This window comes from Sinohyriopsis cumingii, chromosome 17, assembly GCF_028554795.1.
Source record: "Sinohyriopsis cumingii isolate HCF-2022 chromosome 17, ASM2855479v2, whole genome shotgun sequence".
NCBI lineage: Eukaryota > Metazoa > Mollusca > Bivalvia > Unionida > Unionidae > Sinohyriopsis > Sinohyriopsis cumingii.
Window position 1 is genome coordinate 79,415,928 of NC_142977.1, and position 243,793 is coordinate 79,659,720.

The 243,793-nt window shown below is 36.6% G+C and overlaps 2 protein-coding genes and 1 pseudogene across 3 annotated transcripts in view; all 3 read right to left on the reverse strand.

The window, feature by feature from the left end:
- The window catches only part of LOC149779299 (neuronal acetylcholine receptor subunit alpha-6-like), a 6,983-nt gene extending 3,543 nt beyond the window's left edge, over window positions 1-3,440 (reverse strand). The window contains exon 1 of the mRNA XM_089938420.1: window positions 2,988-3,440. Coding sequence (XP_089794546.1) covers window positions 2,988-3,440 — 453 coding nt within the window. The remainder of the gene's footprint in view (window positions 1-2,987) is intronic.
- A 47,725-nt stretch (window positions 3,441-51,165) lies between these two features.
- LOC149779300 (uncharacterized) lies at window positions 51,166-52,362 on the reverse strand (annotated as a pseudogene).
- A 51,285-nt stretch (window positions 52,363-103,647) lies between these two features.
- On the reverse strand, window positions 103,648-243,209 carry LOC149779301 (uncharacterized). 2 transcript variants are annotated; one of them, XM_089939916.1, is made up of 5 exons: window positions 242,500-243,209; window positions 121,528-121,655; window positions 120,515-121,018; window positions 108,407-108,515; window positions 103,648-105,016 (listed from the first exon to the last, which is right to left on the reverse strand). In XM_089939916.1, the coding sequence occupies exons 3-5, from the start codon at window positions 120,936-120,938 to the stop codon at window positions 104,647-104,649; spliced, it is 903 nt and encodes a 300-aa protein (XP_089796042.1). In that variant the 5' UTR covers window positions 120,939-121,018; window positions 121,528-121,655; window positions 242,500-243,209; the 3' UTR covers window positions 103,648-104,646. The 2 variants fall into 2 exon arrangements, with proteins under 2 accessions (XP_089796042.1, XP_089796043.1); XM_089939917.1 differs by lacking the exon at window positions 242,500-243,209 and adding an exon at window positions 207,435-207,584.
- Between the last annotated feature and the right edge of the window lie 584 nt (window positions 243,210-243,793).

Genomic DNA, 243,793 nt, shown 5'->3' on the forward strand with positions numbered 1-243,793 from the left:
ATGAAACAATTACGTAAGGATGAGCCAGAAAAATTCAGCCAAACTGTCTCAACTCTTCTGTCATGTGACGGATAAATTTTAATATGCAGTCGCTTCATGATTGTTGCCAGGGTATTGCAATCCGGCAGTTTTGGAAAATGCCTCAAGAAAAGGATACACACTAGTTTCATTTTGGAGTCGTTTATGTTTCATTAGGTTCAAAGTAAAGGATAAATCAATACGATTTTGAGTCTATAGGAGAGCACTGTTGACGTCAAAGACGTAGTGGATTGATTCATTGTATCAAATGCAATCTCTCTCTCTCTCCCTCTCTCTCTCTCTCTCTCTCTCGTGACCAACAGCAATAACTAGCTACCACTAGCCGTCAATTTTCAACATTTGCACAAATCAGATGTAATTTTCATTCTTCTTTTTGCAATATCAACCACTGGAACCATTCATATTTTCTTTCTTTAATTTGTATGACAGATTTGTTTATTTGGATGGGAGCTAGATTGATTCAGCAGTACGGGTGTTAGGTACAAAGGGTTTGTCAGCATCTGGTTGTCATCGGATTTATGACGTGGCATACGTTGCACACTATTGTAGCCATTTTTATTTTGCTGCGGTCAGAAGTAGTCCATCTCAAGACAGCACTTGTTTACCACATTAGGAAGTGATTAATATTTTACTTAATTTGTTTTGAATACCGTTGAATATTGACCGATCGCAATCCCTTTCTGCTAAGGGAACTACATATGTAGTAGATAATAAATGAAAATCGCGATTTGGGTATATGAATGTAAGTAGCACAGTTGACGTATAATAAAAAGAGGCTCTCAAATATGTAATGATTCAATATTGAAGTTATGACACGAGTTGAATAATTTCCAGTTTTGTTGACCTTGGCAAGCAAACAATGTGTAACTTATTTAACGAGATTCATAAAAAGTTTAATTAAAATGTTTTTATTAAGTCATTGCGATTTTGAGATCATGTTTATCACATGTTTTTTATTGTAGTGGAAGGAGTTAATATATAAAGAACAACAATTGGTTTTCGACATTTAATTTACTTTGGCTCAGACGCTGCACATTTCAATTCTTGCGCATGAAAAAATAGTCTCAGAATGAATAATGCAGAACTCGATAATGGGTATAATTAAAAAGCAGATTTATTCCCCACCCCACCCCCAAATTATACTTCAAAGAGTAACTGTCTTTCCAAATCAATTGAACATTTTGACACGAACAACATCATTTCTAAACACTGGATAGCCGAGGGAAATCCCTTTCTGCAGTCATTTAATTCTCTGTCTTCAGGTTACCCAGAATATTTAACGCGCCATACACATGAATGCCGATATGACTGTTTCACAACGTTTCCACTGAAACCTTTGTCGATTCCACTATGAACACCAACCACTGATGAAGTATTGGACACGGCTAAAAGAAACCGCGGAAAAGAGTAGCATTCCAGTTGCTGATATTGTTGTGAACACTCATTTGTGGACATTCTTTTATGGAGTTGACATTTAAGCTACGTCGTTGCATAACTGTACTTATGCTCTAGCTATAGTTTAGCATTCAGAAAATACTACGTAGAGTAAAGTAGCCTGTTTCGTCATACATAAATATTACTCTGAGTTCTTCTAATATTTGCCTATTTTTTTCTCTGATGTCCATTTGGTTACCGATTGTAAAGACGGCCGCCACATTGTTGATAGTAATACAAAATAATCTCGAGGATGCAGCAAAGAACTTCCCCGTGGTCGCAGCCAATCAATAGTGAGATTAATGCTCGATAATTTCATATGATTATTTGGACCAATCAAATTCAGAGAAAGTGATATGTAAAAAGTGTTGGCATATCAATAATAGTAGAACTGTATCTAATGTGTATCGACTATGTGATAAAAAATAACTTTTTGTTAAGTTGAAGTAAAAATACTTTGTAGAATAGCTTTATATAAAGTTCAATGTAGTTCAATCCCTTAACGGCGGTAGTCGGTCTGTGTCAGTAATAGCACCAGAAATCTAGCCAAGGACACTTAAATGTCAAACGAGTGGTTTTGAAACTTACACCTGACTAATTTGTCGTCGAATTACATCAAGTTCTTAAAACATTCACAGATTTCGCCAGTGTAAGTCCTACAATTTAGGGCTATTATCAAAAGACATTAAGTCGGACGAAGGACAATGTGTACAGTCCAAAACCTTATCCTTCCTCGTAATGGTCCTGTATTCGTGGTCATACTACTATATGGTGTGTAAAGAGTCTGAAAAAAATCGAAAACGTTACAAGGAAATGTATACATATGAGCTTAATGCTTAAGTTCACATACACAATTTAATGAATACTTAAGTTCTTTTTACAACATACAAAGATTGATTGATAACGAGAATAGACTTCCAGTATGTTATATCTATATATAGTATATTTGACGTTAAATATATGGCTTCGCTTTTTAGCTCTGTCTTATAGAATCTCGATAAAATAGGTGAGCCTGCATACTATATTGTTAATGGCTATCACGACTGTGAAAACAGAGAGTAGGCTGCATAAATCTGACATTCGTACAAATGTTTTCTTAATGTATCAGCATAACATGAACTTCAGCCTCATTATTTGCCTTATAGTTTACCAGCGTTTTTCTGTATGACTTTATAACAGTTCCAAAATAAACTTTATTGCGACAGCGAATCGGTAGACATATACATTGGCTGTGGACCCGATTGGACTTTGTGAAGTCACAACTATATCCATCATTGTGATTCGTGTACAGCAGCGTGCTAATAACGGAGCTGGGGGTGGGCTGGACGGGGGACGGGTTCCCCCTGGCGCCGGAATTTTTGGGGCGCCAGAACACATTTGGGCCTTCATCCAGATGACGTTAATTGATGATACACCAGAATAGAGAAGAAATCATCTGTTAAAAATTGAGGGATCATATTGCGTCTGAAATATAATAATATCTGATTCAATCATTTATATAAAGAAATGCCTACCTCATACGGCCACCAATTAACAGAACCGTCACTCGACACATAAACAAATAAATTACTGGATCCAAGTCCTTTGACTTCTGAAACTCCATTTTGCAGAGCAATGTCCGGTTTCCACACATTGTCCTGTGGAATGAATATAGCTTCTGTGTTGTTATAATTTGATGGGCCCCATGTTAGATAATGGTCATTCCAGTCAATTGAAAGGTGACCGGAAATGGTCAGTGCTTCCTTCTGTGAGTCAAAGTCTATTATTCCTGTTAGAGAAAAGTCAATCTTAACATCGATTGCCAGAGTTTGATCAAAACTAGGTCTAACAGCCTTGTTATAGGCATCTGTCGTGAAAATTTTATATAAAAGATTCTTTGCATCATCCGATGTTTGTGCGTTTATCTTAGGTATATACTCCATTAGTAAAAACGGCAACAACACTAAACACAGTTTCTGAGCCGCCATAGTCTCTGTGCTGGATTAAATGGCAATCATAAATGCAAGCGCATCATATAGTTAATGATAATTGTCCGAAAACAGGCCAAATACCTGTTTTGTAATGCAAAAGTTGATGTCTGTAATTCAAACAATGTTAAAAGGTTCAGACAGTGTGCAATGGTTTTAAATGATTCTTTTATCCTGGTTCAAGACGTTTCTAGACAGGATCGATGCTGTAAAGCTTTTCGTTTATTTATTTTGATAAATGTTTTTCCATTCCAATCTGTTTTGCACTAAGTCCATGTTCACGGAGAAAATAGTTCCAGCTCAATGGGTTACCAGCACGAGTTTTGATAGTACTTCTGAATGCGTTTGGGATATATTAACATTTTCATTACAACAGTAATGAATTCAAACAAATCACCGTCATGTACTGACGACACCTTGCTTCACCTGGAAATATTCAATGTTACTGTTCATTGTGTACCAATGTACAAACCGACCGCTCTCTTACTTGAACCGATGTAATTATTTGGCTCTTTCATAAAAAAGGTAGGTAAACCACCGACACGCTTCAGTTTGAAAACTGGCCATGTAGGTATTATTTACACGTCTTTGAGCATGATGCACAAAAGGAGTTTATAAACCATTGGCGCTTCTGTTTTAAAACTGGCCTGTAGTGATTCGTGTGGATATTATATGAGTATAATAACGTCATTGAACTTTGTCTTGCTACTCTAACTAGAAAAGTCACAAGACATTGCAAGGTTTGTGTTGTTTCTTTGTTGTTGTAGTTAGTCCAGTTATGGTATGGTTAAAGTTTGATAATTTGACAAACTTCAGATTTTCTCTTTATCTCGAGTTTTGGCGCGACAGTTTTCGAAAATACAGGGTTAGTTCTGTATTGGTATTTTTGTCTGTGTTTGACACTCAACCAAATGCGCGGGTTAAAGCTGTTCCAATTTTGATTTGAAGCTAAATTCGTAGGGCCTGATCTACCTGCTTATAATGCGACTGCGGTATACTGTGTACGCCGTTCGTACTTGGTGGAGTATTATATTACGGTAAAACCGTACACTTGGTTGAGTATTATATTAAGGGTAAATACGGTACACCAGGATGGGTGATGATACACTGAAATATATTGATAAAGGATTCCGTGTAAGGTAGGCACACCGCGTGACGGACAAGCAATCAGTTCTCATCTAATGCATAGTCACTACGAATTCCTGTGATAGAAATAAGGGCATATGTAAATCAATAAAGGCAGGTACAGATGTACTCCAGAGAGAGTGAAGAGTGATGTCCCACGTTCTTGCGCGGTGATTTGTGTTAATACATAGTGATATTGTTATATACTGAGAAAAAATACAAGCATACAGGCTAGATAATAATTGATTATGATTGTGATGAGAGTTAAAATCGTTTTTTACACAATTGGATCACCATATTTAATCAAGATTTGTATGTTAAAATAGTACTGTTTTGATGTAAAGTGTATACGATACTAGATGAGTGAACATAATATCGTGTAGAAAGAGGTCATGTACGTTCAGACACTGACAATTTGAACAATTCTAGGTGTTTGCGTTGTTGTTGTTTTGGGTTTAACGCCAATTTTCAGTGCAAGGCGGCCAGTATAACTCGAGGAGAAAGGAATCGGGAAAGCACCAGTAAGAACCACAGACCCCTGGGAAGCTGCTGGTATGCTTTCTCACATAATCAACATTGGCCAAATAAGAGACTCGAACCCACGCGGACAGTAGTTTGATGGCAGTGATCGATAAAGGAGACCAGTCGGCTAAACGGGGCCTCCAAAAACTAATTATAGAAGATTAATACTGAAGCATACATATTGTGTTTGTTTGGTTTTTAGATATTTCTTGATCGCACGTACTCAGTAATCACACTACGTATTATAGAGGGTTTACACTCTTGACACATTTTAAGACCTATTCATCCAAAGAGAGATATACATACAGGGATAGAGACAGACAAACATACAGAGCGGGATGGATGGAGAGAGAAAAAGAGGCAGAAGAAGACAATTAAATGGGCCTAAATATGGAAATACAGGTTATGACAACATGAATTATGTAATATAAGACAATATTTCAAGCATGAAGTGGAAACATCACATTGTTACGGGCGACGAAGCCGCAAGTGACCATACAAAATGTTTCTGCTTCACGAATGATATATTTTCTTTAATGTAAGTCTTTTAAGTATCTATTTATAAAGGCAACACCATCGATTCACAGAAATTTAATTTATTTTGCTCCATTATGTACTAAATCGTATATCGGCTGTATTATTACTTCATGGATCAGAAGAAATTCTTAAATTGTTTCTTTATTTTAGGATAATAGCGAATTTCTACCAATTTATGGCGTGAAGATAATGCTTAGATCGTGTATTTTGCCAATATAATGACTGCTTTCATACATAAAGGACGAGATGTTTTATTTTCTTTAACTAATGTTTTGTATGGGAATATGTGGCGGACGTTAGAGCTGAACACATTTAAGTAAAATATTTTAAAGATGGTGAGTTCACCTATAAGGACTTTGTTCTTTGTTTTCTTTATTTCTGCATTCAGTTATCGCCAAGGGAAGCTTGCAGTCGTACTCGGTAACATACGATGCATTGATATATTTGATTGTCATTTAACATATCTTTGCAATCAACACTTATCTGTGGGTTATTCCTACCTCAATTCAAACCTGATTATAAAAATGCGGTGCGTCTGAAGGTCGCCATAAAACAGCTTTATTACAATACTTAATCAAGACGTTTCCAATAAATACTTGCACCGTTGATTACAATATTTGATCAAGATGTTTCCAGTAAATACTCGTACCGTTGATTACAATATTTAATCAAAATGTTTCCAATAAATACTTGAACCGTTGATTAGAATATTTAATCAAGATCTTTCAATAATGCTTGTAGCATTGATTTCAATACTAAATCAAAATGTTTCCAATAAATACTTGTACTGTTGATTACACTACTTAAATAATATGTTTCCAATAAATACTTGTACCGTTGATTACAATACTTAATTAAGATGGTTCTAATAAATAATAGATTCAGATAATGTCAAGGACTTCCGTGCAGACTGAAAACTTCCGCAAAAAAAATTTTGTTAAAATTTTGTATGGTCTTCGATAAATGCATAGCAAAATTCTACAACTAATAAACAATTTAGCAGAGACTAAAACATATCCGGAAATATAGTTGAAATTAAAATTACGATTAAAAAATAAAGTGGAACTAAATTCCGAAATGGAGAATAAAAAAGGTCAAAAATTAAAATAGGGCGACATTACAATGATACTAAAGCTCGCAACCGATAGTTGTGACATAAAAAAGCATTCGAAAAAAAATAAATATATGGCCAAACGACAATACTAATGTTCCAAAGCCAACTTTATTACTGACCTTTTGGGACCACATTGGCATATAATAACCCTTTACAATTTTCCGACGAATGGGGGCGGGGAGTATCTCAATGGTTTCCAGATAGGGAGCTTGAGAAGAGCCCACATAAAATGCCCTTCTCAGAGAGTCACGGGCTTATGATGAAGTTGTTTACATTTGCTACATGCACAGTGGAAAGAATGTTGGCACACCTTAATGCAATGCTAGTTCCTGAAAATGGCAATTAATGAATTAAAAATATTTAAGAAGTAATTTATTTAAAAAGTAAATGCAAGTTACCGACTCGTTTGTTTAAAATTTATCTTTGAAATCCAGAAAGTGAAAACGAACCAGCAGAACTTACAGTTGTTTGATATGTGCACATCCGAAGTAAGACCAGGCAATGCTATATAATATATAACTCAAATTACTAGCATCAAGCACACACCAAAAGACATGGACGTGTGAGTTATTTTAACAATGTCTCAAATATACAAGGTCGTTTTTAAATATCCAGGATAACCAGTGAGGAAAACATGGGAACCTCTTTTTCTTAAAAAATCTAACCCTCTTCAAAACACGGAACTATAGAGCATCACCATAAAGTAGACTTAAGGAATTGTGAACATATTATAATCTGCACTATAAGTAAGAAAATAATAATAAAACAAAATGCCAAATTGGAAAAAAATCAACGCATTTTAAATTTTATAAAGGATTTTAAAAAATTCGAAAAGAAATTTTACATTAAGAAATAAAAACGTATTTACGGGGATTAGCAATCTTGAGTAGTATTTCTATTTCTAGAAATAGGGCTATTATGGAGTAAGCAAAGTTCTTGGTTGCGACAAATGCTATTTGAGTTCCACAAGATACGGTATATGCCATTTCGTACCCGAACCCCTCAGTTTAGCACAACTTTGTTGTCTAAGGACAAGTTGGATGCAACCATTTTTAGTTAGCTGTCGGGACAGCCTGTCAACTGGTATATTCGTTTCCAGATGTTAATTGTTCTTCCCATTTAGGTGTTATGTTCCACTATGCCGCCGATTAAGTAATTTCCTGGCACTGACATATATAGAGTACACAATACTTGTTACACCATCTATCAAAGATCAATTTTCTTCACACTGCTCTGCTCAGGTTTTTGGAATTTTTAGCTGTTTTACCTCAAGGTCCACAACATTATCTGATCCGTTGGAGACAGACTGGGAGGTCCACAACATTGTCAGACTGATCCGTTGGAGACAGACTAGGAAGTTCACAACATTGTCAGACTGATCCATTGGAGACAGACTGGGAGGTCCACAACATTGTCAGACTGATCCGTTGGAGACAGACTGGGAGGTCCACAACATTGTCAGACTGATCCGTTGGAGACAGACTGGGAGGTCCACAACATTGTCAGACTGATCCGTTGGAGACAGACTGGGACGTCCACAACATTGTCAGACTGATCCGTTGGAGACAAACTAGGAAGTTCACAACAGTGTCAGCTAGTAATTAGTAAATTTATTTAGACTGACCTATTTATGTGGACGGTAAAGAAAATGCATCACTTTTAGCATTAAATCATCCAGAACGCTCACGTTTCTGTAGTAAGTCCTATCAGAACGGAATACCTGTTCTATGGAACCTTTTATTAAATTGCTGACGAATAAATGGATAGCAGCACCACCCTTGGAGATCGTCTAGCATGCATGCATATGTACATAGATACATACATTGTACATACATACATACAGACATACATACATACATACATACATACATACATACATACATACATACATACATACATACGACGGTTCCGGTTGCCTAGTGCATAGAGCGTCCGCCTTGGATGCGGGAGGTCGTGGGTTCGATCCCTGGTCGAGTCATACCAAAGACTTACAAAAATGTTACTAACAACTGCCTCGCTTGGCGCTCAGCATTAACAGGATAGTGTTAGGACTGGTCATCCTGGTGTCAGGGTGGGACATCATGCTACATGTCTGCGGCATGATTCCACAGTGGTAGACATCGCTAAAACTGTCACACTGCAGACATCGTAGCTATATTACTGACAAATTGTCAAAGCTACGTAAAAAATCAAAATCACACACATACATACATACATACATACATACATACATACATACATCAGGGCAAAAACCGACTTATGAAATCGCTATAATTTTCTTCTTTTTTCAATTGTTTAAATTTTCTTTATGTGAGATTTGTATTGTGGTTGCATTCAACTTAGTGAATGAATATGATAATTCATACCATATTGTTTAATATTTTAATAAAAATATAGTTTGTTGCAGATACTAAGTGTTCATATATTTATGAAACAGAATTCCTCCAATTCAAAATGGTTAATTTGAGAAATTGTTGATTAATGATCACAATAAATGAGGAACTATTGTATTCCTAGTATTTGATACTTGTAAATGGTAAATCTGGTATCTTCATAATGAATATTTAGCTGTCACGTTCTTGATGTCGTATAATTAGATCAATAAAGTGACCATTCTAAATGAACTAATTCCATTTATACCGTTGAAATTATGTATTATTCAACAAAAGACTTATTACCAATTTTTAAATTTATGTTTGCATGCGTTTTTAAAGAAAAAAAAACATTTTGCTTGGCACAAGACCATTCAGTAAAACACTTATAACCATGAAAAAGAAAACTCTGTATGCGACAAATTAGCGCTTTCAGCAATCAACAAGAAACTAGAAAGTATATCAAACAGAAGTACTGGATGCTCAGGCGATCCTCGTGATGGAATATATTGCTATATTTATGATGGTACATTCGACATGACACCAAATTTAGATTTTCATACGAAAATAAAAAATATCAATGATCTCAATATCATCGTGGACAATATAGATTCTGAGCTATCACCTATATTGCTAAAAGAGATAGAGGCTTATTATAGTAAAGCCAAACACAAACATAAATATTATGCAAACGAGCCTCAATCTGCTATCAATGTAATTAAAGCAAAGGTTGATGGTCGAATCTGTATGCGTAACCAAAGAACATCTGCTCCAACAAACATACCACGGTGAAACTTTGCTGGAACTCAACCTTCTAAGAACTAATTAAAATACATGATACGTATACTACGCAGGTGCACTACAATGTTAAAGGACAAGATTCGAAATATTTATTCAAATGTAGTCAGCAAATTACACTGGTCACACTTTTGTTAGGAATCGTCTACTTCAGAGATACAATGTGGCATTTACTATGGATATTGATGCTGAAGTCAAATATGAGAAGTAAAAAAAACTGATTGGCTTATGTTGTCAAGATATTTAAGTTTTTGTTTTACATTTTTCATCTATGCATATTGTGTAAATAGTAGAGTTTTAATCATAAATTGTAAACCTAGGTCTTTTCATGTGTTTATGGTTGCTTTACATGATAATATTTCAACTGTCCTGTTTATGTAACACTTTTAAAAATAGCAAGAGGGTTATATATAAAAAATGTATTATGAAACAAAAGGCAAAAATCTATTATGTATATATTTATAAGTACACAGTATAGTCCTTATTCAGTGTCTACTCGGCGCTTCTTGGCTCGTCCCTTGTATGCATTCAATGACCATCTCTTGTCACTGTCTAGCAATAGTCTGCAAGCACTGATGGGTTTCATTAACCCTGATAGCGGTTCTCCATTGTTGCAATGTTTTCGTGAAGTCTCTTGCTGTGCTCGTCGCTCACTGCTCCGCAGTTCAGTGAAAAACCATCTACATGAGAATGCAAAAAGATTTATCTTTAGTAACATGTTTCAACCAAGGCTTTTGTATGCCTTGCGTAGGTTTTATTACCAACTCCCTATAGTTGTCTGCCCTGTTGTTTCCGAGCAAATATGTTGCTACTAACTGGAAGGCTTTCCATGCCGTCTTTTCCTTGCCACGCAGTACACGGTCAAATGCGTCATCTCAAGCAAGTTCACGAATCTGAGGACCAACAAAGACACTTTAGTTTATCTTCACTTAACCTTGGAATATCTTGTACTTGAAAGCTGCTTGTGCTTTGTTGATGACCTTGACAAAGTTCATCATCAGATACAGTTTTGATGTGCAAGGCTGGTAAAACAATCTTCCTTGATTAAACAAGTGGTGGATGCTGAACACTTTTCCTCCTGGGCTCCAATGACTGTCTATGTGGCCAATCCTTCTTGATGTAGTAGGAATCTCTTGCACAACTATCCCATTCGCAGAGAAAATATCACTACTTTGTGTATGCAGTCTGCAGACCAAGCAAGAGAGCAAGAACCTTTAAATCGCCACAAATCTCCAGTGATATGGGTCTTAGTTTTATGAATCTCAAAAGTTGTTTCATATTTTAATGGGTTTCCTTCATATGGACTGCATGACCAAATATAATTGATGGCAAAACATTGCCATTATGCAGGAAAACAGATTTAAGACTCTTCTTTGATTCAACCAATGAACAGTCACCACTCATCTGGATCACGAACAACGCTGAGAGCTGCCATCACGCTATTGACGTTCTTACGAGCTACAATTCACCTTCCATGAAGAAGAGTGAGACAAGATCCTTTTGAAGGTCACGGAACATGGAAACCCGAACATTATCTTCCAGGAGATTCCACTATTGTAGTCTGGAGACTAACAGCTCTGCCTTAATCTTAGATATTTCCAAATCCCTGAAACGATCATTCAGTTCACCTTGTGTTATGAGGTGTGGTTAAGATGAGGAGGATGGGAGAAAATATGGGTCATGTGACATTGATGTTCAGGACTAGAAGTTTTGATCCTCTTACTCGTCTGACTCAATTGAGAATGATTTTGGTGCATCCGGAACCGGCAGTCCTTCTCCGTGGGGTACTGTCCATATAGCTGAAGGAATGTTTGGATAATGCACAGTCCACCTTTTCTTCTTTGACATACATTTGCAACTGGAGGCACCATGCGAAAGTAACAATTGCTGGTATGATGTGTTGGCGCTGTCCAAATCATTGGCACTGCAAACGGCATAAATTTCATTTTCCTGTTCAACCACCATAGCCTAGGTATATCCAACACATCCTGAGCCAGATTACAACGACATGCAGTAGTACTTATTCAGCACTAACAAGCACCTCTCAGAAGGACCCATATAGATTGTGTGTGTGTGTGATTTGGACCTTTAACGTAGCTTTAACGATTTGGCAGTCATATCGCTACGATATTTGCAGTCTGGCAGTTTATAGTGATATCTTGCACTAGGGCATCATGCCGCAGGCATGTAGCGTGATGTTCAACCCAGTCACATTATCCTAAGACTAGGCCGATCATGTCCTAATACTAACTTCTTAATGCTGAGTGCCAAGCGAGGTAGCTGTAAGTACCATTTTTATAAGTCTTTGGTATGACTCGACCGGGGTTCGAACCCGAGACCTCCCGCATCCGAGGCGGACGCTCTAGCCTCTAGGCCACCTGAGCGGTACTGCATCATGATTCGTCATTCCTTTCTTTATATCTGTCTTTGTGGAATACATTTTAGCTGTGTTGATTTATAATTTCAGAGCATATATTTTTTTTAATTATTCATTGGTATTACAAAGAGCTCGTTGATATTTTGGCCTTATACACTGCTTTTGGATTATAGTGAATTCATTCAGAAACATTCTGAATTATATCTTTATCATACTACAACATTGCTGGTACATCAAACTATTCAAGATCATTGGTACATCAGCACATTACAGATTGGAATAGAAAAAGGCTTGAGATTTAGAAAAAAATGATGGAAATCCTAAATCACAAAGAGAGAGAAATACAATTGCAAAAAGGGATAATGGGGAGACAAAGCGACAAAGAAACCAGGAAATTACAATCACAGCTGAAAGAGATGCAAATTCAGAGAGAGGAAAAAGGGATCCATATAGAGAGAAAGAAGGAAACATGCAAATGCACACGCAGAGAGCAGAAGGGGAAATGCAAGTGAAATTTAAAGTATGAGTACCTTCAGGCAGAGCACACTCTCTGCCCCCACCACTATTCGCACAAGTTCAGGTTTCAACGTTACCAGAAGGAATAGGTTGTTACCCGTTTTTAAAGAAAAGAGGTAGAGTAATATTTTCCTCAATTTGAGAAAATCGCTAAAATCTTGAAATGGCCAAAGGAGCATTGGAGAGCATTATTAATATTATAAAGCGAGCTTATTGTCAAAGCTCGTGAAGTCTACACATCCCTGTCGGTACAACAATGTGCTAATTATGATGTAGTTAAGGCATGTATCTTAAAGAAATATGAGTTGGCACTTGATGCATATCGACAAAAGTTTTGAAATTGTAGAAAAAACTGTGCAAAAGCCAGTGTAGAATATACAAGAGAAACAAAAGACAATGACTAATTGTCAAAAAGGAAAAAGATCCCGAGATCTGCTGCGTGCTTAAGACTGCTATTAGCAAAAAATGAAGTTATATCTGTCTCGGTATATTATTTTGTACTACACGGGGTCCATATGAGAAAAAGGAAAGCACCTCAGGTATACGCTGGTGACGAGCGGCCAGGGAAGTATCACATTCTTGTTCCAAAATCATATCGACATCCACTGAAACTCCCTGGTCTAGTCATTGAGGATAAATAGGTCTTAACACAAGATCTGGAACCTGTTTTATTGGCCAGTTTACAAAATGCGATGTCTCTAAATACTGTAGATCTTGTTACACTCGTCAAATGGTAGATATCGTATTCTGACAAACGATTTTGCATAATAATAAAGCCTGTGTCGGTCCCTTACTAAAGATCAAGCCAGGCAACCAATACTTGCTGGCTACAATGTGTGCATCTACAAGACTTCCAGAGGCAATTCCTTTGAGAAATATTAAAACTAAAACTAATTTAAAGGCTGTGATAAAGTTCGTATCTGTTTACAGAATGTGTGCCTTCACATATATATCCAGTGTGATCAATGGTCACATTAAATATGTGGAATTTTCCAACAAGTTATGAATAAATTAGACACCCAACAGTTAGGAGGTCTGCCTATCACCATGATAATCAACAGGGCTTTGGAAAGATTTCATCAAATTTTGAAGATTTTGATTCTGTCTAATTGCTTTTGATAAAATGAAAAGATCTGGACACGAGTGTTCATTTGCCTTTTTTTGATGTGTGAAAAACAGGTAAAAATATCATTAGATTTTAGCTCTCTTGAACTTGAATTTGGACATACTGTCCGAAGAACATTGAAGCTATTAACAGATAGACTTCTTTCACATGAAGAACAAATCTTCAGTCTACTCAGTCGAAAATAAAATTAAGATATAACAGACCTACAAAAAAACAAAAAAAAAAAAAACATTTTCAAGCTGGTGAAAGGGTTCTATCTATCTTGCCTATACCGTAAGATTGTCTTCAGGGAAAATATCATGGCACATTATGTAATTGAAAAGAAAGCAAGTGACTAAATTATATCATTAATACTCCTTAGATGAGGAAGCAGAAACAATGTTATCATATAAATATGTTGAAGAGATAGCCCAGTCGATGATTCAATCAGTTTAGGTGTAAATGACCACACATTGAGGATGTATTCAGCTGAACGCAATGTGACTGTAGGGACTTTGTTTTAAACAATCTTTGTAAATCAGAATGATAAAACACATCTGGACCAGAAACGTTAGCATGCATAGCCAAAAGAAAAAACATTAACTTAAACAGCTATTATGTGAATATGAACACTTATTTCCAGATGTTCCAGCACGAACAAATTAAATCTATCATACGTTGAAATTGTAGATCTGCACCAGTGAAACAGAAATTCAGTATTTGCTGCAGAATGATTTTATTGAATCAAGTAAATGTAATTGGAGTTCGCCGTGATTCTTGTGCCGACACCATATAATACTTTCCGTATGAGTACTGACTATAGAAAAGTGAACAGTGTCACCAAAATGAATTTATTTGCATTGCCAAGAATCGATGACTTCATTGAAAAAACTTGAAATGCAAAGTACGCCACCAAGTTTTACCTTTTGAAAGGATTCTTGCAAATTCCAGTCACGAAAAGAGCAAACTAAACGTCGACATTTGCAAATCCAAAAGGGGTTTATCAATATAAAGTGATGCCGTTTGGGAAGAAAAATGCTCCTTCAATATTCCTGCGTTTAATGAACATGATAACATCTGATCTAAATAATTGTGACGAGTGCTTCGAAACGTCATCATCTAAAATGATGCATAGTGAAATCACTTTGAAACCATTATGTCAATTCTTTGATGCTGCACATCTGAGAACTAATTTTGGTAAAGGTGAGTTTGTTTTTGTGTGCTTTTGTTACACTTTTAGCACAGATTGTTGAACACGGTCAATTTAAACCAGTACTGGTCAAGGTAAGTGTTCTATTTGGATTCCATGTGCCTACCAGTAAAAAAGCAACTGGTGAAATTGTTAGATATTGCTTGACATTATGGGAAATTTTGCTCAAATATTTTGATATTGGCTGAACCCCTGTCCAAATTGTTGAGTAAAAATCCAAGTTGCATTGGTCAGACAATTGAGAAGAGGCTTTTGATCAGTTAAATGCTATAGTTAAGAGTACACCATATCTTTCTGTCAACAACTTAAAATGTATGTTGATCCCGGTGATGTTTGTTCTGGTTAGGTATTAACTTAAGAAGACAAAAATAATGTCGATCATCCAGTGTGCTATAGATGTAAACAAGAACTAGATAAATTATTCCATAATCGAATTAGAATGTTTGGCTTTGAATCTGGCTTTGAAACAATTTTAAGTGAATATTAATCCAGCTCCTACTTCGATTATTCTATTCGGTGACCATAACTTCTTTACATTCGTAAACAAAATGAAAAAGAAACATCAGAGAATGTTGCAGTGGAGATTTGATGTTGAAAGAATACAGCATTGCCACCAGGCACATCAGTATAAAAGATAATCTGATTGCAGATGCACGTTCCCTTGCATAGAAGTACCATGACTTTATGTATAGTTTATATCAGTTATAAGACATCTGTCTATGCAAGTTTTAAAATTATGGTATTATATGCATATGTGACTATTATGTAAAATAAAGCTTTATTGTTATAGAAAACCTTTTTTCTCGGATGGAAGGTGTTATGTATATTTAATTGATTGTGTATAACCTTTCTCCAAGAGTAAAGATCAAAAGATCGTGTTTTGGTGCGTATTTGCTACTTGTCTTGATAGTATGCCTTAAATAGGTTGTTTCCTTTGGTCTGAGTTCAAGACACAGCCTTAATTATGATCTTTTAAGATTCTCGTAACGAAATATTTTAAAATTTTGGGTGTTTTCTATTCATAGGATAGAATTTTTTAACAAACGTTTATTGTGAAATAGGTCATGTGTGATGCATATAAAGAGTTTACATAACATTTCTTCATTCCTATTTTAACATTAGTCTCTGTGGAATAAATTTAGTTCTGTGCGGTTATAGTTTGAGAGGAAATATTCATTCGAATTATTTATTGGAATTAAAAAGTACATGTTGACTTCTGTATTTAAACACATTTTTATTGTTGTGAATTCATTTCCAAACATTCTGGATTATATCAGTATGGTAAATCAAGATTATTGGCACATCAAATTAGTTCAGGTCATTAATACATCAGCACATTCAAGAATGGAATTCGTTTAGTTTGACTATTATAATTTTATTGGACTTGCAATAGAAATTTTAGGAATATTTTTGTTAAGCCACAATACTGTATATTCCTCTTAAATTTTCATTCCTTAACATAGAGAAATAAGTTATTAGTTTAATTTTATTAAATGTGTTCTTTCTGCATTTTCTGTTACATAGTCTGAACTCATAGTGTCGTAACAGTATGTATGTATGTATGTATGTATGTATGTATGTATGTATGTATGTATGTATGTATGTATGTATGTATGTATGTATGTATGTATGTATGTATGACTGACTGATTGACTGACTGACTGACTTTATTTCCTCTTCAAAAGAGATTACATCAGATTAAACAAATTCAGGATAATACAAGATCATAAAATAGAACAGAAAATTGAAACAAATACAATAGCAATACTGTGTCAGCTACCGTACTGACAAAACGAAATATCTCAATACCTGCAATTATGCAAATCTGCAATCATTTGGCTGAGCATGGCACTGATCTTTTAACAGTTGCTTGATGATGATAATATTTCAAAAAGTTAATACGTCTATAGTGTTATGTGCTTAACATTATGAAATGAAAAACTTTTAACAGTGTAATTCTATATGTAGCTTTTTACTTCATATGACGCATGCATTTATGCATATATATATATATATATATATATATATATATATATATATATATATATATATATATATATATATATATATATACTTGTTTGCGCGTATGCGTGCGTGCATGCATTTATCTATGACTGACTGTCTAAATGACCTAGTTACCTCTTCAACAAAGAGTATATCAGGTTGCTAAGATACATATTATACATATCATAAGTTTATGAGACCCAAGCATGATATATACATCGTCAACTAATGCATTTACAAATGAGATATATAAATACAGAAAACGATATAGAAATCTCTAGGAAATGTACATAAACAAATACATGTATGTGTGTATGTGTGTGTGTGTGTGTTGCATGTATGTATGTATGTATGTATGTATGTATGTATGTATGTATGTATGTATGTATGTATGTATGTATGTGTGTGTGTGTGTGTCTGTGTGTGTGTGCGTGCGTGCGTGTGTGCATGCATGTATGTATGCATGTGTGTGTGTTGCATGTATGTATGTATGTATGTATGTATGTATGTGTGTGTGTGTTGCATGTATGTATGTATGTATGTATGTATGTATGTATGTATGTATGTATGTATGTGTGTGTGTGTTGCATTTATGTAAGTATGTATGTATGTATGTGTGTGTGTTGCATATATGTATGTATGTATGTATGTATGTATGTATGTATGTATGTATATATATATGTATGTGTGTTGCATTTATGTATGTATGTATGTATGTATGTATGGATGTATGTATGTATGTATGTGTGTGTGTTGCATGCATGTATGTATGTATGTATGTGTGTTGCATTTATGTATGTATGCATGTATGCATGTAAGTAGTAAGGTGGGATACCGTAGCCTCAATGGGAATTAACATTACAGACACCCCTGGGAACGTATAGCCTCAAGGGAAATTAACATGGAGAAAAATCGTGGGACGATATAGCCTCAAGGGAAATTAACATGGAGAAAAATCGTGGGACGATATAGCCTCAAGAGGAATTGAACATGGGAATAGGGGACTGTATAGCGTCAAAAGGAATTTAAACAGGGTGGGACTGTATAGCGTCAAGGGAAATTGAACATGGGATTTTTTTATTGTTTTTAAAAAAAAAATTTTAAAAAAGGGGTAGGCAATCGAAAGTCATTCTCTTTTCGAGAAATGTGGGTGGCCCTGAAAAGGGCCTTTGGTTTTCTTCTGCTTCTAATTTCTTCTTTTTCTCCACCAACTTCTTATTTTCTCTCCTACACTCTTTCTCTTCTTTTCTTTCTTTTTTTTTTCTCCTCTCTTCTTTCTTCTTCTCCTCCTCTTCTTTCTTCCTGTTCTCATTTTCTTCTTCTTTTTCAATTTTTTCATTCCATTCTCTTATCCTTATCTTTTCCTTCTCATCCTCCTTCTCCTTCTTTATTTCTTTCATCACACCACTTATCATGTCCTTTGCTTTTCTTAAGTTATTAATCTCCATCTTTACTCGATGGGGACTGTAGGAATAGTGGTCTTCATTTAGTCTCACTAGCATTTGTTCCATCATGCCCAAATTGTCTAGGACGTCTTGCAATGTTTGCATTTTATCCAGGTGGTTTGAAGCCATCTTCTCTGTAGAATGGTTTGAACGACGAATGCTGTGGGTTCTTATACGAAAAGCGCGGACGTGATGGAAAACATCCCCCTAAGACATAAAATTGATCTTACCTAGATCATGACCAAACAACGCGCGGACGTGAAGGAAAACATCCCCTACTTTTCTCATTTCATATGATCTACTATCCACATACGTGAACCATCAATAAAGAAACCCCTAATCTACTATTTACACACGCAAATCATTATAACTAAATCCATAATCTACTATCCACACAATCTTACGTAAGCTTTTACAAAACCCTAACTATACTCTCCACATACGCTAAGAAACAATAAACAAACCCATAATCTACTATTCACACAAACGTACGTGAGCGCTTACAAACACAAACACACAAACACATACCCTCACACAAGAAAGAGTCAGTGTTTATATTCACACTACTCTACCTACACACATTGGCAAATTGATGGTTATTTCTTTTCTAGAGTAGTGGGTAGCCCTTAAAAGGGCTGTTTGTTTTTGAACTCCATATGCACCTATCTAATGTTCGCACCTTCCTGGCCTGGCACCACACACGCATCTTCTACTCCAATCTTTCCAGTTGACTCGTATGACTGGGAGCGCAGAGGGAGGATGATTAGCTTCATCACCCCAATCCTCTGTCTCTGGTATCTTGTAAGCCATCCTCTCTCCTATTTTCTCTTCCTCCTCTTCCCTCTGTCTTCTCTCCTCCTCTTCCTTCTGTATTCTTTCCTCTTCTACTATAGCCTCCGCGGCCAGTTCATTTAACAGGCGCCTGACATATTCCAGATGTATCTGGAGTTCAAGAAGTTTGCTTGTTCTGGTATTCATTCTGGTGTTGATCAATCAACAAGGGTAGCTAGACTGCCCAGCGAGTTTCAATTTATATTGAAAGCGCGGACGTGATGGAAAAAATTCCCCTAAAAACATAAAATTGATCTTACCTAGATCATAACCAAAACAACGCGCGGACCTAAAAGAAACACTCACTCACTTTTTTATACTGCCAATTACTATTGTAAAAAATTTTCATTAATCACTTCAATATACTATTCACATACGCAAAGCAATCCAATCAAACCCCCAAATCTATTCTCCCAACACCTTTAACAACAAAAAAGACATGATCTTAATCTACTATCCACACCAACGTACGTTAGCACTTACTAACACACAATCTTATACACAAACACATACACTCACACTATAAAAAAGAGTTAGTGTTTATATTCACACTACTCTACCTACACACATTGGCAAATTGATGGTTATTTCTTTTCTAGAGTATTGGGTAGCCCTGAAAAGGGCTGTTTTTTGTTTGCTATGGCAATCGTTTAGTTTCTAAGAATGCGTCGTCCTCTGAGGATAGACTTTCTGACGATAGGTCTGCTTCTTCGGAAAGAGAAGAAGAACTCTTTGGTGTCGATACGACAATCGACAAAGCCTCTGTCAGGTTCAGGTTCCTGCTGCTGCTGCCGTTGTTATTGTTGTTGCTGTTGCTGCTGTCTCTGAAGTCTGTACTTCTCTGTCCATTCTTCTTTCTCCCTGTTCACTTCTTCTCTGAAGAGCTCTTCTATCAGGTCTTCAGTGACTTTTAGCATTCTCACATTCTCTATCTCTTCAGCTTTCGGTATCAGACTGTGTCTGACCCTATGCAAATTCACGTAGGCTTCGTTTAGCTTAGCTAGTTTGGAGCACATCTTCGTAGGAGGATGAGTCGACAATGGATGGTTAGACTGGAGAACTGTCCCGGTTCTTAAAGTCAAAGCGCGGACGTGAAGGAAAACATCCCTCCACGGTTTTCGAGCCGAACGTTCAATGAGTGACATGAGAGAGATAGAGAGAAGTCAAAGAGCATGAATCAACATTCTTATAGCCAAACAAACGACAAAGGCATTTTTTTCAAAACACAACATTTTTTATTCAAAAATCACTTAACACTAACCAACAACTCTAACATTTTTTAACAATAATCCAACATTATAACATCAAACATTTTTTTCAAATGACAAACATTTTTTCAATTTACAGTCTACTTTAAACAGGGCTGACAACGTTGTGAATGAAATTGTGATTTCCACTGTTGGAAGTCATTAGGCCATTGATGGACACTACGTTTCCTAGCTTGAGACAAAAGATAAGCATAATGGTCACAAAACCATCGATCTACTTTCACATCGTTTCTAGAAGAAGAACGAGGATCAAAATGAGTCACTAAATGTTCTAAGGAATAGCCCAGGCTGCAATGATGCAGAAAATACACACAATATTGTCCACACACCAAGGAATCTGTGCCTTGTAATTTCACATTATTGAATCGGGTGGTCTGAGCATTTCTTCTCATAAAGTCGATGATATCGTCTTCCAAAGGAGGCAATCCATACGAATCGAAATATTCCACACATCCTTCTTGAGGAAAGTAGACGGCTACCCAGTGGGTTCCTGGGAGATGACTGTCGTCCGTGTTGATCACATAAGCTAGATGGTCTTGAGGTTTACGAAGAGGGAGTTCATCTTTAGCACAGACGACAGGATTCCAAGAAGCCGTGTGCGAGCTGTGGTTCAAAAGGTAATAAAGTTCCCAGGTATCCATGTTTTGTGTGGTTTTTTTCTTCTTCTTCACAGGTAATGATAAGTGATCAATTCGATCCTGACTTTTTGCTTGAAAATGTCTGACAAGTAAAAGGCGTTTAGATCCGACTTCTTACTCTGGTCAAAGAGAGATTCGATGCGACGGCACTCCAGAGACGTTAATGGAGGAGAAGAATGTTTATCCAAGCCTTTATACCACTCGTTCAGCACGAATTCTATTTCGATGTGATCCCAAGCTTTGTCCAGATATTCGTCCAATTTTTCTTCTTGACTCAACATCAGACATTTGTCGTGTTGAATTTGACTGGGATGATCGTTGTGACATCCATAGCACTCTTCCTTGATCAATTCTTTCATTATATCTGCCAGGACTGTAGCAAAACAGGAGACTAAATGGGCTTCTTGTTCTGGCCATCTTGACTTCATCATGATAACTTCTTCGTCTTGGGATTCTTCTTCTTCTTCCACGGTCTCCTTACATTCCATCTTCAAGGTTTCTCCACTAGGTAAAGAGGGATAACAGTCTTCCATAGCTTCTAATAATCTAGAATGACTTCTCTCAAACTGTTGATTTCTATCGTATTGTCAAATTCTGCATACAGGATGGCGTTCACCGTCTCAGTTAGAGCTTCTGCAAACTGAAGTTCCACACGAATCTGACCAGATTTTATAGGGTGGAAATGTCCCTCGTCGCTGCCTTGGTCTGGAGTGAAATCAAAAGCCCACAAAGCATACCCTCCTGCATAATCCTCGTACGTAATACCGTGACTGGTGTTGGTTCCTAACTGTCCCGTGGCTTCGTACAGGGACAAGTACGACCTCAAGTAATTCTTCTTCTCAAAGTCAGGTTCGAAAGGTCGGGTACACAAGGTTTTGCCATCGCGACTGACTTCAATCGTGGACACTTTGTAATGTTTAAACTCAAAAGGATTTTGATCGTGGACTCCGTTGAAGGCTCTATTCTCGACCATACCAAGGATTAAACGTTTAGGTAACTGCCCTTGGAACAGATGATCTTCGATCATGGATCGCTGTCCAGCAGGAATGGTGAAGGTTTTCACTTCCGTACGTCAAGAGATTTTCCAGGTACGCTCGATAAGGGTAAGTATCCATGCTGCTTCTGACCAGTTTGTTATTCAAGTACAAATCCACTCCGCCAAACAAGGAATGCATGAAATTGTTGACGGGAGCTACTGGCTCGTCATCTATAACACCTCCTGTTTTATCAAGAACTTTGACTTTCAGGTACAAGTAACTGCTATTCAAATCGATGTAATCTTCGGGCTGTCCTTTGATTTCAAACTCGATGGGAGCGGAATCCGTCAAAGAGGAGACAGGGTGAAATTCCACCCATTGGGATTCTTGCATGGTCATCATAGTGGGTGGCATGGCAAACAGATCCAGTTCCGACTTGGAACAGGCGCAAGACTCTCAGTGCATCATTCTTTTTGTGTCTCAAAAATCGAAAACGTCTAAGTCTCGAACGGTTTTTCTTTTCTTTGCCTTTCTAGCTTTAGACGTGTGAAGTCTGGTGAAAGTGTGTTTTCTTCGTCGTCTCTTTCTGCCTTGTCCTTGCTGAATGCTTGACTCGGTAGCGTGCAGGGCATTTATAGGTGTTTTTCGTCGGCTCAAAAGGTCTTTGCCGGTTTGCAACAAGACATTTTTGCCTGCCCTCAAGAAGGCTTCTTTGGGGTTTTGTTTGTCGATGATGACATTTTGGAGAAATTCTTTGCCGTGTGTCAATGCCGCATCTTTCAAGGCGTGCAATCCGCGTGTCACCATCGGTTTCAAGACTGGGGCCACCGAACGAAAGGCCGATTTTAACATATCTCCTAAACCGTGTCCTCGCTGTCGAGCAACCCCTCGGTACACTGGATACATGACTTACAACTCGTGAGAGAACCGTTTTCTAAAATGGAATTTCACCGTGACTTTTCCTTTGGTGAATGGAATATTTTGTCCCAGATCTCCTTTTATAGCAATGTTGACCGTGTCCAAATACGACTTGCTGACAGGCAAATAGTGAGGATGGACAAATTCGCGGTGGACGTGATAAGTGTTTCCACCTTCCTCGTCAGCGTTCGTGGCAGAATCCACTTTGAAAGGAATGACACGCAGTAACGGCACAGAGGTGTGTCCCACCACGTTGTAATCCACCACATCGGAGTACACAAACATCAAATTCAGTCCTTGGTTCAGTTCTACTGGGGTACGAAAGAACTTGCTAAAAGAATCGTTGTCGGAAATGACTGGCAATTCGTTTTTCTTCATCATGGCCATCCTCATGTCCATGTCCCCGCCCAACATGTCAAACAATTCAGGACAAAATAAGAAAGACAACATTTTGTGCCCCTCAGGAAATTTCATCAGGAAGCGACGAGCTACTTTGTGGTACTCCAGGGTGACACTTTTTCTGACACTCTCCAAAGCTTTCAGAAACACGACATTAAACCTAGAGCTTATGGTGCTGACCAAATGTTGACCACTAAAATAATAGCCTGGGGGAATGATCAAGCGATAGGTCGTCTTTTGAGTTTCTGGGTTACATATTTTGTGATCATATTTGACGTGGGTATTCAAGTACTGTTGCATTTGCTTGTCATGAACTTCCACTGAAAAAAATTTTGATTGGGAAGGACATTGAGGACTTGAGTCGGGTGAATGATTTCTACCAAAGCCACTTCCCAATGGGCTTCGTGATCTAATGGGATGGCCTGAGGTAATTTGGCCGTGTAACAGCACAACGTGTTGTTGGGAAACACCTCCATGGAACTGTCACTGGGTAAGGTTAAGTAAAATTGGTTAGTGTGACTCATAATTCCAGAGTTCTGTGGCTGTCCGTGGGGTTACTGGACGTCAGAGGCGTGTCTCCGCCCAAAATGGGGTTGTTGCTGTTGTTGTTAGAGTGGTGACTGGCACTGGCACTGGACACAAGGTTCCCGTGGTTTCCGTTCGAGGAGAATTTCAGGGAGGGATTAGGAAGCAGGTAACCGATGCAACTGCTCAATAAAATGGTCCACAATTGTTTGTCTCCTTGTTGCAAACTCAAATTGGCGATGGCTGCCCCGATGACACAATACACCACGAAGATTTGGCAGAAAAAGACGATTTGCGTTTTAGGCACACGTTCTCCACACCCCACCCACAAGGGTTGTTTTTGTAAATCTTGCAGAGAAGAACTAGGTGAAGGAGTGGTCGACGTAGCTGCGTCTGTGTGAAAGGGCATGATGGTCACTTCTTTTTATAGTCGATGACTTGCGAAGCGTCGATCCAAGAATCAAAACTGGGTGGATATCCTTTCCAACGTACTTTGACTTCTTTGACACGTCGTTTGCCCACTTTACCGGTTCTGCGTTCGAGAATGCTTTCGATGTCGTACACGTCGTCTTCTTTTTTGGTCACACCTTGTAACTCGGGCAAATAAAACGTTCCTTTGAGTACTTCTCCGTTCATGTCTTCCAATTTGTAGACGGCAGGATGACGGCCATGCACTCGTCCAGTGACACGAAACAATTCGGTCGTCCAGTTAGGTAAGTAACCTTTGTCGAAAGTGCGTTTGGTTTTGCCAATGCGCACACAATCTCCTACGGTCAACTCTCCACTTTTCTTGGGGACAGCCCTCGTCGGGGACGTACCAAACAGGCGCTCAAACACCAGTACTTCGTTGTCGAGAGTCACTTCTTGCGGGGCACGTCCGATGCTTCGATGGTAAGATTGGTTGTATGATTGCACCAGGTGCGGTAAGATGTCGATGTACTTCAGAGTGTGGTGATGCGTAAAATATTTCCACATGCGTTCTTTCAAAGTGCGTTGAAAACGTTCCACGATGCTGGCTTTGGTTTCGGGATTCTCCGTGGTAAAAAAATGAATGTCACGTTTTTTAATTCTTTTTGGAAAGCTTGGTTAAAAAATTCGGTGCCTTTGTCCGTTTGCCATCGAAGAGGGTGACGACCGCTTTGTTTCAACACTCGTTGCAGGGCTCGCACTAACTCGCTGCTCGATTTGGAAGTCAAGGGTACGACCCAGGCAAATTTGGAAAAGACGTCGACGACACAAAACAAATATTTGTAGCCACGATTGTAGCTGGCCAAATGAGAGACATCGGCTAAATCGGCTTGCCATTGATGATCGATGCCTTCCACTCGGGTGCGACTTCTGGCAAACTTGCGTCGAATGGGTTTGTGTAAAGTGTAGGTAGCTTGTTCTTGTAACCATCGTTGCACTTGAGGTAAACGGAGTTTTAGCAGCACGATACAATTTTTGAACTCCTGCGTAACCTGCAGGATGGGAGGGATCGTAGTAAATGCTGGCTAACACTTTTTCCATTTTTTTGGTTTGTGTGTTAATAAGGCACCCACTCTTGGAAGATGCTACTCTTTTTCTCTTGGGGTATTTTTTTGGATTGAAATGCTTTACGTGTGCGACCGGCAATAGGTGTCAAGGAGGAGGAGGAGGAGGAGAATGCCTGAACAGGGGATATTTTTTCTTGTTTCACTTCTGTCTTCACCTTCTTTTTCTCTTCTGATGAAGAAGGGGTGGTCATCATCTTTTTAATCCATCCAATTCTGGAGGTAGGTGGTGTTGTTAACTTGCGTACTTTTTCTGGTGGAGTTTGACAGCCTTCCTCTTCTTCTTCTCTTTTTTCTGTCTTGGTCACTGGTAGTAGTAGTGGTGGTGGTGGTGGTGGTAGTGATGGTGCTGGACTTTTCATCACGGTCTTAAAATCTTTCAGAGTGGGAAGAGCTGTTTCGTCTAAAGCTTTTTGGTGAAAGAGTTGCAGTCGTTGCAAGAGTTGACCGTACTTTTGCGATTTTTCTGTTTCGGACAAATCTTGACGATCCATCAAGGTTTGCAATTCGTGTTGTAACTGGGACATTTCGCTCAAATGGGGATTGGGAGGTAAATGCGGGGTGCGTTGTTCTTGCCAACGATGGTATTCCATCCATCGGTTGTAAGGCACTAAAGCTAGTTTTCGTCCTTCCATGGGATGTCAAGGGTCGATTCTCAGATCTTGGGACTCCAGAGGGCCTTTTTATCTTGCTCCCATCAGTCCTCCCAACATGGTTTCCAAGACTCCTTTCAGTAAGGGGCCTATCAAGAGGGGTAAAATTCCTCCACGTTGGACCAACATCTTCTTCTTTTGTCGGAGGGGGATTTTCTTTTGAACCATTTGACGCAGAACGTGACGATGTTTGCCTAAGCATTGTTTCTGGTGTTTGGACAAAGGGATCGTGCCTTTCAAGACGTTCAAACAACATTCGTACACGGTATCGATGACCTCTTTGGAGGCTGATTGAATGAGTTTTTTTCGTAGGGGTGAATAAGCTTTGGACAGGACAGATAACATGTCCCCATGTTTGACTAAACGAGGAGGCAGTCCTTTCCTTTTCTTTCCTTGGGGTTGTTTAGAAGAGGGATGTTTTCTGGAGGGTGACATCTTCAGGAGCACCAAAACACTGATACCCCAACTTGGTCACAGGCCTTTTTTATACTGGAACGCGTCGCCACTGATTGTCCTGACGTCGTATCAGTTTGAGGACAGGCATGACACGTCGTGCAGGGGTACGTAACGGACTAAATCGAGCCAGTTCTTGCTTGGACAAATCCAGTAAACTTTGTAACATGCCCGATCTTTCTTGAACTTTGATTTTGGGAGAAGGTACTTTGTGAGCAGCAGCCACTGCCACTAAATTGGAGGGTCCTGCCACTGGGGAAGTTCTTCTTGGGGTCATCAACGGAGAAGTTCTTGGTGTGATCAACGTCTCCAAGTACTCTTCAGTTCTTGGTGACATCAACGGAGAAGTGAATGAACCTGAGGCTGCCGGAGACGCGGTCACCGCCTTTGCAGGTCGTGGTTTGCGAGTGTAAGGTTGCGTCCTGGCCGAAGTGCCTCTCTTGCGACTAGTTTTCTTCTGTGGACTTTTCTTTTTCTGGGGACTTTTTCTCTGTTTCTTTTTCTGGGGGCTTCTTTTCTTTTTCCCGGGTGGTGTCTGGTAAGAGGAGGGTCCTGCCACTGGAGAAGTTCTTGGAGACACGGGTCTCCTTGGGGACCTGGTCTTTTTCTTCTTCTTGGAGCTTCGTTTGACTTTTTTCTTGGGGAGAACTTTGGGGGCATTAGGATCCCATCTTAAGAGAGAGCGAATGATGACCCCTCCTAGAGTACCGCTCCCTCCAGGTTTCAAAATGATTTGTTTTTTGGTTTGAGTGTCGATGCGGGGATCGGCCAGTTGGGTCAAAGCGACTTTGTTTCGATCGAAAAAGCGTTTGGTTTGATGAGGAATCTGAATGATTCCTTGGAGTAATTGACGTGCTGTCACCGTGAACCATCGTAAGACTTCTTTGAGACTAGCTTCTAAGACACGAGCTCGTATTTGTGGATTTTTTTCTCGACTGATGCCATACAAGGCACGAATCAATTTGACGGGGAGATGTGATTGAAGGGACGTCATGTTCACACTGTGTGAGACCGACGAAAAGGGTCTGAGGTTTTTATAGATTTTTTTGTGGAGTGAAGTTAAGTCGAGGACGGAGACGTGTACAGGACAGGCCCTCCGTCTTGACCCCAGTGGTGAAACAAGTTGGTACGAAATCGCAAATCATCGGGGGTCGTAGGTTTCAAATCGACGAGTAAATAGGCATGTGGAGTTTGAGTGACATCGTCGTACGCCTGAGTCAACCAAGGCGTTCCTAACTGTTTGGCTAAGACTTGCACTTGCGATTTATCTCGAGGGCTTTTAAACAAGACCACGTAATGCGCATTGAGATTAATGGTGCGATGGGCTTTACTTTGTTGAAACAAATTTTGGGTGATGTAAACGACACTGGCATTACGGTGATGCCCTTTGCGCGTGAACCACAGTTTAATTTCTTCTTCGTCTTCTCCTAACATGTCGTCGAAAATGACCAAATGGGTTTGACGGGAGTCAGAGACGATGCCGTCGTCTTCTTTAGGAATGCCTTCCACAAACACGATGGAATCGCCTTGACTTTCTCGCAAGAGGCTGTACGCCGATTGACACTCTTTGTAACACCACACGATCCGCTGAGGTGGTTGATCGATCAAATGATGTTTATGTTCGATCAAACGTTTGACGAATTCGGTTTTGCCTGAACCGCTAGGTCCAGCAATGAGCATGTTAAAGGGATGGCGAAGATACAAAGCCTCCCAACTGGCACGATCTAAGTGTTCGTCGATGACTTTCACAGTGGAGGAAGAGGGAGCAGAGACAGCAGAGGTAGCCATAGTGTCAGAAATGTCACTTGTGACACGAAAACAAACAAGACAAGAGTTTATATACTTTTTTCAGAACACGTTTATTGAATGTTTTAAACATGAATACGAAAGACAAAAATACATAAAAGCCAAAGGCTTAAGTACAAGGATAAAAGGCACATGATAACTATTAACGTGGAATAAACACAAGTGTCTGTACAACATGTTTTGGGTAAAGTTCTGACCAGTTCTATAGTAGGGGGTAAGGTCACACAAGTGTCCTCCCGAAAGGGTCTTTCAGGTCTGTCCACGACAGTCCTGTCCTGGGTGACGGGTTCTTCTGGCACCGTCACTAACACTAAAAGTAACTTTTTTCCTTGAACAACTCTCGTGCATACTGGGCCACTTCTTGGGTCCAAGCCTCAAAATCCCATTCTTTCCAGGCACGGACATCTGTCCAATGGGGATGTAAGTCACAAGCTACACACACATCGTCATACACGTCCTGGGTAGCTAAAAGTTGACAAATCTTTTTTCCTGTTGAGGTCGAGAAGTATCCAGATGAAAACGCAAGGCTTTGAGCAAAAGGAGTTTTTCGTGACCATTTAAGGCCATGGGGGATGTGGTAAGTACTGATCGTAAAGAGTCCACAAAGAATCGGCTGGTAAACGAAATCCCAGAAAACAAGTCACTAAGACACACACCACTTGTCCCAAATTGAATGGATACAGTTCTTGTAATAATCAATGGTAATGATCCACGGTTTGAATATGGTCATTGAGTTCCTTCCACGGAATCTGTTGGATTACATGTGATAAAAGTCGTGGCATGGCAGCCTGTTTTTATAGTCTCTTTCGAAAAGAATACACGTACTTTCTAGCCAGAGATCTTCGTTTTCCAGTGGGGAATTTAAATGTTGCATACTGTAACCGAAACGTCAGAGATCGTTTAGAAGTTTCCTCTTCCACTAAGTAGATTCCACGTAAAATATGTCGGTAAGCCTCTACCTTGTCTTCCTCAATGTATTACTGTAGGTGAATCTCGAAGTAACCAAAATAATCAACACGTGGATCATCGGGGTCATGGAAGTATTGAACAAGGTCTGGCCACTGAAACAATTTCTGACGAATCAGTTCTCTTATACCATTCAGGTACCAGTGGTTAAAGATCTGGTGACGTAACGGATGCAATTGTTCTTTACGTTTGACTTGTATTTTGACCAGCTCTCGGTAAATGCGTTCTCTCAACTCCACAGGCAAAGCACGAATGTTCTCTAGCAAAGTATCCATGAATAGGTCATACTAAATCCTCTTTGGTCTGACACAAGACATGTACTGTTTGCACTGACATCGTTTCAATTCATTGTCGAATCTAAATCGTTTAGTTACTAATTTACACGTTACAATTCGTTCAGAAGTTTCCTCTTTCACCAAGTTGACATTGTGTACAAGATGTTGGTAATTCGTTAACTCTTCCTCTGGAATTCGATGCAGTACGTTTACAATGTAGTAGATAGAATCGTCAATACCAAACCATTCCTTTTTAAAACCAGGGGGTCGTTGATCAATGTCTGTCAACACTTTCAACTCAATCAGTCCTTGTATAGCATTCAGGTACCAGTGGTTCAAACACCGGTGACGTAACGGATGCAATTGTTCTTTACGTTTGACTTGTATTTTGACCAGCTCTCGGTAAATGCGTTCTCTCAACTCCACAGGCAAAGCACGAATGTTCTCGTGTAAAGTATCCATGAACAGATTATGGTAAGTTACTTCAATGTCTCGGTCCCACTAAGGGTAACTAATGACAATTCGGTGACCATCGAGCATGTTCTACGTAGGCCGAATCTTGCGGTTCCCAGTGGTAAAGTGACACACCACAACTGAAGCACTTGACTTTATCTCCTTCGCCCAAGTAGAAAATTCCGGCTCTGGCTAATTCTTCGGGGGTCGGGCCTCCCAGATACTTAGGCCATTTTCCTTTGAACGATTGAAGACGATTTTCAAAGTCGCAGTATTCTGACAAACGCACAGGGAACGAATATTCGTCTTTCACAGGTTCGTTTCGATGAAGGTTGAGTGACATGGGTAGGAGTTTGCTCAGGGCTGGATGACATCCGTAGGGGGGTAGACGTGAAGGTGAACATGTCAAAGTACAGGACGCGTTCCCCTAACAGTTCTAAAGCTTCGTACAATTTTAAACGAGCATGGGCTGTCACGTAAGCCGCAATGATGACATTTCCAAAAGGGTCGTCTTGTACAAAGTCCAGATCTTCTTCGTAATTGACCAAGATCAAATCCTCGCGAACGACGTCCACGTGTTTCATGTATTTGGTTTTGTCGTGAATCATCTGGAAGTAGCGGGAAGGTTCTGTCAAATATTCCGTCTTGGGTAAACACGGACGTTGTGCCATTTTACCCCACAAGCAATTTAACATCACTTTGGCAAACGATCGCCTGCCTTTGTTTTTCTCGATGTGGTCTAAAGTGATGCCTTCTTGTTCATTGTATTTCTCTTTGAATTGTATTTGGTCTTCGGGAGTGTGACACCAGGAAGGATAGCCGCTGGCTTCTTGCTTCAGTTTCAAAAAGGCATCCACGTAGTCGGCGAAAATGCCTTTCTGAGTGGGGTCACCCTTGTGGTATTGTTGTGTCTTGGGAAAGTGGCAAATTTCGTACACTTCTAACAGTTGGTATCCCATGTCCAGAGCTTTGAACAATTCTACGCTGACCCAGGTCCCCGTCAAGGCCCGTTCTTCCTGGGTGTGCTGACAAGGCTGGTCTTGGTTGCACGATTCGGCACAAGTACGGCACAATGGAAACATCAGTTTGCCTTGACAATGGTGAGGTAACACGGGATGGTATAGGTTCGTGGGAAGCAAAACTTTACACTTGATCAAACCTTCGTATTCTCGAATGTTTTTCAGGTCGATGTGTTCCGTGAACAATTGTGGGTGCCCTGTAGGAAAGCGACAATATTTGCACACGTAAGGATACAGCGAACACACGTCCAAGTATTTGATTTCTTCTCCTTTCTCTTCGTCGGCTTGGTACAGCAAACAGGTGGCATTGGTCCTTCCTCCGTACAAACTATCCCTCGGGTTCAGCGGGTCCATGAGCTGGTAACTTTCCACGAGGCGTTTAAACTCGGGATCGGTTTTCATACGGTGATCGTACTCGTGTTCCCACATTTCCACCACTTGGTATCCGTCCTGTTCCAACTTTAGGCGCCGCTGACAAGTGTCCTGGTACAAATCTTCCATGGTTCGTTGTAAAAACTGATTTTTAGTGCTACGATCAGGGTAACAGACGGGACATCCGTGAAATAAGCAACCGTTAAACTCGTACACGATCTTGGGGTTTTCTAAGTCCCAGCCATCGACCGAATACGTTCCGATGGTCTTTTCACCCCCTCCGTTGCGGGCACGCTGAATCCACTTGTCTTCCTTGTCGCACAAGTAATGTAACCAACGTAGGGCTTTGACCGAGTATTGACGTTTGACAAAGTGGGTCGTTTGAGGACTGATGACAGCCACGGTGTTTTCAGGCATGAATCGTTGTCGATACACTAAGGAACACGCTTTGGCAATGGTGCAAGCTTCTTTCAAAGGATCGACCCCTCCGTGTTCCATGAACAGTTCTCGAACTTTTCCACAGCAACGTCGTAAAATGTCCACGTCGGAACGACAATACTTTAACATTTCTTCCTGAAAGTCGAAAGGGTCCGAGGCATGAGCCTGGTACCAAGCGTAGAAATCTTCTCGTTTTTCAGTACGCATGTTGTCGGGGTCGTAATAGGGAGCCTCAGGTAAATGGGGTAGAACGGCGTGTTGATTGGCTTCCGTATTGAAAAAGTGTGGAAAGTACCCTTTAGCCATTTCTGTCATTCCAAACGTTTTAGGCATTCGACTTAAAGGCATGCCGAAATAGCTCATCGAATCTTTAAAGTGTACTTGTCCCACTTGCATGAAAATGATTTTGGCTCCGTTCAAAGTCACTTTAGGACGTTCGGTGCCATGTTCCGTATAGTATCTCAAAAGAAACTGTCCATCGTATCCGGAGAAATTGTGAGCCATCACCGTGGCATGACGATGACAATCTCCGTAACGTTCGATGTCCTCTTGGCTCCACGTCTTGTCGATGGGGTCTAAACCCCATTGGGCAAAATCGGCTAACGTGTTCGGTCCCCGAAAGATTTTTTTCACGCCCTCCGGGAATCTTGCTGCAGTGAGGGCAATGACTGAAGATAGGTTCCTGAATGCACTTCTCGCACGCTCGATGAGCCACGCAGAAATTAGGAATGTGAATGCCGGTCTCTTGCATGCATTCGAAATCGAAAAAGATGAAATTGCCTTTCTTCTTGTGACCGTCCTCTTTCTCTGGTGGGGGTTGGTATTTTTGCACGTAGCATTGGTGTTCCAAGTCCACGATGTGGTGACAAATGTGACATTTTTTCTTTCCTCGACATACGTGTGCCTTGGCATTATTGGTAAGTATGCCTTGTCCACACGTAGGGCACAATCTCAGCAGTTGAGAAGCACATTTCTGCTGTGAACCTTGCGTCTTCAGATGTTGTTGGTAACAGGTAGGGCTGACAAACGTGCGCAGACAAGTTGAACAAGGCACTGGTCCTTCGCTCACACAGGGTGGAGAGGCCAAACATCCTGAGCATTTCAATCCACAATGCTTGTGTTGCTCTCGATTATTATAACCATAGTCACATTTCTCACAGTAATAACCGTATCCCAGGAATGCAGTGATACTGGTAATGGTATCGAAATGGTCATCGTGATAATAGACATGAATGTATTTTCCGTCTTAAAATCTTGGCCTCGAAACAACAGAGGCCCACGCATTTCTTGAGGGTACACTTTCAAGGTGTATCGTGGAGCTAGGACATCTTGCAATTTTTGCATCTCAGGAATGCCACAGGGTTTGTCTTTGGGCAAGTCGGCTTGTTGCAACAGGAGTTCTGCTTCGTTTCGTTGTTTGGCTCGGTCCGATTGTCAAATAGTTTTCCAGGCTCTTTTCCGTTCTGTCGTGTCGTTCTTGTTGGCATAGGTTCGTCCCACCACGATGGCTCGGGCTAAACACATCTGGTCTTGAGAATTGTGAATTTGGACGAGGCTACGCTTATTGCTGCGAAGCTCGTTCACCAATAACATCTTTTTGCGTCCAGTCCCTTGAGTAGGAGAGACGTGGGTCATGTCCAGTGTGGCTTTTCCATCGGTGATGTCAAACTGGTCATTAGATTGTTGCACGTGTTGAATCCTGTCCATGACTTTGGAAGCGGTCAATTCTGCCGGGGTGCTAAACTCGATCCAAACAGGGGATTTCAAACCGTCGTGTTGTATGGAAAGTCTCAAGCGATCGTCTTCTTTGGGTTGACATTGTTGCTTGAGTGTGGTGAGCAAAGAATCCCATACCCCAGTGATGAACACTTCTGCTTTCTCTAACGGTACTTCAGCCTTGAAATCTTTAAACTTCACCGTGTGTTTGTATGCCGTGGTTCTAAATTTTCTAGAGGAGCGCTTTTCAGTCTCTCGAATGTAATAGTATTTTTCAGGGTTGACTAAGGGTGGCGAACTTGGTTTAGAGGGTTGGGATTCTGGTTCACTCATGTCCTCTTCAAAATCACTGGCATGAATTTGTGCCAAGACTTCAGCTCTGGTACGAGGCGATAGATCACGTTTCTGCCTCTTACTGTCTTCTTCTTTCTTCTCGAATGAATAGGATCGTTTCATCTTGAGTAAAAAGACGTCAAACGACTCAAGTTTAAACACCATAGACTAATTTATAGTCATGGCAGACCAGCGTATATAAAAGGGTGTGTGTCTTGTCCTTTCACTATTCATTTCACTCTCTAACCGAGCACAACGATGGAAGAGACTAGCCAAATCGAACGTTTCATCAGAGCTTTGCGAGGGGTCATTAGAAAATTCTCTTCAGACCACCCCACGGACTACTCTCCTTCCTTTCGAGATAAAAGTGAAGATACTTGCTATATCTGTCAGAAGAAAGGGCATTGGTCTTCAGAGTGTCCAGACCGTCAAAAAAGAAAAAAAAAACAGGGGCAAAAAAAGACAAAAGTTAAGATACCTGTTATTATTGTCAAGAAAAAGGACATTGGTCTCCAGATTGCCCAAAAAAGAAACAAGAGGAGTCAGAAGAAGAGAGGGATTCTTCAGAGGAAGAAAGCAGACAGGTGAAGAAAAAGAAACAGGAGAAGAAAAGAAGAAGGGAAGAAAGTGAGGAGGAAGAAAGTGAGGAGGAAGAAGAGGAAAAGCCTGTGACGATGAAGAAATTCAAAAAAACAGAGAGACTAAACAAGGAGACAGAAGAAGTCTATGGACTTTTTAAAGTGCTCTGTTGTGAATTGTGAATTGGATTGTAACTATGGATAAAAGAATAAATTAATTATATAAGGTAAGTGTCTTTGAGTTTTGAGTTTAAGATAAGAACGTACACTCACGCACTCATAGGGGTAAAATGTTTTTTTTTTGAGTTATTGGCAAATGAAATTGTATTTCTTTTCGTAAGACGTGGGTGGCCCTGAAAAGGGCCTTTTTTGGTGTAGGGGTGAGTTTAAGCAATCAACTTTAACTGCCTTAAGCCTTTGCCACGGCCAAGGCCTACTTCTGGACTGCGTACTGTTGATGATGATGATGATTTGGTTGAAATCACTAAGGGTGGTACGGTAGGCTTAGTCACAGGGTTAACGTGTTTAGCTCGGGAAGGTCGTATTCTCTTCGGTCGTAATAAAGAAGTCTGATACATTTGTTTCAGACTTCTTAACTCCGCTAAAATGTCCAACAGTACCGTGACCGTTTGATTTTCACCCTCTTGTTTCTTTGCCGCTACTTCTTCTTCTTCTTGTTTTTTTCTTACCTCTTCTTCTTCTTGCTGCTGTTGCTGTAGGAGAAAAGCTTGTTCCGCTTCCTTTTGTCGTTGTATAAATTTCTCCAATTCTTCTTTCTGTCTCTGTCTAAAATTCTCCACTTGCGGTAATGAAGAAGGTAACGAAGGTTCCGGAACGAATTCTTGCGAGGTAAGAAAATCCACAAAATCCCAATGTACCTCTTCTGAAAGTAAGTCCGGGTTTCCTTGGGCGGTCTCCACTGCTGGTGCACCCCAGTGAATCGTTTTCTGAGTTTCCGTCATGTTGAATCACTGTCGCATAGATTGACTGCACACAGGCGCTAGCGAATCTATATAGACCACGTGACGTCACAAACTGCTCTCTACGGATTGGATGCGGGCTGACTGAATTTTGTAACGCGTGTTCGGATTGGTGAATGAACTCAATCCGTTTCAATCCTTCCTCTACCTATAAATAAGCGCAGTTCACTGCATTGATTCACCTGTTTTCGTCGCTTCAAGATGTGGACCACAGTCGAATCATCCACCCTTGTGTCTTCAATGATGTTTAGGACGGACATGCTCATGTATGTCCGGTCCAAGTGGACCGTTGTCGACAAGTCAGACACCAGTCTGTGGATACGAAGAGTGTACGTAGAAAGACAAGGTTGCCTCAAGAGGACACTGATTTATGGCCCTCGAGTAAGACGCAGCTTGAGAACAAGAAGATGCCGCAGATGCCCTTTATGTTAAGGGCATATTAACATAAACTCAAAGGCCCTTTTCAGGGCCACCCACATTTCTCGAAAAGAGAATGACTTTCGATTGCCTACCCCTTTTTTAAAAATTTTTAAAAAAAAAAATAAAAAAATCCCATGTTCAATTTCCCTTGACGCTATACAGTCCCACCCTGTTTAAATTCCTTTTGACGCTATACAGTCCCCTATTCCCATGTTCAATTCCTCTTGAGGCTATATCGTCCCACGATTTTTCTCCATGTTAATTTCCCTTGAGGCTATATCGTCCCACGATTTTTCTCCATGTTAATTTCCCTTGAGGCTATATCGTCCCACGATTTTTCTCCATGTTAATTTCCCTTGAGGCTATACGTTCCCACGATTTTTCTCCATGTTAAATTTCCATTGAGGCTATACGTTCCCAGGGGTGTCTGTAATGTTAATTCCCATTGAGGCTACGGTATCCCACCTTACTACTTATGTATGTATGTATGAATGTATGTGTGTGTGTTGCATGTATGTATGTATGTATGTATGTATGTATGTATGTACGGGAAAATATATATACCAAATATTAAAATATAAATTAAAGCCATTCCCTAATGTTATACTTCCGTCACGAAAAAATTCTGAGTCATTTAACTTTTTTAACACAAAATGTTAATTTCCCTAAAAAATTCTAGATTTTACCAGTGGTGTAGTGCTAAAGACATGCATGAGGGAATGCATATTAATCAGATGCGGGGTACAATGGCGAGCGCAAAATAAATTAAAGAACGCGCGTAGCAAATAAAGCGACGCCGTTCCCACGGCACTTCACCCCTGCACTTTATCCTGGACAGAGTCAACGATTGTGCAGGTGGCGAACGTAGTTTTAGTTACTTAAGGATCTACATACAGTTTAAGTAGTTTCCTTTTCATTAGTCTGATTCTTTTTGTAAAAGGCTTTAATCACTTAAAAGCAAAAAGCATCCGAAGGGAAGACACTTGACAAGTTTGTTATGATTTAAAGAACATGATGCTTTTCGAACCCTGTACAAGCTCACCATTACCGACTACATTGCATGTACAAGCTCACCATTACCGACTACACTGCATGTATAAGCTCACCCTTACCGACTACATTGCATGTACAAGCTCACCATTACCGACTACATTGCATGTACAAGCTCACCATTACCGACTACACTGCATGTACAAGCTCACCATTACCGACTACATTGCATGTACCAGTTCACCTTACCGACTACATTGCATGTACAAGCTCACCATTACCGACTACATTGCATGCACAAGCTCACCATTACTGACTACATTGCATGTACAAGCTCACCATTACTGACTACATTGCATGTACACGCTCACCATTACCGACTACATTGCATGTACAAGCTCACCATTACCGACTACATTGCATGTACAAGCTCACCATTACCGACTAAATTACAAGTACAAGCTCACCATTACCGACTACATTGCATGTACAAGCTCACCATTACCGACTACATTGCATGTACAAGCTCACCATTACCGACTATATTGCATGTATAAGCTTACCATTACCGACTACATTGCATGCACAAGCTCACCATTACCGACTACATTGCATGTACAAGCTCACCATTACCGACTACATTGCATGTATTCAGCACAGACAGTAGCATTCGGTCAGAACGCATACGATAAAACAATACGAGTCCAGACAATGTTTGCCGAAATTCTGTAATTGTTACTACTCGGTGTAGACCAATTACTTAATTTCAAGCAGGAAGTTATCACATTTAGTATATTTGATCCTGATACGGAAACATAATTGATTTTACCAAAGGAGAATTTCCATTAAATCCGACGTTATTTCATTACAAGATCTGATTGGATGGCGAACATGACCTGTGAATAGTGCGATGCTGACAACATTGACGAAAATTAGTCTTCGTTACAGATATTTAAAACTTGAGAGCGGATGATTTTCGTATTCGGATTCAATGTATAGACTGTAGCGAGGATGATTTTCGTATTCGGATTGAATTTGTAAACAAAAAAAAAAACAACATCTTTTCAACTTGTACATTTTGATTAAATTACAAGACTGTCTTTATATTACAGCTAATTATGGTAAACTGAGAAAAAGTTCGAACAGCAAGGTAAATGGATAAAGACGTAACATGTCTCGAGATTCAGTTGGAACATATACGAAATGTATGCTCATTTTGTATTTTACAGTTGTGTAATTCCTTTTTTACATTTTTGTGCATCGCTCGGGTGGCCGAATGATTAAAGCATCCACGTCCGATTCGGGAGGTCGCGGGTTCGAACCCCAACGAGTCATACCAAAAGCTCATAAAAATGTTACCTACAGCTGCCTCGCTCGACTCTCAGCATTAATAGGTTAGTGAGTGTTAGGACTGGTCGGTCTGGTGTTAGGATAGTGCGACTGGGTGTGACATCATGCCGCAGATATGAATCTAGACATCACTATAAACTGTCACACAGTAGACATCGTAGCGATATGACTGAACAAATATAAAGCTACGTTATAAACCCAAATCACACACAAACATACACACACACACACTTTTTTGTAGGGTGAGAGTTTGAAAGATTGGTAATTGGGTGTCTAACAGCTCCTCTGACAGCTCCTAATTTTGGTTTCTTCTTTTTGTCTGAACCTGTTTTTGAGATGTGAATTGGTTTCAACGTCGGCTTTGCAGTAGAGAAGTAATGGCATCTAGAAACAACACATTTACTCCAGCCATCATGAAGGCTTCTTTGGAATTTGTCAATGAGGACACTATGAAGGAAGTAAAAAATTCCGTCGAAGCGTCATCTTTTAAAGCACTACATCTCAGAGTCAACATCCGTTTTAAGATGGTACTAGCTTATGAAAATATCATCGTACACATATCTAAGCTATGTCTTCATTGTAGAGCAACTCCATGGTACATATCATACATCTGGTAGATGTCATTCATTGTCGATAGTGTCGTTTCACCATGACTTTACTTTCGATAATAGCATATTTTGTCCAGGATCTTTATTTATGCTAATATTGACACTATCAAAAAATGATTTGCTGACAAGAAAATAGTGAGAATGTTTAAATTCTATGTGAACGATGAACGTAATATGTGTTTCATACTTCATCGTATCCATCCATGGCATACGTCATTTTGAAAGAAATGATTTTCAGCAATTGAGCAGCTGTGTTGTCATTTATATCATAATCGATGAGACGACATCAGAATGCACAAACATCAAGTTAATCCCTCGTTCACCTCAATAGGCAGCAAAAAATACTTGTAGAATCAATCGTTGTTGTGAATGTCATTTGAATGCGGTGCTATCGTTTGTGTTTCCAGCCAGGATAGCAAAGAAGAAAATCTGATACTATTTAACCGTAGGAAAAAATATATTTTAAGATTGTTAGCAATTTTATGGTACTCGATTATAATAATTTTGGTTGGTTTTCTACAGTGGTTTGCCAAACGTACAGCTGAAAATACTGAATTCTTTTCGACGAGATCCAAGATTTATAATAGAATCCAGCAGTCATTTTCACAAAAAAAAGTATTCCTTTGGCGAATCGCTGGGCTTGGTGTTTTGGATTGGTAAATGAGAGGATCATTCGTTTTCAGGTCTTCTTGAACTTATTCATTAAAATGTTGGCGAGAAAGGTTGTTTGAAATTTAATCACATTCTTGACTCAGTGGAATTAATTATTTATATCAAAGCTACTTGCCAATGAGCATCGTGATCCAGTTCAACGACTTGATTTAATTTGGTTGTGAAATAACATAAAGTATTGTTTGCAAACATATCCATAGAACTGTCAGTCGGTCCGGTCAAGATTAAATAAATCTGATTATTCATTATATTACTTAAGGTTTTGATTTTTTTGTTAAAATAAGGAACAGAAAACTTTGCTTTGTCACTTAGTCTTTAGTTTGGGACAACACAATTATATCTAAAACAACATAAGATTATAAACTTCAATTCAAAATTAAAATTAATAAATATCAAATGTAGAAACAAACATTCCAACTGGAAATTTTATGGAATGAAAAATGAGAAAATTATATTTGAAAATTAAATTAGAAGATGAAAACTAAAAATGATAAACTAAAAATGAAATTCGAAAAGCAAACACTCTTCTACCGTGGTAGGTTTACATAAAGAAAAAACATTTTCTCAACGAATCTAAAAATTCTACTTAAGATACATACCTTGCGTTCTCTCAGTTCTGTTTAAAAGCAAATCTATTTTTATTAACAAAGAAATGGAGCAAGAATCGATGGCAAAATGACACTATTAGATTATTGGAAGATTACTCTGACTCCACAATGTTGTCAACCTTGCTGATACGATCATGCTTAATGTTTTCTTAGATTAGTGAATAAAGAGGAAGGGATGTACCTAAACCTCATCCCCACCCCTGTATAGCTGATGTGTCAGTTGGCAGGGCTGTTTAAGAAAAATGTTAATTTAGGTAATAATTGTGTTGGCTCGTTTAATAGAAACAGAAATTTATTTTTGACATGCTCTTTCCCCTTGTTTCTGACGATCTTTGAATTTTGTCTGAGAGGGAAATTTACCTTCACGTCCGTGCCTCCGTTGAGATTTTATTAGTCATTCAACACAGAGTAGTTGTTAAAAAATTTATACATATCTTTCACAAGTTCAAATAAATATTAAAATTTCAAACAAACGTGTTTTCTGTAATTTTTAAAAATATCTAGACATTATTCGGTTCTCGTAAAATTCAGTAATATTTTTTTATCCTTTAATTGTGTAAAAATTAAACTTGTGAAGATTTATCTTTTAAAACTAGACTTTTAACAATTTGTAAATATTATTTGTAAAATTTGTTAGTTGTGGGGATATTTCTTTACAGCCTTCAACACATCTTGTATTAGTTGTGAAATTTCCGTATTTCACTCTTGACCAAATAAAAAATTTCCGGATATTTTTCAGTCTCCGCAAACGTCGGTATGCATATCGTAAGTTTGGTACTACGTTTAGTCTAAACTTAACTTTGTAATTTGTTTCTGTACACATGTCAGTCTCTGTTAAGGAACGTTTGAGTGTTGAAATTTTGCTGCTATTTTTAGTCTTTGTCAATACTTTTGCATTTTTCCAAAGTCCGTTAGAGTTAGAGAGTTTAGTGCAACTTGAAGTCTCCGCCATTATAATCTTATATTCCGGATCTTTTTGTGCCTCCGCTAAATGTGGTTACTGATTATTGCTATCTATAACGTCAGTACATGAAATGCAAATTTACTGAAACCTCCAGCAGGATGTGAGATATGGTTAATTATATATATATATATATATATATATATATATATATATATATATATATATATATATATGCAGCAGCTAACTTCATAAGGAATGATGATGGTATCGTGTGGATGTTGGCTAGTGGATAGCGGAGTTGAATTGTATGATGTCTTGTGTTGGCCATAAGATGACTAGGTATTGGTCATTACATGCGGCGATTTCATGGTATAGTGTGGATTATACTGGACTGGGTAATATACATAAACATGTGTCGTCTTAATATCATATTATCAAATATTGGATAGTATTTTGACGCGTTATTTGTTTACTGCACATGGTATGTTGATATTTTATTCGGTGTTACACAGCATAAGACGGGACATTGGTCACTACACATGACATTTTGTATAGTATAGTGTGTAGTGACGGAAACTATATGACATGGAATTGATAACAGCATAGTGATGATATATTTTTGGGTTTTGGATAGTAGATGACGAGGTTTTGATCATTGGAGACGACATCATAATGATGACATAGTGTGTATCGTTGGATAATAAATAAACAATTTAACACTGATATTTCCATTTCACACCATACACACTCTTGACCCTTACAAACTTTGTCCCTCAAGCGGCGGCTGCATCTAAATCTATGGACCGTTTACCACTGACCCTCAAGCGCCGGCTGCATCTAAATCTATGGACCGTTTACCACTGACCCTCAAGCGCCGGCTGCATCTGAATCTATGGACCGTTTACCACTGACCCTCAAGCGCCGGCTGCATCTGAATCTATGGACCGTTTACCACTGACCCTCAAGCGCCGGCTGCATCTAAATCTATGGACCGTTTACCACTGACCCTCAAGCGCCGGCTGCATCTAAATCTATGGACCATTTACCACTGACCCTCAAGCGCCGGCTGCATATTAACCTACGACCGTCGATATGGACGTCACATGACCTACGAACGGTTTATATTACTACTCGTATCATTTTATATGAGAACATTTCGGGACGACACAAATTATTCTGAAATAAACTTATCCCCAGTTCTCTTTACATTAGCGTACAGTGATGTTGTCGTACACTTTACAAAAGATGGACCATTCATATAGAATGTGTATAGTCATCTCCTTCTTAGGAAAGACTCCTTCCTAGACCACAAAATGTTTGTGCAAATTAAATTTACATGAATTTCCATATTCTGATCTTATCATCTGAAGCTCCTTTGAAACGTTATGAGAAGAGAAAATTAAAAATCGAATGTCACTAGATCAAAGTAGAGGTAAATACACTGTGTTCTGCTTTAACTGTTTGATTACTCACCTGGACAACCTACGCGGAATTTCGTTCATAAGAGGCATGAATGATATATTAATTGATGTTGGTAGCAGTCTGACCTTATTCACTAACTGTGTTATTTTAGGCTTGATATGGAGTTGCAGCTTAAGCATAAATATTTATTTTGTGAAATAAATATTGTATTAGGGCTGTACAATGTTGAGATTTTGTGTGCCTGCTAGTCATGTATTTAACTATGATCGGTTATCCGCTTATGAAATCCGACTAGACCGAACAGTGTGTGCTCTGTAAAATTTGCAATATTTCGTTTTGGTGTCACCCCTCTGAGATGGTGTCACCCGGTGCGGTCCGCAACCCCCTAGCGACGCCAATGAGATTTTATATGTATAATATACACATACAATTATATATATATATATATATATATATATATATATATATATATATATATATATATATATATATATATATATATATATATATATATATATATATATATATATATATATATATATATATATATATATATATACATATATATACATACATTCATATATGCACATATATATCTATATATACATACATACATACGTTTTCTATATCAGTGGACCAATACCCAAATAAACCAGAAAGTTATTACAATGTTTGTAATGTATGCTTCAAGTACAACATAAATAAATAAACAGGAAAGATGTGATGGTCCTTATAATTTATGGAGGTAACAGTCAATGTCAGTTTCATGATTGTCACAATGTCAATAAACCATATTTGAAGATAGGTAAATCAGTATAAGATGGTCACTAGTTTGTTTCTGTAAAAGTACAGATGGATTTACCGATCATGCATTGGAGCCAGAGAAGGAATAAGTAAAGCGAGAGGAGTATATTCCTTTATGCCATAAAGCAAACATGTGAACGCAGTGTACATATTTGAGATTCTTCATTCCACCGATCGTTCAATCGACATTTTATGTACAAATTCGGTCAGAAAATGACCAAAAATACCAACTTTATGTCTGGCAAGACTTAACATTTATCACCGCACAATGACATATATTAACCGCGCACGGATGAACTGAACGGATTATCAACAAAAAGCTCGTATAAACGTGGAAACAATCACAGTTGGGTAGGGTTCTCGATATGATTTTGAAAGTTGCAGTCTAGGCCTCTTCATAAAAAAGATGCGCAGTCTCAGCCCTAAAAACAGAAGTCCAAATGACGAAGCTTTCTTCCTTGCAATAATTCAGAACATTATTTTCGTGTGATTGGTATCGAATATACAAGTCAACAGATGGCTTATCCTCATTCTCTGTTAAATGTTTAGTGTTATAGTAACAGAATGGAAAAATATTGAAAATAGCGATATCTATGATTCTGGTGTTATAACTATAACAAAGGTCATTCGCACTGCCTTGCCATCTTTTACAAAAAAATTGTGTGCTTCTACAACGACTCCAGGAAGAAATTATATTCTCTATATTAATTTGATTAATTAGCTTAATTTCGTTTCAAAACAACATATTTTCTAACACACTGAAAGCAGAGTAAAATGACAACATTCCATTCACCTTTTCATTCCATCTTTAAGCCACACAGCACAGCATAAGTTTAAGGTTTACATGCTCTTCTATATATTCCACGATGTGTTTCGGCCATATAACCTCATATGGCCACAGAAGAAAGTATACATTGTAATTAACTCAAACTGATAGGCATACATAGATTACAGTAAAACTGTTAATCAACCGCAAATAGAAACCTCACCAATGTTACGTTTTAGGCTCTCTAAAACAATAAGAAGAAAGAAGTGAAGACAAAAAGCTTTGTAAAATTTAACACATAAGTTATTTCCCTAGAAAAACAAGGGAAAAGTGAGAAAAGGACTTTTTACGGTTCAACGAATCAAATCCAAAAATAATCCTAGGATAATCCAAGAATTAAAAAATAGAAGTCTTAGTAATAAAACTAACTAATGAAACTAAGTTTGAATCCAGATGAAATCCAAAATGGAAGGTGATGATTTATGCTGTGGTCAGCGTCGTACTGATGTGTCAACAGTTCTTTGTTGAATCTTAGAAAATAATTGTCCAGTGTTTGAATTCTGTGTACATTTCTATAACTGTCATTGTCCAAGAATTAATTTAAAGCCCAAGTATTTCCAGGGTAAAATAATCTCTTGGAATCCAAATAATTTGAAGAAAACAAAACAAATATCCGCCCCCCACCAAACATAAAATTAAAATAAACAAATAAAATGGTTACAACATAAACACTTTGACTTCTCAAGTGTTAAGGCAAGACTAACTATTATTTCTCATTACATCAATAATGAATCTAGCTGAGGCGCAAATCAGAAACCCGGATGTAGGTCAGTCCACTTGAAAAACCAGAGCTTGACACAATTGTTACATGTTATTTGTCACGTACTCCAAGTATGGCCTGGATTTCACTTCATAAATTTTATTGTGAGAAAGAATTACAAAAATAAGTTGTTTACTTCAACTCGTACTGATTCTGAATCAAGGTCAGGAACTAAGTCAGCATTAGATACAAAGTTTATATTATTAGTGTTTACGAAAAACAGTCAGGTCAAACTGAACTGAATTTCTAGAAAATGTCAATTCCGGTATATAAAGTTAGTTTACAATAGCATGCAACGGAACAAAATTTTTTTTTAAGCTAACAAACAAACAATGAAATTAAATCAAATACAAATTAAATCAAGTGTGCATAACACCAAACATAGCCAAGTAAAAAAAAAAGATCAATACTTTCTTTAGTCTCGATCCCTAAACATGTAGTTGTAAACTTGAAATCACTCAGGCGTAACATTAATGTTCTCCGTGTTTTGAATAAATTAATTCGATGGTGTGAAGTATGTGTGGTTTTGTCAGAATTATTTTCAACTGTGATCAACTGTTTCATTATCTGGTGACGTTTCAGAAATTTAATCTTTTTTTACCGCTTGTGTTGTGTTTACGCTGCAGCTGATTAAACATTTTTCACTATTTCTAATTAAATTACTTCCGGAAACACGTAAAAACTAACAATGTTCCATTGTTTTTGAGCCCTATTCCACAAACCTCTCGGACTCTTTGAGGTTCTGTTTTCATTATCAAAACTGAAGCGTTAGGTATTTTCTGTTGGCCCCTTATGCCATAATTAGGCTCAACTGCAGCCTTGTGCGTGGCACAAAATAAACTATATTTTTTATCCAGCAATCATTATGCACCTGTAATCGATGCGCCCTGTCTGCTAAGATTGGTTTAAGGGATGTCTGATAAAAAGAGAAAACATATCTGAAACAGAGAGACAAAGGCACGTTCACATGGTAATTATTTCTGAATTTGTTGGACCTAATGACTTTTAAGATGGAAGGTGCCATTATCTTAGAATACAAGATTGTTCAAAATTGGTGTTATCACAACTTTCAGGGACAGAACTACTATCCGACAGAAAGCTTCAATTCTTACTGTATAACAGAATATAAATGTCAGAGCAGAATATATAATTAAACAACGTTTGTAATTCGTTTGCAAATAGCAAGAACCATCAGCGTTAATTAATTGTAATGTTGAAACTTTCATCCCGACAGATTTGAACCGTAACAGTGAAACTGACACAAAGCATAGTTGTAACTATGGCATGCGTGAAATAGTACCAGAACCAAGGTGCACGTCTTGTAATTCCAGGAAGACGACTTAGGACTCCATTCACTATCGTGACAGAGGCAATGTTTTTGATTGTGCCTAAAACAAACTGTATTTAATTATTTCATTATATTACAAGGCGTAGATTAATATAAAAAAGGGTTTCAGTTAGCATAGTCTCACATTGATACGTTGTAGTCAATCACGAATCATACCAGCACAAAAATCATTAGATATAAAATAATGGCGAGTACGAAGTGTCAAGGTCATTCATAAAGTAATTGTTTTACACTGAACACATACACAATTTATACGAATAGAAAAAAAAATCTGTTCGTACTAACAAATATCCAAAGCACACGTGCAATCAATGTACCGATTGAATTTTCAAAGTGGTTTCTTAAATTCCATTATGCTTGCTTGTCTCTTTGGAGACCTACCCTTTATCTCTAGATAAATTAATTCTTTGCTCATAACGTTCAGGTTGAGTGTGCATAGACAGCACTAATGTAAAATGAATTTGAAGGACCAGGAGGTATTCTTTGTATTAAAACAATTAGTCAAGAAGTCTTATACGGATGCGAACTTTATAATAATAAAAATACGGGTATATGGTTTAATCTAGTTGATTGATCCAGTACCTTTAAATCTATACTACTGACAAAATCTGCAAGAAGGCCTTGCACTAGATGACCTTATGGTACTATGGCAATTAGAAGCTTTACAAGATGTATCTTCACTCACACACAACTTTGTTTTCATGAAACACATATGGTTTGTGATATTATTCAAACACCGTTTGTAGTATTACAAACTCGTTTTCAAATAATCTCATCACGTTTGTGTAAAGCATTCTGTAGGCATTATCTATTAAAACATCGGAATTCTGTAACAATCAGATATTAGGCAGATACAATCACCTGTATTCTAGTCTGGTTGCTTGGCCTCTAAGTGTGCAAACAGTCTGAAAGCAATGCAAAACTTTAAGCCTACGAAGTCAATCTTCATCAATCATGAATGCTACTTTTTTATAAGATGTTCAATCAAAATTGTAGTTTGGAGTCTTCTCCAGCAAACTTATGTTGCATTAAGCAATCGAAAAAGGTAGCTTTGACATTTATCAAGGACCAAAGTCATTTGAGTACTTTAGCTACTTTATCAGCAAGTTGGAAAACACATTTTGGACAGCCAAAATATTCCTTGGGCAAAATGAATACAATTTGGTTGGAACATTGTATATGGTGTGTTCTGTTGGCGTTTGGGTCAATCGAGTTTTGCTTGTATAGTAACAAGTTGGAAATTTTAGAACCTCTGTTGCTCAGTCAAACGCTGATACGTTTGACTGTTAGATAAATGTAAGCCGGATAAGAAACTGTGTGTTCTTTATTGGGCGGACTTAATAAAATTTTTTCTGTTTCAGGTTTACAAGTAATGCAGCACCGAGTATTAAATCAGCTTATAACATGGCATTAGAATACACGTTACTGTATGGAAAAATGGGATCCAGCCTGGAAATGGGTGAATATAAAAAAGAGTATATATGAGTTTGGCTTGTCAAGATTGGCTGACAATGAAATATAGCTTTTTTTAAAAATAATCTTTTGAGAGCTGATCCCGGTTGCAAATGAAAACGAAAACAGATACATTTTTTTTACTGACAGAATTTCAGGCATTAAACAGTCTTGACTTTAAAACATTCAATACTGAAATTAGCACACGACTCTTTGAATTTAATTGAATTGAAAGAACGTGTTTCAAACACATGTAGATTCATAAAATGCAGCGGCTAATATTCTTTTCTCTACGCAGAAGCTGTCATCCAGGATGCATCGATACTGATAAATATAGATTATGAGCACGCAGAAATTTAACGTTATTGAATTGTTCATAGCATGGTGTTCGCACGGGTTTACTATGCGAACTGAACTATATTGATCAAAATGATTTGCGTAAAATTGAATATTTTGATGTGATATATTAGGCGCTTTGGTAAATAATTCAGTGCAAACCGATAGTATCGATACAGAATTTGTTCAAATGAATCAAAAGTCATTTAATTTCTTCTATACGAACAAAAATATCAGCCTGTGAATATTTTAGGCTACTAGAGCAATAAACACATTTATGACTGCCTTGGAAATAAACACATTTTTGACTGCCTAGGAAATATACACATTTTTGACTGCCTAGGAAATAAACACAGTTTTGACTGCCTCGGAAATAAGCACATTTTTGACTGCCTAGGAAATAAACACATTTTTGACTGCCTTGGAAATAAGCACATTTTTTGACTGCATTGGCAACAAACACAGTTTTGACTGCGTTATCAATAAAAAAACAACACATTTTTGATTGCATTGGCAATAAACATATTTACTGCATTGGCAAAAAACGCATACACTGTTTGTTTGCTGGCAAGTATATGACAAATGTGTCGAGCGATTCTTAATGCCTTAAAGGTATCGAATCACTAATTAACTAATTAACATGCATTGGATTATATCTCAATCAGGCGATAATCAATGGGGCTGATTCCCCACGGCGCTTTCTGTACTTCGTATGCATGGAATGACTTCACGCTGAATAGTCGATATATTTTCTTAAGAAACGCAATTTTTAATCAATAATAATAATACAATATAGAATAACGTCAAACACATCAATCAGCAAAATATCATTGAAGTTAATGTATATTCGGTGCACAATAAAAATACATTAGTGACTCTGACAGCACGCGCCTCATATATCCTAAGGATATATAATTACCACGATATCATATTACTGAAGCGTAATATGGACTGGTTGTTGTCTAAACATCAGGGATGAAAAATAGAGAAGCTGATTAAAATGAATTACCTTGCTGTGTCTACTGCGTGATTTCCACATTAGTCAGAGCATTAGACGGCTTTGATGTAAAGCAGAAGGCATCGGCAAGAACTGTTAGACAATACTTCGTGATCGGATTACACGTTGGTCAAGTATTCACAATAATAGAAAGATGGAGAATACTTTGCAAGCTTTTCCACATCACTCTTATTTTCATTCATCATTTAATCAGCAAGTTAGAATTGTTCTTGCTAGCATGGGAATAGCATTTCAAGGGAAGTAATATTTTCATGAAGAAGAAAAAAAACATGACGTTGCAAGAGTTGTGGCTCTTGCATATCCACGCTGGCGCACATCTAACACAAGAACCATACATAATAACAGCTTTCCACCAATACTTCATATGTATTTCTGCATGCATGGAGCAAGTTATTGTAAATCGGCTAATCATAAAACTTAAAACTCCTTCGAAATCTTTGTCAGCTCAGAGAAAGCTGTACGGAGTAGGTTACTGCAAACGTTTATTCCCATAGAAAGGTTTCTTGAGTTGATACAACAATGTAAATCTACCTTACCAGAATTAGAAATATAGCTCCAGAAATAATAATAATAATAATAATAATAATAATAATAATGTAATAAACTTAGGATATGTGTAATTTGTGTTTACATCTCCCTGTATAGCTATGTTATATATTAGAGATTATTGTTTGATTAAAGGGAAACGTTTCTCAACCCGAGTAACAAGCCAGTTAACCACCTCTTTGGATATGAAAGCTAGTAAAATAACGGGCGTAGGAGATGCAATTGCTCTAGAAAACACAGCTAGTTAAGGTTATATGGATCCAGCTTTGCCTTCTTTGTATGGTAACTGTTAGTATTCTCGACATTATCATGCGTACCTGGTGACCTAGTCCCCCTCTCCCACCGCTTTAAAGTGCCATAACGGTGTATATACATTTATTCAGTTTATTTCTTGGTGAATGAGAATATATGTTCAAAATACGAATGTAAAAAATCCGATTGAAAATATCTCAGTAATAACTGTATTGGAGCTTATCCAAAATCGCGTTTGCACCTGTTTACGATAATAACCGAATGCAACCGCCGACCACTTCCGGTATTTGGTGAAAACAAAGCGTGACGTAACATTTTGAACACTTGTTGTAAACAAAGGCTGAGTTGGTATTGTCACATTATGGAAAAGTCTTCAGAAACTCAACACAAAAGCTGCGATTTTGAAGGAAGTGAATTGTCACTGTCCTGCGGGTCTTCGCCATTTGAAGATGTGGATTTAATAAGCTCGGAAGATTCTGATTATGGTGTAGAAGCGGCTGCCGGCACCCAAATTGATCCGTACCAGTTTAAACCCTATATTTCCAATACCGACGAATCCGAAGTTGCAGATGAAGATGACGAAGAAGAAAGACAAGATAGATTGACCGACAATTCATGGTAATTGTTTTCTGAATATGTATACGGCCTAAGTTAAGATAAATATATGTACTGTTCAACAGTCTCCTGTTCGTTTAGAAATGGATTTTTTTCTCACCTGTAATAAAGGATGTCCAAGTGTAGTGTATTTCATGGGTAAAGACGCATTTATAGAAGGATTTTCCTGACAGTATATTCTCCTTTCTTGTAGTTTGGATACACTATTTTATATATGGCTCTCCCATCCTTAGTGCACGCTTGCTCTCTTTAGCTGTTTTCATTACAATGCAATACAGCTGGCCAAAGCCTATTTCAGAGTAAATAAAAATGCAAAATACACTATATAATTCTATCAGAATACATATAATTTATTTTTATAGATACTTTATTTGCAAACATTCCTAAATTCTAAAAACTGTTATACAGTTTTACATTGTAGGATATCAAAAGATCAGATCTTGATATCTATGATTTAAAATGAAGATGAATATACTGGACTATAAATAAAACACTGAAACACCTGAATCAGTACTTTTTTGTGTGCAATAATTTAAGTTTTACCTTGAAAACATTCCATGATAGGAGAAACCAATCATCTTCAGTGCAAAATGATTGATCACAGAGTGGTATCCCTCCAATGCTGAAGTTTGTTGTCCAGATGACAGCATTGGTACACATTTTCTCATTTATCTGCTGGTCACAATCTCTTCAAGCTTTTCAAATACTTTAGATCCTATAAGTTATAAAATATATTCATCAAAGCTTGGTTTTATGCTATCTTGCATGAAATTTAAAGTGTGCACTAACAAAAATATATCTAAATTCAATAAATTACTAGACCAATACGGTTAGTGAAAGTCACATGCCTATATGACATGTACTCCATAAGACCATACGATACTTTTGCATACCAAATATCACTGATCAGTAAGAAATAGATCTACTAATTGAACAAACTTGATGGACCTAAACAACTGTTGCCAAGAATACAAGTATGGGTTTTTTAAAAGAAAAAGATTTCAACCATTTATATTACCTGGTTTAAACCACTTGTTTTGTCTCTCTCTTCCCTCCAAGGTACCATGTTCACGTGATACAAATAAATCACCATAGCCAGAATGCACATTACTGATATGGTTTATAACAGACTGCCACTTTTCCAGCATTAATTCTTCGTTTTTTTCAGGCGATGCTGCTGCAGTCCAATGCAGCTGGTTGACCAAACTCTTTACACATGGAATAATATCCGAACAGTCTTTTTCTTTTGATAAGGCAAAGAGTTTCTTTTTCAGTCCTGTATATAGAAACGGACATTAAGAGCAATATGAAAAGTTTTTTTTAAACAGTACCTTTTGCAAGTCAAATGGAACTTTTAAAAAATCCTTGTTTGACCAACTGATTGAACAAGATGTTATGAATCTCTAAAACTTCTACACTAACTTAAACCACCTACATTGGGTATGATTATGAGTGTCACACTAAAAACATTAACACTTACATTGACATTTATTTTACTCTGGTTCTTCTTTTCTTCATAAAGGCAAGTTAACAATGAATATCAATGCAAAAACATTTTGAATGTTATTTTTCTTACCTTTAGCAACATGGCAGACATCAAAACAATGTTGAGTGTCTGTCATATTTTCTCTCACCCATTTCAATATTTGGACATGTCTGTCTGTAATTAGGGATTTGATTGGGATCCCATGGTACTTAAAAAATTCTATACTCCTTACAAGACATTCCTTTTCCATGTGGCAGCTGTTCTTTACCTCATTACTCTGTATCATAATGTTGGCACAATATTAAATCATATATAATTTTAGATTTGACTTTGAGGTGTTTAATGCTGCACCCAACAATATTTCACTTACATCCTGTCAGACAGTTTTATTAGTAATTTTTAGGCATTTAATGCCACTTTTAACAATAATGTTCCTCATGTGCAGCAATAATCTGAAACAAAACGTACCTTATTTGAGAACATTTATGAGTCACTTATACTGATGGCTATTCACTGGCTTCCCAAACATAATTAATCATGATATGACTGAAAAATTGTTGAACATGACAACACCACCACCACTGAAAAAATCGTAACACAATATTGTAAAATTTCTACTCCATTTTGCTTTGTAGATTTTTGTTAATTGGGGATGGGAATAAACCTCATCATGTTTGTAAGTATCTATATGTAATCTGATGCACATATTAGTCCGACAATGAAATATATATGTAGGCCTTCTAAATCAACCAGCAGAAATATTTATATATTCACATGGTCAAACAAAGCTGAAGGCAACATGAAAATGTTGACAGTATTTATCAAATGTTTATATATCAGTTCTTGATTTATTACATATTTACTGCATTTGTTTTGGAAACTATAAAAGAACGTTCTACATAGGTACACATGGAAATGATATGGAGACTGATCTGTTGAATATCATAGATATAATAAGATGGTATTTGTCATTAAAAACCCAACCTTGCTGCTTCTCTCTTTGAATAGCCCCTTCTTATTTTCTTTGGCGGTGACACTTGACAAGTTACTTCCTCTGATGGTGACAACATTTCAAGCCTACACAGCTGATGCTTTGGTGTTGAAGGTTCTGATACCTTTGCAGTTACCTAGGCTTCTTTGTCCGTTTCCTTCACACAGTGGATAGGCAGGACAGCATCATCATTGAGTTTGAACTTCTTTGGTGCCCTACACATATGTTCCACCTCAAATCTATATTTAAATTGGAAGCATTCTGGTGTGAAATTTCAGAGAGCAGAAAACTCAGTCGGACCATCTCGGTTTGCTCTTTTGATTTTTACAAAATCTGTCCACCTGCGACGAAGTGATTGGTCTTTCTGGAAGGAATGCATGGAAAACCCATCAGCATTTGTATTCCCACAATTTGCTGCAACACACCTGACCCAGCTGCCCTTACTTGTACCTCCACGATCTCCTCTTGGCATGATTGTGATGATAAAAGTTTTCAAACTAACTAATATGGAACGGAACACGGACTTTGTTTATGTTTCGATAGAAACGGAAGTAATGTGTGTTCAAAATATCACGTCAGGCGATCTATTCACTCCGGAAATTACCGAGCGATAAAAATCGGTCCGATGTGTATTATTTTCGAAAACACACCTGAGCGTATGGAGAATTTTTCCATCGGGTTTGTTTATACCACTTCCAGATTTTATTTTCTATTCAAATAATATTGAATTTGATTTACTTTATCTACACTGGTATGTCACTTTAATATCGTGCTGGAAATATTGGAGCTCCTGATAAAGAGTTTACGTTATACGGCGCGAATAGAGCGACGATCCCTAGGGTTATCCACAGTACGACGAAAATATTGAATCAATATAAGGGTAACCTGATATAACCTCATTAAATCTTTGTGTCTCGTCACCTTTAGACTACTTATTGAGGTTGTCACTAAGACCCTTTGTAAACATTGAAGAGAGCACCCATAACTACCGCCTGAAATAGATTGCAGTATCGCAGTTCACTTGATCAGAGACTGAGCAGCGATGTTCTGTATGCAAAAAGTATTGGGTCTCTTTCAAAATTGACGACGGTATGGTGGCCGAGTCCAGATCTATAAGACTCACGGTACTAATTCAGTTCCCGTAGGAAACCTATGTTAACACTATGATATTAAAACTTTAATAACTTAAAATTTCTGAGTGCTCATGATCAAACCTATGTTTATCAGTATTGATGAAACCTGGATGTCAGCTTCTCTGTAGAGGAAAGAATATGAGTCGCAGCATTTTCTGGATTTGCATGTGTTTGAAACATGTGCTTTCAATTCCGCACCAAAGAGTAAGGTGCTAATTTTAGTAATGAGTGTTCCAAACTTAAGACTATTAAAGGACTGAAATTCCATCAATAAAACAATGTCTCTATTTTTTTCATTTACAGCTAGCATAAGCTCTCAAAAGATTCTTTTTCTTTAAACATCACTTACATTATTAACCAATCCTGATTAGCCAAACCCATATATACTTTATTTTATGTTCACTCATTTCAGGCTGGTTCCCATTTTTCCATATCATTAGTACCGTGTGTCCTATATCCACCCTTGATTTTCTTGACAGCCCTAGGAACAGTAGTTCAGTACATAAGTAAGCAACGTGCATAGTTCTGCTTGTCAAAGATTACATTAGTGAATATTAAAGTATGTTGCAAGTTCATGTTCACCTAAAGAGCAATGGTGCAATTTTGGCAATATTTAAATTTTGGAGCATTTGTTAAGGAAATCAAATTAAAAATATTAAAATAAAGCTGTCTAATAAGAGTCATCATTTTTAATATCACCATTTATCACTCTTCAATTTAATACTAATATATATTACCAGCCTTGTCATATTATGTATTTAATGAGTAAAAGGTCAAGGTGACATCTATATGTACATGTATTATTACAGAAAAAGATATTTGAATGGAAAAATTACCTACAATTCCTCCCAGAAGACATATAATTTAAAACTAAAGTAGGTAGACATAAGCCCATTAAAATGCAAAATATGAAGTTTCAAAAGATTCACTGAAACAAATTAGTGGGATGCAAATTCATGAGAGGTCATCACCATACTGCACGGTGGAAAACACGTAAGTGCTCATATCTGAAGCATTATGTTTCAAAACACAACTAGGAAATATCTTATTGCTTACTATAATTACTCTATAAATGGTACACTGTATAACTTTTATATACGTATTGCTTAGAAAGTGCAAAACACTCCACCTAACATGGTCAAATCTACACACTGTTCCCCCTTCCCCTCCTTGGCAACAGTTGATATATCTGAATATGTGTTTAATATTACCTTGAAAGTTACTATGTGGTTTACAAAAGGTATTAATTTTGCTCGTTATCCACGACTAGAACCATATGATTGCATTTATAGTAAAGTTAATGACACTTGCATATGTGGAGTCACTGTGTATTGCTGTGGCTGGATACAGGACTCAACGGTGCTAATTCAGTTCCCATAGTAAACCTATGACAACACCATGATATTAAAAATTCAACAACATTTCTGGGTGCTCGTGATCAAACCTATATTTATCATTATAGATGAAACCTGGATGCCAGCTTCTGTGTAGAGGAAAGGATGTGAGCCGCAGCATTTTCTGGACCTGCATGTGTTTGAAACATGTGTTTTCAATTCTGTATCAAAGAGTCAGGTGCTAATTTTGGCAATATGTGTTCAAATTCAAGACTATTAAAGAACTGAAATTTCATCAATAAAACAATGTCTCTAGTTTTGTCTCACTTACAACTAGGATAAGCTCTCAAAAGTTTCTTTTTCCTAAAACATCACTTACATTATTAACCAATCCTGACAAGCCAAACCAATATATAATCTCATTTATGTTCACCAATTTCAGGGTGGTTCCCATTTGTCCATATAATTAGTACCGTGTGTCCTATAGTCATATGCGTGGGGATAAAAAGGGGTGGGTGTTATTTCTTACAACCCTAGCATCTGCTCCTCTCGGTATCCCCGTGGAAGGCGTGTCACTCGTATGCGGTTCTTCTCGATGGCTGGGCAATTCATCGTCCGGCGTCACAGCGTGAAGACTTAAAACCACGATCGGATTGGAATTCCTCGCTGAAGGTAAACTGAACTCTATCACAGACTTATTCTAGTGAACCCTTCGCGATGCCAACCTGTCTGAGGATGAGTTAACTACTTAAGACATTTACGAAAATGACCGAAAAAGCATAGTTTTGGTTTCTGGTCACCACAATCATCACCTTGTTATTTTTAATTATAGATAAATCTTTTTTTTAGCCTGAATACATGAGCAATGAGTTTTAGGGTGAATGTTTTCCCATTTGTCTAACTTCACAGCGTTATTGTACACATCATCACGTGTTATTATAAAACAATTTTGTATCATCTCAACAGATTCACTTTTCAACAATTGCACTTTCCCTCCAAACGTTTTTGAGATAGTGCTTTATGGCATAATTCTCTACAATTGTCCGATTTGCTACACCCTTATTATGAGAAATATTTCCTGGTTTGAAATGAAAGCGTCTCTTTGGTTTCCCCTTACGTGTATCATTTTTGACAATGTAATATGACTTTAGATTATGATTTTAGTCTTAAAGTGTAGTTTGCATTGTTATATTTTTCGTCGCATCAATTGTAGTTAGTATGATTTTACAGTCTTACGGTCTGACCAGTTGAACTTTTGACCGTCAGCTGCAGACCACTACAGACATAATTTTCTCACGTGACAAGTGATACAAAGAAAAAAGAACTTCTCAGCTACAATAAACAATTCAATTTACGATTTAAGGAAATAAAATCTTTGATTAAGAAATTAAGAACAGTGTAGGCATCCACAGTATGATCATTGCACCTATAATTGATTTTAAAGGGGTGGGGGAATAATTGGAAACCTCTTGTTACGTAATACCCAATAGTGCATATTTCATGCTTGTACATGCGTATGGCAGACACACGTGAAATGAAAAGCATAAAACAATCGATTAAAATTCTTGCATTTATTCAGTTATTAATTTCTATACAGTATGAAAATGGTCAACATTTCTTGAAATGACATTCATTCTTATCATCCTTTTGTCCAAATTAATGTAATGCAAAGATGGTAGCTACTGTTTGAAATACACAAAAATGAAGAAAAAAAAGGTTGTACGTTATAGGTATCAGACTTATAGGTTACTGAATTTGCATGGGAAAATATGAACGATTTTTGTTCTGATGGGTACTGCACGACCTGTGGGAGTGAGGTAACCATTCGAGAAAACGAGTTCATATTTTCGTATACATGTGCAGTAACCTTTTAATTAAATTATCATTTTCTTATTCTACCTAAGGCGTAATTATATAAAAATAAAAAGTAGTTGAATTTATGCTTTATTCCAAAATAAATACACAGTCGCAGATTCGTCAATACACAACAAGAATATGAATGGCCACGAACTCCGCCCAGCGAGATTTGAACGCAGTCGCGGTCGACACTACTTTAAGAAATAATTGTCCTTTTGGTCTCCTTAAAATTGAAATTTTGAGTAATAGTGATTATGGATTGGATTTAGCTGTGTCAATTCCACGTGAAGTGCGTGTGATTTGAGCAGATAGGGGCGCATCTTGACTCAGCAGCCTGAGTGTTTCTGTTCTGTCATTGAATGTTTGAAATCATTGTGGGAGGAAATAAAAACTCTTTCAAAAAGACTCTATGGAATATCATGTTATTTTCATTTTGTGTGCAGTAAAGAGAATGTTATTGCACTTGGAATGTAGTCGAAATTACAGTAAAATTTCAAAATGTGTAATCTCGCTTTAGAACCCATGACATAGCTCATGTAATTAGGGTTTGTAGATCTAAAAAAACACATTTTGAAGAAATTCTAAATGCAAACAAAATAAGTATATTGTTTGCCATTCTTATTACCAGCTAAAGGAGACGTGTTTGTGCCTGATCACTTGCGTGCTTCTTGTTGGGACCCAACTATGTTATGACCTGTATAACTTATATCGCTAGCCTAAATCCGAAACATTGTATTAATAAAGTTAACGCTTAAAATTGCAAAAACTGCTGGTGTGTGGCAATCCACTCAACCAGCGGAAATAAGAATTCTTCGTCTTGGCTTATTAGTTTTGAAGCCCTTACTTTAAAATAATACTTCCGTTGAATTTTCCCCACGCATTTAGTACTTTCACTTATACATTGGTACGTATCTGATAGACATGCGATAACCCGTTCACTCGGTATGCTTTACTATGCTATTTTTTATATACCCCAAAGAGTACTGGCCATAATCTGAACCTTTCCATTAACGAAAATTTACGAACATTTCTATGGAATAACTGTTAAATGATCAGAATGGTATTTACAATACTGCGTTTCTAACGTTTGTTATGGACATTGAGACTATCACGTTCATTCATTTGCTTGTTTGAATGTTTTATTTGTTTATTGGTAAACTCGTCCACATTGTTCACTTTATCATCTTTACTTTCAAATAGATGAAACAGCTGTTTTAGTTCATCCACAAAGAAATCTAATGAACTGACACCTAAAGTCTACTACATGAGTAATTTTAGGAATACGTATCGTGCACGTGCGTGAAATATCAAGGTATTCAGTTTCGTAGATTATCGCACGATTCTGACAATCTAAAGTTAACTGAGAAACAAGGAGTATATAATAATAATAATAATAATAACAATAATGTTAGAGTCAAAGAATGAGTCTGCGGGTGGTGGAATAGAGTACTAAATATTCGGAGATGCACCCATTGGCTAGTAAATGGGTTTATGTTCCTTCCATTATACATTTCACAAACTTCAAACTGTATAGTATAGTTGACGACAAAAGTTATTTATATCATGCATTTAATTTCCCTTTGCTAAACATGGGCTCTTGGCGAAAGACTGTCATCTTAGCTGCAGACGCTAAGAGGTCTCAATGTCTAACAACATGAGGCCCAAGAAAAATACACATATTTTCTGGGCAAACAAAATTCTCTAAATAATAAATTAAAGCATGTGTGATTGTTATACCAAAAAAATTCAATAAGTATTTTTAGTTAATTATATGTTTAGCATATGTTATATTGCAGATGAAGAAGTTCTCGAGAAAAGTAAATAAATAAATAAATAAATAAATAAATCTGGTTCTCTCTATTTTTCTAGGTATCAAGCCCTTTAAAGTCTGGGCTTAAATTATCTTTCATGATATATTTGTAAGAATGAATGTGTCCGGTTTTTCGGCAGGGCAAGTTTACGGTATTTCATGGCTAATACTTCTCGGCTCGGCAGTAGTGAAGGGGGACACTTTACGGACAATGGGAATTAGCATTAAAAACACCCTTGGGACACTTTACGGACAATGGAAATTTAACATGGAGAAAAATCGTGGGACACTTTACGGACAAGGGGAATTAACATGGGAATAAATCGTGGGACACTTTACGGACAAGGGAATTTAACATGGGAATAAATCGTGGGATACTATACGTACAAGGGAAATTTAACATGGGATTTTTTTTTTTTTTTAAAAGTTTTTTTTAAAATTTAAATTTAAATTTAAATTTAAAAAAGGGGTAGGCAATTCAAAAGACTATCTCTTTTCGAGAAATATGGCTGGCCCTGAAAAGGGCCTTTGGGTTTTATGTTAATGTATTCATTAACATAAATGGCACCGCATTGGTCTTCTTCTTGTCCTTAGGCTGCGTCTTACTGTTGGTCCGTACATCAGCACTCTTTTCAGGCATCCTTGTCTTTCGACGTAGATCCTACGTATCCACAGGCTGGTGTTTGTCCTGTGGACAACGGTCCACTTCGATCGGACATACATGAGCAAGTCTGTCCGAAACATCATGGAAGACACAAGGGTGGATGACTCAACTGTAGTCCACATCTTGAAGCGACGAGAACAGGTGAATCAATGCATTGAACGGCGCTTATTTATAGGCGGAGGAAGGATTGAAACGGATTGAGTTCATTTACCAATCCGAACACGCGTTACAGAATTCAGTCAGCTCGCATCCAATCCGAAGAGAGCAGTCTGTGACGTCACGTAGTCAATATAGATTCGCTAGCGCTTGTGTGCAGTCAGTCTATGCGACAGTGATTCAACATGACGGAAACTCAGAAAACGGTCCATTGGGGTGCACCAGCAGGGGAGACTGCCCAAGGGAACTCGGACTTACTTTCAGAAGAGGTGAATTGGGATTTTGTGGATTTTCTCTCCTCGCAAGAATTTGTTCCGGAACCTTCGTTACTTTCTTCATTACCGCAAGTGGAGAATTTTAGACAGAGACAGAAAGAAGAATTGGAGAAATTTATACAACGACAAAAGGAAGCGGAACAGGCTTTTCTCCTACAGCAACAGCAACAAGAAGAAGAAGAGGTAAGAAAAAAACAACAGCAAGAAGAAGTAGCAGCAAAGAAACAAGAGGGTGAAAATCAAACGGTCACGGTACTGTTGGACATTTTAGCGGAGTTAAGAAGTCTGAAACAAATGTATCAGACTTCTTTATCACGACCGAAGAGAATACGACCTTCCCGAGCCAAACATGTCAACCCTGTGACTAAGCCTACCGTACCACCCTTAGTGATTTCAACCCAATCATCATCAACATTACGCAGTCCAGAAGTAGGCCTTGGCCGTGGCAAAGGCTTAAGGCAGTTAAAATTGATTGCTTAAACTCACCCCTACACCATGAAGAAAAAAGGCCCTTTTCAGGGCCACCCACATTTCTCGAAAAGAAATACAATTTCAATTTGCCAATAACTCAAAAAAAACTCACCCATGTTACCCTTATAGTACGTGTCTGTGTATGAGTGCGTGAGTGTAGCTTCTTATTTTAAAATCACAACTCAAAGACACTTACCTTATATCATTCATTTATTCTTTTCTCCATTTTTTTACAATCCAATTCACAATTTATAACACAACACTTTAATAATAAGTTCATTGATTTCTTCTTTTCTCCTTGTTTAGTCTCTCTGTTTTTTGAATTTCTTCACCGTCACACTCTTTTCCTCTTCTTCCTCCTCGCTTTCTTCCCTTCTTCTTTTTTTCTCCTGTTTCTTTTTCTTCACCTGTCTTCTTTCTTCCTCAGAAGAATCCCTCTCTTCCTCTGAAGAATCCCTCTCTTCTTCTGAAGAATTCCTCTTTTCTTCTGACTCCTCTTGTTTCTTTTTTGGGCAATCTGGAGACCAATGTCCTTTTTCTTGACAATAATAACAGGTATCTTCACTTTTGTCTCTTTTAGTCCCTGTTTTTTTTCTTTTTTGACGGTCTGGACACTCTGAAGACCAATGCCCTTTCTTCTGACAGATATAGCAAGTATCTTGACTTTTATCTCTAAAGGAAGGAGAGTAGTCCGTAGGCTGGTCTGAAGAGAATTTTCTAATGACCCCTCGCAAAGCTCTGACGAAACGTTCCATCTGGTCAGTCTCTTCCATCGTTGTGCTCGGCTTGAGAGTGAAATGAATAGTGAAAGGACAAGACACACACCCTTTTATATACGCTGGTCTGCCAGGACTATAAAGTAGTTTATGGTGTTTGAACTTGAGTCATTTGACTTTTTGCTTTCAAGATGAAACGATCCCATTCATTCGAGAAGAAAGAAGAAGAAGAAAGTAAGAGGCAGAAACGTGATCTATCGCCTCGTACCAGGGCTGAAATCTTGGCACAAATTCATGCCAGTGATTTTGAAGAGGACATGAGTGAACCAGAATCCAAACCCTCTAAACCAAGTTCACCACCCTTTGTCAACCCTGAAAAGTACTATTCCATTCGAGAGACGGAAAAGCGCTCCTCTAGAAAATTTAGAACCACGGCTTACAAATACACGGTGAAGTTTAAAGATTTCAAGGCTGAAGTGCCGTTAGAGAAAGCAGAAGTGTTCATCACTGAGGTGTGGGATTCTTTGCTCACTGCACTCAAGCGACAATGTCAACCCAAAGAAGACGATCGTTTGAGACTTTCCATACAACACGACGGTTTGAAATCCCCTGTTTGGATCGAGTTTAGCACCCCTGCAGAATTGACTGCTTCCAAAGTCATGGACAAGATTCAACACGTACAACAATCTAATGATCAGTTTGACATCACCGATGGTAAAGCCACACTGGACATGACCCACGTCTCTCCTCCTCAAGGGACAGGACGCAAAAAGATGTTATTGGTGGACGACCTTCGCAACACCAAAAAGAGTCTCGTCCGAATTAACAACTCTCATGACCAGATGTGTTTAGCCCGTGCCATCGTGGTGGGACGAACCTATGCCGACAAGAACGACACGGTAGAATGGAAAAGAACCTGGGACACTATTCAACGTTCCCATCGAGCCAAGCAACTAAACGAAGCAGAACTCCTGTTGCAACAAGCTGGCCTGTCCAAAGACACACCCTGTGGCATTCCTGAGATGCAAAAATTGCAAGATGCCCTAGCTCCACGCTACACCTTGAAAGTGCACCCTCAAGAAGTGCGCGGACCTCTGTTGTTTCGAGGCCAAGACTTTAAGGACGGAAAATACATTCATGTCTATTATCACGATGAACATTTCGATACCATTACCAGTATCACCGGATTCCTGAAATACGGTTATTACTGTGAGAAATGTGACCATGGTTATAACAATCGAGAGCAACACAAGCATTGTGGATCGAAATGCACAGGATGTTTGGCCTCTTCACCCTGTCTGAGCGAAGAACCAGTGCCTTGTTCCACTTGTCTGCGCACGTTTGTCAGCCCTACCTGTTACCAACAACATCTGAAAACGCAAGGTTCACAGAAGAAATGCGCTTGTCAACTGCTGAGATTGTGCTCTACGTGTGAACAAGTCATACGTACCAATAATACCAAGGCACACGTATGTCGAGGAAAGAAAAAATGTCACATTTGTCACCACATCGTGGACTTGGAACACCAATGTTACGTGCAAAAATACCAACCCCCACCAGAGAAAGAGGACGGTCACAAGAAGAAAGGCAATTTCATCTTTTTCGATTTCGAATGCATGCAAGAAACTGGCATTCACATTCCTAATTTCTGCGTGGCTCATCGAGCGTGCGAGAAGTGCATTCAAGAACCTATCTTCAGTCATTGCCCTCACTGCAGCAAGATACCCGGAGGGCGTGAAAAAATCTTTCGGGGACCGAACACGTTAGCCGATTTTGCCCAATGGGCCTTAGACCCCGTCGACAAGACGTGGAGCCAAGAGGACATCGAACGTTACGGAGATTGTCATTGTCATGCCACGGTGATGGCTCACAATTTCTCCGGATACGATGGACAGTTTCTTCTCAGATATTATACGGAACAAGGCACCGAACGTCCTAAAGTGACTTTGAACGGAGCCAAAATCATTTTCATGCAAGTGGGACAAGTGCAGTTTAAAGATTCGATGAGTTACTTGGCCATGCCTTTGAGTCGAATGCCTAAAACGTTTGGAATGACAGAAATGGCTAAAGGGTACTTTCCACACTTTTTCAATACGGAAGCCAATCAACATGCCGTTCTACCCCATTTGCCTGAGGCTCACTATTACGACCCCGACAACATGCGTACCGAACAACGAGAAGCTTTCTACGCTTGGTACCAGGCTCACGCCTCGGACCCTTTCGACTTTCAGGAAGAAATCCTAAAGTATTGTCGTTCCGACGTGGACATTTTACGGCGTTGCTGTGGAAAATTTCGAGAACTGTTCATGGAACACGGAGGGGTCGATCCTTTGAAAGAAGCTTGCACCATTGCCAAAGCGTGTTCCTTAGTGTATCGACAACGATTCATGCCTGAAAAGACCGTGGCTGTCATCAGTCCTCAAACGACCCACTTTGTCAAACGTCAATACTCGGTCAAAGCCCTACGTTGGTTACATTACTTGTGCGACAAGGAAGACAAGTGGATTCAGCATGCCCGCAACGGAGGGGGCGAAAAGACCATCGGAACGTATTCGGTCGATGGCTGGGACTTAGAAAACCCCAAGATCGTGTACGAGTTTAACGGTTGCTTATTTCACGGATGTCCCGTCTGTTACCCTGACCGTGGCACTAAAAATCAGTTTTTGCAACGAACCATGGAAGACTTGTACCAGGACACTTGTCAGCGGCGCCTAAAGTTGGAACAGCAAGGATACCAAGTGGTGGAAATGTGGGAACACGAGTACGATCACCGTATGAAAACCGATCCCGAGTTTAAACGCCTCGTGGAAAGTTACCAGTTCGTGGACCCGCTGAACCCGAGGGATAGTTTGTACGGAGGAAGGACCAATGCCACCTGTTTGCTGTACCAAGCCGACGAAGAGAAAGGAGAAGAAATCAAATACTTGGACGTGTGTTCGCTGTATCCCTACGTGTGCAAATATTGTCGTTTTCCTGTAGGGCACCCGCAATTGCTGACGGAACACATCGACCTGAAAAACATTCGACAATACGAAGGCTTGATCAAGTGTAAAGTTTTGCCTCCCACGAACCTATACCATCCCGTCTTACCTCACCATTGTCAAGGCAAACTGATGTTTCCCTTGTGCCGTACTTGTGCCGAAACGTGCAACCAAGACCAACCTTGTCAGCACAGCCAGGAAGAACGTGCCTTGACGGGAACCTGGGTCAGCGTAGAATTGTTCAAAGCTCTGGACATGGGATACCAACTGTTAGAAGTGTACGAAATTTGCCACTTTCCCAAGACACAACAATACCGCAAGGGTGACCCCACGCAGAAAGGCATTTTCGCCGACTACGTGGATGCCTTTTTGAAACTGAAACAAGAAGCCAGCGGCTATCCTTCCTGGTGTCACACTCCCGAAGACCAAATACAATTCAAAGAGAAATATTACGAACAAGAAGGTATCACTTTAGACCACATCGAGAAAAACGAAGGCAGGCGATCGTTTGCCAAAGTGATGTTAAATTGCTTGTGGGGCAAAATGGCACAACGACCGTGTTTACCCAAGACGGAATATTTGACAGAACCTTCCCGCTACTTCCAGATGATTCACGACAAAACCAAATACATGAAACACGTGGACGTCGTTCGAGAGAATTTGATCTTGGTCAATTACGAAGAAGATCTGGACTTTGTGCAAGACGACCCTTTTGGAAATGTCATCATTGCGGCTTACGTGACAGCCCATGCTCGCTTAAAATTGTACGAAGCTTTAGAACTGTTAGAAGAACGCGTCCTGTACTTTGACACGGACAGTTGCATTTACATCCATCACCCGATTCAACATCACCCTAACATCGAAGGAGACCGTTTAGGAGCCTGGACAGACGAACATCCCGACGACAAGATTCTAAGTTTCGTCAGTGGCGGTCCCAAAAATTACGGCTACGAATACCGGGACAAACAAGGAGAAGTGCACACGACGTGCAAAGTGAAAGGACTGACTCTGAATTATCGTACCAGTCGAGTGGTCAACTTTGGGGTATTGAAAGAAGCCTTGCAATCGGGAGAGGATGGAAACTTTAAAGTGACCACTCACCAACCGAACAAGATTGTACGTTTACCCACTCACCACATCGTCAGTCGACCTTTGGAAAAAGTTTATCAAATCGTGTACCAGAAGCGAGTTCGACTTCCCAATCATTTCACCTTACCGTATGGACACGATGGTATAAAACATTGGTTGTAAGAGGATAGTTACCCCACCAGAAAGATGACTTCGCCACAGCAAGAATCGAGTGAGAAACCCGATGAGAACTCCAAGTTCAAACCCTACCATTTTCCAGTCTTCTTACCTGACTATTGTGATTGTGCCCGTCGATTGGACACGTTTCATAAATGGCCTACGGATAGGGAAGGATTACCTTCTTCGCATGTTTTAGCTAGAACAGGATTTGTCTACTTGGGACCTGAGTCAGGATTGGGATACGAGGTGCAGTGTTTCGCTTGCGGACTGAAGTTACGAATGGATCTATGTATCTATAAAGATTCAGCTATTCTGGAACATACTCGATGGTCTCCGCACTGCCCTTACCTTTCTATGGCCTTTCCACCCATCACACTACGGTACAATGTTGACGGTACCTTAGAGACGGTACCTTCCGAAACAAGACATAAAAAACGTAAAAAAGGAAAGATGTACAAGCTGGAGACTGCATTGCGACTAGTATAAAAAGGGGGCTATGGTCAAGATCGATAGTTCATTGTGACTACCAAGACCGAGCGAACAAGATGAATACTTTGAAAGAGACATCGTTCCAGTTTGGGGATTGTAAAAAAGCTGTATCTTTCTCTAGTGTGACTAATACTGGATGGATAAGACCCAGGCATTGCGACGGAAAATGTCCGGAAGGAAACTGCGATTGTCCATGTGGTTACCATTGTAATTGCGTAACGGAGTTTGCAGACGAGTGCGATTGTGAGCCTTGCGATGGGACCGATGCTGTACGTTGTGACCTGAGCGATGCCGTAAAGCATCATGGGAACTTTAGTGCCCCTATCATGGAAAGTGATGCTGTGCGTGTCAAACCTGTGGGGTGCGAAAGCGATGCTGCTCGTCCTCTTGGACATTTTACTGGGTTTCGTTTTAAAGGGGAATGTTCACCTTCACGTCTACCCCCCTACGGATGTCATCCAGCCCTGAGCAAACTCCTGTTCATGTCACCCAACCCTCATCGAAACGAACCTGTGAAAGACGAATATTCGTTTCCTGTGCGTTTGTCGGAATACTGCGACTTTGAAAATCGTCTTCAATCGTTCAAAGGAAAATGGCCAAAGTATCTGGGAGGACCGACCCCCGAAGAAGTAGCCAGAGCCGGATTTTTCTACTTGGGCGAAGGAGATAAAGTCAAGTGCTTCAGTTGCGGTGTGTCACTTCACCACTGGGAACCGCAAGATTCGGCCTACGTTGAACATGCTCGATGGTCACCGAATTGTCATTACTTACCTTTAGTGGGACCGAGACATTGAAGTAACTTCTTACCATAATCATCTGTTCATGGATACTTTACAAGAGAACATTCGTGCTTTGCCTGTGGAGTTGAGAGAACGCATTTACCGAGAGCTGGTCAAAATACAAGTGAAACGTAAAGAACAATTGCATCCGATACGTCACCGGTGTTTGAACCACTGGTACCTGAAGGCTATACAAGGACTGATTCAATTGAAAGTGTTCCATTGGACAGACATTGATCAACGACCTTCTGGTTATAAAAAGGAATGGTTTGGTATGGACGATTGTAGTTACTACATTGTAAACGTACTGCATCGAATTCCAGAGGAAGAGTTAACGAATTACAAACTTTTTGAACACAATGTCAACTTGGTGAAAGACGAAACTTCTGAACGAATTGTAATGTGTAGATTAGTGACTCAACGATTTAAATTCGACACTGAAGTGAAACCATGTTTGTGCAAAGAGTACATTTCTTGTGTCAGACCAAAGAGGATTTAGTATGACCTATTCATGGATACTTTGCTAGAGAACATTCGTGCTTTGCCTGTGGAGTTGAGAGAACGCATTTACCGAGAACTGATCAAAATACAAGTGAAACGCAAACTCAAAGTGATTCATCCGTTTTTAAATTATGCTCTGTTCCAAAGTACAAGAAGACTGATTATGAGTGGATATTACATTAGGCACAAAGTTAAACGAGGCTATTGGCTACCACCCAGCGATTCCAAAAACAGTGTATATACTTATGGATACTTTACAAGAGTACATTTTGGGCTTGCCTGAGGAGTTGAGAGAAAGGATTTATCGAGAGTTGGTGAAAATACAAGTGAAACGTAAAGAACAATTGCATCCGTTACGTCACCAGATCTTTAACCACTGGTACCTGAATGGTATAAGAGGACTGATTCGTCAGAAATTTTTTCACTGGTCAGACCTTGTTGAATACTTTCAGTATATGAATGATGATGGGCTAGACGTTCGTAATTTTGGTTACTTGGAGATTCACTTACTGCAACGTATTGAGGAAGACGAGTTAAAGGATTACCAACATTTGTTACATGGAATCTGCTTAGAAAAAGACGAAACATCTAGACAAACTCTGGCGTTTCAGTTACAGTATGTAACATTTAAATTCCCTACTGGAGAACGAACGTGTTTGGTTAGAAATTACCTTTATTGCTTCCGAAACAAAGACACTATAAAATCAAGTTGCCATGCCACGGATTATGTCACATATCATTCAACAGATTCCGTGGAAGGAACTCAATGACCATATTCAAACCGTGGATCATTACCATCAATTATTACAAGAACTATATCCATTCAATTTGGGACGACAAGTGGTGTGTGTCTTAGTGACTTGTTTTCTGGGATTTCGTTTACCAGCCGATTCCTTGTGGACTCTTTACGATCAGTACTTACCACCTCCATGGCCTTAAATGGTCACGAAAAACTCCTTTTGCTCAAAGCCTTGCGTTTTCATCTGGATACTTCTCGACCTCAACAGGAAAAAAAGATTCGTCAACTTTTAGCTACCCAAGACGTGTATGACGATGTGTGTGTAGCTTGTGACTTACATCCCCATTGGACAGATGTTCGTGATTGGAAAAAGGGGGGTTTTGAGGCTTGGACCCAAGAAGTGGCCCAGTATGCACAAGAGTTGTTCAAGGAAAAAAGTTACTTTTCAACCTGTGTTAGTGACGGTGCCAGAAGAACCCGTCACCGAGAACAACCACTCGCTTCAGGACAGGACTGTCATGGACATGCCTGAAAGGTCATTCCGGGAGGACACTTGTGTGACAATACCTCATGTAGAGACTGTAAGAACATTACACACTGTCCCTAGGACATCTTCGTTACCCAAAACATGTTGTACAGACACTTGTTTATATTCCACTTTGATCGCTTTGTTGTGTTTTATATTCCTGTACATCACTATTTGGGTTGTATGTATTTTTGTCTTTCGTGTTCATATTTGAAACATTCAATAAACGTGTTCTGAAAAAGTATATAAACTCTTGTCTTGTTTGTTTTTTCGTGTCACAAGTGACATTTCTCATACCATGGCTACCTCTGCTGTCTCTGGTCCCTCTTCCTCTACTGTCAAAGTCATCGACGAACACTTAGATCGTGCCAGTTGGGAGGCTTTGTATCTTCGCCATCCCTTTAACATGCTCATTGCTGGACCTAGCGGTTCAGGCAAAACCGAATTCGTCAAACGTTTGATCGAACATAAACATCATTTGATCGATCGGCCCCCTCAACGGATCGTGTGGTGTTACAAAGAGTGGCAATCGGCGTACAACCTCTTGCGAGAAAGTCAAGGCGATTCCATCGTGTTTGTGGAAGGCATTCCTAAAGAAGACGATGGCATCGTCTCTGACTCCCGTCTAACCCATTTGGTCATTTTCGACGACATGTTAGGAGAAGACGAAGAAGAAATTAAATTGTGGTTCACGCGCAAAGGGCATCACCGTAATGCCAGTGTCGTTTACATCACCCAAAATTTGTTTCAACAAAGTAAAGCCCATCGCACCATCAGTCTCAATGCGCATTACGTGGTCTTGTTTAAAAGCCCTCGAGATAAATCGCAAGTGCAAGTCTTAGCCAAACAGTTAGGAACGCCTTGGCTGACTCAGGCGTACGACGATGCCACTCAAACTCCACACGCCTATTTACTCGTCGATTTGAAACCTACGACCCCCGAGGATTAGCGATTTCGTACCCACTTGTTTCACCACTGGTGCCAAGACGGAGGACCTGTCCTGTACACGTCTCCGTCCTCGACTTCATTTCACTCCTCCCATGAAAAAAATCTATAAAAACCTCGGACCCTTTTTCGTCTGTCTCACACAGTGTGAACATGACGTCCCTTCAGTCACATCTTCCCGTCAAATTGATTCGTGCCTTGTATGGCATCAGCCGAGAAAAAGATCCACAAACACGAGCCCGTGTCTTAGAAGCTAGTCTCAAAGAAGTCTTACGATGGTTCACGGTGACGGCACGTCAATTACTCCAAGGAATCATTCAGATTCCTCATCAAACCCAACGCTTTTTCGATCGAAACAAAGTCGCTTTGGTCCAACTGGCCGATCCCCGCATCGACACTCAAACCAAAAAACAAATCATTTTGAAACCTGGAGGGAGCGGTACTCTAGGAGGGGTCATCATTCGCTCACTCTTAAGATGGGATCCTAATGCCCCCAAAGTTATCCCCAAGACAAAAGTTCAACGAAGCCCCAAGAAGAAAAAGAAAAAGACCAAGTCCCCAAGAAGAATAACTTCTCCAGTGGCAGGACCCTCCTCTTACCAGACACCACCACCATCACCCCGGAAAAAGAAAAGAAGCCCCAAGAAAAAGAAACAGAGAAAAAGTCCTCAAAAAAAGAAAAGTCCACAGAAGAAAACTAGTCGCAAGAGAGGCACTTCAGCCAGGACGCAACCTTACACTCGCAAGCCACGACCTGCCACAACGTCTCCGGTAGCCTCACGTTTGTCCACTTCTCCGTTGATGTCACCAGGAACTGAAGAGTACTTGGAGACGTTGATCACACCAAGAACTTCTCCGTTGATGACCCCCAAAAGAGCTTCCCCAGTGGCAGGACCTTCCCATTTAGCAGCAGTGGCTGCTGCTCACAAAGTACCTTCTCCCAAAATCAAAGTTCAAGAAAGATCGGGCATGTTACAAAGTTTACTGGATTTGTCCAAGCAAGAACTGGCTCGATTTAGTCCGTTACGTACCCCTGCACGACGTGTCATGCCTGTCCTCAAACTGATAAAACGTAAAGACAATCAGTGGCGACGCGTTCCAGTATAAAAAAGGCCTGTGACCGAGTAGGGTATCAGTGTTTTTAGGTGCTCCTAAAGACTCAAAGATGTCACCCTCCAGAAAACCCCAAGGAAAGAAAAGGAAAGGACTACCACCACGTTTAGCCAAACATGGGGACCTGTTATCTGTCCTGTCCAAAGCTTCTCCACCCCTACGAAAAAAACTCATTCAAACGGCCTCCAAAGAGGTCATCGATACCGTGTGCGAATGTTGTTTGAACGTTTTGAAAGGCACTATCCCTTTGTCCAAACACCAGAAACAATGCTTAGGCAAACATCGTCACGTTCTTCGGAAAATGGTTCAAAAGAAAATTCCCATTCGTCAAAAAAAGAAGATGTTGGTCCAACGTGGAGGCATTTTACCTCTCTTGTTAGGCCCCATACTGAAAGGAGTCTTGGGAACCATGTTGGGAGGACTGGTGGGAGCAAGATAAAAAGGCCTTCGGAAGTCCCAAGATCTCAGAATTCACCCCTGACAACCCCATGGAAGGACGAAAACTAGCTTTAGTGCCTTACAAACGATGGATGGAATACCATCGGTGGCAAGAACAACGCACCCCGTTTTTACCTCCCAATCCCAATTTGAGCGAGATGTCCCAGTTACAACACGAATTGCAATCCTTGCTGGATCGCCAAGATTTGTCCGAAACAGAAAAATCGCAAAAGTACGGTCAACTCTTACAAAGACTGCAACTCTTTCACCAGAAAGCTTTAGACGAAACAGCTCTACCCACTTTGAAAGATTTTAAGACCTTGATGAAAAGTCCAGCACCATCACCAGTACCAGTACCAGTACCACCAGTACCCGTGACCAAGACAGAAAAAGGAAAAGAAGAAGAAGAAGAAGGGTTTCAAACTCCACCAGAAAAAGTACGCAAGTTAACAACACCACCTACCTCCAGAATTGGATGGATTAAAAAGATGATGGCCACCCCTTCTTCCTCACAAGAGAAAAAGAAAGTGAAGACAGAAATGAAGACAGAAGTGAAACAAGAACCGATATCCCCTGCTCAGACATCCTCCTCCTCTTCGACACCTATTGCTGGCCGCACACGCAAAGCCTTGCAATCCAAGAAAATACCCCAAGAGAAAAAGAGTAGCCTCTTCCAAGAGTGGGTGCCTTATTAAGACACCAATCAACACAAAAAATGGAAAAAGTCTTAGCCAGCATTTACTACGATCCCTCCCATCCTGCAGGTTACGCAGGAGTTCAAAAATTGTATCGTGCTGCCAAAACGCGACTGAAAAGTCTCCGTTTACCTCAAGTGCAACGATGGTTACAAGAACAAGCTACCTACACTTTACACAAACCCATTCGACGCAAGTTTGCCAGAAGTCGCACCCGAGTGGAAGGTATCGATCATCAATGGCAAGCCGATTTAGCCGATGTCTCTCATTTGGCCAGCTACAATCGTGGTTACAAATATTTGTTTTGTGTCATCGACGTCTTTTCCAAATTTGCCTGGGTCGTACCCTTGACTTCCAAATCCAGCAGCGAGTTAGTGCGAGCCCTGCAACGGGTGTTGAAACAAAGCGGTCGTCGCCCTCTTCGATGGCAAACGGACAAAGGCACCGAATTTCTGAATCAAGCTTTCCAAAAAGAATTAAAGAAACGTGACATTCATTTTTTTACCACCGAGAATCCCGAAACCAAAGCCAGCATCGTGGAACGTTTTCAACGCACTTTGAAAGAACGCATGTGGAAATATTTTACGCATCACCACACTCTGAAGTACATCGACATCTTACCGCACCTGGTGCAAGCGTACAACCAATCTTACCATCGAAGCATCGGACGTGCCCCGCAAGACGTGACTCCCGACAACGAAGTGCTGGTGTTTGAGCGCCTGTTTGGTACGTCCCCGACGAGGGCTGTCCCCAAGAAAAGTGGAGAGTTGGCCGTAGGAGATTGGGTGCGCATTGGCAAAACCAAACGCACTTTCGACAAAGGTTACTTACCTAACTGGACGACCGAATTGTTTCGCGTCACTGGACGAGTGCATGGCCGTCATCCTGCCGTCTATAAATTGGAAGACATGAACGGAGAAGTACTCAAAGGAACGTTTTATTTGCCCGAGTTACAACGTGTCACCAAAAAAGAAGACGACGTGTACGACATCGAAAGCATTCTCGAACGCAGAACCCGTAAAGTGGGCAAACGACGTGTCAAAGAAGTCAAAGTACGTTGGAAAGGATATCCACCCAGTTTCGATTCTTGGATCGACGCTTCGCAAGTCATCGACTATAAAAAGAAGAAGTGACCATCATGCCCTTTCACACATCAGACGCAGCTACGTCGACCAGTCCTTCTTCCCCTAGTTCTTCTGTGCAAGATTTACAAAAACAACCCTTGTGGGTGTGGTGTGGAGAACGTGTGCCTAAAACGCAAATCGTCTTTTTCTGCCAAATCTTCGTGGTGTATTGTGTCATCGGAGCAGCCATCGCCAATTTGAGTTTGCAACAAGGAGACAAACAATTGTGGACCATTTTATTGAGCAGTTGCATCGGTTACCTACTTCCCAATCCCTCCCTGAAATTCTCCTCGAACGGGAACGTTGTGTCCAGTGCCAGTGCCAGTCACCACTCCAACAACAACCACAACCAGAACCCCATTTTGGGCGGAGACACGCCTCTGACGTCCAGTAATATCCCCTCGGACAGCCACAGAACTCTGGAATTATGAGTCACCAAAACCAATTTTACTTAACCTTACCCAGTGACAGTTCCATGGAGGTGTTTCCCAACAACACGTTGTGCTGTTACACGGCCAAATTACCTCAAGCCATCCCCTTAGATCACGAAGCCCATTGGGAAGTGGCTTTAGTGGAAATGATTCACCCGACCCAAGTCCACAATATCATTGCCCAGCAAAATTGGTTTAAGGTGGAAGTTCATGACCAACAATTGCAAGTGGAGTTGGATAAAATTGGCACATCTACCAATAGAACCTATGATGACAAACTTAAAACGTGGACCTACAACTTGTCCATTCTCCCAGGCTATTATTTCAGTGGTCATCATTTGGTCAGCGCCATAGCTTCCAGGTTTAATGGCGTGTTCCATAAAGCTTTGAGTAATGTCCAAAAAAGTGTCACCCTGGAATACCACAAAATAGCTCGTCGCTTTCTGATGAAATTTTCTGAGGGGTCCAAAAAATTCATGTCTTTCTTATTTTGTCCTGAATTGTTTGACATATTGGGCGGTGACACGGAGATGAGAATGGTCATGATAAAGAAAAACGAATTGCCAGTCATTTCCGACAACGATATTTTTGCCAGGTATTTTCGTTTCCCGGTAGAACTGAACCAAGGACTGAATTTGATCTTTGTGTATTCCGATATAGTGGAGTACAACGTGGTGGGACACACCTCCGTGCCGTTACTGCGTGTCATTCCTTTCAAAGTGGATTCTGCCACAAACGCTGACGAGGAAGGTGGAAACACTTACCACGTTCACCGCGAATTTGTCCATCCTCACTATTTACCCGTCAGCAAGTCGTACTTGGACACGGTCAACATTACTATAAAAGGAGATTTGGGACAAAATATTTCATTCACCAAAGGAAAAGTCACGGTGAAACTCCATTTTCGAAAACGGTTCTCTCACGATTCGTAAGTAAGTCATGTATCCAGTGTACCGAGGGGTTGCACGACAGCGAGGACACGGTTTAGGAGACATGTTAAAATCGGCCTTTCGTTCGGTGGCCCCGGTGTTGAAACCGATGGTGACACGCGGATTGCACGCCTTGAAAGATGCGGCACTGACGCAAGGCAAAGAATTCCTCCAAAATGTCATCATCGACAAACAAAACCCTAAAGAAGCCTTCATGAGGGCAGGTAAAAATGTCTTGCTGCAAACGGGCAAAGACATTTTAGGCCGACGAGACACACCTATAAATGCCCTGCATGCTACCGAGTCAAGCATTCAGCAAGGACAAGGCAGAAAGAGACGACGAAGAAGAAAACACCCTTTCACCAGACTTCAAGCGAGAAAGGCCAAGAAAAGAAGAACCGTTCGAGACTTAGACGTTTTCGATTATTGAGACACAGCAACAACAAAAAATGATGCACCGAGAGTCTTGCGCCTGTTCCAAGACGGAACTGGATCTGTTTGCCATGCCCCCCACCATGATGACCATGCAAGAATCCCAGTGGGTGGAATTTAATCCCATCTCCTCACTGACCGATTCCGCTCCCATCGAGTTTGAAATCAAGGGGCAGCCCGAAGATTACATCGATCTGAATAGCAGTTACTTGTACTTGAAAGTCCAAGTTCTAGAAAAAGATGATAGTGGAGTAGATGACGCTGACGAAATAGCTCCCGTCAACAATTTCATGCATTCCTTGTTCAGCTCAGTGGATTTGTACTTGAATAACAAACTAGTCAGCAGCAGCATGGATACATACCCTTACCGTGCCTACTTGGAAAATCTCTTGACGTACGGAATAGATGCCAAGGATAGTCATCTCAATGCCTGTGTGCTGTGGGTAGCTGACGAAGCGGGCAAGTTCGAAAAAACAGATGGAAGCAATTCCGGCTTTGAGGCAAGAGAAAGCAAAATCTTAGAGAAGAAGAGTTTAGAACTGATGGATCGTTTGCATTTGGACATGTGGTTGCAAGAGAAATATTTGCTGAACGGGGTCAATGTCCGCTTGAGACTGAATCGCAGCAGTGCCGCTTTCCATTTGATAGCTGCTGATCCTGCTAAGGCTCCTAAAAGCATAATCCAGGAGGCCAAACTCTACGTACGACGCGTGGAAGTGTTACCCAAAGTGGGTAACGACATCAGTCAAACGTTGAGCAGAACAACCGCCAAGTATCCCATCCGACGTGTGGAAGTGAAAACGTTCACCATTTCTGCTGGACTACAATCCATAACCGAAGATCATCTGTTCCAAGGACAGTTACCCAAACGTTTGATCCTTGGTATGGTCACGAATTCAGCCTTCAACGGAGCCTTCAAAGAAAATCCTTTCAACTTTCAACACTTTTTAGTGAAGAAAGTCGAAGTCAGTCGTGATGGCAAGACCTTGTGTACCCGACCTTTCGAACCTGACTTTAGTGACAAGAAGATGAATTACTTGAGATCGTACTTGTCCCTGTACGAAGCCACCGGTCAGTTAGGAACCAACACCAGTCACGGCATTGAGTATGAGGATTATGCAGGAGGCTATGCTTTGTGGGCTTTCGATTTCACTCCAGACCAAGGCAGCGACGAGGGACATTTCCACCCTATAAAATCCGGCCAGATTCGTGTGGAACTTCAGTTTGCAGAACAACTGAAACAGACAGTGAACGTCATCCTGTATGCAGAATTCGATAATACCATAGAAATCAACAGTTTGAGAGAAGTCATTCTAGATTATTAGAAAGCCATGGAAGACTGTTATCCCTCTTTACCTAGTGGAGAAACTTTGGAGATGGAATGTAAGGAGACCGTGGAAGGAGAAGAATCTCAAGACAAAGACGAAGAAGTTTTGATGAAGTCGAGATGGCCAGAACAAGAAGCCCATTTAGTCTCCTGTTTTGCCAAACACTTGGTCGACAAAATGACGGAATTGATCAAGAAAAATTGCTATGGATGTCAAAACGATCATCCCAGTCAAATTCAACACGATAAATGCCTGATGTTAAGTCAAGAAGAAAAATTGGACGAGTATCTGGACGAAGCTTGGAGTCTCATCTCGAATAAAGACGTGTTGCACCAGTGGTATAAAGACTTGCGTGAACATTCTTGTCCAGCATTAACCACTCAAGAGATCCATCGTATCGAAGCTCTCCTGAATCAGAGTGAGGAAACAGAACGAATAACCGTTTATTCGTCAGACATTTTCAAGCAAAAAGTCAGGATCGAATTGACGACGTATTATTACCTGTGAAGAAGAAAACAAACACAAAAACAATGGATACCTGGGAACTTTATTACCTTTTGAACCACAGTTCGTATACGTCTTCTTGGAATCCTGTCGTCTGTGCTAAAGATGAACTCCCTCATCGCAAACCTAAAGACCATCAAGCTTACGTGATCAACACGGACGATAGTCATCTCCCAGGAACCCACTGGGTAGCCGTCTACTTTCCTCAAGAAGGGTGTGTGGAATATTTCGATTCGTATGGATTGCCCCCCTTGGAAGACGATATCATCGACTTTATGAGAAGAAATGCTCAAACCACCCGATTCAATAACGTGAAATTACAAGGCACAGATTCCTTGGTGTGTGGACAGTACTGTGTGTATTTTCTGCATCATCGCAGCCTGGGCTATTCCTTAGAACATTTAGTGACTCATTTTGATCCTCGGTCTTCTGCTAGAAACGATGTGAAAGTAGATCGATGGTTTTGTGACCATTATGCTTATCTTTTGTCTCAAGCTAGGAAACGTAGTGTCCATCAATGGCCTAATGATTTCCAACAGTGGAAATCACAATTTCATTCACAACGTTGTAAGCCTTGTTTAAAGTAGATTGTAATTGAAGAAAAAAATGTTTGTGATTTGAAAAAAAATTGTTTGATGTTATAGTGTTGGATTATTGTTAAAAATGTTGTTGTTTAGTGTTAAGTGATTTTTGAATAAAAAATGTTGTGTTTAGAAAAAAATGCCTTTGTCTTTTGTTTAGCTATAAGAATGTTGGATTGATGCTCTTTCATTTCTTACTATCCCTCTCATGAACGTTGCGGCTCGAAAACCGTGTGGGGGATGTTTTCCTTCACGTCCGCGCTTTAACTTTAAGAACCGGGTTGTTCCCAGTCTAGCCATCCATTGTCGACTCATCCTCCTAAGAAGATGTGCTCCAAACTAGCTAAGCTCAACGAAGCCTACGTGAATTTGCATAGGGTCAGACACAGTCTGATACCGAAACCAGAAGAAATAGAGAATGTGAGAATGTTAAAAATCACTGAAGACCTGATAGAAGAGCTCTTCAGAGAAGAAATGAACAGGGAGAAAGAAGAATGGACAGAGAAGTACAGACTTCAGAGACATCAGCAACAGCAGCAACAGCAGCAACAACAGCAACAGCAGCAACCTGAAGCTGACAGAGGCTTTGTCGATTGTCGTATCGACACCAAAGAATTCTTCTTCTCTTTCCGAAGAAGCAGACCTATTGCCAGAAAGTCTATCCTCAGAGGACATCGCATTCTTAGAAACTAAAAAGAATGCCATAACAAAAAAACAAAAAAACAGCCCTTTTCAGGGCTACCCAATACTCTAGAAAAGAAATAACGATCGATTTGCCAATGTGTGAAGGTAGAGCAGTGTGAAAATAAACACTAACTCTTTTTCAAAAAATGTGAGGGTATGTGTTTGTGTGTTTGTGTGATTGTGTTTGTAAGTGATAAAGTAGGTTGGTGTGGATAGTAGATTAAAATGATGTTTGTTTTTTTGGGCTGTTTGAGGTGTATATTTTGGGTTAGATTGGATTGCTTTGCGTATGTGGATAGTCTATTGAAGTGATGGGTAGCATAAAAAAGTGAGCGAGTGTTTCTTTTAGGTCCGCGCGTTGTTGTTTTTTTTTGGTCATGATCTAGGTAAGATGAATTTTATGTTTTTAGGGGGATGTTTTCCTTCACGTTCGCGCTTTCAGTATAAATTGAAACTCGTTCGGCAGTCCAGCTACCCTTGTTGATTGATCAACACAGCCAGAAGAATGACTAGCAGAATAGTGAAACTGTTAGAACTCCAGATGCACCTGGAATATGCCAGGCGGATAGTAAACGAACTATCAGCGGAGGCTATAGTAGAAGAAGCAAGAATAAAGAAGGAAGAAGAGGAGAGAAGACAGAGGGAAGAGGAGGAAAAGAAAAGAGAAGAGATGATGTCGTTTAATATTCCTGAAACAGAGGATTGGGGTGCTGAAGCGAATCATCCTCCCTCTGCGCTCCCTAAAAGAAAGGTGAAAGAAGACTGGGGAAGAAGATGCGTGTGCGGCGCCAGGCCAGGAAGGTGCAACCATTAGATAGGTGCATCTGGAGTTTAAAAAAACAGCCCTTTTCAGGGCTACCCAATACTCTAGAAAAGAAATAACGATCGATTTGCCAATGTGTGTAGGTAGAGTAGTGTGTATATAAACACTAACTCTTTTAAGATAGTGTGAGGGTATGAGTTTGTGTGTTTGTGTTTGTAAGAGCTCAGGTATGTTTGTGGGAATAGTAGATTATGGGTTTCTTAGCAAATGTGGAGAGTATAGTTAGGGTTATATTATATGAAATGAGAAAGTAGGGGGATGTTTTCCTTCACGTACGCGCGATGTTGGGTCATGATCTAGGTAAGATCCATTTTATGTTTTTAGGGGATGTTTTCCTTCACGTTCGCGCTTTGAGTATAAGAACCCACAGTATTCGTCGTTCAAACCATTCTGCACAGAATAAAAAAGAAGATGGCTTCGAACCACCTTGACAAAATGGAAAAATTGCAAAACGTCCTCGACAATTTAGGAATGATGGAGCAAATGTTGGTTAACCTAAACGAGGATCACTATTCATATAGTCCCCATCGAGTGAAGATGGAGATAAACAATTTACGAAAAATGAAGGTAATCATCAGTGATCTGTTGAAAGAAATAAAGGAGGAGAAGGAGGATGAAGAGGAAAAGATAAGAATAAGAACATGGAACGAAAAAATTGAAAAAGAAGAGGAAAATGAGAAGAGGAAGAAAGAAGAAGAGGAGGAAGAGAAGAAAGAAGAGAAGGAGAAAAAAAAGAAGAGAAAGAGTGTTGGAGATAAAATAAGAAGTTGGTGGAGGAAAAGAAGAAATTAGAAGCAGAAGAAGAAGAAAACCCAAAGGCCCTTTTCAGGGCCAGCCATATTTCTCGAAAAGAGATAGTCTTTTGAATTGCCTACCCCTTTTTTAAATTTAAATTTAAATTTAAATTTTAAAAAAAACTTTTAAAAAAAAAAAAAAAATCCCATGTTAAATTTCCCTTGTACGTATAGTATCCCACGATTTATTCCCATGTTAAATTCCCTTGTCCGTAAAGTGTCCCACGATTTATTCCCATGTTAATTCCCCTTGTCCGTAAAGTGTCCCACGATTTTTCTCCATGTTAAATTTCCATTGTCCGTAAAGTGTCCCAAGGGTGTTTTTAATGCTAATTCCCATTGTCCGTAAAGTGTCCCCCTTCACTACTCTCGGCCAATGGCAATGTGGGAATACGAGAATGCTTGTCAGTAGCTTCTCGTGGGTTGGTGGTTGTTTCATGGGTTTTCCCGGGTAGTACCGCCACCATTTATACTGGCCACCATGTACAGGCTATCTTGTGCTGAAAATGGTGTTAGACCCTACAACTAAACACAACGTTTATCACACTTAAAGTACAACTGACATACGAGGTACATAACAAGTATGATGAATGATTGATGCTCGTCGGAAAAGTACACTGATTGTATCAAATTTGAAGCCATTATGCAAATGGACTATTCAGAAGAAATTAATAATAAAGCAGTAACAATAGAGGACTAAACGCATTTGTTCTAATTTATATAAACATGCTGATACTTTGCCAAATGCAATGAATGTTCAAAACTTTAGAATATTTGTAAAACAAATTATTTGTACACCATTTTATGTGTGTACAGAAATATGAACATTCATGTCCAATATGATCTGAATCAGACAGATTACTAATCTTCCTTTTTAACATAAATTACGCCATATTTCTTTATCTATGGGTAGCTTATATTTGGCTCTAAATAATGTAATATTTTCTGAAGAATGAATTTTGTTTTACAAATGATAATTTACACATTTCTTCTTCACTGGAGGAAGAAACGTATATGTCAGACTGCGATGTGTGCAAAAACTAATCAAAAATCAAAATCTAATGTCGTTCGTACATTTTGATAATTAACCTGACTTTGATGAGTTCAGATATAGCTAAAGTAAAGGTACTTACCATTATTTTCAATACACTTTATAAATTTGTAACTAAATCTTCCATTATTACCCATAGTACACAATATTATACATTACCGTTGCTAGTTGAACTCTTAATAAATTTAGATCGAAGACAAATGTATGCTTTAAATGTACAGGCTGTAACTGTGTACAGTTATATCTGTATAGGATGAACGCTGAAGTGTAACAGAAAGAGATACAAAGTTTAACTGTCACTGCCAGGAATCTAGTCCAGTTCTGCTGTCTCACACTAAGGCGGACATACCATTAAAATAAGAGGTCAGAAAGTGGAGTCATAGACCTCTCCATACCTTTTCCATTACCATGATATTTTTCCTCGCCAAGATTGACCTATCATGGTGGTCGAAATCCATTCTGTCCACTGGGCCACCAAGTATCGAGAGACGGTTACAAACAGTCCTGATCGGGTATCGACCTCAGTGATCTCCTGTCTCATAGTCATGAGTATATACCACCATACTACAAGTTCCGGATTAGCATATCACGATCACTAAGAAAGAGAACATAATTCTTATTTTCCCTATGTGGACAGGTTAAATAAGTGTTACATATGCAAGCGCAATGAAAGCATAATATTTATAAAACTTGTAGCAGAAGATTGCAGCTTAGGCAGATTTCATTATATCTTTGAATATTCGAAAGATCAAATGCACCGGGATGACAACCAAGTAAAGTTTGGGGTATGTTGAACTCATAATAACGATATATTGAATGGAAGACAATGAAGGTCCTTGTATGTCTAAAAATGTTCGGGAAACTTTACATATTTTTTGTTGTTATTTAGCATATGTGGACCAGATAGAAAACAGAATCGTGATTGTAAAGGTTGCTGTAAAGAAAATCCAGAAGAAAAACGGGGCCGAGGACATTGCAGACATTTGTCCAAGAAACTTCAGGCTGCTTATCTTCATTTAATGGTGCTGGTTGCGAGTTCATCTTGATTATGTGCAGTTTAATGTATTTTGTTACATCGTCTACATCTGACTACTTCCACGATGATTTGAAATTTGATCTAGCAAAGATGGGATTGGGTCAGCATCCACATCTCTATAATTCAGTCGAAGTTCAAACAGCGATAACATGACGATCAATGTGCTAAGAACGGTCAGTATTATCAAATAAATACCGAGGAAGGAAATTTGTTCTGAGTTCTGTGGTGACGATGATCAAAAAGACAGCCAGTGCAGGAAATACTGTCACAGAAAACGAAGCATTTTCTCCAGCCTGCCGGAAATACACATATGCAGACGTTTATAGCAGATTATAGCAGATTACATTATTTCACCAGCCTTGGCGAGCAAACGATTGTAATTATGTGACAGTTTTTATGTGTGACGTTACGAGGTAATTTTACACATATAATATGCAATGGTTATTATCGCTTATTTGCAGGTTACCTCATTTATATGGGAAATTAAGAACTCGTTTCTGAGTAATATGGCACGTTATTGGGAGTGAACTCGTCAACATCATTAACTTTATCATCTCTCCGTTAAAATTGGCTAAACAGCTTGTTTAGTTCATCCACAAACACATCTAATAAACCGAAAGTTAAATCGTCTACTACATATGCGTACATCGTTTCTTTGCAAAGTAGTTCTTAATACAAGATGCTATTGTTAGAAACGTGTTGTGCAATATGAGGCTGTGCAGTATGGAAAAGCACTGCACGATTCTAACAACATGAAGGTAACTGAAAAAAATGAGCATTTAATAATGAAATTTATTATATGCTCATTTTTTCCCCGTTAACTTTACATTGTCAGTATCGTTCAGTATTACCCGATACTAACTCGCGCGACAATACACATATACCATTCACGTGCATAAAGGAACTAGTTTCTATTGTAAACAATGGACGCAGACGCCAGCACTTTTGATTTGTACACAAATCATGTACACTCCCGTAAGAGGCTCTTCATGATGTGGTTGTTTAAATTTGTTTCTGAATGAACTAAAACAGATCATTCGTGGACTGCTACATACCAGCTGTTTTGGCACATTCCGCGTTGATACAATGTTACGGATTTGGCTAGCTACATTATATAACATAAGCAAGATAAGGTCCTTACAAATAACATACAAGTGACAAGTCATATTCTCTCTTCTTTAGCTGGTGATAAGAATGGCAAAATAAAATATGCTTACAGTTTTACATCCTGAATTTCCTCAAAATGTATTTTCTTAATTCTGCATATCCGAATTACATTAGCCATGTCATAGGTTTTCAATCTGGATTACACATTTGGAAACTGTGCTGTAATTTCGATGATAAGTGCAATTGCAACCTCCTTACTGCACTCAGAATGAAATAAGCATTAAATTCCATTGCGTCTTTTTGATAATTGCAACTGAAAGACTTCATATTTTTCCCACATTATGATTTCAAACATTCAATGACAGAAACAGGAACACATGTGCAGATGTATTTCACGTGGAATCGTCACATACAAATCCAGTCCATAATCGCGAAATTTCCTAGAATCGAGACAAATATCAAAATCTATTCATTCCAGATCAAAAGGAAAAGTTGTTGCAATGCACATTCATTCACAATATGACTCCAAATTTCAATTTTAACCTGACACGCCATTTTCTTTCGAAAGTTATGTCGAGCGCGCGACTAAGTTCAAATTTATCTGGGCGGAGTTATGTGCCCAGTAATAATGTTGATTTGTGTAATGATGAATATGCTCTTGTGTATTTAGTTTGGAATGCGGCATACATTCATTTACGTTGTTTCTTGTAGTGTATTTTGTTTATATAATTAAGCCTTAGGTAGAATAAAAAAATGAGCATATAATTAAAAGGTTACTGTATTTGTATGGGAAAATACGAACTTGTTTTGTCGGAAGGATATATAGTATTCCATCCTAAAACTCGTCCATATTTTCCCATACAAATGCAGTAATCTATAATTATTGGACCCGAGGTCGTGTGGTGCAAGATGCCTGTGTTTGTGAGGGGATTCTATACCAAATGAAAGAGGGTCTAACACCTTTCAATACCCAGTCAATACCTCTTTGAATATAAACTCAAGAACAAGTATATTAATATGGATGTTATGTTACATGAGTAACACAATTCAAACAACAAAAAATACATCAACGTTTTACTGAACATTTTAGACGTCGTTCATTTACTGAATCAAACATAAACATCTCACATTAATAATGCATGTTAATTGTTATGTATATTTGATTTAATTATATATGATCTAATATACATACATATATATATATATATATATATATATATATATATATATATATATATATATATATATATATATATATATATATATATATATATATATATATATATATATATATATATATATATATATATATATATATATATATATATATATATATATATTTCAATTTAATTGTTTGTTTGTCGGTTTTAAATTTTTCTTCATTTTCATTACATGCTACTGTAATGTAAAATTATTCACTAGAGATGATACATTTTCCAGAAAATAGTTTGACCTTTTCTGTTCATTTTACTAAACACCAGGTGTTGACAGATCCTGACTGTAATATCGCCCTAGAATACGATATCACCTTTGTTTTTGGACGGATATTCTCATTAGTTGGGCTTTCTCTTTACACTGGAAGGTTTTGTGTCGTTTGGAGTTATTTCAAATTACTTGGTTTCAAAAGGGTTATTTCTTTTTTTCCTGGAAAATACGTGTTGAACAAGGACATCATTTATAAACATTTATTCAGATTTCCAAAACCAGTGTGATATTTCTTGTTTCTACAAGGAACTGTAAACTTCAACACTACATGTTACATCATACGTCATCGTCTTCCATATTGGATTCTTCGTCGGGACTCAAACTTAAAATCATTAGAACATTTTGTTATTAGAACTTCAAAACTTTTATTCGTGGATTATTCTTGGATTATTTTTGGATTTGATTCTTAAAACCGTAAGTTCATATTTTTCCATTTTTACAAATTTTCCCAGTGAAATAAATTATTATATTTTTTCAAAACTCGTTGTTTTCATTCTTTCTTGTCTTACTGTTTATTCGAACCTAAACCCGTTACACTACTTTGCTGCTCTGGATGCAGGCGGGCACATATGGTGATTCTCATTCATCAGTGAATGCAACTAAGTTGTTTTAATAAAAACAACACGGAATTTCACATAGCCAAAGAAACACAATAAGGATTGATATTAGGAGAAACGTGACGCAATGCATTTAAGATACAATTACGAAAGGATGAGCCAGACAAAATCAGTCAGATTGTCTCAGTGATACTGTCATGATGGTGTGTACATTTTTAAGTGCAGATGCTTCATGATTGTCGCCCGGGGATCGTGGAAAATGCCCTAAGGAAACGATACACACTCGTTTCATATTTGGAGTCGCTTATGTTTCATTGCTTTCAAAGTATAGCATAAATCAATACGATTTTGAGTCTACAGAAGAGCACTGTTGACGTCAAAGAGAAATTTTTGTCTGATTCATTTTATCACATGCCATCTTTTATTTTCATTTTTGCAATATAAATAATTTGTATGTATTCCGATTTTCTTTATTTAATTTGTATGACCAATAGGTTTATTTGATGAGAGATAAGTCTATTGATTTGCCATTACTGGTTTCGGGTAAAAAGGGTTTGTCAGCATCTGGTTGCCATCAGACTTAAAGACGGAGCCTGCGTTGCACTCTAATGGAGCCATATTTTTAACCGTAGTCAGAAGTAGTTCATCTAATGGGCATGCGTTTACCATATAAGGAAGCGATGAATATTGTTTACTTAAGTTCCTTCAATACCGTTGAATATTGAACGACAGCGATAACTTCCAGCTAACGGGGCTATTTATGCAGTAGACAGTAGATGACAATCGCGATTTTGGTATACTAATATAAGTAGCACAAGAGACATGTGATAAAAAGAGGATCTCAAATATGCAACGATTCAATATTGAAGTTATGACACGAGTTGAATATTTCCCAGTTTTGCTGACCTTGTGAAGCAAAAATCTGGAATTTATTTAACGAGATTAATAAAATGTTTTATAAAGTCATTGCCATTTTAAGATTTTGTTTATCATATAATTTGTCTCGAATTACATCAAGTTATTAAAAGATTCTTTGGTCAGTGCGGAATCAGATTTCACTAGTGCAAGTCCTACATTTTGGTCTATTATCAAAACATTTCAATGCCAGACATAAAGTCGCACTAAGGACGATTTATACAGTACAAAATATATCCTTCCTCGAAATGGTCTTTTTTTCGTTGTCGTACGAATATTGTGTTTACAGAACATGAAAATATTGAACACTTTATCAGGAAATTGATGCACGTGCTTTTAGTGCATCTGTTCACATACAAACATTACTATATGCCTAATTTATATGTACATTATACAAAGTTTGATTGATGACTAGAACATACTTGCAGTAATGTTCACAGACAAGGATCAGCTCTTTCTGAGATTATAAACGAATGTGCGAAGTTAGGGCCATATTGAATATTTGATATTAAATATACGGATTCACTTCTTATCTCTGTCTCATAGCATCTCAGTAAAACGTATGAGTCTATATAGCATATCGTTCATAGCTAGCATGACTGTGAAAACAGGTACGACCTGAGAGTAGATTGCATAAATCTGACAGTCATATAAATTGGTTCTTCGTGTATCTGCATAACACGAACTTCAGCTTCATTATTTGCTACATAGTTTAACAGCGTTGTTCTGTGTGACTTTCGAACAGTTCCAAAATAAACTTTATGGCGACAACTAGTCGGTTGACATACATTTTGTTTTATAAAAGTGCTTTCTATATGCCTTACCTGCTTTCTTAAAATCAGGTAAACGGTATAAAATCGAGTTTGGGAAAATATAGGTCTATCTATGTTCACAGAACATTTGAATCAGATTATACACCATCATAAGGAAGAAAACAGGTGTTAAAAATTGAGGGATCACATTGCGTCTGAATTAAAATGACATCTGATCGAAGCCGTTATAGATATAATTATCTACCTCATACGGTCACCAACTGATAGAGCCGTCACTCATCACATAAACAAATAAGTCCTTTGATTTATTTGGCAAAGTAATGTCCTGTGGAACAAATATAGCCGCTGTGTTGTTATAATTCGATTTGTCCCATGTTGAGTAATAATCATTCCAGCTAATGGAAAGGTAACCGGAACTGGTCATTTCTTCCTTCTGTGAGTCAAATTATATTATTCCAGTTAGAAAAAATCAATATTGGCATCGATTGCCAGATTGCTATCAAAAGTAGGTCTAACAGCCTTGTTATAAGCATATGTAGTGAACATTTTGTTCAAAAGGTTCTTTGCATCATCCGATGTTTGTGCGTTTATCTTAGGCATATACTCCACTAGTAAAAATGGCAACAACACTAAACACAGTTTCCGATGCGTCATGTTCTCTGTGACGGATCAAGTGGCGATCACGAAAGCATGTGCATCATACAGTTGGCCAAGGGCCGACAAAATAGCTGTTTTGTAACACAAAAGTACATGTCTCTATTTCAAACAATGCTAAAAGGTTCAGACAATGCAATGGTTTAAAATTTATTGTTTTATCCTTGTATAAAATTTTCTAGACAGTATGGTTCCTGTAAAGTTTAACTTTCATGTATTTTGATAAATTATTTCCATTCCGATCTGTTTTGCACTAAGTCCATGTTCACGGATAAAAAAGCTCCAGCTCCTTGGGTTACCAACAGGTGTACTTCTGAATGCATTAGAGATATGTTGACCATAGTCTTAACAATGAACTTCAATAAATGAATTCAAACATATCACCGTCATATAACGATGACAACTGTTTTAACCTGGAAAAATTCAATGTTGCGATTCATTGTGTACCAATGTACTCAGCGATCGCTCTCTTATTTAAAGCGATGCAATTATTTGGCACCAAATGAATGAGTGAAACGGTTTCAAATAACACATGCAGCTTATATTATCCACATAAAGTTTGAGTTTGAAGATCGTTGGCGTTGAGATAGGCATTTATATTTATGGATGTAGTTTTCAGTTTTTTCATCATAAAGGGTATGTAAACCATTGTCACTTATCTGCTTGAAACCTGGCATTGTAGGAATTCTTGAAACATGTATGATCACGTTGTCATAGTGATCATGTAAAACCACTGATACTTATCTGTTTGAAAACTCACCCTGTAAGTGTTCTTGAAACATTTATGGGCACAATGTCGTAGTGCGCCTGTAAAACCACTGACACTTTTCTGTTTGAAAACTGGACATGTAAGTGTACTTGAATCATTTTTAAGCATGATGCCCGAAAGCATTCCGTAACCCATGAGTAGTTCTGTTTGATTACTGGCCCTGTAGGTATTCATATGGGTATTCCTTGAATGTAATTACGTCATTGAACTTTGTCTTGCTGTCAAACTAGAAAGGTCGCAAGTCATTGCAAGTTTTGTTTTGTTTCTTTGTTGTTGCTTTTTAGTCCAATTTTAATCTCGATAAAGTTTGACAATTTAAAATACTCAAGACTGTTACCTTTATCCCGAATTTTGTGTTCGACATGTTTTCAGAATACGGGGTTACTTTTTGTAGTGGTATTTGTCTATGTTTGACACTCAAGGAAATGCGCGGGCAGATCACGGTAAAAGCTGTTTCAATCTTCATTTGAAGCTAGAATAGTAGAGCATGACCTACCTGCTCATAATGCGACTCCGGATTATTGTCAACGATGTTCGCGCTTGGTTGAGTATTAATTAGGGTAAATACGGTAAACTTAACCGAGTATTATATTAGAGTAAAAACAGTATATTCCCTAATCAGTGTCACCTTTATAGTTCGTGGTCAAATGACTAATATCCACCTCATGGTAAATGCATACATTATTTATTCCTATGTACGCTGTTCGCACTTGGTTGAGTATTATATTAAGGGTAAATACGGTACACTTAGTTGGGTATTATATTATAGTAAATACGGTACATCAGGATAGGTGATATTATATTGCTGAAATATTATATATTGAGAAAGGATTCCGTGTATGGCAGGCTTTAACTCTCATCGAATGCACAGTCAATACGGACTCCACTGACACAAATGATGGCGTGTATAAATCAACACAGGTAAAAATATACTCCAGAGTGAAGGCTGACGTAATAGATCCCTTCACGGGGATGCCATATAGTGAAATTATTATATAATGAAAAACAATATTATCATACACGCTAGAGAATAATAGATAATGATGACAATGTGATGAGAATTAAACTGTTTATACAATTGAATCACTATACTTAATCAAGATTTAGTCAAGATTTGCATGTTACATACTTTCCCACATTGGCCCAACCAGAGACTCTAAACCACGCAAAGGTTTGATGTCAGTGATTGGTAAAGGCGAGCGCTTTAGACCAATCGACCATACGGGGCCTCCAACAACTAATTACAAAAGGTTAACACTTGAAGCCTACATTTTGTTGTTTTGGTTTGGTTTTAGATATTTATTGATGGCACCTCCTTAATAATCACACTATGTATCCTAGAGGGTCTACACTCTTGACACATTTTAAGCCCTATACATCCAAAGAGAGAGAGAGAGAGAGAGAGAGAGAGAGAGAGAGAGAGAGAGAGGCCGAAGAAGAAAATTAAATGGGCATAAATCATATATTGGTTGCATTAATTACTTTATGTATCAAAAGTTCATAAATTTTGTAAGAATTTTAGAATAATAGCAACATTTTGCCAATTTAGGGAATGAAGATAATGCTCGGATCGTGTATTTTGCCAATATAATGGCTGCTTTCATACATAAAGGACGAGATGTTTTATTTTCTTTAGCACATTGTTTAGATGGCAGTACTGAGAACGATCACAGAGCGTCGTATGCGGCAGTCTTCAGAGCTGAACACATTTAAGTAAAATATTTTAAAGATAATGAGTTTACCTATAAGGACTTGGTTCTTTATTTTGTTTATTTCTGCATTCATTGGATATTGTATAGCCATGGGAAACTTGCAGTCTTATTCGGTAACAGACGATGCATTTATATATTAGGTTGTCACTTATCATCGATTTGTAATCAACACTCATCTATAGGCTATTTCTCCATCGATTCAAACCTAATGATGGATGCGATGCGCCTGAAAGTCCCCACAAAAACAGTTTGATTAATATATTTGATCGACATGTTTCCAGTAAATACTTGTACGGTTGATTACAATATTTGATCAACATGTTTCAAGTAAATACTTAAGCCATTGATTACAATATTTGATCGAGATGTTTCCAGTAAACACTTAAGCCATTGATTACAATATTTGATCGAGATGTTTCCAGTAAATATTTGAACCGTTGATAACAATATTTGTTCCAATAAATACTTGAACCATTCATTACAATATTTGATCGAGATATTTCCAGTAAATATTTGAACCGTTGATTACAATAATTGATCGACATGTTTCCAGTAAATATTTGAACTGTTGATTACAATAATTGATCAAAATGTTTCCAATAAATACTTGTACCGTTGATTACAACATTTAATAAAGATGTGTCCAATAAATACTTGTACCGTTGGTTACTAAGGTTAATTAAGATGGTTCTAATGAATATTTGTACAACATATCGTAGAGTTTAACAGGTATAGGATAATTGACTAAGGAATATTAACAGGTCATGGAAGTTCAGTCACTTACAATTTGCATGACAATGTGGAAATAAGTTTTGAAATGGTTAATACTTGAAAGCTATTACGTGTTGTGTGGAGTATGCTTTATATGCTTTATGTATTTTTTGATGATATATTTTTTTACAGATTGCATACCTGTATAGAAATGTGTACAGTGTTGATATACTTTAAGGTCTATTAAATGATCAAAAAAGAGAAAGAGAGAGAGGGGGGGGGGTGGAGCAGATAAAGAAGAAAAAAATGAAATAGGCCTAAGCATGGAAAAGAAAGAAAGTATAGCATATGTTAGGGCAGATATATGTTCTAAATGAGAGTAAGAAATAGTTCCAAAAGTGTCGTCATTACTGTACCAATATAAATGTTCTCTCACTGATACATTTCACAGACCAATTGTCAAATAAAGAACACTGAGGATTAACGCCTAATACTAGACTGACAATCACGTATTATCATTATCCAGCACTCTTTCAGTCCTTAGCAGAGGAGGGTGAGGGTCGCTTAGACAGCAGAGACTACAAATAAATGTAATACTAAAATTCAGACAATACCAAGGATTTGCAGGAAGAGCATGCTGGTATACCTTTATGCAATACCAGCTCCTGAAAATGCAATGAATGAATTACAAACTATATAAAAAGTTAATTGGAAACTACCGGCTCATTTGTTTTCAATTTGCCTCTGAAAACCAAAGAAGTGAAAACGACCAAGCAGAACTTATAGTTTCTTTATAAATAGGTGTACATCTGAGGTAAGACCATGCCGTACTGTATAATCTATAACCCAAATTACACACATCAAATACACAACAAAATAAAAGGTCTCAAAAGTTATTTTAAGAATACCTAAAGTATACAAGGTCGTTTTTAAATATTCAGGATAACCAGTGAAGAAAACATGCAAACTTCGATTTCTTAACAAATCTAACCCTCTGCAAAACAAGAAAAAAATAGAGCACCACCTTAGCAAGAGAAAAAAAAACAAAAAGTAAATTGCAAAAATTTCAACAAATTTGAAAATTTTTAAGGGATAATTTGAGGTTGTTTTTTGTTCTACAAAAACAAATTTCTAAGAGAAAGTTTACTTTAAGAATAAAAAGGATATTTGTAGGTATTAGCAATAATTAGTAGTATTTGTTTCTTTGAGAAACCTAAGAAGCCACACATAGGGCTATTATGGGGTTAGCAAAGGTCTCGGCTGTTTATAAATACTATATAAGGTCCTAGAGACACGACATATTCCTTTTTGTACATCGCCCCCTCCTCTGGTTAGTTTAAATGTGTTGTCCTCTAAAAGGTCCAGGGGGGAGGGAAGGGGATGTATCAATTTTAGAAAGCTGTCGGGACAGCCTGTCAACTGGTTTATTCGTTTCCAATGTTAATTGTTCTTCACAATTATGTGTTATGTTCCATTACATCACCGATTAAGTGATTCACTGACACTGACAACTATATAGTACACAATACTTGTTACACCATATATCAAAGATGAATTTTCTTCACACTGCTCTGCTCAGGTTTTTGGAATTTTTAGCTGTCTTACCTCAAGGTCCATGTCATTGTTAGCCTGATCCGTTGGAGACAGACTGGGATGACCACGAGAGTATCAGACTGATCCGTTGGAAACATACTATGAAGTCCACAACCTCGACAACGACAAATTCTATACTACACTCAGGTTACAATAGGCAACATATGAGGAAATATTAGTATCCAATTTTGATTGCGCGTACATCTGCCATAGACGATATATCTTTTTTTTTTCTTACAAAAATGTAATTTAATCTAGACTGACATCATTATTACATTATTAGTCATATTTTCAATAGAGTAAAATCATGTTGAAACTTAATTAGATATTGGTATATTTGGGAAAACAGGTTGTAAATCACTAAATATGGAACACCAGCCAATTCATAACTTTGCAATGATGAATATATGGTTCATTAATAAGTAAAGATAAGAAATAAAATATTTGAAAGATAACTAAAAAAGGAAAGAACAATAAATACATTGAGTAAAGATTTGAAATTAACGAAATTTTAATACAATAATATCAATTATTTTAGATATATTTCTTAACATATACAGTTTCTCAGAACACAATAATACTTTAAACCTTGGTACATTTGGTCTCGTTTTGAAATTCTTGGGTACTCGTTGCCTTCTTTGTTGTCTGAAATAGTAGCATTCAAGGAGATACTGAAATCTATAACCCACTCAGCACTGCATGCAAAACGCACATTTCTTCAGATCTAGGCACATTTCCCCATCTTCCAGTGATTACATGTTCCAAATTTTATTTTATTTCTTTGTATTTTTGACAGGTATTTTAACAAATAATGTTTTAATTTTAATTATGTTTTGAACCTTCTCAATGTATTAGCTTATATCGATTGTTAATGGACGACTCCCACGTTTGCATAGACTGATCACAAAGTCTTTTCTTAAATATTGTATGCAGTTAAAATTTGTTGGGAATGTTTTGATTGTCCAAAATGAATTGAAACCTAGTTCCCAACAGGATGTTTTTAATGCTGGCAGCTCGTTTGTTACTGCCTGAACTAATAATATAATTCTGCGATAGAATCAACTACATGATATAAGATAGTTTTTGTTGTTGACCAGTCTCCTTTTTATTTGCAAGTGTAGCGGGTTTTAATCAAACACACCATACAACATATAAGTTGGGGTGGAACTTTTTAAATTTTAGCACATAGTTTAGAAAATCTAAATGATTCCGTTCTTTCGTATCTAATCTTTCAAAATCCCTGACATCAGCCGATTATGTAAGAACTGGTACTATTGTTATGTCAAAAAATTTAAGATGACAGCCAACATGTAAGTTCAGATTTGATATTCTTTTCTTAAGAAGGTACATAGCTTTCCTGGCTTGACAAATTCGGTTCTTAATTCCCAACAAATGTCTCCAATTCTCCGTTATTTTGCAATATCTTGGATTATCTGAAAAATACAAAGACATCGTGTGCATATCTCTTGGTTTATCTGAAAATACAAAGACATCGTGTGCATACAGTAAAACAAATAATTCTAAACATCTCACCAAATCTCTGTCTAAAAAATGAAGTGAAAAGTCATTGCAGTTCAAGATCAAAAAGTGATTCTCAATATAATTTTGATACAGGGCAAATAATATAGGAGAAATATTCTCTCCTTGACTAACTCCTTGACTACAAGTAAAAACCCTGATTTATTTCCATTGAGGAATTTACAATACTTTACATCCATATGCACATTCATTATCACCTTGAATATATTCCCATTTACACCAGTGTTAATCAGTTCTCTCCATAATCTAACTCTCCATATCCTGTGAAATTTTGGGGAAAATACACAAAAGTGCAAAGCAATGGTTTATGTCTTCAGTTTTAAAAACCTATTGAGAAATAAAATACAAAAATATTATCAGTTATGGAGTATCCTTTTCGAAAATCTGGCATGGGCCGCAGGTAGTAAAGTATCAGCTAGAACGATCCTCTGAGTCATTCCGCATTCCGTTGAGCAGCAGGACTAAACACGTTGACAGTACGCTGGATCAGCTGGAGTTACGTCCATCTATTTTTCAGGCTAGAGAGTACATTTGTCGTTTGTAAATACAGGCCAAAAATACATAACATTCAGTGCGGTGTCTCGTTTCCATAATTGCTCGTTAGACAAGATAAAGTATTTTCATAGGTTTTCATTATTCGGCTTGGCGTTATATTACTATTGGTTTTCCTTTCTACAATTTAGATACAATTTATCTCAGTTTTGATATAGTGCGCTTGATTGTTTAGTCAAACTCTTGAACGCCATCAATGCAATTGAAAGTGATCTTAAAAGCCTGCCAGGGCAAAAGGCAATTAGTTTGCCTTCAATATATTTTTGGTGCTCTCATCTATCGCAGTACAATTGGGCTGGTGTTGAACATTCGTGGTAATGTCACCGTAGTACCGTCGCAGATTATTCTTCATAACGATGATTATTTAGTTTCAAAAGATTCGCCTATAGTCAACAAAGATCAAGGTTGTCACAAAAGAAGCCTATAATACCGATGTGTTCGGACCATTCTCTAATCGAAATTTTGTGTCGCACTCTGAATACAATTAATTCGTCTTAGAGGGGCACTTGAGAAAATACGTGTCTACAAGCAGGACGTAGGATGCTATAACTGAGACTCCTAAGCCGGAAAGCATCTGCGGCAAGTAGTAATCAGACAGCTTGTTGATATCTCTTATAAAGAGACACTTGATACCTTAAAGTAAATTGTATTGCCGTCTACAATATATCTATCTGGACGGTATATGAAGCCGTCAATATCTCTGATGCAGATATCGCTGGCAAATAATTATTCTTCCGTATTGATCTCAATACAATTTCAGATCATGGGCTTAAATAACACTGGACAACAAATTTTTACAAAAGTCATGTTACTGAAATAAAATTAGTCAATTCTTATCAATTTTTATGTGCTGAACACGAATATGACAGTCAAATTGCAAAATTGGCTCTCGTTTTTTTGTAATCTGCAAGAAATTAATGTTTACATAACGAAATGCATTCCAATAGTAAAAGGTCAACTGTAATAGCCTACCTATAAAAAATCAAGTCATTGACTGCATCTTAGATTTCTTCGCCTGTCTCTTGTACAGCTGTTCGGGAGCATCTCTGAGGAGTGTCCAGCAGTAGTCAGCCAGCATTGTAGTGGACCATTTTCCCTGGTATCTTTGTTCCATTGTTGCGATATCTTGATGAAAACGTTCGCCGTGTTCATCACTAACAATACCACAGTTGCTAGGAAAGAAATCCAAATGGGAATGAAGGAAGTGAATCTTTAGAGACATATTGCAGCCAAGTTTCTTATACTTCATCAACTTGTCTTCTACTAGTTCCTTATAGTTTTCTGCCCTAACATTTCCGAGGAAGTTTGTAGAAACTAGGCGAAAAGCATTCCATGCTTGTTTCGCGTCACCTTCCAGCAAGTTGTTGAACCGGTCATCTTTGAAAAGCTCTCGAATCTGAGGACCCACAAAAACTCCCTCTTTAATCTTTGCTTCGCTGAGTCGAGGGAATTTTTCATGCAGGTATCGGAATGCTGGCAAAGTCCGGTCAATGGCTTTCACGAAGTTCTTCATCAAACCTAGTTTGATGTGAAGGGGTGGTAGCAAGATTTTCTGAGCCTCAACCAGAGCTGGGTGTTGGATATTCTTCTCTCCAATGGCTATATTCTGCCTGTGAGTCCATTCCTTCCTCATGTAGTGCATTTCCCTTGCTCGGCTATCCCACTCGCATAAGAAACACATGTATTTTGTATATCCTTGCTGCAGTCCCATTAAAAGGGCAACTACCTTCAAATCACCACAGAGGTGCCAGCTGTACTTGTTATACTCAATGGAATTCAGTAGCTGCCTTAAGTTATCGTATGTCTCTTTCATGTGGACAGCATACGCTACTGGAATAGATGGAAGAATGTTTCCATTGTGCAAAAGCACAGCCTTGAGACTCAGTTTCGAAGAGTCCACAAATAGTCTCCATTCTTGTGGGTCATGAGTGATTTTTAAAGCATTCATGAGGCCCTCAATATCGGAACAGAATATCAGATTACTTTCCTTTCTGAAGAAAGGCTCCAATTGCTGGTGGCGCTTTCGATATGCAGTAATTGTGACATCTTCTTCTAGAAGATTCCATTGTTGGAGTCTTGATCCTAGCAATTCTGCCTTGTTCTTTGATAAGTCCAAATCACGAATCAGGTCATTTAGTTCTTCCTGTGTTATTCTGTGTGGGGTTGATGATGCACCACAGTGAAAATCTGGATCACTGCATGCTGATGGACCAGGAGAAGAACAGGTGGACTCACCTTTGTCTTCGTCAGATGAATCAAGAGAATATTCTGCTGGAGGTTCTGGAATAGGAAGTCCCTCACCATGTGGAACTGGTCTCAATGCAGACGGAATGTTTGGGTAGACTATTCTCGACTTCTTTCGCTTCGTTATTCCGCCGGAAAGAGGAGGAACCAAGCAGAAGTAACAGTCATTTAGGTGGTTGCTTGGCTCTCTCCACACCATTGGGACTGCAAACGGCATTGATGACCTTTTGCAATTCAACCACTGTGAAAGCTGTGTTGTACATGTAGCACAGCATATATGCGGAGCCCAAGGCTTGTCTTGGTCACCAACCTTGCATCCGAAGTAAAGATGATATGCCTTCTTCACTTGAGAATTGATACTTTTCTTCTGGTTGGCAAATGTCACTTCCCCACAAATATAGCAAAAATTGTCCGCGGTATTAACACACTTTCGAGGCATTACTGTTCTTTATTGTACGTAAATGGATAAAATAATAAGTTTTATGTAACAGTAGCTTGAACTGTCTCGCACAACGTCTAAAATATTTTAAATGCTGAACCTATCTGATTGGGCTTTATATAGTACACTGCTTACGTCAGCTTCAGCAGCCGCCTGGCATTAGTATAATAGGCCTACACATGTATAGTACACTGCTGACGTCAACTTACTTCAGCAGCCGCATGGCATTAGTATTGCATTGCATCAGAAAATGATGCAATCAACTGTGGATGATGTGAGCATGATGGTATTATGCAATGTTACATCATTATTCCGGATGTTGCTGCAGTCCTACTGGAGAAATTTACACAGTGAAACATAGAAAATGAGGTATATGAATATCTTCAAAACGAGAGCCAATACAAATTTTTCACGGTTATATTCGTGTTCGGCACACCAAAATACTACAGATTAGGGCCTTTTCAAGTCAGTAATGATTTCACTGTTGACCAGTGTAATGTTCCCAAAGGTACGGTAAGGTTATATATATTCGTTGATGGCCAAATTCTTTTTCTAGCAAAGTCTTCAGGCGATGCAGATGGATAGATACCAAGAACATGGCCAGTTTAGAACCACCAACATTGATTGGCACAATAGTGTACCATTCTGTTGACTTCTATTACATTTGATGTGATCTCACAAAATTCTCTAAGATAGCAGATAAGTCCGATATTAGTATATACCCTCTTCTTCAGTTCGACAGAATTTTGTTTAAAATCAGCGTATAAGTACCGTCAACATCTGCTAGCTACGATAACATATGTTTGTAAAATCAATATCTAACCACCGTCAACCACCATCTGCCATCACTTTTATGTAAGATTATTACATAATCTCTTGCAGCTGTCATGCATGTACTAAGAAAGGAAGTAGTCAACTCTGATTAGTAATATAACGAAAGCGGATTACTTGTGAACACCGGTTACGTTCTCCCATGGACTCTCAACACTTTTCCGATACCAGAATTTGCAGACAAAATTTATTTCCTAAGACGTGCAAATACTGGCGTCATAATCTTCTGAGGAAAGTGATAATTATATGCATTCTTAGATTATACGGGAAAAGCGAGGTGAGACCATTTGGAAACGTAGCGGTTTATCATAGTCCCTTTTTAATATACTAGACGTGTTCTCTGCACCAATTAAGAATAGCAAAAATATTCCGTGTTGATTGTAGGAGTATGACTGATGTAACCATATAAGTTTCTCTTTGTTTAATATGTAGATTATACATATTGAATTCAACTTGTCTCTTCAGCGATCAAATGTCTAACATGAAACGATAGGATTGCGTTATGAGATATAAGTCTGACATACTCGAAAGTTCTTCATAAATTCAGAAACATTCAATAAATAAAAAATTACCACGCATGGAACAGACAGCAAGAATGAATAGCTTTACAGGTTAACATACCTGGGAAGCTGAAGATTGCTACCTTAACGTGCACGGCTTCCTGACAATGCTCACATGCATTCTGACGATATTGAGAAAAATAGCTATATAAGTACTGTGGAGTTGGTCAACAGCCAGAAAACTCAAGCTGACTGAACACACACTGCTGACGTCTTTTTGTTTTTGTTTTTTTGTTGCGCTAAGGGTAGTGCGTGAATATAAAGCAGTATTTCGAGTTCGCCAAGACTAAAATAATACAACGTATTTAACGCTGTTAGTGGCAACTTAACCCATCTCCCTTTCATCTGCTTTCTGATGAATAGGAGAGACACCTAAAACACCTCCTCTCTACACCTAACATTGGTCTTTTGTGAGGAATGCTGGTGCTCAGACGGTTAAAATATTCTCTGCAACTCGACCTTCCATTCGTGAGGTATAGACAACATAATTTCCATAGACCTGGACGGCAAAGTTAGTTCTAACTGAATGTAAGACGAAATGTGATTGTAAGGCGTCCAATAATACAAGAGACAAGGTCCGACATTTTTGTTAATGGTGAGAAGTAACCTCCAGGAAAACCGACTACTTAACATGGGAAGAAACAAAGATAAATGAAGACTGGGACAAGGAATCCTGCAACTACCCAAAGCTTGGCCGAAAAGTTCATCAAGAGCTTTCATGAAAGAGGATATTTGTGTACATTTTTGATGCCATGTTCGTATGATCTTAATTTCATTATGATATGTAAAGTGGTTTACTTATCACAGTCAAAGTATTGAATATTACCTATTCGTAATTTTGATTTCTGGCAATTTCGTGTTTTGGTTATACGCTTAAAGTTCACGCAAAACCGGAGGTGCAGGTAATATAAAGTAAATAGATCTCACCATATTGGGCATTAAGTAAACGCTGGTCAGTAGACACTGAATGGTACTCATGTGTTCTGAACAGGTGTATGGTTGAACATTTACATGTTTCATCCTCATCCCCACCTGATAAAAAACAAGGGACTAAAATACGTCGAGATTGCAGATCCCATTCTTGCAAAACAGCGAAGATTTTGAAGAACATATACGTGTACATGATGCTTAACGAGTAGATAATTTCGACGAGGATCTGGAACATGATCACGTGACCCACGTTTTCTTTTTAGTACTAATTGGGCTTTTGCTTTACACTGGAAGTATGTTGTGCTGTTTTGGAGTTATTTCAAATTACTTGGTTTCAAAAGGATTAATTCTTTTTTCTTGAAAATACATGTGCTCATATGAAATTGATGAACAAGGACAGCTTTTATAAAAATTTATTAAGATTTCAAAAAACTGGAGTGATCATTCTTGTTTCTACAAGGAACTGTATACTACAACACTTTAGAATTCAGCATACGTCATCATCTTCCATCTTGAATTCTTCGTCGGGATTCCAACGTGAAATCAGCAGAACATTTTATTATTAGGACTAACACAATTTTATTCTTTGATCATTCTTGGATTATTATCGGATTTGATTCTATGAAACCATCAGTTCATATATATTTTTTTATTATTGTTACATATTTTTTCCAGGGAAAAAAGTTACTGTAATATTCAAAGCTTGTTGTTTTTACTCTTTATGGTGTTACTGTTTATTTGAGCCTAAGCAAGTGACATAAGAAAGATAAACAAGTTTCATTGATCTGACGAATGTCAGGAAGATAATGATTAGTTAAATACCATAGTAAGAGTACGCTAGTTCATTCAGCTATAGGTTTCACTCAATAATTTAAAATGTATGTTGTTCCAAGTGTTGCATATGATGTATATCATCCAGTGTACTATATCTCTAAACAAGCACCATAGAAATTATTCCATAATCGAGAAGGAATGTTTGGCGTTGAATTTGTCTTCGCAACACCTTGAAGTGCATATTAGATCAGCTCCTTCTCCAATTATTCTATTCAGTGACCATAACTTCTTTATATTCGTAAACAAAATGAAAAAGAAACATCAGAGAATGTTGCAGTGGAGTTTTGAAATTGCAGGAATACGGCATTACCATTAGGCATATCAATATAAAAGATAATCTGATTGCAGATGCACGTTCCCTTGCATAGAAGTACTATGATTTTATGTATAGTTTGTATCAGTCATAAGACATATGTCTATGCAAGTTTAAAATTATGGTATTATATGCATATGTAACTAATATGTAAAGCTTAATTGTTATAGAAAACCTTTTTTTTTTCTGATGGAAGGTGTTATGTATATTTAAATGATTTTGTGTATATGACCTTTATGACCCTATGCGAGGATCGAGTTTTGGTGCGTTTGTGCTCATTGTCATATTAGTAAGCTACAAATATGTTTCTTGGTTTGATTTAAGTTCAAAATCCAGCCTTAATTATGATTTGTTAAGGTTGTCGAAACAAATTTGTTTACAGTTTGAGGTATTGTTCCGTAAGATACATGACGTTTTTTTACAAACGCTTATTGCGACATATGTCACGTGGGATGTATATAAAAATGTTTACATACAAAAATGCTTCATTTCTATATTACCATCAGCCTTGAATCAAGTTTAATTGTGTGCAGGTATAATTTGAAAGGAAATATTTATTTAAATTATTTATTGGAATTACAAAGTACATATTGACTTCTAGACTCAAACACATTTTGGGGATTATTGTGAATTTATTCAAAGACATTCAGGATTATATCAGTGTGATAAATCAAGATTCCTTGAACATCAAAAACTATTCTAGGATATTAGTACATCAGCATATTCAAAATTGGAATTAAATTAGAAAATTCTATTTTTTTGTACATGCGTTAGAAATTTTATGATTATTTTGGATTAATCCACAATACTGTATGCCCCTCTTAAATTGTTCCTTTTGTAACTTTTCATTTTCTTTTACATACTCTGAACCAATAGGATCGTAACATTGCATGTATGTATGTATGTATGTATGTATGTATGTATGTCTCTGTGAGTGTGTGTGTGTGTGTGTGCGCGCGCGTGCGTTTAAATCGCTAGCAAAGTACTAAAAATCACGAGAAAACAGATGACGTTATCCATCTCTTTGACCAGACATTTGAAATACTTCAATAGCTATCTTGCTAACAAGGGTACCTATTATTAAACTGAACAGCAGCTGATTTTTCCTATTGTTTTTCCCTAGACTCTTAGCTCGTTAAGTAAAATACTGATCATATATTTAGGAATAAAACTGATAGATTAGCCGTTCTTTAATTTGTTCTCGACACTATGTCAAAAATATAAGTTAATGGAATACAACTCATCAATCAGTCGCTCTTTAGATTGTACTCCACACTACATAAATGTTTGCCAAATATTCTGATAGTTATCTTTGAGTTACAACTTCTTGCTTGTGTAGACAAATTATGTGGCAAAAACTGTTTTCCATGATAAAGTAAAACGCACAGTGGTATACCTAGGAAAAAGACTTAGCGTAAACAGGTTTATTTCGTGCCGAAGGACATGAACAATACTTTTCTTAGCGATTAATGTAGGATGCAATAATATATGATTGTTTAGTTAGTGTAGTGATGCAATAAGATTGATGATGGTTTAGTTAGTGTAGTGATGCAATAATAGATGATGGTTTAGTTAGTGTAGTGATGCAATAAGATTGATGATGGATTAAATGTTTTTGATCTATTCAGCAAGACATTATTTTTTCTATATGCAGTAAAGTTAGCAATAAGTCAAAAACAGTCTTCAAGATATCCAACTTGTATTATTATTATTATTATTATTATTATTATTATCATTATTATTATTTAATGAGATTAACCATCTAGGATTTTTTACTCTAGACTACGATAAACATAAAAGAAGACATATTCTCATCAGTCGTGTCTGATTTAGAAAGTGTCAGTAATCAGTAGTTTTGCATTACCTGCTGTATTTCATTTGTTAAACCTCTCCGGTGGCTTATTGGTTAGAGCGTCCGCCTTGGATGTGGGAGGTCGTGGGTTGAATCCCCGACCGAGTCAAACCAAATACTTAAAAAAATGGTACTAACAGCTGCCTCGCTTGGCGCTCAGCATTTAGAGGTTAGTGTAAGGACTGGTTGGTCTGGTGTCAGGATAATGTGACTGGGTGGGACATCTTGCTACGTGTCTGCGGCATGATGCCCCAGTGACAGACATCATTATAAACTGTCACAATGCAGACACCGTAGCGATATGACTGAAAAATTGTTAAAGGTACGTAAAAAAAAATCCAATCCATTTGGTAAAGTGTCGGATTAGTAATTCAAGGTGATCCCGAATTTTCAATGTGCTGATGGGAAAGGCAGTTATCTCCAGTTTCTGCGGAATGATGTACACAGCAACGTGCTTCAAAGTACCTTTACAAACAAGTCCATCAACCAACCTTTCCACTCCGTGCAAAGAAATGTACTTTCGTGAACAAAGCTGGTAAATTTTAGTCTTTTATCTCGGTTTTTGTTTGTTGACACTTTTTGTAAGATTAATCCTTTTTACTCATTGTGTGATTTCGAAAACCACAATGACGTATGAGTGTCCATAACTCCTGACATATTTATTACAAATGACATAATCGCAAAGCGAGATATGAATGTCTTGACCATGAAAATCTTTATCTATTATATATATGAAATTATAATTACACGTTAAGAAGGAATCGGCACCTTTTATTTCCCTTAGCACGACTCCCTATTTAAATGAATTAATTGTTTGCTATCCACTTTGTTTTAAGAATGATAAACATGTTTGCTATTTGTATTGCTCTCATGTAATTTCGGTACACTATATTGACATTGATGGGCTGCTGTAAATGGGTTGTTAAATTGTCATAAATTGTAAAAATAAACAAATTGTAAAAATAAGCTATGACCAATTGCTCCTTTACAACGACGGGTTTCATGTATTTTCAGATCTGTTCGTTGCCTTTCTTCACAAAGTCAGACAGATTCGCAAACTTCTCTGGCTATATCGGAAGAAACATCAATTCACTGAAATAAATTTGACACAAGAGGAACTAATGTTTTCTCAATTGTAAGAGACGCTGTTTTTTATATCAAGATTAGCGAAATGTCGACGCTGCTACATCACCAACATTTGATGAACTGGCGAAACACTACAGATCTTTTCTTGTCAGAAGCTTCTCTGGGTCAATTTCTCCACATTAATTTTCCACTTTGAAGACATAAAAACCTTATATTGAACAAATATAGTTGAATTACATGGGCAAATATTATTTCTTTATTCTTTATTTCAATTATTCCATGTGATTTCTACACTCAAGGACGTTTGAGAAGCAAAATTACATATTTCCATGTCCGGTAACAAGATAAAAATGTGCCAACATATAGTTCATATAATATATTTTGCAATGTCTCCCTCTTTGAATGTTACAGTAATGGTCAGGTTTCGGACTTTAAAGAGAGAAGAATTAATTTATTTAGCATGGGCATTAACAAGTTGGATTAAATAAACCACAAAAGACGTTGCCAATATATTTGTATGCTAAAAGAACACATACATGAATCTGAAATACATATCCTGTAAATGTCTCTCATTTTTATTAAAATATAGAAATATAATAAGCAAAGATAAGATTTGATACGATTAAAATCCCAATGGAAAGCAGGGATGAGAAATGATATCATTAGGCTTCAAGCCAAAAGCAGCATTAGGATTGATATGATTCAGATAGAAAATAATTTTAAAAAAACAAATCGTTCCACTCCCTGAATCGGCGCATTACAAGTGACTTAGACCTGCCAAAATAACCCACTGTCTAGCGATTCAGTATCTGCGTATAAGACCCGCATTCGAATTAGCGTCACAGTTGAAACCATACTGCTCCGCGGCATTCATGTAAATGTCAAGATGTTACAGGTGTTCAAGAAATAAATGTTGGTATCAGTCCTTAAGCCACTGGGTGACATTACATTTATTCCACTCTGTGGTGACACTGCATCCTCAGTTTAAACTATATGCGTTTGTTTTCAAATCTAATGTTCCCTTACTTGATATTATCTCCTTTGTTCCATATGCACACAGATGTGACTTATGACTATGTTCATATAGAAGCAATTATCATGGTCGTAATAACATTAAGAATTAATACAGAGAACACAGTGTAAGCATGTTTCGCTTGAATCGAAAACAAGCGTTATGCTAGAAAAAAAAAAAAAATTTAAAAAAAAAAAAAAAAACTAAAGAAAAACAACAGAACCAGACTAAATACACGGTCTTCTTCAAACACCAACTAAATTCTGGAACCGTGCATGTTCGTTGATATCCTAAAATCAAAAGTGTGTCATTAAATGTTGCAACTAAACAAAAGGTTGTTTGGAACGTTTCTGTTCGTAACGCACATCGTAATCTGTCACGTGTCCTAATTCCATCAAATTGTTTTCAGGAGTTCAACGTTGCATTCTCCTCAGAAACAACGTTTAGACCAGGTAAGAAAGTAAGACATCATCAACCATGGCAACCATTCATGTAACACTGCTGGATGGTCCATTTATTAAAATGAATACACTTTCCTGTTCCCGAGACCTTCCATTGTAGTCAGTCCCCATGTCCGAATGCTCTTCACCTCCATCATAACGAACAAGTTCAAGACATTCTTCTTTTTCAAGCCGATTGTTCAACGTGTCATGACCTGGTTCGTCGCATGTGTTAAAGGAAGTATCAACTATATCCATCTCAGGATATATAAATATCGTTTCCCCTCGACATATGCATTCTGGTTGGCCGGCAGCCATATTTAATGGAGATATACTCTCCGTCTCGTGAAAGGTGGTGTTCGTTGTGGAGGTCATGGCAGAATTCCGATTAAATATGGCAAAGTCGCGTTTCCTGCGTCTGTGGAACAAGAGAAATCGTGAATAGGTAACAAAGTCTTCAAAAGGCAAATAGTGTTAAGATTCTAACATAATTATGCATTTAAGATTAAATACTTCCCATTTCGGTTCTAATATATCCCTAGTTCTTCAAAGTAAATTTTCTAAACACTGAGCATTTAAGAAATCTCATCCCATTCCTGTGCTTTACGTTCGTTATTTCGGTTTCACTCGACAGTTTCGTACTTTGCATTGGGTTTGTGATTTTAACAAAAATGATTTCCCCAGGCATTACTTACTAGCTATACTTGTTTGGTCGAATGACAGTAGAGTGAAGTTTTGACGTGCTAGCTAGTTTAATCGAATGATAGTAGAGCGAAATCTTGACGTACTAGCTTGGTCGAGTCAGGCCACAATGGTTCCTTTTTAAAACATATGATTCATCTTGGGTGGAATGAATAGGATAAGAGATTTATGTGTGGCTTTGTCCTGAATCTATACACTAAAAATTGTCCAGCCATGTCAATCAACCGTATCTGACATCTCTTTAGTTACTTATGTATAACCAATGAATTAGCTTGGGATTTGACATGATACGACACAGATACGCAAAGCACATATTGATGACTATATCGATGATAGCGTGGGAATCAGAAACCATGAAGAATGAGATAGTTCAAGGTCAATGTAATTCACTATGTGTAGACGCAGTTTGTATGATTAGCCATGAGTCAATTCATACCTTTCAAGAACGTTGTATAATTAACCATTTGTCAATCTGTTTAAAGGGAAATGTTTTCATTTTATAAACTAAAACTAAAATTTAGGACATACAGTAAACTTCTCAAGACTGAAATTCCTCGGAACCAAATTCATTCTTTACGGTTAACGAAGGTTTCGCTTTTCCACTAAGAGTAAGACATGATCAATTGACCTTTCGTATATATTTAAGCGTTCATATTTCTTGAGAAACATTAAGAGCCCGCTAGTTTTTAGAACTGATATCTCTATATTTCTGATTTCACTGCCTCAGTACGTTTTCCATTTTGTCCTCACTACTGCTACTACTACTACTACTGCTGCTGCTAGGTGAAGAAGTATCGATTTAAAACCAGTCCGACTGAACAAGGGAAGCTTTATTATACTTATTATCCCAGATCCTTAAAGAACTTATGGTATAATATGGTGGGGTCAGTATTTAAGCAAGTATCTAACTTCCTTAAGTTTTCCTTACACTGTTAAAGCTCGAAAACTAGACAAATGAATCTTGGTTCAACGATATCATTTTGGGAATAGATTTAGTAAACACTTTTGGAATTTTGATCTCGTCGCTAGAGGCGGAGCATGTGTGTGTTTGACGGGTAGGGAGCGAGTGGGCATAAAAAGAAAGACTTATTAATGTCAGAAACTATTGATATTCCTGTCAATATATAATTGGTAAGTACTTATTGGGAATGAACACAACAAATGCTTATAAGTAGCTGACATTTGCCCTTGTGACAGTCCTTCCAGTCAGTGACTTAAACAAAATGTTCAATCTTCAGAGAAGATATCAGAACAGGGAATCACAGAGATACGTGTCTCAGAGACGTAGCAGCAGTTGTAGTAAGTATTATTATTATTATTATTATCAGTATTAGTAGTATTAAAATTAGTAGCGGTACTAATTATTACTGGAAGTATTAGTAGCTGTTGTTGATGTTATTATTCTTATTATTATTATTAGTAGTAGCAGTAGTAGTAGTAATAGTAATGGTGTTAGTAATTATTATTAATATTATTATTATTATTATTATTAGTAGTAGTAGTAGTAGTAGTAGTATTAGTAATAGTACTAGTAGTAACAGTAATATTAGTAGTAGTGATGATACGAAGTTTGATTCCTAGCTCATTAGAAGCAATTCAGTTTTTTCTGGAATAGGGAGTGTACGTTAAAAAGTATTATTTGATCTCTTCTCCGAGAATTATTGGAGTTTCCACGGCAAAAAATATGATCATTCACTGTAGTGAGCTATCAATTTTACTTTCTCACTCTCGCTACAGCAATTACTTCCACCGCAGAGGAAATAGAAACAATATATTTCCAGTTAAACGACAGTAACCAAAATGCACTCTGTGTCTTCTCTAAATGTTGCATACACATTCTGAAATGCCTTACCTGTTTACATGTACATTTGAAAGTCAAATACAGCATGCTTTCCTTACCGATTGAAATGTAAAAATAAAATGCCGTCTAGTCAATTTAATCACGGTTGAACGTCTTTGAGATCTTATTGCACTCATATTAAAAAAGTATAAACTATCGACAAATCACTTGTGGTTGTTTTCTTGTTCATAATCACTGCTATCCTTGCGAATTGGCAGATTGTTATTATGGAAATATCAGTTATTAATATCCGTATAAAGTGGAAATAATTTTTCTTCTACCCATGCCCAGCGGCGTAGCTAGGGTTGGTGTCACCCAGTGCTGTAAACTCATGGTTTCACCCCTCCAGACTTCCACCGTGGATTTCTTCTTCTTAAAATAAGTCCACAGTATAAAAATGACAAAAATAAGCACCAGACGCTCTGCAGACTGCATGGTGGCACCCTGTGCCTGCTAGTCATGTATTTAACTATGATCGGTTATCCGCTTATGAAATCCGACAAGACCGAGCAGTGTGTGCTCTGTAAAATTTGCAGTTTTTCATTTTGGTGTCACCCGGTGCGGTCCGCACCGCCCGCACCCCCCCCCCCTAGCGACGCCACTGCCCATGCCCACAAAACATAGCAGAACTTTAACATAAACTGTAGACCTTACCGAAAAGACATCTGGTACTGACTATGTCACGCACTATTTGAAGTCAACACATTAGACCATAAATAAAAAGAAAAATGGCTTTTATTTTAGTGAATAATGGATATTATTTCAAATCTAGTTTGAAATAACTAGTAGTATTTTAAACATACTATAAGTTTTCATTTACAGAAAGAAACATATCCGTTATTCTATCTTAACAATCAAATAATATCACATGTGCTATAACACAATAACTGAAAGAAGCGTTTTATGCATAAAAAGAACTGCCAATAGCAGAAATACCGCATCAGTGCAATAATTCAGTGCGGAAACATGCAGATATGAATTTAATCGATAAAAATTAGCGTTAAGAGATTAGTGTTACGACTGGTCGGCCTGGTGTCAGGAAAATATGACTGGGTGAAACATGATGACACATGCCTGCAACATGATGTCCTAATGATATACATCACTGTAAACTGACACAATGCAGACGTCGTAGCGATATGACTAAAATTGTTAAGCTAAGTTAAAAATCTAAATCATACACGTACATTTGTTCCAAATATGTGGCCTTTAAACTCAGGGTGCTTTAAAGTATTTAGATGAGTAAGAGAGAAAATGTGGTGTTACCTCCATACAATGCATATCAATACGATCACTACGATGCCCCATACTGCAATGACACAAGCGCCACCTATCGCCCCAGCAATTTCATCGCCCCTAAAGGCATCCGTTTGATCTGCAATAATAATAATAAGAAAAAAAAAACATATCAAACTGAAATATGGTCATGGAAAACGACGATATTCACATAAATGGCATAAACGGTTTATTACTCAAGTTAAAAGAATTCCTGGATATGAAGATAAGTTGAAAGGTCTATACGTTGATTATGTTACTTAATGTGCCACAAAGGGTACAGACGAAACGGAAATTGTATGAGGAATCTATTTCCCAAGAGTGATTTTGGCATTTGATGTATTAATTCCTCCAATGATCTCCCGTCACAAAAGCGTACAAAATCGCCTAAATCAATTTTGATCTTAAGCCCTCGAATTCGGGTCACATGACTCTACTTAGATGTTTGAATTTCCTATCTGGCCTCTAATAATGCGTTAGAAACATTTCTAGAGTTACTTAATTTCGCTTGGAAAATAGAATACAATTTGTACTCTAGTAATGCGTAAAGTAACAGGACATCTAATTTTATACCACCCAAGCGAGATATTGAGCAAGATAATATAAAAGTCTCCTGACGGAGAAACGCTAAATTTGAAAGTCACGTTTAGATGAGCACATGCGATTTATTTCAAAACCTTTATACAAGTTTTGAATTATTCGTATTTTGAATTATAAGTATTTTGAATTATAAGTATTTTGTAATTTTGAAATATAAGTAAATTTGAATTATAAGCAAATTTGAAGTATAAGTATTTTGTGTTTCTTGGACACGATACGTTTGTAACAAAACATTGTTAGCATTTTGAATTATAAGTGTTTTGAATTATAAGTAATTAGTAAATACAAGTAATTATAAGTAGTTTGGAATTATAAGTATTTTGTGTTTCTTGGACACGATACTTTTGTAACAAAAACATTGTTAGTACAATTTCTCATCTCTCTCTCTCTCTCTCTCTCTCTCTCTCTGGACCTATCGCCTTGCCTACATGCACCAGCTTACTCTCCTGCAAAAGATGTGGTCACAGCCCCAACAAAAGATGGAACAATGTCGAAGGTTAGTACTTCAATACGCACCAGAACTCATTCTCATGGCAAAGTAAATTGACACACTGATATATGCACATAACCAGCCGGATGTTTATTTACAAATACTGGGTCTATACATGAAATTATAATTATAAATTGATATCTACATACAAAATAGAGGTAAAATGCTTATCCCTGGATCTATGATTATATGAAATAAATTATATTGACTGACATGAATATTTTCAAAAAGGGTAAAGAATTTTAATTCGTTTCAAGCTGGCAGCAACACATACCATCTAGACATAAAGCACCTGTGGTTTTACTGGCATGACCCTGCGTACATGCACCGGAACACTAATCTATATAGTAAAGAACTCACCCAGCTCACTCCGAAATAAAAATGATGGAACAATGTCTAAAGCAAAACATGAAGTGCAAAAGATCTGAATCGCTAGGCAGATGGAATGGAACACTCACTTTGTGCACAAATTAACTCAATTTTGTCTTGAAATGCCAGGTATATATGAAATGACAATTATAATTTATGACCACGTTGTAATTTGGGATACATGAATATATAAAAGAAACCTGTATTGACTGACATTAACATACTCAAACAGACTATTGTGTATTATAATTATTTCCAAGCAGGAATCATATTCATGCCATACGGAACGGTGTCCATCACTTAGACAATCTGTTAATCTCCGAAAAGAGGACTGAAGAAGTCAAAGGTAAAGCCTCGATCTACCTTTGCAAAAGTTCGAAATAAAGTTGAAAGGTCGCAAAAGGGCGGGAGCTATAAATGAAATAATTATCTTGCATTTAAAATCGTCTTGTTGTGATAAAAGATAAACTTTTAAAAAGTTGAGATCTGGCATTTTATAATTCTCACCATCTATTTAATTCCTTTCGGCTAACGAATGCTTTCAGTCATATATTCATAACCTTGCTTCTCATGGGTTCATGAGACCGTATTAAATCTAACGGTACTTTCGGCAATTAATTTTCTGACTTATCAATTCGTTATATAGAGTTCGAACGTGTTATAATATCTTCAAGTCATAATCAAACTACAACTGAAAAAAAAATATCTTTAATTGTTTGTGACAAATGTAAATCCTATAGATGTATACACTGTTAGACATGTATGTCTTTACTAGACACTCTGGAAATTAAAGTTAGCTCTCGAAAAAAAAAAAAAATATATATATATATATATATATATATATATATATATATATATATATATATATATATATATATATATATATATATAGCGATTAAACCAATATGTCGAATTAACTGTTAACTGGATTAAATTATTTGGTTATTTGACTGCTGATCCTTATATAGGATGTATATATATCAAACTAAAAAATTGTATTAAACAAGTATTTTATGTAGGCCTGCTTTATACACATTGGAAAATATTATGAAAATATTTCATAAGCTTTACGACAAAAAACAGTAAATGTATGTCCTGATATAAATGGAAAGGGTATGACGATTCTTGCAATGGTTCGGGGAAAGAGATGAAAATATTGTCTCGCTAAAATGAATGGGTCACTCTCTTAATTTCAAAGATTAAAATCAAATGAATCACATTGAAGGACGAATATTATGACAGTCTGTATGAAGATATTATACAGATCAAACAAGGTATGAATGCCTGCTGGTGATGCAAGATAATTTTGGATGAGAATAAAATAAGCAGGAAAATTACAGAATTTGATTTTGTAAAAGGACACCTAGATTTGATGATTGCTCGTTATGAGGACAGAATATATACACATTTTTAGGGATTGATATCACAGAATAAACGTGTTAAATATCACAAACATAAATAAGTTGAAACAAACTATCAATAAGCTATATGAAACGTTGCACGCACAATTTGCTCAGGAAATAAGTCAAGATAAAACTGATCTTTCTACAGAATATAATATTCAACGTTATATATAGGTATAAAGCAGCGAATGAGAGGACAATCACATACAAGTTATCAAATCAGCTTAATAATGTTATCCACTCTTAAAGTTTAAAATAAAAATAACAAGTGTTTTATCTGTAATAATCTATGCTAAACCGATATTCTCTGTGCAGATAATCACGGTATAACCCTGATTTCTGTAGACACTAGTTTTGGCGCTCGATAAAAAATAGGCGACAATAAAGAATTTTAAAATGAACTGAATGAATATGTGGATATATATGCGATCATCGAGTGACTTTAAGATGTTAGAGTGACGTAACGAGGAAGATAATTTCACGTGGGCATGTTAACTGTTTTTCATATAGACAATTTAAACTATTGCAAATTACAGGATTGATCTATTATTACATCAGTTCCAAAAATACAATCCAGCATTAAGTACTTTTGCATGAGGTACTTCAATCAGTTTAACACCGAATTAAAGATGTACGCACAGAAAATATGTCGTTAGCTCAATATAAGGGATTACTGAAAAGGTTATATTGTGACAATCAAACAACACCATTATCTTCTAAAAGCTCCGCATGTTCTATATTGTGATTTTAAAAGCATCTTGAAACTAATAAATATGCGTATAAAATAGTATAACAAATCACAGATGATATAAAAATCAAGCATATGTCATCAGGAGCTTTATTAGCATTAAAACAATCTATATCTACTATGAACCTACAATAAGCACGTGAACATTTTATGTTATACTGTTAGACGAACATTTGCGGCAAATGTGAGTTTAAGAAATGCTGGATAAAATGTCTGCCATAATGATAGCCACCAAAGATTATACGACTTGTAATTCCTCCAAAATAAAGAGTTATATTTGTTAAAAGAAAATACAACAATCAACCTAACAGCCACACATAGATTGTGTCAATCTGATTCTCATATATTTAACAAGATCTTTGTGAAACTTACCCAGTGGAACAAGTGCAAATACATGCCAAACAGTGATCAAAACTATATCGTTCTTTAGCAAAGATATTATAGTCCATAGATTTGACAAGAGTGGCAAAGAAATTGTTGTAATGGAGATAATCAGGTTTTTAAATATTTGTTTTAGGTTTAAGCTGATCATTGGAACAACTTGCCAAAAAAATCTCAAAATTGTCAAATTCACGGAAACGATGCAATAATTTAAAAACGTGTTATATAAAATATTAGAAAAAGACTTTTTCCCCAAAAGAGTACATTAAGGATTTTTATTAAAAAAATTTAAGTAAACTTAATTTTTGCAGGAATTTAGAAATTCTATGCCAGTCTCCAAGAATCAGCGATAATGGATGATGTATATACTTATGCCAAGAGATTAAAAAAACACACATTTGAAATTGAAATATCTGCATGATCGACATAACTACCACGTTAAGAATTATGCTTTAAGTTTCTGTGACATTTGTAAAGGGTTTAGGAATATCTAAAACTGGATTCTGTACATTATTACAGTAAACCAGGACAAGCTCAAAATGAATCGAGGTTTGAAAACAAAAAACAAGAATTAGAATCTCTTATAATATACAAATGTTTCATACTATATAATCGTGAATTAGCTTGGGATTTGACATGATATGACACAGATACGCAAAGCAAATATTGATTACTATATCGATGATAATGTGGGAATCAGAAACGATGAAGAATGCGATAGTTCAAGGTCAATGTAATTCACTATGTGTAGAAGCAATTTGTATGATTAGCCATGAGTCAATTCATACCTTTCAAGAACGTTGTATAATTAACCATTTGTCAATTCATGCTTGACAAGAACTTTGGATGATTAATCGAGTCAATTTATGCCTGTCAAAAACTTTGTAAAATTAACAATGAGTCAATTCATGCCTGTCAAGTACATTGGATGATTAGCCATGAGACAATTTATGTCTGCCAAGAACGTTGTAAAATCAACCATTTGTCAGTTCATGCTTGTCAAGAACTTAGGATGATTAGCAATGAGTCACTTTATGCCTGTCAAGAACTTTGGATGATTAGCCATTAGTAAATTAATGCCTGACAAGAACTTTGTATAGTTAGCTGTGAGACAATTCATACCTGTCAAGTACATAGGATGATTAGCCATGAGTCAACGCGTGCCTGTCAAAACCTTTGGATGATTAGCCATGAGACAATTCATGTCTGTCACGAACGTTGGATGAGTAACCATACAAGAACCAAAAGTCATTAAAGGCAATATAATGTCTTGGAATGATGACGAAAACTTACGAGTGCATGTTCAAGTATATTCGGAGACACCAATACATTTATACAACTATGTCAAGGACGACACAATTAAGCATCAAAATCTAATTACACAAGAACCTGACTCATTGCCATTAAAATAAACTAAAAAGGAATATAAAGGGTACAAAAGCAGTAGTACTTAACTGATTGTTCACGTATCCATCATTTTAATATGTCAATGTATGTTCACGTAGGTTTGAAACAATAAAAAATACACAAGGTCTTGTTCTTAGACCAAAAATCATACTTAAATTCTTGCATTGAATTAGTAACTCTCTGAGACAAAAACCAAAAACTGATTTTGAAAAGTAGGTTTTTAAAGCCATCAATAATACTGTGATTAGTATGAAATTGGAAACCTACGAAACGGAACGAAGGTTAATAGATTTGCCGATGAAGATACATTGCATAGATACTAAAGATATGTATCACTTGCAAAGAGGAAGATCTTAAATGAAGGCTCGATGTTAGTCAGTTCAAAACTGATGGCAATTTAAATTCATTTTAAAGTATTGACAGTGTTGTTGTAAGCCATGACAGTGTCATTTTAAAGTATTGACAGTGTTGTTGTAAGCCATGACAGTGTCATTTTAAAGTATTGACATTGTTTTTGTAAGCCACGAGAGTGTTGTTGTAAGCCATTGGGTAATATGTGAATTTTTCAACAACAGTATAAAAGCAGAATATGATGACAAAATCAGGGTGTTATTGACACACATAACTGTAGCTGAGCAATTAAGAAAACCTGAGAAACTGTACAATGAAATAAACGAGAACGCTTAGTGTTATGATGCACCTAAGTACAAATAATATAACGTGTTTGATAAAACTGACATGAGTATTAACAAATATACTTAATCCTTTCATAGATAAATTGTTTGGTCTATAAATAAGCATAATTTCTTAAGGGCTAGAATGAAGAAACGAATGCCTGTAAAGGGATAAAGAAATATGTAATTAAAAAGAACCTAACGTTTAACATGTACACTGTACAAAGAATTGTCTTTATATACAGACTCTAAATCACCAGCAGATGAAATTAATTAGCTCGTACCACTATACATTATGCAACAGGAGTGTCAGTCAGTTTGATTTTTCTTCATATAACAAGATATATTTAGCGAATAATACTGCATAATCATATTTACATATGGTTAGTCTACTGCATTGTAATCAAATGAAAATTTGAGAAACGTAAGTTGTTTCTTGTTTTGATTTATTGGGGGGAAGGGTTGTTGTTGAAGATTTGCGACTATACTATCCTTTACTTACTGGCGAAACGTTGTTTTGTTCGTACATATATGTTATAGATTTCCTATCTTTATGGCAATACAAACATTGCATTCTCGCGCAGGTTCTTTATGACAAAAGTGTTAATTTGCATAATCACCTAAAACAGATAATCTATACACGCAAATTTGGTTAAATTAGTTACAATCTTCTTTGCAGCCTTTAACTTGACACTATGTATTAGCGCCCAGACCAATACTGTGAAGTAAATGTATCCATTTGTCTAAGTTTTCATGAAGATCTGTCGTCATTACATTGTCGTCTAAACAAAGTCATTCCTTAATGTAAGCCATGTTGTAAATAAAGGTTCGACACCTAAAGCCAATATAATAAAATACTACCTGTGTCCTGCTTGAGTAAAATCTTTTTTAAACCCTGCTTTTGCACAATTTGTAACACTATAGATAACTTTTTTTGAGTTTTTTCAATAAATATCTTTTAGTGCTAACACAATTGTATGTTCACTGTGTAATTGTAGCTCACTGGGACAAAAACATTTGCTTTTCCAGACTTCATTCACCTAAAGGCAGTGGCTACTACTACCAAGTAATCGGTTTTAAAAGACAATTCCTGTATATAAGCTATTAACCGAAAGCTTTCGCATCAAATTGTATTAAGATTGTTCCAAACCCAGTGAAATTAAAAAAATATAATAAACTCATTCAACTCTGCAAATATTAGCTTAGCTTCTCTATTTATTATACAGCAAACAGTCGCCATTCTAACCTTGTTTGTTTAAGAAACAAGCAAACAAAAAAACGCTATGCCGTTTTCTGACACCTCTGTAATCACCACTTTAAATAAATCTTAACGTGAAAAGAATATAACTGACTGTCAGCAGGATGGAATAACAAGGTGGTGTAGTTATTATTCTTGCTTCTATTATATGTATGAAATAGGCATCTCATATGTAGGAATTGTAACATATCCATCGGTGTTATTTTGCTGTTCGATGGTGTGTTTACGTTTTGGATTTTCAGATTTCACGCGTTTCTTCGGTTTGCGTTTCAAGACTCAAATGTAATTATACTTAGATTAACTAGTACCTTTTAAGGACAAAGGTAATTGAACTACTTAATTATTTTCTGTGGTACGACGCCATGTTCTGTCATGCAGTCTTGTCGAGATTGACATAACTGTATTGGAATCATCAAGTTTATGACTTCATTAAATTCCCTGCTTTTTGCTTATTCTTTCAATATTGGAAACATCGCCTTCTACGGCTGTAACCGACCGTACGAATATACCCAGTAAAGTATAATGTTTCACTACGTTGTCCTTTATTAATGTGAATTTTCACACATTTATGCAATTGGAAATGTTTGTTATTTTAGCATAGTAACTAATTTAACTGGCTGTTATTTCACAGCGAACGAAGTGAACTTTTGTTGTTCATGAACGCATCACCCATAACGACTATTAAACCAGTGGGCCGGTAATGCGCTATATCTTAATTTATTTTGATTTGATTTTCAATGACATTCAGGCAAACCTCTTAGCTTTGATTCTTTAAATTTTTATGAACGTGTCCCAAGTTGCCCACCAAATTTAACTCTGTGCTGACGCTTCGTCTTTTATGAACTTAGCTTCTTCTATTTATGTTTCTTAGGTTTACCACTCTTCACTGCCCTTTCTTTGAAATAAAAATATCATGTGCGCACATACACGATTGTTAGGTTAATTGTAACTTTTCTTCACTATGTTTTGACTAATCTGATCATCGACTTAAACTCGGCATATAGTTACATTCTAAGTAACAGCAATAAACTTTAAAGTGGGTGCTAAGACAGGTTACAAGTATGAAGAAGAAAAATACCTAGCTGAATTCATAGAAGTGATAGTTGCTTCAAACCTTTTCCAGACGAATACATGAAAACGGAACGAAATAATAAGGACTATAACAAAATGATCATTTAGGGAAGGGTTGGGATGATGAAGGGGTCAGGCAGAGAACTTCGAAATGAATATTTGGAAAAGTGCATTTAAAGAAGATACCGAAACAATGAAAATGTATGGTGATAAAATTAGTTCGCATTTTGCAGACATTGAAATAGAATATACAGTTATAAAACAGTAATAGTGCTCATATATTGCCCTCTATGCAAGAGTTTGAATTTTAGAAAACCAGATGGTTTGTCAATGATGATTTAGACATATATAATGATAAATCGTGTTTTCTGTTGGTCTTGTTTAATCCTGAGCAACAGAGAAAATGTTTTCGTTAGTAAAACACAAGATACATGATCGTTTTTAGCAACAGGTACAAAAAGTATACAATACCTACTGAAAGGGAGAAAAAAGAGCACAAAAGAACAGGAGGAACTTTCCAGACTATATCACTGAGGATAGTTTATAAAGCAAGCTTTTGTCCGTGTTGTGTTTTCTTTGAGTTTAGAGAAAATATTTATCTGCGTAATAGTTAGAATCTCTAGTAATAAGAACAACTGTTACAACTTTTTATATATGGTATTTTTAAATCTTATGAAACTAACATCCAGTACAGATAGAAATTCCAATTTAAATAAGACAAATATCAGCAAAGCGTCTTGTATTAACTGAGAAACACAGAAATTAATAAACCACGAGAGAAGCTAAGTTCATAAAAGAAGAAAGGTCATCACAGAGTTAAACAAGGTGGTCAACTTGGTACATGTAATCAGAAGGGTAAGCATTGGTGGATGACGTCCAACAAGCCATATATGCAAAATGACAGCAGCAGCATTGTCCAATAACACTGGCATTGTCAAAAGATGGATTTTCAAAGTAGCTCGACAGGTTGTTTCTCTCTTTGCTGATCTTGTCATTTTGTTTATTCTAGCATCCGTTGCTTGGTTTCTGGATATTTAAACAGAGGTCTAAATACAGCACGAAAAAGGAACACATACTAATAACCTTTTCAAAACAAGAGAGCTCCTACACCCATATGAATGATTATAAGGTATTGCTTTCTTGTTTCATGATCTTTGTCTTTTAAATCATCAGCAGTTGTGATTACACGACAGTCATACCTGTATTATACTTGTCTACATAGGTCCTACCCACGTTCTTTCCGCCTAACTCCTTGTCTATCTTTTAATGAATTTGTATAGACTCTTTATCAGCTGCTAGAAATGTATTAGTTATGTTTGTCGCAGTTCTCTCCTAGTTCAAATTTATTACATGAGGATTTTAAGGTGTTCATAATTTTGCTAACAATTCAACCCATTTAAACATAATTTCACTCGACAATGAGAAAGACCATACTAGTCTTAATTTTGAATCTAAAATATATCGTTGCAATTGTATCTTCCTTTTTCTGAGTCATTGTCTTCTTTGCCTATTTTTTTAATATTTGCAATTTATACATCAATGGAAAAAGAATGCGTACTGATTGTTTTCTTTGTACTCGATCACCTAAACTATAGAGCACATAAAACTTGCTAAAATGATTCAATCTCGTTACGCCTTCTTCAATTTCTAAATGTACAGCTAACATCTTGATGCAAATATGATCTGAAGTTCTCATTTAAAATTCTGTTTCACTAAGTCCACACTTAATCTCTTATACGACCTTAATGATCAATTTTACAAACAATTATAAAGACATTTTGTTTATTTAGATGAAATTATTTTGGAATGTTTGCAGTGTAACAAACAATCAAAAAGTATATATTCTACTTACATAACATCTGTATGATTTAGAGACTCTTTTAACTCTGGTTTCGTGCTTTTATTTTAATTGCAGTGACATTACATTTATGTAATTTAGAGTTTTTTACACTATAGTCTCGTGCAGTTTATTTTCATTTTATTGGTCTGGCGGCTGTTATCTTGCCCGTTGTATACAATATAAATGAACCGACGTTTATGTTTACTTGCGCGAGCATCTGCGTCACGCCATTGGTTTAATTTTGAACGGCTGAAAAAATTAAATATTCAGCTAGATACAAAATTTGTCAGGTAAAAACGTTTGAAAACAGGAGGTTGCGTACGATTCATGATAGATCGGAGCCACACTGCAAATAATTCAGGCGTTATTTGAATCCATTAAGAAGTGTTATCTTATAATACTAATGATTTTTTAAAATTTTACTAATTATGTATCTCCAAGGTTTTTGGATACAATTAATATAGTATTATATGAAACTGTTTGCATGTTGTTATTGCGTTGTTGTTGTATTTTACACCTATGGTATTAATATTCGATTTATAAGCTTCACCAAGAGCTTAAAAGTAACACGAATTCATAGTAATTATTGCATTTAGAGGTAGTCCTAAATCTAATAAACTGACTTTGCTAGCACTGCTATATTTTCTATAATAAATGTCAGACAGGTATTCCTCATTTGGATTTTGCCTGCTATACTGCAAACTGAAGCTGGATTTGCCAGCATTTCGTATCAAAATGTGCTCTGTGTCAGTTACTAGAGTTATCACCGTCAAAATCTTAATGTGCAGTTATCAAAAATGTGTAGTTGCTTTTTATCTATTTAAATAGTTTGTGCAATGTCACAGTTAATTTGAATTACTGGACCCGGCTAACATGCACTGCTGCCTAATTACTTGAAATCTGAAGTCCTTTATTTGTCTCAAATTTGCATGCATCCAATAAATCACAAACAATAACACAGGTACCCTCTTGTTTGTTTGGTTGTTTATGTTTTCTTGTAATTATTTTGGCAATGAATCACTGGCTTCTCTATTCCTCTGTTTTGGATACAGTAGAACGTTGAATGCAGGCCGCCGATCATATTATCATTCGCTAGTACGGACTTCTAAACTGGAAATTGTACTTACCACAGTGTAGCCGATTATTCTAAGTGAAAGCCACTGTGATGAAATGAAAATTGGCATGCAGAAATCGAACCCTAATCAAGCACTTACTGGTCCCGTCAAAGACGCACTATAGTTCATGCCAACGCAGTTAAAAGTCGATCAACCGTCAACTGGGTCTTAACATGTGATAAAAGTTCATCACCTAACGGCATAAGTGTTAACAGAATCAATGACAGTCGAGTTTAACTTGATCATAGCTTTTTGACACTTGGCTTCACAAGAACACACCTACAATTACCGTCCATCACACCTATGTTATTATTCTTTCATGGATAATTGGAGTAGATGCCAGATAGGTGTGAAGCGCAAATATGAAATTTTAATTACAGTGTAGAGCATTAAAAATAATTGTAGCGCTTTAACTACTTCCGCTTTTAAACATATAAAATGTCTACAAAACTGCAACATTTACTTAATCATTGACACATATACAGTCATACGTACAACTATCGATCCGTTTAATCCAGATGCTTAGATTAACGGTTCTACCTTTCGACCAAACTTTAATTATCCGGAAGATCGATTATCCGAATGATATTTATGGACCCGGAAGCCTCCGGATAACTACTATCTTCCATTATTTGTGATTCTCATTTTTCATTTCCATACCGTCTGAATATTTTTCCACATACCTTTCACATACTTTTGTTTTCTTCGATGCTTATCAAATAAATAACAAAGCAAAAACTTACCGTTGCAGAAATCGCCTTGGAAACCATATTTACATCCTTCTGAGCACTTTCCATTGTTTTGCTCACAAGTAGAATTAATGCAGTATGAACTACACGAGAGATTACATCTATCTCCAAAATATCCAGTTTTACAACCTTGTACACATTTCCCTGTAAATCGATTACAAATAGCCGTTTCGTTTGTTGCTGCACAATTTTTCGAACACATTTGATCACATTTTAATCCGTACCAGCTATTAATGCAACCATTAGCGCAACTTCCGGTTGCAGTATTGCACACTCCACATCCACAATCACAATCTGGTACCTGGTTACAGTTCACACTGCAGGAACTATCACATTTTGTTCCATAAGTAACAACTTTACAGTCAGATCTTGATTTGGTTCCCGCCTCACAACAAGTGCAATAGTTAACAGAATCCATTTTCAAAGAAGATACCCAGACTTGTCCTCTGTTTAATTTTTTATTTGTATGTGCGGTGTATTTTAATTTCCTTTGATATTCTGCAAATAGATTTGAAATTACCATTAGTGAAATATGTCGCGGTGACATGCGATATAAATTATTGTATTCTTATTGTCTGAAATTGGAGTAGTCGTGAGCAATACAGCATATTATTAAATGTAATAGATAAAATTGCTAGAGTAGAGGGTAAATGAGATAAAATCAATTCTTTACTTATTTGTTGTTCGGCTTTCTCGGAAAGAAAAACTGTCAGCGCAAGACATATGTGTACAGCGTGAATCTAATCACTGAATTGTATTCTATAATAGTACATGACTTGATGGTAGTCAAGGAAATCAAATATTTGTTAGGAAATATACTAAAGCGAAACCGTTACTAGAAATTGATAATATGAATTTAAAATTTAATGACATTCTGGATTTACCACTAATTGTGAATAGTACCATGCCAGCTCAAAATGTAATCGAGATTCATCTCAAAAGCAGTGTGCGTGAAAAGGACCACTAGAAAACTAGTTCGTGGAGAGAGAGAGAGAGAGAGAGCTTACGATTCTTCTAGGACACCCCTTCTCGAGAAATAAGCACCAAACGACAAAACAACTGTTCACGTCATTGGTCGTGTTGTGTTACCCTAATGGATGTGTGGTTGTAGTTGATGCGATTGATCCTATTGACCCTGAAATGGTATATGATAGATTAACTGGTCTGCATATAAATAGAATATCTGTCAAACGACGTGAAAGATTACTGCAAACCGGTTTAATATTCATGAATCTGGCATTATATTTGCGGAATCTACAACACTGGCAGCCATTATTGGCAGACGTTAATTGCCATCAACTATGATACCAAACCTCTGAAAGTAAACCTGAAAAATTATTGTATGTATCATTGCTGTTATTAACTTACGAAAGCTGTATATTTCTACTTTATATATTTTGAAAATCAGGATCATAATATAAGACAAATGCGCATGCTTAAAAGAAATGTTCAGACTGAAATAAAAGATACGGGCGTGATTATTGAAACTCTAGATACGTTACAGGCCAATACCAAAATATAGAGAGCAAATTACAACACCCTTACACCGCTCCGGTGGCCTAGTGGTTAGAGCGTCCGCCTCGGATGCGGGAGGTCGTGGGTTCGATCCCCGGCCGAGTCATACCAGAGACTTCAAAAATGGTACTAAAAGCTGCCTCGCTTGGCGTTCAGCATTAAGAGGTTAGTGTTAGGACTGGACGGCCTGGTGTCAGTATAATGTGACTGGGTGGGACATCATGTTACATGTCTGCGGCATGATGTCCCAGTGCTAGACATCACTATAAACTGCCACATTGCAGACATCGTAGCGATATGACTGAAAAATTGTTAAAGCTACGTTAAAAATAAAAATCACATCACATCACATCACAAAACCCTTTAAAAGATTTCCAGTTTGAAACAACTAATGGGGATGCATATACAAACTCTGAACAGAATCATAGCTTTAATGTTAATGTAATTATTTATTCATTTCCTAAGCCTTTGAATGAGTACAGATTTTATGGCATTAGTAATAGACTTGTTTCAAAGGTGTTATACCATATTTGAAGAATATCGTCGTTCCGCAATTTGATAATTTGGTTATGTACAACAACAATTAGAGTTAGACTCATGAAATCTATCCCAAAAGAGGACAAACTGAGTTAGGTATTTATGTCGTAAAAAGCAAGGCATATAAATATTTTAGAGGTGAAATTTAAACTGCAATATAAATTCCCTTTGAAATATTTCGCACAACGTTTGTACAGGATGTAAACGAAATTGCAAGATGTCTGATTGACAGGATTGAAAAATTAACAACGCACTTAGATAAATATCAACTTGTCAGAGGGAGTTCAGTCATAGATTTACCTGAATGGATTAACTAAATAAGACTACACCTATCTGAAAAAGATGTTTGAATCATGCTGAGGAATCGCACCAAATGATCACGTAGATAGACCATCAAATTACAGGCCCGATGAGTACAGTTTTTATCTTGTTAAAGATCATCCACTGACTCTTACAGCTTGTCTATACTCCCCAAACACTAAGATATGAGGCTGAAGTGAATAAAGGATTTGGCATCTTTTACATACATGTATTGAGCTAAGATGATCAAAATCATAAACCTGGATGTTCACACCTAGTAGCAATCTTAATTATTTTAATCATTTATTCAAGCAGTCACGTGCGTCTGATTACTGTTCTTTCTAGGTAGGCCATTCGCAGTTTATTCATATGCATTTAGTTATTTTTTTTTATCTACGTGAATCAAATAATCCAATCACAATTTAGCCTCATGGACATGCTAGTCAATAAGCTATTGGTTCTCCAATAATAACTACTGTTGCAGCCATTTTTATTATTTGTAAATAACACAAGGTTTGCTGATAAAAAAGATCGTATTTTTTTATGTTTTTGTATTGGCTGACTGAATGGAGCCTTTGTGACCCAGCGGTTGACGTGGCTAATTAGCGACCAAATGGATGCATATTCGAATTATACCATCTGATCAGGTTTAGTAGATGGTGGTAAAGGAAGTGATCTTCTGTCTGGAGACAAATATGTAAACAAAACACTTGTGCAGTCAACACAAAAAGGTCTTAATAAATATTAACATTTGTTTGAACTAGCAGTTGGATATGTTGTTTGTTGAGGAATGTTGTCTTTAAGTGTTCTGACCTAGCAGACTATTATATTCTTTTTAGTTGTGTGCATTTCTCTTCATTATAGCGGAGGCAAAGTGACACGGGAGGAACGACCATGCTCAGCACTTGTCTTTTAAATATCAACATATTAATTCTTCTTTTTCTCTACATTACACTTTATCACTTGTCCTCTGTTGTTCTTAATATTTATATTCTGCTCTGTTATATATCATGTATATAAGCATTATATATATATATATATATATATATATATATATATATATATATATATATATATATATATATATATATATATATGTATAGAGAGAGAGAGAGATTATGTCAGCTTGTGAAATGTCAATGTTGAAGATATGATTTAAAATGAGTCTAAACGAGTCTTTGAATTTCTGTAAATGTTTGTTGTATCCATGTGACTTGTTACAAACACTTTGTCATAATGAGTCTACTTTTAGTTTTGAATCTAACATGTATTGTTAATATATATTCTTCATCTAATATGTAACTTAAATGTTTGAAATTTATGAGCTCATTAAGTATGTAACAGCGTGTGACACTGTTGAAACACACTGCATAATAATTGTTCTTCTTGCAAACGTACACATCAAACAGGGCAAGCATATTGCCTCACCTTCATTAAGATAGGACAGCAATTTCAATAACGGCAATTAAAAAAACTGCATGCCTTTGTACAAGTTTACACACTCTACATATTTTATGCATACTTTTCACTAGATGCTTAAACATAACTAACAAGTAAAATTATACAAGTTCTCGAAAATTTTAAAATTATGGTGTCTGAAAAACTTGTGGCCACTTATAGCTATGCAACATGTGCTTGATGTGTTCCGTAATGACGCTCTATTCGGGCACTTCACAACTATTTATTTCATTTATAAAAATTGGGAAATAGCCTTTTTCATTATCAGATTCACGAAACCTATCCTAAATAAACTGATAAACAGCACGTCAACATATAACTAAGAATGTAGTTCTGACACTATGTTTGAGCTGCGGGTTTCTAACAGTCTCAGATTGTACTGTATTTCTCCTATCTGGCTTCATTGTTTACCTCGATCAAAAGTTCATGCCAGGCCATATTAATGGCATTGTAGAGCTTTATCACTAGTGATGAATCACGTATCCATAATTAAATGCAGCGTGAAATCGATTGCTATCTCATCGGAAAGTTCTATCAGATCATGTCGCTATTCGTTAATCTAGACAACTCAAACAAAGAAAATAATTTCATCAATTTTGTTCGAAGGCCTTTATGAAATTAGATATCTGTAACTCACTGTATATATTCTTACGAGGATTTTTGCGTGCATACTGTTGCGTAAATCCTCATTTATAATCACGCTCAAAGCCATCAAACCGTGAAATAATTATGATACATACATATATACATACAATACATACATACATACATATATACATACATACATACATACATACATATACATACATACATACATACATACATACATAAATACATACATACATATATATACATACATACATACATACATATACATACATACATACATACATATACATACATACATACATACATACATACATATACATACATACATACATATACATACATACATACATACATACATATACATACATACATACATACATACATACATACATACATACATACATACATACATACATACATATATACATACATACATACATACATACATACATACATACATACATACATACATACATACATACATATATAGTCTTCATTGTTCCCCCAAATCAAAAAGATGATAATGTTAATATGTACGTCAGCAAATGAGAACGGTGTGAAATCGATTGTCAACTTATCAGAAAATCCATTCTAATCTCATTTCCCTTAATATCACAGAGCAAAAGATCCGTTAGGAGAGATTACTGATTTCTGAAAATAGTCGGTTTTTCCATTATGTCTTAATGGAATTCACGACCAGTTTCGTAAATGAATAGATATTTCATTAATCTTTTTGCACTATCAACAAAAGGGAAGGCCATATTTTTATTCTTTTAAAAGACATTGTATAATGCAAGTGAATTGAACCAATGAAGGGACTGTATAATACAATTGAATCAATGAAGGGTAAGTCATGAATAGTCACGGAATATACAGTCCCATTTTCTTGGTTTTTGAATTAGGGTAACGCATCAGGAAACGGAAAGACAACCATGCACAAATAAAATTATCTTCTTTTGCAGCCGACACATTTTCTTTTAAATAATTCTCTAAATTTGCTTAATAGTCTATGATTACTACAACAATGAAATATCCGAGATATAATTCTCGCTTACATAAATTTACAAAATAACAGATGTCGTTATGGCTCATCAATTTCTAGGTCAATATAAATATTTTCCAGTATCAGCAACAAGCTGAAATAAACTAGTTGAAGCATAATAAAGTTAAAAGGTTGAATTCCTCAAGAAACAGCCATGTAAAGTTTAGCATACATAACCATTTATATATGTGTGTTGTGTGTGTTGAACATTGATTGCGATCCGTTGTTCTAACTATCCCAACCTTGCTAGCACTAAAACATAATAACACTCAACATCGTTCTCCCTCTGTTTGTATTTAATTTTACTTTTTCGCAGCAAAACTAATGTAGACTTTGCATGTTACGAGCGTTTTTGTGTTTTGCTATGTTTTCGATTGTGTAATTGTCTTTTACAGCCTTGTACCACTGAAAAAAAGAATCGATAGATTTTGGACAAGTTTTTGGTGATTTCGCACCATTTTTACACCGTTATCTAGCATTTACCTGACCAACACGGCCTATCATGATTCAATGCTTCTGGAAAGACTGTTATTTGCCGTGTGATTTATATATACTCAGATCTACCATCTTGAACGTGTACCAAATAATTCGCTCATAACATTAGAACTAACCTGGATGATTCTTGTCCACCTTCATGACGCATCCCTAAAAATACAACATTACGCTCATAACATTAGAACTAATGTCTGTGATTCTTGTCCACCTACATATCGCATCCCTAAATATACAATATTCTACTCATAACATTAGAACTAATGTCGGTGATTCTTGTCCACCTACACGACGCATCCCTAAATATACAACATTTCGCTCATAACATTAGAACTAACCTGGATGATTCTTGTCCACCTACATGACGCATCCCTAAATATACAACATTCCGCTCATAACATTAGAACCAATCTCGATGATACTTGTCCACTTACATGACACATCCCTAAATATACAACATTCCAGGTTCTGTTCTGCTCTTAGAAAGAAACTTCATTTGTTGTTTTCCTTTATACAATGTGCGTCTATTTGGCCTTCCGCAGTAGTTAGGCTTCGACAACAAACAACCAAAAACGTACATGTGTCATCTTCTGACCTTCTACAGCAGTTAGACCTCGGCCACATGAATCAGAGAAATACTTAAAATAATTATATCGAGCACGCTGGCTTCTGAAAAAGTGATTGGTGATCCCTGTAGTAGTGATAAACTAGTCCCCCACTCTCTCTCTCTCTCTCTCTCTCTCTCTCTCTCTCTCTTCTGAAGACATCCACAGTGTGCGGTTGGAAATTAGTAATTACAATTCTTTTTGTTTTTATTCAATCAAACCCTGATGATATCGACCCATTTTAAAACAAATGAACATAATATGTATTAATCTGTGTACACTTGTGACTACAACGTAAAAGACAATACTGTATTTTGTTGGATTTTTAATAAGCTATTCCTCGAGTGACCAACTTATGGGTAGCACCAAATTAGATAACAACGTGTTGTCTTTAATATGCATCTAGCTAATACACATGGGAATGTAAAGATATATCAACGCTGTTTTACAGCTTTACAACTACTGATAAATCAACAGGTAGACAAGGAGATAGAGGGCCATTGTAAACAAGAATCAGCGCGGATAACAGAAACTTATGATGGCTTTATCAGTAGTCTGTTACAGTCGAAATGATTACATATAATATACTATACAAGTGTATACTACTAGACGTTATTAAGGCTCAGGCAATATATTTACACGATCTTTGCTCTTTAATTACAACATTGAAGGAAATTAAACGATATGAACTTATTTGTGATGAAATATGCTGGAATAACCTCCCAAAATAAGGTCAACTTGTGCCGCCAAATGCATGTAATAAATGTTAACCCAAGACTCAACAGGATAATATAATGAATTAAGACAGTATGTCGATGATATCACACACAGAAAGTATATCTTTTTTGGTGCATAATGATATGTCTCTAGTCTGAACACTGTATAAGATAAAAATAGGATTTGTTTGCGAAATTACATTTCTACGAATAATACTAACTGCTACTGAAAAATCACAAAATTTTTGTAAGTTGTGAGCTGACCTTAAACATTGAATAAAACCAACGCAGAATGGATTCGGATACCAAGCCAGCAACATTCACATTGACCCTGCCCGAAACGTTGTAGCTATATCATACATGCATGACCATTTAAATTAAATATACCATTTAACATAATAGCTTTGTTTTCATCACCATGTGTCATGGACGATATTACATACTTCCAGTTATTCAAAAATAATCTTGTGTTGAAAATTAGTTGCAGTCTATTAGTAGCTATTAGATACTTTAATCCATGATTATTGGTGCCGTAGTTAGTGTCTATTAGTGACTACAAGTGAATTTCCGTGCATATCAGGGACATTTCTGTGCCCATTAATGACTAAATGTCTGAGCTTTATTGTGACGGCAAGATGTTTAGTGACTTCCAGTTAGTACCTAATAGTGACTTGCTTTCTCTTCTTTAAATAGGTAGAATGTCTAAACAGTGCCCTTATTGTCCTAACTTATCCAGGGATATTGCCCTTACTCATTTAGGGATATTGCCTTAACTCATCTAGGGATATTGCCCTAAATCATATAGGGATATTAACTGACTCATTTAGGGATATTACCCTAACTCCTCTAGCGATATTGCCTTAATTCATCTAGGGATATTGCCCTAACTCACTTAGGGATATTGCCGTAAATCATCTAGGGATATTGCCCTAACTCATTTGGGATATTACCCTAACTCATCTAGGGATATTGCTCTAACTCATCTAGGGATATTTCCCTCACTCATCTAGGGATATTGCCCTTATTCATCTAGGGGTATTTTCTTCACTCGTCTAGGGACGTGTGAAACTATCTCAGCATGTCACAAGTAGACATCCAAATGAGTAAATGATTTCTGCTCACAAGAATAAAATAAATTCAGCAGAGGCAAAGAAAAATATTCAATGATTAGAGTATTTTCATTATTGTACATGAAAGCTTTGTCAAAGCTGCTAGAAAATGATAACTGACGAAGCTTTAATCTATTGTCTTACGAATTACAACTGCATTAGTTTGATAGATAAAGTAAAAACTATGGAGAATATTCAAACAGATTTATTCTGTTTGGAGAGGTACAACAACAAAATGAATCTGAAGAAAATGAAGGAAGACAGCAAATAAAAAATAAAAATTAATTGCGCTGCTTCTAGGAACAGGAGGACACCAACAAAGAAGTGTTGTTACTGATCTTACTGACGATATCAACTTTCGTGTTGCTTGCTGGTATCGTCTACATCATTTATACATTTGAGACAGGTCCAAAACTACAACTGTTAACAAAAGGAAGTGATAAAGAACATCAATTATCTGTCCAATATACAGCTACAATATACCAAAATTCAAATATAGAGCGTACATCACCTAATTATTTTTACTGAGATGTTGTAGGTTCACATATACAAATGACAATTTTGTTCTAAGTTTTAAATGTATAAGAGAAATAATAACATCAATATGACTGATTGTGCGCGTGCGGTCGCTGATGAAACAAAACCGTAGTGGTGTCACAGCTACTATCGCAGCTGAGGCTGTTTTGTATGTTGGTCAAAGAGTTACGGTATCACGGTACCAATTGTTTTTCCATATACCTCAATGCTAATATTTTGTGAAATAAATATAATTTCTATCCTACTTCAGCATGCATGCTACACACTTTCATAGAGAACAATGCTAGACTGTCAATTTGACAATGACATAACCAGGTACTCCAGTGCATTTAAGAGAGATAACTCTACTGGAACTAGACAGGATTAAGAGTTATCTAGTCACAACAAGCACATTTTCAGCCATGTAAAAAAATCATAAAAAATGCAAAATATGATCTAGATAGAAATTAACATAAAACTCCCATGCTGCCAAGAGGCTCAACTTTTTTTAAAGCCTAACAGAAAGTACAACAAATCCAATGTTCCTTCACCTTAAGCTCCGCCCACCTGGACTTGCGCAATTTGTACCGTTATACCTTAAAAGAATGCGTCTGTCGACATTCCAGTTCACTCGCATTAAAGGCCAAGGTGAACATTATTCTCGGTGCAGAATGCACCATGCCTGATTGCTTAAACAAAGGAGCATCTGTACTACCAACAACCATGAACGTTATTTTAAAGCAATACTCTTTTGATTTGCAAACGCGAAGACACTGATACCATCAACAATGAAATCAATAAAGTGTTTGCATATATGATACGATTCTATGGTCGTAACCCATGTAACAGCAATAAAGAAAACCAAAATGTCAAATTCAGCAAACGAATAATTTTATTTTGCTAGAATGCAAAGTGAAAATATAAGAGGAATTTACAGTATTGTGGCTTTGTATTCATCACCATGTGTCATGGACGATATTATATGTTTCCAATTATTCAAAATTGATGTTGCGTTGAAAATTAGTTGCAATACAATCCCAAATAATCCTAAATGTTCATTGACCAATCCAAAAATATATAATATTCCGAATGAATTCAGATAGTCTTGCATGTTGGAACGCACAGTGAGTCTTGCATTTGCTGATGTTCCATTATTCTTGGTGCAGTACAATGATATAACCCAAAATATATTTTAATCAATTCTCGTGAAGCTGCGGTGTACAATATGCCAGAACACGACACGAGAACTGTGAAATTCACCACGTTTGCACGGAAGATGAAGGTCTTGTGTGTGATTTACGCGCAAATTGAATACCTGAACATTCCGTTGTGTTGCAGCTATCAAGAAAACCCAACAGTTAGATCGAATACGACGCAAGTTTACTAAAAACATGTCGGATGAGGCTTTTCCTTGAATCTTGTCAGATATAACGGACCAAATGGGCCGCCAAGGGTGTGCCACGGAAAGGAAACAGTTGAGGTGCTCCCTAAGACAACTCGAGATTACCGCAAAATGTGTCCAAGAGCAGCTTGCATCGCCAACTGATATGGTTACGATCAGCGATTACATTAGCAAGTTTCTCGCTGACACTCAAATGCTGTATCTGTTGGGGTCTATTGGACACCTACGACACTGAAATCACCGATCCAACTGACCGTTCTAAAGTGCTTGACCACTACTTAATCGATGACGGGTACAATAAACCGCACAAGCGCATGTAACCTGCAGCTTTGAATTTATATCGACCAAATTAAGAATTCCGGCTTTTTTTTGAAAACCTGCGCGGGTAGGAAAGTCACTTAATCGAATGCACTAATAAGGGAAAAGTGTAGGTTTATCCAACTGGGTAAGTTTCGGTGTCCTGGGCGGTAATTGGTATCAGTAGGAATGACTTGATATTCCTCTTGTTCAAATGCCATGTTTGGTGGATTTGCTGTTCGTTCGTCTGCATGCACCAGATGATAACGAGTTGGTTGCCCCGGTCCAAGATCCTAAATGCATCAATGGACTAAATCAGTAACATGATGTTGACCGCCCTTTAGCTCCACCGAAGCATATGAGTACCGGATTAGATTGTTTCTGACCAAGGCTGCTATGACCGGGCGAGTGTCTGTGCCCGCATATGGAAAAGTCACAGTCATTTTAGCGGATCGCGTGCTTAAATGAGTTTGAAAGCGTTTGAGACACTTGTTGAATCGTTGGACATCAACACCATGGATTCTTTTAACCTGTTGGAAACATCTAGGACGGTTAAAACAAATGTTCATGTGAGTCTGCTATCGCGTCCTGACCGTGAGCTTTCGTTAAAAGTTAAAAATGCCCCTCCCGTCAGTAAAATTGTCTACAAAGTGGGCGGGCCTCAAAAGGTTTTGGACAAAATCGAATATGTATAACGTTTCATCATTACAAAATTCTAAGAAGCACCCGTCACAACGTCTGATATAGAAACACATGCGTTGGAGATCAAAAAATCCGAGATATTAGTAGTATTCATGCCCAGCAGAATATCCTAATCAAAACGATCAAATAAGGTTGCAAGTACATGGCTCGTCTACTTGTTATCTCCCGTGTGAGGCCTTGTAGATCGAGTGAACACGGCAACAATTACGATGTCAGTACAAGGATTGGATTTGTTGGTAACGTCAGAAACGTGGAAAGAGATGGACCAGCATCCGCTGTAACTGCCTTTAGTCTATACGATAACCGTGGATTTACACGGCGTCGAAATCAACTGCACGGAGACTTTATTTTTGTGTGCGATTCCCGTTAGCCATATATTTAGGTCTTGTAGAAACGTCCGCAATGCAGTATTATGAGTCCATCACACTGATGTCATATTGAAAGGGCAACAGCAATGATGCAATTGACATGATGATAGCCTCGCTGATGGTAAAACTGTGTTGCTGAAATTTACATTGTAGATAACTTTCCTCGATGACATCAGAAACGTTTTATTGTCGCTTATGAGTTCCGTAGGCGCGTCAGAAATGTCATTTCTTGCGCTTAGCACAGACTAGACAAAACAGAACGTTCAGCAGTTTTAATCGCAAAATAACTACCAACAAAGCAATGAGTTTGCGCACCAAGACACGTGCTTGTGGTGTTTCGAACAAGAAATTGGGTGTACTGTGGACAGGAAACCACTAAGATGATATTTGCCAAAGACGAGGTAAGTTGAAAACTACCTTTAACGCATAGAACAACAACAAAAAATGCTTATTGACATTTACGGATGTGTGAGTGCAGCCACCTGAAGAAGAGCCGATGTAGCTTTGATCAGGTTTGCCACCAATGCAGAATTTTAAAGAGTTTAATAGGCGGGTTACTGTTTGTGTAGACCCAATAAAGCATTTTATTTTTCAAGACCGAACTAGAAAATTGCAAATGTCCAACGTTAAAATCAACGATGATGTTTTGAAACCGTGAGCCGTCCTCGCACAATTCCTGTCTGCTTATAAAGAAACAGACGGAATCGGCAACTCTGGTGTGTGGGCGGAATCTCACAAAATTAAGTGAATGAAAGGGTGCGATCAACTCTGCCCTCACTAATACGTATAGTAAATTCATGGGGCTGATTAGGAGGAATATTAACCAACGATGTACATGCTAGTGGACTTGCCGTGTGGTACCTCGATGGTTTGGGATTTGCTGAAATTACAACGAGATTAACTGTCGTAGCATGCCGGTCGCAATGGTTTTCGCAGCCATATCAAAAGTATTTGGATAACACCACAGGCGCAACGGAAAGATCGTGTTTAAATGCCACGTGGAGAAAATTGTACCCTTCAGTAACTTTACGATGGTAAAATTACTCTGGTGTTTACTCTTGCTTGCTTTCGGTGCAAATCTGATGATTCATGGAACAAGCCGGAGAAAAGACTAATATGATTAGTTACTTTCAGTGATGGAAATACAAGGTAAATGACGTCAAAACGTGGATCACAAGGCTAATAACGTCATAAAGTAGACATCATAATTTAGAAATGATGTTACAACACAACGCATCTTGACCGCCGTTTTTTGTTTGGTTTCTTTGCCCTAGTTATTCTTATGATTTCAATGCTTGTATATCCCATTCAGAACATCCAACTAGTTCCGATTCGAGTGGATTAACTTGGACTCTGTAAGATTGAATGAGTTACATGATTTCTGGCGGACGAACATCCGTCTAAATTTCCAAAGAACAGATTCGCGTACAATGATTGGAGCTGAAAGAAACATACTAGTTGTTCAAGAATGAATGAAACTTCAGCACTTTCAGTTCTTAATGTTATTCCTGCAACTTTACAGTATAATGTTGCAGGATTCATTCAGTTTCAATAATTTGAAACTATTACTTATATTGCTCTTGGTCATGACATGTTTTAGTCATTGTGACGTCATGAGGGTACTTCAAAATGACAATCATTTATATTCGATTTTTTCTAGCATATTATGGAAAAGGCTGAAAACTTCCCAGTTGTATAGAGGATAATACTAGGAACCAGTCCTGTGTACCAGTCCACGAAGACAAGGAAGTATAACTTAGATGACCTGGGGATCACGACTTATTACTGCAGCAAAGAGAATGAGCTGTGAGGAGCTTGCTTCAAGGCTTAATTATGTATATCTATATGTTAATTTCACGATTATAGATTGCAAGGATGTTTTTAATAGTGAATAACATATTAAATGCTAATTTTGTTATCGTTAAGGGTTTACTGTGGTCATACACATTAAATGCTCAATGATTGTGGGTTTGTACTTTAGGATGAAGTAATTTCGTTCGAGTAAACATGTTATTGTAGCCTTTTGACATTGAAACTGTATACGAAATCTTGAAGACGAATTTGATAGGATTCCCCCTTGGAAACCAGGTGAACTAATTTATGATTGGTTTGAACTAAAGGACCTGACCTTGTTGACAGTTTGAATATTCTAGAAATGATTATTCCAACCTCGTTCTGATTCTGAAACTGCATCTTATTTTTCATATAAGGGATGTTACCTGAGAAGTCATTATTTCTAGCATAAACAAGAGTCTTAGCGAGCCAACTAGTTCGGTACAATTCCGTTGAGAGAATTTAATTTATTTACGTGTTTTTTTGAATTATTAATTGGAATTACAAGGTGGTTATAAACCGCAGGATTATGTAGCTATTTTGTAATTACTGTGAATGTATTTAAATGAATTTTCGGTAATAGCATTGGAATACAACATAAATATTAGCACATCACTACAATAGACCGAACACCACTTGACTGTTTTGGAATACTAGATACTATTGGACGTGTGTTGGTACTTTTTGGACTATATAAATTTCACTCACCACACTTTAAATTACGTTTAATTTTTCACTTTATATTTTAGGGAAATAAATTATCTTTTTAATTTTATAAAACTTATTATGTTTCACTCTTTTCTTTTACTTAGCTTAATGCCAATAAGTCGTAACAGCTGTTACAGTCGAATTTTAATCATCCAACAATCAATAATTCTCCTGTGCAAACAACAGGGCTCTTTTCACAATTTAATTAAAGACGAAAATGTCATCACTAGCAAAAACCACAAAAGAAAAATTAATTCACAGTAATCAGACAAGTCCGTACAATATTTCACTGCGGCGGCCTTGTCCACTATTTATATTGACTCGATAATGGAAATAAGTCTGCAACAATCGGCTTGCCCGTGATTGATAGAGTAATATCTCGATTCAAAGTAAAGAACACTGTGAGAATAATTGTGTACTAGAAATGAACTACCCATTTTCTGTGTAAAATATTGGTAAGTAGGTCCCACCTACTTATTTACCATCTTTACAATTATACCAGACGAGCTAGGTAGTACATATACGTGCATGGATGCCTGTCAGTTCATCCCAGATAGATTCCTCTTTGAAATGACGATTTTAAGAATAAACCTAAATATATAAGAAGTTAATAGCAAGCTGAGTTATGAAAATGATCTGAAGTTCATGAATTTTTTTCTTGTCTTTTTTGGTTTCAGATGGGTTAGTGGGTAAGGAGGTGTGCGAGGTCTTGGCCTGACGCCCCGCTCGGCAAAGGAAAGTGAAGCGTCTCTCACAGCCTCCAGGTGTAGTGATCGCCGAGCAACCACTATTGTGTCCACAGCAGTACCTTCAAGTGGGGCAACATGTTTTCACAGAACCTGCTGTGTGGCACGACCGACTGTCCGGCGATATAACTGGGTGAACAGACTGGTCTGGTTAGCCTAGGCAGGCAGCTAGTCTAAGAGTAGGAAAACTCTGACTCCAAACCCAGACAGATGGAGCTCGTTAGGCTTGTCAGAAAGTTCGTCTAAGAGAAGGAAGCTCTGATTCCAAACCCACCAAGTTTCAGCCATTGTTTGATGGTTCCGCTGCCTTGTGGATATCTTCTGGAGAAGGAAAGGCTACCGGAGTAAACCCAGACATAAAATATGGCGTGGAACCCGTCAGGTGGCTGGGTGTCAACTACGACTTCCTTCCGGCAGCCCCTGCATTCGAACAGGTAACAACTGTCATGTACAGCATTCCCTTGGACCCCACCAGCAAGGACGAGAGGGGAATCCTGCCGTTTGGGCAGCCCAGGATCTTCATACTCCACACCATGGATTGCGCCCTGGAGAAGCCACTCCAGTCTCTGTACTGAGTGAGGAAACAATACGGAAGCTACCAGTTTACGGGTTATAAGTCCCACCTGATTGGCGTAGAGAAGAGGCGCCACGGGTCGACTTCAACGGTGGGAGGGATCAATGTCTTCCACGGGCAGACTACCACCCACCATCTTCTGCCTGCTTCAGTGGGTGTCTGGAGCTATGTGTGTTGATTAGCGTGACAAGCAGATGGAAATTCTACACCAGATAAAAGAAAAAAGAAGCCAGTAAAGAAGACTCCAGCTCTTCGATTCACAAGCTGGAACATGCGCGCCATGTGCACGGGCATCTCTGACGACTTCAGGGAGGTTGGCGACACCAGGAAGATGTCCATCATCAACAGAGAGCTCACCAGACTAAATGTCAGCAAATTTGCCCTCCAGGAAACCAGGCTCGCCTCCAGCGACTATCTCAGAGAGGAAAACTACACCTTCTTCTGGAAGGGTCGAAAACCTAAGAAGACCCGCCAGCACAGAGTAGGTTTTGCCAACAAAAACACCCTTTTGAACCTCCATCGGGGGACACTGAGCGTCTTTTGTCCACCCGCCTTGCTACTGCTGCATGTCCTGTCATCATCTTCAGTGTGTAAACCCCAAACCTGAAGTCTTCAGAAGACACAAAGGATTAGTATTATGGGCAGCTGGCCGAACAGAACAAAGAATGCCCCAAAGACCAGTCACTATTCCTCCTCGGCGACTTTAATACCCGAGTAGGTGCGGACAACGAGTCATGGCCTACCTGCTTCTCACACCATGGCAATCGAAAGACCAAGGAAAACGGTCAGAGACTGCTGAAGTGGTGCAACAACCATGACCTGTGCTTTACAAACACCTTCTTCAAGTGTAAGCCACAATATAAAATGTCATGAAAATACCCCAGTTCTCATCGCTGACACCAACTCAACTTGGTCATCACCAGGCGCTCTGCCCTTAACAGCGACTTCTCCACCAAAAGGTACCACAGTGCAGACTGCAACTCCGACCACAACCTCTTGAGCAGCATGGTGCGTCTACATCCACACACACACACACACACACACACACACACACACACACACTAAACCGCTCAAAACCAAAGTGTCTCCCTCGCATGAACTTGTGCACAGATGTGGGTCTCCTCCAAGGACGAGGGACGAGGAGTATGTGTTCGCCCTGGACCAGTCTCTCCATGAACTGCCAGAGCACGATGCCACAGCCAAGTGGAACTCAATGACGGGTGCGATATACTGCAGAGCCATGTCCACGTCTGGCAAGAATGAACGGCCCAGCCAGAATTGATTCAACGCACACCTTTCAAGGATGGAACCAATAATCGAAGACGAACGAAAAACCTTCATAGCTTACAAAAATACCCAAAATGAACGGACCCTTATTTCCTTCAAAAGTGCCCGAATCATCACCCAACGCATCAATAGATAGTGAGTGAACGAGTACTGGCAGCAACTGTATGAAGGAATCCTGCGCAGTACCGAGTCTTGAAACATCCAAGGTATGTACAGTAGCATCAAGAAGGCTCTAAACCCTGCAGTGTAAAGGGTCGCTTCCCTGAAATCTCGGACAGGAGAGAAGATCACAGACCGTGAGCAAGCGATTGCCAGATGGGCGGATCACTACTCAGAGCTATACTCCAGATAATTGTCAGTCACCGATGCGGCCCTTAGCAGCATACAAAACTGCCCACCATGGAGGAGCTCGACAAAATGCCCATATTAGAGGAGCTCAGCAAAGCCATCAACTCCCTCTCAAAGAACAAAGCACCAGATAGCGACAGCATCCCACCCGAAACTATCAAACGTGGGAAACCAAAATTGCTGCAGCCACTGCACGAGCTCCTCGGCCTCTGCTAGGAGGAGATAGTAGTCCTTAAAGACATGCGCAACGCCAGGACTGTGACCATTTACAAAAACAATCGCAACCGCAGTGACTGTAATAACTACAGAGGGACCGCGCTCCTGAGCATCGTTGAGAAAGTGTACACCCGCATCACCCTCAACAGGCTGAAATGCTGGCTGACCGTGTGTACACGGACTCCCAGTGTGGCTTCAGAGCAGGCAGGTCGACAACATACATGATCTTCTCCCTCCGATAACTCCAAGAGAAGAACAGAGAGTAAGGTCAGCCACTCACATGATGTTCATCGACCTTACCAATGGCTTTGAACTGGTCAGCGGGAAGGGTCTATTTGAAATTTTCAGTAAAATCGGTTGCCCCCCCACCCCACTCCACAGCATGATCATCTCTTTCCATGCCGATATGGAGGGATCAGTCCTGTATGATGGATCCTCCTCAGACTCCTTCTAATCTCTGTTCCTGTCCTACGCCTTCGACTCGTCTACTATAGCGTAAATCTGCACAACATATCCGACGGGAAGCTGTTAAACATGGCACAACTGAGCTCGAAGACCAAAGTGAGGTCGGTGCTCATCAAGGGGATGCTCTTTACAGATGACTAGACTCTTGTGACCACACCGAGGATACCCTCCAGAGACTGGGAGACCGTTTCGTTGATGCCTGCAAGCGGTTCGGGCTCACCATCAGCCTGAAAAAGACAATCGTCAGCGTGCGAGATACTAACAGTGACCCTTCCATCAAACTCGACCGTGTCACCTTCGAAGCAGTCAAGAACATTACTTACCTGGGGTCAACCATCAGCAACACTCATTCACTCGATGTAGAGCTGGACAGAAGGCTTGAAAAGGCAAACACTATCATGGCCCGACTAACGAAGAGGCTGTGGGAGAACAACGCGCTGACAGATCACACCAAGATCCCAGTCTACCAGGCCTGCGTTCTCAGCACCCTCCTATATCTATTTAAAAGTGAGACCTTGAGAACCTACATGAAGCAAGAGCGCCGGCTCAACTCCTTCCATATACGTTAGGCACCGTATTTTCACCGCATCCTGAAAATCAGATGACAAGACCGCGACCCATACAGCGAGATCCTGCAGAGTGCAAGTATAATGATAATGTACTCCCTGCTGAGCAAACGCCGCCTTCGATGGCTGGGACACGTCTGACGCATGGAGGATGGAAGGCTGCCAAAGGACATTATATATGGACATATGACCACTGGCTCCAGATGAGTCGGCCGCCCCTCACTCCGTTTCAAGGATGTGTGCCAGAAGGAACATGAAGGCATGCGACAATTTTCCCGATGACTGGGAAGTGCAGACCAAGGCACCTCGAGTCTTTCGGTTAGCAAGAGCACAGCAGTCGCTAAGGTAAGGAGAGGTCAGCTGGTGCCATAGAAACGTGAGAGAAAGAAGAGCGCGGCAGCATCCACAGCAACTCAGACTTCCCAGTATGTCTGCACCAACTGCAATAGGGCCTGTCACTCGTGCACCGATAATATTCTTCAACTCAAACCTGGAATTATATTACTGTGATTTAACAAAAGACTGTTGGCACATCAACACACTAATAGCTATAACAGACACGTTATTGCCTTCAGATTGTAGATTTAATCTGGACTTTTACTGAATTTTATTCAGAACTTTAAATTATTAGGACTGTAATGTTTTTTTATTATTTTGGGATTTAATTCGGAATAGCGTAAGTTGCTTTTTCTCATTTGCACTTTGTATTGTATAGACACTTTATTCCGTTAGATCTTGAAATAACCTTGAAAGCAGAAATACATATAAATTTTTATGTGTTTGGTGATTCGCCTGTGGCGGAGTGTGTTATAACAGTAATGGTTGAACTTATTCCTATTGTGACTTTACCTTCTGGAGCCATATGTTTCCATATGAATGAAAGTTATTCAGAATATATATCTCAATTGCAACACTTTCATCCATAGTTTAGGCTGTCCAATAGATATGCCCTATGAGTATAAAGTTTGAGGGAGTTCCATTCAGTAAATAAGACGTAATTGATGACTACACAATATATATTTGGACAATCATATCTGTCACACATACAACATTTTCGATCCAGGATATATTCTTCTGTAAACATTAAAGGAGACTAGAAATCAAACTTTTCCTTTTACGTATGTAATTCTCTACTGATTTTAATTCGACTGCAATGTTTATAAATTAAATATCGTAAGCGGGTAGTGATTATATTGAGTGGAAGATACCACGATTCCGTAAATTGCCGAGTTTTGATGAGACGACAGATCACGTGGTACCGTGACGCAATACTAGCCAGTCCTCGAATACAAACATAAACACTGGCGAGCGAGGCAGACAGGAGGAGACCACAATTGGGTTGCACATTCAAAAGTTGAATCTGCAGTCTGGTATAATAGTTCATGTACTGTACTGGTCAGTGCTAAAAGAAATTGGTTAGGCACAGGTCCCGGGCTGGTGACTTAAATAAACTAAAGTCCTGAATGAAATTCCACAAGCCCGGACAGTTCATACCTGTCAACTCTCAATTGAGCCTGGAGAAAAACCTCCCGATTTTGGGAGCATTTCCTCATCTACCTCCCGATCTAATAATATCTCAATTTTGCGCAGCGAAGTCCCGATTATTACATTATATCTGTCAATTTTCATTTGTCAAAAGAAAAAAACCCAACCCTAAACTATTTATAAATAGATATAACGTATGCAATCCACAGTCTAAACTGCCACACTGCAGACATCGTAGCGATATGACTGAAAAATTGTTAAAGCTACGTTAAAAACTCAAATCACACGCACACACGTCTAAATCCGGCACTGGACGAAATAATTAATATCATACAACAGTTTTTCTTTTTTTGCTTCTTCAGTAAATAGAACGTGAAGATTAAACATTATTCAAGTTAATTTCAGATGTTTTTAAACCTCTACAACAGTACTATAGTAAAAAAAAATATTAAAAGAATAAAATTGTCATCATTTAGCTTAAATGAATGATCACTTTGAAATTTTCGCTGCAAACAAAGCCGCATCTCCATTTTCGCAAAAGAAACTCGGCCAGTTAACACCGTATATGTAAAGTTTAATTACCATGATTAAATTACAAGGAATAAAACAAAATATACCATGCAGTATATGTGGCGCTAAAGAACTAATTCTGAATAAATATTTTATTCAGCAGTGTTACATGCATTAAGACTTAAACCTAAGGAAATAAGGTGGGGCATAAAACGTGAGAAAAACAGTTGCCACATGTACGGTAACTTGTGACTGCAGATTTGAACTGTTAAAATGAAGTCCATGGCATCGTAAGTAACAATAAAATAGGCATCGTTTATTTGGTAATCAATTGCTGGTGCTTACACATACACACACTGTCGAACATGGTTTCTTTGAAGTATGTCCGAAAGGCAGTCCTTTTCACAAGATCAATACAAGGATAAAGATTATGTTCATTAGTCACACCGGCTTTGTTGTTTGCGTACTTAAATCAAAACTGTAGCTATTTTGCAATTTAGCCAGAGCTGACCAGAATATGCAAAATGGGCTTGTCCTTGGGGAATAATAATGCGTATCACAGGGAGAAAAAGCATGTCCCATGGGCGGTCGCACATTGGGGCAAGGGGGGGGGGGGGGCAGTTTCTTTTGTCAGACAGTTAATGTGAAACTGTGACCTCTTTTCTTTTAATCGCTGCTATTTAAACTGCCCAAGAAATAGTTTTATATCAGTTCCAATTATTACAGATTACCTATTATACATAATACATGTATACAATGAATCTTTTTTAATTTAATTTTTAATTTTTATAAGATTACAGAAAATTGTGTTTTCTCGAAACACGACAGGTTTTGAATGTTATTTTTAGCAAAGCTTCCATTTGATTAAAATCAAATCTAAATTTCACAAAGGACAGTGGTGATTTGATTTAGAATGTGCCGTGTTAAGGCATGTATGTCAACATCTTGAAAATACATTTACTCATTTCACCAGCGCGATCAAAGTTTCCTCAGGCAAACAATTTTTTTTCGACAAGCCTGACGGGCACCTCACTTTGAATACAGGATGGGCCGGAACTTAAACTAGAGGGGCCCAAGGTGTCGGGCTATCATATTTGTTTTTAGCACTGCTGTTGTAGATCAAAGATCTGTGGGTTGATTGTTGCATTTTGTAGTCACTTTCTCGTCCTTCTGCCTATTTTCGTAACTCACACGTTTAACACTTTTCCCAGGATTTAAAATGTCCAAAGGTATGTCTGGAACAGCGCCAACTTTTAGTCTAGGCCTAGCATTTGCGTATCTTTGAGCTGCCATTTTTTCATGATCCTTCTCGTAACATTCCTTTGAGAAATGTAATGAGCACATAGTGCTGTGTGTTGTTGCTTTGAACTCGACTCGTTTGTAATAATGTATCCATTCCTTCATTATGCCTTTATCTTTCGGAAAAGAAAAAAAAATGATGTCAACAGGATTTTCTTAATATTCTATTACACCCATAAGCAACGCAAAAAGGTATTGTCTTTGACTCTGGCAACTCCCACTTGGGCTGCTGGAGTCGCCACTATGACGTCACAGCCCGAAAGTAACCGAATAGGCGCGGAAATTTTGCATACGAGGTCACGGAAATTCAGCTCCTAGAAGATAGGCCAATATTTAAATATTTGCATTACGGTCGCAGATGATACTTCAAAATAAGGTTTTCTGCTATAGTACTTTTATTATTATTCTGTATTTCCATTTGGTTTCAAGTCTCCTTTAAACACTTCCCTTACCCACCATTATCATTGGTGGCTCAGTCTCAAGAGACCTTGTGAATAGCGCCCTTGGAGTCTCGTCTGTCTCAGGCGTTTTAGCATCGTCTGCTGTGGCTGTGCAGGCCTATGCTCACTTTTGTATTTCCAGAGAAAATAATCACTTGAATTCGATACTTTGAACAAAAAGGATTTCACCCCAAAACATCACACGTAATCTAGGTACAAATACACAAACAAATGTGCACCTCCGAGCTGTGTCCGCCATTGTTTAGAATTAAAGAATGTCAGACATTTAAAGAGCAATTTGTTTCATCTATCTCTAATCGAAGAACTTAAACGATTGCCATGGCTCCACAAAATGTTCAAGATATAGATCGTACTGTTATCATTGTAAACATATACATCCTCTATTACTTCCTGAAGACTGACTAAATTAGTGTTATGTATATCTATAATTTCTGTAAATGTAATACAATACGATTTAAATAATCAAATTTTCAGATTCAAAGAACAATTTATAAATTTAGGTAGAAGCGTTTTTGTTCCAGAACACACAAATCTTACTGTTTCATCACGTCTTTATGTGACCTGTTGGATTATAAAATATGACCTAAATACGTATAACTGTTGACGTATCTATGAGCATGGCCGTTGAGATGTACAGAGTGATGAGATGGTAATTTGAAACAATTGGACTGAAAAACTATGCATACCCATTTTGGTGTATTATAGAGTATATTATTCTCAAATGCGTATTGTTCACATATCAATCATAATTTTCTTAGATCTGCAATAGAAGGACTTATCAAAGATTAATGAGCAGCAAAACTAACATTATCAACAAAATCGTGTCAAAAGTAACCCTTAATGACACTAACCCAGTTTACGATTTCACTCATCTATGTAAATATTAAATAACAAAGTGGAAAGGACACTTCCAGCCTCACCCTATTGGTTATATGGAAGGAGCTGGATAATGTACTTCCGCAAGACACATAGTAAAACTGATTGCCAAAGACGTTAACTATAGTATGAACTATGTAGACGGGTATTTGAATATCAACCAACCTTCTAAAGAGTGTCCAATGATTAACCCTATCAAATGCCTTACTAGAGTCTAAACAGCATGCAAACGCTAAGCTGCGATGTTCCGCATAAAGACTTCCTTAAAGGCATAGGGGCATAAGTATGGTGATTGTATTTTAGAACTAAGCTGATAACTGATTGTGACTTCACATTGTTGTAGTACAAGACATTCAACTATTTTCGAAATAATTGTCGTCAGAGATATAGGTCTATAACTACTTTTGTCCGTCAGATTCCCAATTTTTCTTTTCAGTGGCTGGATAATTGTAACATTTGTGAAATCGTCTGGAACAAAGTTATGTAGAAATATACGCTTAATCAAAATCATCAAATAGACATGAAGTCTACTAATTGAACATTTACAATGATCTTCAATTATGAAATCTGATTCTAGACATTTACTTTTCTATTGTTTAGCTATGGCACGTTGGATATCATATACTGTGATTTTTTTTAATACGATATGAAGGGATCTTGAATGATGACAGAACATAATCTCCTTACTAGAATTGTTTTTAACACGACTGAGTAAGTCTTCCAAAGATTTTTGCTACATGCTATGTTATTTTGGCCGTAGTTCCCATCGATGCAAATTGGTAGACTACTGGAAGCTGTCGTTGTATCTTGTTTCCAGATTTCACGTTGGTCTAACTTTTCAAAATGTAATTGAAAGCTTGTCTGCTCAATGTTATTCCTTCGTGCATATTCGAAGAGCATAATTAAATTTAGCTCTTCTCTAAATTTGGTTAGTGAAAAGGTCTTTGAGGATTTTACCGTTATCACACCACATAACGTAAGCATTTCGTGCACAGTCGTGAAGTTCTTTGACAGTCATTCCATCTGGTGTAACTCGGTGACAAAGTTTGGATTTACTAGATAATTATTTGCCAGAATTTAACAAAATTTTGACTACATCTATGCATAAACACCTTAATCTGTTTCATGTGCACCTGATTACTTCGGTATTACAGACCGCAAAACACAAACATGGAATATCTGTCTTGTTTTGATAAGAATGCAGATGATAGTGTTAGGACTGGTCAGCCTGGTGTCAGGATAATGTGACTGGGTGGGACATGATGCTACATGTCTGCGACATAATGCCTCCGTGTTAGACATCGTAGCGATATGGCTGAAAACTTGTTAATGATACGTCATCACACACACATTAATAAGAATGAAGATATTAGTGTTAAGACTGATCAGCACGGTGTTAGGATAATGTCGCTATGTGGAACATGATGCCACATGTCTGCTGCATGATGCCCAAGTGCTAGACATCGTAGCGATATGACTGAAAACTTGTTAAAGCTACGTAAAGAAAACAAATCACACACACACACACATGAATAATAATGCAGATGTTAGTGTTAGGACTGGTCGGCCTGGTGTCAAGGATAATGTGATTGGGTGGGACATTATGCTACATCTCTGCGGCATGACACCCCAGTGCTAGACACCACACACACATTACTAAGAATGCAGATGTTTAAGTATAATTCATTTCTTCGTCGCCATTGTTGTCTGACCATCTGATGTCATTTCTCAAATTTAAGATTTCACTTTTTTTCTCATATCACTTATAGCGGTATGAGCAGATTGTGAAGAGGCACAATGATACAAACAAGAGAGAGTATTATGCATTTCACTGAGATAAGTAAAATGTATTGTGTGGTCTACTATTACTTTAAAGTATATGATATAACTATATTCCGCACGAATTAGGCGAAGTTCGTTTCCAGTGGAGTGAATTGGAGCATATTAGCATTCCGGTCTCCCAGTACATTAACATTTGGAGTATATTTTGTTAAACATTTTTTACAACAGAATTAATTTGGCCTAAATAATCGACATATTCCACAAAACTCTCAACAAGATCACGAGGCAAATAGACATTTACGAAAAGCAAAGAGGAATCCAGTGTTTTAATGGTAATATATATTAATCCGGGATCATCAAGGTGTTGTATTTACATAATACTTACAAGAGATCTACGGTATAATACCCAAAAAATCCCTTATAATGTCTACCTGAATGATACCACTGATCCATAAAACTCCTCATGTACTGATGACAGACAGACTAACTCACTGTCGAATAATTAATTCTCGTAGAAAACAAACATAAGAAATATCCAGAAAGTTCTTACATTTTGTATATTTATAGATCGATATTTATAGAACGAAATGCGTAACGGACCAATGTCACTGGAAATCTGCCGCCAAATTTTGTAGAACTTCTCGCAGCCATAGGAAAAAATTTCAGCTCACATTTCTTGCCATGGAATAAATTTCCCTGACACAAATGACCAGTAGGGCCTCCACAATCTTCGCATTGCATTTCTTACTTAACATGTCTATGAATATTTAAGATAACAAATAAAAGTATATAAGTTATAGGGAGAGGTACTTAACTAAAGCATTATGGCGTTACAGTCTTGTGTCCTGAACAGAGAACCAATTGTAAAAAATTACGCTGTACATATCCACGTCATCCAGCGAAAGATAAGAATGGTGGGTATGATTGTTTCAAATGAAGAGAACATATCAGTCGAGATTGTGCATGAATCTTCAGAGTCGAGCAGGTTTTGAAAACTTCTATATACTACAAAATATGTTGCCGTCATTTCTGCACGACTTTTTCCTGGATTATAAATTATTTGTGTAATAAATTGGACTTACATTTAAAGCCGAAAAGGACCGTTTGTCTTCCGAAGGTGGTGAAAACTGAAGTAAGCGAAGTGGAAGGAATGGGTTCAAAGAGTTTTTTTACTTCCTTTTTCTATGGGAATCATTGTATGCGTACACATTTTAGGGCATTTTTGTCAAAATCGTTGCATGCAGCATATCTTTTCCATCTTTTTAAAAAAATAAGTTCTGTTATGTAGATCGATCATTTTGATGTGACCATTTCTTGCGTATATTGCCATGGAAGTATAGTAAGTTTTGCAATCATTAACATCATGATCCATGGGAACTTAAATTATTGTCCATGACTAAATAGGGTAAAAACACTATTCCCAAAATAATAGTTTGCAGATGCTTGCTTCTGTATGACAAACGGTGTTCAATTGTCTATTCAAAGGTTTTCCGTGGAAATTGGCAGACAGCCGCAATTTCCTGCTACAATACTGCGTAGACATACAGTGATTTTCGTTTAAGTCATAAATTAAACTCGGAAATAAGATAGTGTATAAAGATATTTATTTCATAAAGGCTTTAGAACCACAGTTCAGTAATAGTAAAACAAGTTTCTACAAGTGTTGACATTCTGAATAGAAATTTTGCACTAGTTGTCTAATGAAAGCCTGGTTTGTTACTAAAATATAACCTTATGTAAAAAATTATCGTAGCAAAATGCCGACAATCGCTGCAATCGTGAATGAAATGTGTAAAGTGAATAATTTATGGCTGGAGATCAATTATACTAAGGTGCTTTCAGTAACATTTGAAGTTAGACCTTTTGTTATGATAAAGAAGGGTTTAAAAAATAGAGCTCTTCCGAGCTTTGTCGTCCCCCTCCCCACCTCGTCTGTGTCGTTAGAGTCAACTGCCACATGGCAAGAACAGACTCAGAAGCCAATGTAAGTTGTTCGGAGTTAAAACTCTAGAATTAAGATAAACCAAAGGCACCGTAGCGTCTGAATAGTTATCAAGACAAAACTAAATTTCTGGTCATGGGTCAATTTAACACACTGTTGGGGCTGTATTTTGTCTTATTCTGACGTGGAACTATTCGCACTGGTGTGTAGTCGGCTGGTTTTAACGACCTAGATCGTGACCATGTGATGTCTTTTTTCCAATAAATTGTTCAACCATTCGAGAAAAGTAACATTGCCGATACGGATGATGTACTAAAGCAATATGAACGACAGGATGTCATCATCGTTGTTCCTATATAACGCTTTTTACGTGTGAGCAAAACCATGCTTTTGATTGATATTTACCTTTGGTCAGAGTTCGAAAAATACTTCAGGTTGACTAATTATCATTTGGAACCTACACATTTGGTCAAAGCACCAAATCACAGCCCCAGTTGACTATTTCTCTTTCGGAAAATCGGAACATACTCCGTTTGTCGGAGCACCAAAAATATCTCCGGTTGACTAATTCTCTGTCGGAATATTCACCATTGATACAATCGGAACTCCGCGGCTATTTTCAGAAAAATATACCTCAGATGTATAATTTACACACACAAAAAAAAAATACATTTTGTTCGACGCAGATTTCTCCGCAACAAAAGAAATCGCAATCTGTGCGGACAACCTTGGCTATTTTTACAATTAGGTTGACTATATCATTGACCGAGAAATAACAACAAAAAAATAGTTCCATGCATTTGTAACTTCTCGGTCTAATTTTGTTTCTTATATTGCCAATGTGCTTCTAATGCAGCTATCGGCATTCATTCGAGGATGATCCGTAAGATTGACCTATCAGTTTCGAATGACATTTGGTGGCAGCGACATAACACATTCAAACTAATTCCCAGTAGTAAGACAAACCTATGGACGGAGCTCCGAAAAAATTACCTAGGTAGACTTATTATTTGACTTTGGAGTGAAGGTCAAATGTCATAATTATGGTTACTGAACATATTGGAGATCACCTTATCCATACAAATATTGACAACGAATCAGTTTAAAAGTATTATCCAGCACGATTTGAACGAAATTTCATACAGACTAGTCCTGAAGCCGTTTTTATTTTCTCGTTAATTGATTCATCAGGTTGCAACTGATATAATTTGCTAGAAGATATGGTGCACTGTGACTTGATATCCCCACGAGATCATTGTGGTTAACACTGTAAATAAGAAGAGAACTCGGTATTTCCTTTGTAAATGAGCATGAGTGGTTAACATTGCCGAAGTGGTATGGGGATAGTTTTGTAAATTGGCCCCTGTCAAATGTCGTAGCTTAACGCTAAAATGACTTTTTCAATTATTGTTACAATTTGGCACAAGTCGGACATCCATTTATCTCCCACTTCCACTTCCATTTTTGCTCCATTCAAACCATATCTCCAATAAAGACTTGGAAAAGCAATAATTCTCTTATCAGAATTCTTCAGGCACTTGCAAGATTTCCGAAATTGAAATCAAGACAATCTCGCTGACTTGGATATGGTCTGGCTGATACTGAGAAAATTAATGACAATCACTTGGAGTAAATTTGAGACCGCTAGACATAAAATCGTGCTTTCAGTGGCGCTTCTTATCTGCAAAAATACATTATGGCATTTTTCGATTAGACTTACTAACTGATATTAATGTTGGCTTTGACTTGCCTTGAAGATTCGTAAGTTCCATATTCACAGGCATGTTCATAATTTATTTGTAATACTTAAATTTTCCGCTGTTTGCAATTTTGTGGCAGTATATCAAAATTTAAATATGACACATTTCCGCGCTATACAGTACTCGGTTCCCACACAACACAACAAGTAGGGTCGAAAACATGCACTAATTGTAATCCTTGAACCGTGTTGCTACTGCCGCTCTAAAATTTTCATACAAGGAACATAAGAATTTAAAAAATTTCAACTATTCAGTAGTAAAAACAATTTAATTTTGATCAGGTTCCACAAAAGTCTGTCTATTCTATCTTGGTTGAGGTTTTAGTGCAGTTTGGTAGTATTGTGATCACCAGAGGAGAAGAAAGAGCCTCTCTAATACCGATTTTAGTTGTGCTCGTAAAAACGGAAGGGGAAGAAAGGGCCTGTGTAGCGCTGGTTATGTTCATGAAAACAGGAGACGAGATGGCCTGTCTAATGCTGTTTGTGCTTGTGGTCATAAACACAGGACAAGAGAAAGCCCGGATTAATCTGTTTCTGGTCGTGTTCATGAACACAGAACGAGAAGAAAGGGTCGCTGTAATGCTGCGTTCGGTTGTGTTCGTATCCATAGAAGGAGAACAAAGAGCTTTTTGGATTGTATTTATTAAAACAGAATAGCTGGTAGCCCTAGATTGTAGGTGCAGCGATTCCATCAAGAAAGAAAGAAACACGGAGCGTTCTGGACAACAGTCTGTCCCATCTTACCATCTGCACAAAATGGGGACATGCACATCGCATCAGTATTATTACGTCATCTGAGCGAAATGAAGACATTTTCATCGCATTTGTATTATCATTCCATATCAGAGAAATGGGGATATTTACTTCGCATTTGTATTGTCACACCATATCAGATAAATGGGGACATGCACATCACATTTGAATTATTATAAACACAAGGGAAGTTGAATTTAATGTTAATGTACAGGTATTGATCATTCGTCTGTTTATAGGAATTATATCGATCTAATCGTTATGTATTTGAAAGCCTCCTAAGTGCAGTACTTTAAAATTCTTATCATCCTTCATGGAGGTGTTTCCAAATGATGTTATTACGAGAGACTCCTTAATGGAGTTGTTTCCGAATTATGTTACATTTTAGCATGAAAATGTGAAAGAGCGAGTTAGCTGCATTTGTTATTTTTTAATTAATTTATTAATTAATTTATTTATTTTGGTTTGCTTCTAGAGAAACGATATACTATGGTAAACTACGTGACATCAATGTTGATTGTAACTGAAACATGCCAAACCCTTTTGTTTGTAACATGTCACTCCTAACTATGTATTCTTGTGAATTAAATAATAACATCGTCATTAACCAAATTCCAGCCACGCTGCATCCGTCAGATTTCGGTGAATAAAGTTTGCAAATTGTAAACACCTTGAATGTATACACGATTTTGCCACAGCTGGTTCCCTTTAAATTTGGCATTTTTGTCAAAACAATAGTAGACTACGAAAATTGATGGATAGCTGTTTTTTCATAGATAGCTACAGATAAGCATCAAGATAGTCAAAAGTATATAAAAGGTTATTTCTTAGTTAATCAGCCAAAACAATTTTGGTTATATATATATATATATATATATATATATATATATATATATATATATATAATTTTTCTGTTGTCATTGTCATTACGGTTTAAAGCAATCTGATTCGCTAGGTCCTTTTGAATGTTTTGGGTTCATACCTGTATGAAAAAATATTTTGAACGCCACGCGCACCTGCACTACTTTTCTGTCCATAGTCCTCAACGAGGACTATACCCTAGACTATAGGATCGCCCAAAATCAGACATCTTACGTAAGATTTTAATTATGAACCAAATATTGGCTTCTTGTTTTCAAATAAATGAGATATCTTTGATAATGCTACAAGTAAAATACACTTTAAACGAATAAATAAACATGGTCTACTTACATATCTTTATGTGAAAGACATGAAAGTACAGAGTGAACTGGCATTGTGCACCGTGATTTGTGTATAGTCCTAAATATTGATTAAAATGAAGAACAATGCCTGACAACATCCAAATAGTTTTTTTTTCTATCGTGTGAGTATGTATTTTGATTTTTGGAACAAAATGTTGTCTCGTTTTCAAATTAGAAGAGGGCGTAATTTAAACAAACACACGATGCTTTTCTCTTTAAGGCTGTAGATGTATATCATGAATCTTCACTGTTCTGCGTTATTGCGCCTTTGAAAGAAATTCAAAACATGATTAAATAAAAATATTGTTATTAAACGACGAGTTTAATAACATTATTTTATTTAATCAATTTTATTAGAACGATGGACTGTTTATTTCTTTTCTAAATTCAACAAAGTATGAACACGAAAATAAACTGTGCAAACTTCCGCTTCGTGTTTTATACAGTTTGTACAATGTTTTCTTGGTTTATTCCTCTTTGAATTAAAACAAATAAACAGTGAATCCTTAATGTATGCATATATGTATGTATGTATGTATGTATGTATGTATGTATGTATGTATGTATGTATGTATGTATGTATTGTTACGTGTTCGGGCTATCATAAACAAAAACAAGAAAAAAGTGAAGACAACAAGCGTTGTAAAATTCAACAAATAATTTATTTCCCTCGGAAAAACAAGGTCAAAATGAGGAAATGAACTTACGTTTTTAAGAATCGAATCCACAAAAATATCAATGAATAATCAAAGAATTAAAAATTAGAAGTCCTATTAATAAAATGTTCTAATAAATTTGAGTTCGAGACCTGACGAAATCCAAAATGGAAGGCGATGATGTATGATATAATCAGTGTAGTACTGATGTGTCTACAGTTCTTTGTTGTGCCACGGAAAATAATATTCCGACGTTTGAATTCCGAATGAAATTTCAATAAATGTTTTCTTCCAATAATTCTGTATGAGCAATTAAATATTTTTCATTGTAAAGAATTAATAATTCCGAAAAGTAGAATTTCAACTCAAATCGGTCACAAAAAAAACTTCCGTACAAGTGTTTAAAAGCGGAGCTGACTAAATTCTCTATAGAAAAAGGTTATACATTAATTTAAAACGCAAAACAGATTCACGTATGAGGGTCACTTGATTACCTTCCAGAACCAAACAGAAGCTTTACATCACGTACTCACAGTACAGCATCAATTTCACTCTAATAATCACACATTAAGAACGAATAATAAAATATAAATAAAGAAGTTGTATGAATCAACTCTTACAAATTCTGTATCAAGGTCAGGAACTAAGTCAGCATTAAGATACAAAGTTCTAATATTAGGTGTTTACGAAAAAATAGTCAAGTCAATCTAATTTCTGGAAAATGTCAAATTCCAGTAAACAAAATTACTTTACTATAACATGTAATGGAATTTAAAAAATTTAAACTCACAAACAAACAATTAAATTAAATCAAATATAAATTAGATCAAATACACATAACAGTATGTATGTATGTATGTATGTATGTATGTATGTATGTATGTATGCATGTAAAACTTGCTTTTGATGTACTTTTACAGTCACGTTAGGTCTTCGCAAAGAAAACTCCATAGTTAATTGAAACCAGTACAACAGCCTTTCTCATTTTCTTCTACTCAATACTGAGAAAATTTCGCTGCTAATGAGAATCTTGGTTATTTGTCGTTCGTCGCTGTACGATCCAGAAACTCAATAGCGTACTGTGGGTGAGATTGTACATAAGAATAAATTCGCCTACTTTCATAACGAAGACAAAAACATTTCCAAATTTGGATTAATATTTAGAACACCTAAGTTCTTGTCAAACTAATTTTACCCGACCCACGACACTACTCCGTACGGAAAGAACTAGAAGTTTCTTCAAAGACTAACATCGGTCACTCCTAATTAATGCAACTCATGACACTCTTGACTGTTACTGTTACGTTTTAAGTCATAATTATTTTTTTTATTTTATATTTTTTAAGGAAAATAGGCTTTGAATAATTTTACGGAAAGATTGATACTTACAACTTATTTATAATACTATTAATGCTCTCGTGTATCGCCCCCCCCCCCCTTTCAAGCAAAGTTAAATAGAACTGACAGCGCTAAGTTGGAAATAAAAGCAGAATGGCTTTACTTTTTTTCACTTTTGATATATGATCACATTCTATGAACAAAATGTGCATGCCAGCATTCTGGTTGTTTTCCTAGATTTCTTGAAAAATTGAAAAATGCATTTATTAAAATTAATTAATTTCATTAATTCCTTCAAATATCGTTTAATGTTTGTGTATTTGTCATACAAATTATCTTGTAGAAAATATCATTCATCTTTTATTCTGTTTAAGTGACGTAAATGGAGAGTCGGTGAGATTTGAAGTGGACTGATCAAACATCTGGCAATGTTAATCATGGGTAATTAGGGATGCTACCATAAATCTCTTTTCTCATTAAGGTTGCATCTGATAGATATCAGGTCTCTTATTTGCAGGTTTAAAGAAATTCCAAGGTCAGACATGGTTGCTTTTACTCTGTGTTCCACACTAAAATGTAACCCCTTTCCATACTGTTGTTTTTAATAATACAACCCTAAACCCAATTTCAGAAAACATCTGAAATTATAGCCTCACGAACACCACATGTATAGGGAGCACCATTTCCTGGCTTTACTCATCCCGTCAATCTGATTAAAATCACATCTCCATAGACTAGTCCTACGTGTAGATCTGACAGACACTGATAGTTCATGCTTCGGTGACCTTTGGAGTTTCAGATCAGCTATTTGTTAGCATTCTATCATATAGTGTATTGCACAATTTTTTAGGGAGAGTTATTGTTAGTAACTGTATTTTCCAAATGACGTGAATCACATTCAGAAATTTGACAGTTTTAATTTTGTATCGGTGAACCACAAAGGCAACAAAACATTGCCTCATACTGGAGTCTCTCAGATCTATACGTAGTACAAGGAAGATCTGAATTTAATGAGATTGCTCCTCCCGCTCAACCCAATCCTCAAATGCATATATTGGTTTGTTTTCATGGTTGACATAACAGGGAAAAGGAGATAATAACATGTGTAAAATCACATTACGTATTATAATTAATAAGATTAAGTAGGAACATATCCTCAACGTACAAAACTTAGTTCGAAATAATTTAAAGTAGCTTACATAATTATTTTACCGTAGATTACATATTTAAAAAAATTTTATGCATTGTTGTTTTCAAGACAATAATAAGTATGGATAAAACAAAAACACAGTTATGTTTAATAGAGAGGTTGTGCCAGCGATATCTTTACGGTCGGATTCTCAGCTAGAATTGTCCAATGTAAATATGATAATCTATCAATTCTTGTCTTTTGGTGCCAATCTTCGTTGCTATCAATCAGGTAGTGTGATTGATCTCTTTCTACGAACGCTGTAACTTTCTGATTCAGTTTTTCGCGCCTTTTGTTTAGTCATGCGAATGTCACGTTCCTTTTGGTACATGTTTAATCATGCGAATTTCGCGTTCCTTTGCCGCATGTTCAAAAATAATCTGCTGAAACTAGTCGATGTTTTCCGATAATTTTCCTCCACATAACCCGACATACAAATTCTTTTCCATTATGTCCCTTCGATTTTTGTCTATTTTAAGTTTCATCAGTAAAGATATTAACCAAAAGAAACTTTCCTGGAATTGATTTTGGTGCATTACTTGGACTCATGCTCGCCAGACACAGTTCTTGTGACATACGTTTCTTCTGTGTCGATATCTCTTAAGACCATCTCGCACTAGCTTGTACCGGCACTGCTGAGGAAAACAGTCTCTTCAGTGCCTGGGTTACTTGTTTCATCACTTCTCTCTGTTCATTTGCACAGTCTGACTTATTCTCTCCTCGTATCGTCTATGTATGATCATTATTTCCGCTTTCCCTCTGTTCTCTCCGTATGTACATAGGTTTCTCATTTATCCTTTTTAACCTGTTTGTAATATCTTTGTATTTGAGATCTGGACTTTCTTATTTTCAAATTACAAGACGGAAATGACTATTAAATGTATCTACTCTATGGTTTCTTAATCTATGATACAATATCGAGTACGTTTCGTTGCCTTGGACAACGTCAAGTATGATTGATACGCAGAAGATGACTCTAAAATACAAGTTATTGTAATGGGATTTTTTTGCGTACTGACGCTGCTGCTTACGAATTAATAGCAAAACTATAAATTCAAAAGTATTTGTAGCAAGCTTCGTTACCAATAGTTTAACATTTGTATATTTTTTATGTAAATGCTGCAGATTATCATTGAACCAATAATTTTGATATTTATGACTTTCGTAAGCATAGGCTAGATAACTGTTATTTGATTTTTATGTTACCGTTTTTATTTAAATTTGAATTTAAAACACTATTGCGTTTTGAAACGCATGCACTTATATTGTATTTCGAACATTTGTACTTAAGGGCTTCTTGAATGAGGGGACCAATATCGAAGACATTGAGGATTGAGTCCTAAACATCTCGTTCAACAAACTTGAGAGTTGTTACAATTAAAGGAAAAAGGTTACAAGAAATTTTATATTAAAACTTATCTGCCTTGCAGAAAACATTTAAAAGATATCATGCCGTTATCCACAAGTGAAATCATAGGACAAGACGATATACTAATAGTAGATATAATGGGGTTTCTCTGCCAAAACCCTATTTTATATAATGAAGAAAGCCTGATTACATCCTCTCAAACCCCCTGTTAGTCTAAACAAATACGAAAACAACTTGTTGAGGCATCAGCGTCGATTTCATTATTGATTAATTGTCAAGGACATACCACTGAATCATCATCGTCATCATAAAAAATAGAGATGACTTAGAAATGCCCATTATAGTCTACTACTGCGGTTTTTACTGAATCGCTAGCGATTTATATTCATATTTTCACACAAAATTATTATACCTAACATTCAAATAAAATTACTATACCTCGCATTCACACAATGTCAAAATTCCAATCCACTATTAATTACTCGCTGACATTTGCAGGTCAAACATGTGACTAATAAAAAGAATGCATTATTAATAACTCGCTGTGATTTTACAGACAAAAACTCAATAAACATTTCGCAATAGATGCTCCAAGGATGGTCTCATGTACATTTTAGATCATTCGCGATCATCTGACTTTATGATGGAGGCTCTCGACGATTTTTTATAGAGACAATTGCCGAGATCTTTTCAAAATGTCACCTTTTGCTATTATATAGCTTTCATCGTCATGATGAAACAAATACAGATAAAACTTACTACTATTGAGAGAGAGAGAGAGACACCTTCTAGCATTTTCATTAAATTTCCATGTGAAACTATGGATGTATAGACATAACACTTTTTCAATTCATCATCCACCGTGATCTTTGTGTATTAGTCTTGTAATACTGAATTATAAAGATTATCAGCAGCATTAGAAAGTGAGTCTGTAACCCAGGTAATCTTACTTAAATAATCCGAATTTACCATGCGAACGAGAGAATTTTATCTTATTTCTGTTTTTGAAATATGTGCTGTAGTTTTCATTGTCAAGCATAATAGTCATATGCTTACCTCGGAAAAGAATTATTTTCATATGTAACGTGGTATCTTCCTCTGTAATATCTTCCATATTTCATATTTCAAACAAAATTTACTGAGTATCTTTTTTTTGTATTTCGCAACTCTGTTCGGTATCATATCTAGCAAATTGTCTTTGACTCCTCTCAGTTCCTGTATTCGATCTAACAAAAACATTTCACCTCTGAGATAAGCTCGAAGTTAATAAAGAATTTATTAAAAGTCGTTCTTGCCATTTTACAAGGCATATTTGTATCTTCGTATTTTGGTCCGATCGTTTGATTCACCGCAGATAAAACAATACCTATTCCCGTGTACTATTAACAGTAATGGATTAAATGTCCCACCTCGAAATAATTCCACAAATGGTTAATATCATAGGAATATAATTAAGCGCGCTTATTATTGTACTATACAATGTTCTAGCTTGTCTGACAGTAAAGATTTTTATGGTAACATTTATAGTAGTTGATTAGCTCGTCTATACCTTTGTCTTGGAGACCGGATGAAATATGATTGAAGTCGATTATTATGTTTATCGTCATTATGAAACAGTTTCGGTAATGAATTCAATTGCCATAGTAAAAATATTTTCAGCTGAAGTTGTATTGATCAGAGCACTAAATGTTTTATTGATAGGATCAGCAAAAAGCTCTCTATACTTATCTTACACTTCAGATGAGATATACGCATATCTGATATATGTTAATATTGAGCATGAAAATGGAGGGTTAACATGTGTTGGTATTTCAGTAATATCATTGACTCTATCAAGATAAACATCTTCTGTTTCGTCGATATAACTAACAACATAAGATAATTGGCCCAGTTTAAAATTGTTAAGTACTAGATGCTGTTTGAGAATAGCATATGCTGTTGCAAAACTTAAAATATCGAGAATATCAGTTTCCCCTATATCTATAGCGGGTAGATTTAGATAAAAAGCAATCAGCTCTTTGATATTTCTGTATTTGGCTTCTGTCAGTAACTTTCCAGTTTCATTTTTATAGTTTTTCAACGCAATTTTTGGAACTATTATTTATTTCATAATCTTCGTCAATAACAGGTTTTACAGTTGTAATATCTTCAAGCTCTTGATAAAATATATATCGTTCGACATCATCATATAACTCAACCCTATTCCCAATTTTTGATACTGCGTTTAGTGCAGCATTAATGTGATATATTTTTCTATATCGCCGGTGAGAGAGTCTGTTAGAACTATATATGCTGTTGTTAGCGGGTTAGTGTCAGCACTATTATCTACGATTTCTAACAGATTCTTTTGCATCATAACAGTCTATACAGAGTACACGAAATAATAGACATTTAGCAAATGTGTCCTTGAGCTTAAGATTTTTAAGAAACTTGTGTTTCAATTTTATAGTTAGTTTGTCATTCTCGTCGTGAATCTTCTTTAGTGGCTCTTGCTTTAGTTTTTTACGACAATGCAATTTTGTTTTTACAAGGTTAGATTTATGAATCGTCAAAACATTTTCTTTATTTAGCACGAGCAGAGTATTTATCAAATATTTTCAACCTTAAATCGTCTTACCTCGCAGTCACTTACAAAATAGTATTTGCTAATTATATCAAAGTCTCTGATAGCGTATTTCAGCTGAGGGCCTCTCATACCTGAAACCCTAGCAAAGTTATCGCTGTTCACGGTTAGACAAGGGGGGGGGGGACATACGGTTATTTTTTTCATTCGAGCAATTACATTTATCGCTTTGCTTCCTCATAACTTTCTGGGTCTAGCGAATCAAGATCAGCTATTTCGATCTACGTTTTCGGGCTTAGTATAAAATTATAAAACTCTTTTGCGACTCTGATCGATTGAGAATCAACTGACTGTATATATTTCAATTACATTAGAATAGCAATGACCTATACAAGGTCATCGAGTGTATATATCTGAAACATAGACAAACCTGGGTAAGGACTACCATTCCTCGCGGTTAAAACATAAATCCGGAAATACGGGTAATTGTATGTGGTTACCTTAGGATCAAGTGTAAATTGTTTAGAATAATTAACATAATGAATAATTATACTAAATAGCTCAGTCCAGGTTAAATCATCATTTGATCCTTGTAATTAAAATTTATAAAGATATATAAAATCAGAATTAATTCGACCTCGTAGCTGAAATTCCCATATTGCTACGGCCGCTAGACACTTTATTTTGATCCAAACGAGGGCTGTTAAACGTATAAACCAGCTTATTATCCGAATAATAACTTTGACGCTGTTACAATAAAACCATAACGCTTATTTATAGCATCTGCTAGATATGGAATGTTACCAACATTATTTTAAGCTCGTTTCGTAATATCACCAATCGATCGCGAATGTGTTACACCATTCACGTACTGTTTATTGGAAAGATCGGATGTAAAAACGGGTACATACATAGAATTTATCTTACTGGCGACCATATCGATCGCACCTTAACTGTACCACCGGATATTTTAAGATAATTAGCGTCTGTAGAAGCAATTATACTAGCTGATGCTGCATTTATCTCGGGCATACTCGTACAATGTATTTATTACATCAAATCCGGCAACTGGATTATAAGTAGTTGTTATTTTATTCGAGCCCATGCTTAACATACCAGTCATGATATCACCGGATATTGCTACTAGTGATACAATATTTGTTGCTATCGTATCATCGACGTAATTTTTATTTTTTAAATCTAATACGCTAATATCTTATTCGATCCCATGTCCAGATTTTCCTTCATAGTATCACCGGATTTATTACAAAGTTATCCTTGACAAACGTTAACATTTGTTACAGAATCGTTACTGGTGAAAGTTGTATTATCACCTTGAATATTAGATATTCATTTTCCACCCATATCTAAATTACCAGCCATCATCCCACCAGCTATTGACAGCTTAGAATAATCTACCGAGCTAAGTTGTGCATAGCTTACCGCCTCTGAATTATTTATGCTTGGGGCAAGGGGTATTCGGTTTCAAGATTTACAAGCTTTCTTTTATTGAAGTTGACATTTCCGGTCATCTTTCCACCCAACGACGATAACTTACCATTACCGACCACACTAAGTTGTGCAATCCTTACTGCCTGGGAGTTATCCGGGTTGATTGGTGGATATGTTTTCTCAAGGTCTAGCACACGCTGACTTGACATACTTAAGTTACCTGTCATTGTATCCTTATATTTTTTTTTATATAATCTGTTAAATCTACACCAGCCGTAGCAGTTGTAGCTGAATCTGTTTTGTCGGTTGAGCTGTCAATTAATGGACTAAATTTTGTTTAATTGCTCGTTCCTATTGTTAATGCGAGATAACATTAAATGCCTGATATAAAATGAGCATGATCAGCTTTGACAAGGATAGATTAATCAGCCATCAGCATAACCACGACCTATCGAACTGTCATTATCTGAAAGTAGGACGAACTGGATCGGGCAAAAGCAACCATCTCATGAATATGTTACTCAATGGTCTCTTCAACTACGATTGAGTTTATATTTCTACATAAATCCACAGCAAGATAATTAGGCATTGCTTATCAAGAACTTGAAAAATGAACTTTTGATGGATTTATCATAAAACAACCCGAAGATTTAATTCACGTTGCTGATCTAGACTCTGACGAATATAAAATAATTGTGTTTGATGACATTCTGCTCAGCAGTTATGAGATGAATAAGATAAAATCTTATTTTTCCATATCGCACAATAGAAAATGGAATACAATCTACCTAGCTCAGGGATTTTATAACGTGGACAGATTTATCAGGCGAAATACATGCTGATTCATAATATTTGCTGGACTAGACGTGTAAAACATTGCCCGAGAACAGTGCGGGATGTATTAGAAAACAAATTTGCCGAACAATATCACAACGCTACTGGTGAAAACAGGCACAATTTCTATTTATTTGATAAGCTAGCAAGAGATCGAAATCGTATGTTCAGATGTGGACTAGACAGGTTTCTGAACTGTAAAAATTAATCAGTTCGGTCATAATCTAAAAATAGTCTTAAAAAAGTAATTAAAAAAACGAAAAACTGGACGCAAAACGAATAGAGATTCTAAAGAAATCGGTTTCAACCAGAACAGCTTCCACGAGGAAAGTTGGGGTGGAACTTATGGGTCCACAGAAGATGCAGAAGAACTGCTAGACTTTCTAGACCAGTAACCGAAGCAGTACTTACCAAACAGCCAGATATTTCTGAGGCATCACAGGAAGATCAAAAAAAAGTTATCGGGAAAAGGACTACGAGGTATTCTTGAAGGAGAGCCAAACAAAGGTGGCATAGAAAATTATTGAGCCCATAGGAGATCAAGCTGTACGACAAGCTGCAGTATTGCCAAAAAAATTGAAGAGCAGTCTAGAAAGTGTGAAGAATATGTGGCAGTTTTACCGGAAACGATCAATAAATTAATGAGAGAAGCTGTATATCCAGTAGATGTTACCGAGTTAAGAGATTTCGAGCAGAATATTTTTTGTGCGACTAAATTAAGGGTTGATGATATGAGACAAATGAATAACAATGAGATATATAATTACATCAGAACAACTAAAAATTAGAATAAGAAAATAGAGCGGCATTTGATAAGATCACAGAATTAAAAATATTTTCATATGCACAGAGAATTTATTGTTGATGATCTTTACAGCATTGTACTTAATAACATAAAAGCATGATTTAATTACAAGACAATGTTACTAGAAAACTTAGCTAAAAGAATTGGTGACAAAAATTAAAAAAGGTCTTGGAATTAAAATATTTAACTCGACGGCTGAAATAGTTGACCTAGTGATGTTATTAATATCATCAAAGGAAACTGGAAACACGAGCACAGAAATTGACAACGAAATTGTTGAAATTTGAGATACTCTCAGATCAAATGGTTATTTAACATCCGACCAAAATTATGTTTTACATATAGATTTGATTCGCTAACAGCAGAGCAGAGACTGCTAGCAACTCAGTTTTATCAATCAAATAAAATAGGAATGTTATCAGTTACATTACTGCTTGACAGATCACAGACTATAGCGGACAGTGGAAACTTTATGTTATTATAATCTACCAATCGAACTTGACAGTGATAAAGAATATGAAATAGATTTATTTTCAGCTACTGCTCGGCACCTAATGGCAAATATCAGAACTAATTTGAATGACGATTTCACATTTCAATCAATCCAGAAAGCTGGCCAGGTTTGGACTTCTGTCAAGATACAACAAGGAGCTCGTGACGTTACAGATTTAAATGAAGCAACAAAGTTATTAATTACAACTAACGTTGAATCTGCATCATAATGAGCTTATCCCAATATATAACATATTGCGTGCCACTTTGGAAAACGACTTTATTGTTGATTTCTGTACAACAAACAGCATCGGGCCGTTATTAGAATTTGTTAGAAAACAATACGGTTATGGATCACAAAGTGCTTCAATTTCATATGATAGCGAGTCACCCGTGGAATAGCAGAAGTAAATTCGATTTTAATAAATTGCTCTATTGCCAGATGGGTCGTATACAGCACGTGGTAGTAAAGGTCAAACTATCTACAGTTTTTCTCATGATGTACCACGTCGATCGCTAATGCAAGTAAATGCAAGACAAATTATCTACTATCCTGTTAGTGTTGAAAAGCAAATAGTTGCTATCTTGATGACAATGACCGATCAATCCTGCCGGCAGCTAAATCACAATAACGAAATTGTAACATATTATCTGCAATTAAGGTAAATGAGCTCTGCTCACCACAGCTAGCTAATCACAGTGAGCTAGCTCACCACAGCTAGCTAATCACAGTGAGCTAGCTCACCACAGCTAGCTAATCACAGTGAGCTAGCTCACCATAGCTATGCCTATCAATGTTATCAGTTTTGTATAACAAAATGAAACAACGAAAATTTTATCATATTTCCATTTGATGTCAGTAAGCATAGCGAAAGAGTTATCGGGTCGAATTCTGACATTGAAGTCACGTGGTCACATGGATAGGCTCAACCTGCTCCTGATAATGTGTATTATGCTTACGCGCTTATTGCATCTGCCAGATTCTTAACGATAGATTCTACCAAGGCAGGATGACCGTCCAAGTTTGAATGTGGTCGGTATAACTTTATTAAACAATCGAGCGGTGGAAATGTACTGATTTTCTGATTAAGAATGACTACCAGGTCCTCTGCACTTGAAATGTTTTATGAGACAAGGGGACATAATATATTGATCCTCTAGCAAGCAGCGGAATTACTTCAATACAAATTTTATCCATCAGAAGGAAAATAAATACAGAATGAAATACATTATACACGACGTGAATTTATCTCCGGGGACGAGTTAAAAACTAACACAAGCTATTGTTAAGCGACAGTCTGTTTCGCTGAAGATAGATTTCGGAACCCCGGTAGCAAGATCGCAGATCGATCCACTGCCGGAAAAACAATTGTTAACACATCGGCAAGTCAATAAAATAGGACAGCAAAACCCTTTTTATTTTAAATTTATCAGCAGCGTAAAATAATGCATTGTCTACCTCGCAAGCAGCCCGTGGTGGTTTTCTGGGACCTGCACCTGCAACTATTGTAAAAACGTTTCTACCCAAATTAATACCGGTGCTAGGCACGTTGGGGAGATCTGCTGCCTCAGGCGCCATATCTGGTGACACGAAGAAGGCTGTGTCAGGCGATGAAATCAAACAGTTAGTGTAGCATTTCACTTTTGTCTAACGATTATAAATAAAAAAAAGGCCTAAAACATGAAGCCTTCAGAAACATAAATCAGCAAAGAAACGTAAAACAACTAAAACAAAAGACGAATCGGAAAGCGACCCAAGGTGGATTCATAGGGCCATTGCTATCAGGAATACGGGGAAGTCTACTTTCCAGTCTGGTGGGAATAGGACGTGGGAGAGGATTAATGCTACCCGTTACCACTCTGCGGTCCATCCACTAAACAACTTTGAAATATTAGATAAATTGAAAGATATGAGCGGATTTAAAGGAATATTTTCTAAAGATGAGCTATCATTTAGCTCTCTGTCAGCTGCAGCAAGTTGTGCAATAAATATCCAAAATTTCAATGATGGATCTGACACGCATTAGGGAGCGCTTTATAAAAACCAATAATTTTAATTCGGTTGGGCTGCCTCCAAGTGATATTATCAAACAGTACATGCTATCGTCCCAAAAGTACCAAAAAAAAACCCAATTATTCATCTGGTGAACTACAGCCAGTTGGAACTTCAGCTTTTGGATATTACTGAATTATGATTACCAAACAAATATCCGGGATAAATGGTGATTTTCTGAAATTTATATTAAAATTTGAACCTACACTAAGTCTGGAAAACGATAGAATTGCAGTTGCATCGGACAAGCACAAATACAAATGACCACGTATTGCCTGGAAAGCAAACGTAAAACGGAAAATACAAATGAAACCACAAGTCCTGCTAAATATAAACGATTAATGCTGAAAAGTATTTGTGCTGCTTCTGGCTGGAAAAAAAGTATGTTTTTCAAGCGTGATTCACTATTACCCGGAGATCAAGGAATGCCAGGAATTTCTAATACTGCTTTAGTCGACGATTAAAATATAAAAAAAATACAAGGTAAATGCGTGTAATTGTGAAGCTGACCACGCTCTGTATCGAGCAGGATAAAATAGTAACTTATTGTCAGTGTTGCAATCAACAAGCTGTAATCGGTTGTGGCTTAGATTTTCACAAGTTAACTGGCACATTACCGAAACCTAAAGGGGTATGGACCCTGTCACGTCATAGGTATCCAGGTCCATGGAATCCACTCGATACGCAGTTTGATCAAAATGACAATCCAATCCCCGAGGACAAGCCAAGTCGATGAAATTGCAATTCGACATGATATATGTTACCGTCAAAATGAAAACGATAAATATGCTTCATGAGCTAAGCGATATGAGACCGAAGGGGGTTATAGACGGAATCGATCGTAAGCTGCTGCAAGGTATTACTGGAGCTTAAGATAAAAATTGGGCTTGGTGAAAATGTACTTTTTGACGATGGACCGCTAAGCGGTCCCGCACGTCAACTTCACAAACCTAAAAAAAGAAAACGTTTCCTCGACGAAGGATTATCGCTAACTCACCTGATGATATATGGGCAATATATCTAGCTCAGAGGTGGGCAAACTGCGGACCGCATGCGTCCCGCCAAGGGCTTACATGCGGCCCGCCAAGGGCTTTCATGCGGCCCGCCAAAGGTTTTCATGCGGCCTAGGAACAAGTCATCATTCGTACTGACTCTGTTTATGTTACTCTGTTTATCAAATAAATGTGCTTCTTTTGAAGTGTAAGTTTAAGTTTTCAAATATTAACAACATATTAACAACTGAAAATTAATTACGATGTTATTTAGAAAAACCTTTTGATTTTGCTATTTCAAATATTATTTATTTTACTTAATGAACTATGCGGCCCGCGACAAGGTGTAAATTTGTGTATGCGGCACTTGCACTGGAATGTTTGCCCCCCTCTGATCTAGCTGATATGTCACACATTGCAAATCATAATGACAATAAAAGGTACCAGATATATAGTTGATATTTTTAGTAAATACGCGTTTAGTGTGCCTGGTACAGATAAAGCAGGTAAAAGCATCACTGATTCGTTGAGAGATATTATTGCTAGAACAGAAAGAAAACCGAATAAGGTATGGACAGACCAAGCAGCAGAATATCTTTACATAAACAATCTGATCAGCTTCTGTAAAAAAATAATATCAGTAAATGCATCGCCAGAAGCGAAGTGAAAAAGTGCCATTTTCGAAAGATTTAATATCGGGTATGCTGACTATCTGCCAAGGATCGTGTCGGATTCCAATAACACAAGACATAAAACTCTTCGAATGTCACCAAAATGAAGCTGTAAGTAACCCGATACTGGTGAACGTGAATATGTACCGAAGGCACAAGTTAAGCGTGGGTGATAGAATTAGAATTTCACTAGTAAAAAAATCTTTTGAAAAAGGATTCACTCCTAACTGGTCCGAGGAAGTATTCATTGTGGATAAAATTTTAACAACAATACATGTGATGTATAAGCTAAAAGATTCATTAGGAGATGAAATGTCTGGAAGTTTTTTATGAACAGGAGCTGCAGCGGACATAGCAGGATAGATGTATCATCGAACGAGTGATAGCAAGGAAAGGAAAGAAAAGTTTGGTTAAATGGAGAGGCTACAGCCAAAGTTTTAATAGCTGGATAATAACTAGGGAAATAAAAAGTATTTGATGAAATCGCGTGATGCATAGCATCCAACTATCCGGACACTGTAAATCTTATCGTATTTCAAAAGGACAGACTTACATTTCACTGGCCTTCACAACGATATCAAACATTCTCTTCGTGTTATTGTTTGTACGCTCTCTCTCTCTCTCTCTCTCTCTCTCTCTCTCTCTCATCAACTTAAAAATCTTAACAAACAGAAAATCAAATTTTATATTTTTTCGACTCCCATAAACCTCTAACTGTTCAAGGTTCATAAAGGGCTTTATTAATTCACAGAATATTTTATATTTAGAGACAACAATATTAAACATTTTCTGATGTACTATACCTGGCTCATCTGCAAATGTATCTTCGCTGACAGGAAATATGTTTCTAGATCAAATTGGTGTTCTATATGCTGATTATAATAGTAGTAGAATTTGTCGAATCCTGATGCTCTGGCTGATGCGCTGTATCACGATCAATATCGGCCTAAAAATCAAACAGTCGTTTCGCAAGCAAGATATTTGTTTGAGACATCCAATACATAAGACGTTTATCTAATTACTGTAATAAAATGCCGGATAAATTAAGAAGAATATTTAGAGCTAAAATCTTAAACATGAACTTCTTATTCTACTCTGTCAAGATGTTTATGAGTGATCAAAAAACAGAAAAAGTATGCGAATTTTCTCGTCGAATACGATCCTTACTCAGCGTTGGATGTGCTACTGACAGATTCCGAGGTATCAGAACTTGCACCAACACATATTTGTTAGATACGATATAGACACTTCTTAGAAATGGGCCAATTGTAGTTTGACAAAGGAAAATCAATGAAATATTCTGAAAACTTTATATATAATGGAATGCTTTGGGTGCAGAGCACCATGCAATAGCAATTTTATATTAATTATTTAATATGGACAGATTTGTTACTAGAGTTAATATTATTAATCCCTTTCATCTGGAAGAGGCTGTAAGAAATATGTTTCGTGGTGATCTTAACGTGGTAGCTCGCTTGAAGCAGAAGGAGAAAAAATAATTTGACTTTATTAAGCAGCGCAGAACTTGATAATATACTTCGATACGGAAATATATTTGTCGATTACGACAAAGAAAGATTAAACAAATATCTGAATTACTGCCTGACGAATAGTGATTTCGCTAATATTTTAAATAGCAGGTGATTCGTATTAAAAGAATATTCTATCCAACTTGTTCTTGACAATGCAGATTTATAGACTCCATCAGCAACACATTTTACTGCCCTTGAGTCAAAATAAAAATATTTTATTGCAGCTGAAATTGATGGAAATGGCATTTTTTCACCCGTGATAGAGTTGGTTGCTACAACAGGACGGACTGGTTGTCTAAAATTAACACCACCACCCCTACCACGATTAATATTTTCTTTCTGTTTTACAAGTTCCAAAATTTCAAACCAATTATCGATTTTAATTTTGTTCCTGTGGTCGATGACAGAACCACTAGCAATCGAACCATAAAATATTTCATTTACAAAACGATGTGAGAGATAGGTAATTTGATTGGTATTAGTACCTCTGATCGTCACATTCAGATACCTGGTATTCCCATGGCTTCCAATAACACTACTTGTTTTTACATTTCGAACAATACCTTTGTCTATTGCAGACATATGTTATATTTGTTGACAGGCGCTTTTGCCTCAAGATAAAGTAAAAGATCATTGCCATATTTTGGAAAAATATCGTGGTCCAGCACATGACAAATGGAATTTTAAGTATACCGCACCGGATTTCGTTCCTGTTGTATTTCACAATTTCAGAGGATATGACGCTCATATTATGGTTGAAGCGTTCGGTAATAAAGATATAATAAACCGTCTAAAATTAATAACAACAATAAAATAGTGTTGATCCCATTTTATGTTGAAAAGAACATTCAGTGACACTAGGCAAGTTAGGATTTCTTGATAGTCTGCAGTTTATGGCAGCATCGCTAGATGAAATAGTGCGAGACTGTAGTAAATTTAATAATTTGATTGAACATTTTAGTCAAACTGCTGCCATTTTTTTACACGAAAAGATATCTTTCCCTATGAATTGACGATTGAGATAAATTTGATGAAACGTGTCTACCAGACAAAGGGAAGTTTCATTCTAGGTTAAATCGTTAAAGCGTTAGTGATGATAATTATGTCGATGCGAAATCGATTTGACATTCGTTCGGCTGCAAAATCTTGGGAGATTATCATGACCTATATCTTCTCACATACATTTTGTTGCTAGCGGATATATTTCATAGATGTCAGCACTGATAAATACGGACTCCATCCAGCTTGGTACTATTCGTCATCCGGATTAAGTTGGGACGCATTGCTCAAGCACAGTAAAATAAAACTGGAGTTGTCAACATACCCTGATATGTTCAACATTATTGAACGTGAACTCCGAGGCGGAATAAGAGTCATAACAAACAAAAAATATCATAGGACTAATAACAAATATCTACCCGACTATGAATCGACAGAACCATCAAGTTTTATTGTATATCTTGATTCGAATAACTTGTATGGTTACGACCTATCGGAGTCTATGCCGGTCGGTCGATTTAGGTAAATTAGTGAAAATGTTTCTCAAAGAAACTGAATAAACTATACCGGATGACGTTAGTTATTTTGTTGAAGTTGATATTGACTATCCCGTAGAGCTTCATGATGCGCATAATGACTACCCATTCTGTCCAGAGTCAATGCTGATCGACAGTATTTATTATCAGAAAAACAGAGACATTCGTCTACTGCTAGCAATAGTCGTAAATAAGTTGCTGGAAGACTAGTTCCTAATCTGCTAGAGATATGTTTTACCCTATAAAAATCTTAAGGAAGCAGTTGATCACAAACTTGTTCCAAGAAAACTTCATCGAGTGTTAAAATTCGATCAATCACCATGGATGAAGAGTTATGTAGACTCATACACAGCACGACGAGCAGATGCCCAAAAATAAATAGAAAAGAACTTTTTCAAGCTTATGAATAACATCGTCCTTGGCAAGACCATGGAAAATATCAGAAAGGGCGTAAATATTGATATCGTCAATAACGTGGATCGTCGTAATAAACTTGTAGCATCTGACGATTTTGTTAGAATCAAAATATTTCATGAAAATTTATTAGCCATTCAACTAGGAAAGACAAATCTAAAATTAAATAAGCCAGTTCATGTGGGTATGGTAGTACTTGACATATCAAAATAGTTTACGTACCAATTTCATTACGATTGTGTTAAGGCAAAGTGTCCTGATGCATAATTATTATTTACTGACATTGGCAGGCGTATGTGCAAGATAAAATCTGATGATCTTTATCAAGAGTTTTACGATTACTGAGATATGTTTGACCTTTCAGATTATCCACAAAAAAGGGCAGATTCTACTGTGATGATAATAAAAATGTAATTGCAAAATTTAAGGTTGAGACAAATGATATTCATATCGTAGAGTTTATCGGATTGCGTAGTAAAATGTACTGCCTAAGACTAGCTGATAATAAAGTTAAGAAACGAGATAGGAGAATGAAAAGAAATGTAGTCGGCAAGGTGATAGAATTTGATAATTTTAAGCTGCGTTCGAAGGAAATTCTAGTTATGTTGAGATGATGGCAATAAATTAAATTGTCATATGATTGAAACAGTTGTTATTATAAAATCTGGCCTTTGTAATTTTGATGATAAAAAATACTGCTCCGATGGAATTAATGCATTTGCATTAGGATATAAAAAGTCTGATTTTGTGTGAAAAAATGGATAGTAAAAAGTTTGTGTGAAATATAAATCACAGTACGAACCACCATACTGTACAAAAATAGCAAAATGGAGTACCTGACGACCAAACTGAATGACATTGGATATCTCTTATGTTGGGTAATTATTATATTTCTTTATTGTGCGTAAACATACCACTCCCAGTGAATCTATAAGTGCGAAACGAAATTTTAGAGATTCAGAATGCTGTCCAGCCTGATTTTCAATTTTGTAATTGTTGGATCGCTAAGCGCGAGAGAGTTTGTTATAAAATGTATCCCCTAAGCGAACCCCGGGCGGTTTGAGTTTCGGCGGTGACAGGCAGGTTGCACCTGGAATTAGTTGTTTGTTATATACCATTTTACAATTACCCATACAATGCATCACATATATCAGATACGATGATATCTTTCTTGCTGATGAATAAAACATTAAGTGCTCTGACCGATAAAGCTTCAGCTGAAAATAATTTACTACGACACTTTAAATCATTAACAAAAGGATGAAAAAAGAAATAATCGACATCAGTCATATTTCATCAGGTCTCCAAGATGAAGACAGAGACGAGTTGATCAAAAACTATAAATATTACCATAAAATACTTTACTGTGTCAGACAAACTAGAAAATGTTATAGTAAAATAATTAGCGCGCTTTTTTATATTCCTATGGTATTAACAACTAGTGGAATTATGTCGATGGGGACATTAAATATCCATTACTGTTAATAGTACAGGGGATAGGTATTGTTTTATCTGCGGTGAATAAAATGATCGGACCAAAATACGAGAATAAAAATGCCTTGTAAAATAGCAACAGAGACTTAAAAAATATTCTTAATCAACTTCGAGCTTATCTCAGAGGTGAAAAGTTTATTATGTTAGATCTAATACAGGAACTGCGAGTCAAAGACGATTTGCTCGTAGATATGATATGGAACAGAGTTTCGAAATACACAAAAGAACGAAACTGAGTAAATTTGGTGTGAAATATGAAATATGGAAGATATTGCAGTGGAAGATACCACGTTACATATGAAAATAATTCTTTTCCGAGGTAAGCATATGACTAATATGCGTGACAATGAAAACTGCAGCTCATATTTCAAAAACAGAAATAAGATAAAATTCTCTCGTTTGCATGGTAAATTCGGATTATTTAAGTAAGATTACCTGGGTCACAGACTCGCTTTCTAATGCTGCTGATAATCTTTATAATTCAGTATCACAAGACTAATACAGAAAGATCACGGTGGATGTTGAATTGGAAAGGTGTTATGTCGATAAATCCATAGTCTCACATGGACATTTTATCGAATTGCTAGAACATAGCTTTCTCAGTAGTGGTAAGTTTAATCTGTACTTGTTTCATCTATTGGCTGTGTAAAAAATTATCAAGAGGCTCCATTGTAAAATCAGACGATCGCGAATGATCTAAAGTGTTTATGAGACCATCCTTGGAGCGTCTGTTGCGAAACGTTTATTGATTTTCTTTGCAAAATCCCAGTGAGTTATTAATGGCGCGTTCAATTTATTAGTCAGATGTTTGACCTGAAAACCTCAGTGAGTTATTAATAGCGGTTTGGAATTTTATGACAATAATATATATAGTAATTTTGTGTGAATGTTAGGTATTGTAATTTTGAGTGAATGTTAGGTATAGTAATTTTGTGTGCAAATAGAAATATAAATCGCTAGCTATTCAAGTAAAGATCGCAGTAGTAGACGACAATGGGCTTTTCTAAGCCAGCTCTATTTTGTATGACGAAGATGATGATTCAGTGGTAGATCCTTGGCAGGTAATCATTAATGAAATAGACGCTGTTGTCTCAACAAATTGCTTTCGTATTTGTTTAGACTAACAGACGGCCGGGTGGGGGTGGGGTGGGGGTAATCATGCTTTCCTCCTAATACAAAGTAGAGTTTTGGCAGGGAAATCCCAGTATAGTCTACTATTATACTCACCAGCAAAAAAGCACCTGTTTTGTTAAAGGGATATAACTCCTCTTTAAGGAGGTCATTCTAACTTTATATGCTCTAATTTACTACTTGTGGAAAATAAATCCAGAACAATTTTCTCAACTAAACTTGTTTTAGTCACATAGCTTGCGCCACGTGGGTTACATCCTATAATTCAGGAAGATCTAGAATCTTTTTCACTGACAAGGAAAGACGCGGTTGCTTGTTTTGATACAGAAACTCTATTTTTGGAAATATATGGTTTCAATTTGTGTGACTGTTTATTGCGATAAACACACCATAAGAAAAACTTACATGTCATGACAATTTGGATAGTAGAATACATTTATTTAATGGAAGGTTCATAAAATTCATCAGTGGGGTTTCAAGAAAATATGACAAATTGGCAGGTCTTGAAACAATCAGTGTGACGTTTAGCCAAATTTGCTTACTAATTTTTGTTGGATGTTAGGTTTCTATCCGAGAATAACCGTAAAATAATGTTATTCAGGGCTGTTTCAAATTGACAAGTAACTAATCACACACACACACACGTACACGTACACACACACAAACACCTTTCCTCACACTCCTCTCCCAAGTGGTTTTAGCAACGCAGACTTTATTATAATTTACCTTTCCATAAGGCATACGAATCATTATTATTAAGACCCACCAGGAACCGCAAAGAATATTTCTGCAGGTAGCGATGCAAAGAAACATAAGGAAAATGTGGATACAGATACAAATGCGATTTCATATAACTAACTTCTTGACATTTCATTTCCCCCATGTAAACTAGACTACCATACATCGCTGTGAAGTGGCAAATTGTATGTCTATCTAACAAGAATACATTAGTTGAGACCAGAGAACCATTAATTAGATTTATGGAGACAAGCGCGTATCATATCGCCATACTACCGTGTACGGTAATGTCCTTTACAGGGAGAATTCTGTTCCTAATTAAACATTTGTTTATACAGCAGCCAGGCGGACAATTTGGGACAAGGAAAACTTCATTTTCATGGTAAAGTTGTCACAATTGAGAGATCGCAGAAACTCTGTTACTCAAACTACCAGGTCAAGCTGACCCTGACTTTGGCGCCTCTGGAAAAAGGCGGCAGAGATATTTGATTCTGATTGGTTACGTTAAAAGATGGGCGTGTTCCCACACAAAATTTTCTAGCTTTTAAAATAGTCACATCGGAACTTCTAATCAGTCTAAGCTTTTCCTATAACTGGAAACCCAAAAAGTAGGACTCAGAGGATTTGCAAGAAATTCTCGTAACAAGAAACTGTTGTCCAAAGGGGACTATTGTCGAAAGGAACCGACGAACTAATTTACCGATTAGAGGGAGGAACGTTGAAAGCAAAGGTAGTGTGACAATTCCATGTAATTTGTTGATGCCATATATAATGCTTTGCTGAAGTTATTTACTTGTATCTGCATGAATCTTTTTTCTACATTCGTGTAATAATTTGCTTTATGAAGTATAAATGTGTTGAGTTTATGCATAGGAATGTCGAACATTAATCTTCTTTAGATAAGTTTGACGAACTGTTTGAATTTGTCGTCTTGTTTGCATAAGAATTATGTTCTAAGAATTTAATACATTATATTAGTCAATATGGTTGCAAGAATCCGTGTGAATTCGCCGAATTTAGAAGATTTCACGTATGATTAAGAATAAGGTGTATTGACTGAAATGATCTAGTAATTGATTGATGTGATGTATCCTATTTTTTCGCTGTGTAAATTGAGGCTGGCTCAGAACCCCAGGCCTCGCGTATGTGTTAATGTGTAAGGTCAAGGCGTAACGAATTAGCCATTTGACTAACTAGGGTCATTATAGGACATGTGGAGTCGATTGATAGCCTTAGCGTCTGTTAGCACTGATAGTGAAATCTAATAACGAGGGAGAATAATGAAGAATTAACTGTTTCATAAATAACGGGAAATTTAGATTGTCTCTATTTATATTTATTTAAAAGGGAGAAAATAGCTCCTGAGACGTATGAGACGTATTATCCTGAGACGCAATATGCTGGGACGTACGATGTGATGTTATTCTGAGGCGTATACTGAGAAGTATAGAGAGAAGGCAGTGAGACGTATTATCCTGTGACGCAATCCTGCGACGTATTAATTTCTGAGACGTATACTGAGAGTATCCTGAGACGGATGGTGGAAAGTATCATCCTGAGATCCAAGGGTCTGAACAGCTACACTGGAAGCAAGACAAACTGAGGACGAGCAGGTTATGCAATCGTACAAGAAGATGACTTCGATTGTTCACTCGATTCTATGATGAACTATATCTATCAGTAAACAGATCGGCTGTTTTTTTTAAAAATCTATTTGCATTTTCTGTGTATTTCGGTGAAAGTTTAAATTTCTAGAAGCAGAATATATTCCTTATGTAATGAATTTTCACAGTGCTTTTATGTAATTGATTAAATTGTTTATTTACATGTACGGGGGCTCGTGTTGGTTTGTTCTATATACCTGCTCAGATCTCTATCTATTTCACCTATAAGTTTCACCATTTATATTTATATTTACTCGAACCGGGCAATAACATCGAGGGCGGTCAACCCCTAGATAACGAAAACCAAATTTGGAGGGACAATTCTCCCCCCGTTTAACAATCACTACAACAATCATTACATGGTTCTCAGGGGTAGTATTAGAGTTGCTGTGTGGCCTTGGGGTGTTTTGGGGCTGCTTTTAATCTTTGCTGCACTGTGTTTCCCATAGGTATAAAAAAAGATAATATTTAATAATAAACACCCAGTAAACTGAACATAGTAGTCGACAGAAATGGAATAGAGTTACAAATACTGCTAAGGAAACTATAGCAAATTTAGTTTTGGCTTCTCTGAAGCACTGGAGCCAAAAGTGGCACTCGGTGCAACACCAACTGCCACGCACACTGTTTGCAATGACATTCAAAAAGACTTGGTGTGTAAAGTTGAAGTAGGTGTGGCATGCAAATATAAACCTTTGACTAAAACTGGCCATAAATAATGTTGCTGATAATAACCAGGTCATACTTATAATTTCGGTTCAGTACCCACGGATTTAGTTCCAGTCTATTTTTAGAGCTTTTTTTCCTCTATCACTTTGATGGTGATATAAGATTTAGATTTAGTCCTTCTTGGTATTAATTTAAATGTAGTTGTCCAGTCTTTACAATTTGAGCACTATGGTGTGGTTGGCTGTGTGTATTGCGCGGGATAGTGTACAATGTACGGTGAGTAACGAGGCATTAATGCTGATCCGTAAGTGAATTATGTGACCCGTTGCATGGTGCTTTGTTTACAGACCAGTCTCATAAATAAATGCCTGGTAACCTACGACAAGAACTTCACCGTGATTCATCTTCGGATGTATTCTTGATTAACCTGATTTATTAGGATTTGGATACAGTGGAAAGTTCCGTACTAAGAAGCATATGTAGAGACCATAAAAGACACAACAAGTATCATCTGAACCAAAATAGAATAACTCGTCTCTCAGGTTGTAAATAACCGGATTCCCTTCACCTTAAATCAATGAATGTTAATTGTTGAGCATGCGCGGCACGGCATGTAATAATCTGATGTGTTTCGCTTTTATTGGAATAAATTTATGTTATTCTTTCATTGGTAGAAAACATATAAAGAAATAGAGACATACAGTTTATTTCCCACTGAATATGCATAACTGATTAAATAACGTGTATTAATCAATGGAGATTATTACTGTAAAGTTACAACTTATGTCTGACAGTACTGAGACATTGAATTCAAAATGTTTTAGAATTAATATTGACTTATTGCCCTTTGTACAATTATTGTAGAAAGTTTTTAAGATTGTATAATTTTATCAAATCAAATTTTAAAACTATGAATACTGAAATTATTTTTAATTCATTTTGATAAATGTATAGTTCAAAAGAAGCACCACAGAGGGGTGGCACATTTTAAAATGCACAATACGTCTGTATTGATATTTTTGTCAGTTCAGTTCCGTTGATGTTAGTTATGCTACTTTCACTATTGACACATTTGTAGGGTACAATAAAGGACCAAGTTGCTGTAGTAATAATAAAAGTTGCAGTTCAGATATATAAATAATCAAAAGCTTTTAAGGCAAAATACATAAAAGTGAGTCCAACCCAACAAAACCAGCTTTTGAGCGTCTGTTTCTGACACATCAAAACAAAATAGCACACACATAGACATGTTTTAAATGCCGGTATGAGTAACACTTGAAAGCGAGCCCAATCCAACCAAACTAATTATTGAACGCGCAATTCTGACACACCAAAAGGAAAACCGTGGTTCTACTTTTTTCAAGGTGTAATATCACTGTGGATACATTTTAGCTCATATCATGTAAATATGACAATAAAAATTTATACAAAATCCACCCCCCCCCCCCAAGAATTATCCCAAAATGTTGTAGGCAAAATTCATTAAAGCGGGTTCTGGTCAATCAAACCAATTGATGAGAATTTGTTTCTGATCAAAACCAACAACAACAGAAATGACCCAATACAAGACATTTATTAGCCAAGTTCTCGTATAATCTTAGAATTGAAGCATATATGATAGATGGTATGCAGACGGTGAATCCAATGTTTCTTTTAACAGAACATCTTTTCTGAACTAACGATATCAACTGAGCAGTAACATTCTAAATTAAGAAAGCGGTCATTAAAGTTCGCAGAGACATGAGATTCATAGGATGGATTGATAAAGTTATTTACCGTATATACTCGCTTATAAAACTAGTCTAACTGCAAACTGTATATACCCAGATCTGTCGTCGCATAATGTGCAGACAGATCTGGGTCTGTGTGGTTTGTTTGGCGTAATTAGTACAACCAACCTTGGATGTTGCACAGTTAATTTACTAACATATAGCAACTTTAAATTATCTAGTATTGAAATATGACGAATACTCCGTTGGCCTAGTGGTTATATTAGAGCGTCCACGGGTGGCCTAGTGGTTAGAGTAGAGCATCCGCGGCTGGCCTAGTGGTGGCCTAGTAGTTAGAGCGTCTGCGGGTTCAATTACCAAGACAGATAAATATCTAATATCCAATGAAAATGATTATAAACCTAACAAAATCCACATTAAACATGATCTACAATGTTAATCACAAATACTTTTTTGTAATCCTTTTGAAACAAAAAATGTGTACAGCTCAATGACCTTTGTGTTAGGTTTCTCAACTTTCAGCGAAAACAAAAACATTGGAACTTAGATATGTGATATTGCAGTCACGACTTTAACATGAGCATTTAAATTAAGACTTGTTCTCACGTACGTTCTTAATGAAAATAACGGTATAAGGACCACCATCGAATAAAACTTAACGTGAAAGTTACTGCTTATGACTGATTCATTAGTTTCATTATCGGTTGTTATATTTCATTTTGTCCAATAAAAAGATTTTTGCGGTTATTATATTCGTCTAATTTGAATCTTTACTTTTTTAGAAAATTACACATTCGCTATCCTTACATTTCGCGGAGAGATTCCAGTCGTGAATTCAGGGAAACTAAACAGCCAGTACGCGAATAAAAGTAGGCTTCCAATTTATTAATAATAAGAATTTTCACTGTACACAAGCAAACAATTATTTCACTGTAAACAAGATGCAAACAGTGATAAGCACTCACAAAACCTGTGTATTAATTTCTTTCTTTTTTATAGCTAAATATACACCTATAACCAAACTGACACCTGCCGACGACATCGCTTTGTTTCTAAGTTAAATCGACAGCAGTTCAAATTCATCCTATTTGGACGAGTGCTGTGGTGAACTCATATATTTATCGTATACTACCTGATCACGTGATCAGGAGGAATACGACATGCAAAATTCTCAGCGACACTTTAAAGTTTCTTTATCACTGATTGGGGTGCCATTATCTTTATTCATGTGTATTAAATTGGCATATTTCAGTCCCATGCAAACCAATCAAGCAATGCTAGAATAACATTATATTGTTGAAGTAGAGGTAAATAAATTCGTACCAGTATTAAAACTTCAGAAATTTGGGTAACTGGAGAATATATGGTTAGATGATCCTTTACATACTGTCGGACATTTTAGCAAGTATCTTTCTATGAAAAACATCTATAGGAAAGTACCCGTGGAAATCAAATCAATTAGCTACTGTTGTTTCCCCAAAGTATGCCCATTCTTCTTCAGAGAATCACGTTTTACCGTCAGTTCCCCTTTATTCACAGGAAGTATACACCTTAGAATTTAAGTTAATAAGTCTAAGGGTTCCAGCGCTATTAATGAATCAGCAGATATCTCCATTAACGCGTATCACTAATCCCATATGTTAACAGAGTACAAAATAAACTGATTTTTTGTCATAGAATCCGAACCCTCGAATCAAAAAGTGTGTTAATTGGTTTGGATTTCATGATATCATATGCAATACTTGTAGACAATCAATTAATTAATGTATAAATGAAGCAAGTTACAATACCTGCAGAAGGAGAAGCAAACAAGCATTCCATTTTTTTGCGGTCCTTCAATATTGTAAAGCTTTCTGGTTTTGTAGTGGTGTAATTTCGGACTGTTCATTTCGCAAGCTCTAGCCATTCGAAGTTAGACAAGTCACTGTCATTTGGCAGCACTTACAGATTATATCCGTTCCCAGCTCCCGTACAATGACTAAGTGGAGACTATACGTAAATCATCTGTTGGGTCACGCACTTCTTCGACTTGTTTAGAGTTCCAACAAATTTTTTCCTATTAACGATCTACTTTTTGTATCCTAAAGAATTTCGTCTTTAAGGTATTTGTAAACTGGAAGCAAAACAATAACATCAGACTTTCCTGTTCCACCTTAAAACCATTAAACAGATCCGTAGGTGTCAGTGACAATAATTATATTTTCTGACAATAATCGTTCTTAAGTACACTTAAAGGTTGCGTGTGATTTTAGTGCTAGTAAATTTCGCCCTCAACCTAAAAGCAAGCAATTGGTTTAGAGGAATGAAAAAGATAATTTAAGGTATAACCATGAATACGCATGACATTTACTGGTGGAAAATGCACTTAAACTGAAGAGACAGTAAACTGCGTTATAAAAACTATTACTTGGATTTGCGGATATAGAGGAAGTACATCAGCAGTGATAATGAACACAACCCCCTCTTTAACATTGCTTCATTTTTTGATAAGAAGACATAAAACTCGGGGTTCATGTCTTCCACCAAAGCGATCGTATATGATTATTTTAAATTAAACAATTAAATCACTTTGTGAAATGACTGGATAATGTGATGAAATCTTCAGTAAAGTTCTAAAATGTACACACACACACACACACACACACATATATATATATATGTGAGAAAGAGACTTATAAATATACTCCAGACAGATCGGAATGTGCCTCGCTGGCCTAGTGGTTTGAGCGTCCGCCTCGGATGCGGGAGGTCAGGGGTTGGAACCCCGGCCGAGTCATACCAAAACAGAACGACCTACTCCTTCAAAGACGTTGACAAAAAAATAAAGGAGGAGAAAAAGGGGTGCACATTTCAGAACTAGAAGACTTCATTTTTATTCCAGCAAGTGAGTCTAGAGTTACTTCATACTATCGGTCGTGGATATCATTTATTAAAAGTTTACGAAATCTGACGCGATCCTACCATAGGAAAATAAAAGCAACAAGCCAACTTGCGTCAATGGATTTGTTCAGGTTAAGTCAGCGAGTTTCAGAAATTAAAACAAGAAGCGAGCCTTTCATCCCTCCTGGTGTCACATTAAAGTAGAAAATGAAAAATTCCATCAATGGCACCGATCAGTAGAAGGCATCGACTTATAACACGCAAAGCTGAAGGAAGGAGAACGTGCGTTCGCTAAAGGTATGCGGACTTGTTGATATGGAAAAGTAGCTCAATGTCCGATATTTACCGAACAATTTGTGGATCCAAGCCAAAACTATGCTCATCGAAGATAACATAGTCATCAAGTAAACATGAAAATATGATCTAGTTAAATTACAAAGGCGTTATGGAGTTTGTTCCACATATGAGTTTGATAATGTTATCATTGCTACATTTGTGACATCCATTGTCTGTTTCAAAGTTTACTTGGTGTTGGAACTGTTAGACGACAATGTCCTTTCCTTTGACACTGAAAGTTTCATGTACATCGACTGACCTGGATGGTATTATCCTCAAATCGACGATACGACATTTTTTAATTGGGAACCATTTGTCTTGTGTGTGTTACTGACTGATTTTCTTGGGTTTCGTTTACCAGTATATTGCCTTTGACAAATCAATGGTTATTTATGAAAAGAAATCACCAACAAAACTGTCTTCACAAACAGCTCATTCTGTTAAAATTTCTGCGATTAGTGATGAAAACTTTATTTACTCCTGTGTGAGGAATGAAGTTCCTCGCACTGTATCTACTTTTCATACTTACCAAAATGTTTGTTTATCTAGTGATGTACACCAAACTATTTACCGCTGGAAGGATGTACGTAATGGGGAAAGCCTTGGATACGACGTTTTGAAACAAAAGTCCGTTCAATATGCCAAGGACATGAACAGCTGATCCCTAAACGAGTAAATAATGAACTTTTGTGAAATGTTGATATATTGTTGCGACAGTAAAAACAAATAAGTTTTTCTGAATACAATCGCCTGTGTTATCTGTTTTAAAACCACGTCAGAGTTTATTGCTTTTATCCTCCCTTTGTAAAGTGATCGACGAAAGGTCAGATAGTTAAAGTTGGGAAGCACTGTATCTTTGCCGTCTCTTCAACGTGTTTATTGCTACAACGATTGCTACAACGAAAACTGAATTTGTAAAATTCTTGATCGAACGCAATTACTTTTGCTGTCTTGTCATCCACAACGTATCATATGATGTTACAAAGGGTACCTAACGGCTTAAACGTGACTAAGAAAAAGTCAAGGAGGATCGATTTCGTTTGTGGAAGGAAAACAGTACAAAGACGATCGGATCGCGTCTGACTAGACTCAAAGTCATCTCGTCATCGTCGATGACATATTGGAGAAGACGAAGATGAAATTATGTTTTGATTTACACGCAGTGGACATCACCGCAGCAACGCTAGTATTATTACATCACTCAAAATTCAAACAAAAAAGTTTCTTGCGGTCAGTCTCAGTACTAATTGTGTCGTTTTGTGTCCCAGTCCAAATGACACATCTCAAGTGCCAGTTTAAGCATAAAGAATTAGGAACAGACACTGGATCTATCATGTCCTTGGTGATGCCACTCAAGTTACCAGATACGTATTTACTGATCGATTTTAAACCTACCACATAGGTTATCTAAGATTTTAACGAATGTTGTCTCACGACTGGTGTCAGTGATTTACATGTGACCTTAATTTTCGTCTTCTAACTAAAAAGATCAAGATAAACATCATTCATCATTCACTTACATTATCCCTAACAGAATTCGGCATGATTTCCCTTTAATTATATCCTCTTGCCAAATTGTTTCGTGCATTATTTGCCATTATTCGTGAAATAAAAAAAAATACAGGTGTGTTCGCATTTGCTAGAAATCTATCTCGAAGAATGGTTGGGAGGGTTTACGTCGAGAGCATGTTTATTGATAAATCATTCGCATTCTTCATGAAAGACATTGTTTTGAACAGCATAAAGTAGCCTGGACACAATTGGCTGACTTAAGGATAGCTCTCCTAAAGTATGTGGACGAAGACTTTTAGGTAGAATTACTATTTGTTACCTTTTATGATGCGATCCTGACATCATATACAAAGCTAAAAACTCACCTACACCTACCCTCACCCCCCCCCCAACAAATTCCAAGAGAAACATAAGGAAGAAGATATTAGTTCCCTTACAAAATCCCTCTCTCACATAAAGAAAGAACACAATAACAAAGATGAGAGAAGAGTACTGCAGCTAGAACTATCAAGTACTCAAAGATACCTCGATATGTCATTACTGGATACAACTCATTCACATTCGTTAACGATGATGCCGTACAATCCTGATTTAAGTAAGGTTTCTCACAATCTGATCTTTTTATTTACTTTTCAAGGGATAGTTTGTTGTTTTTTATTACGTCCGCGTACAAAATCTTATGGATGATTTCCTGTAATATATATGTCTTGCGTATTGTAACTTTTCATAGATCATGTGCTGAAGAAACTGAACACGTGTATGAACATAGGACAGTAAGTGAGGCATTGACACTTATGGTCACAGTAGATCACCTTAAGGATCGAATCGACGAGATGAAGTAATATCCTAACCAACGTCATCTCAAGAGTCATAAGAGATGTGATGGAAGAGGAAACCACGGATATAACGTTAGCGTGAGCAACGAAGTTGGAGGTGACAGATAGAAGAGGGGTTGAGAACAACGACCTAACTCATATAACAGGAATTAACTTAATTCATCTAAGACTTCAACTGACCAATCAGTCCAATTGGAAAAATGACGACTCTCGTAAATGTATTTACTTATAATTTTATTCGCAGTAACAGCCAACACATTAATAAGCATCGATTTACAGATCCTACGCAAATTTACATTCGTAAAACAGACCTCTATGCAGGTATACCATTTCAACTAAAATAATCACTACAATTTACAGCCAGGAGTAAAAAAAATTTACAAAAATTAGACAAAATCATTTACCTGGAGTTACAACAAATATAGGTATACATAATACTTAATATGTGCAGATGTTTCAAAATGAGAGCTTTTACTCTGAAAAGAACACTTAGGCTATCTCAAAAGAACACTTATCTCAAAAGGACACTTATCTCAAAAGAACACTTGTCTGAACAAGTTTATACGAATATAATCTAGACTCCGATCTTTCTCCACATCTGTGTACTTCAAAATCTGTATGAGCTAAGGCACCACACTTTATTTAATTGCTTACGCTATACGGCTAGGAATACAATATCGATGAAATTTTAACAAATTACAGTCCAACACTTCCACGTAGATATCTAATTCAAAGGTATAATTCGAGAATAACAATTTAGGCACTATTCTCCTGGAAAAATATAGTTATGGTGACAAATCAAATGAAAATTTTAACATATTCGCACTAATTATGACGGATGAAGTTTCTTTAACCCTTGTAACATCCAAGGAATGTGTGTGTGTGTGTGTGTGGGAGAGAGAGAGAGAGAGAGAGAGAGAGAGAGAGAGAGAGAGAGAGAGACTTGGATTTTTAACGTAGCTGTAACAATTTTTCAGTCATATCACTATGTCAGCAATGTGGCAGTTTATAGTGATGTCTAGCACTGGGGCATCATGTCGCAGACATGTAGCATGATGTTCCACCCAGTCACATTACCCTGACACCAAGCCGACCAGTCCTAACACTAACCTCTTGATGATAACTGCCAATCCATGCAACTGTTAGTGACAGTTTTGTAAGTCTTTGGTATGACTCGGTCGCGGATCGAAACCACGAACTTACGCATCCGAGGCGGACGCTCTAACCACTAGGCCACGGAGCGGTCCCGAGGAATTTGACTTTAAATGTTGCCAGATCCGAATCAGGAACATGAGTGCCTATGGACATATTGATCTAATGCTATCAAGAGTTCACATCCAGACGAAATCATATACCTCAGAATGTGAGAAGTGAAATTTAAGATCTGTACACTTCCGTTCTAAGAACAATTTTATTCACTGTAACTCCTACTAACATGAAAACGATGCATTTATAATGTTTTACCCTTTAAATACAAGAATAATTTTTCTAATATTCTCTTTCTTCGAAGTTTTTGAGGATTTGATGCGTATGACCATATCTACTATCTCCCTGGGGGGCCCGAGTGACCAAGTGGTCTAAAGCACTTACCGTTCCGGATCATTGCCATCTCAGCTCTGTCTGCGTGGGTTCGAGTCTCGACTTCGGCCAATGTGGGTATGTGAGTAAGTTGCTTCTCGTGGGTCGGTGGTTCTTTCCGGGGTTTTCCCGGGTTCTTCCTTCACCATTTATACTGGCCGCCATGTACAGCCTATCTTGTGCTGAAAAATGGCTTTAAACCGTAGAAAAACAACAATAGCAACTATCTCCTGACATAAATCAGCAAAAAAAAAAAAAAAAGCCGAACGAAATTGTGAGTGTAAAACCTGTGATAGCCGCATGGTATTCAAGAGAGATGGCAGGGTTGAAGTCAAAGACGTAACCCTTCTTGCCGACATGATAGATACTGCTAAAAGTGAGCCCAGTATAAAACTGATAGGATAAAATGACTGTCGAATGCACTTTTTGCACTGAAATAGGTGTAAAAAGGATTACAATGCACACTCATATATCTTTCACTATTTCACTCTGTTATATTACCAACACTAAATAGAATTTCACACATGTTTCCTGAATCTTCAAGTTGTATATTCCGGTGTTTTAAGCAAAACCCGTTATTTTAGGATTCGCAAATGTTTAGAAATTACACCCAAGAGTTTGTGTTGTGTTATACAGCACTTGAGAACATTTTTCAGTTTGGCATATGCTTTTTGTTTCGCAAAGTAAATGTCAAACAACTATTACGAAGGCTTTACCCATCATTCCAAGAAAACAGCTGCGGTTTGATGCTTTCGATAGCAGGTTATTTTTTGCCTAGCAATATCAGTAAGCTATTTAGTACCATCAATAGCAGTTGGTTAGTTCGTATCTAAATAATATCAGTAGGTTATTTCGTATCTAAACAATAGCAGTAGGTTATTTAATACCTAGCAATAGCAGTAGGTTATTTAGTACCTAGCAACAGCAGTTGGTTATTTCGTATCAAAACAATAGCAGTAGGTTATTTAGTACCCAGCAATATCAGTAGGTTACTTAGTACCTAGCAACAGCAGTTGGTTATTTCGTATCAAAACAATAGCAGTAGGTTATTTAGTACCTAGCAATGGCAATGGTTATTTATTACTAGCAATAGCAACAAAGTATATTGACAAATGACACTCCACGGTAGATGACCCGGGTAAATCTGGTAGTACGATTCTTTCCCGCACCCTTTCGTCGCGAGATCGGCGTGCTAACCTCTGCCCCACGTCAGTCCTCGATAGAGAAAGAAAGAGAGAGATAGAGAGACAGACAGACAGACAGATAGAGTAATGGGAGTTGAAATAGGTATTAAGAACATGGTTTCTGCCCCCCCCAAAAAAAAAAAGTATCAATATAACATTTTCTTAGAGAGTGGCGTCTTTTTGCGGGGAGGTGTTTGTAAATATAGAGGACTTTCCTCAGTTTTCCCTCTTAACAGTTTATTACAGTTAGTGTATCTGATTGAAAATGTTAATTTAAGAAAACACTGTGTCTGCTTGTTTATTTTTCACATTCTCTTTCTCTGTCAATATTTCAAATTTTTTAAGAGGTTTCTTTTTCTTCATGTCCGCACCTCCGTTAAGTTTTATTTAATTAGTAAGCGTGTGGTGTTGGTCACAAAAACTAGCGTCAACGTTTAAATAATTTATACGTATCTTTCACAAACGGTTCAACATTATAAAATGTTAAATTTCTGTTTTATAATTTATAAATTATTTTTCGCCATTTTTAAACATGAATGGACATTACAGTCCTCGATAAATTCGGTATAATTTGTTTTCCTTTCAATTGTAAAAAATTAAAAAAAAACTTTTATATTTTCACTTTAAGAATACTATTTTTACAATTTGTTAAAATTCTTTGTACAATTTATACATTCTGGTGAAAAATTCATTTTAATCTTCGGTAAATTCAGTACTAATTAGAAAAATGTCAGCATGACCTAAAAGTCTCGACCATATTTTGAAAGTTAACCGGACTCTGTGATAAAGTCCGTACGGGTTTCTAAATTGTTGTACTACCTTTAGTTCAAGTCAACATTTTTACAACATTAAGTTTGTCAGTCTCTGCTAAAGATCCTGACAGTTTGAAAGTTTAGTACTACTTCTAGTCTAGACCATTATAAGCTCACGTTCCGGATTTTTTTTTCTGGTCTCAGCTAATGGCCGTGCCTGTTTAGGATGTTAATTACTAATTGAAGTCAGGTCTATTTTAGTGTTGTTATGAGTTGATGTAACTATTTATAGTATTGATACAATTGGACTCTACCATGGCGTGTTGATGGTATAGTCTGAGGTGTTGGACGTGATCTGGTATTTGTCACTAGCAACAGCGTGTTGGTGGCATAATGCGGGATGTTTGAATGTAGCAGACGATTGATGTCGATCAATATACACGGGATGTTGATGGTATGATGCGGGTTTTAGGATAATAGCAGCAGTTGACGGAGCATTGATCACGATACACATCATGTTTTTCGTAAATCCCGAGGTGTTGAAAAGTTATAAATGACTTTGTATTGGTCACTACACATATAATGTTTTAGTATAATGTGGGGTGTTGCGTAGTAGACTAGATAGTGGTCACTACACACAGCGTGTTGATGGTGTGGTGTGCGGTGTTCTACCCACGGCGTGTTGATAGTATAAAGTGGGGGTCTTTTTAGTTGTAGATGACGGTTATTGGTCACTATACACGCCGTATTGATAGTGCAGTGTGGGTAGATCACGGGGTAATGGTCACTCCACAAGGCATGTTGATGGCATAGTGTGGAGTGCAGGATAGTAGAGAACGGTATTGGTCACTACACACTACGTGTTGTTTGGATAGTGTCAAATGTTGTGTAGTAGATTACGGGGCATTGGTCATTTCACACTGCTTGTTGATGGTGATATTTTTTTGTTTGTTGTTGTTATGGGGTTTAACGCCATTTTTCAGTACACGATATACATTGCGGCCAGTATTAATGGTGGAGGAAGAACCCGGGAAAACCCCGGAAAGAACCACCGTCCCACGAGAAGCTATTGGCAAGCTTTCTCACATACTCACATTGGCTGAATCTGAGACTCGAACCGGCGCAGACAGAGGTGATCCGTAACGGCTAGCGCTTTAGACCACTCGGCAACTCGGGGCCCCTCTTGATGGTATAATGTGGCGTGTTGGATTAGAGATAAACGTTTTAATATTACATTTTCCCTTTTTGCCCCAGAGTGGCTCGTCTGATCGTAAATTTCTTGGGCAGTCTGGTACACAGATAAATCCCTTGTTAACTTCTCCTTAAGCTCCAGACTGCTTCCCCGTGTTAAATTCCAATACGCGCCATACTGTAAACCAATTTTAACTTTTCCTTATGTCTCTGACTACCGTCCCGTGCTAAATTTCCCCTACGTCTGAGACTGGCTCATAATGTAAACCTAAGGCGTAATGTTAATTCCCATTTCCCCCTGGGATGTTCATATAACTACTAATATTATATTAAAACGTTTCGGCATGTAATTTGCTAAAATTGGAAATGACATAATTTGGAGCGTTATTAGTGTTTAATTATTGTGCAGCTGTGTTCAGGTCTTCAACTGAAATTGAAGTAACCAACTCTGCAAATGTCGGTTTGCTTAAATGCTCGAGTCTTTGATAGTCGTGTGTGTTTATACTCTGTTCTAACTGAATGATATGCATTTCAGGTAAGGTTGTGTCAAATTTATTAAGATGTTCATAAACATTACCACAATCATTCATATAATTATTGGAAAATTTCCAGACTTATAAAAAGGTTTCAAACTCACGTTGATCTGTTGTAGAACAATTTACATGTAGAAGGGAACTTTTGCATTATTTGTTTTCACTATACAGTTTCAGCTATATACATCAGATTTAAAAGAACTGAAATTAAAGCACATTTATGTAACTCCCTTTGTTACGTGTTTAAGCTCTCATAAACAGCAGCAAGAAAAAAGTGAAGACAACAAGCTTTGCAAAATTAAATTAAAATTAAACAAATAGCTTATTTCCCTAGAAAAACAAGGTAAAAAAGAACTTACGGTTTTAAGAATCAAATCCAAAAATAATCCAAGAATAATCGAAGAATTAAAATCATAGTAATAAAATGTTCTTATGAATTTGAGTTCGACTCCCGACGAAATCCAAAATGGAAGGCGATGACGAATGCTATAGTCAGTATCAACTGATGTGTCAACAGTTCTTTGTTGGACCACAGAAAATAATGTTCCGGTGTTTGAATTCCGAATAAAGTTTCAATAACTGTCTTTGGCCAAGAATTCTGTGCGAGCCCTTAAATATTCAAAGGGAAAAGAATTAATCTCTTATAATCCAAATAATTTGAAGAAAAATTAAAATTTAGCTCCAACTAGTCACAACAGACTTAATACCTTGACGTCTAAGTATTTAAAATCCCGAAAATTATTTCTCAAAACATCACTATTAAATCTGATTACTGCGCAGTTCTGGTGATAACAGAATTTCGAAATAGAGCCTATTTGCATGTCTACAGTCATGTATTCCCAGTACAACCTCGATTTCACTCTATAAATCACCCAATAAAAAAACCAAAATAAAACTTGTTTACTTCAACTCTTACTAATTCTGAATCCAGGTCAGGAACTAGGTCAGCATAAAGATACAAAGTTCTAATATTAGGTATTTACGAAATAACAGTCAGGTCAAACTAATTACTGGAAAATTGCCAAATTCCAGTTTTAAAAAAATTACATTACAATAGCATGTAATGGAATAAAAATTAAAACTAACAAACAAACAAACAATGAAATCAAATATAAATTAAATCAAATATAGATAACACCTTGTTTGTCAAAACTCACCATTTAACCGAGGAGCATTATCTGTAATACGAATATTAAATTTTCCATCCTGAAATTACATATTTTTCTTCAAAATATCGATTTATATTTGTTCTAATATTGACTTTCAATGCTTCAGATAGCATTAACATTGAAGCGTTCATCCAATCCCCAAGTTTCCCATATATCTTCAAGGATCACATTTTTTAAAAATAATTTTTGATATAGTTATGTTGTAGCATCACAAAATTCATTAAAGGTTGAAGATTATTTGTGGTTTTTAACGAGAAGGAAACAGATTATGATTTATGATTGAAGCTGCTAAGGAAGGATAAGTTTTTTCTGTAGTCAAGGCATAATCAATCATACTCTCTTCCTTTGTTGCGACACATGCGTACTGACAATTTCTGCCGTCATTATCGATTATTCAATGTACTATCCGTATACTCGTGGCCTTGCAGAACTCGTGTAGGCAATTTCCGAAATTTTTAATGTTTTTTTTTCTTCAAATTAGCACGTGGAATCGAAAGGTCAATAGTATTAACCCAGTCATGTGTGAAGCGGCAATAGTAATTTTCTATGTATCCGCCATGTATGGCTGCCTTCCATTTTCGTTATATTTAAAACATACTTAGATACTTGTTTAAACCTCTTTTGGATATATTTTATTTTAAGAGGTTTCGATAGAAAATAAAATAGCTTAAAAGTGTTTTGATTTATAATCATATAAACTGGTTTAAATTCTGATATATATATATATATATATATATATATATATATATATATATATATATATATATATATATATATATATATATATATATATATATATATATATATATATATTGATTTACATCATCAGTAGTATGCCTTTTATTAAGTAATTATTTGAATTAGTTTTGTTTCTTTGAAAAGGGAATAACCTGTAAATATTTGTATGGGGTAAAAAAAAAAAAACAAAAAAAAAACAAAACAAGTGTACATTATGTAAAGCCCTTAGAAAAAAATGAAGGAAATGAAAGTAGCTTTTATATAACCAAATATAATAATGGGAATAATAAATTTTTGGTGTTGTTAATAAAAAGAAATAAACATATATCATCTCTTCTTATTACCTGATTGCCATAATATGGTTATTGAAATCAGGGGGCAAGGAAAGACTACTCTTTTCTTAATGTATTATTCAATTTCTTTAATTTGCATGAACTTATTATGTACACTTTCATTGACGACAATCCAAATTATACAACATAAGGTAAAACTAATCAAAAATATAATATATACTTCCATCCGAAGAAATTATTTCATTAGAAAATATACATAATGATATGCAAAGAATAATATTCTGTTATGATATTAAAATTAACCACAACAATATGAATAATAATGAAATATATTTTTGCGAGCGAGAAATAAAACACAAACTGCATCTAATTCAATCTTATTATGGTATGAAAACGTATAATAGGCTAAAACTATTGTGTTGTTTCATGGGTCAAACAATAAAACTATATGTCAAATACCTGATGAGTATTCTTCTGGAAGCCTCAGTAAACTAGTTGAAGATATTTATAATAAATGCACGACGGAGCTATATTCTTGTATGGTCTTGGATACAGCGATTTTATTAAAACCAAAGCGTTATAGAAAGGGATTCGATGAGTTCTATATTTCTTTCTAATTCACAGCAAAATTTGGATTATTACCAATAAGCAAATATTATTTTGGTCGTTATGAATTTACCAAAAAATGTATTAAAGAGTATTTTATGTTATTTTTATATTATTAAAATGCCTTAAACCGTTTTGTTTTATTTAATCCCACAAAACTCCCTTCACTGGTCGTTTGACAGTTGGTAAGATTTGTCATAATATCTTGAATCTTTTTAATTGACCGAAAGTTAAAAGTGATGTCTCTAAATACAGTAGATCTTGTCACACTTGTCAAATGGTAGGAAAACCCAATCAGAAGATACTCAAGGCTCGTCTGCAACCTGTTCTATTTGACGAGCGATTTAACAGAATAAAGGTAGACTGCTTTGGTCCACAACCTACGACCAAGTCAGGCAACATATACATGTTGACCATAATGTGTGCGTCCACAAGATCTCCAACGGCTATTTCTTAAAGGAATATTAGGAGACAAAAACTATAGTAAAAAGCTTTGGTAAGTGTTTGTTTGCGCTTTCTGGGGTTCCCAAATCTGTCAAATCTGATTAAAAAATCAAATTTTATGTCTGGTATCTTCCAGCAAGTTATGCATGAATTAGGCTTCCAACAGTTTAAAACTTATGCCTATCAACCGGAAAGTCAAAGCGCTTTGTACATATTTCATCAAGCTGTGGAGAATATGATTCAATCGTATTGCTTTGATACAGCAAAGGATTGTGACAAGGGTTATTTGTACTTCTTTGGTTCTAGTGAATCAGTTCAAGACTGGATATGATTTAGCCTTTTGTACTAGTTTTTGGACATATTGCAGTGGAACTATGAAATCATTAAAATATAAACTTCTTTGAACAGATGTTTCAAAAATTAATCTTCTTGATTGTGTCTCTGATTTCAAATATAAATTTTCAAAGGCTTGTGAAGTAGCGAGAACGTATCTTCAATCTTCTCAATAAAGGATGAAATTAAGGTATGAGACAAATAACAAAGGGAAGGAGTTTTCTTCCTGGTAATAAAGATCGGGCTCTCTCGCCCACACCACAAAATCCTCTTCAGGCTAGATACTATGGTCTTTATACAATTGAAAAGGAAGCCAAGTGAATCAGTTTACGTCGTTAACACTCGCGGGAGGAGAAAAGAAACAATCTTCCCATATAAATATCTTAAATGAGGATGTTGATAGAAGTAGCCCTGAAATTCATTCAGTAATTTTAGCTATTCAGTCCCACACAATGAGAATTTACATGTTGGCATGAAATCGGACTGTAATGACTTAGGTGTAAAAGTTTTGCCATGCTTGTGGTTGAATTTAATCAAGTTAAACCATATTCGCTAAGGTCAATGATATCTCTGAATTCCCAGTGCACAACTCTATATTTTAGTCAATCATTTAAAGTGCCTGCTGATGCGCTTTTACGTGTATAGAAGTATTACATTGCTTTGTTTTGTACAACTCTTGCGTCATTCATAAGATACATTCCTACGGAATTTTACTTATATGTATCTTTGACTATTAAGTAAAACAAAGCTTTGTTTGTGTAAATCTATTTTTATTTATGAGGGTAGGTGTATATATGTATGAATATATAATGTGTGTTCCTTACTATGATCATAGATTGCAAGGGTCATTTTGGGGTTCGTACCTTTAGTGAGGTAACCATATTATTATCGCCCTTTTTTAGTATAAGGTGTAAAAGAAGCCTAATTTGATGAGATTTTAGTTCAATTCACGGTTTCTCCTAGGAAAACCAGGTGACATAATATCTGACGGCTAGCTAATAAAACTAATGCGTCTTATTTGTTAATTAAGAGATGTTCACCTATTTCTATCTTAAACATCTGTCTTTGTGGAGTTATTTAGTGGTGTTCAGTTATTATTTGAGAGGATTATTATTTCATTTATTAATTGGAATTGCAATGATTAAGTAACTATTTTGGAATTACTGTGAATTTATTTAAAGACATTTCGGATTATGTTATTGTGATACATCAAGTCTGTTAGCACATAAAACTATTCCAGACTATTCGCAAATCAGTACAATGAATTGTAATTCAATCTGAACACCGACAGAACTCGTTTAGAATGCTCGATAATTTTGGTCCTGTGTTAGACGTTATAGGACTCTTTTGTATTTCGTTCACCACATTGTATTTTGCATTGTTTCATTTTGTATTCTATGGTAATAAATTATTTGTTGAATTTGATAAAACCTAAGGGTTTTCATTGTTTACTGCTATCTGAGTCGTAACCATATAACATCTAACGCAGCATATTACTTTTAAGATCTTTATTTCTCTTGAAATCAAATAATCTGTTCAAAAATAAAGTTGCCAGTTTATGTTCATTAATCAGTCCAAGTGATCTTTAAAGTATTTTCGTCTTTTACTAAAATAAATGAATTCATCGTTGATTCGTTTCGAATCGCATAGCATACATTATTTATTTAGTACGGAATTATATTCTCGATTGAAACACAAGAGCACAATCAGAACTGGAAATCTTTATTCTTATCTAATTGGTTTCTAACTGTGCCCAATATCAGTTCTTTTGTGTGCATATTTCAACATATTCAAATTTTCATCATATGAAATGATTGAAGAACCATAAGAAATATACTGACTGTAATATTAAGTTTAACTTAATTGATAATTGTAATCACACATAAGTGATTAAATAAATCAATATATGCCTAATTAATATTAAGTACATTTTTTTGTTTATTGGCCTTTCTGAGCCCCTAGATTCATTCAGGCCTTTCCTACTACTGGTTTACAGGTAGAACATTATAAATCCCATCAAGGCTTGCGTTAGAAGGCGTCAATTTTTTTTATAAATTTTCAAGAAACACATTTACTATCTCTCTACAGAACAGTCGTTTGACTCATCTAACAGTAAAACTGCACAAGCTAATGTTAGGTTTGGTCTGTTCTACATTTCCTATCTGCATACTGTGACAAGCTATCGGTATGACGTAGATCCTATTGTTAACACACGACAATGCTAGCATATAGCCATATATTTTATTTATCCTGTAGATAGTATGGATTTCCTAATCTAGAGTTAATTTTAATGTTTTATTTTTAATATATGCTTAGTGCTGATTGATATTTTAAAGTACAAGAGCGACTTTGATGCGCACGTGCCAAAAAAAGTCACTGATTGATTCTCCAAATGATATGCTGAGATGACAAAATCGTTTGCGTTATTTGACATCATTAATGTATAAATATTCGATGCTGGCCAAGATGACGTGAAATTGTCGTCTTAATGAAAGTTAAATAAAGTACCAGATAGGTACTGTTTTTAAATTGGTCATATTTCTGGGGTGGGGTGAGAGTTAGGTGGCTTTCCATACATTTCTGCTCCAAAGAATCTTATCATCAAACATCTTAATTTAAAATATAAATTGCCACAATACCTAGACGTATCAAATGAATATTTCACCAATACAAAATATTGTTTACAAGCTTGTGGTGTTTCTTCAAAAGGTAAAGATAATGAAATTCTTCAACATATAAAATGTAAAAGATAAAGACGTTGAAATTCATACGCATAAAAGGTAAAAGGTAAAGACGTTGAAATTCATACGCATAAAAGGTAAAAGGTAAAGACATTGAAATTTACACGCATAAAATGTAAAAGGCAAAGATGTTGAAATTCATACGCATAAAATGTAAAAGGTAAAGACGTTGAAAGGTATACACAAAAGATAAAAGGTTTTTGTTGTTGTAGGGTTTAACGCCATTTTTCAGCACAAGATAGGCTATAAACGACGGCCAATATAACTGGTGGAGGAAGAACTCTGGAAAACCCCGGGAAGAACCACCCACCCACGAGAAGCTACTGGCAAGCTTTCTTACGTATCCACGTTAACCAAGCCTGAGATTCGAACCCACGCAGACTCGAGTGAGATGGCAGTGATCCGGAACGAAGAGCGCTTTACACCACTCGGGCCCCAAAAGGTAAAAGGTAATGAGGTTCACATTTATTCACATAAAAGGTAAAGGGTAAGACATTGAAATTCATACACATAGAAAGGGTAAGACATTGAAATTCATACACATAGAAAGGGTAAGACATTGAAATTCATACACATAGAAAGGGTAAGACATTGAAATTCATACACATAGAAAGGGTAAGACATTGAAATTCATACACATAGAAAGGGTAAGACATTAAAATTCATACACATAGAAAGGATAAGACATTGAAATGCATACACATAGAAAGGTAAAAACATTGAAATTCATACCCATAGAAAGGGTAAGACATTGAAATTCATACACATAGAAAGGGTAGGACATTGAAATTCATACATATAAAAAGGGTACGATATTGAAATTCATACACATAGAAAAGGTAAGACATTAAAATTCATACACATAGAAAGGTAAAAACATTGAAATTTATACCCATAGAAAGGGTAAGACATCGAAATTCATACACATAGAAAGGGTAGGACATTGAAATTCATACATATAAAAAGGGTAAGATATTGAAATTCATACACATAGAAAGGGTAAGACATTGAAATTCATACACATAAAAAGGGTAAGACATTGAAATGCATACACATAGAAAGGGTAAGACATTGAAATTCATACATATAAAAAGGGTAAGATATTGAAATTCATACACATAGAAAGGGTAAGACATTGAAATTCATACACATAGAAAGGGTAAGACATTGAAATTCATACATATAAAAAGGGTAAGATATTGAAATTCATACACATAGAAAGGGTAAGACATTGAAATTCATACATATAAAAAGGGTAAGATATTGAAATTCATACACATAGAAAGGGTAAGACATTGAAATTCATACATATAAAAAGGGTAAGATATTGAAATTCATACACATAGAAAGGGTAAGACATTGAAATTCATACATATAAAAAGGGTAAGATATTGAAATTCATACACATAGAAAGGGTAAGACATTGAAATTCATACACATAAAAAGGGTAAGACATTGAAATGCATACACATAGAAAGGGTAAGACATTGAAATTCATACACATAAAAAGGGTAAGACATTGAAATTCATACACATAGAAAAGGTAAGACATTGAAATTCATACATATAAAAAGGGTAAGATATTGAAATTCATACACATAGAAAGGGTAAGACATTGAAATTCATACATATAAAAAGGGTAAGATATTGAAATTCATACACATAGAAAGGGTAAGACATTGAAATTCATACACATAAAAAGGGTAAGACATTGAAATGCATACACATAGAAAGGGTAAGACATTGAAATTCATACCCATAGAAAGGGTAAGACATTGAAATTCATACACATAGAAAGGTAAAAACATTGAAATTTATACACATAAAAGCTAAAAGGTAAAGACGTTGAAATGTAAAGACGTCGGATTTCCACGTTGAACGTGGCTGCTGTGAAGCTAGTCAACGATGACCATACTCGATAAAAGTGGAATATGTTATATTAAAGGCACGAATTCGTCAGCGGTTATTAATATATTGAAGAATCATTTTTGAACCTTGGAAAGGTGTGTACAAGATGGGTCCAGCATTTGTTAACTGATGATAAATATCAGTCATGGGTTGAAATCGAGAAACATTTAATTGCTACACTTGACAAGAGTGACCTGAAACGTTTGAACAATAATGTCACAGGTGGTGAAACCTGGATTAATTTTTTTTGCATCAGACTCATGGCAAAACAATCAAGTTTAAACCAGAGAAAACTAGCACTTAATACAAATCGCTCAATGTTGTCGGACTGTCAAAAGAGTTTTATAAACATTTTGTTCAGTGCAAAGGCTTGCTCGTCCAGGTGACTGGGCCTGATTCTCCTAGAGTCATGACTATTTATATACCTTCAATTTTTTGCAAAAGGTGTGCAACACTAGCGAACCAACCGTCAATGAACTGGTACCCAATATATTTAGCCACGTCATGACAGCCAATGGATGCATAATTACGCCGTTGTGACAGATGTCGTTAAGGTGCACATCATCCAAACTTTTCCACATTCTCCATACAGCCCTAATTTACCCCTAATGAGTCTGCGCATTTAAGAATCAGATAATCAGACAGAAAGTGTGTAGGGATGCATGGGGTGAACTTTGGAAGGATGCACTGGCATATTGTTCACTAAAAAGAACTTTTTTGCACTAATATCCAGAACGTTTTTTTTATATATGGTGTTGTTGTTGTTGTAGGGTTTAACGCCATTGTTCAGCACACGATAGGTTATACATGGCGGCCAGTATTAATGGTAGCGGAAGAACCCGGGAAAACCCCTGAAAGAACCATCGACCCACGAGAAGCTACTGGCAAGCTTTCTCACATACCCACATTAGCCAAATCCGAGACTCGAACCCACGCAGACAGAGGTGAGATGGCAGTAATCCGTAACTGAGAGCGCGTTAGACCACTCGGCCACTCGGGGCCCCTTTTTTATATATACAGTACTTAACCGGTTAAAAGCTATTAACGGCAACGCCTATTTTGCTAGTATGATACAAACAAACGCACTTATTGAACAGTTCTCGTTAGTTTTCATAAATACTAGTATTAAGATGCTTCATCCATGAAACACATATGACAGCGCTCATATAATACTTTACACACAACACAGTGCCTACATATAAAGTATAGTTCCGATCTTGAAAAAAGGTAAGGAAAGTAAATCCTAGACTTGAGAACAACAGAACAGCATCTCTCTCGTCCTTGACCTACAGCAATATCATGTCTTATCTTAATAAATAGAGAATGCTGATACATGCTCAACATGGCTTCGGATAAATGCGTTGCATTGAAACCCAACTAATTCCAACTACTCAGGATATGCAAACAACATAGGCAACAAACGTTAAATAGCTTCTACTTTGCTGGACTTCTCGAAAACCTTCAAAAAGGTAACACGTATCGGGTTACTGCACACGTTACAGTGCTACAGTATATGACGTATATTGCATGTAAAGATCACTAAATTTCTGAGAAAATGTAAACATAAAATCTTCTTAAATGGTGGTACATCTAAGATAGTTGATATACATGTAGGATTACCACAATGTTGCGTTCTGGGTTAATTTAATTCACTAGTGGCATACTACATTAAAACTCATCTCAGTCAAGAGTGAGTCTATGCTGATGACTTCATTCTCTACTGTAATATAAAGTCAGAAGACGATGTCACAACAAAGACTAGCTAATGAAAATCCATTTCAACAGCTATCATATGTTTCACATCTTGAACAAGAAAAACATTATTAAGAAACCATTTAACATACATGACCATTTCCGAGAATGAATAGATTCTTGTATTGTGTGTGTGTGTGTGTGTGTGTGTGTGTGATTTGCATTTTTAACGTAGATTTAAATAAAATTCAGTCATATCGCTACGATGTCTGCAGTGTGGCAGTTTATAGTGATGTCTAGCACAGAGGCATCATGACGCATACATGTAACATGATATCCCATCCAGTCACATTATCCTGACATCATGCCGACCATTCCTAACACTAACTCTTAATTCTAAGCGCCAAGCGAGGCACCTGTTAGTACCATTTTTATAAGTCTTTGGCATCATTCAGCCGGGGATCGAACCCACGAACTACTGCATCCGAGGCGGATGCTCTACCACTAGTCTGCTGGCGCGGTCGGTATTTTTGTCCATTCTGCTAAAATTCGTGATAATGACTGGATTTATCTGTGTCAATTCCACATGAAGTACATCTGATTTTAGCAGCGAGGGAGCAACGTGTTGACATCTGCAATTATGTTTCTGTTCTGTCATTGAATGTTTGAAATCATAATATGGGCAAAATATGAGGACTTTCAATTGCAATTATCTAAACGACGCTGTGGAATATAATGTTTATTTCATTTTTAGTGCAATAAGGCGGATGCAATTGCACTTGGAAAAGAGTCGAAATTACAGTACAATTTCGAAATGCGTAATCAAGCTTGAGAACCCATGACTTGGCTCATTTAATTCGGATTTGCAGAACTAAGAAAGTACATTTTGAGGAAATTCAGGATGTAAAACTGTAAGTAAATTTTTGCCATTCTTATTTCCATCTAAAGAAGACAGCTTACGCCTTGTCACTTGCATGTTAGTTTTAGGGACCCAGCAATTGTATGACATGACTGGCGTTTATTACTAGTCTAAATCCGAAACATAATGTGACAGTCAACGAAACATCTGATTTTAGTTTATTCAGGAACAAATTTAATCTACCAAAACGTAAAGCGTCTGTTACGTGAGTTTACACGATTTGTTTACAAAGTAATTCCTAATACACTATTGGGCACACGTGTCGTGCACGTGAGTGCAGTATAAACTGAACTTGAGCATAATATCGTAAAATACAACACCATTCTGACAGTGTAAAGTTAACGGAGAAAAAAATGAACATATAATAAAAATGCATACTAAATGCCTCTCGAAGGAAAACTTACAATAAATATTAAAACTTTGGCAACAAGAGCCCCAATAATTATTCCCTCCCTTTATCAAATATTTTCTCTCTCTCTCTCACTCTGCCTCTCTCTCGCTGGGTGTGTGCTACGGTAACATATTCTAGAGAGCATATTTATGAATTCTTAACATGCTTAGCTGCATTGTTCTGGTCCCCTGCATACTTATTTTGATTTCCGTCTACCTTTCCATTATTACTATAAATGAAATAAATATATACGGAGCTAAATTAGCGTAGTGGAGAAAATTATTTTCAGGGGCGCGCTTACACGCACAGAGAGAGAGAGAGAGAGAGAGAGAGAGAGAGAGAGAGAGAGAGAGAGAGAGAGAGAGAGAGAGAAGAAATATGCATTTTAATGATAACATGTCTGTGTTACTTATGTAAGTTAATGAAAAGGAAAACTTGACTGTGATTTATAAATAATTAATTAAGGCAGATATTAGTAGCAATTAAATATCAAAGCCCTCAAGGATGCAACATGAAATAATACTTAATAAACAACATCCAGACATTTTTATTCAATTAACTTATTTACCAAAACCCCGGAATTAGTGACAAGCACTATACAGTGACGAAATGGAACAGAAGTAGTTCATTTTCCGTGCTTTTTATGTATTCACTTGCTTATAAACCCGTTGAGTCAGAAATGCACTTTCGTTCTTAGAGTGACCTCGAGATGTTTCTTGCTGTAAATCGTCAACAACGGAGTTATTTATTGTATTGGCAAATGCATCAATGTCGGGTTGTGTTATAGGTACTACGTCGTTTTGGAAGCAAATAATTAGGACAATCTACTATAAACCCTCTAATTTGCCGTATCAGAATCTCTCAGCCGGCAGGCAATGCCTAAGCTCTAAAAGTACATCCACTGATTGTTGAACTAATAGTGTTGTGGGTGTGTCTTATATCAGACGTGAAGCTAGTTACACAAATTCGCTATACTTCACCTGTACTAAAAAAGTGATTAAAATTATTAACGACTCTCTGACGTTGCACAAAACAGTAACAAGATATTACGAAATGAAAAGATATCTTTAATTTAAAACAAGAAAAAATGTAAATGCGATAATTAAATCTTCATGCTTAATCTACTGAAATTAAGTGGCTATAAGGTCGGTCGAACTTGTGCTGCACTCACCAAACTGTATGTGTTGCAAACAATCGAGACGAGACACAATTAGTTAATTGCCGAATTCCCCTGTGACAACAATGCAAGTCAATAAAGAGCGAACCATACTGATCACAACATTTCACGAACATGACACTGTTATCAAGATCTACTAGTATATATCTAAGGAAAAATCCCCTGTTCCAGATTATAATTGCCTGCCTAAGTTCCATATTAACCGTACCAGCCTAAGTTTCAAATTAACCATGCCAGCCTAAGTTCCATATTAACCTTACCAGCCTCAGATCCAAATTAATCCTAATAGGTGAAGTCCTACATTAACTCGTACCAGCCTCAATTCCAGTTTAAGCATTCCAGCCTCAGTAACCTTGCTACGAATTTAATATTATTAGGACATATTTTTTTAGTAAAAGTATTAAGATTGAAATTTTCTCTAAATTCTATTAAAAGTAAGTTTTCATTAAATTATATTGAAAATAATTTTCCACTAAAATATATTGAGATTAGTTTATCTATTTGTTTAATACAACTGTATGTTATTTTATAAAGATCGTGCTTTACGAGTAGGTGCAGAAATCCATAAAATACATTTCTCTTGTATTTAAAGATCAGAAATTTTGATTTCTGGGAAGCTGCTGAACAGGTAAATTATTAAATCAATAATGGATGAGTTAAGCGAGATGATTCACACGGTTTCCGTGGGAAAGGTCAAGAGCCTTGTTCTGATCCGAAATGAGTGTAAAAAACTGCGTATAAATAGAGAAGCAGACTGACGCAGAATTAGTTCGTTCCTCGAGTCAGAACAGCGCTGTCTTTACCTTACAACGATTCCGTACATCTTTCCCCAAGACGTAGCCGTATCTACACCGTTATGGGTGACACCCTTGTTAAAAGAGCCTCAACTCCTTCTTCTCTCTCTCTCTAACCATGGGCAAAGACATTCCTTAACTTATGAGTAACTCTTCTCATAGCAAGAAATGAGAAGAAGGTTATGATACAACCTTTATCATAACAAGTGGTGGAGAACCTTGCGGTCATGCATGTACGTATGTATGTATGTATGTATGTATGTATGTATGTATGTATGTATGTGTGTGTGTGTGTGTGTGTGTGTGTGTGTGTGTGTATGCATGTATGTATGTATGTATGTATGTATGTATGTATGTATGTATGTATGTATGTATGGATAATATCTTTGAGACCGCTCCGGTGGCTTAGTGGTTAGAGCGTCCGCCTCGGATGCGGCAGCTCGTGGTTTCGAAACCCCGGCTGAATCATACCAAAGACTTATAAAAATGGTAAAAACAGCTTCCTCGCTTTGCGCTAGGCATTAAGAGGTTAGTGTTAGGACTCGTCGGACTGGTTTCAGAATTATGTGAAATCGTAGCAATATGAATGCAGCATTGTTACAGCTACGTTAAAAATCAAAATCATACACACACACACACACACACACACACACACACACACACACACACGCACACATGTAAGTCTTAGAGTTTATCGGCACGTATGCACAATAGTACCATGAACTTAATGATTGTACAGAGCGCAGACAACAGCTTTCTGCATCCGACTGGTCACTTTAATGTCTGCTAATTATTGCAGTGTTACTATATGATTGCAGCGTTTGCTAAGCCCCCCAGCTAAAGTAATGTAGAAGCTATAATCTACCTGACTTGGGAATATTACCGCGGCAAAGTGTTTGGTCTCTAAAGATCTCCGCGTGGTTAGTGTTGAATACTTACGCAAGGTTACCATGACCAGCCAGAGACCGGAAACGTGAGTCGGCAAAGGCGACAGCTCGAGTCACTTAATAAAGGCATGCCGTTATCACCATCTATATCTTAAAGGTTTATTCAAGGATAAAAATTAAAGTTCATGGAGTGAACGGCGCGTGTTCTTATCCGTCCCCACGTTGACAGATAACGAGAGGGACATTGTCCGCTAAGTTTGAATGGATCAGTCCACAGCGATATCCAAATCAAAATGGAGATAAAGGGCATGATCACAATTCAGACCCGAATGATACCTTCCGAATTCTTAAAGAGTAATTTAGTATTCGCCTGGAAGGATTGCAGATCAATAGGGTTTACCCCGAGAAAGAACCCGCTTGTAATATGGCGGAAAAGCACAGAGAGGTAAATTTTACGGCAACACAAAGTTTCGAAAAGGTCAGAAGCATTTTAGGGGACATAGAACTTCCGGTTCCATTGGGTGCCAAGTCTTCATGAGTTGGAGAAGGAATTGAGACGGTAGCCGAGACAGTCGAAGTTGACAGAAGTGTAGTCGTGGGGGAGAAAGTGGAAGAGGAGGAGAAGGTGTCTAGAGAAAGTCGAGGAGGTAGGAGAAGAAATTTGGAGGACGGTCGGGGAGGAAGTGGAGAAGAAAATGGGAGAAGAGGAGATAAAAAGGATACAACATATGAGTAGAAATACAAGGACAGGTGCAAAATCAATATCACACTGCTAATCAAGTGATACAATAGTCGTATTAAAGGGTCGAGCGGAAGGAGTGTAATTGGAAACTTGAGACATTTGATTATTGAATTGTTATTTAACTGGTATTCATTGAATTTCAACCTTTCTTGTATATGTAACCATCTAACCGTCGGCATTGCAGACTGTGGGCTCGGAGTTTTACATCTATCTTTCACTAAATTTAACTACCAACACAATAGAGCCTGGGTGGGACTTCTATAATAGTTTAAATAAAATATGGGGAGCTCGACACTCCAAGCATATAGATCATTATAATGATCAAAATGTAGACAATTAGCTCGCACATTGCTGTACAAAATGCCAAGTCGGAACGGAGAAGCAAAACTTGGGAAATAAATGGCCCATCTTATATAACCTGGGTGATCCAGCGATATTTCGTAATTGTTGATATTCTTAGTGCCTTTATTTGTTTCTTCCTTGTCAGTGATTTGTTTTTATCCACATGTGTGTAATGCAATAACGGGTCATTTGACTGCGTGTGTTAATGCTAGACAAATTCCTAGAAAATATTCCCTCGATATAGTAAAGTTCTTAATACACTAAATTTATTTTTCCATTTAAGTTACGTGTATTTTTTGTGTGAATAGTTAAGTGAGATAGTTTGATTATCAAGATTAAATTCAGTCAAATTTTCGCACATTTAGGAAGAGAGTATGTTGTGTTTGAATAACCATATATATTCGCTTATAAATCGATACCGACTGCAAAAAACATAATCTGACCTGCAAATGCATAATTTAGGCACAATAGTTTACAAAGTGAAATGGCAGGAAAATTCTATAAAACAAGATTTGGACCTGAAGAAAATATATCGATTTGATTAAAGATTTCCAAATTAACCGAACAGTGAAAGGAAACGCGCGAAAATCTAAGGAACATTAGTGAAAAGCCAACATTTATTTGGGATGAAAAGAACTGGTTCAGGAGTTTAAACAGCCAGTATAATGTCGGGTAATATTAGATTTTGTTTTCTATGTGGGCTATCTTTTGTCTTTTATATAACCTTATTTTCAGAACGTCCATGATATGCCAATGGAAGAGTTGAATAGCTGTCATTGAAATATATCGTTATTTGGTTTATTTACAGAAGTCATCGTGGAATGTATTTAAAACTCAACAAGAGATATATTGAAAATTGTTTTGCGTCTTTATGGTACATCATTGCCGCATAAAGGTGAATATGTTCATGTGTCCTTATAGTACACCATTGCCGCATAACCATGAATAATGTTATGTGTCCGTATAGTACACCTGTAACGTCGCCCTCTTATCAAAATAGGTGGTTAATTGGATTTGGCTGGCGTTATCAAGATGATGACCTCCATCAATGTTATAGCCCAGTAGGAGTGAAAAAAGAATGGAATTTCAACAGAGAACTGAGCAAGAATACTGAGAAGAAATAAAGCAATACGAGCCCTCTTATACAAGAAAAATAACAAATTAAATTAAAACAAATTAAATGTGGGAATTCCAATTCAATCTAAATTATGTCAAAAGAATTTAATAGCAGTGTTCAATTTGGATGTATTTCATCATAATAACGAGTGGTGAAAAGAACTCAATGTCCACGACCAATTTGCATCACCTTCCTTCCTTGACCGTGAGTGTATCAACGTCTTCCTATTTCCTCGAGTTCATATTATCTACGCTACGTCCCTTCCTGGACTTCTTAGTCCTTTATTCTGAACTAGTCACTTCTTTACCTTTGGACTTCAGTCTTAGGACTGTCCCGTCTCTCTCCCAAAAAAGGTGTTCCTTAATGCTGTTCTCTTTCAGAACTTGTGCGTCCTATCACAAAACCCTGTCCATTCTCACAAGACAGCCACCTGGTCCCCTTCTTGTTTAACGAGGAAAGCACTATTATGTTTAGGCTTCTCCTGGAGCCAAAACTACTCCTCTCTCAGGAAATTAAGGCTAAAGAATTCCGACTAAGGTCGTCACTTCAAATTCACATTGCTTCTAAAGTGTACTCCTTAATTTATTCTGCCAAATCGAAGGCAGCGGTTCCTACATTTTCCCCAGGATAATAATTTCGTCCGTCAGATTTAGACACCATAAAAACTGTGAACTACGGGGTATATCAATTTCCCTTTGAAAATGATAATTTGACATGGTTTCCTACCAAGTGGATATAGTTGGTAGCTCAGATGTTTACATTCTCAGGACAGTGTAGCAATGCCCTTGGTCAAATATCACTCAGTCATAAATTTTAGCCTTTCAAGTTTTAACACTGACAAGGGGGGGAGAAGAAGGTCGAATTAACCCTTCACAAAGATATTTCTGGCTTAAATGCGATAACATTTTAATGCTCAGTGCATTCAACTTTAAGGTTCGATACAATTGAAGATTCGATACTTCACAACACCATTGCCGCATAACCACAAATATTTTCATGTGTTTGTGTAGTACACTATTGCCGCATAACCATGAATATTTTCATGTGACTGTATATTACACCATTGCCGCATAACCGTGAATATTTTCATGTGACTGTATAATACACCATTGCCGCATAATCGTGAATATTTTCATGTGTCCGTATAGTACACCATTGCCGCATAACCATGAATATTTTCATGTGACTGTATATTACATCATTATCACATAACCATGATTATTATATGCTCATTTTTTTCCCCGTTAACTTTACATTGTCAGAATCGTTCAATATTCCCCGATACTGAACGCGCGCGACTATACACATATAGCATTCACGTGAACAAAGGAACTACTTTCTATTGTAAACAAACAATGACGCAGACGCACTTTTGATTTGTAAACAAATCATATACCCTCGCGTAAGAGGCTCTTTACGTTGTGGTTATATAAATTTGTTTCTGAATGAACTAAAACATGTTTCGTGGACTGCAAACGAAACCCAGCTGTTTTTGGCACATTCCGCGTTGATACAATGTTTCGGATTTAGGCTAGCTACATTATATAAAAGACGGACGATTATGTCCTTACAAATAACATACAAGTGACAAGGCATATACTGTCTTCTTTATCTTGTGATAAGAATGGCAAAATAAAATATACTTACAGTTTTACATCCTGAATTTCCTCAAAATGTTTTTTCTTAATTCTGCAAATCCGAATTACATGAGCCATGTCATAGGTTTTCAGTCTGGATTACACATTTCGAAAGTGTGCTGTAATTTCGATGATAAGTGCAATTGCATCCTCCTTACTGCACTCAAAATGAAATACACATTAAATTCCATAGCGTCTTTTTGAAAATTGCAATTGAAAGACTTAATATTTTTCCCACGTTATGATTTCAAACATTCAGTGACAGAAACAGAAACACATTTGCAGACGTAAACACGCTTCTCCCGCGCCACTTCGATCCGATGTATTTCATGTATAATTTGCACAGATGAATCCAGTCCAAAATCACAAACTTTCGTCGAATCTAAACAAAATAACAAAATATGTTCACTCCAGATCAAATGGAAAAGTCGTTGCAATGCGCATTCATTCACAATATGACTGCAAATTTCAATTTTAACTAGACACGCCATTTTCTTTCGAAAGTTATGTCGACCGCGCAACTAAGTTCAAATTTATCTGGGCGGAGCTATGCGCATTAATAATGATGTCATTTTGTAATGTCAAATCTGCGCTTGTATATTTAGTTTGGAATACTGCATTCATTCATTTACGTTGTTTCTTGTAGTGTATTTTGTTTATATAATTAAATCTTAGGTAGAATAAAAAAATGAGCATATTATAAAAAGGTTACTGCATTTATATGGGAAAATATGAACTCGTTTTGTCGGAAGGATATATTGCACTCATAAGTTCGTGCAGTATCCAGCCGAAAACTCGTTTATATTTTCCCATACAAATGCAGTAACCTATAAATATTTTCATGTGCCTGTATAGTACACCATTGCCGCATAACCGTGAATATTTTCATGTGCCTGTTTAGTACACCATTGCCGCATAACCATGAATATTTTCATGTGACTGTATACTACATCATTATCGCATAACCATGAATATTTTCATGTGACTGTATATTACATCATTATCGCATAACCGTGAATATTTTCATGTGCCTGAATAGTACACCATTGCCGCATAACCATGAATATTTTCATTTGTCTGTATAGTACACCACTGCTGCATAACCATGAATATTTTCAAGTGACTGTATAGTACACCATTGCCGCATAACCGTGAATATTTTCATGTGCCTGTTTAGTACACCATTGCCGCATAACCATGAATATTTTCATGTGACTGTATACTACATCATTATCGCATAACCATGAATATTTTCATGTGACTGTACAGTACACCATTGCCGCATAACCATGAATATTTTCATTTATCTGTTTAGTACACCATTGCCGCATAACCATGAATATTTTCATGTGACTGTATACTACATCATTATCGCATAACCATGAATATTTTCATGTGACTGTATATTACATCATTATCGCATAACCGTGAATATTTTCATGTGCCTGAATAGTACACCATTGCCGCATAACCATGAATATTTTCATTTGTCTGTATAGTACACCACTGCTGCATAACCATGAATATTTTCAAGTGACTGTATAGTACACCATTGCCGCATAACCATGAATATTTTCATGTGCCTGTACAGTACACCACTGACGCATAACCGTGAATATTTTCATGTGCCTGAATAGTACACCATTGCCGCATAACCATGAATATTTTCATTTGCCTGTATAGTACACCACTGCTGCATAACCGTGAATATTTTCATCTGACTGTATATTACATCATGATCGCATAACCATGAATATTTTCATGTGCCTGTACAGTACACCATTGACGCATAACCGTGAATATTTTCATGTGCCTGAATAGTACACCATTGCCGCATAGCCATGAATATTTTCATTTGTCTGTATAGTACACCACTGCTGCATAACCATGAATATTTTCAAGTGACTGTATAGTACATCGTTATCGCATAAGCGTTGACTTTTAATTCGTTCGTGTCTATTTCTGGATTACAAATGTGCGGTGCCATTGTAGTAATTAACAAATACTGATTCATTATTTTAGATGATCACCAGAGCATTGAAACCTTAAATTTTATTTGCTAATACATGTAATTAAGAACCATGATGCATACATTCATAATAGTATTTCGCAATAAAAAATATATACCTTTATTTTGGAAACTCTAGATTAATAGTGTGATTATGTGTGTGAGGTTACTTATTTTGTAATCAAGTTCTTAAACCTACTTTGTAGACATAATTCTATACTTCTGTTCATATATGTATGTTTATGTATATTAATTACTTGATTATATACAGTACTCAGCATAAAAATTAAAAGTTGAAACTAAGGGCCGAGTGGTCTAAAGCGCTCAACGTTACGGATCACTGCCCTCTTACCTCTGTCTTCGTGGGTTCGAGTCTCGGGCTCGGCCAGTGTGGGTACGTGTGAAACTTTGCCAGTAGCTTCCCGTAGGTCGGTGGTTCCTTCTGGGGTTGTCCCGGTTTCTTCCTCCACTAGTTATACCGGCCGCCATTTATAGCCTGTCTTGTGCTGAAAATGACGTTAAATCCCATAACAACAACAACAACAATAGAATTAAGTTTAAACTACTGATGCTATTAGAGTCACGATGGTAAATTAACTGGCTCTGATTAACATCAGTGTGTGTGTGTGTGTGTGTGTGTGTGTGTGTGTGTGTGTGTGTGTGTGAAGAAAATAAAGATATCATACTTAAACTTTAATCATATCACACTGGCAGGCCTCTCTATACATTTAGATTTTGTTACGGAGATGGAAAGTTAGTGTAGGTGTGATCAGAGATGTAGTAAGATCTGCAAGTTAATAAATCAAGATCAATACACTTCATTATTAAGAAATTAAAGGTTTCGTTTAACATAAGTAACACAAATGGCTCTATGAGAAGCACCTAATACACTTAGAGAAATATGATATAGGTAAATTTTCGCAATTTATCTGCTTATTTTTTAGAGCAAGTTTGAAATAGCTGTTGTGGACTTATGCACGAGGGACGTAGGTCCATATAAGTATTGTCCGTCTAACAAATATATGAACCAATAATAATGTTGTTGCTGTTGTGTTGGCTTAACGTCATATTTCAGGATTTGATTGGTTATACATGACGGCCAGCATAACTTGTGGAGGAAGAACCCTGGAAAACTCCGGTAACAACCACCGACCTACTGGAAGCCACTGGCTAGTCTTCTGAGATCCATATTAACCGAGCCCGAGACACGATCTAACGCGGACAGCAGTGAGATGGCAGTTATCGGTAAAGGTCAGCGCTTTAGGCCACACATCCAACTGGTGCCAAATAATAATAATAATAATAATAATAATAATAATAATAGTAATAGTAATAATAATAATAGTAATAGTAATAATAATGATAATTATAATAATAATAATAAATCGTATTCTGCTTACAAGCAATGTACGGCTAAATAAGGGGGCTACGGGCTTTGTACGATTTTGTATGGAGTTTAAGGGCTTTGTACGGAGCTTACATGCCTTGTACGGGGCTTACAGACTTTCATACGGTACGTACAAGCTTTGTACGACTTTGTTCGGTCCCTACTGGTTTGTGGACAGCACAGCACGGGGCCTACTGACTTTCGACGACTATATGCGTGTCCTTCAGGCTTTGTACGACTTTGACATGGCTTACATGTACATTGCGGCTTCGTGCGTGGCTTACAGGCGTTGTACGACTTCGAAATGGCTTACATGTACCGTATGGCTTTGTGCGTGGCTTACATGTACTGTACGGCTTCGTGCGTTGCTTACAGGCTTTGAACGATTTTGATATGGCTTACATGTACTGTACGGCTTCGTGCGTGGCTTACAGGCTTTGTACGACTTCGAGATGGCTTACATGTACTGTACGGCTTCGTGCGTGGCTTACAGGCTTTGAACGACTTTAACATGGCTTACATGTATTGTACGGCTTCGTGCGTGGCTTACTGGCTTACGGGCTTTGTACGACTTTGAGATGGCTTACATTTACTGTACGGCTTCGTGTGCGTCTTACAGGCTTTGCGTGTCTGCACATGGTCTTATAAAAGGTCTATCCAGTTCCATCTACTTATTGTTTCTGTGAGAGGCACTATGTTGCAATCGTTTGGAATCATAATGGTCACATTTGATGATATTTTCATAAATTACAAAGCTTTCTCTGAACGTTTGTACTTGCAGCTGATTTTAAAATTGTGCAGATCTTTCTTCTGGGCATTGTAAAACTTATATATAAAAACACTTCTTAACACATAACAAGTTTTCGAAGAGTTTGGGGTATATAGAAACGACGCTTTTAGATCTTCAATTAGATCTGAATTACAATATGGATGTAATGTCCATTTTCTCTACTAGTTGCGTGGGGCCATCACGACCTAATGCTGAAGAGTCCTTTCTATGTGCTATATCATCTCTTCTATTTGTGCTAGGACTTGATATCGTCCGACATCCCCATATACGTGTTCATATTCCGTCGAAACGTTAACTGACAATAGATAAGATCGTTCCTGTAATAGTTCGCTTCTTTCAATAGACTGCCCGCAAAGGTACCACTATTGTGTTCTGTTCGCTTTTGTATATGTATGATTCCATATTTAGAGAATATAGATCTTTTATTTTGAAGTTTCACTTTCGTCATTTAAACTTGTTTGGAGGAGGGGTGGGGTTCAAGTGTAGTACAAATGTTTGCGATGGCGAAATCTCTATTAAGGACTTACTGTTCTAATAGCTAATTTCATTAATCTTTAATCGAGTACAATTTTGTACTTCTGAATAAATTTAGTCGTAATGATTCCAAATGTTGAAATATATCAAAACAATTAAAATTCCTTCAGGCATATAGCAAATTTAACTGTGACAAATTTCAAATTTTAAGATAAAAAGTATGATGTATTTAACTGTGAGTTAGAATAGATTTCTATCTGTAAGATAACCAATTGATCAGAATGGTTGTAGAGGTATTAACGTAAACCAGTAGCGAAATGATATAGTTTTATTTGATTACATAACTAACTGTGTAAATGAGCTGAACCCCTTCTAATTAAACAGTGTTTATTTTCTCGAAGTTCTGATGCATTTTATTCCATCATATTCAAGCAAATGAAAAGAAGAAAAAAACGACTTCGAGAAAGACTTATATAAGAAAGGTCAGTTGGACATGTGTACAAAAACCAGATAAATAATACATTAACTGCGAAAAATGGAAATGGTCTTTGACTTAATTGAGTCATGGCGAATTAGTTCATACTGGTAAAAGTTATTTACTTTATTTCAAAATAATAGAGTAAACAGCATTATATATATATATATATATATATATATATATATATATATATATATATATATATATATATATATATATACATATATACATATATATATACTCATAGACAAACAATTTTCATTGCTTTCATTTTTAACCTCAAGCAACAAAAACGTTTTAATTATGTCGCCTTAAAGCCACGATCACTTTTAGAAATGATCTTCGCCTTTAAGTCGTAATGCCTTTTAGAAAGGAGGCTATGTTCCACATTAAGAAGAACAGCCATCTGGTAGTTTTGTTTTTTAAATTATTACATAACCCACACAGCAATGTTGTTGAATCATTACTTTTACGATTCATCTGTGCAAACGGCTTACATTAGAAGCCATATGTGAAAAACAACAACTTAAAGATAAAAAAAATCAAGCTGGAAAAGTAATCACTGCTTAAGGATTGACTTACCTGCCATCGAATGAGTAAAATAAATCACTTCAGACCGTATGCGTCCACGCTGAGGAGCTACAGTTTCGAATGGGGGTCCGAGCGCTACCTCCCTATTAGCTTCCAAATATGGATGATGAGTCCTAACATTGACACCTTACTTAATTTAATACAATGAGGGTTTGGCTGGATGTGTATCTTAGTGTAAATCGTTCACAAAGTAAATCAAGTCCGAAGCGTGATCAGATAAACCTTTCACTTCCATATATACCTAGTCATTTGATCAGAATAATTCCAATGTTACTCCTTTCTATCGTCAAATCAACGGATTTCGACTCGAAAAAAGTATTTATATCACGTTATAATGACCTGGAATATTTTGTACAAAAAAGTGATTTTAGGTACGATGTAGTTTTCCTTATTTGCCCCTTCAAATGAATCCATAATACCTAGCCCCATCTTCGTTAGCTAAGGGCCGCTGACTCTTGTGTAGTAGCATAGATAGGGGATGGTGTCAGGACAGGCAATATCAGTAATCTGAGGACATTTTGTCTCTCTTTATGATGTTTCATTGTTTTCATACAAGATCATTGGAAGTTCTTTTTAAACATTAAACTTACTTCCGGTGCCTGCTATATTGACATTCGATGTTATTGTTTTCTGCGCATTTCGATCTGTCAAAAAACATTGTGTCAATACGGCATATGAACATGACCTTCCGATAGCAGGTATTGAAAGCTTATCGAAACAAAATTGCAGCAATTTATGACTGTAGCATGACCACTAAAGCCTGCCATTTGATTTGTTTGGCTGCAGAGGTGAGTCCTCGAGTGCAGGAAGAACAGTACGGTTACAGTGTTTGGATGTCTAAATCGGAGATTTTATCTGGAATTGCAAAATATTGATCTGAAGTCACGAGGAAAGGGGATGGGAGGGGTAGTTATTAATTTGCTGCAAGGAGTTGGTAAAAATAAAGCTTAATCTAAAGTGGTCTGAAAACTGATTTGTAACCTAAAGTAGTCCCAAGAATTTACCGATGTGTACAAAATATTCCAGATCATTATCACGTGAAATAAATACATTTTTTACATTCACCCATACCTTATTTTGAAAATCTAACTAGCACCTGGCTGACCCAAAACCATCCCATCACCCCACCTCCGCATATTTTCTTGCCATTCCCACTAACTGATAGATTAACATGCTCTGAAAGTGTTGCATACATTATATCCTTTTGGCTTGTCTACATTTAACTTTATCTTTACAACGCGAATATTATACATTTTCAACATGAAGAATGAATTTTGCAACATTCAGTCCTGACATGCCAATTCAAAGGAGATACCATACAAATTATCGGATGCTGGTTGGGTCTGAAAAGCATCGTTCGACTCCAGTGTCGCAATCTCTTTCTAAATAATACATAATAGGTGCTTTTGAACCTTTTGAACTCCCCGTTGTTGACTTCTGTGTACTTTCTACCTCGCTTATTGTTAACCTTTGATTTACGTTAACTATAACCGTATTCCTTGGTATTGCTTAATCTCTTAATTGCTCCAACTCCCCTCACCCTGCATCCCCAAGCTTTTTGTCACTAGTGTGACAGGGAAATTTAGTTTATTTGCTAACGTTACCCTTCCTTTCGCAGACATGCGACAGAGAACTCGAGCTGTTTGTACTAACTTTACCTTTTTTTATCTCAGTCATTTCGTCTAAGTCAGGTCGTTTCCGTTATGGTGTCCATGCACTAGGAACTACTTTTAAAACGAAGAAATCCCTGTTGTTGTCTGCTGGGTCTGATATAGTTGTTATACAATCAAACAACAACAAAAACAACAACAACAACAACAAGGAAATTCACCAATAAAGCAGCTTAGGATCTGTTCAACTTTGATAATAAACCATACATAACATTTTGAGAGAGACAGACACACACACGCATACGATGCCAAGCTATTTGGTATTATTCTAAATGCTATAGTTTGTTCCACACAGCAGGGTGAATTTTATCCTATCTGTAACTAAGTAAATTTTCAGGTCATTAAATGTATCTAAATGTACATAATTCGTTTTAAATAATTCGCGTGCAACGAATTAGGTACTTTAGCTACATTTAATGACGTTTACCTGACATTTTACTAACTACAGATAGGATAAAATTTGCGATGCTGTGTGGAACGAACTATAGCAAAAAAACAATCAAACACTGTTCCAGACATACCGTCTATAAACATCACTGGCTACAAAAATCCAAGCTCTCTTAAATGCCACCGCAAAGAAGACAACAACCAGAAATGTGTTATGTCAAACTGGTTCCTTCAAACTTTGTCAAATACCCACACTCTGCCCTAGTTGAGTCAAAACCAGCAGTGTCATTGCAAATGCAAAAATCCATTACTTATCAGAGCGGTTCAATCATCAGTCCACGCGCTATTCCACAAGAAAATTTCCATGCAGCGTGTATTCAATCCACTAATTACATTGGTGGCCCTTTATAGTTTTCGCATTTTGCATCTAGTTAGATTTCCACGGCTTTCGTCACGGGTTATACTGACTATTTAAAAACGACCTTGTGTAACTTTGATATTGTCCGAAGAGCTTTAAATTCCCATTACTTTGGTATATATTTGCTTTGTGTTATATGGGTTATAGAGTATACAGCTTGGCCTTGATTTAGATGTGCAATCTTCAAAAAAACTGCCCGCTCCGTTTGGTCCTTTTTATTTCCTAGACTTCAGAGAAAAATTGAAAAAAGAGCCGATAATTCTTTTTACATATAATATATATAGTAATTCATTTTATGCACTTTCAGAAGGTGGCATTGTCTTGCCTGTCAGGATTTGTTTTCCCTGTTTTAACAGCTGCTTAAGATGGTGTATTCTAGACTAATTCAGACTGATGTTTTTTAGCACAAGGGAGCAATCGTTTTAGTAAGCTGTGTGCTTAGATCATGTACAATTTTCACACTTAAAAAATCCAAAGAAATAACAGCCACAGTACTTGAAAGTAACATAGAGGTATACCAACAATCTCACCATTGTGCATGCTGCAAATGAAAACAACTTCACCTTACACCGGACATTCTCTTCAAGGTTCGTAATATATGTAGAGTGCTCACATTGCAAACATGCAGGGTTATTTTAATTTAATTGGAAAAAGTGGGTGAGACAAATAATCTATGTCGGTGTTTGAAACAAGACAAATAAATCTCAATCTCGGCGGTACATTACATATCTCCCCACTTGGCATAGCGTGGTGGAGAGACAAATAATGTAACCACCTGACATTGATTTCCTTGTCTCGGTGCAAACCCTAGCATAGATTATATTAATCTCAGTCCGGATGTCTTGGCCACAGTATTCATGCGCTACTCACAGCACTTGTAGGAACTATTTTTTCAAACGTTAAATTTTATCCTCAAAACTACTTTTGTTCAAAAGTTAAAGTTTTCATTATATAAACAAAATTACTATTTTTTTGTAGCCAGATGACATGCATTAATTAAACAAAATCAATCCATAAAAGTATCAAAATGTTTTGCATCTTGTCTAATCATTTTCTCACGGGTAGAACTTGTGCACGTTGGATTGAGTGGTCATTCCACTTCTTCCATTATCGTATTCGTATCAATGCGTTGTGTTTAGAAGACAATACAATCTAACTCTTGATGGGTTTCGTGCAATACGGACAGCACGTAAAACTAGAAATGTTAAATTGCAATTCTTTATAAGAGCGGCATATATAGCATGACTGTACTGATAAACTATAAAACGTTTTAAGACCGATTGAACCATGGGAATAAGTGAAGAACAAATAGTTCCTGATGAATACTATATTTGGTGAGAGAAAAATCTGCTTGTCTTTGCACCGAGACTAGGAAATACTTTTCGAAGGGGTATATTATTTGTCCCCAAGCTCGGCAGTGCCTCGCGGGAAGCACATAATTTAACCCCATGACTAAGGTTTCATTGTCTCGGCGCAAACCCCAACATAGTTGATAATAATCTCACAAGAAAAAGTAGAACAATTATGTCAAAAGGTATTATCTCGTCCGTTGGATTTCAATGTTCGATTAAAGCTGATTTGAAATAACTACATATATGTAAATCATGAGCAAGCTTGCACCAACATACATTCTTACACGATTCCTGGAGAAAAAAAGAAGTCAAATGTCAAAGTCATAATGGCCATATCAATGACTGCTGAAACAATACATAAGTAAGTTCGAAAAGCATCATATGGTGGAATTTCATTCTTATGTTACGTGTTTAGATTCGAATAAACAGTAACAAAAGAAAGAGTGAAAACAACAAGCTTCGAAAAAGTTAACAATTAATCTATTTCCCTGGGAAAACACTGTCAAAATGGGAAAATAAGAACTTACGGTTTTAAGAATCAATTCCAAAAATAATCCAAGAATAATCCACGAATTAAATTTTAGAAGTCCTAATAATGAAATGTTCTAATGAATTCAAGTTCGAGTCCCGACGAAGAATCCAAAATGGAAGGCGATGACGTATACTGTAGTCAGTATAGTGTTGATGTTTACAGTCCTTTATGAACCACAGAAAATAATATTCCGGTGTTTGAATTGCGATTAAATGTTAAATAACTGTCTCTGTCCAATAATTCTGTACGAGCACCCAAATATTTCCAGGAGAAAAAAAAATGATCATTTAGAATCCAAATAATCCGAATAAGAATTATAATGTAATTCCCAAACTGGTCACAAACACACTTTCCAGTGTAAAGAAAAAGCCCCGACTGACCAAATATCTCAATAAACAAAGAGTATACAGTAACTTGAAACGCAAAACAGATTCCCGGATGAGGATCAACTTTCCAGAATCTTCGAGAAGTATTTACATCTAAAGGCACTTAGTCCCAGTATGACCTTGACAAAAAGACAATCGTTTTACTCTAAGAATAAGATAAAAATTAAAAGTTGTTTACTTGTCTCGGTGATTCCTGAAATCAAGGTCGGGAACTATGTCAGTTTTTGGTGTTTATAACTTAAGAGTGAAGGTCAAACTATTTTCTGAAAAAAATAGCAAGTTCCTAGTAAATAAAATTACATTATTTTGACATATAATGAAATTAGAAATAAAAAGATTTCAAAACTTACAAACAATTAAATTAAGTCAAATATAAATTAAATCAAATATACATAACACCCAGGGACGTTTCTAGTTTATACGCATTATCTTTTTCCTCCGTTTCTTGATGTCTGACTGTTACACAATCGGTTGTTGTCGTATGAGCCTTACCGGTGCAATAAATGTTGAAATGAACAACATTCTATGCTCGATATTAAATTTTCATTAACTCAGAAACAACCACATTGATGGAATTTTGATTTGCTGGGGAAATAATTATCGTGGCTATATAATGTGTTGGAAAAGAAAGAAGAAGCACCCTCTCCCCTCACCAAAAACATTAAACTGGCGTTAGCCTATGTATTAGCGTAGAGATAAAGTACTTTATCGTGACGGTGGCCTAATTTACTAAACCTAAGCTGGTACCGCATGGATTATTTATAGATGTGTTAGGTTTCTGCAATAGAGTTCACGAGGTCATGGTCTCAGTGAGGAATTTAAACACAACTATTAAGACCAGAGGTGCACATGCGGTCCGCAGTCACATTTTGTGCGGCTCGAAACCCTTTCCTTACTTTACGCATGTATATTAACGCTTTCATTATGGCACAGAACATTCGCGTTGCGGCCTACTTAGTTCCAGCCAAGGCTGCTTATACTCCATATAAACATCTGAGATGCGCACCCTGATATAAACCTTCGATATAAACCACAACCTCGCTGCACAATGGTGTAGATGTACATGCGCCCGGAGGGGGGGTGGGTATTGTTTGTGCACCTTCTTTTATCAATAATTAGGTTGATGTATTTGAAGATATTTTCGAACTGTGGAATTTATTTATGTTGCAAGTTTTCATCTGCTTTTTTTGTACATGAAGTTCTTATCAAATTATTTGCAAGATTTTCCTGAAACTGTAATTATCGGGTCAGATTTCCTTTGATTTATCTGGCCTATAATGCATAATTCAAAATGCTAGTCATTACATTTCATTGAACTCTGGGTTTCGCCATCGCTTATTTTTCAGACTAAAATATAACTGCAGTTTCACAAGATTTAAAAAAGTGACGTTTACTCAGATTTCTTAATGAATCGATGCATTAGCTCTTTGATGTCTTTTTTATTGGAGATTTCAAACGGAATGTACCTAGTAAAAAATCAGAAAATAACGAAACGGAATTGTATGCCGTAATAAAAAAAATACATTAATCTGCCAAGTAGCGCATTCCATATATATATATATATATATATATATATATATATATATATATATATATATATATATATATATATATATATATATATATATATATATATATATATATATATATATATTCTTATGTTACGTGTTTAGTAACATAAGAAAGAGTAAACACATTAAGCTTTTAAAAATTTAACAAATAATTTCTCTGGAAAAATACTGTAAAAATGAAAAAAATAAGAACTTACCGTTTTAAGAATCAAAATCCAAAAATGATCCAAGAATAATCCACGATTAAATTTTTAGAAGTCCTAATAATGAAATGTTCTAATGAACTTAACTTCGATTTCCGACGAAGAATCAAAATGGAAGGCAATGACGTATACTGTAGTCAGTATAGTGCTGATGTTTGCAATCCTTTTTACCCACATAAAAAAATATTCCGGTGTTTGAAATACGAATAAAATGTAGCGAAATGTTTTTATCCAAAAATTTTGTATGAGCACTGAAATATTTCCAGGAAAAAGAAATATCCTTAAGAATCCAAATAATCTGAATAAAAATATAATGTAATTCCCAAACTGGTCACAAACAAACGAACACCTTGACATCAAGTGTTTTAAACCCAAACTGAGAAAAATCTCTATAAACAAAGATTATAGAGTAACTCGAGACGCAAAACAGATTCCCGGACGAGGGTCAATTGATTACAGAATGATTTAGAAGGTATATACATGTCTAATGTAACACAGTCCAGTACAGCCTCGATTTCACCATTATCATTCACACTTTAAAAATGAATGTGTTTCTATTATTAGGCGTCCACGAAAAGAGTGAGGTCAAACTGAATTTTCTGAAAAATATCAAATTCCTAGTAAACAAAATTACATTACATTGACATGTAAAGGAAATAAAAAATATGTACAACGTACAAGCAATTAAATTAAATCCAATATACGTAACAATATATATATGAACCATGGCGCCTTCATAACGCAGGTATGCTGAGAACTGCTTGTTGACATACCTGTGGGGTTTCTTGGAAATACGCATAATTCAAAAGACTTTTATATAGTACTAAAGACCTCTAAAATGAGCGATCTAGAAATACTATGTGACTGAATACCGTCACTGGCCCTAGCAATAACGCCGTTGGACCGCTGTAGCTGTAACTGTCCCTTATAAGTACATTGCGGAAATATTGTATACTCAGTGCATCACAAACAATGAATTGATTTTCTAGAATGTTTTGGAATAAGCCAGAAGAAATAATCCAACTGGCAAACTTGTGTGCAGACCTGGCAGCACTGGAGAGCGTCATTGACACTGTTTACAGGCTGGATCATGATATACTACGTGCAGTGCGATCATGATAAATTGCATACACTGATTCACTGCGTTCATGAGATACTGCATACATTGTTACACTGCGATCATGATATACTTCATACACTGATAATATCTCCTATCATGATACACTCAAATTGCAAAAATAAATAATTTACATTTGTTGAAATGTGTTTAGTTTTAAATTTCAATATGAATACAACATTTTTCGTCATTAATGAAAATACGTTTAACGTGTCATTGAAATGAAAAAGCAGGTTTTTACAACACAAGACATCCCATTACATCTCTTATACTAGTGTCTTCATCATGTTTAAGTAATTTCATTTTGTGTCTAATTTTTTAGTCTCTAGTAAACGTTTTGTTGTGTTATCTAATGACCAGCCGAATACACTTATTTAAAAAAATTATTTTGAAAAAATGACCCATCGTTGTAGAAAAATAAACTAATATCTTTGTTTTCTTACTAAGCAAGTGCAGTGCTTTAACGTTCACCAGTCCAGTTTGGCACTCCAGTTTAGGAGGCAAAGTTTACAATGTCCAGTTTTTCGTTATTAGGCTACTGTTGCCTGTATTTACTGACTGAGAACTCGCCCTGTTCTTAATATTGGGTAAGGATAGCGTGAGTTTACATTTTATTTAAAGTTGTGTTTCTCCCAATTGGAGAAGAGATTATTGAAAATATGCTCATTTCTTTCCTAGCAGAGTCGAATGAACTCGAAATTGAGAAAGGTGACATTCAACGTTAAAGGCCCAAAAGTGAATATTCCATTGAGTTGACAAATACCTCTTGCAGTTACTTCAAGCTGTATTTTTAGTTCACCCTTCCTTGTCGGAATGAGGAATAATTGAGTAATGTTACAATATGATACGTACGATCATGTAAACAAGAACGTGCATTAGTGTTATTTGTCTTTAATCGGTTCAAATCTTATAAAAGGTGAAGAAAAGACACGATATAAGACCGCCACCATGGTTTTGCTATGGATTCTTACTTACATTGTGTGTGTGAGTGATTTCGATTTTTTACGTAGCTTTAACAATTTTTCAGTCATATCGCTCTGATGTCTGCAATGTGGCAGTTTATAGTGATGTCTAGCACTGGGACATCATGCCGCAGACATGTAGCATGATGCCCCACCGAGTCACATTATCCTGACACCAGGCCAACCAGTCCTAACACTAAGGTCTCGATGCTGAGCACCAAGCGATGTAGCTGTTAGTAAGTCTTTGGTATGTCTCGGCCAGGGATCGAACCCACGACGAGAACCTCCTGCATCCAAGGCGGACGCTCTAACCACTATATATATATATATATATATATATATATATATATATATATATATATATATATATATATATATATATATATATATATATATATATATATATATATATATATATATATATATATATATATATATATATATCTGTGTGTGTGTGTGTGTATTGTTATGTATATTTGATTTAATTTATATTTTATTTCTTTTTTATTATTTGTTTGTTTGCTACTTTTAATTTTTTTGTATTCCATTACTTTTGTAATTGGCCTTGACTCAGAATCAGTAAACAACTTGTTTTATTTTTTTGTATTCATTCATAGTGTGGAATTACAGAGTGAAATCAAGGGAGTAAATGGTGTTAAGCATGTAAAGCTTTTATCTTGTTCTAGAAAGTGATCACGTGACACTCATACGGTAATTGTATGCGTCTTAAAATAGTGTATAATCTGTATCTATAGAGAGTTTAGTCAGTCGACCTAAATTCAAACACTTAGACGTCAAGGTGTTAATTCTTTTGTGACCAGACGTAGTTAAATTTTAGTTTTTTTTCAAATTATTTGGATTCTAAAAGATTAATTCTTTTCCCTGGGAATATTTAAGTACTCATACAGAATTATTTGACAAAGACATGTATTGAAATTTTATTCGGAATTTAAAACTGGAATATTATTTTCTGTGGTTAAGCAAAGAACTGTAGACACATCAGTACTACACTGACCATAGCATATGTCATCGCTTTCCATTTTGGATTTCGACGGGACCCGAACTAAGATTAAGTAGAACATTTTATTACTAGGACTGCTAACTTTTAATTCTTGGTATATTCTTGGATTATGTTTGGATTTGATTCTTAAAACCGTAAGTTCTTTTCCTAATTTGTACCTTGTTTTTTCTAGGGAAATAAATTATTTGTTAAATTTTACAAAGCTGGTTGTCTTTACTTTTTTCTTGTTACTGTTTGTGAGAGCCTAAACACGTGTGTGTATATATATATATATATATATATATATATATATATATATATATATATATATATATATATATATATATATATATATATATATATATATATATATATATATATATCTGTGTGTGTTTGTGTGTATGTGTGTGTCGCGAGTCCGGGACAATAATTACTGATTTCTTGTTTCCGTTAGTCGCCTCTTATGATATACTGCGGGAGGGGACATGGGGCATATTCTACATCACCATGCCCTGCAGAGACTTTTAAAAGTTTTAATGTTCAAAGAGGAATATGGTATGGTATTGAACTTTGGTAAATTTGGATCGACCAATAAATACATATCTAACCAATCAAAATGCATCCAATTGTGTAAGGGGAGTCTATAATCCACTGAAAATAGAATCTGCAATGCCAAACAAGGTCATTATGAATGTGAACAGGTAAGATGCAAAACAAACAAAAAGAGACTGCACAAGTTGTATATCATTTAGGAGAACTTCTTAACTACTGCCGAATTAAGACAGTGTCAGAAAGATAAGGTAGTATGCATAGTAGATTATGTATTATGGGGATTACGGACACAAATCTCAGTCAGAGCCAACACATTTCATCTTCTAAAACTTCCTTTTCTTTTATTCTCTTTGACCCGTTTTGGTTTGACTGGATCCTATCACTATTGTTAATACCTTCCTTTTCTCTGCAGTATCCATCTGCGCTATCCATTACTTGTATTCATCTGCAATTTCCGTGTTCTGTATCCGTCTGTTTTGTCTATCTGCAGTATTATTATTATTGTTATATTCTTCTACAAATACAGGGAATCCGTCTGAAATGCTAGTTTAGTCTTCATTAATTCATTACGTCCAGTAGACCGAAACTTTGACATTACGTTTAAAGCTCCATTGAAACCACAAGCAAATGTAAAGTATTATACACCTTTTCATATATGTATCTGGTTAGTGCATTCAGTCTTATTTTACTATTCGAAGAAGGCATTAGCATGAGTTTCAGAAGAAATCGTAGCTGTTCAAAATCAATTTGATGGATTCATATGGAGAAGGCTTTCACACAATTTAAAGAGTTTTTGAATGTATCATTGTCTTTGCCTTTTTTGTTAAATATGTTTGGACAACGAGGAAATACTCATTATAGGACAGAATGGGTATAAAAGCGCCTCACGACCGAGCGAAACGAACACCACTAGTGCGGGGCAGGCTTGCGATCGACGTTTCCCCTATTTCCAAGGACATCATGAAAACATTCTTTGTGAACTGAATGGTTCTTAAATAAGTTTCTTCTAGTCAACTAGTGATCATCCATTTACGGTTTGTCTTGTATCACATTCGTATGACTTGTCAGTTCTCGTTTCTAAGCCGTAGGTCGGTGTTTCATGTCACGTGCAACAAAGTGTCGTCCAAATGCCTAATAAACATAAACATTCCTATTTCAAATAACTAAACACTTATACTTGAGAATATTCCGAGAATTACCTTATGTGAAAAAGTCATGCAGATCTAAGAAAGAAATTCACGCTGGCTTAAATTCTCATGAATACTATACATTATGACACCTGTTTCTAGCAATTGGTTCGATTTTAAAAATACCTCCACAACGTTCACTCTCATTTATCTAACAAATATTGACTAAAACTTGGCAAAGCTATAATGAAGACGAAAATATAAATATCATATATCCGATCTGAATATTGCAGTATCATACATTTGCATCGATTACTTAATTTCATTGTTATACTACGGGACACAAATATCCATAAAATGTAATCCACCATTTGGAACTCAAAACACTTGTATTTCCATAAAATCTGCGCGCAAACTTCGAAACCCAATCTTCATTAATAATTCTAATCTGACCTAATTTTAAAATATTTTATACACTTCGCTGGGAAAATCTCTTTCTCAAAACAGTCATAAATCTTGCTCGGATGTGACAGAGTTGCGTGCAATAGAGACATAAATAATCATACTGACCAATATCTTATTCTCAACGCTAGAACCTGATCTTTCTCTTTCAGGAAGTTTTCTTGCCTTTTGCTATAATAGATCTAATTACCATGGCTTACTTTGTTCGTATCGAATTGTCTAAACTTGTCTTTACCATTATAAAGCTCATATCACGAAAATCTTTGGACATCGGCTATGGTAGTTTCGGTGGATTAGCATCCGGAAAGTATTCGTAAGGTCCTTGTCCAAGCCGGAATCCAGCCATATACATTTCGCCGTGACATTTGGTGGCAGTGTTGATTCGGATAGCTCAAGTAGAATAGCGCCCGGCCAACATTTGTGGAACTCAGGTTTGATCCCAGGTCTGGCACGGCACAAGTGTCCGTTTGATAATGGTAAGATCTGTAGCTGCTAAGGCTACATACATTTATCAGAATATATCCGAATGATGGTAATTAGACAGAAAGCTATGAAAAAAACGTATCACCAATTGTCCGTAAAATAATAACAGAAAGAGTAATTGAAAAGTGACCAAACTTACACAAATTAAAGATCATAAACTACTCATTTCAAAAGACAAAAGGAAAGTGTATTTTGATTAATTAATCTTTCCTTACGAAACAAACAGTATTGAGATCACAACATAAAATGTATGCGGCCGATTTACGGCAAATGGTAATTTATCATAATTTCACAAGGTATCTTTTGCTTCTTGTTGATAATAGCATTTGTTCTCTAAAGACACATCATCTTGTAGAAATTGTGCAATATATATGTTTGTACAAAATGTCATTGTACCGCTCCGGTGGCCTAAGTGGTTAGAGCATTTGTTTCGGGTTCGGGAGGTAGCGGGTTCGAACACTGGTCGTGTCATACCAAAGACTTATAAAAATTGTACTTGCAGCTGCCTTGCTTTGCGCTCGGCGTTAAGAGGTTAGTGTTAGGACTGGTCGGCCTGGTATCAGGATAATGTGACTGAGCGGGACATGATGCTACATGTCTGCGGCATAATTCCTCAGTGCTAGACATCACTATAAACTACCACGCTGCAGACATCGTAGCGATGTATAGCGATGTAACTGAACAAATCGATAAAGCTACGTTAAAAATCCTTATCACACACACACACGCGCGCGCGTCATTGTAGAAGGCCTCATGGAAGATTGGTCAGTTGACCAAATGAGCTTCTCCTTTAAATAAAATCATCGTTATTATTATTAATATTATTACTATTATTAGTAGTAGTAGTAGTGGCAGTAGTAGTAGTTGTAAATCCATTTCGTTGAAAAACGACAACTGTAAGGACAAATCACACTATTTAAATTTCCAATTGAAGTAAGAAAAACAAAATGTGGAAAGAGTAATGGAGAATGTCACGCTGAAATTGAGCTTTTAAGTGATAGATTCATTGTATGCAATTCGAACATAGTAAACGATGCCGGAGAGTGATACTTTTCATATCTTAATGCATATACAATAATGCATCCTGGCACACAATAAATGGTGTGTATTTCCTATCTGAGCGTCTAAGGACCCAAGCTCCCTTTATTTCCATATGAATGATGTTTCCTCTAAACTACGCTAATTGCTTGGTGAAATCCAGGGAATCATTATACTACTACTACTACTAATTTATTGACTATATTATTCATATTGCTATGTTCACTTAGCTCCCTTTGAATATAATTTCCCTGATTTCTAACCTTAGTCCATTTCATGGTACTTGTTAATTTCATAAATCTCAATATATACATGCGTTCCAAAAATGAGAGTTTGGATACTTCTTTCTTAGCGGCAAATGCGTCCCTATACCAAGTCATACTCATCTTCCATCATGTTAAAAAATGCTTTGATCTAGTAGGGTGAAATGCGATCTCTTCACATCTACCTCATCCTTATTTTGTAAACGGTAGATATGGGTCTATGTTGCTTGCAACTGGACTCGGCTTATGAGCGATTACATACGGTACAATAGAGGCGCGCCAGATTCCAATGATGGCAATAGACATAATTTCCTTCTGTTATAATGATTCACTGCTTTATTTGAAGAGATTAGATTATTCCTCTCCACGCAACGCTTGTTTACTCAGCATTCCAGTTAGATATCCGAATTACGCAAAAGTGTTTCACCAGTACAAAATGCGATACTTGCGGTTTATCAACATTATTAGATAGCAAGCATTCATACCAAACCATACAAATGTATAACTGATTTTTTTAAATAAATATTGTAGATATTATACAAAACATTATACTAAGTTTGGTAGGCTCCAGTAAATGACTGATTATATCTTATATTTTTTAATGTCTAAGATTGTTGATACTGCTTAAATGTTGTTTAATCTGTATTACTGACAGTTAGAAATCTCGTGCCATAACGAGATAATATCTAATGACGTGAACATAATCTTCACACACTAAGAGGTGTGATATCACACAGAGATAATATCTAATGACAAGAACATGATCGCACAGTAACAGGTAGGATATCATACATAGATAATATCTAATGACGTGAACATGATATTCACACAGTAAGATGTAGGATATCATACATAGATAATATCTAATGACGTGAACATAATCTTCGCACACTAAGAGGTGTGATATCATACCTGAGGTAATATCTAATGACCTGAACATGATATTCACACAGTAAGAGGTAGGATATCATACAGAGATAATATCTAATGACAAGAACATGATCTTCACACAGTAAAATGTAGGATATCATACAGAGATACTATCTAATGACGTGAACATGATATTCACACAGTAAGAGGTAGGATATCATACAGAGATACTATCTAATGACGTGAACATGATATTCACACAGTAAGAGGTAGGATATCATACAGAGATAATATCTAATGACGTGAACATGATATTCACACAGTAAGAGGTAGGATATCATACAGAGATAATATCTAATGACGTGAACATGATATTCACACAGTAATATGTAGGATATCATACAGAGATAATATCTAATGACGCCAAAATAATATTTACACAGTAAGAGGTATAATATCATACCTGAAGTAACATCTAATGACTTGAACATAATTTTCACACAGTCAGAGGTCTGGTACCATACTTATAGGTTACTGCATTTGTATGGGAAAATATGAACGAGTTTTGGGATGGAATACTGCACGACCTTGGGAGTGCAGTATATCCTTCCGACAAAAAGAGTTCATATTTTCCCATACAAAGGCAGTAACCTTTTTATTATATGCTCATTTTTTTATTCTACCTAATTTTTAGTTATATAAACACAAGAAACTACAAGAAACAACGTAAATGAATGCATGCCGCATTCCAAACTAAATACAAGCGCAAATTCATCATTATACAAATCAACATTATTACTGCGCACATAACTCCGCCCAGATAAATTTGAACTTAGTCGCGCGCTCGACATCACTTTCGAAAGAAAATGGCGTGTCTAGTTAAAATTGAAATTTGCAGTCATATTGTCAATGAATGTGCATTGCAACAACTTTTCCATTTGATCTGGAATGAATAGATTTTCGTATTTTTCTCGATTCTAGGAAATTTCGTGATTATGGACTGGATTTGTATGTGACGATTCCACATGAAATACATGAGATTTAATAAGCTAGGGAGAAGCGTGTTGACATCTGCAAATGTGTTTCTGTTTCTGTCTTTGAATGTTTGAAATCATAATGTGGGAAAAATATGAAGTCTTTCAATTGCATTTATCAAAAAGACGCTATGGAATTTAGTGCTTATTTCATTTTGATTGCAGTAAGGAGGGTGCACTTGTACTTATCATCGAAATTAGAGCACAATTTCGAAATGTGTAATCCAGATTGACAACATATGACATGGCTCATGTAATTCGGATTTGCAGAATTAAGAAAGTACATTTTGAGGAATTTCAGGATGTAAAACTGTAAGTATATTTTATTTTGCCATTCTTATCACCAGCTAAAGAAGAGAGTATATGACTTGTCACTTGTATGTTATTTGTAAAGACCTTATCGTGCGTCTCTTATATATTGTAGCTAGCCTAAATCCGTAACATTGTATCAACGCGGAATGTGCCAACGCAGCTGGTATGTGGCAGTCCACGAAACATCTGTTTTAGTTCATTCAGAAACAAATTTAAACGTAAAGAGCCTCTTACACGAGTGTACATGATTTGTGTACAAATCAAAAGTGCTGGCGTCTGCGTCCATTGTTTGTTTACAATAAAAAGTAGTTCCTTTATGCACGTGAATGCTATATGTTTATTGTCACGCGAGTTCAGTATCGGGTAATACTGAACGATTCTGACAATGTAAAGTTAACGGGGGAAAATATGAGCTTATAATAATTATAGGTTGCTGCATTTGTATGGGTTAAATATGAACGAGTTTGTCGGATGGAAATACGACCTCGGGAGTGCAGTATATCCATCCGCCAAAAGGAGTTCATATTTTCACATACAAATGCAGTAACCTTTTTATTATATGCTCATTTTCATATTCTACCTACGGTTTAATGATATAAACAAAAAGCACTACAAGAAACAAAGTAACTGAATGTATGCCGTATTCAACATTAAATACACAAGCGCAGATTCATCATTACACAACAAAATTATTAATGCGCACATAACACCTTTCAGATAAATTATAACATTAGTCGCGCGCTAGACATAACTTTCGAAAGAAAATGGCGTTTTGGTCTACTTAAAGTTGAAATTTGGAGTCACATTGTGAATGAATGCGCATTGCAGCAACCTTTCCATTTGATCTGGAATGAATGGATTTGGGTATGTTTCTCGATTGTACTAAATTTCGTGATTATGAACTGAATTTATCTGTTTTAATTCTAGAGGAAATACACCGGTTTGAAGCAGTGAGGGAGAAGTGTATTGACATTAGCTAGTGTGTATCTGTTGTGTCATGAATGTTTTGAATCATAATGTGGGGAAAATACGAAGTCTTTCAATTGTAAGTATCAAAAAGATGCTATGTAATTTAATGTTTAGTTAATTTTGAGTGCAGTAAGGAGGATGATATTGCAATTGGAATGTAGTCGAAGTACAATTTCAAAATGTATAATCAAGCTTTAGAAGCCATGACATGTCTCATGTAAATTGGATTTACAGAACTAAGAAAGTACATTTTGAGAAATTTCAGGATGTAAAACTGTAAGTATTTTTTATAGCCATTCTTATTACCAGCAAAAGAAGACAGTTTATGCCTTGTCACTTGCATGTTATTTGTAGGTACCCAGCAGGTTTATGAAATCTGGCGTCTATCGCCCGCCTAAATCCGAAACATTGTATCAAAAAAGTTAACGCGGAATGTAGCAACTCAGCTGCTGTGTGGCAGTCCATGAAACATCTGCTTTCGTTCATTCAGAAGCAAATTTAATCAACCAAAACGTAAACCGACTACTACGTGAGTGTATACGATTTGTTTACAAATCAAAAGTGCTGGCGTCTGCGTCCATTGTTTGTTTACAATAAAAAGTAATTCCTTTATAAGTGCAATATGACGTGGAGCGCGAATTCAATATCGTAAAATACTGAACGATTCTGACAATGCAAAGTTAACGGATAAAATAATGGGCATAAACTAAAGAGATACTATCTAATGACGTGAAAAGGATATTCACACAGTAAGAGATATGATACCGTGCAAGAGATAATATCTAATGACGTAAACGGGATTTTCAGAAATTATTTTACATTAGCAACCCTTCATCGAATTGTTCCCGTTGTCACAATAATTTAATATCATTATGTGTTAAAGCTGTATATCTAACATATAATGTTTTATAGTTTCCTGTTACAATTAGTTCAAACAGGGTGAAACAAAATGTATGCCTGTCAGTTAAAGCACTGCCGTATAATGACTAAATGCCGTATAACTGCTGTGAGCTTGAAATAGGAAACATTGGCTTCCTCCTAAATCATATATATATATATATATATATATATATATATATATATATATATATATATATATATATATATATATATATATATATATATATATATATATATATATATATAGCGTGTTATGAACCTTCTGCACTCAGCTTGATTAGAGAACTTCACATGACGCAAGTAATCTTGTTTCCTAAATACGTAAGCTGGGCCAACTTGGCTAGTTTTGATTTCAATTGCATGTTAGGGACACTTACGCCGTTTATTTTAGTCCAGAATTAAATTTCGAAGGAAATCTCGAACAAGGTATGGCAACTTAAGTTATTGCAATAAAACTAAATGCAAAGTGCAAAAAGTAATCGTTTTTCTATGGACGCTTACCAATGATTGAAAATATAGGGCAGATATTATCGAAATTAAACTGTATTTCTCTCTTATGCTTTGCGCTGGCTTTCATTTTCAATTAAGACATTTCTAATCTGCAGACGTTATCATACGTTTTTTTGCAATTGTTTGTTTTGCCAGACCTTCTTGGTTCTTTTTACTGCAAGCGGATGTGCATTATTGAATATGGATGATACATTACTGTGAGCAGGGCCGTCTTAACAAACATTGTAGGCTCTGGGCAAAGCAATGCACTGGAGCCCCCTACCGGCCCTATTCAAACACAGGAATTCCGCTAGATGTCACTATTTTATAAAATTGGGAAACGTGCTTCCCACTGCACTTTTAAAGCAATTAAATTGCCAAAAGATCTTTCAATATTCATTAACAATATGGGCAGCGTGATGCCTCTATACGCGCGAGGCCCTGGGCAACTGCCCAGTGTGCCCATGCCTTAAGACTGCACTGACTGTGAGTTGTTATACCCTGAGTCTACTTTTAATTTTAAACATCCTAGATATACTTATATACTTCTACACAAATCCGAGAGTTATCTATGGTCCTACATAGGATATAGTTTACACTGTGTCTGTCTTTGTTTGTAAGTATAGACCCTTCTGTAATTCATATATAGCTGTACAGTTCCCTGACTCGCAATGCAGTTTATTTAACATAATGACCCTTTGTCTTATCGTGAATGTATCCTAACCTGCATGTGTCCTATCATATCAGTCCTATCCGGTATGTCTCTGATGCTGTATGCTTTTATCATATATGTGTTCTATCATGTATGAGCCCTATCATATATGTATTAGGACAGAAGTTTTGAGTAAACGTATTAAGATTGAAATTTTCTCTAAATTGTATTAAATGTAATTTTTCATTAAATTACACTGAAAGTATTTTTCTAATGAGGTGTGTTGAGGTTAATTTCGTTTGTTTCTGTATCGCGGCTGTGTGTTGTCTTAATATGGATTGCGCCCTTGCGGGCAGGTGCAGAGCCCCCTTGTGCTTTGCATATCTCTTGTATCGGAGGGTCAGCAAAAATAATGCTCGGTAAGTTGTGCAAGTTGCTGAACTAGTGGATTCCTGTAATTCTCTTTGACTGACTAAGCTATAAGTCACGCGTTTTCTGAAACGAATAAGCTGATACGTCGGAATTGTCTGTCTCATGACGTACTCTGACACGGACGCTTCAGTGGAGAAGAGATGGGAGTCTCGTTCTGATTGTAAATGAAAGAACACTAGCATCTTGACATATTTGGCCGTGAGCATATGTTCAAAATTGTGTATAAAGTAAGAACAAGCTTGCGCAAAATTAGTTCGTTCGTTCAGAATCAGAGCTTCTTCTATTTTATATTATAATGTAATGGAATTTTTTATTGTTTTAAAGAATTTATATTCATTCGTATATATGGTTATTATTAGAAAAGACCAATTCGCTACCAACTTCATGTTTAGATTTAATGTGGAAATAAAGTATTCTTTAAGTAATAAAGAATAACCTTTAGTAACCTATCCCAAATTAGCATTCTATTTTAAATTTAGTAAAACAATTTTCTTTAAAATGATTGTTGCATTAATCACAACTATTGAATTTTATACTCTTAGGATATCATGAAGTTAATCGAGATTTAACTATCTGTTTTATATTCTAAAATACAGAAATTATACAAATGTATGAAGTTGATTAGCTCGAAAGAAAATTGTAATCTTATATGTGTTTCTTGTATTTGAAATATAAAGGCTTTATAGGTATATCTCTAGAATGTAGTATTATATATAACAATTATTTAAATAAAGTTCGTTCGTTGAGAGTAGGAAAGAGTATGTCTATCGTTACAGGATTCCCGTACCTCCGCTTGCATTATTCCCCAAGACGTAGCCGTATCTACACCGTTATGAGTGACACATCCCTTTTAAAAGAGACTGAACTCCTCTCTCTCTCTCTCTCTCTCTTTCACCATGGGCAAAACCATTTATTAAGTTATGATGAGTTCCTTCTCATAGCATAGCAAGAAATGAGAAGAAGATTATGAGAAAGAATCTGTTCATAGCATGTGTTCTACCCCGCATATATTCTATTATTCGTGTGTCCTATGCTGTAAGTGTCCTATCATGTGTGTGTTCTATCTTGTTTGCGTCCTATCCTGTATGTGTCCTATCATATATGTGTTCTATCTTGCATGTGTTCTATTCTGCACGTGTCCTTCCTGCATGTATCCTATCCTGTATGTCATATGCCTTATGAATTATCCTGTATGTATCCTATCCTGTAAGTGTCCTTTCATGCATGTGTCCTATCCTATATGTGCCCTGTCCTGAATGCGTCATTTCCTATATGTTTCCTATCCTATATGTGTCCTATCCTGCATATGTTCTCTCCTATATGTTTCCTATCCTAGGTGTGTCATATCCTGCATGTGCCTTATCAAATTTGTGTCCTATCCTGCATGTGTTAAGTAAAAACAAATTGTAGTTTGTCACATTTTAGGTCTTCAAAAACAGTGTTAAGCTGCTCAACCACTGAATATTCATTCTTTTATGTGTTTAAATGTTAAAATATGTTACGAAAGTCTGTAGCATTATTCCAAATGAAGCTGAAAGGATCATCAACTCTCAGCCTACTTTGGTATTGAAGAACCTTACCTTCTGAAATATAACCTATGATAATTTATGAAAGGTTAGCTAAGGACACCAAAAAGGAATAACAACTTTCCCATCAATATAAATGATTAAAACAAAGCTGTATGTTGCATTATCTCATCTTTCCATTGTTGTCAAATCTCTTGCAGCTATTAAGTATGCATGTTGAGTTTTCACATTCTGTACTCTCGCACTAAAACTAACAATGTTTACTTTAGTTATAACAGAATATAAATACAGTGGTTTCCACTTATTGCAGAAAATATATATATATATAAAAAAGTGTAAAAAGAGATTCTGGGATTCAAGGAATGAACCTTTTGATCAAGTTCAGTTTCAGAAAGTCGTCTTATTGCAATATGGAAGACTCCGCCATTCAAATTGAGGAAGCACAAGTCACCAATGTATGTCCCAGCACACCAAGCCAAGTCACATCACGTTCGTCCTAAATTTCGCTTATGTTAAGTCAGTTTTGAGGAACATAATCGACCTCAATAAAATCTGGTAGGCGGCTTTACGTTTAACAAGATCTAGCTCAAATCATTGCCCTTGTTTGTCTTAAAGCATCGTCCTTAGACTGAATCATGTTTGTCTGGGTCATCCGTACAAGAGGGACACGTGTTTACTACTAAGGTTAGGTCTGTATCGTGCATTGAAGTGATCTGATATACCATTGCTGAGACGAAACAACAAAATGTAACTGATTGCTACGGTGGCCTAGTGGTTAGAGCGTCCGTCTCGGATGCGGAAGGTCGTGAGTTCGATCCCCGACCGAGTCATACCAAAGACTTACAAAACTGGTACCAACAGCTGCCTCGCTTGGCGCTCAGCATTAAGATGTTAGTGTTAGGACTGGTCGGCCTTGTGTCAGGATAATGTGACTGGGTGGGACATCATGCTACATGTCTGCGGCATCATACCCCAGTGCTAGGCATAACTATAAACTGCCACACAGCGATATGACTGAAAAATTGTTAAAGCTACGTTAAAAATCCAAATCACACGCACACAATGTAACTAAGAATCCATAGCAAAATGATGGTGGCGGTCTTATATCGTGTCTTTTCTCCACTTTTTATAAGATTTGAACCAAAAATGCACGTTCTTCTTTACATGATCGTACGTATCATATTGTAACATTACTCAGTTATTCCCCATTCCGACAAGGCAGAGTGACCCAAAAATACAGCTTGAAGTAGCTGCAAGAGGTATTTGTCAACTCAATGGAATATTCACTTTTCTGCCTTTTACGTTGGATGTCACCTTTCTCACTTTCGAGTTCATTCGACTCTCATAGGAGCATATTTTCAATAGTCTCTTCTCCAAATGGGAGAAACACAACTTTACATAAAATGTAAATTCAAGCTATCCTTACCCAATATTAAGAACAGGGCGAGTTCTCAGTCAGTACATAAAGGCAACAGTAGCCTAATAACGAAAAACTGGACATTGTAAACCTTACCTCCTAAAAACAATCTTCAAATCCATGTTAGTGACAAACTGGACTTCTGAGTGTTAAAGCACTGCACTTGCTTAGTAAGAAAACAAAGATATTAGTTTATTTTTCTACAACGATGAGTCATTTTTTCAAAATTATTTTTTAAAATAATTGTATTCGGCTGGTCATTAGACAACATAACAAAACGTTTACTAGAGACTAAAAAATTAGACACAAAATGAAATTACTTAAACATGATGAAGACACTAGTATAAGAGATGTAATGGGATGTCTTGTGTTGTAAAAACCTGCTTTTTCATTTCAATGACACGTTAAACGTATTTTCATTAATGACGAAAAATGTTGTACTCAGTGAAATATAGAAGCTAAACATATTTCAACATATGTAAATTATTTATTTTTTGCAATTTGAGTGTATCATGATAGGAGTGTATCAGTGAATGCAATTTATCATGATCGTAGTGTAACAATGTATGCAGTGTCTCATGAACGCAGTGAATCAGTGTATGCAATTTATCATGATCGTAGTGTATGTGGTATATCATGATCGCAGCCTGTAAACAGTGTCAATGACACTCTCCAATGCTGCCACGTCTGCACACAAGTTTGCCAGTTGGATTATTTCTCCTGGCTTATTCCAAAACTTTCTAGAAAATCAATTCATTGTTTGTGATGCACTGAGTGTACAATTTTTCCACAATGTAACTATAAGGGACAGATAAGCTACAACGATCCAGCGGCGTTATTGCTAGGGTCAGTGACGTTATTCAATCACATAGTATTTCTAGATCGCTCAGTTTAGAGGTCTTCAGTACTATAAAAAAAAGTCCTTTGAATTATGCATAATTCCAAGAATTCCCACATTTATGACAACAAGTATTTCTCAGCACACCTGCATTATGAGGGCGCCACAGTTCATTATATATTTGCCCGTGAAGGACTCCTATCCTAATTATATGGAAGAAACCAGAAGCCAGAATGAAGATAAAACATAGTATATATGAGCTTGGTTATGCCTTAAATGTGTGATAATTAAAAGTAAATGTTTAAAAAGGAATCTTTTGAGAATTAATTATATTTGTAACTGATAAAACGACAATGTTTTATTTACGGGACTTCGGTATTTTTAGAGACCTGACTTCGGAACACTCATTAGTGAAAATATCAGTGGATTGTTTAGATGAGGAATTACATGTAGATTCAAGATAAATATGCAGCGGGCCATGTGATTTTCTCTATACTGACGTTTGCATTAAGGTTGGCTCTGTATTAAGAAATATAGGTTTGATCTTGATCATTATGAACTTTAAAGTTACTTTATCCTTAATATCATAGTGTTTCCATGTTTTTACTATTGGAGTTGAGTTGGTACCGTTAGCCCTGACGATCTAAATAAACCACTGGGTCGAGCTTTATTCACTCGGCATGCCATATTTTGTATATGTTTTATTCTAGTCTCGCAAGGTAAATACAGTTGGCTGTATGCCTCCGCCTTCAACATATGTGCTAGCTAATGGGGAAAAATTATGTATGTGAAGTTTCTGGACGATATGTGATTTTAATAACGACTCTGCCGTACTAGAGTCGTCCATATAGTAGCCTGTAACAAGTATAATTAAATTAAACTAATTAGACTAATTAAAAGAACACAGTGTGACTAGACTTCAATGCTCAATTAATTAATGGTATATTAAAACATGCGGCCATTTAAATCCTCAGAGAGACTGATAATAGTGTTAGTCTTGATTTTATTGTTATTAAAAAAAAATGCCATCGACTGCAAAGTTTGCTTAATAATGCGGATAAAACGGAATTATGGAAATTTGAAGTAAGCGAAAGTTATACATGGATTAGAGAAAAAGTAACGAAATATATAAAATGTAGAGTATGAAAACTGGGGGATAAACTGGACCAAAACTTGGAAAAACTGGGAAAAAATAAGATCTTTAAAACACAAAGTATCATTTTTAAGTATTTGCACAACGCCTGGCTTACAGGCGAAGGAGCAATAAGGGTTTCGGTAGTACCGATAGCGGTAACGCATATGCGTGCCGAACCCTGCCCCACCGCGCGACTAATATTTCGCTGCAGATAAAACATAATTTCAACCCCAACTTAAAAAGACCTTCAACCCAAACTTATAAGAGAAAAAAGATTTTTTTATTATCATATATATTTTTATTTATTATTGTTTTTAATTTTTTTTTTTTTTTTTTTTTTTTTTGATTTGACGTTTTTTGATAGTAAGGGATACAGGGAACCTCTACGTGGGAGAAGTATGTTGCATAGACGTCGCATGGCTAAGTCACAAGGCGCTACGCGAAGTGGACAGGCCTGCGAAATAGTGACAGAAAACCCCACGCAGAGGATATGGACAAACATAACAGAAACATGGGAAAATAGTAACATTAAAAGAAGAACAAGTCTAACAATACTAACTTAACTAACACATAAATACAAGTTATAACTTTTGGAACTCTCAATTACACTTTCAATAAAGGAGAGAGCTACACTCCTGTAAAGGCGAAACATTCAGAAAATAAAGGAAAATGTGGAACCTTTATCGGACAAGCCTCTTATTCAATAAAAGATAGAGAAAACGAAACATATGACCACTCACTCAAAACAATAAGTTTATTTTATAAAAACAAATATCACACCGTTTTCTCTACCAAATTTCGAAAACTCAGTCCAAATATTTAATGAAATAACTATCCTATGAATGCAAGAGAGGACAACTGGGGAAATTCGACAATAAAGGCCGTCCCAACATATAAACATATAGCACACATACACATAGCATATACATATAGCATACACGGGTCTTAGGGATCTCTGGCAAAGATCACCAAACACATAAGGGAAGGAATTTCGACATCGGGGATACAACCCAGTGTCGGATGAACAACCCTTTAGATAACACTAGGAATTAAATACCTAATCAAAAATTCATTAACATTTTTGATCAAAATTTTACTATAAATAATACAAACATACACACCTTCGGGGGAGACAGGAACACATAACAGCCTTTTTTTGTTCTTTTTTTGAAATGGGGGGGGGGGCATCTGTCTGGTGCCCCCCAAAAATAAAAAATAATGCGGTTCCCATAATATTATAATTTTTGGAGAGACATCGTCACGTATTCAAGGTATTATCACAGATGTGTTGAGCAGTTATACCTGAGAATTATTAGTGTATTGTATATTTATAAGTTACTGCATTTGTATGTGAAAATATGAACAAGTTTTTTTCGGACACATATACTGCTCGACCTTAGGTGTGTTGTATATCCATCCGACAAAACGACTTCATATTTTCTCGTACGCATGCAGTAACCTTTTTATTATATGCTCATTTTCTGATTCTACCTAAGGCTTATTTACATAAACAAAATACACTAAAAGAAGCAAAGTAACTGAATTTATGCTGTATTCCAGACTAAATGCACAAGCGCAGATTCATCGTTACACAACAACGATAATAATGGGCACATAACTCCGCCCGGCTAAAGCTGAACTTAGTAGCACGAACGAGTCCACGTTCGATATAAATTGTCGTATTGATCTATTTAAAATTGAAAATCAGAATCATATTGTGAATTAATGCGCATTGCAACAACATTTCTATTTGGTCTGGAATGAAAAGAGTTTGGTATTTTTGTCAATTGTACTGAATTTCATGATTATGGACTGGATTTATCTGTGTCAATTCTACATGTAGTAACATTTGATTTTAGCAGCGTGAGAGCAGCGCCATGACTCATCTGCATATGTGTTTCTGTTCTGACACTGAATGTTTGGAATCATAATGTGGGGAAAATATGAACTCTTTCAACTGTAATTATTAAAAAGACGCTATGGAATATGATGTTCATTTCATTTTGAGTACAGTAAGGAAGATGTTATTGCACTTGGAATATAGTCGAAATTACAGCACAGTTTAGAAATGTGTAATCAAGCTTTATAATCTATGACATAGCTCATGTCATTCGGAATTGCAGACCTAAGAAAGTACATTTTGAGGATATTCAGCATTTAATTTGTAAGTATATTTTGCCATTCTTATTACCAGCTAAATAAGATACGTTTATACCTTGTCATTTGCATGCTCCTTGTTGGGACCCCAGCAATTGTATGACCTGTCTAGCGTCTAGCGCTAGCCTAAATTCGAAACTTTGTATCAAAAATGTTAACGTGGAATATTGCAAATCATCTGGTATGTGGCAGTTCACGAAACAGCTGCTTTAGTTCATTCAGAAACAAATTTAATCAACCAAAACATAAAGAGTCTACTACATGAGTGTACATGATTTGTTTAGAAAGTAGTTCGTTTTACACTATATTACTATTGGGCATACGTGTTGTGCACGTGCGTGCAATATGAAGGTATTCCATAAAACATTGCACGATTCGGACAATGTAAAGATAACGGAGACGAAAATGAGAATATAATAATGTATTTTATTGCATTGGATTGCACTGTAAATGTATCGCATTGTTATTTTATTGCATTGTATTTTGACGCATGACTACCGTTGTTTGGTTCATAAGTCGATAATTTCTAATGTGTAATGATTTAATATTGAATTTATGAAACTAGTTGAATAATGTAATCCATTTTGAGGTTCTTTTTATCGCATGGTTTGTATTCTAGCGAAATGAGTTTAGATATAACCTTATAACGATGCACCTTTGAATTCTCGAGCGTGAAAACATTGTCCCAGACGCGAGTTAAATTAGTAAATCTCCATTCGATAACCAGCACAATAATTGAAAGAGAAATTGTCATTCACCAATAATATAACATTTGACACCGATAACATCATCATCTGATGGAAATTCCTGTGTAATGTCACAGTTCATTGGATTAGGTCAGATGGAATAGTTGACATGCCATACACATGGATTTATGTGAGACTGTTTGCAACGTTTCCATCGAAAAGTGTATCGATTCTACTACTATGCAGCATCCAATGCGACAGGAACATGTAGCATTCCAGTGTTTGGATATATGTGTGCAGGGATGATTATTGGATGCATAACAAAAAATGCTAAATCTAAATTAGAAATGCTCCTGAGTATAGTGATTGTAATGTGTTTGGGGCTGATAATTTGCATTATTGGATTTAAACGAATATTGTGGTTTGATAACTTTGTCAGTTGGGAGACCAGCATTTGTCGACATTCTTTACACATGAGATGTGAAATTATTTACTCGTATATGTTGATCACATGTATTCGTATCGTTGCTTACAATTTACATATTAATCATATAGGTTTTTATCTAATAATACAAGGAGAACACTTCTTCTATTCCTCCTGTAACCTGTGTAAGATTCGAGACTGACACCTCGGGATACACTTCGCGTAACGTAATAACTTTTGCGCCAATATTTAGCTCAGGGATTCAACTTCTTATCCCTTCAAATTTTGCTTACTATCCCGCCGTTAAAGAATACGTGTCCGTTTTACATCGTTACCGTCGGACATGGTCGCGATAGCAACCGCTTACTTTACAAGTACAACGCACTCAGTGGAATAATGCCCTCTTACTGATCGACTGAAAGTGAGGTTATCAGTAGGCGCCATAAGACATTTTCGATGAACCAATGAGGGAGTGGTGTCCCGTTCAGCGCGGTATACTTACATATATCGCTTTTTTGAGGCTACTATAGTATTTAACTTAAGGATTGTGTTGCGAACACAATTTGGAATTTTCAGACAAGTTTTCCTTCGTAACTGTCGTGCTTTTTAATCAATTATTCGATGTTTCCAACAATCGGATAAAAATTTGAATGTGCATTATTTTCTAATAAGCATTTGAAGCGGTCATTATGATCTCAAGGGACAATTATTAATTAAATAAATAGTTGTAATTATTGTTTCACAATGCATCTAATTCTATTATTTGTCCATTATGCATTTGCAAAAGCTGCTAGTCATTACTGTTTCGTTAAAGACTATATTTCAACACCAATTATGTACCAGAAATGCTCAAAGGATTGCAGCTTCAAGAAGTAGCACAAAGAGTATACAGTATTCCGGTTTCTAATAAATATTAATATGATCCCTTTCATGTTCGTATCAAACACAGACCATTATATGAAAATAACATAATTTGATGAGAGTAATACTTTATTTCATAATGCATGCCGCAGTCATTAATCAGAGTTGGACCCTGAGTAGGCAGATCATCGATTAAATGCGACGGTAAAATTGATATTGTCAATTTGTATGTCTTTAATTGCAGGGTTCATTACACAATACCATGCTTGCTTGTGAGGTTGATTAAACAGAAACACTGCAAGTTCTTAAATTTTTTCATAAATTTATAACTCTTGGAATACATAACGTGCTTCAAAAATTTCAACTTCCCGCGATCAAACACTGATATACAATTTAATACACGAATCGAAATGCATGCATATGAAAAACGCGCTTGAAAACATGTATATTATTCACTAGCGATTTTAGTTTGCATTGCATTGCATTGCTATTGTATTGTATTGATTGTATTGTATTGTACTGTATTTTATTGTATTGTATTGTACTTTCTGTGGACACTGTTTCTTTTTCTTTTTGACATAATTTTACAAAACTTTCAAATCTTTCGTTTTTCCTTTGAGTTATGTACTGACTTTAAATGGTTTGAGCCAAACAGACTACGCACTTTGCATTTCTGTGCTATCTTCTTGAGGCAGCAAAATCATTCTTAAAAATATGGTTGCACAAACATTTTCGGCCAAGGGCCAGATTGCATTTCCTAAGACCACTCGAGAGCCGCAAACCCTAATTACTTTAATACAATTACTGTTCACGGGCCAGATTTATGTGTTGTTTTAATTAATTTGCCATGAGGGCCGAACAGAACACGTTCGCGGACCGGAGCCGGCACGCGGGCCGGGGGTTGTGCACCCTTGGTTTAGAACAACCAAATACTATGTTAAAGATACATTATTTTTTATTTTCTCTTAATTCTACGAAGGGTGCAACTTGCCTTCAAAACTGGTAGTTCGTCATTTTCCATAAAACACCTTGCTTGGTCGTCAATTTTATGTGATAGAAAATATAATAAGACGAGCGTTTGAAAATTGGGACAAACAGTATTTGGCATTCAACGTGTTCAGTTATAATTATAACCCACAGGTGCTCGACGCGAGCTTGATGTTAAGAAAAAAATAATAATCTAAAGGGAAAAAATCATGCAGAGCGACAAAAATACCCTAGATTACCCCAATGACCCGTTCTGACATAGGACCTTCTCTATCATAATATATAAGAGAGAAGGTACGGAACTTCCAAATACTTCGCTCCACCCATGACCCTCGATTTCCTTCTGCTATTTCCGTCTTTAAAGGCACGCGACATACTATATGGCTTGTTTTACTTCTGATATATTTTTCTATCCATCAAGCCATCATTGACTTTTCTGCGTTGTACCAAACTGAAGTTACGGGCTCCGAAACGTGCGATTTTCGTGAAGTTTTCCTTTGTGGTCACTTCCGTGTTCATCTGAAAACCGGTGACAAGAGCGATATGGACAATGTTTTCAACTCTATGGTGCATCCCTTCTTGAATTACAGAAGAGCGATAGATGCAAAAGTAAGTTTTTACTTACCATTAACTCGATTCGACTTTAGGAATCCTGTTCCATGCAAGTATTATACATTGTCTTCTTCACTGCACAACACATCGTATACATGCATCTCTATTTTCAGAATAGGCGGCACTAACGTCAACGCCGAAATATGATTGGCTCAAAAGGTTATTCTTATTATCATAGGAGCACGGAAGTGTCCACAAAGGAAAACTTCGCGAAAATCGCACGTTTCGCAGCCTGTAACTTCAGTTTGTTACAACGCAGAAAAGTCAATTATGGCTTGATGGATAGAAAAATATCTCAGAAGTAAAACAAGCCATATAGTATGGTCGTGTGCCTTTAAAGACGGAAATAGCAGAAGGAAATCGAGGGTCATGGGTGGAGAGAAGGATTTGGAAGTTCCGTACCTTCTCTCTCATATATTATGATAGAGAGGGTCCTATGTCAGAACGGGTCATCGGGATAATCTAAGGTATTTTTGTCACTCTGTCTGATTTTTTTTTCCTTTAGATTATTATTTTTTCTTAACATCAAGCTCGCGTCGAGCACCTGTGTTATAACCAGTGTCACAGCTTTCTCTTTTTATTGATCACACGAAGTATCTGTTCAAACAACAAAGGTAGTGTATAACGGGGCAATTCCAGGATTTTGTGAAGTCGTAAAAAGTAAGGAAGGTTGATGATCGGTTAGATGTGATAATAAAAATAGCATTATCGTTTTAATCTCATATTAACGACTTTTTCTACAATGGAATTACCATTTGAACATCTAATATTAACGATATTATCCATAAAGGCTTATCATTTGTACATCTAATATGAACGATATTATCCACAATGGCTTATCATTTGTACATCTAATATTAACGATATTATCCATAATAGCTTATCATTTGTACATCTAATATTAACCATATCATCCATAATGGCTTATCATCTGTACACCTAATATTAACATTATTATCCATAATGGCTTACCATTTGAACATCTAATATTAACAATATTATCCATAATGGCTTACCATTTGTACATCTAATATTAACATTATTATCCATAATGGCTTACCATTTGTACATCTAATATTAACAATATTATCCATAAGGGCTTACCATTTGAACATTTAATATTAACATTATTATCTATAAAGACTTAAACTCTGTACATCTAAAAAGTAATGACTTTATCTACAAAGGAATTCCTTTATGCAAGTGTGAATAAAATAGAATGGTTATTTCTTCCAGGTGAAGTCACCATTTTGGGGATATGCCGAGGATTCGTAAAGCTGCAACGCTGGGTGAGCAGAATGATCGCAACGTTAATAACAATGCTAGAACAAACGTTGCGATCTAACAGAGTAGACGTTCAAAGAGTAAATGGCATTTTTGACTGTAAAGTGATAGTCTAAGTCATGCAATTATACAATGATACGAACTATACAGACTAAAGGTCTAGCTTTGTTTCATGTTGCTTACCTTATTCTGTACAAGTAAGTGACATTGCAACCATCCAAAAGGCCCTAACACTCTAGATCACCGTATGTTAGTACTCCGATTTTTTAAATCTTTCCTGCTTTAAAAAAAGGTAGAGACGTGTAATATCCTTCTTTTGGAGTTTTGCACACTAGTGCCGATTAGTTTCAGCCTATTAGTATCACTACACGTATAGTTAAAGTTTGAACAGACACATTTTTCTCCGACAAATATCCAAAAGGTGTATTGAATTTGATAAAATGTCTAACCTTGTCTCAATAGTTACATTTCCACTCTGAAACTCAACTCGACATTCATCTGATAGATTAGAAAGCATCAGGTTAATGCATGAAGACGCTCTACTTTAAGACGTGCTGATTAAAAAACCATTATTTAAAGATAAACTTACCTTCTAACGGATGTGTAAAATGAATCACTGCACAGACTTTTTCATCAAAGTGACTTATGTTTGTAAATTGGAGCGCTCTCCTGAATACCTCTCCTCACACACTGTTTTATAATTGTTCCTTTTTTTTTCGCTAGAAGTGATCGGCAGTGTTGCTGATATGTAAACAACGCCGTCCTCACGCTGAGCGCTCAACGCTTCTCATGTCCTGTTGAATGCGGCTTTGTGTATGTATAAATACTGGCTTGAGAGTTTTCAATTAATAATCTTTAGCTCGTAATTTGGAAACTATGTCGAGAGCACCCGCTGTGGCGATTCAGACGTGTAAACATGCACATAGCGCATCTGGACGAATTAGAGTGGTATTATACATGGAGAAATCGATATTATTGCACAAAGGCGCGTGTCCAGCGGAAGCATAATGAATTGCAGAAATAAAGACTGGAAATGTTACACACTGATCGTAGGGAAGTGCGTTATGTGTAGGTCAAATAGACTTATTTGGTAAATTCGTGTAGAAAGTATTTAACTGGATTTAATCATGTTTGCATTTTCCTATGCCAATTATTTCTTTATAACAGACGAACACGTTCAGCAATTTGTGAAATAATTCAGCAATTTGTGAGATATAGTGTGGACTTGTACCATCAACACTCTATAGGCCATTTCAAGTAGAGTTGTTTCCTCCAATAATCATTAGCTACCTTGATTTCACCCATAATGCATTTCATTTCAGGTATATATATATATATATATATATATATATATATATATATATATATATATATATATATACAACCATTAAAACAAGCGCTGTTTCTATAATTAGTTTTAAAATCTACTGTTTCTAGTTCTAATTACGGTCTAATTAATTTTGAAAGATAGAATCTAGATGAATTTTCAAAATTCATATTTAATAGGTAAAACTGACCAATGGTCAACACCCGGACAAAAGTGTAAATAAATTAACTTTATCATCCAATCATTCATTTATGAATTTTGGACAAAAAATAGTATTCATTATTTATTTAATTACTTAAGCTATTTAATAATATTGTGGGTTTTTTAAAATTTATTAAAAGATGATAATATTATTTGTATGAGTTGTGATGATGATAACGTTGTACCAAACTGAAGTTACGGGCTCCGAAAAGTGCGATTTTCGCGACGTTTTTCATTGTGGACACTTCCGTGCTCATCTGAAAACCGGTGACAAGAGCGATATGGACAATGTTTTCAACTCTATGGTGCATTCCTTCTTGAATTACAGAACAGCGGTAGATGCAAAAGTAAGTTT

Excerpts from the sequence above, each read along its gene's own strand:
- LOC149779301 (XM_089939916.1), bottom strand. The coding sequence starts at position 120,938 with ATGGATTCTGTTAACTATTGCACTTGTTGTGAGGCGGGAACCAAATCA. Across the intron at positions 108,516-120,514 it reads CCAAGGCGATTTCTGCAACG|ATCAAACGGATGCCTTTAGG; the intron begins GTAAGTTTTTGC and ends TTATTATTGCAG. Across the intron at positions 105,017-108,406 it reads TTGATATGCATTGTATGGAG|ACGCAGGAAACGCGACTTTG; the intron begins GTAACACCACAT and ends CTTGTTCCACAG.